This window comes from Chrysemys picta, chromosome 10 (assembly GCF_011386835.1).
Source record: "Chrysemys picta bellii isolate R12L10 chromosome 10, ASM1138683v2, whole genome shotgun sequence".
Classification (NCBI taxonomy): Eukaryota; Metazoa; Chordata; order Testudines; family Emydidae; genus Chrysemys; species Chrysemys picta.
Genome location: NC_088800.1, coordinates 70513962 through 70800951, shown reverse-complemented (window position 1 = coordinate 70800951; position 286990 = coordinate 70513962). Strand labels below are relative to the sequence as shown.

Genomic DNA, 286990 nt, shown 5'->3' with positions numbered 1-286990 from the left:
GCTAAGTTATGCAAAATACCATGTGCTGCTAAAGTTGCTTTCTCACAACTAAAATCCATTGTAAACAGCATACTGAAGTTCCTTCTTCTTTCTAACACTGCTGAAATATACATGTTCATTAGCTTATACCAGTTGTTTTACACTGGTGCAAATCCAAACCAGCTTTTATACTCAGTTTTGGCAATTGACTGTTGAAGAAATCAGAAGGGGGAAAAAAAGCTTTCATGCAGTATACAAAGCAGTAACTTTTTATATTGGAACAAATATTTCCATTAACACCATTCCTTCAGGATTACAGGTTTTTTTGTTTCTCTCTCTCTCATGTGTGCAAAAAAGGGGACAAAATTGTTACATGTCAGAATAACCAAGGTGCCTATATGAGATATACAAAGCACATCTCTGTCATTGGTAACTGCTGTTTTACTATAAAAAGCAAGATTATTATTTTATTATTATATTGGACTGGGGATTGCAAAAATAATTGCAGTGGGAAATATTTTTCTTTTTAAATTGAGAGTTTTTAAAAGAAATTATTATTAACAAATACAAAACAAACTGGACTAAAACCATGTGCAGCTGGGTACGCTTCTGTTACTTTTTTATAATTTGTTAGCTCCTTTCAGATGTGGATAATGAATTAATATAAATCACATCCTCTGTCTCCACTTCTTTCCTCTGTGGAATAAGAGCTCCTAGAATGAAGGGGTGCAAGAGTAGATTTACAGATTTGGGGCCAGATCCTCAGCTAGTATAAATTGGCATAGTTCCATTAAAGTCAATGGTACTACACTAGTTTACATTGGTAGATGGAGATTGTTTCTGCTCACTGCTATTCTTGATATCAGATGTTTGCACCTCAGTGATGGGTGGTGCGAGACTGGTAGATCTACAGCATACTGTAGGTCCAGTTTGCTCTGTTTGGATAACAGGAGAAGACACTGCTGAAAGGAGGAGGCAGGAAGTATCAGTTTTTATTTATACTAGTCGTGGTGCAAACTTCCGTGAGCATGATAGGACAATGGGGTGAACTAAAACCCCTCCCCAACAAACTCTGGGGAAACAAGGCTCTGGATCTGAGTTTTGCAGTTCAGCCCTAGCTGTAGCAGATTCATATGCCAAGAATGTGCTTTACAAAGGAAGGTAGGGATCTGCTATGTAGGTCAATCCAAGCAACGTCCTTGGGATTTCGGGCACCTTTTCATCCTCAGCTGACAGTTCACCTCTGTGTTCTGCAGCCTCTGTTCTCAAAGCTGCACTCACAAGAGGGACATTTCTAACATCAGATGCTCCTGCTGAGGAGGAACAGATTAATCCTTTGGGAGGTCCTGACCCTGCTGTTCTTCTCCTACTGGCTTCATTACAGGAGAAGAAGAGTTATCACTATGAATCTACTTTTATTTGTTACCGCTATAGCACCTTGAGGCCCTAAATTCAGGGCCATGTTGTGCCATGCTATGCTAAACTCCTTGCCTCAAAAAGCTTACAATGTAAATAGACATGACAGAAAAGATCCACCATTTTACAGAAGGGAAACTGAGGCACAAAGAGACATAGTGACTCATCCAAGGTCACACAGGAAGGCTGGGGCACAGCAAGGAATTGAATCCAGGTCTCTGGAGTCATGCCGTAACCACAGGATCATCCTTCCAGCACCATAAGGTGGACTTGCCTTGAGTGCAGGGGACTGGACTAGATGACCTCTCAAGGTCCCTGCCAGTCCTACACTTCTGTGACTTTAAGTAGTTTTCAGGGCATTTTATGTTTGTGAGTGTGTGTGTGTGTGTGATAGACAGACGCAGAGAGATCTGCGTGTGTTCCAGAACTGGTCCAACTAGCATTGCAAGGTCTTGCTTGAGATGGCTGTCCCCACACAGTCCCAGGGTTTCATTCTTTTGCCTTTTGTCTCACATAAAGCCTGTTTGATTCACAGCAGGTATCCTCTCATCCTATTGGGTTTTTACACTGCCACTGTCCTACATACTATCTGTCATTCTGACCATCAGGTGAAATCAAATCATTGACTGTAAAATATTCAGCCTGTATTGTGCCTCTGAACTTTCATGTCTTGAACTGGTGTCATTTGGCACCTTACTGTGAGTGCCTGTTAAATTTAAAAGGCAGCAGGGAATCATTACAATGATGTATTAAGTAGGGTCAATGGACAGCTGAGTTGTGGGGTGATAAATGTGTTAGCTGGAGCCAATACCACCAGGCACAGGGAGCCAATTATATTTTTATCCAAAGGAGGAATCATCTCAGTAGCAGATTTCTTCTGGGAGGCCCCATTTTTCTGGGACGTCCCTTGTTTTTTTACCTTTACAAGGTGTGTCATCTGTATGCAAAATCTGAGGTCATATTGTCTTTGAAACAGATAAATGAAACCTCTCTCCATCTCCTACCATGTATCAGCTGCCCAAAGTCTCGTGATAGTCATTATTTGTCTAGAACCAAATGAGTATCAATGCTCCAGCTAAGGCTTCAGTAGCTCCCTTTGCACAGGATTGTACAGCAACCACCGGGTTCCTGCAAGGTGCGGAGCTCTCTGGCCTCCATCCAACAATCACGTAAGCAACTTCTTAACTTTAAGCAACTGTAGTATGTGAGCACTTCACACACTGCTTCTCCTTCCTTCTTCCAGTCAAAGGGAATCGTTCTGCTAGAGTGTATGGTTAGTAAAAGAAAGCTGCCAGTGGTCCAGGGTTTAGTATGGTTGCTTGGGACTTAGGGGACTCTGCATCCTGTTCCCTGTTCTGCCACAGGTATCCTGTGTCACCCTGGGCAAGTCACTTAAGTCTCCCTCTACTCTGTAAAACTGGGATAACGGGGTGTTGTGAGGATGAATACACGAAAGACAGAGAGGTGCTCGGATACTATGTTGATAGAGGCCATGGAAAAGAGAAGTGTGATTTACCTTTCATTCTGCAGGTGGTGAAGTCTATGGCCATTCTGTGCAGCTTCGTAGCCTCTGGTGCTTTGGGATGTATTTCTTTTTAATGCTCAGTGTTATGCTATCGCACAAGATGCCCTGATTAAAAGAAACAAATCATTCTATCCAGGGGACAAATTACAAAACCAGCCAGATAGAAAGAATCACCAGTGGTCAATACCTTGTGGAAGGAAACGTGATTCAGTACTTCGGGCTGAGGACTATCTTCATGACTAAGGGCTGGACTGTGATTCCGTCCCTCATGCTGAGGTGTACAAAACTGGTCAGGAATTTTCTGCTTCCCCCCATGAAAATATTAGATGAAAACAAATTGGTTTTGTCAAAAATTTTCTTTGAAAAAAAAACCAAAGCCCTAAAAAATGAAAAATTTTGTTTAAAACTGACAAGTGTTAGTTTTTTTTGGACAAAAACTGAAAAAGCCAGTTTTTAATTTCAAATTTCTTCCCCTGAAACCAGCGAAGCTATTTGTGGAGTACAGTGCTACTCATTACGAGCAAAGGGGTCACAATCTGGCCTTAATGGAGAAAACCGTGGAACATTTCAGTCAGAGAGGTTCAAACTGGCACACTGTTTAGAGTGACTATATCTCAACTTCAAAATAAGGCCAGGAAAATAAATGTAACTGCTGGAGCGGGATAAAGAGCGCCAAGGAAAAGAAAGGTGGTAAAGTAACTGAGCTCCATAATATCCAATCTATTCTCAGCACAAGATCTAGTGCTGTGGTTCATGCGTGCACTTCAATGTGGTTCATATGTGCACTTATCAATAGCTGTGATGGTTCTCTAATTTTCATCATAGAGAAGTTTGCCTTTGTCTTGAGGAAGCAGGGGGAAGGGAGTTAGGATATGTGGTTTATATTTTCATTGATGCCACCACCTCACTTACTAACCCTGGGCAAGCCACTTTCTGTGCTCCAGTGTACTCATCTGCAAAATGGGTCTGATACCTCATGGGGTGCTGCAGGGCTTAATTAACTGATATTTGTAAAGTACATGACCCTCCACAGCTCAGATGTTCAAAGTAGTGTGGCATTCAGGGCCGGCTCCAGGCACCAGCCGACCAAGCAGTTGCTTGGGGTGGCACCTGGAGGGGGGGGCGGCACTCCCCCGGCACTCTGGCCGGTCGGGGAGAGCAGGCCCACGGCCAGGCTCGCCACCCTCCCCGCGGCGCTCTGGCCGGCTGGGGAGAGCGGGGCCGCAGCCGGGCTCGGCGCCCTCCCCTGCCGCGCTCCCCGCCGGGAGCGGTGGGAGGCTTTTTTGCCTGGGGCGGCAAAAAAGCCAGAGCCAGCCCTGGTGGCATTATATTTTTAATTTAGGTTAAACTCAACCAAATCAGTTCTGTCTGTTAAAATTGAAATAGGTAATCAATAACATGTAGCTGACTCTCTCTCTCACACACACACTCACACACTCTCTCTCTCTATTTCTGGCTGCAGTGCAGCAGCGGTCTGCAAACTACTAGGAAGCAACTCCTGATGTTCAGAAAAATGGTTGAGTGTCAAGCCACTGAGGTTAACTTTCTTCCAGAAATTTTTTTTCTGCTTGTATCCATGGAAATAAGGCAGCCTTCCAATGCTTCTTAGAAATCTGACAGCTGCTCACCTTAACACAAGGCAATGTGACAGACATAGCTTCCTGGCAACATTTTTTCCATGAAGGGAGTGTAATTCATTAGATGTAATTTTCCAGGTGATCTTGTGCTACTTAGTTAAGTTTACCTTTGAAATGCTTTGTACTGCTGAGTTCTTGGTGCAATTAGCTTGCTAATCCATTATGCAGATACTGAGCAACTCCATTTTCCCCCCAGGTCTTTGGCAATGCCACAAGTCTTTTGGGAAATTGGGTTTTGTATAAGCAGGAGATCAGTCCATGGTACATACTGCTGTTGGGGTCATAACTAAGTCACAGATAACTTATTTTTATTACTCTTGCTCCCTAGAAACAGTAGCCATCTGTGACAGGGTGGACTAGGCCCCAAGGGCCCCCTGCTGGAGGCCTTGTGGTCCTGCCACACCCTGCCCCAGAAAAGGGCAGCAGAGAGAGTCCTTAAGCTGCAGTGTGGGATCCAGCCAATCAGAGGGGTTGCAGGTAGTAGCCAATCCAGGCCCAGCAGGCCCATATAAAAAGAGCGACAGTGCAAAGCAGCATTTGCTTCCTTGCTGGAGCTGGAAGAGTGTGAATGGTGTGTTTGGCTGAGGGCGCGAAAGGACCTCAGACAGAGCAGTGCTGGCAGAGACCAGTGGGCATGAGAAGGTGATCTGGGCTGGTGGCTGGGACTCAACCAGTTCAAGGCCCTGAGGTAAGGGTGAAGAATGTCCTGGCGTTGTGGGGAAGTGGCTCAGGGAATCATAGCAGCAACACAACTTAGTTAAAGGGGCACAGTGGATGGCTGCTATTGTTAGAGTCCCTGGGCTGGGACCCGGGGTAGAGGTAGGGTTACCATACGTCCTCTTTTTCCCGGACATGTCCGGCTTTTCAGCAATCAAACCCCCATCCGGGGGGAATTGCTGAAAAGCCACACATGTCCGGGAAAATGGCCGGCACTTCCTCTCCCCCTGTGGCTCTGCTCCACTCCTCCTCTCTCAGATTTACAGAGCCAAGCTGCCCGAGCAAGCGCTACTGGCTTCAGGCAGCACCCCCCCCGCCTCCGGACCCCGAGCCCCCAGCCAGGCACTTCTCCTACCCGGCTCCAGCTGAGCTGCTCCCACGGTGCAGGGTCCGGAGGCAGGGGGGAGGCTGCCTGAAGCCGGTAACGCTGGCTCCTGCAGCTCTGCTCTGTAAGTCTGAGGGGGCGGAGCCGAGCAGCTCGGCTGGAGCTGGGGAAGGGACGTGTCCAGCCAGCTCTGGGTCCTGAGGTAGGGGAGGGCTGCCAGAAGCCAGCCGCTCGGCTCTTACAGTCTGAGCTGGCAGGAGCAGCTCAGCTGGAGCCCAGGTAGGAGAAGTGCCTGAAGCCGGTAGCACTAGGGCAGCTTGGCTCTTAAACAGAGCCGAAGAGTCAGGGAGCAGCAGCAGTCGCCAGAGCCTGCTCTAAGGCAAGCCAGGGATGCCAGTAAAGCTGGGAGTACCATGCGCCGCTGATTGCACAGGTGGGGGGCAGCGCTGGGGGAGCTGCTCCGGGGAGTCGCCAAAAAGCACTGACTGTGGTGGGGGAGGAGGGGAGGGCAGTGTGAAAAAGGCAGGAGTGTGCAGAGGGATCAGAGCTCTGGCTGCGATGGGCATCGGGCTGCCTTGCCTGCAAGTGGATCAGAGCTCCTGGGGCTGGGGTGTGCTGTATGGCACTCAGCTCCCCATTTGTGATGAGACACAGCAGTGTGGTGGATCACTGCGAAATACCTGCCCAATCAGAGCTGCGGGGGCAGGGCTTGCAGGGGCTGGCTCCGACAGCTCCCATTGGAGCTTTTCCCAGCCAATGGGAGCCTCTGAGCTTGGCTTGTGGCGGGCCCAGCACGTGGAGACCCTGGCTGCCCCTGATCCTAGGAGCAAACACAATGCCAAAACGAAAATACAAAGTTCACTACATATAAAGAATTACGTTTTAGAATTAAAGAATTAAATAGCTCAAAATGTCCGGGATTTTACCGGGCAGGGAGGAGAACTGGGTGCTCCAAGGCATCTGGGGAGCTGGGAAACAGAACAGTGTGAGCTGCGTGTCCTGACCGCTCCCAAAAACTGAGCGCCGGGGCAGATCCTCCACTGAGCAGCTTCATTAAAGTCATGGGAGTCTATACTAGTGGAGTGCCTGACTTTAGAATTGGTGCAGCTGTTTTGTGTGGCTGGGAGGGAGGAGGGGGAATGTGGGGTGCTCAGGGGAGGGGGCGGAGACTTTGGGGAAGGGGTTGGAATGGGGGCAGGGAAGGGGCGGAGTTGGGCGGGGCCGGGGGTGGGGAAAGGGGTGGGACCGGGGGAGGGGAAGGGGCGGAGTTGGGGCGGGGCCGGGGCCCCATGGAGTGTCCTCTTTTTTCAATGTTCAAATATGGTAACCCTAGTAGAGGGTGGGTCCAGGTCCTCCCCACCAGTCACTGACAAAGTGGCCTGGACTTTGATGCAGTCCCAGAAGGAAAACTGAACTGTTTAGTGGCCTGGATGGAGAGCTGGGGCCCAGAGAGGCAAAGAGCCTCTAGGGAGGGAGTCCTGGGGAAGTGGCCCCACACCAGGGCCAAGCCTGCTTGAAGAGCAGGGACAATTTGAGAGAACCCAGAAAGGGCTGAGAGACAGTCCAAACCAGGGTACTAGGATTGGCCCTGCTGGGCAGACTGAGACTTGAGCCTAGGGATAAGACTGCAGATAAAAGGACTTTACAGAGGGTGCTGAGATAGGCCCCATGTTGGACTTGTACCCCAGAAGGGGTTTGGTTTTTAATCTCATACAGACTGTGTGATTTTGCTGGAGTGCTGAGTTGCTGAAGAACCCACCACAAGCCAGAGAGAAAGTGCAGGCACGTGTACTTGCTCACAAGATGTGAGTGCCACCTGGTTACACCATCCAAAGTAATAATTCTTTGAATATAATGCCAGATTCTGGATGATTTCTATCCTATATCACTCCACTGACTTCAGTGAGTCTACACAATGCTGGAGCAATGGCAGAATTTGGCTTATGTTGTATAAAACTTCTTCTCCCCTGTGTACAAATTAAATGTTTTATTAGTGCTCTGATGTGAGCCCATCAGCCTAGAAACACAGTTCTGGGGATGCTAAAGGCAGAACAAGGCAGTATGCAGCATCCAGAGGTTTATCTATAAAGACAGGTAAATGCTCATGTTAAGTTTTTATTTACATTAAAATGTCTATTAATTAGAAGCAGTTACTTCTACACTAATGTTTTGGGGCCTGATCCAAAGTGCTTTGAAGTCAATGCAAAGACTCTGGGCTTTGGATCAGGCATGTAGTCCCCTAAGGACTATTCTGCTACTTTTTTGGCATACAGTTTGAAGCGAACTTTTTAAAGACCTTTTGGAATATGGTAGTCTGTGTAGAGCTAGCGATTTGCCAAAGTAGTCTAGGAAACTTGGGTCCATGTGGAATTTGAGCGTATTCTAAAACATATCAATAGTTTGAAACCAATCCAGACTACCTCTACTTTGCCCATGCTCTGTGTTCACTGAGTCCTTTTAGACATTGACTCATGTGGTATGAGCTGAATTCTGCTGTCAGTTGTACCAGTGGAACTGCATTGATATGAGTGGGTGTGTACTTGTTTATATTTAATCCCACTTGCCCCAGATTTGCTCTGGGCCCCACACAAAGCACAACGTTACTCAAGGCTGCAGTTTCACTTGCAAACAAACCACCTGAAATTATTCCATTTTAATTGTATTTCTATTTTTGACCATTATGATACGTGAGGATTTGAAGTGGGTGGCAGTAACCACTAGCAGAATGGTCCAAGGTGAATTAGCAGGGAAAGTGGAAAACTGATCGTCACCATCTAGATAGATCAGTCTTCCCATGTGCAGAGCTATTGCTTTATTTCAAACCACCTGGCATATGACTCGAGGAAACAGGCCTTCAGCATTTTAAGCTTTCACCCCACACTCAGTCTCCCAGGCATCTCATGTCCTGCATAGGTTAAACTAGTGTTACATTAGATCTTCCACCTCAGGATAAACAAGAGACTGATTTTCATGATGTGTCATATTTCCATGATTAGTGATAATTTCATTACTGATACTTGAGACAAACAGAGGATGTGAGAGAATTAACTGTATGTGACTGATGTTAGTCACATTGCTTAATGCATGACTGGAAGGTGCACAGATACTACAATTATGAGGGGAGTATAGGAACCTACATAAAATAGATCACACAATCTTCATTAGAAGAGCTCCACTAAAGCATGGCACACCAGAAACCATTTCCCGTATAAAAATTTTTTATTGGTCCTACAAAACGTAGGAGCATGGCTCCATATGCTTGAGCACTTTCTGTGCTCAAATGAAGAGCCCATTATCAAATATTTGTTTCGCATATAGCTACTGATGAACTGTAATCAAGTCATCCCTTAAGCTTCTCTTTGCTAAGTTAAATAGAAAACCTGTCTTCAAGGACTTTCAATCGTCCTTTAATCATTCTCGTGGCTCTTCTCTGAACCCTCTCCAATTTAGCAACATCCTTCTTGACTTGTGGACACCAGAACTGGACATATTATTCCAGAAGTGGTTGTACAAGTGCCAAAGCCAAAAGTAAAATAACCCCTCTCTTCCTTTTTGAGACTCCCCTGGAATGCCCAGGATTTTGGCCAGGGCATTGCATAGGGAGCTATGGTCAGCTGACTATCCACCCCTCACCAACCAAAAAAATCTTTTTTCAGAGTTGCTGCTTCCCAGGGATAGAGTCCCCCATCCGATAAATATGACCTACATTCTTTCTTCCTAGATGTATGTCTGCATTAAGCCGTATCAAGACACACATTGTTTGCTTGTGCCCAACTTATCAAGCAATCCATATATGTATTAGTGACCTGTCCTCTTCATTATTTACCAGTCCCCCAATTTTTATGTCATCTGCAAACTTGGTCAGTGATTTTGTTTTCTTCCATGTCATTGATAAAAATGTTAAATAGCATACAGGCAAGAGCCAATCCTGCGGGACCCCCTGAGAAACATACCCACTAGATGATGGTTCCCTATTTACAATTATATTTTTGAGACCTAGCTAGCTATCTTTTAATCCATTTGAAGTGTACCATGTTAATTTTATAGTCTAGTTTATTAATAAAAATGTGTGATACCAAGATAAACTTCTAAGAAGTCTAAATTACTTTAACACTACTACCTTTTTATCAACCAAACTTGTAATCTCATCAATAAAATATATCAAATTATTTGACAGGACCTCTTTTCCATAAACCCATGTGGATTAGCATTAATTATATTACCTTCCTTTAATACTTAATCAAGTTATTACCTGAGAGCAGAATCAGGCCTAATGGCCATGTCTTGAATAGTTTACAATTGAGTGAGTCACAACTAGTTACTTCTCTAGTGAAGACACTGCTTAAGAGCCTAGTCCTACAAACACATGTGCCTGTACTTAACTCTGTACAAGTGTGGCCCCAGTAATAGGGTTGCCAATCTTGGTTGGCTGTATTCCTGGAGGTTTCATCACATGACATAATCTTTCATTAAAGATTAATTCCTGGGGACTCCAGGACAATCCTGGAGGGTTGGCAACCCTACCCCAGGAAGCTATTGAACTATTCACATGCATAAATATATATGGTTGGATATGAAGGGCCCAGCTTGGAAACACTAGTGGGTGTAATGATGGTTGCAGTTGATAGTAATTGTAAGCTCTTTGGAGCAGGGACATAATCTTTCACTGCCATAGGTGCCGGAACTACAGGTGCTGGTAGCAATAATAATCCAAATAGATGGTTTCTACCTTCAGCACCCCCACTATAAAAACCTGTTCCAGCACCACTGTATACTGATAAGGCTTTGTAGCACTATGCATTGTGAAAATATTAATAACAACAACTTGAAAGAATTAAGTTAATCCCCTCTACATGCAGCAGTATCTCATCTTCATCCCCCTTATCCTGCAACCCTGGCAAAGTAACATGACTCTTTTTTTTTTTTTTTTTGACCCAGCAATGCCACGAGGTGTTGAGAGCAGCCAAAACAGTTGGAATGATCACTGGGTTTCATTATCTCAACTGCAGGTTGTGATAGTGAGTTCCAGAAATAGCAACAGCAAATGAATAAGAGAGGAAAACCACACTAGAATGCTGAAGAGTTTGCTTCATAGCTGAAAGGACCAGGAGATAAATGTGAGTTACATTGTCAAGTTAAAATAACCCAGTGCTGAAAAAAGTAACTTTGTGAGCATCATAAAGAAGTAATGAAGACCTACGATACACAGTTATAAATGCCCTAAGTCACCTTTTGTTTGCTCAGCTGGCAAGACCATGTTTTTTGTATTATCCGAGTGCTTTTGATCCAACCAAACCAATGAAAATCAATCAGAATTCTTTCTGTTTCTAAGAAATAGCATCGTTTCCTGCAGAAAGACCAAGCAACTCCATCTCCCTTTGAAAAAGCTGTTTAAGACTCTGGGCTGGCAATAAGGATGAGAAAAGGGAAAAGATCAAACAAATCCATAACATGATTTTGTTAAACACTTTATTGCAGGTCTAAAAATTTATCTAGTATAAACATAAACAATAAACTAGAGCAACAAGTGGTTCTAATCAACCCCTGACGAGATTGATTCACTATGATATAATAATAAATAGTGAAAATAAACAACTAGAGATGGTAATAAACCAAGCATACATCTGTAGTATTTGTTCAGGGTTAGACTGTGGGTTGGACTACATGCTAGGCAAGAGGCTAAAACACCTAAGCAGGGCTACTTAGACCTTGAGTCTGGACTCAGAGGAGCAAGCAAGGTGGTTGGACAGCTGACAAGGAGGGGTGGGGAATGATCAGCGTCTTGGTTCCAGCTCTGCTCGCTGACCAGAGTAACTGAGCCTGGGTGGCGCAGCTAGTCATTGGCTGCTGTCTAGGCTGGCAGTAAATCACTGATGCCCTGGGAATGGGACCAAGGAGTAAACAGAAGAGCAGCTCTGCTTTGGAGGAGTGTCTCTGAAGCACAATCCTTCCTGGGCTTGCTCTTGCGGTGGGGCAGTTTACACTGTAATCCTTGCTCAGGACAGTGCATCCACTATACACAAACCCAACTTCTCAGCTAGCAACTGTGGTGGGCTTCTCAGAGAGGCCAAGGACTCTATGGGCACAGAGACTAAAATGCTGTCACCCTGGGAATTGGTCAGGTTTGAGGCCTGTTGGCAGGGCAGCGTGGAGAAGCATATGCAGTGTTGGGAAATGCTTCCTGTTCAGTGACTCACTGTCCAGACATAACCTGGAAACTGTCACAAGCTTTGATTTCACATTATCATTCATTCCCTCTCCTCCCCCCGAGAGGGACAGGAATAGTTCTCCAGCTTATTCTGAACATATTGGCCATCTATGGAGTGAGCTATTCAGCTAGAGGTTTCCAGACTTTCAGGAATGGCTTGACAAGATTTCTAAAAGCTATTGGAGCTTGAAATGGGACGAGCAAAGACCTGTAAGCATAAATCCTGTGTCATATGGAAGTGCGCATGTATCCTATCCTACACAAGGGTGCCTTGACATCAGATTCACACACGCGTGCAGAGCCCTGTTGTGTACAGCCGGGCTGGGAGTGTTGGAATTTATCTGGCGTGTAGCTGGAGAGTTTCCACTGTTAAAGAAAAATGTAAAATTAAAATATTCATCATTGCTTTCTCTAAACATGTCACAGGAATATAAAGTACCATAGATCATATGTTCTTTGGTTAGCTGTTTGATTTCTAGATAAAAATAAACTTCATTTTCTCCTTGATTTCTTTCAGGCAATGATGTTGCTGCCGCTTGATACTGCTAGTTAGAGTACTTTCTTTATTTTTACACATACCTATGTCTAGTCCTTTTCTGAGGCAATTAAAAGCTCAGGTCCATATCCCAATGAAAGTGCTTGGTCTCCCATGATATCACTATCTTGGAAACACGATGGGGTGGAAAAAAGGGTTTGAAAACTGATCCTTTTTTGGAGTGATTACATTAAATAAAATGAGCCAAAGGCCATTAGAGGGTTGTAGAAACTTGACATCATTGCTTTTCGGAGTAAATACATTCAACCTCTACTAGAAGTTTGCAGTTAAATTTCAAACTGAGCTTGCATAAATCTTTGCCCTCCAGATGGAAACCATTGGGTTTTAGCAGATGTTAAATGAGACAAGCCTTTAATTCCTGCCCCTAAACCACATGAAGGAAAAGATGATAAAAGCAAGTTACATCATTTTTAGTGTTGGAAAAACAGGAAGATGCAACATTTAAGGCCTGTTGCATGAGTCCTGGTTACGCTGTTTTTGCACTGGAATAATTATTATTTGTATTGTGGTATTGCCTAGGACAGGGCCGGCTCTAACTTTTTTTGCCGCCCCCAGCAAAAAAAAAGAGTGCAGCGCCGCCCCGCTGAAACACCACCCCCCCCCAGCGCCACACCACTGAAACAAAAACAACACCCCACACACACACACCCCAGCGCCGCCTGCCCGAAACAACAAAAATCCTGAGCGCCCCCCGCCACCCCAAGATTGGCCACCCCTTACAAGGTGCCGCCCCAAGCATGTGCTTGGTCGGCTGGTGCCTGGAGCCGACCCTGGCCTAGGAACCTCAGTCATGGACCAAGTCGCCATTGTGCGGCTGTGCAAACACAACAACAAATACAATGCCCCAGAGATCTTACAATCTGGGGGCAACGACACTTGCAGACAACTGAATTCACTGAGCAGTCTAACAACTGGATTTCATTTGCAAATCAGGAGGTTAGATATCTACATCTGCAAAACTGTATTTTATTTATTTGCAAATACAAAATTGTGAGTGCAAAGAGGGAGGCCAGGTTGAGGACACTATAAAAATCAGGCCCTTAAAATCTATGGGAAAATGTATTGAAATATTGAGATTATCTTTTGGAATAGGTATGGACTTTGTATGTTTAGGGCCTGCTTGATAGCCCACTGAAGTATTTCTATTAACTCTAATAGCCTTTAGACTTGGTCCTTAGAGCCCAGTGCTGCCTCATACTAAACAACACACTGTTCATTTATTAATCATAATAGGCATGTTTATAGTACCAGCAGTTTTCATGGTGGTGTGCTTGTGGAAATGGATATAGATGTTGTGTAGCATTCATTGTTTCATTATTTGGTCAAAAACACCACCACCAAAAAAAGGCACTTGAAATCTACACTGAAATATTCACTCATGGTGTATGAAACAACCCCCACATGAAAGAGAAATTACCACTGTGCAGTGCATATAATTTCATGGAGAAGGTCACCTTTCATTGTGATATTTTAAACAAGGTCTTTTCTAAAGTGTTCAGTTTCCTGAGTGAAACTTAGGGAGAGCATGGTAAAGAAGCAGTTGTGAAGAGGACACTTCATCTTGTCCACCTTCTTCAACTGAATTGTTTGTGTTTGTTCATTTTGCAAAACACGAGATGTACAAATCTGCAATGGCATTTTACTGATCCAGAATGTCAAATCTTCAAATTTTGGGAAAGTCAGCTGCAGCTCCAAAACCAAATTCCTCTTTAAGATGGATCCAAACTGGAATTCTCTTGAACTTTAGGTTAGTTCAGATCCAACCTTCACATCTCAGGTAATTTTCTCCTAAATGCAAAACTCTACTCAGGTTCATAGCTTGTTAATCAGTACTTGGAGGAAGAAAGAGCTTATTGCTGCTTTATCTATTTTCATACTCTGCATTGAGGAACCAAATATTTACCCAACCCAGTGTTGTGAACACAATGAATCTACATCAAATCCCGCTGGCTGTTGTCCTTCAATGTGGATGTGCAACCAGTACAAATGGTAGAGCATAACATGCTGGACTCTAACTGCTCTGAGTGAGCGCAGCTGGCTGTACTGTAAGTGCAGGGGACACAAATAAAGAACAAGCTTTAAATAGGGCTTTCCACACATGTATAGTAGTTTAAAGTGCAAACATCTGGGTTTTGTTCCTGGCTTTTTCACAGCCATGGTGAAAGATCATGGCAAGGTGCTTAGGCCCTCGTTTTTCATCCACAACTCCAGCTGAAGTCAGGACAATGAGGACAGCTCAGCGATTCTGAAAATCAGGCCCAGGGTGTCTCAAGCGGGGCCTCTGAATAATGAGGCATCCAAAATTAGAGGTCACTTTTGAAGATGTTCATCTTAAACTTTTTTGAGCCTCTGTTTCCCCATTTATAAAATGGAGATAATAATACTTAGGAGTGTTGTGAGCTTTGTAAAACACTTTGAAATCCTCAGACGCATGGTGCTAATAAAAGAAAAGTGCTAAATTTTTGTTTGTTTGGCTCTTCCAGACCATTGCTACAACTGATTTTCGTAATATTAAACAATCAAAACATTTTATGCTTCTAAATAAAGGGTGTAAACAGATTTATTTTTTCTTAAAGTTGATAATGTCTCTTTATTTTGAGCCTTACCTTTTCAAGGACATATATAGAATGTTAACCACGTCAGTTTATAATGAACTTCAGGGGATATGTCCATTCACTAAAACTTGCTATGCCGTATTAAATTGCAGTGGAACATGTCCTACAAATGCTCCCTTAGGAGATCTCCACAAGAAAAATGGGCGTAATACCCCATTAACTGGCATGATTAAAGGTAGGCATTTTAACAGGATGTGCACTGACCTTTTAAGTGAGGCTAAAGGTCAAGCATGTTCCAGTCAGCTCAGACCAAAGCTAGGGTGGGAAGATTTAGTTCAGAGGGACTAATGGGAGGTATAGTCCTGCACCATGTGACTAGGGGATCATGTGATTGCAGGACTATATAAAGCACACTCTGTGCTCTATATAAGGATGACGCATGACCTGAGAGGGTTCTGTGAGTAGGTAGCAGGGAAGGACAAAGAGCGTCAGGAAGGTGGTCTAGAAACAGGTGTGTGACGGTTTCGGTCACAGGGACCCCCTTGGGACTGTCACCTGATGTGCTGAATGTGCCTCTGAGCTCGTTTTCCCTGCCAGCTTGGGACTCCAGAACCCTGCCTTGTTGAGCCAGACACACTAGCCTGCTGCAACACAGACCCAGGTCTGGGCCACGCCCCCAGAGCTGCAGCCTTTAACCAAAAACTGCTCAATAGGTCACCTATCTCCAGCACCCAGACACCCAGTTCCCACTGGGATCCAGCCCCCAAATAAATACGTTTTCCTCTGTATAAAGCTTATATAGGGTAAACTCATAAATTGTCCGCCCTCTATAACACTGATAGAGAGATATGCACAGCTGTTTGCTCCCCCAGGTATTAATCACTTACTCTGGGTTAATTAATAAACAAAAGTGAATTTAATAAGTATAAAAAGTAGGATTTAAGTGGTTCCAAATAAAAACAAACAGAACAAAGTAAGTTACCAAGCAAAATAAAACAAAACATGTAAATCTAAGCCTAATACATTAAGAAACTGAATACAGGTAAATATCACCTTTAGAGATGTTCCAATAAGCTTCTTTCACAGGCTGGACTCCTTCCTAGTCTGGGCCCAATCCTTTCCCCTGGTACAGTTCTTGTTAGTTCCAGCTCAGGTGGCAACTAGGGGATTTCTCATGACTGGCAGCCCCCTTTGTTCTGTTCCATCCCCTTTTATAGCTTTGGCACAAGGCAGGAATCCTTTGTCTCTCTCTCTGGATTCCCACTCCTCCATCGAAATGGAAAAGCACCAGGTTAAAGATGGATTCCAGTATCATGTGACATGTTCACATGTCACTGTAAGATTTCATTACCCACTCACTGGCACACACGTATACAGGAAGGCGTATAAGTAAACAGAGCCATTTACAAGCAATTGTCCTAGTTAATGGAAGCCATTAAGATTCCAAACCACCATTAATGGCCCACACTCTTCATAACTACAATAGGACCTCAGAGTTATATTTCATATTCCTATTTTCAGATACAAGAATGATACATTCATACAAATAAGATGACCACACTCAGTAGATTATAAGCTTTGTAATGATACCTTACAAGAGACCTTTTGCATAAAGCATATTCCAGTTACATTATATTTACACTCAAAAGCATATTTCCATAAACATATGGAGTGCAACGTCACAAGGTGCACTAAGAAGAAACTTCCCAGAAAGTTGAAAAATGGTTTAGGGCCAGGACTGCGTGGGGAATCCTGGAGAAGAGTGATGATTCAGAAAAGCTGAGAACACAGTAGTAGGAAGTGCCCCTGGGAAGTCTCTGGTTTAAGGCAGATTGCTGCTCGTGGTTTAATATCCTAGGGGCCTGCAATATTGGGAAGGCATGAGCTCTTCTATGGTGCCACCAAGTGCTTGTAAGCAGGACGCTACAACACAATGCAAAGAACTGTTTTGCCCTGGGGAAAGGGTGAAGGAAGGATGCATTCAGAGGGTCAATAGCTGTTACAACAGCCCTTCATCAACTGGAGTGAAGTCTGCCTGGGCGGAGCAAAGGTGTGTTTTGTTTTAGACTCTATTTGTTCCCTGGGAAGGGGAGGCCTCATTGGTCTGGCTAGGAGGCCAAATCCCCAATTTAGCAAAGGCTCAAAGCACCCTACCAGCCAGAAGGCGACTGCTGACACCTGGCCCTGAGACAGAAAACGGAGTCAGACACCACCTGATTTCAGACCAGCTATGCAACCCTGTCACAGTCAAAAAGCTGGCTGTAGGAGCTAGCCTCTCACCTCTAGAGACCCAAGGATAAATTCTATTTTAGAGATCTTTCCTGCTCCATTTGAGTCCATGAGACTTTTGCCACTGCTGTCCATGGGAGTAGGATCAAATTGTTAGACAGTTAATTGGAATGACTTTGATGGTCTCTTCCCAGCCTCCATTTGTACACGTTGCTATCCCTCTTCTACCCCGCTCTCAGGCATGCACACTTGCAGTTTGGCCGAGTTAACCGCAGGTCAGGACTGAGGTGCGGTAGCAGAGCAGCCTTGGGAGGCTTGTACAGCATCTGCCCACACCGTGCCGCCCCCAGTGCTATTTAGCTCTCGCTTTTCTGAGCACTGAACTCGCTCACAGGCTGCCAGACAGCTAGAGGTAATTCTTCTGGCAGCAATGCAGCCGAAACAGAAGCAGCATGAGTTGCAGATTGAGGATCTTAGTATATAAAGCACTGACACGTTCTTCCTGGGATCTTGATTCAAAGGAGCATGAAAGGTATGTGACATAAATGCAGCGGGCTCAGTCTGGATGCTCGTGTACAGCAGTACTCAAAATAACAGCCTCACCATGCAATAATCTCCTGCTTTGGTGCTGTTCAAGAATGCTCTGTACAAGCCAAATCACAGGCTGGAGGTATCACTTCCAGTGAACTCTCTTCTCTCTCCTGATCCTGTGCAGTACTGAACATGTTCCTCTCCCAACTGGCTTCAGTGGGAGCTCAGAGCCCGCAGCCGCTTGCAGGAACCAAACCTTTTGCTAGCTCCTGTTGGTCACTCCCTGAAGTGACAATGCAGGTTTTTACCGGAGCTGTCTTTTCAGGGGTACCAGAACGGGGGAGGTGAGGGGGCCATTCCCCCCCACACACTTTTTACTGGCTGTAAGTGCAAGTGATGGGGGAAGGGCCTTAGGGAGAAGGGGTGGTGTGGGCATGGGACCTTGGGGGAGGGGTGGGGCCACTATTTCAGGTGCCAGTGGGTCCCCCCACTTTTAGGAAGCTTCCGTTCCATCTCTCTGTTCCATCTCTCACCCACCTCCACAGTCTCTGCCCCCCTCAGCAAAACACACATGCCTTTAAGCAATAAAAAGATGCTACAGTTCATGTCCTGACGGCTCTGTTTGTGGGTGCTGAGCTGCGGTTCGTTTATAAAGCATTCCCTCCATCTGGTGGCTTGTGTGCCTTTGGCTGCTTTGTACTTAACTTTCCACTTTAACCATTCTAAAAGTTAGGCTTCTTCACAGGGATGTAGTGTATTATAGGTAATTCGTATCTTTCTGCTGACAGTCACCCACTTACCCTAGCCCATTATAGTCTGCTCCTCACAGAAATGGAGCTGTGGATTTCCTGGCTGTAATTCTGATAGATGAAACCAGCACCGGATTTATTTCAGTGAGAGAAATAAGACCCAGATCTTTAAAGGTATTGAAATAAATGGGAGTTAAGTTCCTAAGTGCCTTTGAGGATCTGGGACTAGGAGACTTAGGCTCACTTCAAGAGCTATAAACCTACCAGCTCTAGCAAGCCCCACATTTTGGCCCTAAGAGCTACAAGGACTAAGAAACAAAGGACAATATTCTCTGGTCCAGCTGAGCTGTACTTCTGTCTGTCCAGGTACATAAATAGATTTTATCACCAGGGCATCTAGCACCTCACAATCATTAATAATAAATCTTACCCACACAATATCACCTGTGAGGCAGGGCTGTATTAGCCCAGTGCACAGATAGCACACTGAGGCACAGGCTGTGGTCAATGAAGGTAAACTGGGTTTGCACCAATATAACCAACTAGTTCCAAGGCTGACAGTAAAATGTGAGAGGGTAAAATAAAATTAAGGCGCAATCGGCCATTTATCTAGGGAACAAATGTGTGGGTTCTTCCTGGCAATTAACCCATGATATTGTTTAGGGCTGGTCTGCTTTGCAGTCATTTACCCCTGTGCAACCTGGGTATAAAATGCTATCAAAACAGAATGTTATACACCCACTTTGCACAGGATGTAACATAGTGGAGAATTAGGCTCGTTTTCTTTTACAAATAGCATATCTTTACCCAACAGGAAAGTATCCAATGAACAATCTTCCACCTACTGTCTAACATTCATAAGATGAGTGGGACCTTTCTCGCATCTGTTTTCCCTTTCCCTTTCTTAAACGTATATCTCCATCAAAAGAAAAGTTTGCTGGAGCAATGTATGTTTCAGTTCACTCTGCATGAGTTCCCATAGCTTCTATGCTTCCTTTGTTTACATTTTTTGATGATATTGCAATGAATTAATGTAAAATAAAGTCAAAACGCATTGCTGGCTTGATGGCTAAGTGCTGTCTCATGCTGCTAGGGGAAACCAGGATACCTCTGGCAGTTCCTGAATGGTGGAAATATTTACAAGGTCTTATTCACCTTGAAAATGTTCCATATAAAGCCAGAGAGAACGCTGAGGATTTTGACAACCGTCTATTTAATCTCTAAAGAGTTGGCATAATTAGAGGACCCAGAACTTATTCCATTCTACTTTGAGTCATGGTACAAGTGTGATAAAGCAATTAACACTCATTCCTTGATTTGTGAAATCTGGTATCTGTTCATCTGACGGGATGACAAGCAGTGATAATATGTTTGTACATTAATTAGGTTCTGGGTTTACTCAGTTATTACAGATACATAGCTTACTGTACATCTTGCAGGGATTAATACTGCCGAGCCCTCTGATTCTCTTGTTAGATGTGAGGTTTCTACTACATTTCTTTACTGCATTCTAATTCTGAAGGGTTTTCCTTCCTATCCAAAACTACAAACTCAGTGTGGGGGAGGGGAAGAGCAGGAAAGGATTTAAAGGATATGTCTACAGTGCACAATCCTTACAGTGGCATGCAGTGTACATCTACTGCAAACCTCCCTCTCCCCCCCAGCATGGATATAAATAGCAGTGTAGACAATGAGGCACTGCTTAGGCAAGTAGAGTAAAGACATGCCTGAACCCTGTGGTATGTACCCTACCTGGCTCTCTGCACACCCAAGCAGTGCTTCCCACATCTGCACTGCTATTTTTAGTAGTGTAGTGTCCCACAGCCCTCTTCTCCCGGAGCCTTTCACTGACACGTGTAGCTACATCCTGCAGTGTGGACACAGCTTGCTTTTCACTGTACCAAGTACCTACCCATATGGTACACAGCGCTGCCTGTGGTGTGCAGTGTAGACGTTGCCAAAAACTACTTATTGCAGCATCTTTAGGGTAAAGTAATGGGGTGGCTGTTGAAATACTTCACAGTGGGCTAGATTGTCACAGTCCTGACTCAGTCATACAGTAGAGTAAAGTTCCCTATTTACTCCCCTGCTTGGCCCTGTTGGATCATGACTGGCTGCAGTGGGGAGAATGGGGGTTACTGGACTATAACTCCCAGCTTTCTCAATGCTTTGCGAAAACCATCCCCCTGGTTATCAAAATCATCATCAGATGGCTGAAGAGGAACCCAGCCATGTCTAAGGTGCGGCTGGTTGGAAAAGGGAAGCATTTCTAATGCTTCACCTCCGCAACATCTGCCACTATGCAAGGCATCTGCCTGCCATTAAATCATTCTGCAGCCTTACTGTTATTGGATGCCCAAATAACCTTGGGGCAAAAAGTGTCCCCTTCCATCTGGTTACAGAGATCCATGCACTAGTGACTTCCAGGCACGTGCCCTGAAGAATTTCTATAGAGCTTTTCAAGTATCTTCTATAAAACCCTATTCAATTTCTAGAACATTCTGGTGGATTCAATTCTGATTCAGCGAGTCCCATTCATTGGGACTCCACATAAACATGTACCTAACTTTAAGCACAAGTACCTATCTGAACTGGGGCCTTAAAGTAAAAATTTCAAAAGTATCTATAGGATATGGGGGCTCAAGTGCTTGGCTACACTTCAAAGTTAATGTGGATTAAGGTGATGTGTGGATTTAATGTACAATAGCTGTTTGGTTTTTTTCAAAGTGGATTAAGCTAAACAGGAAGAAGGCTCTTTTGTTCCTGAGTAGAGTGCCCACACCTGGAATTAATCAAGAGAAATTCCATGTATAGACAAGCACAAATCCCACTGACTTTCAAAGGATCCTAGGTCCAGATCCTCAAAGGTATTTAGGGGCCAGACTCCTATTGAAATCAAAGGGGGTTATGCACCTATACACCCAAGTCACTTAGGTGCTTTTGAATATTTTACCTTTTTACATTTTCTAGGACAGCTTCATAAAAACACCTAAAAGAGCATGCTCTGTCTCCTGTATCTGCAGCATCAGGCAATATCCATGCGAGTTTACTTTTAGTTCTATGAAACAGCCACGGAGGACGACTCTGTCTCCAAAATGCAAAATCTTCTATGAGCTCGTATATAATTAATTTTAATAAATTAGGCTTATTGTTTCTATAGTTAGAGAGCTGGGGGACCCACTTGATGGTTTGCAGCACCTTGCAGTTTTGCAGCAACGAGCATGTTTTCCTCTCTACTCATTTTGTTAAAGAAAGTACATTTCTAAGTGCCAGGAGTTAAAAACCTATTTAAGTGTCTATGTTCAAATGTATCTAATAATGAAGTGACAAGCTGCAGTGACCCCCATAAAAACTGGGCAAATGGGTTATTGCTTATTTGACCTGATTGGAACAAGCATTATTGTATCTGACAAGGCAAGCCCCAGGTGAACACGAGTTCATTTCACATTGTCATTTTGATTGCCGAATCAAACCTCTGAAAACTTTATTTCTCATGGATTAAAGCCAGACTTCAACTCCAGCACTTGTGGTGTGGAATAGTCTCCTCTACTTATTTAAGCAGGCAAATAGATCAATTAAACAGTTAATTTTGTTAGTCGTCCCGTCCCTTCAGAGACTTGTAATTATAATAGTTATAATTAGGTATAAGACTTCTCACCATTAGGAAATCCTCTGAACTAATACACAAGACCAAAAAAAAGGGTGTTTCCAGTATCTAGTCAGCCTTTGTGAAAATGAAATTCCAAAAGGTAAACTCCTATTTCTCCATGAAAAACAGCCTCTTTTGCTGTGAAAATGGCAAAACTGAACCAATTCAGGAAAACTCAGTGTTGCCTGTGAGAACTTTGTCATGAGCACAGCAAGTAACTGTGTTTATAGGCCAAAGTGGTGACATTTCCCCCTGGAACAAACTCCTAACAAAAAGGAGCAACAGCAAATTAGAGTCCAGAGACAAGTCAGAAAAAGACGTGTGTGGGAGTGTAATGTAGCTGTATGTTCGGGAGAGGTCATTAGCTTGGGCCAAGTCTACACTACAAAGTTTTGGCGGCATAGGTTTGTCTGCCAGGGGTGAGATGGGGTATAATGTGTGACAGACATACCTGTGCCAGCGAAAGTCCCTCGTGTAGATCCAGTTATACTAGCAAAACTGCGTTTGCTGGCATAGTTTATTTCACGCAGGGGACTAGAATAAGCCTAGGGTGACCAGATGTCCCGATAAAATTTATCAGTCGGGACGCAATTTGTCTCTATATCCATCGGCAGCGCGGGACTGACTCGGCTTTTTTTTTTTTTTGCTCTGCCAGTGGGCATTCCCCCCCCCCAATTGTCCCGATATTTTCTTTCCCTCATCTGGTCACCCTAAATAAGCCATACGGGATAAGTGCGAGCTTTGCTGGTATAAGCTGCATATACTAGGAGCCTTTTGCTAGTATGGCATACCAGTGTAGTTATACCAACCTAGCCTTCCAAACATAGGCCTGGCCTACGAGTCCCTTCCTCAGTAAAGGCCTGATCCGAAGCCCATTGAACTTAGGGGAATATTAGTATTGACTTCAGTGTGGACTTTGGATCTAGTTCAAACGTGTTCATGTAGAGGCTGGATGAGCTAAATCCTAATTTTACAATTAATGAGGGGTGGTGTCCTGTGATGGAAAAGGGCTATGGATATGGTGTCTTATAAACATTTCGTTTTCATTTAGGTTTGTCTCCTGACAATTGTGACTTTCTAGTATTTCAGACTTCAAGTCTCTCAATTGTCATTTTTCTGACATATGTTTTTATTATGTCCATTGTACAAACACTCACATTATTTATTGTGTGTCCCCAAAAAGACTGGCCCTGCATTAGCTTGCACTGAGCACAGAGACCCAGATCCTCAGAGGAATTCTGTAGAAGTTAGGAGCCTAAATCCCTTTGAGGATCTGAACTGAAGGCAGCAGCTTCAAGGAGAACGCCTAGCAGAGTCCCTGATGTTTATTGCACCTTCATACCTCCCCTAAAGCAGGGCTCTGTCTGTGTGCCACAACGGAGTCTGCCATGTTCAGGCTTCTGTGCCGGGATATACTTATAAAGTCTTGGCATCAAATCATGATCCGGCTTCTGCCTGCAAAGCCCTGCTCATAATGAATCCAATTGCTGCTCTAACTCACGGTAAATAGAATCTTACTCCACATCTATTTTACTGGTGTTACTTCTGGAGTACGGTACTACTCAGCGTATGTAGGAGTATTAGTCTGGCTCATAGAGACAGATTCTCCTCTCATTTACACTAGACTAATTTGATTGTCTTCACAGGAGTTTCTCTGGATTTATCCTGGTGCGAAGAAGAGCAGAATCTGGTCCAGGCTTAGCCACATGAAAAGTATCAAAGCCATACCTGTTTATATCACATATGTCAGGTTACCTTAACCAGACTGTTAAACGGCCTTGACATTTGCAAGGAAAGGCAACAGATGTGTAATAGGTAAAGCGATGAGGCAATAAATAACATGTTTTTGTCTGGTTCCCGATCCCCCTCTATTCTGCTATAATGTACAGCTTCACCATGAACTTTTTTTCTGTTATATTGCACGTATAATACTGTGTTTTTGTATCTTGTGTTATCATGAAAACTCAGATAGGAGCTCAAATACTATGCTGATGGAGGCATGTTATGTTTCATGTTCCCCAAATTACCATGAATTCAGAGCCATACGGGGCTAGTTCCATGTAGAGATCTGATATTACTGTATATGGTTTCTCTAAACAAAAGCTCACTATTGTAATAATTGTTTTGTTGCCGATATTTACATGGCAATAATATGTAAATCTGTTAAAACTTCCAGAATAAAGGATTTTAGCTGACAGATTAACAATAATAAAAAATATCAGTAATAAAATAGCTATGGAGGAGAGGATCACCATGTTTTGTTGAGGTAGCAGATGTGTTTTCTTGCTCTTCTATTTTACCTAGTCCTTTCTTTTCCACATGATGGGGAGGTTTTTTTAGGACTGTACAGCTCACATCTGGGATGATTACAAGGACAGTACAGGAAGCTTACAGACAAAGGGATTATATAGTGCTTTTCATCGGTAGATCTTGAAACAAAGGTCAGTATTATTATCCCCAGTTTATATATAAGGAAATTGAGGCACAGAAAAGGAAAGTGACTTGCCCAAGGTCACCCAGCAGGCTAGTAGTAGTAGAGCTAGGACTAGAAAACAGGTCAGCTGAGTCCTAGTCCAGTATTCTATCCACTAGGCTACACAGTCTCTTTATAGCTTATTTATACCTAGATGTCAATGGGTTAAAAGTAATCTGTGGCTTAAGTTTTGTTTGGATTTATTTCTAGAATTAGTCAGAGTGGAATTTAAATGCTGGTACATTATGTAAAGAATATGATTGTTCAGAGCCTTTTCTTTGTATATGATATGGAAACTTTGTTATATATAACCAATAAAATTATGTATACAAATCAGTAATCACAGCTGTGGGAACAAACCATACTTGGATCCAACAAGTTAGCAAAATATCAACACTTAGGGGCCCAATCTGTGGCCATAGAGTACTTAAGCAACCGCCCTGTCTGTGAGTTCCAGGGGTCATTTAGCTGAAGAGCGGCAGCTTAGGGAATTCCCTACATCAGCAAATTCCTACTGACCTTAGCAGAACCATGAAGTCATTGGGAGCTGTGGGCATATGAGGAGAGCTGGGTTGAAGCACCAGGAAGAAGTGTCCCTTTCAGCTGTGACACAAGCTTCCTGTTAAGCTCTCTGCCACTATCAAATGAAGTGTATTTGTAGTTGTGTCTATCCCAGGATATTAGGCAAGGTGGGTGAGATAATATCTTTTATAGGACCAACTTCTGTTGGTGAGAGAGACAAGCTTTTGAGCCAGAAGAAGAGCTCTGTGTGGCTCGAAAACTTGTCTCTCTCACCAACAGAAGTTGGTCCAGTAAAAAATATAATCTCACCCACTTGTCTCTTTACTGTCAAATGAGCAATTATTTTGCAGAGGCCTTTCCAAACCATGTGTTATAATTTTTGGTAATGCTAAGTAGAACCCGCTTAGCTATTTGCATCACAGTACAAATATTTTGCCACTAACATCAGCATTTCAAATCCACAAATCCCCCTGAACGTTAGGTTTCGTTTGTGACAATAGAAATCAAAATGGAACCTGCGCAGCTGTTGAAGGAATTCTAGACCATGTGTGTAGGAAAGCTGTGAGGTGGCTAAGTGTGTTTCTACATCTTCACTTTTTGATCATGTAAGTGTGTTTTATAGCACCATAACTTAAAAAAATACATGTTGTGCAACTGCTAGTGTCAGACTATAGGGGAAAAAAATCAATACTTTATGATAGCAGGGGAGCATGCAACACACAAAAGCAGCACCTTCCCGAGCTGCATCTGCACCCCTTGTAGTCTGCTGCCTCTCCTCACTAGGAGGTTGCTCTCTGATAGGAGGTTTTGCCCCTACCATGGCTTTCTGGGGCTGGTCCTTTAAATATGGCAGAGCCAAGCAGCTGCAGCCCTAAAGTGTCCATTTTGTAACTGGCTGTTGCTTGCTACATTTCCCTTTCTTCCAGCTGGTAAGTGCTTTTAAGTCCAGTTATATTGTCCAAAGTTTTCCTTTTCTTATTCCTGTGCTCTCCTGTTGTGATGTGTTGTTCATATGTGCAATTAATATCCTGCTAGCAAATGTTACTGCTCTAAATGGGTCAGTGGCACCTAGGTTATAGAGATGTCTCATTGCTATTGACAAAAAAAAAAGTCCCAAGAATAGGGCAAAGACCATCTTCCAGTTCAGACTCTGTGAAGAAAGCACTCCCCTCCCAGTTCTTCTTTGATTCTATATGGTGATGGCAGCATTTAATGCTTATGGCATCTACCTGTTTTGTTCAAACAATTCTAGTGATAAGGGCCAGTCACCATATTTGTATCCAGTTACGTGTTCAGGCTCTAACCTCCCCAAGGGTCAGATTTGTGCTTCAGGCTCATCGTTGGTTCATGGCTGGGTAGATAAAACAAACTAGCAGCCTGTCAGTATTCATAGCACCTCAGACCTCCGTAAGTTCAGAAGAAGAGCCTGGAATTCATAACTGCCTGTGCTTGATAGATGTTAAATCAATAGGGCTCTTTTCCCTGCAAGTGGCATCAAACATTTCAAAAGAAAGGTTAAAAAGTTCCCTTGGGAAAGTGTTTGAAGTAATGGAAGAATTGGGCCCCACTGTGGAATGACTTTACTAAAAATATTGTTAGTGGGGAAAACCTGTGAAAACTGTCAGCTCCAATTAACATCTTCATTTCCAGGAGAAAAAAAGAAAATATGCATGGGTAGCAAAGCTGAAAGTCGACCCTTAAAATTAATAGGGTCTTTGTTTTACAAACCATGCCTGCCCTCTCTCCAAACTCCAGGATCCCTTACTTCAAAACAATGATCTCTCCTTCTGCAAGAGGGCTCAGAAGTAAGAGAAATTGCAATAGCAAACCAGTTTGCTACAGGCATGATGCCAAGGTTGCTACTCTAGGCCTAAAACACGAGCTGCTAGCTTTGTTTGCTCTCATGGACTCATTTGTGCTTGTCATGGTGTCTAGTGATAGGTGAACAGCAAAAGGCTTCGAGGCTGGTTTGGGTCAGTGGCATGCCCATAAGTCAGGTGCTTTCCTGAATTTCATCCAAACTACCCACAGGTCTTGGATCTTGGCATACTTAGCTGGAAATCAAGACCAGACTCTGAGATTTATGAGATTTGCTGCTTCTAGTTGGGCCAGAAATATTCTCCATCTTTTGGCTGGACCCAGGAAATGCAAAGACATGGGATGATTTTTTTTAAAAAAGGTGGGGGACCAGGGTCTACTCTAAACATCAATTGCTTCCTACCTCAAAAAAAAAAATTGTTGGGGATAAGCCTGAGTCCAGGATGAAGCCTCAGGTGAATTCTTTATCTCAAGTGGATTGGCCATCCATAACATCACCCTGCTCTTCCAGCCTTCTCTGGCCTTGGGGCATCCAGGATGTTTACATGCTGCTCAGAAGAGCTGAGCCCTATGCTGGGTGCCCCACTAATGATAGTGGGTCCAGTCAGATAAGCCTTGCCAGGTTCACATGCTGCTTCAAAGCTCTTGAGAAGACTCTCCGCTTCTTGTGACCCCACCGTGATTGTCTCTTATGGGACAGCACATCATCATCAAACCTGCCCAGGAATGGAGCCATTCAGCAGGGGTGTGGCCTTCCCCATGGCCAAGGACTCCTCCTCACAGTCCTGACCAGGGGTCTCTGTTCTGCCATGCCCCACATGGACCACACCCTTCCCCACACCTTGTGCCAGCAGGGACTGGGTGTCACTGTCTCTTTGGCTTTGCAGGGGGCCTCTGCAGCCCCACTGTCGCAGCCCCGCTGTCACAGCCCCCTTCCCTCACTCCCCAGCCAGGAGTGTGGGACTATCTCCAGCTTGGAACTGTTCAGCAGTACTCCACGGCCGGGGTTTCGTCCTCCTTGCAGTCCTGGCTGGAGGTCTCTGCTCTGCCCCGCCAGGACCCCAGGACTTACTTGCATCCCGCTGTCTTGGGCCTGTTGGCTGTATAGGTGGCCATCAACAGCCCTGCTGCCAGCACTAATCCGAACCCCGGCCCTACCCACTCTGGATTTCCAGCAACTGTAAAAATAAAAATAGTTAACAATAAAAAAATCTTCAAAATAGAAATTGCTTTTAATCACTGAGACTGGAAAAGTAAAAATTGAATGCTGCTGAACCTAAGCTTGGATACACCCCTCTAGTCAGCATCTCCCATTGGCTAGCTTAGGTGGATCTCTCCTCAGTGGGCTGGCTTTTGTGGCCCACATTCTTAGGTACCTCTCCCCAGACCTTGCGTAGGGAGCCTGGGCATCCAACTCAGGGCTGTGGATTTGTCTGGCTGGCAAGGCACCTATGTCCCTTTCTGGATCTAGCCCCAGGTACACATGGCATAGGTGTGTTTCAGGAAGCATGCAGCTAGAAGATACAAGATTCTTACATCACATAAAAGTCAGGCATAGGTGTAGAGGCAACATAACCTAGAACATTGAGCTGGGAGGCAGGAAGTCCTGGGTTCTATTCCTACCTGTGTCTCTGGTCATGGTAACCCTTTGCACTTTATAATTTACAAGCAACACACCACCCCTATGTGGCATAAGAATTCCAAGGTTAACAATAGGATTAGAACTAATTTGGGATCATTCTTAGGGTATGTCTACACTACGGGATTAATCAGAATTTATATAATTCGGATTTGAAAAACAGGTTGTATAAAGTCGAAATGTATGCGGCCACACTAAGCACATTAATTCGGTGGTGTGCGTCCAAGTACCGGGGCTAGCGTCGATTTCTGCACCGTTGCAGTGTGGGTAGCTATCCCATAGCTATCCCATAGTTCCCGCAGTCTCCCGCGCCCATTGGGATTGTGGGTTAAGATCCCAGTGCCTGATGGGACAAAAAACATCGTTGCAGGTGGTTCTGGGTACAGCCTCACCTCCTCCCTCCCTCCTCCCTCCCTGCATGAAAGCAACGGACGGCAGACAACCATTTTCGCGCCTTTTTTCCTGGGTGGGTGAACACTGCAGACTCCATACCAGGGCAAGCATGGAGCCCGCTGAGCTCAAGACAGCAGTCATGAACATTGTAAACACCTCGCGCGTTCTCGTGGAGTTTATGCTCAGCCAGGACCAGAAAAACGAGGCGAGGAGGCAGCGGCGGCGGCAGCGCAGCGACAAGCATGATGAGGACATGGACACGGACACGGATACAGAATTCTGTGAAACCACGGGCCCCGGTGCTTTGGAGATCATGTTGTTAATGGGGCAGGTTCTATCCGTGGAATGCCGATTCTGGGCCCGGGAAACAAGCACAGACTGGTGGGACCGCATAGTGTTGCAGGTGTGGGACGATTCCCAGTGGCTGCGGAACTTTCGCATGCGTAAGGGCACTTTCATGGAACTTTGTGACTTGCTGTCCCCTGCCCTGAAACGCCAGAATACCAAGATGAGAGCAGCCCTCACAGTTGAGAAGCGCGTGGTGATAGTCCTGTGGAAGCTTGCAACGCCAGACAGCTACCGGTGAGTCGGGAATCAATTTGGAGTGGGCAAATCTACTGTGGGGGCTGCTGTGATGCAAGTAGCCAGAGCAATCACTCAGGTGCTGCTACGAAAGTTAGTGACTCTGGGAAATGTGCAGGCTATAGTGGATGGTTTTGCTGCAATGGGATTCCCTAACTGTGGTGGGGCGATAGACGGAACCCATATCCCTATCTTGGCACCGGAGCACCAAGCCACCGAGTACATAAACCGCAAGGGGTACTTTTCAATGGTGCTGCAAGCACTTGTGGATCACAAGGGACGTTTCACTAACATCAACGCGGGCTGGGCGGGAAGGGTTCATGACGCTCGCGTTTTCAGGAACACTACTCTGTTTAAAGGGCTGCAGCAAGGGACTTACTTTCCGGACCAGAAAATAACCGTTGGGGATGTTGAAATGCCAATAGTTATTCTTGGGGACCCCGCCTACCCCTTAATGCCATGGCTCATGAAGCCGTACACAGGCAGCCTGGACAGGAGTCAGGAGCTGTTTAACTACAGGCTAAGCAAGTGCAGAATGGTGGTAGAATGTGCATTTGGCCGTTTAAAAGGTCGCTGGCGATCATTATTGACTCGCTCTGACCTCAGCCAAAGAAATCTCCCCATTGTTATTTCTGCTTGCTGTGTGCTCCACAATCTCTGTGAAAGTAAGGGGGAGACCTTTATGGTGGGGTGGGAGGCTGAGGCAAATCGCCTGGCTGCTGATTACGCGCAGCCAGACACCAGGGCGATTAGAAGAGCACACCAGGAAGCGCTGTGCATCAGAGAAGCTTTAAAAACCAGTTTCATGACTGGCCAGGCTACAGTGTGAAATATCTGTTTGTTTCTCCTTCATGAAAACCCGCCCCCTTTATTGACTCATTTTCTGTAAGGAACCCACCCTCCCCCTACCCCCAGCTTTCTTTCAAACCAAATAAAGTCACTATCATTTAAAAATCATTTATTCTTTATTAATAGATTAGAAAAAGAGGGAGGGAACCCGGGTGGTATTTGGGAGGAGGATTGCTGGGAAGGAAAAAGCCACAAAGAAAAGGTTAAAAAAATGACAGCCTTTTGCTTGGGCTGTCTACTGGGGTGGAATGGGAAGGTGTACGGAGCCTCCCCCCCCCCGTGTTCTTACACGTCTGGGTGAGGAGGATACGGAACATGGGGAGGGGGGAGGGTGGAACAGGGGCTGAAGCAGCAGTCTGTTTTCCAGCAGCCGTTCCTGAAGCTCCACCAGACGCCGGAGCATGTCTGTTTGCTCACGCAGCAGCCCCAGCGTTGCATCCTGCCTCCTCTGGTCTTCCTGCCGCCACCTCTCATCTCGAGCGTCCCTCCTGTCCTCACGTTGGTCCCTCCTGTCCTCACGTTGGTCCCTCCTGTCCTCACGTTCACTGGCTTCTTTCCTATACTTTGAAACTGTTTCCTTCCACTCATTCAGATGAGCTCTGTCACTGCGGCTGGATTCCATAATTTCAGAAAACATCTCGTCTCGCGTTCTCTTCTTACGACGCCTTATCTGTGATAACCTTCGGGATGGAGGAGGGATGCTTGAGGAATTTGCAGCTGCTGTAGGGAGGGGGAAAAAAGAGAGAATTGTTTAAAAAGCTACATTTTGCAGAACAATGCTTATACTCTTTCACGGTGACCAACACTATTCACATTACATAGCACATGTGATTTCTGTGCAAGGTCGCATTTTGCCTCTTAATGCTGAGTGCCTGTGGCTTTGCTGCTAGAGATCACAGGTCTGGGCAACAGAATTCGGCTTGCATGCGGCCATGGTAAGCCATTGTTTTACAGCTTCTGCGCCCTCCTTTCCCACATACCAAGCATAGCCTGTAGAGTGCTGCGGTTTTTCTGTTAACATTCAGCAGCAGCAGCAGAAAACAAACTAACCACCCCCCCTCTCGCCATGAATTCTCTGGGATGATCGCTGTACCCCTCCCCCTCACCGCGTGGCTGGTATCAGGGAAGATCCCTGCAGGCACCAAACTAACCAACCCCCCCCCCCGCCGCCGCCCCCCTCCCGCCATGAATTCTCTGGGATGATCACGGTACCCCTCCCCCCACCGCGTGGCTGGTAACAGGGAAGTTCCCTGCTAGCCAAACGCGAAAAACTCAGGGCCAATTTCCCATCTGCGCTTGGCTAACTGCAGGGAAGGATTTATTTTCCGCCACAGGCAAACAGCCCAGTAGGAACGGCCACCTCTGTCCCCTTAATTAAGTTCCCGTATTTCAACCAGGTTACCAGGAGTGATATCACTCTCCTGAGGATTACACAACAAGATAAAGAACGGATGTTGCTTGAATGCCAGCAAACACCGGGACCATACGCTGCCAGGCTTTGTCAGGCAATGATACCAGATTACTTGCTGCAAGCATGGCGTGGTCAAGTGTCCTACCATGGAGGAGGAAATAAGGATGCACTGCCCAGAAACCTTCTGGCAAGGCTTTCGGAGTACCTCCAGGAGAGCTTCATGGAGATGTCCCTGGAGGATTTCCGCTCCATCCCCAGACACATTAACAGACTTTTCCAGTAGCTGAACTGACCGCGAATGCATCCCAAGTCCTCAGGGCAAAGTAATCATTAAAAACCGTTTGCTTTTAAAACAAGTTTTATATTTTAAAAGGTAAACTCACCTGAGGTCCCTTCCATGGGGTCAGAGTCTTGGGTACTGGCTTGGGAGGCTTGGGAGGGTACTTCAGTCAGGGTGAGAAAAAGATCCTGGCTGTTGGGGAGAACGGAGTGCTGTGTGCTCTCTGCAAGCTCATCCTCCTCCTCCTCCTCCTCCTCCTCTCCCCCATCGGCAGAATCCTCAGGCGTCGCTGATGAGACTAACCCCAACCCAGAATCCACGATCACAGGTGGGGTAGTGGTGGCAGCCCCCCCTAGAATTGCATGCAGCTCGGCGTAGAAGCGGCATGTCCGCGGCTCTGACCCGGAGCGACCGTTTGCCTCCTTTGTTTTTTGATACGCTTGTCTGAGCTCCTTGACTTTCACGCGGCACTGCTCAGAGTCCCTATTGTGGCCTCTCTCCATCATGCCCTTGGAGATTTTTTCAAAAGTTTTTGCATTTCGTCTTTTAGAACGAAGTTCTGCAAGCACTGAATCCTCTCCCCATACAGCGATCAGATCCAGTACTTCCCTCACGGTCCATGCTGGTGCTCTTTTTCGATTATCAGCCTGCATGGTTACCTGTGCTGATGAGCTATCTGTGGTTACCTGTGCTCTCCACGCTGGGCAAACAGGAAATGAAATTCAAATGTTCGCGGGTCTTTTCCTGTCTACCTGGCCAGTGCATCCGAGTTTAGATTGCTGTCCAGAGCGGTCACAATGATGCACTGTGGGATAGCTCCCGGAGGCCAATACCATCGAATTGCGGCCACACTATCCCTAATTCGAAATGTTAAAATCGATTTTGGCGCTACTCTGCTCGTCGGGGTGGAGTACAGAAATCGATTTAAAGGGCCCTTTACATCGAAATAAATAGCGTCGTTGTGAGGACGGTTACAGGGTAAATTCGAATTAAAGCTGATAAATCCGAATTAAAGTCGTAGTGTAGACCAGGCCTTAGAATAAAGCAACAGTCTGCTAATGGTCTCTCAGGGCTATTTCCTGTGTCAGCTTTCCACTGATATAAACCTATAAAAGAAACCTACTCAGAAGCTGATGCCAGTGATTGTGGAACAGTAACAAATCACTGGCATAATGAACTTGATTGCGAACTGGCAAATCTTCACTTTAGGCAAGGTCTTTGTTCAATTAAATATCAGACCCGCTGTTTATCTTTGAGGACTAACAGCCATTTTATCCAGCTATGTAACTTGGGACCCTCTGACCGATGTTTAAATTATAAAGGAAATGAAAGACTGTGGCATGGTGCTATGAGCCAATGTACCAACTGACCCTGTGCTTGAGAAATTTGACATCATGTGAACAGAATGTACACTGCAGACAATATTCTGTCTTTCAATCTGCTTTGCTGTAGGACTCCCTTCTGCATTCAGTGTTTGCATTGCACTTTGAATGTGCATTTTTGCACTACCTGGGTTGCATTCTCGTACTGCTCATTCATCGTGCACCATTCAACTCCTTGAGTTTTCTTTATGTGCTTAGTGGCTGCCAGCTTAAGTTTCTGGGGCAAAACATCTTCCAGGGAATGATCTTATTCCTGGTTGGAGCATGACACACTAGACATCCTGATTTAGTATCCTCCCCTCACTGTGTAGTGTCGATTTCTAACTTTTCTGTGAGGTTTATGTTAAATTTCACAATGGTGACATGCCCTGTGGCTCAGTCAGCATCTCTTCAAAGGAACCTATCACAGAAATCTCACACCCAAAGGATTCACCCACACATCTTCAGTAAATCATTTTAAGATGACCTATCCAGTTGGATTTTTTTTCCTCCTAGTGTTTCTTAGGAACTAAGCACCTTCCTCTGTGACATATAAAAATCAAGATAAGGTTAAACAGCATATGGACCAAGTTGGTAGTGAAAAAAAATAATTATCCTCTGGTAATGGCTGTTGTTCTCAGTTTGCTTCCTGGTGAACAGATGTGTCCATATCACAAAACCCCACATTACAATCTGCATTCATTTGCTGCTTGCTGGCAATCTGAGCAGAGAAGCCACAGGCTGAATGAATGTGGAGTATAAAGGACATATTGCAACCTTCTTGGTCAGGACTGAAGCATTAGATAGGCTGTGTGGGGAAGCTTCCATTGCTGCTGCCCATGCTGTAATGCTTTCCGAGGATACCCTGAGGTTACAATCTGCAGTTCTGTGGGATTCCCAGCACTGAATTCACATTAGCAAAGAAGAATAAAGGAAAAAACTACGCAGCACTAAATGTTTGGTCACAGCTCTGATACAATCGCAATTCTAATGCTGTAGGACTCGCAGCAATCACCCTAGTACCACAGTAATGAGGTGATTGGATTTCTTTTCTCTGTCTGCAGCATAGAGCATTGCTGGTGTTGTTACAGAGTAGCAAAATGTCAGTGCTTCATCTTTCATTCATATTCATGTCCCAGGCTTTCAGGGTAGGTACAGACTCGGAGCAGTACATGTGGCTTAACACTGTGTAATTTTGCTTAGTATCCATAGGCACTTTGCAGATGAATTCCTGTGCACTGTGGTGAGGGCATGTGGACCCTTGTAGAGCATCACTTAATGCACTGATCTGAAACGTCCCTAATACCAGTGCCCAACAGCAAAGTGTTTGGCATCAGACTTAATGCTATTTGAGCATAGTCTCTCTGTTTGTGTTTAGCTCTTTGATATAATAGGGGTTAATTTTCTGCAAGATTAGATTAATTAGAAACAATGGATTTTTTTTTCTCTGTCTGCCTTATCCTGCTTACACAGATTGAAATTGAGTCAGCTCTGGGACATGTTGGCTTCAGCTGGCATATTGCAGGACATGGGGCCTCTCGCAGCAGAAAGTCTGTCTGGAGGTAGTTAGTGGTAATACAAAAACAACAAGGAGTCTGGTGGCACCTTAAAGACTAACAGATTTATTTGGGCATAAGCTTTCGTGAGTAAAAACCTCACTTCTTCAGATGCATAGAGTGAAAGTTACAGATGCAGGCATTATATCATAATACAATGCTTCTCAAAAGATGTGTGTGGGGTGCCCTCCAATTTCCCATTGAAGTCTATGGAAAGACTCTCGGTAACTGTAGTGGGAGTTAGACCAGGCTCTGAATCAGTGCATACCAGGGTAACCTCTTTGGGTGTAGTAATTTCAGTGACAGGTTTGTATGTAGTACACCAGCCCTTGGACTATATTTTACAGCATAAAAACTTGGGACAGGGACTGCCCTTGTTCAGGGAAATGCTAGAGTCAATTAGGGTGGTTTTCCCAGCAGCGCTGGACAACCACAGCACTCATTGGATTTGTTGGGGCTCAGCCATTCTGAGAATCAGGCCCTTAATTACTAAGCTTATATATGCACGTTAACCAAGGAAAAGACGGATTATAAACAATAATAATTTCTAGTTTGATGCAATCATCATTTAGTCACGGGCTGCTTTAGCAATATCAGCGATGGTTTGATTCTTAGACTTGCCAGTCAGAAACGGTCAAAGGGGTGTGGTTTGGAAATCAGTGTGGTAAATACCTGAATCAGTGTGAGTTTGCAAATTAACCAAAGGGAGATCAGGCATTACAAATAGCACAAGTGAGGGCCAGGGGAAGAGGTGGAGGTGTGAGGCAGATGGAATAACTTTGGCTCATATAGACAGAGGTGAAAAAAGGGCCAGTCTAGGGGAAGTGAGAAGGTCTGTGTGAAAAAAGAGGTGACCGAAGTAGAGCTTAAGAGGTAGCAAGGGGGAAGGTAGTGAGGTCCAGGGGACAGGGCACTGGACTGGTAGTCGTGAATCCTGGCTCTGCCACTGACTGGCTGTGAAACCTTGGGCAACTCACTTTGCCTCTCTGAGCTTGTTTCCCTTCCCACCCTCTGTCAGTTAGACTGTAAGCTCTTGTCTCTTACTGTGTGTTTGTACAGTGCCTAGCACAAAAGGGCCCTGATCTTGGATTGGGGCGTTAGGTGCCATATTATATAACTAATCAGGTAAGAAGTCCTAGGACAGTGGGGAGAGGCTGGAGTGGTGCTGGTGAAGGAGAAAGAGGGAGATGATTGGAATGATAGTAGAGAAGCTGAGGAGAGGATGAGAGCTGCCCTTAGATACATGATGGAAGGGAGGGCACTGGAAGAGGATCAAGACAGCACAGCTCATGTTCACTTTTAATTCTATTTTCTTTTATTTCCTGACTTTCAATGGACGGGACCTGCAAAGACGAGTTACTTTTTCTATTAGCCCCTTCCTAACATGAATTAGTGTTAATTGCAAGCAGCAGGCCTGCCCTGGGAGCAATCTGTACATGATTTTCCTCTCTGATTTCTAATTGTGACTTTTCAGGCGGTCTGGGCTGAATTTTCCATCTCGCTAAAAGTTTTGTCATTTTCTTTCTTCTTCACTATTACTGGGAATGTCAAGACTCTGCAGCTGCTTTGGCCCTTGTTCTTTTGCATTGCTGTCCCTTTATTTATTAATTAACAGATCATCAACTTTGCGCAGGGCTGTGGTCATCAGAAAATACTTTGTTTTCTGGGATGAGGAAAGTTGCAGGCCTGGTTTCCCCAGCTGGCCAGACTGCTCATCAGAGTTCTTTGTTCCATGAGCTTTCTCCCTCATTAATAACCTGCTTTATTTCATAAGCCTTTAGTTTTGGAATGTGAGAAAATATTTTGGGGGATAAACAGTTTCTTGCAGCTCAGAAGGTAGATTACATTTATTTCTTTACTGTGGCAGTGAGGCTCTTTGTAAAAACAAATCTAAAGATAAATTACATCAACTACCCACGCTAGGGTTAGCATTCGATAAAACCCCATCACTGCAGCCACCCCAAAACAAGATAGCCGGGTAATAAAATGACCAAGGAATAAAATAAACTGAGCAATCAAAAATGAAACAGCACAAGACACACACACAGATCAAACACAAACTGAACAAAATGAATCCGCTCCCTGCCATGGCCAGCACTGGGTGCCAGACATGGATGCTGACAAACCAGAGATATTCCCCCTATGTATTCTTAGTCACTAATATCAACATTTCGACCCTGTTTAGCAAGATACTTAAGCATATGCACTTAAAATCAATTGGGACTATTCACATGCTTAAAGTGAAGTATGTGCTTAAGTATGTTGCTGAAATAGGACCTTAGGGCCTAAGAGAAGAAGGATGGCTTAGCAGTGCTTAAGGGACTAGCCTGGGAAATGGGGGAGCCAAGTTCATTTTCTTGCTCTGCCACAGACTTCCTATGTGACATTGGGCAAGTCACTTAGTCTTTTTGTGCCTCCGTTCCCTATCTGTAAACTGGGGATAATAGCGCTGCCTTACCTGATGGAGGTGTTGAGGATAAATACTTTCAAGATTGTAAGGCGTTCAGACAGTACTGTAATATAAGTACCTAAAATAGGTAGATTAGAATTTTGTAAATATGGCGTATGGAGAGAGAAGGCTCTGCTGGTTCCCAGAAGAGTGTTCATGCATTGTGCCATGACACCTTCCTCAGGCTCAGCTCAGTCCTGTTAGACACAAGCATTTCCATTATTAATAATTAGTTCTTCAGGAGTATTGCTTTTGCTGCCTCAGGTCCTGCAGTTGGGTTTCAAGTGAAGTTCTGGCGAACATGACTTATAGCTGTGAACAGAGGCTTTCCCATCAGAAGCTTTGATTGTCACAGCTGACTTCACATTTGACCACTTCAAAAGGATGTTTCAAAGGCATGTGTCCCTGTGTCAAGATTTATTCACAGAAGATCTTTTCCCCTTCCTTGCTTAACTTTAGATGATTCACTGTTCTTTAGTTATTTTAAGATGCCTCCTTGCTGATGAACGTAATTAATTGGAGGATTGTTACCACCACTTCTTTTGTCATATGCACTAAGAAATAGAACGGTTTTACAGTAAAAGCTAATACTTAATGTCAATAGCCACATAGGACTGGGCTAATAACATTATCAAATTCATATGCCAGCAAGCAGTAACACATAGCCACTTAGTACACAATCCTTTTGATACTGATTGAAATAGAGGGTCAGATCCTCCACTGGTGTTGATCAGTGAGACTCCAATGAAGTTAATGGGGCTGCACCTGTTTATACCAGTTGAGGATCTGGCCCTCAGTATTTATCAGTATTCAGTAGGTATGAAAGAAGACCCTGATGAGCACTGGTGCAATACTTACTGACTGAATTTGTTCCAGTACTAAGTTTAACATGTTTGTTATTGGCTTTGGTTATTTTTTCCACTATCATCAGACATTTCTTCCTGTTTAAAGGGTTGCTGTCAACCTATTTCTTCCCCCGCCCCCCAATTTGATTTCCTGTAAAGAAGGTAAAGCTCACAGTGTATCCTAGGGGATGACTTCTGTGATTAGTTGAATGCGTGACAATGATTTATTTTCTTTGGGTTGGTGGGGAGGATCTAAGCAGGCTGTGTGCATGTCCATCAATAGACTATGGATCTGAGTCTGTTCTTCGGGTCAGTAGCAGTTTTGACATAGAAGTCAATGGGCAGAGGATCAGGTCCTTATACATAATACTTATTTGTGTGCGTAAATACAGTAATTATGATTAGAGAAACTAAGTGGTGAGGTAATACCTTTTAGGGGACCAACTTCTGTTGGTGAAAGAGACAAGGTGATAGGTGACCTGAAGAAGAGCTCTGTTTAGCTTGAAAGCTTGTCTCTTTGACCAAGAGAAGTTGGTCCAATAGAAGATATTACCTCACCCACCTTGTCTCCCTAGTATCCTGGAACCAACATCTACAACATGGCAACAACAACACAGCAACAATAATTAGGATTGTTGTATATTTTAAATGCCCTGCCACCCAGGTGCTAAGGACACTGTACCATAATACAATAAAAACATTCTAAAGGACAACATAAAAAAGCTGTGCTCATAAAATGTAATTCAAACAAGAACAAATTGAAGTGTGGATAGATGTTGCCCTCCAAAAATCCTGTTGAATAAGATATACTAGGCTGTAAGGAAGTTAACTAGCAATATTTGGAGCTAAATAGGTTAATTATGTCTCTTCTGATACAGTTTTGAACTAGCTGTGGTCTCTGGTTACCAGATCTCATGCTTTTCCATAGGTGGAATCAAAAAACGTTAATATCCAAATTAAATGCAACGTGTTGCTTGTAGTTTTAATTGAGTTACCCAAGGGCAGGAGACTGAAATCAAAGAAAATGAATTGAATGTCCATGGAAGATCAGTATTGGTTCCCTTTCAGCGATAATTCAATACACATTGTTTTATGCAGCTGTAATCTGTAACACAATTGTTTGCCAATTCTATTGCATTTGGAATCTCCCTAAATTTCAAAACTGCCCCGATTTAGAATAGGGATTGAAGGGTAAAGCCTAGTCCATGCTTTTAGTATTTAAAATACACTATTTAGCAGGTCTAATTACATTGTCTCTTTCCCATCCTGCATTACAAATTTATTTTAAAAAGCCTTTTAGACCAAATCCCGCTTGCCTTCCCCACGCGGGCAGCCTCAGTGAAGTCAGCAAGGGTGCTCCTGTGAATGAGGCGAGCTGCATTTGGCTCTACGTGATGTCCCCAGCTTCTCCTGACGTCCAACGCATGTTTGCTTAACTTAGGCTTTTCTTTTGTTCGGAGGGAGGCTTATCCTGCTCTGTCTTTTAAAAGCTATTCTTTGTGCTATTAACGGCTAAACCGGAGAAACTTAAGGCTAATGGAGAAAAGTGAATTGTTATGGAACAAATTTCCTTACAGACATGTTGGAGTATGGATCAGGGTGAGAAAAGCAGATTTTTAAGCATGAAAGAGAGCTGGTCATTCTTCCAGTCAGAAGCTGAGCAGAGCAGAGCATGAAGAAAATAATATGATTTCTGCATGAGGAAGATCTGCATACTATGCAAACTGGCCACCTTTGATTAAATCTCCACTTGCACTAATTTCAGAAATACAGTGAAACCTTAAATGACTGACCAAGATACCAGCACAAATTGATTGTTTAGCAGAGACATGGCCTTTAAGTGAAAGCTGAACAAAATTATACTGTACAATTCTAAGGGTCTTTTAAAGTGGTCTATTAAGTGAGAAGGCTGCCTATTGAGGCCACCCTCACAGTACTGTTTTGCTGGTTGACACATTGCCCTCCATAACAATTTCCCCCACATTTTTCATGCTCAAGAAGGCTACGGAGAAAATTGCTAAGCTACCGTATACTTTTCACATCAGTGCTCTGTGGCAGCTGTGGATACAGCTGTCTCTGCTCAAGAGGGCAGTGATATGTTTGTTTCCACTCCTTGTGTTTTCATATGGTTCTCAGTTATTAAAAAAAACAAAAACCTTCATTGAAATCCAAGGTGCCAGAATGTAGGTGACATGATAGAGAAATGGCTACTAACCACAACAATAATTGTGAATCAGTCATAATGCTTTTATTAAAGAGGAGTATATGGCCCTGGCATAGTTTAGAGCAGTCTTAGGGATGCTCTAATTTCCACTGGCAGGCTATGATCCTCCAATGAGGCTATCTACGTGCTCAGTTTCAATAGGGCATAGCAAGTTCCAGTCATGACTCTTTTCCTCAATGAAAGGCCCCCAGCAAATCCCCTTCATTGCAAACTGTCAGTGTGGAGTGGGAGTCAGCCCTCAGCTCTATACCAGCAGGAGATTCCTCTATCCCAGGAGAATAGGGAGGGATAGCTCAGTGGTTTGAGCATTGGGCCACTAAACCCAGAGTTGTGAGTTCAATCCTTGAGGGGGCCATTTAGGGATCGGGGGGGGGAGAGAGAAAAAATTGGTCCTGCTAGTGAAGGCAGGGGACTGGATGACCTTTCAAGGTCCCTTCTAGTTCTATGAAATAGGTATATCTCCATATATTAATCCTCAACTGGTGGGCCTGAGCCAGAATATGGCCCCTTTGCCCCGCTGAAGTGGTGCAAAGAGGACAGCACTGGGGAGAGAACCTGGCTGCATCTCTTTTCTATAGTCGAGGGATGGCCAAACTTACTGAGCCTCCAAGCCACATACGACAGTCTTCAGAAGTTTGAGAGCTGGGGCACAGGCCTTCAGCCATGTGGGAGGCACCTGCCGGGGCTCAGGGCTTCAGCCCCACTCCTGCTGAGACCCTCCCCTCCCCATTGGACAGAAGCCCTTGTCCCACCACCCTGCTGCAAGGCAAAGGTGCTGAGCTCCCCCGCCCCCCAGTCTGGTGGGCAGAGAATGGGGAGGGCCTGGGGGGCTCTGCAAGACATACTTTAACAGTAAAAGAGCTGCATGTGGCTCGCAAGCCACAGTTTGGCCACCTCTACTATAGTCTGTGAAGTGTCATGTCAGGGGTGGTGCTGGATAAATGTGCTTTAATTGAAAAAAATCTTTTTACCTTTTAACTTGGACAAAGAAAAATGCAGAATGTAAGCACGGTAATGGAGTTTTAAAAATTCAGAACTAATACACACGTACAATTAATGGGCAAAATCCTGCATGCCTCACTCATGCAAGCAGAAGTCAGTGGGATAGTACATGCATCCTGTGGGCAAAATGTAGCCTGTCGATGTACAGTGCCACTCATTTAGTTAGGCACAATAATTATTTTCCTTGGTTCAGAAAGGATACAAAACCAAAGATGACAGTTATCAGAAATATTTGAATTGTGTCCGTTCATGAGTGTACAAATGTAATGTTATTGCGTCTTTCTTTTAAATATGGCTATATTTCATGGTCTGTAAAAATATAGGCCCAACTGTTCTAGTTGCCATGCCAACTACATATTTATTCTGTTGTTTTCTCGAAAATGTCATTATTGGCCCTGGATTACATCATTTTACAAGTTTGGAAATAGCTGCATTGGTGTATTGCTCCTTGTCATAAGTGCTTGTATTTGGATGATTTTGTTATAATTATGTAGCAGATTTCTGAACTGAAACTTTGCTTTGTATGTACATTACAACTAGGCCCCTCCTGCGTAAATCTAGTATGGACTAAATTGGCCTGATATTTCCCCACTTCAACCAGAGCAAACAACAAATGCATCCAATTCTATATGCTATATTGTCACTATTCAACAGTTGGCTGGAATTATCTAAATATTTCAGTGGTTCATTTTCCCTTCTTGAGAGAATTCCCTGAACATAATGACTTTGTCTTTGTTACATTTGAAGGGGAAATGCTTGACGGACGAGGTTGCGCCTTGCACAGCAACCTTTATATTGCAAGGGAGCACTAATATTATGTCCCCTTATTTTTGGCATATGGCAGTGTACAGAATTTTGTAATGCTAGCAGGTTAAATCTGATAAGTTTTCTATTTTTAGTCCACAAATTCCCTGCCAATCTTCCTGTATAATCATCAAATTCACTGCCAACTCACTAACCACTTCCAAACAGATGGGGAGAATGTATTCATGGTTTTCTCTACTGGCTTGGAGAACACTAGCTGAAAGTCTGACTCCTTGGAAAAAAATGTGATTGGGATTTCATGGTACGGTTAGATCTCAGAATATGGTTAGAAACCCCTCACATGAAAGCCAATAATATTTATCATGGATTATCATCTACTAGGGTTTCAGGACACAGTTAATGTACTGATTAGCCATCTTGGCATCTTCCCTTTAGCTTCATCTGTTGAATGTCATTTGTAAACCAAGGTGACCTTTGAGGATGAAGTTGTGGGAGAGGATGCCTAAGGCCACTTCATCAATAGTAGAGACAAAAGACTGGTATGCAGTCCCAATGAATCACCAAGACTAGTCTAGTTCCATTAGCCTCTGAGGGCAGACCATCCAAACAGATGCTTTGCCCTGACAGGAGACCTGAATCCTTGCCTCTTGCCAGAGGAGGTAATGATCAGTCCATGGCAGGGACAAAATTTCCCTTCAATCCCCAACCCCTACGCTAGCTCATGAGTGTACGTATGAACTGAGCAAATGTCCCTCTGGGATAACCCCACGGCTGTCATGACGGCCATGAAATCCTGAGCCAACTCTCAAGATATGTCACCTGTGTAAACGTTAAAGTTGCCCAGCACAACTAGTCTTGGTTACATCAATGCCCCTGGGGTGTGGAATGTCACCAGCTTATACAGGGACTCTGTAGTTCCGTAAAGTGAGAGCTTCCCTTGACTCCATCCTATGGTTCACATACAATATAAACACTGTATTTGACTTTGACTTTCCGTGGGAGATGGATGGTTTAACAACCTTATGTGTTTTTGGAAAATTCAGACCAAATTAAGTTCATACTACTTTTCTCTGTTTCGCTTTATAAATCCAGCACACTTGTGGGAGAGGGAGCTGGATTATATTCTGTTCCATGAATCCTGTTAACTAAGTTCCCGTCTTTACTGCAAGTGAGGCATAAATTAGAAACTATCCAGCTTGACTTTAAGGACCTGATTTGAAGAGGTGATGATTATCTGACTACTGCCAGAGACAGGATATTGGGCTAGATAAACCGCTGGTCTGACCCTGTATGGCTGTTCTTATGTTCTTATCTGCAGCTCCCATTGACTTCAGTATTGCTGATGCTCAACGCCTCTGAAAATCAGACCCTATCAGAGTTCTGCTTGCGTTTTCAGGGCTGGTAGATAGGAACTAACATCTTTTTATCTGTAAATTGAGTAGATTTGAACTGAACATTATTGAGACATAATCAACATGGAACCTCAAGATGCTAGTTATCCAGAGTACAACCGCACTTTAAGAATTCAGTGTTAGCACCAGAGTATTAGTTTAATTTCTAAAATGCATTTGACATCAGTGCCTCCCACCTCTCTTTTTGAATCTAGACAAGATGATAAAATAGGAATGAGGAGGATGTTATGTCATATCTGCAGATAAATCCATCTTTTGTGTACAAAATGGATATCTAACCCATTATGGAAAACTAATGGAATCATTAGGCTTTTGCTTCTCTGAGTTTATATATAAATGCAGCTATTAAAATTCACTTTTATTAACCTTTGGAATATAAGTTTAAACACAGGAGACACCAAATTGCATGATGAAATATTAATTTAATTTAATGTTAAGCAAGCACTTTGCTGTGCAGTCCTACATAGACTGGCATTACGAAGAGCCCTGAGAACTATCACTGTTGTGAATTCCTGGGGAGTGAAGTGCACTTTACTCCCCAAGTCTTTTCACCTGCTCCCTGTCCCTTTCTGCATAAAATTCAAACTTTTTGTCCTCCCTTTCCCTTTGGCTTGAGTGGTTAGTCAATATTGGGGCCTTCAAGGTTTGTTTCCTTTCGAAGGAAAAATGGATGATACAATCAAATACATTCTTTGCTGCAACCCTGTTTATTGACAAAGAATCACAAAATCCTGTTTCCCTGACCACAGTAGGAACAAACAGCAGCAGGCAGTTTTCTGGCTCAGAAATCCCCAAACCTGCCTCTTCAGTGAGTTCCATGTCCAAGCAACAATGTGTCTGCTCCCTTTTGGGGCCATGTACATGACTACATCTCTCTCCTGTCTTTCCTGTCTCTCATATGCACAGATTGTTGCCAAAAGATCCCCTAACCCCTGCGTTTGAAACCAGTCCCAAGGAAATCCCTCAATCTCTCTGGGTTAGTTTTTGCTCAGGCCTTGCCATGAGGCCTATTGCCTTGGGTGGTAGCTTCTATTGTTTTCAGCTATCTCAGTACCTAACAGGGCATTTAATTGTTCCTTACATTTAGCCTGAAAGAAGGATACTTAGTACAACCATTGGCTATAACCAGGTCTGTGATTGTCTATATTGCAAAGATGCACTTGATGGCAGCCAGTAACATCTTCCAGCATAACACCTTGCTCTTAATGCTTGGTTCAGCTCCGGTCCTGCCTCCCTCTTATTTCCCATTGGCTCTGCACCTCATGCTCTTGTAGCGCCTCTTGTTATACCTCATACCTTTTCCTCTAGGCCAAGAATTCTCACTCTCCTCTTTCAATCCCACTTTCTTTGACTTACTCTCATGATTAATTCCACACTGGTGCTATCTTCTCCTCCCCCTCTTGTCAGACTCAGTCTCTGTTGAATTGGATTTATAAAATATCATATTATTATTTGCTCTAACCCTCATCCCTGCTGTCTTCACCCTTTTCCTCTCTCTGTGATCTTCACATCATCTGTTTGTGCAATTTTAATTGGAAGCTCTCTGAGGCAAGAGTGTATTTTTTATTAATCTCTGTAAAGTGTCTTGCAATGTTATGACCCCAAATAAATGCTTAACAAGAATAAAGAGTGAATATATCTACTACAGAAAGTTACTATGGATTTTATTTTGTTGGGAAAATGGAAGGGAGTGCAATTCTGCGAAGTGAAACAAGCCAGAAATAAAATTTACAACTATAATACACCGTTAAAGGCCATCTTAGTAATTTTATTTGCCCAATGTTTTTTCTTAGGTAATTCAAAGATTCAATACCTGCTGTAGCCATCTATTCTCTAGTGGTCTGGAGTCATACTGCACAACTAAGGAGCATACTTTAGGAGTACCGAGTACCAGTACAAATACGCAATGTGCTTTTAGTGAATGTAGGCTCCCTGACCATGAAATGTCATTTTGACATGACAGTGAAGGGATGATATTAATGATTGGATAGAGTGCCTTGCAGCTAGTTGTCAGAGTCATGAAATAAAGATTATTTCTTTGCCAATGCATTGAGCAGCTACTTCTGATCATAAGGTAGTAATTTACCAACAGTTATTAATTGGAAGAGTTAATAAAAATAATTCTGATGCATAGATTAGAGTGACTAGCAGCGGGGAGGACAATGCTTCCTTTTAGCTGATGAAGGAGATGATGTGGGCTTGGAAAAGGAAACATTTAAAAACAGTCAGTTCAGTCTGCTCAGCATCCTTCAATTATTTTACTTATTTGGCCCAAGCATCAGCCAGCACTTTTCCACCACCGCTGCTGCTGTCTCAAACAGTCACAGCAGGAAGAACTGCACTCAGGGTGACTACCTATCAAGCCCTTGCAGACATCAGCAAAGAGCTGAAAGAACTCCATATATTTAGATTCATTACAAGACATTTCCTCTGACACAGTATCTTTTTTTTTTTCTCAAATCAATTCAATACTATGCAGTAGCACAGTAGTGGCTCTGCAAAAAACCCCAGAGCAAAACAAAAACAAACTCACTCCTATCCCACAACACCATACTGACATTTCTTCTCTGCATTGGTTTCATTAAATGATCCATGGGAATCCAGAGCTTTCCTATTATGTGTCCCTGAGGTCCTACTTCTCAGCTAGGGAAAGTTCTAAAGAACCAGAATTGTGCAAGATTCTCTCCAATGTGTTGTACGCTGTGTGTCATAAGACTAATATTGCACTGATGGCTTGATTTGCATATTAAGTGATGACAAATGTAAAGTTCCTTTGCCATGACTTCAGAGTGTAGAATTTAGTTGCTTCTGCAGGTTATGGCCACCATGGTTGGCTTTTCAAGCCCACATGGAATATATATGAATGAGCGCTGATTTTGGGGGCATAATCCAACACCATTGAAGTCAACAAAAAGATTCACATTCACTTCAGTTTGAGTTGGACCAAGCCCATGCTCCTGGGAGGCCCTGCAATGCCACCAGCTCAGTCACAGTATTAAAATCAGGGTCTTGACTACATATTTATTAGGGGACCCTGGCACCCAGATATCAGATGAGGAAACCCTAAAGCCTTACGTGCTCTAAGTTCTCACTATTGGCCCAACCACAATATTATGGGGTCCAAAGGAGTTCCACTCTGTTCTAACTCCTACGCAGTCACAAGGGTTTCTCTGCACTCTTAGGATTTTATGGGCCTATTTCAGAAAAATGACAAATGAGTGCTTGTTTTGTCAGCTTCCTACAGAAAACCTTTAAAGTGTCAAACTTTGGAGGAAAGTCTGGTTCTGAACTTTACAGCTTGGGCCTCCCCCTTTAATGGGCCAAATCAGAACACGGAAGGTTCCAGTCACTTCCAGTAGTCATTTTCTCCAGTGAACCAGTCTATAGAGTAGCAGAACATATTGCTATGGCAATTTGCTCTCCATCATGAATAATGAAGTAAATACAATAGAGCATGTGGTCATACATATTGCATAGGCTGCAGAACCAAAACATGAAAGAGTGGGGTAATCATGAAAGCCACATTTTGCCATTTTAAAATATATAAGTGACACTTTTAAGCACTGTGAGGAATCTGCTGAGAGGCAAGGTGGCTGAGGTAATATCTTTTATTGGACCAGCTTCTGTTGGTGAGAGGGACAAGCTTTTGAGTCACACAGAGCTCTTTGTGTAAGCTCAAAAGCTTCTCTTTCCCACCAACAGAAGTTGGTCTAATAAAAGATATTACCTCAGCCACCTTGTCTCTCTCTAATCCTGGGACCAACACAGTCACAATAACACTGAAGACAGCCATGAATCTGCTGAGCAGTCATAGCTCAGCAGAGGGTGGCTCAGCAGATTCATCACAGTGCCAAATTCTGCACTGACTTACCCCTGATGCTACCACCTCAGATTTCAGTGTAAACCAGCACTTAGCTCATACTATTCTTCATTACTCAGCAAACCATAAATGTGCAAGGCAGTTTACAATACAGATACACCTCTACCTCGATATAACGCTGTCCTCGGGAGCCAAAATATCTTACCGCATTATAGGTGAAACCGCGTTATATTGAACTTGCTTCGATCCACCGGAATGCGCAGCTCCGCCCCCCAAGAGCACTGCTTTACCGCATTATATCCGAATTCATGTTATATCGGGTCGTGTTATATCGGGTCGAGGTGTATAGAGCGATCCCCAGCCCCAGAAAGTTTACAATCTAAATTAAGATGAGAAATACCAGCAGGCAATACACAAGCAAGGTAGGAGAGGGGATTGTTATTATTTTAAACTTCTGTATGAGTGTTTTGCCCCTAAAGGAAATTCTTGCTTTGCTTGTATCACATAGCAGCAGCACTACTTGAAGTCTAATTCTGCCCCGCGTTTGGAATGTGCAACCTCCCAGTAAAGATATGAGAGTCGCTTGCCAATATCTGATGGCAGAAATTGGCCCTTTGTGTTTTTCCTGCTGGCATGAACTTTGTATTCTTTCCCAATGAGGGATTAGTATTTTTGGCAATGAACTAAGTGGTGGCAATCTCTTCAGAAAGAGTAGTACGTAACAACTGGAGTGTAGACGTCATGTTAAAATATCTGGGGAATTGACTTATTTGGAGAACCAGAGTGAAATCCTGCCCCCACTGAAATTGATGGGCATTTTGGCTTTATCTTCAGTGAAGCCAGGATTTCATCTTAAATCTTTGCAAGGGCCTGATTCAGCCCCAGTTGAAAACAATGGAAAGACTCATTTGACTTTAATAGGAATTGGATGGGGCTCAAAAGAGGCTGCTGTGGATGATATTGTTATTTTCACAAGCCAGATTTTGGCCCCCAGGCAATCAAACTAAGTGTAAAATGTGTGCGCGCGCATGCATGGACCTGCGCCAGTGTGTGCTTCACTTCAAAATGCCAATGCACACACAATGCTATCGTTGTCCAGCTGTGCACTTACACCAGAATGATGGAGAGAGTCATGCAAGTAAAACAAAAAAAGTTGCTGTTTGTTCAGAATGCTAAACACAGTAAGTGACCCAATTTTTTACTGATTGCGTCATGGATCCTCCTGTGAAAGATGTTATTAATGTGCCATTTGGGGAATATCTCTGAATTTTCCACCAGTGCTAAAGAGGGCTTGCTTACATTCAGTAATGGATCAGACACCACGAACACTGCATGCCCAGTGTCAAGACACTGTGCCATTTCATAACCTATGGAAAAATTCAAACACTGGGCAAACTGCTTTATGTGGAATGCACTTATACTTTTTAAGTATGACAAATGAGCATTAAGCTTATTACTTGTTAGCAATTTGTCAAACCTCCTCTTCATTACCATGTTGAGAAGATCCTTCCCAAAATGGTACAGCTTGCAAAAAGAAACACAGAAGGACACCCCCACCCCAAAAAAGGTATTTTTGGGGAAAATCACTGAGGGATCTAAAGGTTTGGGTACACTGCAGTCAGAGGTGCGATTGCAGCATGTGTAGACCTACCCACCCTGGTTTTAATTTAACGAGCACGAGTACCAATAGTAGTGAAGCCTTGGCAGCATGTGTTTCAGCGGGGGCTGTACAACACTGGCTGGGACCCAGAGTATTCACATGGGTGGCTAGCCTGGGTTGAAGCCCATGTTGCCACTGCTAGTGGTACCTGTGCTAGCGAGATTAAAGCTAGCTCAGATATATCTACACGTACGGCAATCACACACACCAGTTGCAATGTAGAGAGAGAAGGAGCTATAGTGTGTTTGCTGCACCGGTGTTGATGGGGAAACTGGGAATCATGCTGATAATAGCGAGTGTTATTCTTTGTGTTTTGGCACAGACCTCATTAGGCTAATAACACACAATTAAACAAGCCATTGTAAGAGGGGCCCTATTTATCAAGAAATATAGAGTAAAAGTGAGTCAAATTTTTTCTTGGACAAGCAAAACAGATAAGATGAACCATTGGAACCATTGGCAAGGTGGGTCAGTGGGGAAAAGGTAGGGCTGAGGATTATAGGTCATAACAGAACCTGAACTCTGCTTTATTTCAAGGGTATTCTGGGTACCTTTCACACAGCCTAGCTTCATACCTAGGGGTCTGGGCAGCCACGTCACGTACACACGAACAGCAGATTTGGCCTCTGCAGCTATTTTTTTTATTTAAGCAAGTATTTGTGAACCATATCTGTAGGAATCCCTCAGCTCTAGCAGTATCCCAGAGGAAGTGGTGGAAGCCCTGACCCCTGGGACATTTAAAATCAGATTGGGCAAAGCACTAGTAGGTAGAGCCCTGCAAACCCACAGATGTCTGCATCCACGGATACGATTGTATCGTTCACTATCTTTGCAGATCGTGGATCGGGTGCGTATCCCAATTTTTGGATCCGCGCAGGGCTCTAACAGTGAGATAGGATGCAGGTGCAGGTCTGGATGCGGATACAGTAACTCCTCACTTAAAGTTGTCCCGGTTAATGTTGTTTCGTTGTTACGTTGCTGATCAATTAGAGAACATGCTCGTTTAAAGTTGTGCCATGCTCCCTTATAATGTTGTTTGACAGCCGCCTGTTTTGTCCACTGCTTGCAGAAAGAGCAGCCCGTTGGAGCTAGCTGGTGGGGGCTTGGAACCAGGGTGGATCAGCAGCCCCCATATCAGCTCCCAGCTCCCCTAAGTTCCCTGTGCAGCAGCTGCCCAGCAGGCTATCAATTGCCGGCAGTTCAGCTGTCCCTCCCTCCACTGCCATGTGCTGCTCCTACCCTCTGCCTTGGAGCTGCTCCCCGGAGCCTCCTGCTTGCTGTGCTGGGATGGGGGTGGATGATGACACGACAGGGCTCAGGATGGAGGGAGCTTCCTGGGAGCAGCTGCTGTCTCAACTTGCTGATCTACTTAACAAGGCAGTGTACTTAGAGTGAGGTCAGCGTACTTAAAGGGGCAATGCGCAGCTCTCTCACCCACAGGGTGTGTCTCTCTGTCTGCCATGCTGTCTCCCCTCCCTCCATTCGTGCTGCCTTGTAGAGTGTGAGGCTACATTAACAACAATGTGTTAACCCTTGAGGGCTCAGCCGAGTGTTAGTTCATCATTTAGCAGTAAGGCATTCCCTGGGAAATATCCCACCCTCTTCCACCCTCTGACTCCACCACCTCAACCAAGCTTCACAATCATCATTTCTGTGTACAGTATTAAATTGTTTGTTTAAAACTTATACTCTGTGTGTGTGTGTGTATATATATATATATAGTCTTTTGTCTGGTGAAAACAGTTTCCCTGGAACCTAACCCCGGAGCCCCTGGACTTCCAAGAGCTAAGCAGATCAAAGCAAGCATCTCTATCACACTGAGATTTAAACTTCAAAACTCCTTATAAGAAATGGAAAGGGAGATGGATATTTTTTGCTGTTTTTAAAATTAAATAGGCAGCTAGTATTGTTATGAAGAACAAGTTTAAGCTTTGTTGTAATGTGCGTTGTTTGTCTGGACTGCTCAAGACCTGAATGCTTGTGTAGGAGGAACTCTGAGTTGGCTTCTTAAATACCTTCCTGCTGTTTCACATCTGATACTCCATGATGAAACCTAGGAGTCTTGTCTTATAACAGGCTTATTCAAAGTGACACAAGCTACAAAAGTGAGAGCTTGGAAGTGTGTTGCCGTTTTCATAATGTAATAAAAATACTGTCACAATAAGTGATAATTAATAAATAGTGTGTAATAAGCATGTCATAATAACAAGTTTTATGTTTCCAAGATCACTGCTTTTATAATTTATACTCAGGTCAAGGAGAATATCCCTGGAAATATTAATTTTTAGGAGGGGGTTCGCAAGACTTGACATTTTAGTCAAAGGGGTTCACAGGTTGTTAAAGTTTGGGAACCACTGCTTTAGGATGATGTGCTCTCACTTTTTCAGATTTCTTCATTCTACAAACAGCAATTCAGGAAACATATGCTCACTTACTATTTTAGTTTGTACACAGGTCTTTCCCTGGATTCGCCCATCACATAAAAATCTATCGGGTGAGGATCTGATGTGAAGCCTCAGAGTGGTCATTTGCCTTAAGGAAGGCAAAATGCATGTGGTGTCCCTCAGTTTATGCTCTGGCAGGGGGAGCTGGTTTCTTCCTTTCCCAAGCAGCCACAACATAACCATACATCCCCTCAATGTCTCTCTTTGGTGCAGCTGCCCTCTGGGACCCCCTCCTAGCCTTCATGCCTCTAAGTGAGACAAGCTGGTGAGCTGCAGTGCTGCTCCAATCAGGTACTCTCTTCAGGTTCTCATGCTGCACTCCTCACTGGAATTAGAGCTACCTGCTCCTCTGTGCCCCATATTTTTAGATATCCCAGGCCAGATCCTCACCTGATGTACAGCTCCTGCCTCCACATCTTTATGCTTCTGCGGCTGAGTTCTACTTTTTCTAACTTGCCTTTCTAGCTCGTGTGAAATGATTTTGATCATTCAAAAATATAGAGTATCCATTTGAACACAGCCTGGATGCCCTTTGCTGACAGAACCCCTCCCCATTCAAATTTTTGTGGAATTCGGGATACAGATTGCAAGGAATCCGCAGATCACCATTGGCCCTGCTGATAACTTGCCATATCAGAGAGATTGACAAGCAGACTAAAAGATCATTTGGGGGCAGAGTACAATTGGGGATGCTCTGCTAGTGAGAGCAAAGTCCCAGCTTTACTAATGTTTTCCACCTGTGTTGTGTTTACAAATCAGACATTTGGAGGACCAACAATCTGCTCTATCTTCCCTCCACTCAGGTCCTACAATTAAACCATGTTTATGGCAGATAGGAGAGTGGCTGATTTCTGTAATGACAAAATCTCTATTGAAGTCTGATGTGTATAAAAGCATGGCTTCAAAGCAAATAAATCAAGAGGCTACAGTATAATCACCTCACATGGAAGCACAGCTGTTTATATTCCTTATAGAAAGAGAGATTCAGAGCCAAATCCAGGCTGCTTGGTGCTGGTTGTTCCCTTCCTGCTTCTCAATATTTTAATAATTTCATTTTTGTAGACACTGGTCTCAATGTTAAACCATCCTCCAGAATTAACAAATCAACTGGATGCAGGTGGGGATCATAAGATATTCCATGCAAAGCTGAAGCATTGCTTGGCCCTTCAAGGTCATGTGCAAATCGTGTTGTCTTAATTACCATCTGCTATCTCCAAAGGGAACTGCAAAGTGTTCTGAGGAAGGAGAGATAATTAATCAAATTAGCCTGCAGAGGAAAGTTTCCCTGGCATTCTGTGACTTGTTGAGCTAGCAGCCACTCTTATGAATCTGAGGTAATTATTATCAGCCAGAAGATAAAGCATGTGCAATGTGTGTGTTTAGTACTAGTTAGTTAGTATGCAGTTAAAATTGAGTTGTACTTTCCCTCATCTGTACACCCACAAAGTGGCTGGGGCTCCCTTTTGAACCAGTCAATGCCTCCACCATGTGGAACAGAACAAGGCACACCTTCCTTTTCACCCCCCCAAACCTGAATAATAGAATATCAGGGTTGGAAGGGACCTCAGGAGGTCATCTAGTCCAACCCCCGGACAGATTTTTACCCCAGTTCCCTAAATGGCCCCCTTAAGGATTGAACTCACAACCCTGGGTTTAGCAGGCCAATGCTCAAACCACTGAGCTATCCCTCCCCTATCTGGTGCAAATGCAACTCACTGTGGTCAGGGAAGTAACACCAAAGAGGAATTTGGCTCATTGCCTCTATAATTCTCCAAGGATAGGATGCAAGGAACTGATTGACCTCACTGCAACTGAGTTCAGAATCTCACTCAAAGAGGACCATGTCCCACAGATAAAGTAGTGATTAATTTAAAAAAAACTTAAATTCTCTTCACTATCATCCATGGCAACTGCCCCCCACTTTACATACCGTACACTACTGCAGAATAACTAGTGCTAGCCCTTCTCCTGCAGAAATGGCGTGTTCAGTTACCTCATATTAAAGTTCTGAGTGATTTGTTTTCTGAGATAGATTTGCTGTAAATCTTAATTGCAGGCTGTTTATATATCATAGGAAGTTGCTGCACATGCCATCTCATTAGCAAAAATTGGCTTGACTAACTGGTTGAGCTGAAGTATGAATTTTTGTTAAGAAGTGCAATTTAAAACAAAAGTCCTATGTTCCAGTAAAGTTTTCTAGAGAGACTGGCAAGTCGAGTAGCTGGGGCTAATTTTCAAACATCAGGACCTTAATGGGATGTCCATATTGTACAACTGGATGCTCAGATTAACCACTAAGCACATAAAACGGCTATGCGCCTAAGTGCTGCTTTGATCCTCTGTCTGAGGGACTGCGACATCCTGTCTATCAGCCTATGCCTGAAACCTGGGCTCCCTGTATGATTTTCTGATACTGTGGATCTACTTCGTGTCACTGAAAATTGGACCAAGTAAGGGACCATTGGCCCTGTCCTAATCCTCTTCAAGCTAATGGATCTTTTACTTGACTTCAATGACATTTGTATCAGGTTCTATAAGAGCAGACACAGAGTGGTCATGTCATGTACAAAGTCCTCCCACCAATCCACCAGTGCACATCAATCACCCTGGTAATCCAGTTCTGGTCCTGTCCACAACAGCTAGCATAATGGAGTGTGATTAATTGTATAGCAGTCTGGTGATGTGTGCAAACAGAAGCTAGAATCATGTCATTATAAGCATTTTTATTTGTATTCAGCAAAGCCCTTAAACGCGTGCTTAACTTTAAGCACATGCTTAAATCCCACTGATTTTCCACTGGTTTAACTAGGATTGTAGCTGCTCAGCATCGCTGGAGCAGCCCAAAGTGCTCGGAGCATGCTAAGTGCACCTGACGCTACATGTCAAGTTGGGATAAGCTGTGGTACAATGGGAGTTTTACCCCTATGAATTTTGCAAGAGATTTTCAAAGGCACAAAAGCCAATTGGGTGGCCTTTGCCTTTAAAAGTCAGTGAGCATTGGTCATTTATCTCCCCCTGAATATACAAATACAGTGTTATTCAGATTGGGTAGATCAGCAAGGATCAGTCTTTTTTATTACGTGACAGATTCTGATCCTTTGGCTCCATGCTTTCAAAAAAAGCTTAGAAGGTGTTAGTAACTCCAAACAAACCTTACAAGTAATTCTGTCAAAATATCCACCAGCATTAGATGACGTGTCTGATCAAACAGGTAGCACACCCTCTCTGCGAAACACTGGGCTCTGCGGTTTGGGGTTTTTTCTCATCCACAGGACATGGAATTACGGGCTTCTGGATTAATCCATCTGTAAACAGCAAATCACTGCCTGAGATCATTTATAAAAAATTCAGCACACAGCCCTGTCTGCTTACCAGCAGGAACCAGATGATCTCAGCAGGCCCACAGTGTCATAGCCCCTCTAGTCTATTTTATTAAGAGCCATTAATACTAATGAATGTGAGTTATGCTGGCACAGGAAATGCTTTCATTCGAGTTATTTTAAACTAATCTATTTTAATGGTTAACTGGGATTTTTTATTTTTAAATCAATACTGAGCTTTTATGGACATCAGTTCACTGGAGTTAACCAAAGAGTTCACTGACTGATGGAAAATATTTTGATGTCTACTTTTTTTAAATAACTAAATAAACAGGCTTTTTCCTCCTCCCACTTCTTTATGGTAAACTAGGAGGCTGGTTGCAGGGTGGATTGACTTAAATCAAAACAACTTAAATCACCAATTTTAATCATGATGTAAATCAGCAAGAAGAAAACCTTGATTTAGATAATTTATTTCAATTATGTTTTGCATTTGAACTTTTTAGTTATTTTCTAAAAGGAAGTTTGATTCTTATTGACTGGTAAGCATTAAAATATATTGATTTGCAACTAAAAATAGTCTTTACGCTAAATTTGGTACTTCTTTTTGCAAAGCAGAAGAATACACTATATTTATACACATTCTAAGCAATTACATAGCTTAACTTACATTTATTCAGATTCTTAATTTTTTACATTTTTTTATTATGTTAGAAAATGGTGACTGATGCATTTCTTATTTACTAGATGATTATTAAATTTTTTACTTGTGATTTATTGTAAAGCTCAATTTGGATGGAAATGCAAATTCAATTAAAATGCACAAAAACAGCATTTTAGTTTTATTTTAACTTCCTTAAATGTGCTGGATACATAAGGAATATGCTTTTATCAAAAAATTTATCACAACATATTTTCCATTTAAAATTAACTGATTTATTAAACAAAGGAAGTGTTATCTGAATTGAACAGTTAGAGAATTGAACTAATCGTTTCTGGTCACCAGATCCTCCAGGATTTTTGAACTAGTAGATCTCATCCTCTCACATCTAGTTTTTATTCATAGATATGAAGAGGAACACAAGCTTTCCTGTTTTTCAACTCCTAATTGGTTTCTTAACTTTGAATGAACTAGTCACTTAAATAAACTAGCTGAATAACCTGCAATTAAGAAAATATTCTCTCTGCACCAGTAGAAGAGTCTACTGCTTAAGCGCTTGACCAAACTCTGGTTCCAGGTGCTTAGCTGATAACTTCCACAAGTTCAGTGCTTTGATTTTCTTTAAAGTTTGGCAGCAAACGTACTGCTTATTATTTATGTATTTATTTGTTAGTTAGTTGAAATGCTTTTAATAGATTATAATAAGTTTAGGCCTTCTCTTAGGTTGTCAATTTCAAAATTAATTTTAAATGTGTTTTTTTTTAAATGTATTTAACTGCAATTTTAAAAATCTGATTTAAACAAAAAATCCCATCTTTCTCCACTCTGAGAAGTGGTGTCAGTGGGAATAGAATCTGGACCACTATTGGAATATGAAGTGTGCAAGAGTCAGAGGACTGGATCTTATGAAACTGTGCTGCTTTACACTAGCTGAGGATCTGTCCCACCAGAAGGTGTAATGCCTGGGTGGAAGATTACTGTTTCTGAAGATTTGGGGCCTGACCATTTTGCACCATTCTGCCCTAAATTGGTTGCCTCCTGTCAGATTTTTTTCTGCATAGTGGAGGATCCTCAGATGGTGTAGACTCACCATAGGAGTTTCCATGACACCTTCCGGGCTGTGGCCAGTGCAAGAATGAGTGTGACTGGGGTATACATCCACCTCAGGCATTCCTGGCTGCATAAAAGCCTTCTGGAGCCATAAACAGTCAAAGTAAATTAGAACAGTACCTAGGTTGCTCTAATTTACAAAAAAAGATCTGTCCAGTACCTGGAGAAACTAGGAGCAGAAGAACAAAATGCACCCCCTCTTCCTCAGCTGTACCAAGAACAACGGAATGTTCAATGACATTAAAAGGTGGGAAATTCCAACCTGACCAAAGAAAATACTTTGTCCCGCAACAAGTGATTAAACTGTGGACTCTCTGCTGGAGGACGTGGTTGAAGCAGAGGATTTTACAAGATTCAGAAAGGGATCGGATGTGTATATGGGTAAAATGAACATCCAGAGTTCCCATTATCAATGACAACAAAAATCCTGGAAGGGATATTAAACTTGTGCTGCAGGGCTTAGGTAAATCTGTAGCTATTGGAGAGCAGGGTGAGACCTAAGGTGGGGTTTATCTGCCTATTGTAGAGTTCTTACACTTTCCCCTGAAGCACCTGCCATTGGCCACTCTCAGTCAGGCTACTGCACTAGACAGACCTTGAGTCCAATCCACTATGGCAATTCCTGTGTTCCTAATGCTTGGCCAGAGCTGAGGTTTGGACTCTTTGTCTGGTTTTCACTCTCCCATAGACACTCAAAAGCGTTTCAGTTGTAAGAATGACTAAAGGCACTGCTACACTAGAGTTTACCAGAGCACAGCTGCACCAATGCAGCTGCACTGCTGTGAGCTCTCTAATGTAGCTGCTCTAAGCCAACGGGCGAGAGCCATCCCGTCGGCTTAACTATTTCAGCCCCATGAGCGGCAGAAGCTATATCACTGACATAGCACTGTCTACGCCGGCATTTATGTTGATATAACGTGGGTCAGTCAGGGGGTGATTTATTCACCCCCCTGAGTGACATAAATTACGCCGACATAAGCTGTGGTGTGGACACAGCCTAAGTTTCTCATTTCTTGGAAAGGCTATTGTCCTCACAATCTGAAATCAATAAATAACTGGCCCAAGCTATCATATTTCAGGTAATAATAATGCAGATGATATGGCATCTCACCACTTCATCTCTGGCAATTCTTTCATCAGTATGATTTCTACTGCCCATTTTTAATGCAATTTTGAACTATCGTGACAATACAATAAAACTGCTAATTAAGTGGTACTTACACAACTACAGTGCTAAATTTGGTGCATTTGTCAAAGTGACTTCTTAAATGCTTTTCAGATTGTATTTTCTATATTGCCATGGCTGCTTGGTTTTTTTGTTTTTCAACTTTCTTAAAACGATGTAGTCTAGAATTTTTAGTGCGGCTCAATTTAAATTGGATTCATCCCAGGCCAAGTGGATTTATATTGCTGTTGCATTTGAAGTTCCTAATTTGCCAGACTGATTGCTAGTGGATTGGTGGTAATGCATGATAAACACAGCCCACAGAAGAAGATGGCCATGAACTAAGGTGTGTCACAACAGTAGATCATCCCTGAGTTGCTTCAGGAAAGAGGAAGAGATAAGCAGTGTCAATAATAGACATGTGTGCAGTGGGCCAGATTTCAATCTCAGTTACAGCAGTGTAAATCAGGAATAACTCTGTTAATGTCACTAGAATTACCTCTAGATTTATGCCTGTGCACTGAGGTCAGACGCTGGCCCATTCTGCTTTAAATGGACTCAGATTTGGGCAGGTAGGTGACTAGTGCTTAAAATAAAATGTTATGTGCCAAACTGTGGCATTTAGCCACTGGCCTATGGAAGGAGTGGTGTGGAGAAGCACCAGAGGGAGGGATTGTATCTCAGGGGTTGGGACATGAGTGCAAAGTGTACAGGGGTGGAGGTGGCATTCAGCATGTTTCAACAGCTGGATTGAGTCCATACTGGGAGACAATGCAAGCAGATTTAGAAAGATATGGGTCATTTAGGTGACTGGACCAGTGGGGTAACAGTCAATGACAAATGTCAGTCAATGACAATGAATGTAAAATATTGTAAGTTGAGCTGGTCAGGAGCTAAGAAGAGCCGGGAACCAAGGTTTATGTTCCATGTTAGAAAGTCCCCCTCTTCGCCTGTCCCCATGAAAACTCTGCTTAGGAGCAAATCTCCCTGAGCTAGCCAGTAGATAGAACCATTTGCTGCAAATATTTTCTTCCTTAGAGTCACTTGTGCATTAAAAAATGATACTTTTAATAGCACAGCCCTGTTTGCCATCACATGGAACTTGCTCATGAAAACAAGAAACCTTGTTTTCAGGCTGTTCACTTCCCAGCCTTATTAATTTGTTGGATTTAGGAACCCAACAATCCCTGAAAGGTGTAATTGTTTCATACTTACTAATAGACACAAATATCAGTAGAAAGAGAAGCTTGTTCTTCATCAGTATGACCTAGTGGAGAAAAAAATAGTTTACATGACTGGAGTCTCCTAAGAAAATAATTGACTTGTTGATCTGTAATTGCCCAGAGCTGAGTGGATGATTCAGATCACATTCCAGGAGTGCATTCCTCCATTATTCCTTTTATACAGATAATCACTTTTAATAGCACTAGAGTCATAAATGCGAATAGAGGACAGTCAGAGGCAGTTACGTGGAGATCACCTGTTGGGTCAAGATACTAGAAACCTCATTTCCACTGAAGAAAATAGAATTATCAGGCAATGATGCTGCCATTAAGAGTTATCATCTTGATAGCGGTCCTCAGTTATATAGCTTTCTTTCTCCCAAAGGATCCCAAAGCACCTTAGAAACATTGCCATCTGCTTGTCCAAACTACAGGCCATATGAAAGGAATCATTTCTCTCATCACTGAAAAAAGGCCATCTCTGGGGTGAAACGTTGCACACACACCCCACCACATTAGGTAACAATTTAGACTAGGATATGAAGAATACCATCATCAGTTTTACATGGATCGTCAAAGGTATTTTGATGCCTAACTCTGATTGAAATCAATGGGGATTAGGCACCTAAATATCTTTGAATATCTGGGCCTTTGAAACTACAATGGGGAATTTAGGTAGGGAGAATATAAATTATCCAAATAACAGGGCTAGGCATTGTGTATGATGGTTCTCCCATTGCCAATGCATCATCCAAAGCCTGTTGAAGCCAATGGAAAGATCTTCCATTGATTTCAATGGAGTTTGGATCACACTCCAACTTTGGAAATCACTACCTGCTTTAAATCCAGCTAACGTAGGGATTTTATGGATACAGGGGGGAAAAAATTGAGGATGGGGAAATCTACTGAGTGAGCAAGATTGCCCTTTAAAATAACTCACCTGAATCATCCGGCTCCCATGTATTAGGTGAACTTTGTTAAAATATGGTTATAAGCCAAAAAGTGATTGTGTAAAAATAATAATAACAATAATAATTAATAAACAACTACGACTACTACTACTTATGCTAGATTTCTAAAGGACACAGGGACAAATTCTACTCGGACTTTCATTCCGTGCACCTTCATTGATTTCCCTGGGGTTGCAGGGTATGTAAATCAATGCAGAATCCAGCCCATCAGATTGAGGGATATTCCCATTTTAAGAACAGCAAAGTGCTGTATAAAATGTCTCTGTCACTAAATATATATTTAAAAACAAAGAACTAACAGCGCTGTTATGAAATCTAATGATTGACACCAGCCGCCTCCTTTGTTAAAATGTGTCATCACTGTAAGTAACAATTTTACACTTCAGACACATTCTTTATCCCCAGGCAGCCAAGTTCCAGGAGGAACCCATATTTATCTGTAATCTACTCAGACATTGGAATCTCAACAGGGATTCTCTTCTGTGCACTTGCTAACTGAGAACAGATGAGCTTCTGGGGAGGCCTGTCATTCTCAACCCTGCAGCAGTAAGGTTTAAACTAATCCACGGGCAAAATGATTGTCTTCTGCAATGAGGAAAAGGAAACAGTTTAAACACGGTTAATGCTTAGCATTTAAATGGTTTCCCGAAGGATCTTTTCTTTTTCATAAAATATTCCTCACTCAAGGTTATATACTTACCGTGATCTATGTCAATAATAATAACTAGCCTTTATACAGCACTTTTCATGTGTAGATCTCAAAGTACTTTACAAAAGAGGTAAATAACATTATCTGGATTTTACGTATGGGAAACCAAGGCCCAGAGAGGTGAAGTGATTTGCCCAAGGTCACTCAGCAGCTCAGTGGCAGAGCTAGGAGTAGATCCAAGTGGCAGTCCAGTGCTCTAGCTGCTATTTGGAAGCCTCTACTGAGAACAGTGCCCCATTGTTGTAGGCCCTATGCAGACACATCATAAGAGACAGTCCTTGACCCCAAAGAGTTTATAATCTGAATAAACAAGATGCACAGAGGTGAAATGAGCTGCCCAAGGTCACATAACAATAAGTTTCAGAGCCAGGAGTAGAACCCCTGTCTCCTAATCAGTGCTCAACTTGCAGGACCTCACTGCCTTGCTACTTAGTGCTGTTTTTGTCGGGCGACCTGGCTGCGCATCCGTATTTGACAACTGAATAATACAAAAATAGTTATTGCAACAGTGATGCAGCTTGATCGAAAGGTGACAATTCCTATTACTTATCAAATTAAAATCCCAGCTGCTGGCCATAATATCCACTCTTCCTTAAGAAAGAAAGTTAGTGCTCTATGATATTTATGTACCTGACCCTGTAGGCTGTGTATATAGTCTATACTCTGACACTACACAAAATGTGTAGTTACACCTTGTAGTTATCTCTTCAACCCTTCATTTTGTTAGTATGAAGCCTGCATAGAAATCAATTATTTTAGCCACTGGACAGCTATTAGTTGCTAACATAAAAATTGCTGTATACTAATGAATTCCAGAATCAGACTCATACTGGTGCAATACCAATTTCAGTGCCTGCAGTACATTTGCCGAGACAAAGGAGACATCACACTGTTATTGTTACATTAGTCTAATTTTGAATATGCAGTTCTCCAAGTGCAATATTTTTTCATTAATTCAGACCAGACATTTCAAAGTACCCATCAGGAAAACGAAGTGTCTGCCAATGTAAGCAAATACAGAAAGATATTGTGCTATGTGTTTTGCAAGAGATACAAAAAAAAAAATACTGCATTTCTCTTGCAGCCAGGCTGCTGTGATGTTCAGTGGTTGTTCTACTCTAGCAATAATGCTGATGTCATGGTGGATGTGACAGGGCAAATCCATCCTTGATGTAAGTGGGTGCAGATCCGTCAGAGTCCATGAAGTTTCACACTTTGACCACAGGATTCTGTTTGGCCCTACAGCACCTCACGTGTGGACAGAAGGGTGAATGAAATAAGGAATTAGACTGAAAAATTATCTTGCCATTTTCCATGACAACCATTTAACTAAAACTGACAACACTACAAGAATAAAAATGTTACAATACAGGAAGTAGGAGAGAGCTGTCGTTTCTGGCTAATCCACATTGATCCACCATTCATTCCTTTGCTTATAGGTAATGAGGCTGATTATTTGTTATTCTGACGAGAGGAAGATAAGCAGAGCTGGGATCATAACCTGCCGTAGCTGGCTGAAGAACATGTGCATAGTTCATAGTACTTGACCAGACTGTCATATGCTATTTCCTAAGTGGTGCTGATGTTGTATCATTCATATACAAGTCCTTGATGCCTCTCCAATAGTTTCCAACATCTCCTAGGCGGCACTATGTGTATTACATTTGTTGGTTTGGCAGACAGTTCAGAAAAGGAAATTGGCTATAAATCCTTCTTTGTTTGCTTGTTGTGGGAGGAGACGCCCTTTAAGAGTGTCGCCTCCCACAACAAGCAAACAAACAAGGATTCTCAAAGGGGAAATGGAGAAATGTTGTCTGAATGAATTAGTTGTCTTTGCTCATCAGAGAGGGAAGAGAGAGACTAAGGCTACATCTACACTACAGGGGGGAGTCGATTTAAGATACGCAAATTCAGCTACGTGACTAGTGTAGCTGAATTCGACGTATCGCAGCCGACTTACCCCGCTGTGAGGACGACGGCAAAATCGACCTCTGCGGCTTCCCGTCGACGGCGCTTACTCCCACCTCCGCTGGTGGAGTAAGAGCGTCGATTCGGGGATCGATTGTCGCGTCCCATCTCCGAGAGGTCGATTTCTACCCGCCGATTCAGGCGGGTAGTGTAGACCCAGCCTGATGCAAATAGATGTACTAGAAGCGGGACAGAGGGAATACAAATCCTGCCAGCATTTGTGAAAGAGGGAGAAACAGATCCTGACCACTGGGCAATACTTAGCAGTGGTAGCTCTATTGAAGAGAGTTGCTCTTCGATGGTATTGCCTAAATGGGGTAGGCTAGCAGTTCTCATTGTGACCCCATTTTAATGGGGTTGCTAGGGCTGGCTTAGACTTGCTGGGGCCTGAGGCTGAAGCCGGAGCCCGACCGCCCAGGGCCAGAGCTGAAGCCTGAGCTCCACTGCCCGAGGATGAAGCCGAAGCCCTGGGGCTTCAGCCCTGGGCAGTGGGGCTCAGGTTAGGCCCTCTACCTGGCTTTGGCCCTCACACCAGAAGCAGTTGGGCTCAGGCTTTGGCTTTGTCGTCCCCATCCCCACCACCACCACCGCCTGGGGTTGGGGGGCTAGGGCAGACCCAGACTTCGGTTCCCCCCCCCCCCCCGGGGTCATGTAGTAATTTTTGTTGTCAGAAGTGGGTCACAGTGCAATGAAGCTTTAGAACCCCTGGGGTAGCCAATTGTTAGACTACACTCACAGCCCGTTCTTAAAAATGTTCAAAGGACCAACTAACTGAACTTAGCTAAATGTATTGTGTAAAGAGAAAGCAGAAAAGGAGAAATAGATACCCTCCTTCTGGAGAGCAAATTCTCACCGTGTATTTACCTTACACAGAAGGTGTACTTCAAAGATACATGTTTCAGCTAGTAGCATTTATAATGTGATTTTGCAAGTTACAAAACTCTTTACACGCCATTAAAATCCAACTCACCAGTTCAGAAGAGTTGCTTAACTCTTTGTTTTGTTCAGTACTTGTCTTCTCTTTTTTTTGGAAATTCCATTCCAAACCGGCTGGACATAGTGGTACATCCCAACCTGTGCTAGGGCACACCATTCATGTATCTTGACTTTGGCTGGCTTCCTACTTTCTAAAACCAAAACTGATTTCAACTTCGCAAAGTGTTGTGGGACATTTGATATGGGTGAACAGAATTTTGGACAGAGCATAATGCATTCAGTTAACATGTGTATATATATGTGCATATTAATACCATGCTATGTAATACCCATTAATGTGGTGTATTCTACAACTAACATATATGTATTGGCTAGCAGATGGGTAGTACACTTCGACATTCTTTTGTGAACCTTTTCTGGGTTCTGCATTTATTTGTGACCCTCAGATGAAAACTACAGACTTTTGCCACTTCTGCTGTCCTAAAGTTGCTCCAATAGTTAGCAATTGTAGTAGGTTGCTATCTTAGATGTTGGACTAAAGCGAGACATAGTCACATATTTAACCAGTGTGTTACATTATTCCATTTAATACCTTTTTCCTCTCTTCATTCCTGACCTATTACTGCTTCTGTTTTCCCACAGTCCTCCATTCCCTTTCTTAGGGTTTCATCCACTCTTTTTTACTGGGTAAAACTTCCACTGAATGAAAAGTTCAATTTACAGGATCCTCTCACATTTAATATTCTGCTTTTCTCACTTTTTAGTCCATGTTTGGCCCCTATCTTTTGTCTTGAAGTTTTTCTTTAAATTATCATTTTTAATTATTTTTCCAAATACAACAAATGTCTTGAAGCTTTTAAGAAATCTTGTAATGGAAATTAATCTCTTCTGTTTGAAATATGGAAGAAAAAACACTGACCAAGAATGCTATGTGTGTATGCTTTTCCTCCATTGATGGATTTGAGAGAGGTCCAAACCAAAACCCCAGATCTCACATTCCCTCCCTTTGAAAAGCTTGGGTCTGAACTTTTCAGTCTGTGTCTATCACTATTTGCATTAGCTTTGTATACAGGAAGGGTGGAGCAGTGCTAATCTAGCAGTGTGGAGAAAAGTACAAGGAGCATCTGACATATGGTAATTTTTTTCCATATCAGGAATAATATTTGACAAATTTTCTTTTAACAAAGAGCACCAAGAAAATATTTCCAGACCAGTCTTTGAGATGCTGGCTTCTGGGGGAGTATTCAGAAGATTGTCTTTAAGCCCACACACTAAACTGGAAGGTTATCATGAGTCCACGTTATCAATTTCACTTGACAGATGAGCTGCACACAGAGATTCTGCTTGAAGGCTAAGCCATTTTGTCACTGTCAAATGAAAATCCATGAGTGGAGGAACACAGGCAGTTATGCTGTGATAACCTTCCACCCTTAGAAGCTTTTTCTGATGCAGCCCATACAGTAAAGTGCAGTGCTTAAAACCAAATGAAGGACCAGAGAGGTAGTTCTTTGAAAACAGGATCTGATGCTGGATTCAAATACTTTTAGAATACTGACAGATACAGTATTAGAGCGATCCCAGTCTGGAATACCACCTGAACACTGCTGTATGTTATGGGCTTATTTTAACCTGACTGGGGGCAACATGGAGCCATAGTGGTTTGGGATAGCTCAGGGAGGGATTCTGTTCCAGGTGCATGCAGGCCTCCCAGGCACAAGAGGGAACACACCCTTAAAACGTTGCTGCATGTTCCCCTCTCTTTTGCAGGCCTAGCTTTGCTGATTGATGCAGAGGAGGGTTAGGACCATGGCCCTACCACCTCCTGGACATCTCTGGAGTGGCTGGCTCCTCTGCGAGGCACTAGAAGGGAGCAGTCCCCATGCTCAGGAGAGTTCAGAGGCCTGAGCCATACCTGGTTGCAGCTCAGCCAGCTTATGGAAGAAGGAGCTTGTGCCCAGGAGCGGTGCCAGGGTTTTTGCCACCCTAGGCAGCAGTGCTCCTCCTCTGAGCATTCAGGGAGCCTGCGGTCTTTGGCGGCGGGGGTCCTTCCGCTCTGTGCCTTTGGGGCACTTTGGCAGCAGGTCCCAGAGTGAGTGAAGGACCCGCCGCCAAATTTCCCCCGAAGACCCGGAGCGGAAGGACCCCCCCGCCGCCGATTTTCTGCCTAGGGCGGCAAAATGCCGCCTCCAAATCCTGCCACCCTAGGCCACCGCCTAGGGTCGCCTAGTGGAAGCGCCAGCCCTGCTTGTGCCATTGTAGAAAACCCAAGCAGGGACCAGGGACAACCTAGCTTTGTAGCTGATAAGCAGGTCCCTTGCTTTCTTCTCTCATTCCCTTTGCTTGTGTAACCCACACACCTCCTGGGTGTGGTGTTCTGTCCCATCTAGTGGCACTGAGACCACTTAGAGAGATTGAGTTTGCTCTACAGCCTTGATTGATAGCCAGCTGGCTTTTAGCTCATGTGGTAGAGGCTCATGCACTACGCTCCAGATGTCCCAAGTTCAATCCCGCCCGCTGACGACTGGGGTCCGTCGGCATTGCACTTGTGCAGTGCAAACTCTTCAGAGATGCTCACATAATGAAAGGCCCCTTCATGCTGAAACAATTCAGTGAGGACTTGTTGTAAGGTGATGATGGAAGATGGTGACATTTAAATGTGAGAAATACAGGACTATGGACTTCAGGTCACAGTTACTGTCATTAATTGGTTTCTGTCCTGGGCATTTTCCAGCCTTGATTCTCCCATGCGCTCTGCAGCAATGTACCTGATGCTGCAATTTGAGTTTAACTCACAAGGGCCCATGCTTAGCAGAGCCAACTGAGGGCAGGTCTTCACTACGGGGGGGTGTCAATTTAAGATACGCAAATTCAGCTACGCGAATAGCGTAGCTGAATTCGACCTATCGGAGCCAATTTACCCTGCTGTGAGGACGGCGGCAAAATCGACCTCCACGGCTCCCCGTCGACGGCGCTTACTCCCACCTCCGCTGGTGGAGTAAGAGCGTCGATTCGGGGATCGATTGTAGCATCCTGACGAGACGCGATAATTCGATCCCCGAGAGATTGATTTCTACCCGCCGATTCAGGCGGGTAGTGTAGACCTAGCCTGAGAGAGGCTTGAGAAAAGAATGAAGCCGAACTACATGCCCTCATATTAAACAATGGCAAAGGTAATGGCATACGGCATACCCCTGTAATTCATAGTAACGCTGAGCCCTGTTCTGTAATAGTTCCTCACATTTAGAAGCACACAACTAGTCCCTCTGGAAGTTGGTGGGACAACACATGTGACTAGGTGCTACCCAAGAGAAGGGTTGCATTAATGGGACCTAAAATTCCTGACCACTGCTCTCAGATGCGCATAGACTTTAGAGTGTCTAACTGACCACTGTCCCTTAAGTGGTCACTTTCCCTCCAGCTCTTCTTTCTGTAGCATTCCAAGATTCATGAACAATTAACTCTTCTCTCATCCTCTGATGGAGTACAAACTCCCAGAAGCAGGTCCACAACAAAACTGCAATAGCTGTATCTTCCCCTGATTGCTGCAATCTGGAACAAAGTTTTAAATACACCCTCTGTTGATTTAGGCACTGTCTACACCAGAATCTTAGGGTACATCTACACTACAGGGGGGAGTCGATTTAAGATACGCAAATTCAGCTATGTGAATAGCGTAGCTGAATTCGACGTATCGCAGCCGACTTACCCCGTTGTGAGGACGGCGGCAAAATCGACTTCTGCGGCTTTTTGTCGGCGGCGCTTACTACCACCTCCGCTGGTGGAGTTAGAGCACCGATTCGGGGATCGATTGTCGCGTCCCGACGGGACGCGATAAATCGATCCCCGAGAGGTCGATTTCTACCCGCCGATTCAGGCGGGTAGTATAGACCTAGCCTTAGCAAAAAATCAGAGCAGGTACCTGAAATAGTGGTAATAGTTCTACAAGCTCCCTGATCCAGAGGAAGGGTGGGCTTGTCGGGACTGGGATTCAAGAGACCTCCTGGCTTGAGCACGGACTTCCTGTGAGATCTTGGGCAAGTCACTCTGTTGCTGCTCTCCCTCAGTGAAATGGGGATACTGCCTCCCAAATGCCCCTCTATCTGCCTTGTCTATTTAGGACCTGACCCTGCAAACGATTACACGAGTGCTTAAAGCATGCAAGTAGTTCCAGTGATGTTAGTGGAAGTACTCATGTACTTAAAGTGAAGCACATGAGTCATTGTTTGCAGGATCAGGCCATAGACAGTGAACCCCTGATCAAGTGTTTACATAGCAGCTACCACAGCAGGGTCTGGATCTCAGTTGTGGCCTCTAGATGCTACTGTAATATAAATAACAATAAAGCCTTCACCAGGTCTCCCACCAGTGCTGTCAGCAGAGCAGCTGAATCGGCAGCAGTCCCAGAGGAAGCTTTTTGTTAAGCTCCCTTAGTATGGACAGGGCCATATTCCCAAATCTCTCAAGCTTTTCCACTTCACTCCCTTCTGGAAGCTTCTTCCCAAGATGCCCTGTGTTTGGCTCACTAGCCCACACAGCCTTGCTCTCAAGACTCCGTGACAGCCCTGGGAATGTATTCTAAGCCCAGAGACTGAGGGCTTGTCTCTACGGCAGGGTAAAGCACGCTACAGGGGTGTGATTTCTAAACACATTGCACACTAATTGGTCCATGTAGGCCCTACTGGTGCGCACTAACAGTTCCCTGGTGCACTTTAAGGGAGTGCTGTTCAAAACATTACTATGCTAACTGCACGAGGGAACCTTTTGTGCACCCCAGCAGAGTCTACATAGACCAATTAATGAGCAGCACACTAGTGCGCTTTAGAAATCGCTTCCCTCCCTCCCCATAGCGTTCATTGCGACTCTATGTGGAGAAGCTCTGAGTTGGGAAAGGAAAAGACAGTTTTACCTCATTTAAATCAGCTCTGCAGCCGCTGAATCAAAAGAGCCTGTGTAGCATCCTCCACCACAGGCATAGTACTCAGGATTTCTGCTAAATAGGCCCCTAATAGGCCTAAGGGGCTAGATACACTCAGCTCTGACTTGGACCTTAATGTACCATAGATATGATTATCTTAACACAACATGCTCTTATTGTGCCATTAGCCCATGTTGCAGATAAGAATCTTAATATAAACAACTTCAGATACCAGGCTTAGCTTTCCATTGACCTACCTACCTCTTGTTTAGCACAGTAGTACTCTCTGGTCAACGATATGTGTTGCATACAGCTCTCAAGCTTTTCACCTGACAAATTAATACAATATAGCTGCACTGCGGTACAAACTCTGAATTCCTTGCAGCTGTTCCCTTCCCCCGCTTTCTTTTATTTTGGCACAGTGAAAAAACATACAGCAAACCCAGCATCAAACTGGTTCAAAGTAAGCCCTAGTTCTTTATGTTTGCTCAGTCCATAGTCCATGTGGCCATCCTACTGAGGGACAGTATCCTTCCACGTTGGCATTATTGCAACCCCATGAAAGAGAATGTAAATCACTTTTTTCATGTTACTTTCCTGATGGCTGTAAAAACAAATTGGTATTGAAAATTGTTCTTAAAAAGTAAATATTAAGGGCCCAATCCTACAAAATGCTGAACAGCCTCAACTCTGACCTCAATAGAAGTTCTGGGTCCTTGGCTCTTTTACAGGATTGGGCCATTCTATTCAAGCAATGTGAAAAATGGTTTATGGTTTCTTATAGTGGGTTCCTACACGCTAGTGTCATGAATGGTGTCACGTTTCAGTAAAATGGCTGCTCCCATAGCCATTGTGGAAATTCCAATTACAGCCACAAAGCTTAATTTGAAGTATAGTTTACAGTTTGTCTTGCAAAAATTGCTTCTTCCCTTAGTCACTTTTACTACTCGCTGTAGAATTGCTTTCTTTTTTGCTCTGAGCCACCTTGATGAGGCTGAATTAGTCAAAATAGAAGTGGAGCAAACTGCTGACCTCCCTCATTTCATGTCAGTCAATAGTCCAGTAGTTGAAGAGGACTACCATGGAATGTTTTCTCCTATAGGTGATGTAGTAGGAAATCATTCATTTCCTAAGTGCCAGCTTTGCTGAGTAGGCAAAAGTAATCCAAGTCATCGGGTGTTGAGAGGTGGTGGTGGGGTTGGCTGACCTGTATGTGAATGTTACGTCTTGGATATATGTAATTGTTTTAGACAATATTCATTTATGTACATACTAATTCTCCATTGCCTCTGTTGCATCTTGTGCAGTCATCAACACCAGTATGAAGTGAATATAAATGCAGCTAAACCCAGATGGTAGCATTTTCACATCCCTTTGCACAAACATAAGTAACCACATAAGGTGCAGGACAAAACGCCATTGCTACGCACATGATTCCCATATGCTCGGTATGTATCGCTAGGGAGCCCAGATTGTGGTATAAATAGACAGCCAGACATATGTAGGCATTATGGAAAGTTACTGGTTACATAATATTAAAGCCATATTTTCAGTACTAAAATTCTCATCTGATAGAAGACCTTTCCACAACTCTAGCAAGAGGCTATGTGAGGGCATTTCATAGTGCTGGGAAGGTTATGGATGACTACCCCAGGGGCAGATATAAGTTCAAGAAGGAAAGGGTTGCCTTATCTACCATCTCACACCTTTCTCTTAGGTCTTGTCTAAATACAGAAATGGCACCAGCTTAATTAACATAATATCTTTGACATGACTTATTAAACCTGGAGCAAACCCCTCATTGACACACACAGATCAGTTTAGCTTGTGTATTTAAACTAATTATTAGTTAAATGAGTTCAACTTCTGTGTGTTGACAGGGTCTTGGTCACTTACACAAGTGAAGTGGGACATGCCCCTGGCACATCATTCTTTCAATAGGCTAAGCTATACCTCCACTTCTACTAGCTCCATGGCATCTAAGTGAAGCCAGTCTCCTTTTGCGCAGCTGACGATTAATTCCAAATTTGTCCAATTTAGGATACTTCAGCACTCTTCTGATGATTTAGTGCACAAATAGACAGGAGGCTATTAAACTTGATAACAAAATGACAAGGTGAAAGGAAGGAACAAATCATAGAATCATAGAATATCAGGGTTGGAAGGGACCTCAGGAGGTCATCTAGTCCAATCCCCTGCTCAAAGCAGGACCAATCCCCAACTAAATCATCCCAGCCAGGGCTTTGTCAAGCCTGACTTTAAAAACCTCTAAGGAAGGAGATTCCACCACCTCCCTAGGTAACCCATTCCAGTGCTTCACCACCCTCCTAGTGAAAAAGTTTTTCCTAATATCCAACCTAAACCTCCCCCTCTGCAACTTGAGACCATTACTCCTTGTTCTGTCATCTGCTACCACTGAGAACAGTCTAGATCCATCCTCTTTGGAATCCCCTTTCAGGTAGTTGAAAGCAGCTATCAAATCCCCCCTCATTCTTCTCTTCTGCAGACTAAACAATCCCAGTTTCCTCAGCCTCTCCTCATAAGTCATGTGCTCCAGCCCCCTAATCATTTTTGTTGCCCTTCACTGGACTTTTTCCAATTTTTCCACATCCTTCTTGTAGTGTGGGGCCCAAAACTGAACACAGTACTCCAGCTGAGGCCTCACCAATGCCGAATAGAGGGGAATGATCATGTCCCTCGATCTGCTGGCAATACCCCTACTTATACAGCCCAAAATGCTGTTAGCCTGCTTGGCAACAAGGGCACACTGTCGACTCATATCCAGCTTCTCATCCACTGTAACCCCTAGGTCCTTTTCTGCAGAATGAGCATTCTTGTAGCACAAAATCAAGATGTCAAGAACAAAATTAATCCAGGCACCAAGGGACATGAAGAGAAGAAATTCTTTAATTGTCTATATGCTAATGCTAGGGGCCTGGGTAATAAACAAGAGGAATTGGAATTGCTTATTTATGAGCATAAATTTGACCTTGTTGGTATTACTTAAACCTGATGGGAAGATTGTCATGGCTGGAATGTTAAAATCACTAAGCTATTTAGGAAGAATGGAGTGGGCAAAAGAGGATGAGGAATGGAACTCTATGTCAAAAATGCCATTCTCTGTTTCCAAGTCACTGACAGCTTGGAAGCAAATAACCTTACAGATCAATGTTCTATAGATAAAGCACAAGACGGAGTATTAGTTGGTGTCTGCTACAGACTACCAAATCACACTAGAGAAGAGGATGACTGGCTCTTTAAGTACCTAGCTATAAAATGTAGCGGGGAAACTGCCTGAGTGATATAGGCTGGAGGTATCATGTCACTAGTACTAAAAAATTCTTGGAATGTCTAAACATTATATTTGACAACTTCCTAACTCCAAAAGTGTTTCATCCAGCAAAGGAGAATTTTATATTGGACCTTGTCTTGACAGATAAAGAGAAACTGATCACTGAATTGAAAGTTACTGGTTGATCACATTGGCTATGTGCAAACACAATACAGTCCCAACCAGTACTTACGTACCTGATGCTTTAGAAGGGACAGTTTCATAAAGCTGAAAACAATTATAAGCCAAATCAGCTGGGAGAAAGAACTTAAAAAGAAAAAAAGTGAATGATGATTGGGAACTGACAATAAATGGGAATGATAATGTTTAAGAACATTTTCTAGATGTTCTAAAAAGTCACATCCCTACAATCCAGAAGGAAGATGTTATGGGGTGCATAGATTCCACACAGGCTCAGAAGGGTTTAAAGGGAGTCAGAGAGCTCTATAACCCCATTTGATAATCCTGGAGGACTTGATTGACCTTTCCTGTTGCACCGGGGGAGGCGTGGTAGATTGAAGTTAAAACAGGGATAAGACCCAGGAGGAGAGGCAGCTTGGGATACCTGTCTGTCTTAGAGGAGAAGTGAAAGCAGCAATAAAAAAAAAAAAAAAGGACAGAAAGGGGAAGTTGATAGCAATGAATATAAATCAGAAGCTATAAATTATAGAAAATTGATAAGGGAAGCAAAACAACACAAGGAGAAATCTATGGTCAACGGAGTTAAGGACAATAAAGAGACATTTTAAATATATCAGGAACAAAAGGAACCTTTACAATGGTGTTAATCCACAACTAGCTGGAAATAGTAGAATTATCAATAATTATGCAGAGAAGTGTTCAATAAATATTTCTGGTTTGCATATGGGGAAAAAGCCAGATAATGTACCTATATCATATGAGGATGATATATTTTCAATTTCAGTGGTAACTAAGGAGGATGTTAAACAGCAGGTACTAAAATTAGACATCTTTAAATCAGTGATTCTTGATAATGTGCATCCAATAATTTTAAAAGAGCTGGCTGAGAAGCCCTCTGGACCATTATATTTATTTTTAACATATCTTGTAACATTGGGGAAGTTTCAGAGCAATGGAAGAAAGCTAATTTGATATTTTTTTTATGAGATCACAAGTTTGGTTGATAAAGGTACTAGTGTTGTTGTAACTTATTTAGACTTCTGTAAGGCATTTGACGCTTACTGCATGGCATTTTGATTAAGAAATTAGAATGATACAAAATCAATATGGCACACATTAAATGGATTAAAAACTGATAAGTACTACTAAATGTAGTGGTAACTGGGGAATCATCATGGAGTAGGTGTGCTTCTAGTGAGGTCCTACACGGACTGGTTCTTGGCCCTAATGCTATTTAGTATTATTATTATTAAGGCTGCAAGTCTGTCATGGAGGTCACAGTTCTGTGACTTTCCAGGACCTCCAGGACTTCTGCAGCCAGCAGTTGTGACTGACCCCAGGGCCAGCTGCACTGCCCTTCCCGCGCCCCCCCCCCCCAACAGCGGCGGTCCTGGGCCACCCCCCATCAGCAGCAGTGGGAGTCCCTAGCTGTTCCCCGCCGGTAGCAGCGGTGACGGTCCCTGGCCAGGGAGGCTGCCCCCTGCTAGCAGCAGCAGCGGTGGTCCCGTGTTTCTCCTCCTCCCTCCACCAGCAGCAGTGGTCCTGTGCTGCCCCCCCCCCCAGAACCAGGGGGCATCCCAGAGCCCCCCCAGCACCAGCAGGCACCCTGGAGGCCTCCCTCCAGAGCAGCCAGTTGCGCCCCCTGGAGCCCCCCAGAACACCAAAGATTTAGTCAAGGGTATATAGTACAAGTCATGGACAGGTCACGGGACCATGAATTTTTGTTTATTGCCTGTGACCTATCCGTGACTTTTACTAAAAATGCCCATGACTAAATCTTAGCCTTAATTATTATCAATAACCTGGAAGAAAACATAAAATCATCACTGACAAAGTTGCAGATGACACAAAAATTGGGTGAGTGATAAAGAAAAAGACAAGTCACTGATCCAGAGTTATCTGGATCACTTGGTAAACTGGGCACAATCATACAATATGGGTTTCAATATGGCCTAATAGAAAGTCATACCTCTAGGTAGGAGCAAAGAATGTAAAGGCTATAATTACAGGATGGGGGGAATCTCTCCTGGGAACCTGGTTTTGGTGGTAGCCGTGTTAGTCTGAATCAGCAAAAAAAAAATAACAAGGAGTCCTTGTGGCACCTTAGAGACTAACAAATTTATTTGGGTATAAGCTTTCGTGGGCTAGAACTCTAAAAAAAGACTTGGGAGTGATGTAGACAATCAGCTGAACATGAACTGTAGTGCAACGTGGTGGCTAAAAGGGTTCATGCAATTCTGGGATGTTTTACCCGGAGAATATTGAAGAGGAGTAGAGAGGTTATTACCTGTATGTTTGGCACTGGCACAACTGCTACTGAAATACTGTGTCCAGTTCTGGTGTCCACGCTTCAAGAAGGACATTGAAAACTTAAGTACTTGTGGCACTTTAGAGACTAACAAATTTGAAAACTTGGAGAGGGTTCAGAGAAGAGACACAAGAATGAGTAAAGGCTTGGAAAACACATCTCATAGTTATAGACTCAAGGAGTTCAATCTATTTAGCTTATTAAAGGGGGGCTAAGGGGCGATTTAATCACAGTCTATAAGTAACTACATGGGTCCAAGAAACTGATAATAGAGGGCTCTTCAATCTAGCAGACAAAAGTATAACAAGATCCAATGGCTCGAAGTTGAAGGTAGACAAATTCAGAGTAGGAACAAGGCACATGTTTTTAACAGTGAGGATAATTAACCACTGGAACAAATTAGCAAGAGTTGTGATGGTAGATTCTCCATCACTGGAAGTTTTATAATCAGAATTGGGTGTTCTTCTAAAAGAGATGCTCTAGTTTAGCCACAATGGACTTGAAGCAAGAATCTATGAATTCTTGGAGTTTAGCTATTTAACTTCAACAGGTTCAGGAGCAAGTCCTTAAAGCTCTGAAATATACCAAACAACTTCACAATGGGCTAGTTTTTGCTCAACAGGAATTGAGGATGCTTAGATGTAAACTATGATTTATTTATCAGTATTTAACCCAGTTCCCCAGTGTGCTTGGCATTGTACAAACCCAGAATCAAAAGATGGTCCCCACCCCAACGAGCTTACAATCTAAGAAAACGCGTGTACAATTTGGTGGCTTTATTGTTCCAGCCAGACCTGCCACAGCAGATGATACAGGAAAAATTCCTATCTAGTCTAGCATCAGCAATTATTACCAATGGGCATATCTTAACTTAACGCCTGTAGGATAGCTCAGTCGTTTGAGCATTGGCCTACTAAACCCAGGCTTGTGAGTTCAATCCTTGAGGGGGCCACTTAGGGATCTGGGACAAAATCAGTACTTGGTCCTGCTAGTGAAGGCAGGGGGCTGGACTTGATGACCTTTCAAGGTCCCCTCCAGTTCTAGGAGATGGGATATCTCCATTAATCTAATCTAATATGTCCTTAAAAGGAGGAGGCTCATTGTGCTATTGCACATAAGTGGTGGAGTGCTGCCATCTTTTGGTTATGCAAATCAGGAAGGGTAGAGGGGAGCTATGTTGCAGCTAGTGTTTGCAAGGAAAGCTTTACCACCCCTTATTTGGCAAGCTACACTAATCAATGTTACACTGTGGAGCTTTTTTGCTATTTTAAAAATTATTCTCCAATAACTGTTGAGTGCTGCAGTCCTTATGGAGGAAAAATTCCCATCAACTTACTTATTTGTCCAACCAAAAAGCCAAAGAGAGATTCTCATCCCTCAACCCCTCCCCATAGACGCTGGCCCCTGTATGTGGCTGCACCAGTAAACAGGGCCCCTACAAGTATAGGAGGTGTGAGGGGGACTAGAGAGGGATTTCTGCAGCACATGCCTCTACAAGATTCTGGGCAGCTCCAGCTGTCCATAGGCAGCCCTGGGCTGCTCTAAACTATGCTGGAGGTTGCAATGGCCCTGACCAGCCCAGAATGCCAAGAGTGTGACGGTGGCTTAAAGGTGCTCTGCCTCCTGGAGGTGCAGCACACAATTCCACCCAGGTAGTATAGAGACTGAAGGGTAGATTATGGCTGGCCCTGTGTGGGTGCACCAAGGTAGGTGCAGAGTCCTCACTTCTGCAGGGGCCAGCCACGTGATGAGCTCTTGCACTGCTGACACTTCCAGATTCCTCAAGGGGCAGTTGAGTGCAGAAGAACCCCATTGCTACATGCCTCCTTCTACATCAGCCAGTAGACAGCTGCCAGCATGGTAGGGTCTGTGCTGCACCCTGGTCTGTGGTGCAGCTGTGACCATTGCTATATATGCTCCCCAGTGCTCCTGCGGGCATATCTCCTGGCTCTGACACAATGCTCTGGGAGATGCTGTGAGCAACATTCTTTGGCTCCCCACTGCTGTGTGCTGTGGCTTAAAAGCCACATAGGGCCCTGAGCACAACAGTGAAAGGAGAGATGAGAAAGATAATTCTACTGCTTAACGCTAGTGCCTGGCACCTTATCCAGGTTACTCACGACATGCAGTTCACTCATTTCTGAGTGGAAAACTCTCAGCACGTTTTTCCTAGTAGGCCAAAGAGTCACTAGAATTAGTGCTGGTTGTGCTGCAGTGAGATAGTACCTGCCAAAATATTGTATTGCCTCATTTCTTGGTCTAAATAACTTAGCTGATTAAACCACTGTTGCTACTGGCTTTCTTTCACCAGTGCCTCTCAGAAGAGCACTCCCTTCATGTTACTCTCTCTGAAGGTGCTGGTGTTTGAATAATAGCCACGCGGAAAGGGCTGCCTGAGTGCTACCGGCTTCATGGTTTGCCGGGCAGCCCCCAGACCCTGCGCCCCCGGCCGGCGCTTCCCCAGCGCAGCTGGAGCCCAGGAGGGGAAGCGCCCAGCCGGGGGCGCAGGGTCTGGAGGCTGCCCGGCAAACCGTGAAGCCAGTAGCGCTTGGGCTTCAGGCAGCCCCCATGCTTCCAGACCCTGCGCCCCCAGCCGGGCACTTCCCCTCCCGGGCTCCGGCGGCACCGGGTCCGGAGGTATGGGGGCTGCCCAAAGCCCGTAGCACTCGGCTCTTAAACAGAGCCGAAGAGTCGGGGAGGAGCAGAGCCACCGCAGCCAGAGGCTCTGCTCCTCCCCTGACTCTTTGGCTCTGTTTAAGAGCCGAGCTGCCTCAGCGCTACCGGCTTCGGGCAGCCCCCATGCCTCCGGACCCTGCGCCGCTGGAGCCCGGGAGGGGAAGTGCCCGGCCGGCGGCTGGGGTCCGGAGGCAAGGGGGCTGCCTGAAGCCCATAGCGCTCGGGCAGCTCGGCTCTTAAACAGAGCCGAAGAGTCAGGGGAGGAGCAGAGCCGCCGCGGGAGGGGAAGTGCCTGGCCGGCATTTTCCCGGACATGTTCGGCTTTTTGGCAATTCCCCCCGGACGGGGGTTTGAGTGCCGAAAAGCCGGACATGTCCGGGAAAAAGAGGACGTATGGTAACCCTAGGCACTGGCAGTGGTGGCTCGGCTTAGCTATGCTGAGTACTAAGCTGAGCAGCTACGTATTTATCCTCATGCCAGCTCCCGTTGAGCTGGGAATCCCACCCCTAGCTCAGCGTGTAGCCGGAGCCTTGCTGAAAGGGATGTTCGTACCAAAAGGATACAGTATGACTTATCAGACAAACGGTCTCATCATAAAATATTCATACTCCCATGTGTGTCATAGGTATGACTGGCTGCCAAGAGTTAATAGAGATTTCCCTGTCGCTCAGCTGCTAGGAAGCTGTGCTGCTGGCACTGCAGGGCCTGGCCTCTGTCCGCACCAGTGCCAGGAAGTTCCAAACGGCTGCGGTGTGTGCAGCTGAGTGACGTCTGCGAAGCTTCCCAGACTCAGCTCTCATTTAGTGCTTTACCGAGCCAAGGCGCTTCACAGACTTTGTTCACAGCGCCTCCAGGCAACCTGTAGTAGTTTAGACAACTGGCAGGGTCCTGATTCCAGCAGTCTCTCTCTTGAATCTACAGCCTGCTGCTTCGGAAAAAACATGCCTAAGCAATGAGTGCAGTGTGGGGCGCTCAGCTCAGCGGGGGCCAAGACACTGGAGCAGATGTCACCAATTAGCAGCATTTCCTCTCCAGTGGCCAGAACTGCTGTGCACATCCTGCAGCTGCAGCTCAAAGCAGGAGCTCTGGGCTACGCTGCCAGTTGGCTGCCTGACCAGGGGAATGTAAAGGGAGCTTCCCTCTACCTACGCAGGCAGAAGCTGCACTGAGCTTGTCAGAGCTGGGAGTTGCTCTTCTCACTCATTTCAAGGGACAAATCCCAGGAAATGGCACAACAGACAGTCTGGGTGAAAGAGGGCTGCTCTGAAGAGAACTTGGTGAAATACAGTGAGGTCCTCGAAAAGAATCTTCAGCCCCAACAAGTGTGTCAGGATAGGCAGACCTACGCAGCTAGTAGGTCATAGGAGGAAAGAGAACATGGCCTACTGTGTCCTGCCTACTCAAGGTTTGGCAACTGTGGGTTCATGCTGGACACTAGCTTCCTGGTTATGCCCTTGTTACACTCACAACACCCACTCCACTGGGCGATGTAGAGTCATTGAGGATATCTCCTTTGCTTTCTAGCCCCTGCGTGGGCTCTCCACTCCCCAGACTCACGATGCAACAGAAATTCTTTGCTTTCACCACAAACAGGCCTTGCATGGGTGTACAAAGCAAGATTTAGCCCCACATAATCTGCCGTTGTCCTTAAAGCCTTCCAAACAAGCTCATTAACGTTCTCATGAGCGTAGGTTGTGTTCCAGTCCCACACTATGTTATGCGTGCACAGTACAGTCCCACTGTAATATCAATAATCCCTAGAGCTATACAGCTAGCACTTTCCTTAGGGTTTGGTGGTGGAATTTACAGTGCACTAGTAAGTGTGCATTGTACTGCTGGTTTTATTTTTTACTGCTTGTGCTTTGCTGAAGGCTGAATGATAAATACTGTCCCTAGTCAGAGTACCTTTCAAAACTGAACTTTAGAAAGCATAATGTCTGTTCGTTTTCTGGTAAGCATCATGTTCTGAGCTAAGCATGATTGCCCAGAGTATTGGTCTGACACATCCATCCATCAGTAGGCATAACCATGAAAATGCACCAGCCTTTTTTTTATTTTCACTTGCATAGTTCCAGAAGGGTTTATCTACAAGGCTTGCCTTTTAAAAGAGGAAAGGAAACAAAATATTAGAAGAAAATCAAAATAGAGATTTGTGGACTAAATCAAGAGATATGCACAACTATTTCTGATAAGCAGGTTGCAGAATACAGGCTTATGGTGAAATACCAGAAATCCTTTGTAGGTTGTAAATTTGGTGTTGATGGATATTATTAAACACTTCAGCTATTTTAGATCTATTAGTTGCTTGCTTCTGTTTTGCTATTTATGGATACCTTTTCTCCAAAATCTTGACAAGAAGAATTTTTCAGTTTTATAATATGATCAAAAGGTGAAATACCGACAGTACTTTTAGGGGGAAATCAATCACCAGCAGAATCCAATCTAGTCTTCAGATGGGGAAGAAAAAGCATTTGAGTCTAGTAGTTTGTGGACTGGGAGATGTGGGTTCTGATCCAGGTTCTGGCACTGATCCACTGGGTGGCCTTGGAGGCAAAGGGAAGAAAGAAAGGAGAAATGTGCTGGACAAATATGGAGCAAAAGCAACTGTGATGTCATCCAGTTACTATAGTAACTCCAGTCTTTATTGATGAATAATAGCACTGGGATAGGTCATGCTTCAATGAGTATTTAAACTGACTGGGTTCATGCAGACACAGTATTTTTAATATGCTGTGTCTTGAAGGAAAAAAATAGGCATCTGAAAAATAATTCTAAAGGATTCAATATTTAATTTTGCTGGTTGATGGAATTTATTTTTCAGTTGTTACAAGGCTCATGAGAATTGCAATTGCTACTGGGAATAATAGGTTTAGTGGGACTTCAGCCTGCTTAAGGACTGAGGGAGATGGACACAACTAAGCAAACGTAATGTAGGCTCTCCTGGGAAGTGAATTAATACCAGGGCTGGGAGGGGGTGAGGAAGCTCTGAAGTGTATTCTATTGGTATCTGACAGCAGTAGTTTTCATCCCAATATATTTATGAAATGATAAGTTGGGTTTTATTTCACACAGCTCCTTCACTAATTCAGCCTACCTGTTAAACAGCTAATTAGATGCTACTTGTACTAGAATAAAATATTTTTAATACAGAGCAGATTTGTTTGTCCTTTCTTTGGTATGTCCTCTGGGCTAGAAAACCCTGACCTGTAGGTGCTGTGGCAGAGCTGACATCCTCAGCTGCACCTAACAAATGATAGATATCATACCATGCATTTTGATCACTGCTGTGTAGTTCTGAGTGGGGCATCTTTGGTAAGAGACTTGCTTGTGGCATTTTCCCTTCTGCCCATTGCTCTTTGGGGCAAGTCCGGGGGTCCCCGTTGCTGCAACAGGACTGGTGCCACTCCACTGGTCAGCAGGGCCGGCTCCAGGCACCAGCTTACCAAACAGTTGCTTGGGGCAGCCACTTCGGAGAGGGGCGGCATGTCCAGCTGTTCGGCAGCAATTTGGCGGATGGTCCCTCGCTCCTGCTCGGAGCAATCGCGATCACGGCTTTTTGTTTGTTTGTTTGTTTGGCTGCTTGGGGCGGCCAAAACCCAGGAGCCGGCCCTGCTGGTCAGCAGGGGCAGGCAGTGGGGAGGCCCCTGTGTGGGTCTCCAATATGCTGTGAAGCGGCAGGCAGGGAGTGGTAAACTGGAGAGACTGGGAGGGGAATGGGTTGGGCTGGAGTATGCACTGCTGCAAAGATCCTCCCTCTTGAGAGTGTTTTTTGGGGGGAAGCATAAGGCCCCCTAGGGAGGCCACTTCTGCCATTCGCCCTGATAGCTGACCGTTGGCTGTAGAGCTTAGCACGGAGCAAGGATGCAGTCATCTGTAAAGGAGAATCAATACATCAGCTCTGAAAAGCTACCATGAACAGTCACCAACCCAGGCACCAAATCTACTTCTCCACCTTTCCCATGGTGATTGATGGTGATGAAAAAATGAGTTATGTGCACCTATCCTAGTAAAACATGCTATGTGGGGGGAGGATTTTGTAAATTATCTATTTGAATCTGACATTTGGTGTAGTGACACACATATATCATGAATGTAAGGCTGTCAATATATTACTTCCCTAGTAGAGGAAAAATAAATTGTTGAGATGCTGAACTCCAAAAAAGTAAACAAATGGCCTTTTCTGAGTGAAGGCCATTATCATTTATAATCAGAACGTTGAACTGGCCCATTCAAGCCATTGTTCCTGCCTTTGCATGGATCCGCGGTGGTGAGTCATCGTGGGCAGACCCTGACAGCTGGCAGAGTCCTTGCAACGTTTCACAGTATTCACAGCAAAAGCCTCGTTTTCCTGGCGAGGTGAACTGAGGCTGGGTTCCAATTTTGTCCACATTCTGCACAAAAAATAAAGTCACATGACTGAGAGGTGATGTCAGGAAATAAAACCTTTACTTGCTTGTTTTAACTGAAAACAAAATCACCTGCAGCCGCTTTGTGGATTCTATAGACATCAAGCAAACTCATCTCTGTGGGAGACAGGAAACTGGACTACCTGGACACTGGGGTCTGATCCAGTATGGCAGAACTTATGTTTCTATGCCTCAACTATTCAGGGGCTGGTGCAGGGTAAGGCAGCCATTGGAACCATCTCATGACTGTCTGGAGCCACAACGGTCAGACACATCAGAGTCAGGCCATAGTGCTTGTGTGGTATGACAGCAAACTACCAGCATAGTGGAGCGTTTTGGAAGTCTCAGCAGAAAGGCCAAAGATTTAATGGGCACTGAGACCGAGCTGCCTTCTTTTTTATAACGGTGGTTCCTCAAACTGAAGCTGAAGGTAAAGTGCTGGGCAAGGTTACACTGGTTATCATGTACCTCTCCAGAGTTTACGCTGGTTATCATGTACCTCTGACACCTTTCATGACCCCAAAAAAAGAAAATACAGTTACCTGGAATCTCATCTTCCTTACAGCAATAAATCTAGTGTGAGGGAGGGGGAAGGAGGCCTAGCATGCATGTGCTCACAGAGGTCAGCCACATGTACACCAGACTTGACAAACCATCAGGCTGCAGCAACGCTATAGGCAAATAGTCAGGGTAGCGACAGAAATGGCAAATCACAATGACACACACCCGGAGAGATTTGGCTCCGTTTGCTGCAAGTGAAAATGTTTAGGTCACTTTTTCAAGCGCAATATATGTGACCTTTAGCAGTGGAATTCCACATCCCTGAGCTCTTCTGAATTCTCTTGGTTGCACCCACAGAGTTGGAGTCACCTGAAAATAGATAACTGGTGGATTTTAAAATAATGCCAAATATAGCACTTCTCCTGCATAGCCAAGCTTCTCCCCTGCAGCAGCCCCTTTATGTACCACACCTAGAGCTCAGCCTGCAAGGGCAGGTGCACTTTCCTCTCCCACTACCGTCACTGGGAGCTGAAGGTGCTCCGCACCTTGCATGATCCAGCCCTTAGTGCAGGAGCTGTGCAGCATAGGATGGGTGGCTGCACTGAGTGACAGCGTCTGCTTAGCCCTTCTGCACCTGCACAGCAAAGTGACTGCGCAGTAAACGGGGGCATTTGCGATGGAGTGCGAGGTACAAGGCAGAAAACAGTAGGTGTTTGGAAACTATTGGCATTTCCTGCAACATCGAATTTATGTTTATCCTGTTGCTCCCTTGACACAGAGTTGGGAATACTGGAGTAAATGTAACTACTGCAAACAATAAATGTCAAGATTTTAATCCCACCTGCCGAATTCCCATGCGATAATCACCTGGAAAAGTGTTACTGCAACTCACTGCCACTGCTGCCTTCAGAACCCTCACCTCATGATCATTTCAACCTTTGAAAAGAAAGCAATCTTCCCAGGTGCCCAAACGTGCCTTTGCAGGAAATATATTGGATGAGAAAATGACATAATTGTTGCCATTCGTGTCATCTCTCCTGTTTCTTTTAACATAAAATTCAAAGATTTTAAGAGTATTATTCTTATACTTAGAATGATGATGCTTAGCTCTGACATTGCACTTTTTCATCTGTACGTTTCAAAGTACCTGAGAAAGAAACAGTTAATAATACTTACCTCTTTTACATTTGGGGGAAAACTGTGGCATAGAGAGGTAAAGTGACTGCCTTAGATTATACAGCACATCAGTGGCAGAGCTGGGATTAGAAGCAACATCTCCTGCTTCCTAAACCAGTGCCCTACCCACTGGATCATACATCATAAATGTCTAAGCTTTAAAAACAGTATAGGGATGCAGTCAGCATCACTAGCCCATAAATCTGATCTCCCCAACCATGAACCTGCCCATGCCCCTAGGTGAATGTATGCACAAATGGCTGCCTTGCCTTGATACATTCAAGCAGGTCTCATTGGCATCAATGGGAGTTCCACCACTGGTCTCAGTCTATGGCCAAGATGTGGGTAGAGGCCCACACCTGTACTCATTTGGGGGTATCTTGGTTTTTGGGTGTCCAACTTGAAACACGCCAAGCAAATCTAACTACACCCTGGGAAATGAAGGAGTTGATCCAGATCCAACTCTAAACCTTGTGGCTCAGCCCTGTCTCTGTTAGGGGCTGAACTGGAACACTGAGGCCGAACACCTCAGATTTTTGAAGTTTATATTCAGATCCAAATCCGGCTCAGCTCAACTGTGCAACTCAGGCATCTCTCTAGTTCTTATCATATTGCTGTGCAGAAAGGTGTCAGTGGCTGCCCTGGCCTGGGGGAGAGTGCAGGGGGTAGCCCTTGATCCAAGGACAGCCCCAGACCTTGTTAAAGCCAAAGGATGTGCCAAGTGCACACACTCTTGCTCAGTGGAAGGAGCACTTAAATGTATGTAATAAATACCTGCTGCTGGCAGGGAGAGCTATCTCCACAGGCAATGGCCTGCATGGTGGGTCTGGGCTAAACTGTGTGGCCTGAGAGGTTTCCCTGGTTATAAATGCAGGGGCTAGGATATTGTTTTGCAAGCTGCGGAGGTGCAAGGCAGAAAGAGATGGAGATGAGAGCGTGATTGCGAAAGAGCAGAGACCAAGCTTCTTGGGCACAGAACTTGCTGGAGTGGCACATTTGGGATTTTTGAGCCAGGAAACCACCTGCTGTTTGCGTCTAGTGTTCAAGGAAACAGGATTTTACCTACATTTTTTTGTAAATGAACAAGATTACACCAAAGGATATACCTGACTTGTATCATCCATTTCTCTTCCTGACGGAAACAACCCTACAAAGCCCTGAATTTTGGCTAGCCACTCAGGCCAAAGGGGCACTAATGTCTGAAACAAACATATCGCAGAGAGTCTTGTGGACTTAGCGAGTGTAGGCTACTAATAGACTTTTTGAGTCTTATATGCCTATCCCTAATTTCCTCATTCTTATACAATTCCCACCCGAATAACTGGAGTTGTGTGCACTGAATGGAACAGAAACTTATATGGAAAAGGCAATTTACGTAATATTTCAACTACTTAAATCTAAATGTTAGTCTAGGAGCTAAATCTTGCTCCTAGTGACACCAGAGTAAATGTGAAGTCCATCCAGGTGGAAAGCAGAATTTGGCCCTACATGGGAGAAGGAGGAATTCATCTGATGTACAGCTTTGGAAAGAGAAACAAATTTATTTTTAAGCCTGGCATGACAGTTATCTCCCCTCCCCCACCAAACAAATGAGGTGGGGGGCTAGGAGGCAGTATTTATGTGTAGTTTCAGACCTACATAATTCATGAGCTGAGTTGTAATGAGGCTTATCTCAACCTAATTAAAGCCCACCTATTAGATATCCTGTGTTGCTTTGCCCTAATGTATGACATAGAGACCTCTTAGCTGTAGAGGCTGAAACAGAATTTATTTGAATTCATTCTAAAATTAATTTAATGTCTGTCTGCTGGGACAGGGTGAGTCAGAGCACTGCGCTCTGACTGTGAATGTTCTGCAATTTATTTACACTGAAGTTTAAAGAAGATTGATGGAACCATAAAAACATTACTGAGGAGACATCATAATGGAGCCTGGGCAACAAACCACTAGCTCTCAATTTTCTTGTTGCGTCTGTTCAGTATTGTGCGGCCCTCCCCCTCACCATGTTCTGAAAGGGGGAGCTCCAAGAATACTTGGGGAGGGGAAGGGCTACACGCCCTTCTGCTGAGAGCATAGTGCCACTTCACAGAGAGCATCTCCTAGCTGAGGCTGGAAATCCTGAATCCTGTGCCACTATTGCAATGGCTAACAATGTTCTTCAGAGTTTGACAAACTGTTTTTTTTCGGTTTGCTGGCAACTAAAACAAAAATCTTTTGGGGTCAAACCAAAAATGAAATTTTTCTAAATTTTTGGTGAGCCAAAAAGAAAAAAAAATTACTTTAGGGCAAAGTAAACATTTTGTTCAACCCAAAACTAAACAACTACATATGGCACAAAGGTGCCTACATTATTTTCATGTTCAGTCTTTATCTGCCTCCTCGCCTGATCCTTGTGTTTTCTCACTCTGAGATCCTGAGCTGGAAGGTGCTGTGGATTGTTGGTCACACATAGAAGAGGCACTTGACCTCATTAGCCTCCTAGCAAATGTCATCTGGATTGCCAGGCCTGGCACAGTGCAGGTGCAAAGGGAAGAAGCGAGTGGGGCAAGGAGTTCCTCACACATACACCCCACATGTCTCTGTACAGGGTCTGTGAAGCAGGGTCACTGTTCCGTGCTGTCTGCAGTGACCCCTTCCCCAAAGGCTACCAAGGAGAGCCAACAAGCCCCAGTGGGGGAGTGCATACCCCATTTAAAGGGCGCCTCCTCCCCCAGCTGCATTTCAAGGCACAGTCTAGCTCTTAATATCTAACTTTCTTACTTTGAAATCCACCCTGGGGACCATGAAGTTAATTGGAAAAACAGATGATTTTAATGGAGTCAAATTCAATTAGAAGAGCAGGAGGGAGTTCACAGCAGTTCTCACAGCCTCTGTCTCCGCCCGTACAACTCTCCGAGCAGGCTATTGAGTGCCAGCACACCCAGCTAATGCAACAGGCTGGACGTTCCTTGAGGATAGGACACTGTCACCTAGCAACCAGTGCAAGCTGACTACCCCTTGGGTGGGTATTCATAAATACATCAGTGTATTTATTTGAGACCCCTAGTGCAAAGTCCATCTTAAAATATTACTGGGTGGATGTGTTTTGGCTAAAACCTCACATGGATTCCACAGAAGTGGAAACTGTGAGCCATATGGTCTGAGAAGAGTCTGCTGCCTTTAGTTTTCAATTTCTGATATGACAGAAGCACTCCATTTTGGACTGTGCATTGCTTGCATTCATTTATCATTCTGCATGGTTCTTATCAGTCTCCACTTGTTATTGTCTCTCCAGCTAACCCTTCCACAGCAATTATTTGAAAATATTAGCCTCCTCAAGAAGACCAAGGGTTGAATGTCATTGAAAATGACCCTAGAATTGGTCCCTGCAGGTCAAGGTTGAAGCACATTGGTGAGGAAGTGGGCACTGCCATTCTGCGAAAAACTGCAGTATTTCTACTTTTTGTCCTGATGTAGCCTGTAAAAATGTTTCCAAAAATTGTAATATTGTGCAGAACAGAAATTCCGATTTTTGACCAACCCTAGAAGTACCACAGGGGTATTAAGAGTCTTTTACTTTGGTACTGTAGTTGGTGTAATAAACAAACTTGTTAACCAGGATAAGATTCTTCACTCAGACATCTTCCCTTTTGAAATTATTGAGACATCTGCTCCAGAGAGAGACCCCAAAAACTCTGGGGTTTCCAGCCTGGAGATTTCTATCATTGCTTAATAAAAAGGACTAAAGCATAATCCTTCAGAGCAAGGCAAACTCTTCTTTTGAAATCTGGAATATGAGTCACCAATATGTTGACACATACACAATTCATTAAAATCTGGTATTTATTTCATGAGCAGTGTCTGCGCATAAAAGTCATTGGAATTAAGTGCTGTATGTTAAAGTTCAATTACTTCTGACTCCCACTGAAAACAGTGTTGGTATTTTGAAGGCATACGTGTGCCCACGTCCTTGCCACGGCACTCTGAGAAATGTATGTACCTTCACACAGCTGCTTACAGACCATTTATTCTGTAATGAACCTGAAACTTTAGTTTCGAGCTCTGCAGTTTTTGCCAGCTGAGCAAATTTACATATTTATCCAAAAAGAAATTTCTGGAAAGAAGAGAAAATATGTCTACATTACAAAAGGGTATGTACTGCCTAGAAGACAGTATAGTTCACATGCCATTATGAAAAGCTTGCTACATTGTCCTGCAAGAATAGAAAAACTATGGGCCAGATCCTCAGCTGGTGTAATCGTAGCAGCTGGAATTGCAGCAGCTGAGGAGGTGACCTTCTGGATACCATCTGATCTCACTTACACCAATGTAAATCAGAAAAAAAACTCCATTGAAGTTACTCCAGTGTGAAAGTGGCATGAAACCAGAATCAGGCCAAGTGATTCTGAAAAATGGGAGCAAATATTTTATAAAAACTCTAATACGTGTGATCTCTAAAAAGGAATCCACCAGGAAAGACTAGGATATGAGCATGTTTTCTTTGGTCAATAGAGGCAGCGAGCAAGCCATGTGGTTTGCTTTTTACACAGCATCAGCTAAAGGACTGGTCCTGCATTTTGTCTGGACTGATATCTCTGGTGTTCCTGTGACCCAGAGACGTCTCCCCTCTTGGTGACGACTGGCAGAAGGCACAAGGGTGTACAGAGTTACAAGGATTCCCTGGGTCTGGTCTCTACATAATAATGGTAATGTAAAGTCTCTACTAAAAGCTTGTGTCTCTACTGATCATCATAACCATTGCAAAATGTATGTACAGATAATATGTAAGGAGTTATGTGTATAGACTGAAAGTTATGCTCTTATGGTCTGTGAGATGAGGCTGGTCAACAGAAGGTGACCAACAAGTTTCTTTCAGGAGGGAGACGCTTATCTACCTGTCTGGCTATATGTATATTGAATATTGTATGATTCACAATGGATGGACCATTTACCGTCTGGGCAAAATGCTTAACAAGAATTGTGAAGTCTTCATGGGAGCTTCTCTGTGGGGCAAACAAGCAGCAGTGGTTACCCTATTTATAAGTGAAGACAGTGGATCATTGGAACTATATCTGGGCGTACAGTGGTACACCCCAGGTTTCATTCACCTAGGGACAAGCTGCCATCTGGGCTTGTCTTATGACCTGAGGATCACACCCGATCTGGCTGTTTAATGCTAGGAGAGAGACATTGATTGAGACAGGAGATGTCTTGTTAGTTAAGTTTAGGCATGTTGTAGTTTTATTTTAAATGTAGCCATTTGTTTCCATTAATTCTACTTGCTTCTTCTCGAATCACTATTCTTTGTTAAATAAATTTATACTTGTTTTCATCATAAACATATATAAGTGCTGTGTATTAAGTGGAGCGGTGATCCCGAGGTGTAGCTGGTAAGCTGGGGTGTACTGTTCCTTTGGGACCTGTGAATTCTGTGACTGTCCAGCGGAAGAGGGGCTGGAGGCTCCATGGGGATGCTCAGAGGATTTGGGGGTTGGAGTGTGCTTACCCCTTACCTGCAGGGGAACAGTAGAGCCTGCACAGGCTGAAAGGGGAGAGCTTGGGTTGCCTGAGGCTGGCGGAGTCGGGGAGCTGACCCCTGGAAGGCACAGATAAGGCTTCCTCTCACTAAGGAAGTGGTAGTGAAGTGCCTCGCATCCCTGGGTAGCCCCAGGAAGCATCACACTTCCCCACAGGGAGTGGCAGCAGGATTGTAAATTTAATGCTTTTTCTCTTCTTTCTTCTTCCATTTAATCAAAAAGGAAGAACATTTACCAGAGGGTCTGATCCAACAGTTATGTTGAAAGGTTACCTGTCGTCACTGACTTCTTCTTTTATATTGTGAGGATTCTGATGAGCAAAAACCAGTTGCATTCTTTTCAGACCAGTTATTTTAAAATGACACAGTCATCTTTAGATCAGGTACACCATCTGCCCCTGAATCACCCTGCCAAGGTATGTGGCTTTACTATCCCATTTTCCTATATTTTTAAGTGTTTTCTCTCTTTGCTTGCTTTGTGAAAGACCCACATGAACAATGAGGGAAATGACAATGCAGGAGAAGCAGTGAAACTGATCAGATAAAAGAGCTGGCAAATGCACAAAGCCAGCTGGAAAAAATAGAGGAACTTTTTTTTTCCCCTGTAGTCACTTCCATTTATTGTAATTTTAGAGGCTAGTTGTAAGTGAACAATTTTCAGACCGATGTGTGACCTTTGTTTTTTAAGCTGAGGGTTCCCTTTAATTTTAGATTTGTGTATAGCTTTACCACTGTTCCTGTAGGAAGAAGACTTTGCATCGGTGAGAGTTGTTTCCTTAGTGCTGCTGACCGAGAGAAAATGCAATGCAATGGTGTCTGCTGCAAGGTAAGAATACCTGTAGTGGGGAAAGAGACTCCTGTGCTTCCTCAGGTATACTGGGGAAGACCTCTGACTCCCCACAGAGATCCAGCTGGACAGGATGAGAGACAGACAGATGGAGCACTCCTGAGGAACTCAAGGTCAGCATACAGTGAATCCAGCTCTGAGAGATGAGCTCACTCCTGAGCCTCCAGGCCCACTCTAGTCTCTTCCCTAACTGCCCTTCATACCGCTACCATGAGAGACAGGAGGGGTGCAGCGGAGTGGTCATTTATTGAGTGGCCAGGAGTCGCTTTGAATGTACCCTGGCCCTTTTAGTCCTGTGACGGGTTGGGTCACAGGAACCCCCTTGGGACTGCCACCTGATGTGCTGAGACTACCTCTGAGCCCATTTTCCCTGGCAGCTTGGGACTTCAGAACCCTGCCTTGTTGAGCCGACATGCCAGTCTGCTTCAAACACAGACCCAGGTCTGAACCACGTCTCACAAAAGCTGCAGACTTAACTGAAAACGGCTTAGAAAGTGTTCCCGTCTTTAGCACCCAGGTACCCAGTTCCCAATGGGATCCAAACCCCAAATAAATCCATTTTACTCTGTATAAAGCTTATACAGGGTAAACTCATAAATTGTTCACCCTCTATAACACTGATGGAGAGATATGCACAGCTGTTCCCCGTATTAATACTTGCTCTGGGTTAATTAATAAGCAAAAAGTGATTTTATTAAATATAAAAAGTAGGATTTAAGTGGTTCCAAGTAATAACAGACAGAACAAAGTAAATTACCAAGCAAAATAAAACAAAAACACGCAAGTCTAAGCCTAATATAGTAGGAAACTAAATGCAAGTAAATCTCACCCTCAGAGATGTTCCAAGAAGCTTCTTTGACAGACTAGACTCCTTCCTAGTCTGGGTCCAGCAATCACTCACACCCCCGTAGTTACTGTCCTTTGTTCCAGTCTCTTTCAGGCATCTCTTTGGGGTGGAGAGGCTATCTCTTGAGCCAGCTGAAGACAAAATGGAGGGATTTCCAGGGCCTTTTATATTCTCTCTCTCTTGTGCAACATCACTGCCAAAAGATGGAGTTTGTAGCCACCTGGGCAAGTCACATGTCTATGAATGATTCAGCTTTTTGTAGGCCGACACCATTGTTTACATGTTAGTTTGAACGTTCCCAGGAAAGCTCAGATGTGGATTGGGATCTCTGAAAGTCCATTGTTAGTTAAGTACTCTCAATTACTTGAATAACCCCTTCACACTATGTTGACCAAAATTACCTTATGTGCTTCCTACAGTAAACACTTTAAATACAAGCATAGAGCCAATGCTCATAACTTCAGATATAAAAATGAAACATGCACACCAATAGGATGAATATATTCAGTAGATCATAACCTTTGCAAACATATGTTACATGTCATATCTAGCATAAAACATATTCCGGTTATGTCTCATTTACACTCATAAGCATATTTCTATAAAGCATTATGGGGCACAACATCACAATCCCCCTCTTGCTGGCCCCTCAAGAACAGCAAACAGGTTTTCATGTGGATAAAAAAACGCCCTGCCTGGGTCTGGTTTAATAACAGAAACAGTTCTTTACAGCTCCGGGTCCCAACACAAAGTCCATCACCACACAACAGTCCTCTGGTGTCCTCTCCCATCGCCAGAGCTCTTCTTCTGTCTCAGTCTGTTCTCAGAGCCCATCCTCCCAGCTCTGCCTAGTGGGAGCTTAGCCTTCTGACGCTGCCCTCTAGGCCCCCAAACTTCTAGGCCCAAACTCCATCTGGGTTTCCCCACAGGAACCTCCCACTCCCTGGGCTCCTCTCTGTCACAGCTTCCTGGGTCTCTGGATCTTCCTTGAAGGAGCCCTTCACACACTCTGCAATTTCCTGAGCTTCCTCTCATTGCTGCAGCTCTCTGTAGGGCAATCATCATCCTGCTCTTTCCCGCATGCGACTCCTTCTGTAATCAGGTTTGACTAGCCCCAGCCCTTAAGGGGTGAGCCACCCTGTTAAAAAAGGAAATGGCACCCAGTTGCCCTACCTCTCCCTTCATCCCCTCAAAAAGCAGGTGAATTGCTCCTGGAATGGAAAAGAGGGGATCTAATGGAGAGACACAACTCTTCCCACTCTCCTCCCTCCTGGTGGTAGGGTAACCCACTGGTCAGTGTGTGTTACACATCCTTCTCTGTGCCGGATCCAGAGAGGGTGTGAGTCTGCTATAGCCCTCAGCTACCTGTCCTAGGCACATCAGCAAATGGCCACCCCAGCAGCCGGCAATCATCCTCACAGTTACTGAACATTTGCTGGCCTGCTCTGCATGGGTGACCCAGATGAGCCAGGCTATCACTTGGCAGCTGTGTTACCATCCAGTGTTTTTACAAGGTTGCAAAAAATCAGTAAGAAACACCACATCACACCTTTTGAGGATGAATTCCATCTGTGATAAATGAAGGGGAGAGAGGTGGCTCCCTTTGATGGACACCCAGCCAGCCAGTAGCTATAAAATCACTCTTGGTAGCTGTTCTCTAATTGCTCTACCAGTAAAGGGTTAAAAAGTCTCATTGCTATGCATAGGTAAAAGGAAGTGAGTGAGCACCTGGCCAAAAGAGCCAATGGGAAGGCTAGAACTTTTTACAATTGAAAAAAGACTCCCTTTTTGTCTGTCTGTTGTTGTTCTCCCAGGGGAGAGGCAGACAGAGCAACAGCTATTTTTAACATGTACAAGGGTGGCAACCCCCTTCACTTTTCCCCTCTCCCCTTATTGTGCAGCATCGTTAGGGTTTGGATCCTGACACTACCAACACTGCAGCACTGACCTCTACCACTAAAGCTATAGGACTAAATACAAATAAATAGAATTGAGACTTCCCCAATTCACTAATTACTCTTTTTGGGTGTAAAATGTATAGCCTAAGGACCTAATCCTGCTAGGTACTGAGTGTAATAATGGTGGGACATGTGGGACTAATGGTAATACCCTTGTTATATGGCAGGTCAGCACCACTGGACTCCTCTGTAACCTCGAGTGTCTCTTGAGTTCATTGGGAACTCAACTCTCTCTGAGTTCAATGGGAAGTTCAGGGCACTTTACAGGATCAGGCCCATAATAGTAAAAATTGTTTGCACCATTACAAATCCTGCATGGAGGGCTGTTGTGATTGTATTCTAGCCTTTTAAAATGAAATCCAAAATACGGTTAAATTGACATTAGTGGGGAAAACTACAAAAATGAAAAGTGAAGTGACTGGGGGGATATAAAATGAATTTGTTAGTCATTACGGCAATGTTTTCTATTATATACAAAGAGCTACTAGGCACACACATAATAAGAAATCAGTTTCTTTTTTGGTGCCCAAAGTGTCCTTATTCTAGTTACGTAAGAAAGGAAGGTTCTTGCTAATTCATTATTGCTTTCTGGATCATGGAAGGCTGGTTGGACCAAGTACACCACTTATTTATGCCAGTGCAACTTCAGTCAGCCTGAGTCTGCTGCCTAAACTGAGTGGGATGGCAATGCTGTAGCTGAGAGGAGAATCTGGTCTGTTATCATTTAACTGAAGTGCCTTTTCTCTCGGGTTTTGGTATATTTGGGAACTGACACCTTATGGACGTGCCAAGAGAATGCTGCACATAAAAGATTGGCAGTGCACTTTGTTTTCTCTTTAGTGAGCCAGCTTACTTTTAGACGATCTGTTTTCTCTGACATATTATAGAATCATACATTTCAAAAACTGCTTGTAAGGGCTATTAGTGTTTCCATGTGGAATTATATTTGCCATAAAGTCAGCAATAGTCTTAGTCGTAAGAGGGCTCCCAGAAAACCCCTCCTCCAAAAAAGTGATTTATCTCAAATTGAAAAGTTTATTACTTAAATTGTATCCACTCAAATTGCTCAAATCAAATTGTTGAGTCACAAATACTTCTATAAATGAATTAGGCTGAATGACAATTCTTTTAAGTCTCCATACTCTGACAAACTTCTTTTAAATCTGGAAAGAATTTAAATGAGTTACCACACACAAAAATACAACACCTGAGGAAAACAACAAGGAGTCTGGTGGCACCTTAAAGACTAATCTGTTAGTCTTTAAGGTGCCACCAGACTCCTTGTTGTTTTTGTAGATACAGACTAACACGGCTACCCCCTGATACTTAACACCTGAGGTAAATTTCTAGGGCTGATTTCCAGAAGATACCCAGGCTGATGCTCAGATGTAAATACAGTTAACACAGCTGTGAATGTAGAACAGATATTTGCATGTGTAAGTAGCCAGCTAAGCTACTGGAGTTTTCCTGCTATGCAACTGGGTCTGCTTAGTACAGCCCATCCTGTGAATCATTACAGTGCATTACATCAATGGTGGATTACTGTATGGGCCCATGGGGCCCGTGCCCAGGGACCCCGACCAATTTGGGGGCCCCCAGCAGGATGATTGGAACTTTGGCCCCACCCTCTGCTGTTCATCTCCTGCCACCCCTACACAGAGCTGGCCCACCATTCGCCAGAGCCCTGCTCTTTCCCTCCCCATTCCTCCCCTGATGCTGAGCTGCTGGCCAGAGCCCCTCTCTCCCCACCTGCCCCTCCCCCCATGGAGCCAGCCCAAGCCCCTCTCTGCCTCCTCCCCACCCCACGCGGAGCTGGCCCGAGCCCAGATGCTCCTCCCCCACAGCCCCTTTTTTGGCAAAAGTGCCCACTTTTGCCAAAAAAAAGATGGAACGTCTGGGGCAGGACTTAAAAAGGTGACTGTCCCAGCCAAAATGGAACATATGGTCACCCTAGGCTGTGGTAAGAGCCGCCCAGGGAAACCGAGCAGCTGTGGGGAGCTCCAGACACTTCCACCTGCCTTGGATGGGGGGCCAGCCTGTGTCCCTGCCCCCCAGGGCGCACCGCCCAGGGCAGGTGGAGGGACGGGGCTCCCCACAGCAGCCCAGGCTCCCTGTGCAAATCTTACCCCAGCCCCGTTTCTGGCCAGGTCAGGGGGCGGAGGAGGGGAAGCAGGGGGCAGGGCTCTGTTGCAGGGGGTTGTTCTTTGTGCCCAGAGCCCCAATAAATCTTAATCCACCTCTGATTACATAGATTTCAGGCTTGTCTTCCATGCTGTGTTTGTCCATGTCGTACCCAATTTAAATCTGACGGGGGCCTCTAGATGTAACAATAATACAAATAAATAGTCATAATGATTTTCCCAGCTGACTGCTGCATGCAAGATGCCCAAAACTGGATACCATGCAATTTTATTAAGCTTAGTTTGCATAAAACAGATCATCCATGGATAGGCAAAAGGACATGCGTGACACTGACAATCCCCTTGGATAATGTCTTAATTCTCTCCTGGATCATAAAAAACGTTCCTTTTAGTCTGCTACCTGATCTATCTTTCAGTAATCCTTTTTTGTATTATGCTATAACAAGGACTTTAACTATCTCCAAAATCCAGCATGGCACCGACAGTATTATTCTCTGGGAAGCAAGAGACTGAATAGTGTACAGTGGGCAAAACTGAAGGATGAAGTGTAGAACAGAGAGTTAGTGCAGAATTAGGCCAACTCTGATAAACCAAATAGATCAGGTAGTGTCCAGGTCAAACAAATCCAGAGATCTTTGCAAGATTCCACTTCTGAGTACACAGTCTAGGCCTCAAAGATGTTTGTAAAGTCTACTAGAGGGGAGTTGATAGAACTCCCATGTGGCACAGGAATGTTTGTTGGGGGATGGGGTGTTGTTTGTCCCATCTGGCAGAGGGGGGTTATTGGGGAACTGAAGGCTGCAACTGTTGACATCCGGTAAACTGGTGTCTAGTTGTCAGTATTGGATTAGTCTGTACAATAATGGCTATTTTGCTCATATGAAGTTCTTCTCAAGAGGCCCAATGTCTTCTGCAGGCACTGGGCTGAATTCAGACCTGGTATAAGAAGGTACATGCTCTAACAATTAGCTCCATTGACTACTAAGTATCAGTAATTGCCTAGGATAAATCTTCAGGCAGCTAGAAAAATAGTGGCCTGCACTGGGTCCCTTCTGGTCAAGGGAAGCAATCTTGTTGAGGATTCTTTCTGGGTGTTCCTCCCCAATTATTCAACTGGAGGTGGGCTTTGCTCACATATCTTGCAGAATGTACAGAGGGCCCTGCTTCTAAATCTGGAGGATCCCTATAGGTCCATCTGAGTTCTAGGGCATGAACATCTGTGCAGAGGCCCTGTGTCTCCATGCCAGCTCTTGGCCTCTGGCAGCCTTCCCTGCTCCCTGGTAGCATACAGAGTAGAACATCTGAGCATTGTGTATTAGGGTGCATCTTTTAGATTTGCTGATTTTAAAATGGAACATTGAGAGCTTCTATGAATTCAACCTTTTTCTCCCTCTTGATGCCACAGAGTTGCCACCTATAAGCTTTAAGAGTCATCATACTGTTCATATAAAGAACAGCTATTTGTTTACCAGTCTTAATAGACAAAAAATACTCAGGAATTCCTCTGATTGTGTCTGAGAGGGGATCTTGTAATTTCTTCCTTCAACTGCATTGCATCAAAAGTATTAAAGTGGATCCAGGGAATTGTTCTTACCCAGCCCGCTGGCAAGCTGCAGCTGAGTTGGAATGGCTTGCTGTGGAGTGAAACAAAATATTTAATCAAAGAAGGAACCATCTCGGACTGGTAATGACTGGGTTTATAGTGTGACCTTTACCCACTGGGAGGTTGAATGGCATATGCTAATCCACTGAAGGAAAAATTGTGCACCAAGCAGACACTAGAAAGACTGGTTTCTGAACCAGCTGTCCATAGCCATTTGCTGCTTGCATTTTCCTCTAGAGGAGATAGAGGCAAATAGCTGCTAAATTGCTCTTCCTGACTGACATCAGGAGGAATGAAGCTGCCAGCCAGGAAGGATACAGGTCCAGAGTGCTGGCCATGGAGAAAGTCGCAGAGCTTTGTGTTTCTCTCATGTAGGGTAACCAGATAGCAAGGGTAAAAAATCGGGACAGGGGGTGGGGGCTAATTGGCACCTATATAAGACAAAGCCCCAAATATCGGGACTGTCCCTATAAAATCGGGACATCTGGTCACCCTACTCTCATGTCACTGGAAAGGCAATTGACACAGAGTCCTTGTTTTAGACAGATGAGAGACGGACAGAGTCATACTTAATACCTTACAACTGGGTTTGTTTTAGTGTGGGAATGTAATGTCGAAACTAAGGCACCAATTGAGCTTAAGTAGTTTGCTGAAACTTCAATCGTGTGGGGCCTAAATGACTGGCTTTCAACAAAATACTGTCTTGTTACAATCAATACTAGGGAAATTTTCAGAATCACTTAAGGGATTTAGGAGCACAAGTCCATTGGAAGGTCCATGAGTTTTAATCTCATTCAGTTGGGGGGTGGGAGTTAATTGGACTTGTGCTCCTAAATGACTTAGGTGCTTTAAAAGCTCTCTTCTTAGACTACCAAATGAATATCTCCCTCCTCACTTTATCAGGAGATAGAGATGCTGATTTCAAGCCACCCACTGATAACACTGGTCTACAATTTTTGAGAAGTCGTCTGCTTCAGAGATAAAATGTGCTATTTATTATGTATTTTGATGTGCTGAATTCAAATATGACAATTAAACCAACTGATTGGCTACTGTTTCTAAGATATTTAAGTTTTTACATTTTATGTCTATGTATATTGTGTAGATAGTAGAGTTTTAATCATAAATTGTAAACCTAGATCTTTTCATGTGTTTTTGGTTGCTTTACATGATAATATTTCACCTGTCCTGTTTATATAACACTTTAAAAATCAGCAAAAGGGTTATATAAATAAAACTTATTATGAAACAAAAGGCAAAAAGCTATTATGTACATAGTTTACTCCTATTCAGTGTCTACTCGGCGCTTCTTGGCTTGTCTCTTGTATTCATTAAATGGAGCATCTCTTGTCACTGTCCAGCAATAGTCTGCAAGCATTGATGGGCTCCATTTGCCCTGATAGCGTTTCTCCATTGTTGCAATGTCCTGGTGAAATCGCTCGCCATGCTCGTTGCTCACTGCTCCGCAGTTCGGTGGAAAAAAATCTAGATGAGAGTGCAAAAAATGTATCTTTAGTGACATGTTGCAACCGAGGCTTTTGTATGCCTTGAGGAGGTTTTCCACCAACAACCTGTAGTTGTCTGCCTTGTTGTTTCCGAGAAAATTTATTGCCACTAACTGGAAGGCTTTCCATGCCGTCTTTTCCTTGCACCGCAGTGCATGGTCAAATGCATCATCTCGAAGAAGTTCATGAATCTGAGGACCAACAAAGACACCTTCCTTTATCTTAGCTTCACTTAACCTTGGAAATTTTCCACGGAGGTACTTGAAAGCTGCCTGTGTTTTGTCAATGGCCTTGACAAAGTTCTTCATCAGACCCAGCTTGATGTGTAAGGGTGGTAACAAAATCTTCCTTGATTCAACAAGTGGTGGATGCTGAACACTTTTCCTCCCAGGCTCCAATGACTGTCGGAGTGGCCAATCTTTCTTGATGTAATGGGAATCTCTTGCACGACTATCCCATTCGCAGAGAAAACAGCAGTACTTTGTGTATCCAGTCTGCAGACCAAGCAAGAGAGCAACAACCTTCATATCGCCACAAAGCTGCCACTGATGTTGGTCATAGTTTATGCACCTCAAAAGTTGTTTCATGTTGTCATAGGTTTCCTTCATATGGACTGCATGACCAACTGGAATTGATGGCAAAACATTGCCATTATGCAGTAAAACAGCTTTAAGACTCGTCTTCGATGAATCAATGAACAGTCTCCACCACTCATCTGGATCGTGAATGATATTGAGGGCTGCAATCACACCATCGATGTTGTTGCAGGCTACAAGATCACCTTCCATTAAGAAGAATGGGACAAGATCCTTTTGACGGTCACGGAACATGGAAACCCTAACATCACCTGTCAGGAGATTCCACTGCTGTAGTCTGGAGCCCAACAGCTCTGCCTTACTCTTGGGTAGTTCCAAATCCCTGACAAGGTCATTCAGTTCACCTTGTGTTATGAGGTGTGGTTCAGAGGAGGATGGGAGAAAATGTGGGTCCTGTGACATTGATGGTTCAGGACCAGAAGTTTCATCCTCGTCTGACTCAAGTGAGAATGATTCTGGTGCATCAGGAACTGGCAGTCCTTCTCCGTGGGGTACTGGGCGTATAGCTGATGGAATGTTTGGATAATGCACAGTCCACTTTTTCTTCTTTGACACATCTTTCCCAACTGAAGGCACCATGCAGAAGTAACAATTGCTGGTATGATCTGTTGGCTCTCTCCAAATCATTGGCATTGCAAAAGGCATAGATTTCCTTTTCTTGTTCAACCACTGGCAAAGATTTGTTGCACAGGTGTTGCAGCATATGTGTGGGGCCCACCTCTTGTCCTGATCTCCAATTTTGCAGCCAAAATAAAGGTAATAGGCTTTCTTAACCATAGTGGTTATACTGCGCTTTTGTGATGCAAAAGTCACTTCACCACAAACATAGTAGAAGTTATCTGCACTGTTCACACAAGTACGAGGCATCTCTGCTCACTTTGGCTAAACAGAAATGTGTCCCTTTGCAAAATCAAACACTGACAAATAAGAGAGCACGACACTGTATGATTTCTAGAGCTGATATAGGGCAATTTGTTCAGCAGAGTGATGTAAGCTTCATTATGATTGCATCATCCATGACTTCTAGGAATAACATGATGCAATTCATATAATGTATGACGCAATACCAGCTTCAGATTGCATCATTCATTGTTTTGCCTAAAATGCAAGAACTGTCCAAACCCAGTCATAGATTTATTCATAGATACTAAGATGTATTTTAGTCATTTCTGGTTTAAATTGAGATCCCTTCCCTTTATAACTCAGGTTTCAGAGTAGCAGCCGTGTTAGTCTGTATCCGCAAAAAGAACAGGAGTACTTGTGGCACCTTAGAGACTAACAAATGTATTAGAGCATAAGCTTTTGTGGACTACAGGGGAGAAGAAGTGGGCTGTAGTCCACGAAAGCTTATGCTCTAATAAATTTGTTAGTCTCTAAGGTGCCACAAGTACTCCTGTTCTTTATAACTCACTTATCCTCCGCCATTCCCAAGTCAAGGGTCGTATATACCGACCCAATAGCATATCTTGAAAACTAGAGCCAATCAACAATTTTAAGCATCATTTTCGTTCTCAGTGACCCAGAATTAGTAAAGTTTGACTACATTTATTTCAGAAGCATTTTGGCTGTAGAGCAGTGTAATGGGGGGGGGGGAGGGGAATATTGGCACAGACAAAGCTAAGTTGGCGATTCAATTCTGAGCTCCAACATTCATTCTGTGAGTAATATCATAGTGAATCACTCTTTATATTAAGTCACCATGTAAAAATAGTTTATAAATGGTTAATAAGAGATGCTTAGCATGTTACAGACATGAGCAGCGTGTGTTATAGATGGTTGGAAGCAGGCTGCTAGACAGTGTTTATTGATTGTTATAAGCACTCTATTGACCTGCTCTATAATAATGGACTAGCAATTTAGCAGGTATTAACCCTTTGTAATTATTTAGTATAAAGTGTGCTCCCCATTCTGACTGGGATTAATATTACATAATATTCAAACTCAGACAGCACCCAGAATCCTATCACCTCTACACCCCAAATCCTGCTAACAGCACCCAAAGAGTCGTTTTAAGTCAATTTCTCTGGAATGTTCCAGCCATGTCGCCATCACACCCCAGACACTGGAGGCTGGCGAGGTGGGGTGGGCAAGAGCCAGCTACACCATCTTTATACCGCCCAGCATTCTCCACCCTGAGGAAAGCCTCAAGTGGCTGGGTAAACTGGCTTTGTACCCCCTTCACACAGAGTGGCACAAAACTGCTAAAGCCGGGGCCATGCTCAAACCCTTAAAATCTCAGGGTCAATAGCATGTTACAGTCTCCAATGCTCTTTGCCCTTTCTTAGAGAGGAAGTTGTTCTTCCCTCATCCCTCACTTTGAGGAATGTTTGCTCCTTTTGCAGCAGACTCTGCTGGAGCTAAACTGCTATGGAGAATAAATCCTCTCTGTGACTCTTGAGTCTCAATGCTCATGTCCTTCTTGCTTATCTTCATGGGATGAGTCATATTTTTTAGCTGTTCTTTTCTTTCTACAAAGCCTAAAATCCCACCTCTATTACCTAAAAGTTTGCTTTCAGAAAGATTAACAACAGAAAAGAAGGTACAAGAAGAAGCATTTCAAGGACTAGTTTGAAAAGGAATTGGAATGGCTTGCATATATACAGGTTTCAGAATAGCAGCCGTGTTAGTCTGTATCCGCAAAAAGAAGAACAGGAGGTCTCTAAGGTGCCACAAGTCCTCCTGTTCTTCTTTTTGCATATATACAGCGCCTTTCATCTCAGGGGAAAAAGCTCTTTATATCCGGAAGTTACTCCATCCACCACTGACATTCAGCCACCTCTGGAGTAATACACAGAAACTGATTAATAATACACAGCAATATACAAGAGCTCGAGACAGAAAATGAAAAATTTTGTATCCACTTGAAACTGCCAAGGGAATTTTTGTAACAAGAATGAAATTTCTCAAATTGGAAACAGCCTTGGACACCAGCATTATTAGCTCTACTCTTGTGAAAAATGAAATGGGATCTTTGATAACCACTGGGAGCCAGGGCCTTACGTAACACTTTGAAAAGGTGTCTAAATCATTTAGGCTGCTCATTGACTTAGGTGGTCTTTAAAATATTACCTCCTTAGCTCTATGTACACATCTGTCATATAAGCTATCATATCAGCATCTATATTATAAGACATTTTGCAACATTAAAACAGAAAATATATAGTATGGTAAACCCTCATAATCCAGTGCAATATTATAGTGAAATTGCAGGTTTTTATTTAAGAAGGGCAAGACTATGAAAATGCGTGTTTGTGTAAAAAGAATTTGCCAGATACTTGTAACTAGTTCAACACATTTACTTTTTAAATGAAACATTTTATGAATTCAAATCTCGTTTGTCTGTTGAGTCTGCACTGGAAGAATTCATGTTCTGTTCTGCCACCTACTGGCAGTCAATGAGAATGTTGGTTTAATTGCAGGTAGGTCTAGTCAGATATTATCGGTGTTTTCTAGGGGTTTTTTTTTTTAATCACATATATTTGAAATGCGAAATAATATTTATCTGTTTTAAAGGTCTAGCTTGAATATTGCATCTTGCAGGTCAAAATATTGATCTATACTTTGGTGAGCTTGTGAGGTTTTTCCTGGAAGGAACAGAAGTTGTATAATTCTTCATGCATTTTGCAATATTGTTTATAAAAAAAGTAAATGCCAAGTATGTGCATGACATTTCTTAAATATACATACTTAGAGTTCTGTTCCACACTATGTTGCCCTTTCTCTGTAAATGTTATGAATACATGGTAATATTTGGCCATCTGCTGGTGTAAATAAGAATTGCATTATATCTATGTTGGTTGAAGGGAGCCCACTTAGTTGATATTCATTCATTGTGGTAGAGCATTTACAAAAAGATGCCTTCACTAAAGCCCTGATCCTGCAACTGACTCCATGCAGAGAGACCCCTGTGCTCACACGGAACCCTATCGAAGTCAAACACTACAGAATTGTTTTCCTGCACAAACCAAACCCTGCCAGCATTGACTTTTGTAGTACTCCCCTCCCCCCCCACTCACACACAACACCCCCTGTGCACTGAAAACTACACAGAGAGGGTTTTGAAGCAGCTCTGTCAAGGGTGGGCCACATAGAAGCACAGTTCCCATGGGAGTCACATTGCTCTGAGGGAGTGGTGTACTGGGAAGCAATGCACTTCAGAGATCATGGGCTGCAGAGTGCCATTTAAAGTAGGGGAGCATAGATTTGCCCACACACATACTTGACCCTCCTCTTTCCCTCTCAGGTTCCCCACTGCCACCACCACCACCACCCTGACCCCCTTGACCCGTGAGCCTCTACCCAACTCCTTCCAAATTTAAGTGAGTGGCATGGCAACCTGGTGAAAACCTGAGTAGGGGTGCCAACTTTCTACTCGCATGAAATCGAACACCCTTGCCCCGCCCCTCCTCTGAGGCCCCGCCCCCCGCTCATTCCATCCTTCCTCTCTTTGTCACTTGCTCTCCCCACCCTCATTCACTCGGTCGGTCATTTTCACTGGGCTGGCTCAGGGGGTTGGGGTGTGGGAGTGGGTGAGGGCTCCAACTGGGGGTGTGGGCTCCAGGGTGGGGCCAGAAATAAGGAGTTTAGGGTGTGGGATGTGGGGGGGGGGTGAGGGCTCCAACTGGGGGTGTGGGCTCCAGGGTGGGGCCAGAAATGAGGAGTTCAGGGTGTGGGAGAGGGCTCTGGGCTGAGGCAGTGGATTGGGATGCAGGAAGGGGTGAGGGCTCCAGCTGGGGGAGTGGGCTCGGGGGGGGGGGGCTGGAGATAAAGGGTTTGGGGTGCAGAGGGGTCTCTGGGCTGGGGCTGAGTGGTTGGGGGTGTGTGAGGACTCCAGCTGGGGGTGTGGGCTGAGGGGTTTGGGATGCAGAGGGGTCTCCAGGATGGGGCTGAGGGGTTCAGAGTGTGGGAGGGGGCTCCAGGCTGGTGCAGGGGGTTGGGGTGCAGGGGGGGGTGAGGACTCCAGATAGGGGTGTGGGGCTGGGGATGAGGGGTTTGGGGTGCTGGAGGGTGCCTATGCCTAAGAGCCAGAGGGGGGACATGCTGCTGCTTCTGGGATCCTGCCTTAGCCTGCTGCGCCACCAACTGGACTTTTAACAGCCGCTGACTGGAGCCACCAGGGTCCCTTTTCAACTGGGTGTTCTGGTCGAAAACTGGACACCTGGCAACCCTAAACCTGAGTTGGTTTGTGTGCTAGGTTGCAACAGCACTGGCCCAGATTTGGCCTGGCCAGGCCCACATCATGACAGGATCACAGCGACCTGACGCCCATGGCTCAGCTCGGTTGACAGAAGAATGCCATCCCTATAGGAAGCATCTACGCTAAAGCAGCATAGCTACAGTGCCGTAACTGTGCTACGGTAGTGCTTGCAGCGTAGATGTGGCTGAACAGATATAATTCACCTAAACAAAGAACACAGCAATAAATGAGGGAGTGGTGAAGATACAGTCTCAGGCAAAATATTGCTTGATGTAATTTGTTGGTGTCCAGGAACTATGCTGATGAGTGCCCCAAAAATACAATAGATTGATATGCAGATAGAAAGGGTAAAATCCTGGCTCCATTAAAGCCAATGGCGAAACTCCCATTGTTTTCAAAGGGACAGGAATTCATCTATAGTTTTTATTTTTTTATAAGAGTTTCTCCTCCTCCTCTCTGCTCTGTGTTTTTCACTCCTTTTGAATTTTCCCCTGCGCTCTTTCACTTCTTTTCTTTTTCTTTCTCTCCCACATTGTTCTTGCTTTTCTTTTTTCACTAGGTTCTCTTTGGTGAAAACAAACCAATGTTCGGGTCAGAGTTGACATACTGGATCATCAAAATTCCAGTGAGTTCATAATTATGCAAGATGAATTGGCCCAGCCCTAGCTTAAACTTATTTTGACTAGTGAAGGCCAGGCCAAAATTTGGGTGAAAAGATACCAGTAAATATTTGTTTTAAATCAAACCCTACTCCACCAGCCTCAAACCCTTTTCTCTGGAATCGGTGTCTCTGTGCTCTCTAATGTTATCATTTCATCATTCTAAGCGTCTCTACACTCAGCTTTAGTGCCCCAAATTTCCTACCATTGCTATCACCGGATCAGCTCCCTGGTGTGAGTGCTAGTATAGACAAGGTACCAGCAGCCACCAGCTCTTTAGCACTGTGTTGTATAGACCTTTCTGAGTTGGGTCAAGTGACACCCCGCTTAAAACATTAGAGCCTTTTCAAATCATCATTCCCCCTAACGTAGGGTGACCAGATGTCCCGATTTTATAGGGACAGTCCCGATTTGGGGGGCTTTTTCTTATATAGGCACCTATTATCCCCCTCCCCCTGTCCTGATTTTTTATACTTGCTATCTGGTCACCCTACCCTAACGTGACCACAAGTGGAGCTGAACCAAGTGTGGCAACAGTGGGAAGAGTGGGGCAAAAAAAGCCTTATATAGCTATTCTATTGGTGAGGATCACCGTTAATTTCCAATTAAGCAGCAGCCTGGTGTGATCCTTGATGTTAGGATTATAAGGCTTGAATATTGTGGAGCTGTAGAAACTTTGCCTATAACTGATGCTAACCCCATTCTTTCAGGAATCCCCTCATGAGACAAATGTTCTGCCCAGTCTGTCAGTCAGCATATTCAGAATTCATACTCTGAAGTAACAGTGTCAGAAGGAAAAGAACCCCAAAATACTGGTAAAGAACTAGGCCTTCAACTACCACTTCAACCCCTTCAACTACCACTGGTCCAATTCATCCCCAGAATAACTCCACTGATATCAGTGAATTTACACCAGTGACCAATCTTACCAACTGAGTCTGAAAAATGTCTTTGTCCACTACAAACTGCCATCATTTAAAAAATTGCTTCTGAACTTGACAGCAAGGATATTGATTCACTTCTGCCCATTCTGTTTTTCAGCCCAGAGCTGAGATAAAAAGCCTCTGCATTTAGCTGTTCTTATTTATCCCAGCTACTGATTTTTCATTGCATTTCCCCATCACTTTACCAGAAAAAGATAGTCTAGTGCTGTTAACTATAGATGTGCTGGTTTTCAAACCTGTAATAGAGATGGACTGAAGTTTCAAACTTCAGGGGTGTTTGTTCCTGGGGTTTTTAGCTTACCTCATTATAAAAATGAGTAATTTGGATCTGAATCCAGTTTGAGTGAATGCAGCCCAAACTATAGGTTTTTGTTCAGCTCCTTCTCTAATAATAATCAGAGCAAAATACCAACTATTGGCCTTTCAGTTATTGCATGTGATTTTTATTATTCCTCCTCCACCCCACCCCGAAAGAAACATGTCACAGATCCAAGTGTTTGTTGGGGATGTCATACGGGAGAGAATGAGCCATGCAATTTGGAGCTGTAGAAAAACACACGACTGTTAAATTGATATGCAAAGAGCGGATGCATTGTTTAAGGCAGGGGTGGGCAAACTTTTTGGCCCGAGGGCCACATTGGGGTTGCGAAACGGTATGGAGGGCTGGGAAGGGAAGGCTGTGTCCCTCCCAAACAGCCTGCCCCCTGCTCCCTATCCTCCCCCTCCCACTTCCCACTCCCTGACTGCCCCGCTCAGAACCCCCGGCCCATCCACCACCCCCTGCTCCTTGTGCCCTGAACACCCCCTCCCGGGATCCCCACTCTTAACCGCCCCCCGGGACCCCATCCCCTATCCACCCCCCCTTCTCCCTGTCCCCTGACTGCCCCCCTGGGACCTCCACCACCTATCCACCCCACCCCCCCAGCCCCTTTTGGAATGTGGCCCTGCAAACATGGGCAGAGGACTCAGGAGGAGCAGGGGCAGCCGCGCAGCCGGAGAGAAGCTGCGGTTTCCCCTTGAAAGCGCCACTTCTCTCCGGCCGGCTGCATCGCCACCCGGTGCTCTTCCTGAGTCCTCCACCCGCGTTCGCCGCGCTCTCGCCACCCGCACTGCCTGCCTGCTCCCCTGCCCCTGCAGTGCAGCCCCTCCCTCCCCACAGGGGATGCACAGGTGCTAAGCTGCCCGAGTGCCCAGCCCTGGGGCCCCCTGTTGTTGGGGGGCCCGTGCCAGGGCACCCTGTGTTCACTTGTAAATCTGCCCCTGAGCTATGCCGCGCAGCCAGAGCCAGCCGCACTGCTGGCACGGCGAGCTGAGACTGTGGGGAAGGGGCCGAGCAGGATGGCCCCGTGGGCCAGATGTGGCCCAGGCCACAGTTTGCCCACCTCTGGTTTAAGAAAAGTGACAGCACCCCAGTAGGCATGAAATTCCTTCTGCTGGGAACACTGGACAATTTCCTCAGGTCGCAACAAAGAAAACTGCACAACATTCTTCCCTCTTATGCCAAAAGTTGTAATGCCCCAAAGCAGAAAACTCAGGCAACATTAACAATACAAGAATGCAAAACTTCTACAAACAAATTAGTTGACTGAATCCCTGACCCACGTGAAATCCAAAATAGAAAACTGTGATCTGTAATATCTGGTAACTAGCAGGGCAGATTCTTCTCTCAGTTACATCAGTATAAATCTGCAGTAATAACATCATCATCAGTGGCAGTCTTTTCACTTGTAACTGAGATCAGAATTTGGCCCTATGGCATTAATTTGTTTGTTTCCCCCTTTATTCTCTCATTTGGAAGCTTATTAAAATCCCCAACTACATTTAGAATTTCAGAGGTGTATCACTTCTATTGTGAGTACCCAGTAGTTACAAAATTGGTTAGTATGTTTAATTATCTGAAAAAGGGGGGTTGAAGAAAAATCAGTTTTCATGAGATTCCAACTGCGTGATCAAATTCTGCCAGACTATAATTCCCTGGGTCCTGCTTGTCTGCGGCACTCTAGGGTCAACCTGCACTGTTGAATTCAGTGGGAATACGGCCATTGACTTCAGTGGGGGCTGGATTGAGCCCTATCTGAATAACTCCCATTGACTTCAGTGAGAAGTATTTGGCTACTGTAGGGCTTGAATAGAAGCCCCTGTATCTTTGACTGGAAAAGGTATTCACTCTACCCTGATTTGGTGTGGAGTGTTGCTATGTGATGTTTAAAGTCTGCTGACTTCTGTTTGAGAGGTGGCTGCATTTTAGTAATGGATAAAGCAAGCATAGTACAGTACTGTTTGAAAGGATGGATAGATTAAGTACAGACAGGCACAGGGATCACTCCATAGATAGCAAATGGGACAACCTGTGTAAGAAAGATACACCAGATTTGGTCCAGAGTTTGTGAAGTTTGTGAGTTTTGGATGTGTTGATGAAAGGCACTATAGTGATCACAGGTATTACTACTGTGGAGGTGTGTTGCTTCATCTTGGCTTGCCTTCTTGCGGTGTTTATGTTTTCATATTCCATGCATTTTGAAACGCTCCCCAAGTGGTACATATTAATTGGCTTCACAGGCAGGCACCCTGTATAATACAGTCTGTTTTCTTGGCAGCGCAAACCGACTGCAAACAATTTTTCTCCATTGTTCTTTTTTATTTGGCATACAAGTATCTGTACATGCCATCCAGAATAGTGAGGCATGTGTTACCAGTGAGATCTTGATCACTATAGACAAGAGGCTCCCTTCAACAGCAGAGACTATACTTGTGACATTATGATGACTACACAGCTAATCCCATCTTTTCTTGTGGAAAAAGAAAAAAATGTGACTAGAAAGATAAAGAGGATTAAATAATGTTGCGTCCTTTGGAAGGTGGTATGATCCAAATGCCCTGCTGAAGGAAATATAAAAATAATGTTGACATAACCATACTTTACATTGTGTCTGACAAAAAATTATGGCCTACATTTTCAAAAAGGGCCTCTAATTTGAGTGTCTAACTTGAACCTCATTTTTTTCCCAGGTGGGTTCATCACCTGCAACGTCCAGTCATCTTTAGATCATGGTCCTTTCTGCCTCAGATGGGGCAGTTTATGATAAGTAAGGTCAGACCTTTCACAGTTTACCAGCATCTGTTCTACTGATTCTGGTGGCTCCTCAGAAGGCGTAATATCTTTTCAAAAAATCAGTTTTAGGATAATGTCTGATTTAGTATTACAAAGTGCTGGGAGCCAGTTTCTTAATCAGAAAGTTAATTCCGTGGTTTAGCAGTTCTTTCTTCAAACCCACTGCTTATTGAAATTAGCTAAAAGGTTCTCCCTGTGTCAGAGTCGCCGGGCAGCTGGCTGAAAGAACGCACTGTCAGAACTACTAGGCAATGGGAGTGCTCCCAGCCAGGTAGTGACACTGAGCAGACTGGAGAGACTGGTTCCCTTAGGAGCGTATATATCTGTCTTGGGATCATCTGGGTGGGTCCTCACCCTTGGATTGGCTGGACCCTGGTTGAATGTTATGGGGCCTATCGTAAGACCTGCAGGTAATTGCCTCTGATGACTCATCACACTCACTGGTTCAGGCATGACTCGGGCTCAGAGGTAACTCATCACACCATGCTGACACATGGAAGAACATAAATTAAGGAACATAGCTGGTTTCAACATATCTTGAGCACTTAGACTGACATTTTCAAAAGCAGCCACTGATACCTCAGGACCTGCTTTCAGAAGTTCTGAGCACTCACAAGCCCAAATAAATCAATGTCAAAATTGCCTAATGAGCTGCAGAAAATGAAATCCACGTTTTCACCCTAGCCTCAAAAATGGAGGATTAGTTTTACCATTTGAAAATAGGGATGGGAGGAGCAGAGTGGGGGCAGGGAACAGGGACGAGGTCTTTCTTGCTAATTAAGCTCTAATCTTGCAAAGTCAGTGGGAGTTTTGTGTGCAAATCAGGTCTCAGTTCTAGAGTAGGGGGCTAATTCATGTCTGGTATAAGTAGATTTAGAACCATTGACTTCAGTGGAGTGGAGCTTGCTTACATCAGGGCTGAGTTTAACTCTATGTCTTCTTTGAAGTGAGTTATAGGGGGTGCCTTATAACAATCCCAATGAGTTCTAGCTGGATTCTCCCAATCCTACTGATTTCCTGAGGTCTTCCTTGTTTTCCAGTGCCACATCAGAAAATGCTGTATTTCAACTGGGCTCTATTGCCTTGGCAAACACTGTTCCGCATTTGCAGGTGTGCCCATCACCCTTTCTGTGAGAGTCACATACTTCCGCTAATAAGTCAAATAAACTGAATTAAACCAAATTGCCTGAACAATTAAAGGGCAATTACATTTTTTTTTTTACAAAAAGCTCACAAGAATCTAGAGAATTTAATTTCAATCAAATCTCATTCAAACAACTCATAAAATAGGATTTTTTTCCCTGCAAAAGCAGCTGAACATCCTGCCTTGTTTTAGAGTAAGTGCCGACATAATTTATTTTCACCATTAAGATGATAAATGATGGTGCAGTACATTTTTACAACAGAGTGATCATGCTCTACACAAAACTGGAGCATCAGCTCTGTTTTGTCATTTTAGCCCCAATTCTGCAAGACGTTGAATGCTCTCCATTCCAAAGGTTGCTGGATATACTCAGCACTATGCTAGATCAAGTCCTATTCATATTAGCATTGTTTATTATTTGTTTTATAGGGCCTGTGGCGGGGCTTGTACCTCGACGGCCCCTTAAGCCAAGGGGATGGGAGGTAACACAGCCTCTCTACGTCCAAATCCGTGTTCTAAACCCCTCTGTAGTTAGCACAGTGTGGCCCAAGGGCCAGAGTCCATCTACTTCCCTTTCCCTGGTGGGATAATGTGGCCTAGCAACCAGAGTCCATACAACGCGCCCCTAGGGCAGCACGGCCCAATGGCCAGAGTCCATCTAATTCCCCTCCTCTGGTGGGGTAATGCGGCCTAGTGGCCGAAATCCAACCAACTCACTGAGTGGGGCCACCCCCTTTCAAAGGGGGACCCGGTACCACCCCCCGCCCTGGATCCCAACCCAGGGCCCTGTTGGTGGCGAGTTCTCCTCACCAGTGGTCTGGCGGGGATCCTCCCAAAACATGCCGGCCTGAACCGTCTTCGCACCGTTCCCCTTTAAGGACTCCCTACATCTCTTCCTACCTCTTCCTCGGATTCAACCAGATCCGCGGCGTCCTCTGCTTCCCCTCTGCAGCGCATCTGGCCTCTGCGTCCTGGTGTTCGGGCCGCTCTTCTGCTGGAGAGAGTGACGAACCTCCTTCCCCTCCAGCAGTCTGCCCTGACTGAACAGCTCTGCAAGCTTTTATACCTGACTTCCAGGTGGAGTATGCTCTGCAGAGCCTCAGGGGCAGGGCTTCTTCTGCTAAGAAGGAAGGATTAACCCCCACCGTACCAGTGCGGGGCCCAAAAGTGTTCAAATCACTTTACAGAACAGACAGGAGACCTGGTCACTGCCCCACAAGTTTAGAATCTAAATGAGACCCTGACACAGCCAATGGATATGAGAAAAATGGGAGGAAAGTGAAAGGTGCTCAATACCCAGGTGACCTTGTGTGGGTAGATATATAAATAGAAAGTGAAAGGAGAACAAGGGTTACAGCAAGAATATGTAGTTGCTTAGAGTAACACACGCAGCTTGATGGGTAATCGATTTGCAAGGGGTTTTGGTTTGTTTCTGTTCCTGTTTTTGTCTTTGTAGTTAGAGTATGTTTTTAGCTAACGCCTTATTTACTTTGGGCCAGAGTCTGATAGCATTATTCTAGTTTAGTAGCAGCTTACTCCATGGGTAGTCTCATTGACTTTACAGTGACTACCTTTGGAGTTAATCTTACTCGTATTGAATATTGTCTGGCCCATTTTAAATACAGACAGTGTGGGAGGGAGTGTATTATCACATACATTTAAATGATATTGTGGCTGTATTTGGCATGTGTATTTGTTAATTCCAAATAGGTTTTCTCATTTATTTCTCCAGTTACATTTTGTCTTTATGTTGTAATGGGAGCTAAATGAAAGGATTGTGAGATGGGTAGCACGAAAGCAGGGCTGGCCAAGTAGTGGGCAGCCAAAAGGAGTGGATTTTCAGGATGCACCTGATGGAGAAAGGTGACCTCCTCAAAGTGCTTTTGAAATATTAATTAATCTTCACAACACCCCTGCAAAGCAAAAACTGTGTTATTGTCCCCCGCTTTAAAGATAGAGACTAAGGCAGAGAGACTAAGTCACAAAGGGAACTAGTCTCAGAGCCCCTGCTAGAGCTCAGGAGTTCCCTGTTGTTGTAAATATCCACTTCAACTTATCTTATACTCTCTGGGGAAGATGACTACAGCCTGAAGTGGAAATCACCTAAACTGCAGGCACCACTCAGTACTGTATTTTCACAGATGTTAATATATTTTTGAGAAACACTTTATTTTTAGTGATCTTTTTGGTCTTATGTTCTTATGTTCTTTTCATAGAAAGGTCGTCGCCATTTAAAGGGTGCCATTTATGTCTGCAAAGCTAGCCCCCATATTTTTATACCTGCTATTGAACTGCATATGCCATTGTAAGTACTTGTGTCTTTACTAACCTGGCTGAACCCTCAGGTCAGGTACTCAGGCATGTAATCTGTTTTCATGGGTGCCAGCTTTGTGGGCACCATTTATTCCTGCAAAAGGGAGAAAGGGAATAATCCCAGCTAAAAATACATGCCCTAAAAGTTTGACTCCTGCTGTACAATGTATTCAATTTACATTAAAGGGCAGTTAAATTAAAAGCCCTCCTTCTTTGAATCTCTCCACTCGCTTCCACCTTGTTTCACTACAAGTTCACTCTTTCTGTTCTCACTTTCAAGACCCTATTTGCCTGCTTCTCCCTGTTATCACGCCTCTACTCTGCCAGGGACAGCTCTCCTGTCAGCTTGTCCTGCAAACACCTCAGGGCCTTTTTCCATGCTGTCCCTAAAGCACGGAATATACCTTCCTTGAACTAATCTGTAAAACCACTCCCCTCTCCCGAATGTCTGGTCATGACCCATCTCTGCTGTGATGCCTAAAATAAATCAGCCAATCAATTGGCTGAGGAGGATCAAATAAGAGAATTGGAATTTACTTTCTGTATTTATAATTATCAGCAAAAGAAATTGCAAATGTACGTAAAACATATATTATAGGTGAGGACGGTAGCACCGCCTCTTATTAAGTTTTCACTTGCTTATAACTTTGCCAGACTTAAAATTGCTCAGGCTGAAATTTTCCATGCCAGCTGCCTGTCTCAGCATGATTTTTTATTGATTGATTGATTGATTATTTCAGCCAAAACAGTTCAGCCATTTCCGCAAATAAGACGAGGGAAAAATACATTGTTTTGCTCACGTTAAAAAAATAAATATGGTGATCTTTGCTTTGCAAAGCTGAAGAGCCCCCATACTCTGGAGTAGGGACTTGAAAGCTGGCAGGGGGGATTTGTGTCAGCAATCCCTGTAAATCTCTGCCTAAATTTGGCCACGTTTATAAGCCTTGGAACACTCACTGTTCACACATGCTCAGTAAAGACTTCTTCAGTTTTAGCAGCTAAAGACTCTGAAGATTCCATCCTCACTGAACATGCTCAAGCTTCTCAGAGTTCCTAGTGCTGACTAGTCCGCACATGCCTCATCCCCACAGAGCAACCAAGCGTGCTCCATTCCCTCATAGCTGCTACCTGTGGCTGCACAGTACATATGCCATCCCCACAGAGTGACTGTGACTTTACCTGTAATGGCCGCTCTAGGCTGGGGTGGGACCAAGCCCTAAAACCAAGAGAAGGGAGCTTTGTCTCTCCTGTGCTCTGTATGACCTGCTTGCTAGTGCCCAACCAGTGTGGAGGAGGACGCTATCTGATTAGAATGCAAAGGGGACAAAAGCCAGAGCAGGGAGAGGGAAAGGAGTAAATTGGGTCAAGAAGTCCATTGAAACTGGGAAGAGAGAAACTGTGACTGACTGGGCAAAGAGATGGGTGCTGGGGATGCAGGGGAAGCTAGACCTGGTAAGGCAAGGAGACTGGGACTGGATGTCATGACTGGGGCTTGGGCAGTCACCACTAGTGGTCAGAGCCAGAATCAGACTCAGGGGTCAAGCCAAAGATCAGAGCCAGCATCAGAGAGTCAAGCCAAGGGTCAGATCAGGAACAAGGCAGGAACCAGGAAGAGGTCAGGGAAACAGGAACCTGGAGCAAGGCAGGGAAACAAGAACCAGTCAGGAGAGCAAGGCGCAGAAGTCAGAGTCCAATGGAGCAGCCAGCCAGGAATAAACCCAGTTGCACAGACAACTTCCTGTGTCTCCTTCCAGCTTAAACAGTGTAGCTGGGTGAATTGATAGGGTCAGGCATTCCTCTAATCAGGACTCCCATGGATGGTGCCTCTGGTAGAGCCAAGGTTCCATTACCCACTCAGCCCACTACTTACTAGCAAGCCACTGGATGGGCATACAAAGATTGCCTGGGGACTGCAAACGCAGGTTCAAGACCTCTTGGTCCACAGAGTATGGGGAGGAGACTGGAACTAGGAGCTGGAGGTGGAGTGAGGGCTAGGACTGGCTGGAGCAGGAGACTGGGACTGGGGGGGTGGAAAGAGACTGGGATTAGGCAGGGAATCAGGATTCTAAGGGTATGTCTACACTATGAAATTAGGTTGATTTTATAGAAGTTGATGTTTAGAAAGCAATTTTATACAGTCGATTGCGTATGTCCCCACTAAGTGTAGTAAGTCAGTGGAGTGCATTCTCAATACCGTGGCTAGCATCGACTCACAGAGTGGTGCACTGTGGGTAGCTATCCCACAGTCCCCACAGTCTCTGCTACCTATTGGAATTCTGGGTTAAGCTCCCAATGCCTGATGGGGCAAAAACATTGTCACTGGTCCGAAAAACTTTTGGGTACATGTCGTCAGTCTCCCCTCTCTCCCTCCATGAAGCAACGGCAGACAATCATTTCACACCTTTTTTCCTGGGTTACCCGTGCAGACATCATAGCGCGGCAAGCATGGAGCCCGCTCAGCTCAGCACCGCTGTTGTGAGCATTGTAAACACCTCGCGCATTATCCTGCAGTATGTGCAGAGCCTAGCTAGGAGCCGCCAGCACGAGGACGATTGTGAGGAGGACACGGACACAGACGTTCCTGGTAGCACGGGATATGGCAATTGGGATATGGCAGCAGTGGGGTAGGTTGATACAGTGGAACACCAATTAGAGGGGGAGGGATAGCTCAGTGGTTTGCGCATTGGCCTGCTAAACCCAGGGTTATGAGTTCAGCCTTTGAGGGGGCCACCTAGGGCAAAATCAGTACTTGGTCCTCCTAGTGAAGGCAGGGGGCTGGACTCGATGATCTTTCAGGGTCCCTTCCAGTTTTAGAAGATAGGATATCTCCATATATTATTATAATTCTGGGCCTGGAAAACAAGCACAGACTGGTGGAACTGTATAGTATTGCAGGTATGGGATGATTCCCAGTGGCTGCAAAACTTTTGCATGCGTAAGGCCACCTTCCTGGAACTTTGAGTTGCTTTCCCCTGCCCTGAAGCACAGGAATACCAAGATGAGTGCTGTCCTGACAGTTGAGAAGCGAGTGGCGATAGCCCTGTAGAAGCTTGCAATGCCTGACTGCTACCGGTCAGTCGAGAATCGATTTGAAGTGGGCAAATCTACTGTGGGGGCTGCTGTGATCCAAGTAGCCAATGCAACCTTCTGCTAACAAGGGTACTGACTCTGGAAATGTGGATGGCTTTGCTGCAATGGGGTTCCCTAACTGTGGTGGGGCAATAGAAGGAACCAGGGCCGGCTCCAGGCACCAGCCCTCCAAGCATGTGCTTTGGGCAGCATCTGGAGGGGGGCGGCGCTCACCCGGGGAGAGTGGGGCCGTGGCCAGGCTCGCCGCCCTCCCTGCGGTGCTCCGGCCGACCGGGAAGAGCGGGGCCGCCCTCCCCCGGCGTTCCGGCCAGTCAGGGAGAGCGGGGCCCCGGCCGGGCTTGCGCCCTCCCCCCGGCGCTCCGGCTGCCGGGGAGAGCGGAGCCGCGGCGGGTTCGCCGCTCTCCCCCAGTGCTCCGGCTGGCCAGGGAGAGCGGGGCTGCGGCCGGGCTCGCCGCCCTCCCCCCGGCGCTCCAGCCGACTGGGAAGAGCGGTGCCGCCCTCCCCCCGGCGCTCCAGCCAGTCGGGGAGAGCGGGGCCCCGGCCGGGCTTGCGCCCTCCCCCCGGCACTCCGGCCGCCGGGGAGAGCGGAGCCGCGGCGGGTTCGCCGCCCTCCCCCAGTGCTCCGGCCGGCCAGGGAGAGCAGGCCCGCGGCCAGGCTCGCCGCCCTCCCCGCCGCGCTCTCGGGAGGGAGGCGGCGGGAGGCTTTTTTGCCTGGGGCGGCAAAAAAGCCAGAGCCGGCCCTGAAAGGAACGCATATCCCTATTTTGGCACCGGACCACCTTGCCAATCAGTATGTAAACCACAAAGGGTACTTCTCAATGGTGCTGCAAGCACTGGTGGATCAAAGGGACATTTCACCAACATCAATGTAGGGTGGCCAGGAAAGGTGAATGACACTCGCATCTTTAGGAACTCCAGGCTGTTCGAGCAGCTGCAAGAAGGGACTTACTTCCCAGACCAGAAAATTACCATTGGGGATGTTGAAATGACAATAGTTATCCTTGGGGACCCAGCTTACCCCTTGCTCCCATGGCTCATGAGCCATACATAGGCAGCCTGGACAGTAGTAAGGAGCAGTTCAACTATAGGCTGAGCAAGTGCAGAATGGTGGTAGAATGTGCCTTTGGATGTTTAAAGCTCGCTGGTGCTCTTTGCTGACTAGGTTAGACCTCAGCGCAACCAATATTCCCATTGTTGTTGCTGCTTGCTGTGTGCTCCAAAATGTCTGTGAGAGTAAGGGGGAGATGTTTATGGCGGGGAGGGAGATTGAGTCAAATCGCCTGGCAGCTGATTTTGAGCAGCCAGACACCATGGCGATTAGAAGAGCACAGCTAGGCACACTGCGCATCAGAGAGGCTTTTAAAACCAGTTTCATGACTGGCCAGGCTACGGTGTGACAGTTGTGTGTATTTCTCCTTGATGCATACCCACCCCCTTTGTTGATTTTAATTCCCCGTAAGCCAACCCCCTCCCCCGCTTCGACCACAGCTGGCAAAGGAAATAAAGTCACAAATGTTTTGAAACCATGCATTCTTTCTTTATTAATTAAAAAAAAAGTGAGATAACTGACAAGGCAGCCCGGGTGCGGTGGGGGAGAAGGGGAGCAGGGAAGGACAAGGCTACATTGCTTATTGTAGCCACACTACAAATCAAAACTGTTTGAATGACAGCCTTCTGTTGCTTGGGCCATCCTCTGGAGTGGAGTGGCTGGGTGCCTCCCCCTGCATTCTGCGGCATCTGGGTGTGGAGGATATGGAACTTTGGGAGGAGGGCAGGCAGTTATACAGTGGCTGCAGCGGCGGTCTGTGCTCTTGTTGCCTTTCCTGCAGTTCCACCAGATGCCTGATCATGTCCGTTTGCTCCAGGCGCCTGGAGGGGGGCAGCGCGGCGGGGCGCTCCGGCCCGAGAGCGGAGCCGCGACTGGGGTCGCTGCCCTCCACTCGGCGCTCCGGCTGTCGGGGAGAGCGGAGCCGCAGCGGGCTCGCCGCCCTCCCCCCGGCGCTCTGGCCACCGGGGAGAGCGGAGAGTCCTGGCCGGGCTCTCTGCCCTGCTCCCGGTGCTCTGGCCGCCGGGGGCTCTCTCCCCTTTCCCCAGTGCTCTGGCCGCTGGGGAGAGCGGAGAGCCCCGGCCGGACTCTCCACCCTGCTCCCAGCGCTCTGGCCGCTGGGGAGAGTGGAGAGCCCCAGCCGGGCTCTCTGCCCTCCTCCCGGCGCACTGGCCGCCGGGGAGAGCGGAGCCGAGGCGGGCTCGCCGCTTTCCCCCCAGCGCTCCGGCTGGTCGGGGATTGCGAGCCCGCGGCTGGGCTCGGCGCCCTCCCCTGCCGCACTGGGGGCAGGGCGGCGGGTGGCTTTTTTGCCTAGTGCGGCAAAAAAGCCAGAGCCCGCCCTGGTTTGCTCCCCCATTAGCCTCAGCATCACCTCCTGTGTCTTCTGATCATGATCACTTAATGCTTTCCTGGCCTCTGTCAGTGAATGCCTCCATGCATTACGCTGTGCCCTATCAGTGTGGGAGGACTGCATGACTCGGAAAACATGTCATCGCGAGTGCGTTTTTTTCTCCTTCTAATCTGTGATAACCTCAGGGACAGAGATGATAGGGGGAGCATAGAAACATTTGCACCTGCGGGGAGATAAAAAGGGGGAGTAAAATTTAATATGATACATTTCTGAGAAGAAAAGGGAGACTCTTTCACGGTGAATCAAGCAATTCACAGCAGACAGCACATGTGCTTTAGGTACTAGGTCGCATTTTGCCTTTTATATTGAGCGCCTGCCGGTATGATGACACATCACACACGGCTGGGCAACAGAATTCGTTTTCCAGGCAGCCATGGTAAGCCAAAGGGTATGTGGGGTTGGCTTCTTCTGTCTTTATAACATGTGGGAATGGTTTCAAACTGCAGCGCCCTCCTTTCCCATAGCAAGCTATGCCAGTTGAGTTTGCCTTTTAAAAGGAGGGGCTGTGGTTTTTGGGTGGATGTGCAGCACACTCCTACCCCCACCCCACTGTGTGGCTATTCTCTGGGATGATCCCTTCACCCCTTCCCACACTGCGTGGCTATTCTCCGGGATGATTCCTTTTAGCCAAGAGCAAACAGCCCAGCATGAACGGGGTCCTTTTACTGTTCCCTTACAAAAATTCCCCTATTTCAACCAGGTGACCATGAATGATATCACTCTCCTGAGGCTAACACAGAAAGCTAAAGACCGAATAGTGCTTGAATGAGACCAAAACCCAGGACCATTCGCTGCCATGCTTTGTGCTGCAATGGTTCCAAACTACTTGCTACTGGCTTGGCGTGGTAAAGTGTCCTACCGTGAAGGACGAAATAAGGCAGCCCTCCCCAGAAACCGTCTACAAAGGCTTTCAGAGTACCTGCAGAAGAACTTCATGGAGATGTCCCTGGAGGATTCCCGCTCCATCCCCAGACACGTTAACAGACTTTTCCAGTAGCTGTACTGGCCACAAATGCATCCCAATTCTTCAGGGCAAATCAAAATTAAACACAATTGCTTTTAAACCCTGCACTGTAGTTACAAATGTGCACTCACCAGAGGTGCCTTCTCCGGCTCCAGGGTCTGGGAACCTGCCTTGGGAGGGTATTGGCTCCAGGGTGATGAAAAGGTCCTGGCTGCCAGGGAGAACGGATTCTCTGCTTGCTTGCTGCGCATTCTCCTCCTCCTCCTCTTCCTCTTCCACAAAATCCTCCTCCCTGTTGCGTGAGACTCCCCCTCTTGCAGGTGTCCACAGACAGTTGTGGAGTAGTGGTAGGGTCCCCCCCTAGAATGCCATGCAGCTGATCAAAGAAGCAGCATGTCTGGGGCTCTGACCCAGAGCGACCGTTTGCCTCCTTTGTCTTTTGGTAGGCTTGCCTGAGCATCTTGACTTTTACGCGGCACTGCTGTGTGTCCCTGTTGTAGCCTCTGTCCATCATGCCCTGTGCGATTTTGGCATATATATTAGCATTTCTTCTTTTTGATCGGAGTTCTGCCTGCACAGATTCTTCTCCCCATACAGCAATCAAATCCAGTGTCTCCCGTTTGGTCCATGCTGGAGCTCGTTTGCGATTCTGGGACTGCATGGCCACCGGTGCTGCTGAGCTCGCCACGCTGACCAAACAGGAAATGAAATTCAAAAGTTCCCAGGGCTTTTCCTGTGTACCTGACTAGTGCATCAGAGTTGAAAGTGCTGTCCAGAGCGGTCACATTGGAGCACTCTGAGATAGATCCCAGAGGCCAATACCGTCGAATTGCATTTGCACTACCCCAAATTCGACCCAGCAAGGTCGATTTTAGCGCTACTCCCCTCGCCGGGAACGAGTACAGCAGTTGATTTTAAGAGCCCTTTAGGTCGATGGAACGGGTTGGTTGTATAGACGCATAGCTTATAAAATCGACCTAGCGCAGCTAAATTCGACCTAAGCTCATAGTGTAGACCAGGGCTAAGATCGAGTCCAAAGACTCACTCAGAAAGAAAACAGGGACTGGGATGAGAAGCCTGAAGAGTTGAAATTGGGACTGCGTAGATAAAGAGAACGGGACGAAAACAAGAAATCGGTGATGGGAAGGACAGGACAGAAGGATCAAGGTTTGGGGGAATTGGCAAAAGTCTGTGCCTACTAGAGTATGTTCCTCTCCAGAGTCTGGAATGGCACTCAAGGTAGAGCCTCACTATTCTTCTGCTCTTCACAAATATCTGTGGAAAACCCACTGGCAAAGTGTGTCTCATCCCTGTCAAGTGCTGGCCCACTTTGTGGATGACAACCTACTACTTCTGTGAATTACTCTGTTAGGTCAAGTGGCAGAGGTCTGTGCAAGAGATGTGAAGCTTCCAAACCTGCTGATGAGCCATGTAGGTGTCAATACTATGTTACATGATTGAATTTCAAGGGATGTGGGGGGTAGGGCAGGTCTCAGTTTGCTTTCTTTTTAAAACCTAGCAAATTACACACAGAAAACTATGTTAAAAGAACATTATCGAGGTCCCAAAGTTGTGCACCCAAAAGTTTGGAAATGCTAGAATTAAGGTTGCCTGTACAACCTTAATATGGCCGCCTTGTGCATGTGCATTAGGATACTGGCTTTCATTATATTCTCACTTACTGTTTTTTTCACAGCTCCTTCCACGGGATTCACGGGATCTGCTCTGTGCATGAATCAGGGTTATGCAGTGAAGGAGATCCTTGACTGTAGGAATCCTGCTTCACTTGTAGCAGAAGTTGGAAGGTGAGCAGTGAATGAGGCAGGAGATTTCAGGAAGAGAAAAGACAGTGCTGGTTAAGGCAGTTGAATATTGCCTTGGAGAATTGGATTCTTTCCCTGCTTCTTCCATAGCGTTCACATGTGATGCTGGGCAAGTAACTTAAATCAAACTTTCCCCAGGTCACTCACTAATTGTGCATTCCTCATTTTCTGGGTGCGCAGTTTGATAGCCTGGGGTCTGATTTGCAGAGTCCTGAGCATTCCCAGCTGTGAACTGTTCTTTGAACATATAACGTGCTATACAATGTTAAGTACTCAGAAATTTCAGGTCCTAGGCATCCCAAATTAGTGGGAAAATTTTAATTTAATCTCTGTGCCTCAGTTCCCCATGGGTAAAATGGGGATAATACCAGCCCTTCGCCTCCCAGTGGTGTTGTGAAGATTAATCAATGTTTGCAAACCAGTCAGATTCTGTAGTGATGAGTGCCATAGACGAGGTCATGGGGAAATTAATAATACTGTCTTCAGAGCAGGGCTTAAATGGTGTGTAGTATGCCACCTTATCTTAAGCCAAACTTTGCAGCCTCGATAATCTGTATAAAGAAGAACAGGAGTACTTGTGGCACCTTAGAGACTAACAAATTTATTAGAGCATAAGCTTTCGTGGACTACAGCCCACTTCTTCGGATGCATATAGAATGGAACATATAATGAGGAGATATATACTCCTGTTCTTCTTTTTGCGGATACAGACTAACACGGCTGTTACTCTGAAAGATAATCTGTATGTTATTCCCTGATAACCAGAAACTTCTATGCTCAAACTCTGTTCACTATTTTTTTAACATCATCTTAATAAAATTTTTAAATAGAGCATGGGGCCACACACTGAACACCGAGGAGAAAAGAAAATATCGCCTAGCTGTTCATTAAGTGAGCACTGTTCAGTCTGTATACTGAATGAGACAGGGTTCCATGGGAAAAAATAGTAGGTGATCATGTAATAAAATACTGCATTGGAATACAAATGCATGGGGGGAGGGCTGTATTAAGGTTGCACAGGCGATCTTAATTCTAGCCTTTCCTAACTTCTGAGTACTTAACTTTGCAATGGCAGTTTTTGTATGTGTAATAATATATATAATGTGCACAAATATGTATATACATATTTACAGTGCATTTAAAGTGTTTATAGTTTCATGCTCAATAATAGGGTTTCCTCATGTCAAGGCTGCTTCCCCACTTTGAACTTTAGGGTACAAATGTGGGGGCCTGCATGAAACTTCTAAGCTTAACTACCAGCTTAGATCTGGTCCGCTGCCACCACTCTCGATGCTAATTCCCTTCCCTGGGTAGCCTTGAGAGACTCTTCACCAATTCCCTGGTGAATACAGATCCAAACCCCTTGGATCTTAAAACAAGGAGAAATTAACCATTCCCCCTCCTCCCTTCCACCAACTCCTGGTGGATCAAGATCCAACCCCCTTGGATCTAAAAACAAGGAAAATCAATCAGGTTCTTAAAAAGAAGGCTTTTAATTAAAGAAAAGGTAAAAATCATCTCTGTAAAATCAGGATGGAAAATAACTTTACAGGGTAATCAAACTTAAAGAGCCCAGAGGACCCCCCTCTAGCCTTAGGTTCAAAGTTACAGCAAACAGAGGTAAACACCCTAGTAAAAGGTACATTTACAAGTTGAGAAAACAAAGGTAAACTAACACGCCTTGCCTGGCTGTTTACTTACAAGTTTGAAATATGAGAGCCTTGTTCAGAAAGATGTGGAGATCCTGGATTGATGTCTGGTCCCTCTTAGTCCCAAGAGCGAACAACTTCCCAAACAAAGAGCACAAACAAAAGCCTTCCCCCCACCCCCAAGATTTGAAAGTATGTTGTCCCCTTATTGGTCCTTTGGGTCAGGTGTCAGCCAAGTTACCTGAGCTTCTTAACCCTTTACAGGTAAAAGGATTTTGAAGTCTCTGGCCAGGAGGGATTTTATAATACTGTACACAGGAGAGCTGTTACCCTTCCCTTTATAGTTATGACACCTCATGTTGCTTATTATTTGTCTTTAGTGTCGTCATTTTATGACGTATAAGTCACCTTACCTGCGGAGAATGCAAGGGATCTAGCTTTAGATTTTCTATGCAGCTCTTTTAGTCCCACACGCCTCTGTTGCTGTCAAGGAGACATATCTCTGGCTTGTATCTTCTGTGTGGTTTCTCTTATTGGTATGCGTTTTCATTGCCATGGAGACTATCAGAAACTCATTTAGCAACTCCCAGTGCCCCACTATGAATGCGTATTTCATATCTCACTGCCTCAGAATGAAACATGCTGTTTTACTTCTGCTTTCACACCTGCACTGAACGTTAAGAATATTAAAGGGGTTGTCTACACTGGGAATTTTTTGAACTGACGTAGTTGAACTGGTGCAAACCCCTATTGTAGATGCACTGCTAAGATGGGAAAAGTGACTGACTTAACCCAATTTCAAAGTGCGGTAAACCACATCTGTGCCTATGCGAGTCACTTTTTACATTGCTGCAGTGCTTCTACAGTCAGGTGCAGCTACACCAGTCCAAAAAATCCCAGCATAGACAAGTTTGTTAATTTTCAGATCTTCAGTTATTATTCTGCTGAGTTTTTCAATAAAGTTAATGGGCTGACACTATTGATGTATCACTCATGGTTGGATAAAACAGTTCCTGCAAACGCATGGGCCATATCAAAATTGATTAGGATAAACCACACATTAAAACACTGTTAGCCTTGTGGTGCTCCCAGCCTTCATGGGATCCAAATTCTCTTGATCCCATGAGGTAGGGTGCAATATGTGCTACAGTCATTAGACTCTGCTGTTAATTCAGAGAAGACTGGGGCTGTATGTAACCCCCAATGAAAACACAGAGGGCCTGTTTCACAGCAGGCTTAAGAGGTCTGTCCTGCCCATGGAGAGGGCTCCATGGAACAGATAATTCAGCTTCAGCCTGTATTTCCTTTTGTAGGAGTCATCATGGGGCATGAGTGGTGATGATACGTGTTTTCTCTGTCTCATGCCAGTGCAGGTAGCCCACTTCCTGCTCACCTGTCTCTGCCCTCTCTCCATGGGGTCCACAGTGCAGCACAGGTGGCAAACCCCCTGCTGTACTAGAGAGGTGAGATCCATGTGGAGAGTTCTCTCCAGGCAACCACTGACCCTGGGGGTAACAACCTACACTGAACTTGGAGGGAGGTGCACAGGTGCAGGAGGGAAGAGATTGAAGGAGGCACCAGCAGTTCAGTCTGTGTGTGCGTGCGGTGGCTGGGATGCTAGCTGTAGTGGCAGCATCTCTGTAGCTAGCTCTCTGAATAAAGGGTCCTCTCATGTTATTACCCAGCACACAGTACACGAAGCATGGCATCATCAGCGGTCAGTCCAGAGAGACCTCCAGCAAGACAGAGAGCGTGACTAACAGGAGAACAAAGCAGCACCTAGGAACGGAACAAATCGGCAACAATATCATGAGCTAATTTGCGTATTTCTGAACCATATGACTTTGACCAAAACCTTCTGTTTATGGTCAACGCTTCCTGCCCAAGCAATGGTAGGGGAAGGACAAGGAGCTGCCCCAAATTTGGCAGCTATGGCTAGGGTGGATGTAGGGGGTCTTCAGGGCTGCTAGAATAGCCGGTTGAGGCCAGGAGGGTGTTGGGGGTGTGGCATTGGGATGTGTGTGGAGGTCAGCGGTAACGTGTCTGGAGGTAGGAGAGTGCTGGAAGGTGCCTGGGTTGCTGGGTAGAGGGGTGGGTGCTGAAGGGAGTCTGGAATTACTATTGGATGTCTGGGGGTGCTGGATATCTTCCTGTCACAAGGTAGGCAGTTGGAAGCTGCGTGGGGATATGGGGGGAACATTGGTGGCTGCTTGGAAGGCTGTCAGAGGGGCGGGGCAGGGAAGCCAAATGTCTGGTGGGTGAGCTGTGGGGGTGTGACAGATTTTCGTTACCAATCTGCCTGGGCCACAGTTGATCAGGCTGGGCCACAGGATCTTTTCAGGGAGGAGATGATGAAGCAATCAAGGGTCTAAGTTTTAAAGCTTTATTAATAAAATACAGCAGAGAGTGCTGGGAATGCTCCCACGTCACTCAGGGGAGGAAAGAAAGCATTGGAGCCCCAAGCCCTAATCCACTTTCATACTCACACACGCACTACCCAAAACTGGCCAGGCCTGGGTGGGGGGCTATTGGGGTGTGACAGGGGCGAGGGGGTCTCTGCAGGGGAAGCTGTAGGCTGAATGGCTGGGGGATAACCTGGGAGCAGAGGTGCTTTCAGGGGAGGGGAGGGAGGCTGTGTGGGATGTCGATGGTTAAAGTGGGGGTTAAGATGTGCTCAGTCTGGATGTCTAAAATGGAAGTTGGGGAGGGACCTGAGGCTGTGGGGCTGGCTGACTGGCAGGGTTCTGGGGGAGCCTGGTGTCAGTATTGGGCCTCTCCCTTTGGCTGCTGCTGTTGGTGCCACGTGCATTTCTAGGCCGCTGCTTCCCCACTGTGATCCAGCAGTGCTGAAAATATGTGGTACAGGGCCCCTGGATGAGTGAATGTCATGCTCGACATATGACACCCGGCAGCCCTGAATCTGGCCCATCAGCCATGAGCGCTCCTTTTGCTGTTGTCTATATCCCTGTTTAACTTAATGCCTGCTCCTGCTCCATTCCCAGTTGCTCATATTGGTCCCTTCTCCGGCCAATGTGAGCTACTCTGAACTGCAGTCAGCTTGTGCTTTTGTGCACTGCTTTTGGGGGACTTTCAGCTACTGCAGGGTAGAAAGCCATGGCGTGAATTGGGCCCTGGTTCTGAGTCTGATCTTACACTGGTGTCAATCAGGATGAACTTCCTTTGGTCAATGGAATGACACTGGCCTGATTCTTCTGTCAAATACACCAATTTCACATGGTGTAATTATTGATTTCAGGGATGCTACTCCTGATTTACACCAGTGTGAGTGGAGAATCTGTCCCATACTATTACAAACTATAGTGAGATCAGAAGCAGACTTTATGGGCCTGATCCTCCATCTGCCATACCAGTTTTATGCTAAGTGTGACTCCCAGGGTTTCTCGTTTGTGTGTGACTTATACCAGTTCAGAACAATGGAGGATCAACTCTGTATATTTAAAGTGCGGCAGGCTGTGACATCATCCAGCAGATCTTCACACACAATATGGGTAATTGCAGAAGTCACTAGTATGGGCCTTTTACACAAAAGAATTGGTCTTGGGAACAGGTGGACAAAAAGGAATAAATAATATCCCAGCACTTTGTAGGACCATGCCCCTAACCAGTGTCTCGTGCAGTACATAAATACTCATGTCCCTTGTAGGTGCTTATTTTGATTGCCTTCCCGGACTAATCACTTCCAGTGCCTTTTTCCAAGTAAGGTCTCTATCCGAAGGACAGTAACAGGGAATGTTTTTATGTATATAGTCTGCTGCTGTGAAGTTGAGACATATCTGGAGTCTGATGAGAGTGGCCAAATACTTCACTATTTTTTGACTATTTGTGGTTGACTTGTCCTGCTTCACTGTGTATTGTATGTAAGTGTCCTGTGCAGATTTTGCATTGCTTATTGCTGTGATAAAAGAGTTGAGCCCAGGAGCGCCGCCAGCTTTTCTGCCGCTCTAGGCGGCAGAAGGTCCCGCCCCGAAATGCCGCCCCCCACAGAGGCGGCGGAAGGTCCCGCCGCCGAAATACCACCGTGGTCACTGCCCCCCAAATTGTAGTGTCCTAGGCGACCGCCTAGGTCGCCTAATGCGTTGCGCCGGCCCTGGTTGAGTCCAGTCCTGTACCTGTAAACAAGACGTTCTTGGATAGGTCAGGAGCAGGTCTTTTCTTATTAAGCAAAATGAGTCTGGATTTGCCTTTCATGTTGGTGTAAAGCAGGAGAAACTCCACTGAGGTCAATTGAGTCACACTACCGTAGAACAGGTAAGAGAGGAAAATCAGAATTATTATCACAAAGAAAATGTATCAATTTAAAAACAATTGGCATTCCCCTAACTTAAAAAGAGTTGAATAGGTCATTCTGGAATTCAATTTCTTTATGAGCTGAGACTCTAAATTTCTACCTGGAGTGAATCTGTATAGCTGGGAAACAAAAACTGTGCCAGAAGCTGTTAACCAACTTCTACAAAACTATGCTGATTTACCCCAGCTGAGGACCTGCATTTCTGTAATGCAAACAGAAGAGAGGCCCTTAAATAATCAAACATCTGATTTCAGGTAAGAAAAGTTAAGTAATTAATCACAGCAGGCATTTCTTAAAAAGTCTAATTTACATATTTTACCAAGGCATGAGATTTGCAACGAACTAGAAGGTGGAGAACCAGGAAAAAAAAGGCCTGTCACTTATGTAAGTAGCCCTGTATTCACTGATAAATTAATTAGCTACATGTGAGGTTGCTTTAACATTCTGATGTATTTTGAGTAGACGTTTAGTTAGAGTTATTTACATAGCCTAGATTGTACCATTTTACTCACAACTCAGAATGGTGCAGAAACACATTGTTCCAGGTGGCACATCTCCTGAAACTACCTGGAGCACTGAGGGGTATACACACTACTACATCTCTTAGAATCATAGAATATCAGGGTTGGAAGGGACCTCAGGAGGTCATCTAGTTCAACCCCCTGCTCAAAGCAGGACCAATTCCCAACTAAATCATCCCAGCCAGGGCTTTGTCAAGCCTGACCTTAAAAACCTCTAAGGAAGGAGATTCCACCACCTCCCTAGGTAACCCATTCCAGTGCTTCACCACCCATCTCTTGTGGAGTGCAGCCTATTTTCCTCTATGCTGGTCCCATTCCTTTCTGCCCTCTTGTGGGAGTAGGGACAGAGCAGTGTAGGGGCTGCAATTCTGCATTACCCTTATATGGACTGTGCAGGAAGGTGGGGGAAGGCTCCCGCACACCTCTTCACACCCACTGCACACCTATGTAAGGACCATAAAATCTGGCCCATTGATTCTGTCTCATTGTGATTTTTCTTGTTCATTGTTTAAACACCTCAGTTGTTCTTCAGCACATGTGCATGCATGCATGCATCCAGGATTTATGGCTGTATGCACGTGTCAGTGTGGGTCAGAACATCTCAAACTGAATTCCATTTTATCCAGAGAGTTGATTTGAAAAATAGACACATTAGGTGTTGAACAAATGCAAAGCAATTTATTGTCTCAGTGTTTCACGTGTACATCTGAATTAATGGGGAGGAATCAAAATAATGCTTCAGTGCTATACTCTGTGAACAGAGGCAGTGAGAAAAGGCAATATGCTGAAAGAAACAGCTTGTGGGTGATATATTATTGCAAAGTTAATATTATTTAAGTGGAATGATCTCTTTAGCTGAAAGATTGAGGAATAAACTAAACTAGGAAAATTATGATTCCATGCCATATTCTAAAAACCATCTAATGTCTCAAGCATTTAATGTAATTTACGTGTAAAAGGGGACTAAAGGTGTCACTTATTAATTATTTCCTAACTGTATGATAGACTGTTTACTAAAAAGGACATTTGTAGCTAGAATACTGTTCTGTAGATTAGCTACAGAAAGGGTTGCCTTGAGGAAGACAGCAGTGTGGGATTTGGGGATGTGTGACAGAGCAATGTAAGCTACAGCCTAGTAAAGGAAAGAAAAAAAGATTACTTTAATTAAGGACGTGATTCTACTTTCTTTGACTTCAACAGACTAGCTTTAGACTCTTCTACAGTAAAATTATTAATATTACGGTAACATTGAGACCCTAATTAGGCTTGGGGCTCCATCATGCAAGCCACTGTACAGACACATACAAAAACACAGTTCCTGCGGCTTGCAGTCTAAGACAGGTCACTTACAAAGGGTACAGGGAGAAGAAAGCAATTATAATATAAAAACGTGCACACAAAAAAAGACATGAAAAGAATGTTATTAACGTTGCAAAGTCAAGCGCTCAAAAATTAGGAAATGCCAGAATTAAGGTTGCCTGGGCAATTTTAATTTTGTCCCCTTTTATGTATGTATTATGATAATCTTTAATTACATGATTACATACTATTGTGTGTGTACATTATGATAGTATTTTTTCCACAAGACTCCTGCTGCAACCTTAATTCTGGCAACAATGCATTTTCCTCTCAAAAATGGTTGAACCATTTTGGCTGAAATTTTCCAAACAAATTTATCACGACGCAGACACCTGGAATGGAAAATTCCAGCTTGAATGGTTAAAGTTCAGCAAAGTTATTAGTAACTGAAAACAAAGATTTATAATTTGAAGTGTAGCCCTGCCTACAATTATTGTTATTATAATACCCACACATGTGTATGTAGAAGAAATTACATATATACCTGGGCATTTTTCCTTTTAATTAGTGATTAAAGAGAGAGATTTCTTTTGTTAAATTTAATTTTATGCATCAATTGCATGATTGCCTTCTCTTTATGGTGGATTAATTCACTTTATACACTGTATTTTGTAAATGAACTGTAAATACAGAATGTGTGAGGGGCCTTATTTGTGATGGTATAGCGCAGCGATTCTCAAACTTTTGTACTGGTGACCTCTTTCATATAGCAAGCCTCTGAGTGCGACCCCTTTTTATAAATTAAAAACACTTTTAAATATATTTAACACCATTATAGATGCTGGATGCAAAGCGGGGTCTGGGGTGGGGGCTGACAGCTCGGGACCCCCCATGTAATAACCTCGCGACCCCATGAGGGGTCCCGACCCCCAGTTTGAGAACCCATGGTATAGCGGTTTTATTGGCATATGTTTGGGTTGGCCCCATTACTCACAAGTAATAAAAGTATGAATGAGTTTTGCAGGTCATCCCAAACAAGCACCAATAGAACCTGCTTACCACCACAACCCAGTGTGTATTTTAATTATGCCAGTTTCTACAGGGAAAAAAAATTATGAAAATATTTCCAGAGTTTCCAAATTTTTATGTTTTTAGTTTTGAATTCCTCTGCCCATCAAATAAGCCTGTCTACATTACCATGGGCAGACCACTGAGTGACAGAAACATTTGTACTAGCAGATTTTAAAATGTTAACAAATAATCTAAAATAGTTTTTCTCTAAAGCATGTTGTCACAATGTTAAGGCGTGATATTTTACAACTAGCCAGACCTAGACATGAATACTGTATACCAGGGGTCGGCAACCTTTCAGAAGTGATGTGCCGAGTCTTCATTTATTCACTCTAATTAAAGGTTTTGAGTGCCAGTAATACATTTTAACCTTTTTAGAAGGTCTCTTTCTCTAAGTCTACAATATATAACTAATCTATTGTTGTATGTAAAGTAAATAAGGTTTTTAAAATGTTTAAGAAGCTTCATTTAAAATTAAATTGAATTAAAATGTAGAGCTCCCCGGACCAGTAGCCAGGACCCGGGCAGTGTGAGTGCCACCGAAAATCAGCTCGAGTGCCACCTTCGGCATGCGTGCCATAGGTTGCCTACCCCTGCTGTATACCATCAGAAAGCCTGGAATTCTTATTTCCCATACACTATACAAGGTATTTATTGTGCTTGTTGTTTGTGAGATATCAAACCTTTAGCTGTCACTTGTCCAAGCCTGGCTAGTCCTAGACATAGACAAGTGTACTTCTCTCTCCCTGTTCTGTACTCCAATCTTTGGGGAAAGAAGGAAACATTGCATGTTTTTTTCTTATTAATTTACTAAATGTTTCAGCTGTTTGAAAGCTGCTCAGAGGTTTTGACTGTTGGAAGTAGTGCTGCCTGTAGTGAATTAATAGACAAAGTTTTAGTGAGGATGTCATTGGTGCCAACTCAATGGTTTATTAGACATTTGAAAAAAAACCACCACCCCCTACAAATAAAGCAAAGCAAAAAACAACCAAATGGCTGAAGTCAATGGAGTTATGTGGTTTATACCAGCTGAGGATCTGGTCCAAAGAGTTTTAAAGGGGGTGCATAAACATTACTGCTTCTTCCAAATAATCAGGTTTTACTTCTTGGTATACTAATGTCATAAACCTACTAATTCTCCTGTTGTCCATAGAGTTATCCAAGAAAAATAAGAGTAGACAAGCCCTGAATTTCTAATGTAAACAAACAGACAGATGTATAACTTCCAACAGGCCAGGAAGGTTTGGACTCTAGGACTGATTTTATTTCCTAGCTGAAGGTGTAAACGAATGGGTACACACAATGGATACTTTACCCAAGCTTGTATTGATTTAAAATGTTTACAAGTCCTATAGAATATCTTTATAAATGGGAATATTAGATAGAAGCAACACAGCACAGTTTACAAATCCCATCAGTCCCGAAACTAGCTGTGTGTGTATATGACACTTCTAGGTAGATTAGAGATTTTTTTTTTTAATGCAAAGGTAACGCTTCATTCTTTTGATCAAGTAGGCTGACCGATGGCCATAACAGTTAATGGCCTAAAGGGTGATTTTGTAAAATTTCTTCTTTTTGCTTTTATCTCCCATCAAATATTAGCCTGTCATTATCTGTTAGTTTTATATTTCTTTGCTTTGTTTTGAAGGCATATACATTGTGATTTTTATTTTTAAGCCCTAAACTCATAATTAATTGTGAGGGTATTCCATAGAATGAGAGGACTGAAATTAATGTAAAGTCTTTGTACCAGTTATGTGTTGCAAGAGACCAATTATTATCTGATCCTATCTCCTAGAACTGGAAGGGACCTTAAAAGGTCATTGAGTCCAGCCCCCTGCCTTCGCTAGCAGGACCAAGTACTGATTTTGCCCCAGATTCCTAAGTGGCTCCCTCAAGGATTGAACTCACAAGCTTAGGTTTAGCAGGCCAATGCTCAAACCACTGAGCTATCCCTGCCCCCTGTTCAATTATATTGTATTGTTATTATTTATACACTGACCCTGCCCTCCTCACTAAGGCAAAGTGTATGACTATTATATAAATGCAGTTTTAATCAAGTTGTATAAATGGCTCAAATTCCCAGTGTGGAGAACTTTAATTCTCATTAGGGCTGCTCTAATTTATGGCCGCTAGCTATGGCCTCCAAGAGGCCATTCAGCAGCCAAGTTTAGTCAGAACATAGCAACCTCCATCCAGTGAAACTTCCCATACATGTTTGCTCACATACTCACACCCGATGGTGGTACGTAGCAGCGGCATAAGAACTGGTTTGGCTGGATCTACACCGGCTAGGGAGTGTTGGCCAGTTTTTGCCCCTAGGCAGGCAAATGCAGGACACTATGTATGACTACTTTGTCTCATGTGTGGAGATTATCCTGTAGGACTATTATGAGTTTTAACGCATTAATTATTTTATACTCCTCCTTGGGCTGTTTCTTCGGCTAACTGCTACTGAGCAAGTTTTCAATGTTCTGGGCATACTTTATTTGCACAGTATGCACACTGATCAAACAAGGGAGTTCAACTCTGTTTGTTTTCCAGCCATGGACTGTTTCACTCAGAATGAATAAATTCACATATAAATCGATCTGTTTTTCTTACATGATTTGACTTTTTTAACTCACCTTTCTGTTAAAAAAGGAAGGCCTGGGGCTATTAGTCAGGCTATCCCCAAACCAAACCTCAGCTTCAAGTCCAGGATCCTTCCTCCCCTCTCTACTAACATGTGATCCCTTCCTTCAGCATAGATAATTATGTGACAGGTTTTCCCCCGGGGTGCCACCTGGAACTGGGGTCCTACTGAGCCCGCCTGACCCACCAGCCTGGGCTCCCTTTATACTTTATTGCTGAGGCAAGGCAAGCCAGCCAATCCCTCAGGCTTCAGACTGCACTTAAGCAGCACGCATACAGGTAGGGACACACCCAGCTACAGCTTTACACACAGATGCTGAGATCAGCTCTGCATGGGAAGGCTCAGCTAAGGAACTGCCCAGTACTCAAGTGCCCCCCTCCCCGTGGAGCGCAAACCCAAAATTATACTGTCTTGCACTGCACAGAGTAAGCACATGAAATTCGCCCCTCCCTTAATGTGGAGAGAGATATGCAACAGCTGTTTGCCCCCCAGTTATGAATTCCACACACTGGGATTTAGACAAAACAAAAACAAGTTCATTAATTACAAAAGATAGATTTCAAGTGATTATAAGGGATAGCAAACAGATCAAAGCAGATTGCCTAACAAATAAAACCAACACAAAATCTAAGCTTAGTATACTATAGAAACTGGTTATAAACAGCAAATTCTCACCCTAAATATTGTTCTAGGCAGATTGCAGAGATTTTTGAAGGCAAGCTGCCCTTGCTTGCGGCTTAAAACTCCAGATATTCCTTTCACAGGCCAGACACCCTCTAGCCTGGGCTCAGCACCCCCCGTTCAGTCTATTTGTTTCTCAGGTGTTTCCAGCAACTTTCTTGGACGGGGAGTTAATGAAGAATGAACCACAATGATGTCACAAGCCTGCCTTAAATAGTTTTTACATAGGGTGGAAATCCTTTGTCTCCCAATGTGATTCCCACCCCCAGTCAGCGGAAAAATACTAGTATTATCATGGAGTCTAGTACCAGGTGACTTGGTCACATGACCCCGCAGCCATAACTCAGAGGCTGTTTGTAGCGCCCCCAGGAAGACTTCTCAGTGGGCGATTAGCATCTTGAAAGACCTATTATTTTCCCTAATGGTCCTTCCCAACTGGCCATCTAGACTGATTGCATTCTGTCTGGTGGGCATTCCCCAGGTGTAAACACATTTGTAATAGATGCATAGGCAATATTCCTAACTTGATACAAAAATGATACATGCATAAAAATAGGATAATCATATTCATAAATTATAACCTTTCCAATGATATCTCACGTGATCCATCTTGCATAAAATAAATCTTAGTTATGCCATAATCATATCATAACCATATCTCTATGAAGAATGTGGGGCATTGTGTCACAGATTAGTTCACTCATGAGATAAATGAAGTAAATATATAGGTGATTTAGTCAGTCAGGACCTGATCCAAAGCCCATGGAAGTCAATAGGAATCTTTCCATTGACTTCAGTGAACTTGTATCCTGTAGTCATCATGAAGGAAATGGGTCTTCAGGAGGGATATGAATGCAGAGTGGGTAGTGGCCTGCAGACCAGTTCAGGAAGGGCATTCCTTGGATTGGGGGTATAGAAAAAAGAGAAGAAGATGGTTGTAGGAGAAACAGAATATCAAAGCTGTCGTTATTGATGGAGTGGAGTGGATGGGTTATGGTATGAGATGTGACACCTGAAAGTGACCCTGTTAAAGATGTTCCTGCTAAGGGATTTTCCCCTTTCTTTTGAGGGTCTGGAGAGGGTTATTCCCTTATTGACCTTTGTTTTATGTAGAAAAGCCACTTTGTAGATAATTTCCCCTGGAAGTCTGCATAGAAACTCATTATTAATCATTTCAAGTCCCTAAAGAAATTGTCATAATTTTCACAAGGGTGGCATTGTCTCCTGAAATAAATGCTTACAAATGCAGTTTGAAGAACTTCTAGCCACTGGGGTGTCTTAGGAGGACATAATCCTGAAACGTTTGCTCAATAAATAATGTCTCCACTTTGTTCCTCTTAGTCTTTGGCACTGCTGAAGAATTACTTCTTCTGAACATTTTTTAAACATGGACACATTTATGATTGCTTCATAGACTAAGACTGGAATAGTGAATCAGTGGATCATTTGCAGGCATTCTTGGCTCTCAAATTTTTGCTTTAACCACTCGATCATAAGCCTTTTAAAAATATTATTCATATTACAATAGCATGTGGAGGGCCAACTGGGATAGAGGCCTATTGACCTACTGTAGAGATACATTGTTGGGGGACAGAGTTTATATTCTAAACATATAAAACAGACTAAGGGTGTGGGGAGAAGCAAACACAAGGAAGTGAGGTAACATGCCCAAGGTCACACAGCAGGTAGTGGCAAAGCCAGGAAAAGAACCCAGGTCTCCTGAGGCTCAGCTAAGTGCTCTATCAGTGCCTATATAGGGCTGCTGCTTAATGTCTCTGCATTTATTGGCCTCTTGGGGCTGTTGGCAGCTGGCAGAGGAACAGCTGATGGTGAGCACTCTTCATCCTTAGCTGCACTATGTGCGGATTGGCTACAGCTGAGGATTTGGCCTGGCGTCTTTATGGTGATGGCTTCTTTTTTTTCACCCCAAAATCCATTAACTTTGAATTTTGCAAATAGTCTGACAAGGGAAAATGTAATCAATCAATGAACAAGAAAAATTATTTATTTTTAAAACTAATAAAAAATAAACAAACCACAGACAGAATTAAGGTAATTGACTATGGAAGGACAAATGTAGCTCTTAATTTATCTGGAGAACTGTAGGTAGTTTTGCATGTATATTTTAATCATAACAGGATAAGGTAGATTGCATAAATACTAAATGAATATATATATTTATTGGGTGCCTACTCTCCGCCTTCTTCCTCAGGAGCTTTGGGTGACGAAAGATAATATAAGAAGTATAAATAAAACAACATAAAAATATAAATCAATTAAAATGTAAACAAAATCAAAGTTCAGACAAACCCTCAGAGCTTAGCACCTGTTTTTTTGAGATCATGAGAACATGACCAGACCTCCTCTGAGGTGACCTATTCCACATTCTTCAGGAAATCACTGCAAATGCACACTTGTCCACAAATTAAACACAAGCTAGCAATGCCACTAGGGGTTTTTTTGCACTGGAAAATTGCACTGGGTTAGAATAACACCTCTGGGAGTTATGGTAACTAACATGATGTTAAACATTCAGTGTAGAGAGAGCGTGTCATATTTAATATTACATCAGCTGGTTGTGGTTAACCCTAGGGTTAACATTGAATACTAGGTCATGTTTAATATTGCATTAGTTACTATGACTTAACATGTATTGTATTGGTTACTATGGCTCAACAAGCTATTCTGACGCAGAGGAAAGATAAGAAGAACCTCAGGAGGCCAGTGTGGCTGCACATGGAGTTTTTTAGCTAACTGTAACCCTTCTGCCAGGTGAAGCCAGCAGCAACCAGGGCCAGGTCCAATATGTAGGGGTTCCATTCCATTGACACAACACAGAACCATCTCAATCCTCTACCCAGTAACCTGGGAAAATTACACACCACCCCTAGGCACCTTTGAGAGGCAATACTTCCCCACTCGCAAGCACAGAGTCTGAGTGGAGAAAAGAAACTTTTAATGAAAGGAGGGAAGTCACCTGACTTTAATTAGGGAAAATGCCACAAGCGGGATTCATAATCATAAAACTGTGAGCAGGACACCTACCCCAGAATACATGGGGCAGTGCCTTCTGCCTCATGTTCTTGAGTTCTACAAACAACAGTTCCTTTTCTGTGCCTCTCTCTGCTCTCTTACTCCATACCCCACTCACAGTGGTTATCCTTGGTCAGAGAGGACCCCAAGGTTCAGAGGCACATCTATGTGAGTTCACCTCCCACTTGGGGAAGAAGACACCTTACTTGCTCTGGCATCTGAGCACTGGCTTTGGCTGGCTGCCCCACCATCCGCTACGCCTCTCCGCTGGCCATCCTGCCAGCTACAGTGCCTCACTGCCTCCCCAGCTGCGCATACTGCCTCCCCAGCCAACTGTCAGTCACCTTCTGCAGCCACCTGCCTCTCTGCTGTGACCTCTGCACATCAGTCTCTTAGTAATTTTCAGCTCTTAGCAGGCAGGGCAGAAATACTCCCCCACCACAACTGATTTCAGCTCTGACTGGGCATTTAAAATAACGAAGAGGCTCCTAATGAAGCCTATTTAGTTCTTTCTTTGAACAGTGGGGAGGAACAGGTTAAACCAGTCTCGGGAGGACCCTGGGGGAGGGTCCACACACTTTCTGGCTGGGATACCTGTCCCTATCCCTCTTATTTCCACAGGCCTCTGGCATTCAACACCCTGGCTTAACAAGGTCCTTTCAGCTGAGGGTGACCCCCTCATGTGGGACAGGTTAAGCACAGTTCTGCTCCCTTTTATTCATACAATAATGCCAACATTGGTAACAGCATTTCACTACCCCTGCATTCAGTACTAAGGTAATTTGTAACCCAACACCAGCCACAGTTGATCACTTTGAGCAACACAGCTCTATCTGCTGGATATCTAAGCAGAGTAGGTGTGTGCTTGTAAATACAGTTTGCTCCTTAAGTCTCTCCCTCTCCCAGCTAGCTGTCAGGGAAGAATTCAGCAGACCCTGTTTACATATCTAAAAACCAAAAGGGATAGATTCTGGAAATGGAAGGAGCGGCATGTCACCAAGGAAGTATAGATAGGAATAGCACGAGTGTGTAGGGACAAAATCAGGAAAGCCAAGGCAAAGAATGAGTGACAGCTGGCAAGAAATGTTAGAGACAACAAGAAGGGGTTCTTCAAATATGTCAGACAAAAAAGAAAGATCAAGGATGGTGTGGGACCGCTGCTCAGTGGAGCAGGTGAGCTGGTAACAGAAGATGATAGGAAGGCAGAGCTGCTCAATGCCTTCATTGGTTCAGTCTTCTCACAAAAATAAAAGGTGACTAGACGACTAGCAAAGTTACCATAGACAATAAAGGGTAGGAATAAATGGACAGTTTTCAGAATGAACGAGATCTTGGAGTGAAGAGTGAATCTTCAGAATGAAAGATCTTGGAGTCATTGTGGAGAATCCTCTGAAAACACTCAATGTGCAGCAGCAATCAAAAAAGTGAACAGAATGTTGGGAATCATTAAGAAAGGGATAGATAATATGACAGAAAATATAATATTGCCTCTATAAAAATCCATGGTACACCCACATCTTGAATACAGTGTACAGACATGGTCGCCCCATCTCAAAAAATGTATATATTGGACTTGGAAAAAGTTCAGAAAAAGGCAACAAAAGTGATTAGGGGTATAGAACAGCTGCCGTATGAGGAGGGATTAATAAAACTGAGACTTTTCAGCTTGGAAAAGAGACGACTAAGGGGGGATATGATAGTCTATAAAATCATGACTGGTGTGAGAAAGTAAAGAAGGAAGTGTTACACTGCTCTACAGCCAAAATGCTTCTGAAATAAATGTAGTCAAACTTTACTAATTCTGGGTCACTGAGAATGAAAATGATGCTTAAAATTGTTGATTGGCTCTAGTTTTCAAGATATGCTATTGGGTCAGTACATACGACCCTTGACTTGGGAATGGCGGAGGATAAGTGAGTTATAAAGGGAAGGGATCTCAATTTAAACCAGAAATGACTAAAATACATCTTTGACTGGATCTATGAATAAATCTATGACTGGGTTTGGACAGTACTTGCTTTTTAGGCAAAACAATGAATGATGCAATCTGAAGCTGGTATTGCGTCATACATGATATGAATTGCATCATGTTATTCCTAGAAGTCATGGATGATGCAATCATAACGAAGCTTACATCACTTTGCTGAACAAATTGCCCTATATCAGCTCTAGAAATCATACAGTGTCGTGCTCTCTTATTTGTCAGTGTTTGATTTTGCAAAGGGACACATTTCTGTTTAGCCAAAGTGAGCAGAGATGCCTCGTACTTGTGTGAACAGTGCAGACAACTTCTGCTATGTTTGTGGTGAAGTGGCTTATCTTAGCTTCACTTAACCTTGGAAATTTTCCATGGAGGTACTTGAAAGCTGCTTGTGTTTTGTCAATGGCCTTGACAAAGTTCTTCATCAGACCCAGCTTGATGTGAAAGGGTGGTAACAAAATCTTCCTTGATTCAACAAGTGGTGGATCCTGAACACTTTTCCTCCCAATGACTGTCGGAGTGGCCAATCTTTCTTGATGTAGTGGGAATCTCTTGCACGACTATCCCATTCGCAGAGAAAACAGCAGTACTTTGTGTATCCAGTCTGCAGACCAAGCAAGAGAGAAACAACCTTCAAATCGCCACAAAGCTGCCACTGATGTTGGTCATAGTTTATGCACCTCAAAAGTTGTTTCATGTTGTCATAGGTTTCCTTCATATGGACTGCATGACCAACTGGAATTGATGGCAAAACATTGCCATTATGCAGTAAAACAGCTTTAAGACTCGTCTTCGATGAATCAATGAACAGTCTCCACTCATCTGGATCATGAATGATGTTGAGGGCTGCCATCACACCATTGATGTTGTTGCAGGCTACAAGATCACCTTCCATGAAGAAGAATGGGACAAGATCCTTTTGACGGTCACGGAACATGGAAACCCTAACATCACCTACCAGGGGATTCCACTGCTGTAGTCTGGAGCCCAACAGCTCTGCCTTACTCTTGGGTAGTTCCAAATCCCTGACAAGGTCATTCAGTTCACCTTGTGTTATGAGGTGTGGTTCAGAGGAGGAGGATGGGAGAAAATGTGGGTCCTGTGACATTGATGGTTCAGGACCAGAAGTTTCATCCTCTTCCTCGTCTGATTCAAGTGATTATGATTTTGGTGCATCAGGAACTGGCAGTCCTTCTCCGTGGGTACTGGGCGTATAGCTGATGGAATGTTTGGATAATGCACAGTCCACTTTTTCTTCTTTGACACACCTTTCCCAACTGGAGGCACCATGCAGAAGTAACAATTGCTGGTATGATCTGTTGGCTCTCTCCAAATCATTGGCACTGCAAAAGGCATAGATTTCCTTTTCCTGTTCAACCACTGGCAAAGATTTGTTGCACAAGTGTTGTAGCATATGTGTGGGGCCCACCTCTTGTCCTGATCTCCAATTTTGCAGCCAAAATAAAGGTGATAGGCTTTCTTATCCATAGTGGTTATACTGTGCTTTTGTGATGCAAAAGTCACTTCACCACAAACATAGCAGAAGTTATCTGCACTGTTCACACAAGTACGAGGCATCTCTGCTCACTTTGGCTAAACAGAAATGTGTCCCTTTGCAAAATCAAACACTGACAAATAAGAGAGCACGACACTGTATGATTTCTAGAGCTGATATAGGGCAATTTGATCAACAGAGTGATGTAAGCTTCGTTATGATTGCATCATCCATGACTTCTAGGAATAACATGATGCAATTCATATCATGTATGACGCAATACCAGCTTCAGCTTGCATCATTCATTGTTTTGCCTAAAAAGCAAGTACTGTCCAAACCCAGTCATAGATTTATTCATAGATCCAGTCAAAGATGTATTTTAGTCATTTCTGGTTTAAATTGAGATCCCTTCCCTTTATAACTCACTTATCCTCCGCCATTCCCAAGTCAAGGCTCGTATATACTGACCCAATAGCATATCTTGAAAACTAGAGCCAATCAACAATTTTAAGCATCATTTTTGTTCTCAGTGACCCAGAATTAGTAAAGTTTGACTACATTTATTTCAGAAGCATTTTGGCTGTAGAGCAGTGTTACACAAGAACTAGGGGTCACCAAATGAAATTAAAAGGCAGCAGGTTTAAAACAAACAAAAGGAAGTATTTTTTCACAGAACGCACAGTCAACCTGTGGAACTCATTGCCAGAGGATGTTGTGAAGGCCAAGGCTATAACAGGGTTCAAAAAAGAACTAGATAAATTCATGGAAGATAGGTCCATCAATGGCTATTAGCCAGGATGGGAAGGGATGGTGTCCCTAGCCTCTATTTACCAGGAGCTGGGAATGGGTGACAGGGGATGGATCACTTGATGATTACCTGTTCTGTTCATTCCCTTTGGGGCTCCTGGTATTGGCCACTGTCGGAAGACAGGATACTGGGCTAGATGGACCTTTGCTATGACTCAGTATGGTCGTTCTTATGTTCTTACGTTGAATTTCACTGTGTTGTAATTGTAGGGATCCTGGCCCAAAAAGGAGTGTTGTAGGGGGGTGGGGGTTGCAAGGTTATTGTAGTGGGGATTGCGATACTGCTACCCTTACTTCTGCGCTGCTGCTGGCGGCGGTGCTGCTTTCATAACTGGGCAGTTGGAGAGCAGTGCAGAAATAAGGATGGCATGGATGGTATTATCCTTACTTTTGCACTGCTGTCTGCAGAGCTGGGCCCTCAGTCAACAGCTGCCACTCTCCAGCTACCCAGCTCTGAAGGTAGTGCAGAAATAAGAGTGGCAATACCGCGACCCCTCGGGCCCTAAAATAATTTGGTGTTGGCAGTTCTTGATCACGTCTCCCTCCTGCCAAACTGAGTAGAAGACATGGTGCAATGGGATGATGATGTGGTTCTGCTCCTGCTCCATATTATGGGACAGATTAAGTTTATGCAATGGAGTAGACTATCAGCGAGATGCTGGATGAAATTTGGGCAGAACTCTCTGACACGTCAAAAAGTTCCAGAAATAATAGTGAGATTTTGTCAGGAATCGGAGCCTACAGCACAGCCAGGCTGTGGGTAACCTAATGGATGCAGCTGGCCTATAGTTGTCTGCCTGAGAGGGTACACTGCCTGATTGGTTGGAAGAGTCAGCAGACCGGCTCTTAAGTCCAGCAGCAGTTCAGTGGCTGCTCAAAGCATTCACCCACAGCTGCAATAGTTCCTGCAGCAGCTTGTTCCCAACCTTGCTCCTGCCTTATTCCAGTCTTGCTCCTACCTCTTTCTAACCTTGTTACAGCCTGGCTCCTGTCTTCACCCAGTCTTGCCCCTGCCTTGATTCACTGCAGGTAAGCCAGTTCTGACCTTCAGCTCTGATTCCTGACTCCAACTCTGACCCTTGATTCTGGCCTCTGACTCTTGTTCAGACCCTAGGCTCCAGCTCCTGATTCTGGTTGTCATGCTTTGGCTCTGGCACCTGGCCTCTGACTCCAGCTCTGACCATGGGCTCTGATTTCTGGTTACTGACTCTTGTTCTAACCACTAAGCCTGACTCCTGCTCCAATCACTAGGCACATCTGAACCACGTGCTGGTCACATGACATTTGAGAGGATGGGGCTTCCATCAATGGCACCTATATGCCAATACTTTGCCCACCAAAAGAGGCAAGTCAGTCTGTGAACCAAAAAGGTTACTATTCACTCATTCTGAAAATCTTAGTGGACTATAGAGGGAGATTCAAGAATAAAAATATGGGAAACATTGGAGAGGTTCATTACACCAGGGTGTTGAGGAGATCAGGAGTGTACTTGAAGGGGGAGGAAGGAACTTTATTCCACAGAAACAATATTGTTCTTTGTGGTGTGTCTGTGCCAGCAGTTATTTTGGGGCCCCCGCATACCCGCGTGTAACTTGGCTCATGGAAGGCCCAGGAAAAAGGGAATTCGGTTACAAACACTGGGTTCATCTACAATTACTGTGCTGCAGTGGCTCAGCTACACTGGTGCAGGTGTGCCACCGTAGCACTTAGTGAAGACTCTACCTACACTGACAGAAGAGCTTCTCATGTTGGTGTAGGTACTCCATCTCTCTTAGAAGAAGTAGCTATGTCAATGGGAGAAATGAGAGATATAGCGCTGTCTATACCTGGAGTTCAGTCAGTATAACTGTGTCGCTCAGGGGTGTGGTCTGTAATATAGACTGTGGCTCAGTAGTTGCAGAGTGGTCATGGAGTGCGCGTTTGGTAGACTGAAATCATAAGAACGGCCATACTGGGTCAGACCAAAGGTCTGTCTAGCCCATTATCCTATCTTCTGACAATAGCCAATGCCTGCTTCAGAGGGAATGAACAGAACAGGTAATTATCAAGTGATCCATCCCCTGTCGCCCATTCCCAGCTTCTGGCAAACAAAGGCTAGGGACGCCATCCCTGCCCATCCTGCCTAACAGCCATTAATAGACCTATCCTCCATGAATTTATCTAGTTCTTTTTTGAACCCTATTATAGTCTTGGCCTTCACAACATCCTCTGGCAAAGAGCTCCACAGGTTGACTTTGCGTTGTGTGAAGAAATACTTCCATTTATTTGTTGTAAATAAAACAAAATAAAACAGCTACCTAGTAATTTCATTTGGTGATCCCTAGTTCTTGCATTACATGAAGGTGTAAATAATACTTCCTTATTCACTTTCTCCACACCAGTCATGATTTTATAGACCTATATCCTATCCCCCCTCAGTCGTCACTTTTCCAAACTGAAAAGTCACAGTCTTATTAATCTCTCCTCATATGGCAGATGCTCCATACCCCTAATCATTTTTGTCGCCCTCTTCTGAACCTTTTCCAATTCCAATATATCTTTTTTGAGATGGGGTGACCACATCTCCACGCAGTATTCAAGATGTGGACATATGGATTTATACAGAGGCAATATGATATTTTCTGTCTTATCTATCCCTTTCTTAATGATTCTCAACATTCCGTTAGCTTTTCTGACTGCCGCTGCACATTGAGTGGATGTTTTCAGAGGATTATCCACTGACTCCAAGATCTTTCTTGAGTGGTAACAGCTAATTTAGACCCCATCATTTTATACGTATAGTCAGGATTATGTTTTCCAATGTGCACTACTTTGTATTTATCAACATTGAATTTCATCTGCCATTTTGTTGCCCAGTCACCCAGTTTTGTGAGATCCCTTTGTAACTCTTCACAGTCTGCTTTGGACTTAACTATTATGAGTAGTTTTGTATCATCTGCAAATTTTGCCACCGCACTGTTTACCCCGTTTTCCAGATCATTTACGAATATGTTGAATAGCATTGGTCCCAATACAGGCCTCTGGGGGATACCACTATTTAGTTCTCTCCATTTTGAAAACTGACCATTTATTCCTACCCTTTGTTTCCTCTCTTTTAACCAGTTACCAATCCATGAGAAGACCTTCCTTCTTATCCCATGACAGCTTTCTTTGCTTAAGAGCCTTTGGTGAGGGACCTTGTCAAAGGCTTTCTGAAAATCTAAGTACACTATATCCACTGGATCCCTCTTGTCCACATACTTGTTGACCCCCTCAAAGAATTCTAGTAGATTGGTGAGGCATGATTTCCCCTTACAAAAACCATGTTGACTCTTCCCCAACAAATCATGTTCATCTATGTGTCTGACAATTCTGTTCTTTACTATAGTTTTAACCAGTTTGCCCGGTACTGAAGTCAGGCTTACCAGCCTATAATTGCCGGGGTCACCTCTGGAGCCTTTTTTAAAAATTGGCATCACATTAGCTATCCTCTAGTCATCTGGTACAGAAGCTGAATTAAATTATAGGTTACATACCACAGTTGTTAGTTCTTCAGTTTCACAGTTGAGTTCCTTCAGAACTCTTGGGTGAATACCATCTGGTCCTGGTGACTTATTACTGTTTAGTTTATCAATTTGTTCCAAAACCTCCTCTAATGACACCTCAATCTGGGACAGTTCCTCAGATTTGTCACCTAAAAAGAATGACTCAGGTTTGAGAATCTCCCTCAGATCCTCAGCCATGAAGACTGATGCTAAGAATTCATTTAGTTTCTTCGCAGTGGCCTTATCGTCCTTGAGTGCTCCTTTAGCATCTCGATCGTCCAGTGGCCCCACTGGTTGTTTAGCAGGCTTCCTGCTTCTGATGTACCTAAAAAAATGTTGCTATTACTTTTTGAGTCTTTGGCTAGCTGTTCTTCAAATTCTTTTTTGGCCTTCCTAATTATATTTTTATACTTCACTTGCCAGAGTTTATGCACCTTTCTATTTTCCTCAATAGGATTTACTTCCACTTTTTAAAGGATGCTTCTTTGCCTCTAACTGTTTCTTCAGCTTGCAGGGATTTCAATTTTGGCACTGTACCTTTTAATTTCTGTTTAATTAACTTTCTCACTTTTGTGTAGTTTCCCTTTCTGAAATTAAATACTACCATGTTGGGCTGCTGTGGTGTCTTCCCTGCCACAGGGATGTTAAATTTAATTATATTGTAGTCATTATTACCAAGCGGTTCGGCTCTATTCACCTCTTGGACCAGATCCTGTGCTCCACTTAGGACTAAATCAGGAATAGCCTCTCCCCTTGTGGGTTCCAGGACTAGCTGTTTCAAGAAGCAGTCATTTAAGGTGTCAAGAAACTTTATCTCTGCATCCCATCCTGAGGTGATATGTACCCAGTCAATATGAGGTTAGTTGAAATCCCCCATTATTATTGAGTTTTTTTATTTTTATAGCCTCTCTAATCTCCCTGAGCATTTCACAGTCACTATCACCATCCTGGTCATGTGGCTGGTAGTATATCCCTACTGCTATATTCTTATCATTCAAGCATGGAATTACTATCCGTAGAGATTCTATGGCATTGTTTGGTTCATTTAAGATTTCTACTTCATTTGATTCTATGCTTTCTTTCACATATAGTTTCACTCCCCCACCAGCACGACCTTTTCTTCCAATATATTTTGTACCCTGGTATTACTGTGTCCCACTGATTATCTCATTAGGGCTGCCTACGCACCCATCTAGGTGCCAATGTGGAAAACACCGTTTGTACAGGGCCGCCCAGAGGGGGGGGGGCAAATGGGGCAATTTGCCCCAGGTCCTGCAGAGGCCCCCACGAGAGTTTTTGGCGGCAATTCGGCAGCGAGGGCTTCTTCCACTCCGGGTCTTCGGCGGCAATTCGGTGGCAAGGGCTTCTTCCTCTCCGGGTCTTCGGGGAGGAGCTGTGGGTGTGGGACAGAGAGAAAAGAATTTTCAGTATCATGACACCAGCCAGTTACACCCTTCCAATTCATGTGTTATGAATTGTGGGACCCAATCCCAAACTGGAAAACATCTTGCATTCATCATCCTTAGGAAGAAGGGTCCACACACAAGTCAGGGAAACTATAACATTTATTAAAAGTACTTTGAAACATGTAAGTAAAATATTTTTTAAAAGACGTAAACCAGCAAAACATAATGGGACTGAATCCGTGAACAATGACATGTTAATGTCTCTGCACCTGTATCCTTGCCCTCTCCTCTTTTTACATCAGTAGATTCCTTTCTTTCCTTCCCACTGTATGGCTTCAGTTGTGTAGCATGCAGCCAACAGTTCACTACCCCTTTTCATCTTTTCCCAAACCAGGTTTATGTCGATTTAACCACATCCCTCAGGGGTATTGATTTTCACACCCTGAGCAATGTAGTTATACCGACCTAATTTCCTCAGCCAACTTAGATATCAATATCTCTGCTGCCAAACTTAAACAGTTCTTCTTCTGACAGGCAGTGTTAGCTTCTGTGTTATTCATGTTTTTCTGATTGAACTTACCAGGTATTTCATGCCCCTCCTTTTTTTTTAATTATCAGCATTCTCATTGACATTTACACTTTTAACATTTTAACACTTGCACTACTCCGATTGTCTAGTCCCATCCAAGTTCTGCGGTGTTCTTAGTCTGTGCAAGGCCATGTCTACACTAGAAAATTAGATCGACCTAACTTATGTCGGCATACAGCCACCACAGTAATTACATTGCTTGTCCGTGTCTACACTTTGCTCCTTCTATCAGTGGTGCACATCCTCACCAGGAGTACTTGTATCAATTGTGGGGCTATCAGTGTGGGGCATTGTGGGACAGCTCCTAAAAGCCAGTAATAGTTGACCTAAGAAATGCAGTGTCTAAAATGACACTACGTTGACTTAACTACATCGATCTTGACTCTATGGTGCTTGAGGACGTGGAGTTATTAAATTGGCATAGTGGAGCAGTTACATCAGTGGGAGTGAAATTTAAGTGTAGACACTTCCATAATTAGATGGACATAAACTGCCTTGCATCGATCTAACTCTGTAGTGTAGATCAGACCCAAAACTCCTTTTAACAATGTCACACTCCTTTTTCTGAAATCACTCACCTTTAAACTTTTTACCTTTTTGGCCAGAGTGACAGTTTTCAGCCAATGTATTCTACAGCCTTAAATTATCTCTGTGCCATTTATACTCATTTTTCAGTTTAGCACACTTTGTAACTGTCGGCAAAGCTGTACTCCAGACACAGCCCTTTAAAGACAGCTGCTTTTTGTTGTCTTAAGCAGTCAATAGCCACATGGATCGAATCCCCTCCTCTCTAGGGTAGGGATACTGTTTCTGGGGAGGGGGACCCTCTCCCTCAACCTGGATGCACACATCCATACTCCCACACTCAAAACTTCAAACTTCAAACATAAACTTCAGGAAATAGCACGCATCATTCCAGAACCTCAGCATCTGTCACATGTTCCCTCTAATTTAAAGAATAAACCCCTTTAACTGTAAACACTGCAGTGAGCCATTAGTATGGAAATTTTCTCATTTACCTTGTGATGAATTCCACAGCAAAAGGTTAGCCAAATTCACTTTACAACCCCAGGCTTTCATTCACTCTGCTCCTAAAATTTCCCTACAAGCATCAGCCACAAAGACATGAGTGACAAAAAAGCTGCTCACCATGACATCAAAGGTTTAGCAAGCCAGTGAGTGGTTCCGTGCTCGTCAGTTCAGTCATGGTAGTACACTGTTGTGTGACATCTCCCACCTGGATTCTAGACGTTAAAGAGACAGACATCCACTAATAAGCAAAACTTGCCTACGAATGCCTCCTCTAACTGATGATATGTTGGGGGCATCCCTACCCAGCCAAGGTAATGCAGGTAAGAATCCTGGATGAGTGGGAGACAGCTGAGTATCCCTATTGGGGGATGGAGGAAATGGTTCTAGCCAGCAGACCACTCCCCGTCCCTGAGGTCAGTTCCTGAAGCCTCTCTACCTCATGCAAGGTGATCCATGGGTGCCCATGGCCACTTGCACCCACACCTTCTCCGATAACCAGGGGGTCCTGGACTACCCTCCCTCAGAACTGGGTTTCTGCCACTTTCAAGCCTGAATGCTTTAGCCTCACCCACTGTGTCCTTATTCTTACCCTCCAAGGCATGGAAGAAAGCACATGCCGCTTTTTCAGACAAAGTCTGAACATTAGTACTACCCCATCAAACCCCATTTTAACTGCCCCTTTAACCTCTGCAAGTAGCCCATCTACAACAAGTTGTGGTGGGTAGTCTGGATCATCACAAGAGGGATTATTAGTGAACAGAAAATAAGCAAAGAAAAGTCATTCTTCATATTCTGCAGGGGGTTCCTAAGTTTTCAGCTCCACAGCACCAACAGTGGTGATTGCTGCGTCAGATCTGCCACTGTCCCTGACTCTCTAGCCCTGTGGAATACACAGACAAACCCCAGGGTCCACTTCCTTCTCCAAAATTGTCTCCCAATCTCCTCTAGTCAGATCACAAAATTCAGCCTGCACCCTAATTTTCACTTTAACACTTCCTCTATAACCCTGCTTCTGGGACAAGGATCTATTTCTTTCATTATGGCTGATATCTCCACTGGTGAAAGATTTTTAACCTTCACTTCCCTTCATGTACCACCTTCATGATTGTTTTGGACTGTCACAGTCACCTATGAGCATTTTAGAGTCCAGATTGTTCAAGGAAGGAAAAAATGGATTATAAAAAGGTGGAGCCTCCTGACTATATTAATGCTTTCTCCTCCCAAAAGTTTCACTGTCTGATTAAAAGTGCCTGTCAGTTCTCTATTCTCCAAATGAACTGCTTTTAGCTGTGCTTGCAGAATGCTTTCTGCTCCTTCAGAGACTCACATTCTCACTCAAAGCCTCAGAATTGTAAAACACTGTGCCTGTAACTCAGTGACCTTGTTTCTCAGTTCTTGTATCTTTATATCATATTTGTATATTTAACTTGAGTTTCATATTTTCTGCATTCCAATACTCTTAGGTCACAGGCCCTGGGATATTGGTTGTTAACCCCAATCTACATACTGGCTGGCTTGCCAGAATGTTGGATTAAGATTCACTTCTCTCCCAACAAAACCAACAAGGAGTCCGGTGGCACCTTAAAGACTAACAGATTTATTTGGGCATAAGCTTTCGTATTTAAGGTGCCACGGGACTCCTTGTTGTTTTTGTGGATACAGACTAACACGGCTACCCCCTGATATTTCTCTCCCAACACTGGCCACTGTTGGAATTTGGAAGGCAGGATACTGGGCTAGGTGGACCATTGATCTAACCCAGTATAACCATTCTTATGATCTTACAACATAACTTTGCGGCAGAAGCCTGAAATTTTGATACTTTTCAGCATTCCAGGAACGTGACTGTTAGGCTTTGTCTACACTGGTACTTTCGTCGCTAAAACTGTTGTTGCTCTAGGGTGCACACACACACACACACAAACACCCTGGAATGGCAAAAGTTTTAGCAATGAAAAGCGCCGGTGTGGACAGCGCTTTGTTGGAGGTGGGTCTATTTTGTTGCTGGGAGAGCTCTCTCCCAGCGATAAAGTGCAGCCACACAGCACACCTTACAACGGCGCGACTGCAGTGGCACAGCTCGCTCTTGTAAGGTGTGCAGTGTAGAAATAGCCTTAGACTATCCTTGGTTTTCAGACAACTTTTGCAGCCCACGAGGAAGGAGCAGAGGCTATTACTGGTAAGAAATATGTACTAATGGTTTAAAAAAATTAAAATGTTCATAATGTCTCAATTACCAGTTTGAAATTTCTTCTTTAAAAGCTGGCCAACATTTGGAGAACATGACAGTTTTCAAAGTACCAGAATGGAAAAGAGAGGTGGCTTTCCAGTCTTGTGGAGAGATCTGGCAATCTATGCCAGAGAGGTTTCTGCTAATGTTCATACTTCTACATATTGCTGAATGGAGAGGTCTGGTCAGCTGTGAAGGTGGACCAAGCAGCTTTGCACTGCTGTTGAACCTCAAGCCCCAGATGGAGTTTCTGCTACACCAGAAATTTGCTGAAATATGCTTACACGACTGGAAATCAATTTGACTAGAAATTGACTATATTCTCAGCTGTCATATGGAATCAATATATTTGAAAATGTAGAAAAACATCCAAAAATATTTAAAACATTTAAATTGGTATTCTATTGTTTAACAGTGTGATTAAAAGTGAGATTAATTGTGATTTATTTTTTTATCGCCATTAATTTTTTTATTTAATCGTGTGAGTTAACTGTGATTAATCGACAGCCTTAATTTACCATATCACTCAAAGAAGCTATTGTAAGATTTCTTGGCATTAAATGAACAAAATCTGCAATGGCAACAACAATCTAGAATGTATGAGTGTATTATCTTATAAGGTCCATTGTTTCAGTTTGTTTATATGTTAGTGTAAAGGAGGTTGTATAAACATCGATTTTGGATTAAATGAAAGTAAGTTGTACAATGTTTTACATGATACACAGTCATGTTTGCATAGCAGTGTTATCTTTACAGGAATCTCTATTCTAGGAATCCTTTGCAATCTTTAGTAGGCACCCACTTGTAATACTCAAACTACAGAATCTTGGTGGGTTGTGTTTCTGTGCTTTAGTCAAATACTGTTTTTCTCCTTGGCCTCAGTCCTGTTTCCAAACTAGGAAATGGTTAGCATCTCTTTCCGTCACCCACAATGGTGATTGTTTTTCTTTCAATATGTGGCTTTGTTAAGGGTATACATGGAGCCAAGAAAATGGCTTAGCTTGGCTCGTGCTCCTTAGCATGCACAGATTTTTTAGAAAAGCCATGCTGGGTAAGTCAGCAAACTGGTGAGGGTTGTAAGATGTAATATGCTGTCTTATTTAAGCACAGTAGAAGTATACAAATTGCTCTTTATTACAACTAAAAATAACACTTGGACTAATAGTTTTACGTATTAAGTCAGTAAATCATTAGGATAAATTGGAAATCAGCAAAAGAATTAGTGGTGTCAATCAGCTCCAAAATTCTGCATTATGAAGAACATTGGCAATGTAGTCTAGTGGACTGAGCACATTGCTGGGAGTCAGAAGACCAGAGCCCTATTTCCAACATTCCCACTGACTCATTCTGGGACACTGGACAAGTGACTTAAACCTACATTTTCAAAAATGGTCTCTAATTTTGGGTGCCTCAATTTTTGACTATCCAGCTTTACACACCTACAGCTTTATTTTCAAAGGTGCTGAGCATCTGTAGCTCCCATTGACATCAATCCCGGGCCCTAGGTATCTAAATCTGGGACCCAAAACCCAAGAAGAGCAAACTTAAAAGCCAATTTTGAAAATGTGGGCCTCAACTTTCCTGTGCTTTAGCTATCTCCTCTGTGAAATGGGGATTAAATGTTTTTATCCACTTCTGTAAAGCACCTTGAGATCTACAGATTAAAAAGTTCTATGTGACAAGTATTATTATTATTATATCTCACTGATCATGATGAAAAGTTTAATTATTACCCAAAAGACTATCAAAATTTCACAATGTAGTCATTCTAACCAGAAATAGCTCAATTACATATTTAATAGTGCTTGACACTTATATAGCATTTTAATGTTTGTATAGTGATTTCAAAATGTAATTAACCAACCATTATTATCTCTGTTTTACAAAAGGAGAAAATGAGACTCAGAGAGGCTAAATTATTTCCACAAGACCACACAGATTCAGGAGCAGATTCATGACTAGAATCCAGTTCTTATACAATGCTCCCTGCTCTACCCACTAAATCAGCAGTGCTCAAACTGTGGTGGCCTACAGACAGAGGTTGGTCACATGGTGCTAATTCTCTTTCTTGTGTCCAGCTGCTAAACCACATTAAAAGGAGGCTAAAAATACATCCCTAATAATACCTTTCCTTTCCCCATAGGCAACTGCTGTAGTTGCTGCAAGGATTTTATGAAATCATGAATATGAGGGGAGGTGATCTGCTCCATTATCAGTCGGTGCTGATATGATCCACAAGATTCTTTCTGTGAAAGTCAGAGAACCTTTGCACTAGATATTGCTGGTACTCCAGTAAAATCTGATTTTGACTTGACTGTTTTAAATTTATTTCTTCAGTTTGCTGAATATCAAATGCTACTGGTTAATTTTCTCAATTTAAATTCCAAAAGAAGTAGGACTAAGACAGCAGATGAAAGGATTTATAACGCCATGTACAATGGGTTATATCTGTAAAACTGACTCAAGTATTTAAGTATTGCAATTGAACCAACACGATTTATAGTATTGCCCTGAAACTGATAAGCACTTGAAAGCTAGTAGGTAGAAACAGTACACACACAGTGCGTACCCAAGGTTACCATTTGTGACACTGTCAGCATGTTGTGATGCATTATGATGACACTGGGTCACATCACATTAAAATATAATTATGTTGCAGTTCAGCATTGTGATGTGATGGCTCTGAGCCCTGGAATTTTATTTTGGAACCTGTGGATGTCCTGCAAGCATTGCTTGAGGGATGCAAAACCACATCAATAAGTTTAGTGCTGTCCAATAAAAAGCTAGAAGTGGCAATATGCCAATTGACTCAGCTCATTCACCAACACAACTGCGGTTTATTGGCTGATATTAACAAGGCCCCCAAGTCATGCCATTGTTCAACTTCGGATACAGTAATAAATAAGAGCAGTTAGGCCTATGATGTCAAGTATCAGGGGGGTAGCCGTGTTAGTCTGTATCCACAAAAACAACCAGGAGTGCAGTGGCACCTTAAAGACTAACAGATTTATTTGGGCATAAGCTTTCATGAGTAAAAAACCCACATCTTCAGATGCATCTGAAGAAGTGGGTTTTTTACCCAGGAAAGCTTAGGCCTATGAGTATCTTTACTGAGTCTTTTACTTGAGCGTATTAGATTTCATGAAAACTTGAGGAATATTCAGTAAGAACAGAAACACAGGGTGGCCAAATAAGCCAATGCAAGGCATCCATTTCTTGGAGAAAAAAAATACAGGTGTCAGTTGCACCACTGTAGTGCTTCAGCGTAGAAACTCACTACAGTGAGGGAGAAGTGCTCCTGTCGCTGTTGTTAATCCACCTCCTCAAGAGGTGGTAAATGGTTTGACAGACGAATTCTTCCATTAACCTAATGCTGTCTACAGGGGGGTTAGGTCGGCTTAACTATGGGTATGTCTACACTTGCAGAGTTTTTGCGCTGTAAGTTTCATCGGTGATAGGGAACCGGTGAAAGAAAAGTGCTCTTTTGTGTACTCACTTAATTCCTCAGGCGTCAGAGAGTGTTTACACTAGCAGCACTTCCATCGCGGATGAGAGCAGCGCTGTAGGACAGCTATCCCACAGTGCAGCTCTCTCGATAGGTCTTGTGGAAAGGGAGGGTGAGCTGAAGGCATTCTGGGTCCCTGCTCAGTGCCCCGTGCTGCCCTGCTTCCTGTCCCAGCAGCCCCATTACTTCCTTGTTTCTTTTGGGGATTTTTTTTTTAAAACCCCCTGCTGTCTGGCTGCTTCCTCTGCCATATCTACAAGCAAAGGGAAAGGAAGTTTCAAACTTCCCGGGGTTTACAGGGGGAGGGGTGGACGTCCGTTTACCTGGCGTCAGACCAGCAGCGATGCTGGCCAGAGTGGTCACTTTTGGAACTGTGGGATATCCTTCGGAGGCCAAAAGGTGTTTACGCTGGTAGAACGTGTCTTCACTTTCACAACAGTGCAAAAAGAACAGTGGGAAGAGCTATATGCCTCTCGTGAGGGTGGTTTTCTTGTAGACGCTCCCGCGGTTTTAGCGCAAAAAAGGGACATTTTGCGCTTTAAATGGTAAGTGTAGACATAGCCTCTGTAGGATGTGGTGTGGATTTTTCACACCAGAGTGACCTAGCTGGGTTGACTTAACTTTTTAGTGCAGACCCGCCCTAGTATCTTCCTTGAAAACGTATCCAACCGCACAGGTTCTCACATTCTTTCAAGTGTGGACCACGTTATAACAGGCAGGCATTTTCTTGTAGATTTATCTCCCCTCCCATTTTCAGTCACATCCTTGTGGCAACTACAGCAGTTGTTTCCCTAGAAAAGTACCAGTACAAAGGTGTCATGTATTTTTTAGCAGCTGGAAGTAAAAAGGAGAAACCAGCCCAGTGGGTTTAGCCAGCTTCCTGCTGACCACCCCCAATACTCTGTAGCACACCAATCTGTGAACTTCTGCCCTGGATTGGGCTGGGCTGGGTAGGCAGAAGACCCCTCAAGGTACCCGGGAAGATAGGAAACTACTTTTGGGGAAGTAGGCCCCTCAATATGGGTAGAAGGGCACGAAACCCTGCCCTATCCTCATAGGGATAGGAGACACCCTCAGCACAGGATGACGCCTCCTAAGGATTAAACCCCTCTCCGTGTGGGTGGGAGCCAGGAGGCTCCCCCAGGGGAGAATAAACCCCCCGAACACACCAAAGAATGGGAGACAGGGGAGACCCCTCCTGAGGGGGCCGGAAGGCAGAGTCCCCCGCTGAGGAGTCTCCCCCCCCCCGGGTGCGTGTGCCCTCTCGGCGTGGGGGAGGGGGTAGGGAAGCCCGTTGTGAGTATACGGCGTGCGGGGGGCCCGGGGGGGGGTTCGCGTGACCCCGCGGGGGTGACCCCGCTCGGTGGCTGCTGTCCCATGGTGCCCCGCGGAGGGCGGGCGAGCGGGGCGGCCCCATGGCCCGCGATCCCAGCATGCCGTTCGGCCAGGGAGCAGCAGCAGCAGGCGGAGCCGCCGCCGTCTCCTCCTTCACTGTGAGACAGCAGCAGTAGCAGCAGCAGCTTGAGGAGAGCGAGTGAGGAGCCGCCGCCGCCCCTGCCCTGCGCCGCTGCCCGGCCGGCCATGCCCTCTCGGGCAAGGTAATGAGCCGCAGAGCCCCGGGGTCTCGGCTGAGCGGTATCGGCACCAGGCAGCACTATCACCCGCGGAGCTGGAATGACTGGCAACCCAGGTGGGTTGGGCTCGGGCAGGGGGAGGCGCGGCCTAGGCGGCCTCCGGGGCCATGGGGGGGTGCCTGGCCTGGCCTGTTCCCGCTGTGCAGGGGCCTCTGGAGATTGGGAGGAGGGAAGGTGTGTGGGAGAGGAGAACCCCCCGGCTTTCTACGTAGGCAGGCCCAGCTTCCTGAGTGCTGGGGCCTAGAGGGAAATGGGGAGGGGGGAGTGACCCATCCCCTGATTATTGGGGCCTAGAGGGAGGGGGGGGGTGACCCAGTCCCTGTCCCTGTCCCTGACTATTAGACCTAGAGGGAGATATGGGGGGAGGTGTGAGTGACCCAGTCCCTGACTATTGGGGCCTACACACTCAGGCTTGGGGTGTGTGGGGGGTGAACGGCCACTGCCTCTCTAATGTGGCCTAGTCAGATGGGGAACGAAACGCCAGGACGCCTCTGATATAAAGGATCCAGACTTTGCTGGGTACTGGAAAGAGCTGGGGTAGGACGTGTGGACAGTGGAGGGGTATTTCCTGCTATATAAGCAATTCCTTATCTGTTGGTGGCTAGAGAAACAAAATGTTTCTGTATCACACAACATGTAACTTCTTAGAATCCTAGTTTGGTTGGGTTTATGTTGATTTAGCCCAGCCTCTCCTTCCCCTTTCAGGGTTTTGACCTAGGTGATTTATAGTTTATGATGATTTTAAGACATTTCAGTTCAGCTGCTGCTGGCACCCCACACAGTATTGTAAGTAGCAACTTTGTTGCTCAGTGATTTCTTTTATACTAGGAGACACTTTCCTTTAGTGGTAAACAGACGTTTTGAGTTGCTTATATTGAAACAGAATTTACGGGAACCTTCAGTAAGTGCATTTTTGTTCTTTGTGTTTTTTAATTGGAAATTACTTGAAGGAGAATAGAGGCTGCAAACATACTGGAGGTCTTTCAAGGGCTTAAAAAAAAGCACACACAATGTATATATAAATTTTGTTCTTTAATCAGGAAAAGTAGTCCAGAGTTGCAGGTAAACTAATAGGATTTTTGTATGTGATGTGTTGCAGTTATTACATTTCAATAACTGAAAGTGTATTTTGCATCTGAATTATTCCCAACACGTATCACCCGTGTAGTTGCTAAACTGCTTTAGTTTCTTGATTTAGTATCTTGATTATCACTTCAAAAGTTTTTTTCCTCTTACTTAATTGGCCTCTTAGAGTTGGTAAGACATCTCCCACCTTTTCATGCTCTCTGTGTGTGAAAGCTTATCCTCAAATAAATTTGTTAGTCTCTAATGTGCCACAAGTACTGCTGTTCTTTTTAGTTTACTGTATTAATTTTTAAAGTTGTTTTTGTGAAACTGTTGTAATTTGGCCTGAAGTATCTAAGTCCTTCGACTTCATTATTGTTTCTATGTTGAACTTCTTTGGCTTTGTTTGAACGTTACTAAAACTTAAGTTGACAGAGCAAGGGACTGCAGTTCTGAAGTTTGCTGTCAGTATCACGTAGTTTCTTAAATTGATGGGATTGTCATTGGAATGGGGAGATTGAATGGATGTGGAAGTGGATCCTGCTATTGTATGGGTGGAACGCTAGTTTCATATGTGTGAAAGAAACAAAAGTTCATTTTGACTAAGTAGTCAGCACTCCACATGTTAGGGATGTTAAGTATGCAATAAGCATGCAATATTTAAATGATCACATGGTCACACCTCACTAAATTCTGCTCTTTAGTTGTTGAGGTGTAGTAAATTGCAAGTTTAAAAGTTAGAAATTTGCAAGCCATCATATTGATGTCCTGTTGTGGCATCCTATTTCGTCAGTAACAATGGAGGACTTCCAATGGCCTACAGTCTGGTACCTCCCTTATTCCCTAAATGATTACCTGCAGAGGAGTCCTGGACTCCATACTTGAAGTCAAATACTTTTAAGCTCTTGACCCAGAGTTTCCCCCTAAAAGAAAGGGTTAGATGTAGTTTGTGTCCCTGCTGATATGGTGACAGCTGTGATAACGGCTTCCTGATAGGACATATTAATTTGCCACAAGACCCATCTTTCTTTCAGCATAGAAAATGTGCTTTACAGATGCTGAAGCCCTGTCTATACTAGGAAATTGACTTACTGAAAACCATTGAAGTGGAGGAGGCGAAAATGGTTTAACTGTTGGCACAGTAAGAACAAAACTGTATTCAGCAGTATTACAGAAAGTGTGACTGAGAGGAGATGAACCATTGTCACTGACAAGTTAGTTTCCCAATGTGACTGGGGCCTGGTCCTCTGCATCCAGAGGATCATGAAATTGGAGCATTTGTAAAGGAATAAGTGAGATCTGTAGTTGTCCTTGGGAGCAACCTCAACCTACAGCAATTCGCTTTACCCCTTAGTTTATCTCCCAGGCACCCCAAAGAGTATAAAAATGTACACAATGAGAGTTGTGAGATAATTCTACATATGTATGAAGTCTAAAAATGTTACCATAATACAAAGATCACTTTGACCGTATGAATCAATATACGGTTGTTTAGTTGAGCCTTCAACAAGAAAAAAAATCTTTGCAAAGGTATATTGTCAGCTAATTAAAAAATTCTGATAGAGCTCCCTTAAATAGTATGTTCTGATATTTTTTTTTTAATTTAAAAGTAACTGTGAATTTTTTTGTTTCCTTGTTTTATGTTTAGAATGAACTTTTGGATAACAATTATAACAACACAAAACATGCTCAGACTTTTTCTTTTTCCTTCTGTGTATACACCTGTCTGTTGTTTACTACCTGTTCAGTTCTAGCTCTGTTGCTGCTGGTTAGTGGTAAATAGCTTCTTGCAGGGGCAGAGGAAGGTTGTATGCAGGCACCAAAATTTCAAAAATTCTATCAAATTTCCAATGCAAGAAAAAAGAAAATAAAACTTTTTTCACTAATCTTTCATGGCCGATAGTATGTACAAAACTTTCAAATGGAAATACTATTTTTTTAAGTTGACTGTATCCCTTTAATTAGGATATTGTGTTTTGAAGTTTAATGATCTGTAAACGTGATAAATGAGATGAAATCTGAACTATAGCATCAGAATCAGAACCTCCTGAACCTTGAGGTGTGAAAAATCTGATTCTGAATTTTGCAGCTCAGATCCATCTCTAATAAAGTCTAGTTGGTGAAGCAGAATTTGAATTTCGTGTCCATGTGAATGCGGCAATACCTGTCAGATGTGTGTGGGCTGGTTTACACACAGTTTTTGTAATGCTGTATATTGGACAGTAATAAGCTATATGATATACTATAAGCTCCTTTATTCCTGAATAACTGCATCCACACTAGGGGGGTTGTACCAGTTTAACTATATCTGTTTCTAAATGGATATAGCTAACTGTGTATGGACAAGACCTGAGTGTATGTGGCAGAATTTTGATCAGGAGACTTGATCACATTTAGACCCTCAATTGCTGCCTTTCTGAACTTCCAGGCCTCTGCCTCCTTAGTTTTCCTTACAAGTGTCCACTTCCTTTGGCTTTTGGAAAAAAAATTAAAAATTCATATCACTGTGGCGTTCCTGCTAGTTTGTCTGCTATTAATCTTTAGCATTGGGCTGAATTAACTGTGCAACACACAGTACTTCTTCACACTCACAGGAAAGCAGGCTTTGTGCAACACAGAAGCATTAAGCAAACTGATGTCTACTGATGCAGCTTAATGGTAAGGACTAGAACCATGGTTTTAACATTCACGTTTTCAGGCCATGGTGAGACAGGGTAGATGGATTTTAAATAGCCTGCTCCTGTAACCAGGAGTTACTTCTGGAATAACTGAACTTCTCTTTATGAACAGAAAAAGACACAAACAATACGGTAGCTGAGGATGTATATGGAGAAGTAAGAAACAAAAGCTCTGACTGGTAAAAGTTCCAAAACTACTCTGATAGATACAAGTTCAATCCTGGAATTTAATTCTTGAAAATGGAAGTTATCCTTCTCATGCAATGTAAGTTAGTGTTCTGAATTATTATTATTCGTTTGCATTACCATGGCACCTAGAACCCCTGGTCATGAATTAGGAGCTACTTGTGGTAGGTGCTGTACAAATACAGAACAAAAACATGGTCCCTGCCCTCAAATTGATTATAGTCTAAGTATTAGGCCTGAGCTACATTAGAAAATTGTGGATCAGAAAATCCACGCCCTTGAGTGCTGTAGTTAAGTTGACCTAAACCCTAGTGTAGACATGATTGAGATGAGACCCCATAAGAGTTTTAGCTGTGTGAATGGATAGACAAGTCTGTATCTTAGATGTTATACAGAAAGAATCGGCAAGATTTATACATAGACTTGATGTGAGGACCTAGAGAGAGATCCAAGATGATAATGACACGCAGGTTACAGGCAGGAAGGTGGTGTCGTCCACTGTGAGTGAGAAAGGGGGTAGTGGGGAGGGTTTGGTGGAAAAGATTAACAGCTCTGCTTTAGCTGTATTCAGCTTGAGCTGACAGACAGTCACAAAGACATGTCAGAAGGAGACCTATCTGGCGAGAAGAGGTAGATCTGTGAGCATAGAGATAGTAGTTCAATTTGTCTTTGTGGATGATATTCCCCAGAGATAAGGTGTAGAGAGAGAAGAGAAGGGGCCACATACAGAGCCCTGTGGAACCCCCACAGAAAGTTGGAAGGGTGATGGAGAGGATGTGCCAAAAGACATGCTGAAGTACCAGTTACGGAGGTAGGAGGAGAACCAGGAAAGGACAGAAGCATGAAAGGCAAGGGTGCACAAGGTTTCAAGAAAAGCATGGTTGACTGTGTTGAAGATGGCTGACAGGTCAAGAAGGATGAGGATGGAATACTGGTTCTAAACTTTGATTAGGTAGAGGTCGTTAGAGATTTTGGTGAGAGGGATTTCAGTGGATTGCGAGGGACAGAAGCCAGATTAGAGAGGGTCAAGGATGGAATTGGAGAAAAGAAAACAATTGTAACCAGCGTGTTCAATGAATTTACAGATGGGTGGAAGAAGGGGTTGGAGAAGTAAGTGGGGTCAAGCTTTTTTTTTTTTAAAGTAATTAATTAATTTATTTTTTAAAAGAAAGACTAAAGCAGTGGCTCTCAACCTTTCCAGACTACTATACCCCTTTCAGGAATCTGATTTGCCTTGCATACTCCCCAGTTTCACCTCACTTAGAAACTACTTGCTTACAAAAACAGACACAAAAATACAAAAATATCAGCTTATATTACTGACAAATTGCTTGCTTGCTTTCTCATTTTTACCATTTAATTATAAAATAAATCAATTGGAATATAAGTATTGTGCTTATATTTCAGTGTATAGTATACAGAGCAGTATAAACAAGTCATTGTCTGTATGGAATTTTAGTTTGTGCTGACTTCGCTAGTGCTTTTTATGTAGCCTGTTGTAAAACTAGGCAAATCTCTAGAAGAGTTGGTGTACCCCAGGATGGCATGGGATGGGGTCACTGAGGCAAGTGGAGGGATTAGAGGAGAAGATTCGGACAAGAAACTTCTATGTCTCTGACAGGAGAGAGCTATAGGAGGGGATTAGGAAAGGAAGGAAACTAGGGGAGAGGGAAAGTTGTCATATTTTGCCCATGTTGTCAACTTTTTCTTGTACAAGTTCATCCTGTGCAGAGAGAGAAATTAAGGCAGGAGGCAGGGAGGGTTTGAGGATTGAGGCTGGGATGGAGTACATGACATTCAGTTAAGCTGGAGAAGTAGAGTTGTTTAGGAAGATGGCAGAAGTGAAGGAGGAGAGATTGGATTCTTGATCACAGGCTTTTTGCCAGAGATGCTCTGCTGTGTGGGAGCAGAAGGAAGTGAATGTTGTGACTGAGCCAAGGTTGCAGATTGACAGGATGGGTCTTGCAAAAGAGTCAAGGTGTGTGGAGGGGAATGAACCATGGAGAATCATCCACCCTATCAGTGGATAAAAAGGGAGGTGAGGACTGAGAGCAGATGAGAAGTTATCAACCTTGATAGACTGGAAGTCACAGAATATTCTGAGTGTTTCAGTGTTGTATGTAGCAAAGAATTAAAGCATATTATAGTTAATCAGCATCTCCTATTTGATAAGTCGTTCTGTAGGTTTCATGTAATGTTAATGGAGCAGTTTTTTATGCAACCCATAAACCTTAGTTTTTCTGCAAGTTAAAAGTTCTTGTGTGTCACTTTCAGTTTCTTTTCAAGTGTGGCACATGGATTTCAAAACTTTTTGTTCTAATATACAGTGCTTTTTTGCTAATTATGTCAAGGATTCAAACTTGTATAGAGATAATGTAAGCATGTAGTGTAGTATACAGAGAGTTACCTGCACAAGTCCATTTACTGTGTGCTCTATTGCCTTTTTGGTGCTAGCTTGTACTGAAAAGATAACTTACTGAGGTAACAACTGATAGTTGTGGTTCATGTTGCCAACAGAGATACTGCAAAATTCTAGTAGAATGCTAGAAGCACAGAAACCCCCCCCCTTTTTTTTTTTAATATTGCAGTGTATCAGACTCCTATTCCACTCAGAACGAAGAGATTATAACGAGCCCAAAGATACTTTTTTCAAATTCAAGCAGTTTTACTGGGGATTGTGTTTTAATTTTATATGACAAGAAAGAGCAATAGGCTTGATGTGTAAAATGAAGGTAAAGGGAAACGAGGTAGCAGTGATCACATTAGTAAAATTACGGTGAGAGAGTATGAATATGCTTCATATGATGAATATTTACCTATAATGACTCATGCGCCACACTTTGCTGCTGGCCTCCTTGAAGTGTGGTGTGTGTGTGTTTTTTTTTTTAACAAGTATTCTATTTCTGTCTTTGTTTTTTTGAATCAGTTTCAGTAGTTTTTCCCAAAAGCCATGCTTTTCTAACCTTGAAATCAGTCAGTTCAGTTGTTCACTGAATGCTTTACAGAAATCTGGGTGACTGACATGTAATATTTCATCCTTGTTGGCCACATTAGTACTGTTATCTAAGCATTCATGAAAACTGTTGTGAATAATTTTCGTCATCAATCTTACTAGTCTTTAAAGGTGACCTGCAATGGATTTTTAAGTATTTATACATTATTAATTCTTTATAAAAGTGACCTGTAAGATAATGTGAGTGGGGGAAGAAGATGTTGTTTTTTGTTCCTTTTTAATAATCTGGTAAATAACTAAAATATCAATCTTGTGTTTTTCTGGTTTTGCTGGAAGACCTCTTCCAGGTCTCAGAGCAAATGGACTGTGATCTCTCATGTCTTGACTGAATGGTCAGTGGAGTTAAATTTTCTAATAGAGATATCCTTTCTTCAGAATGTTCTGTGATCATCCCTGCTGCTACAGCTAGCAGTCCAAATCACTTTTGAGATCTTATTGTGCTAGACACTACAAATACAGAAGTAGACATTGTCTTCTTGTCATGGGAGGATTCTTTAACCACAACATTTCTAATTGTATTTAAATAGGCATCAACAAACACCATTTTAAACTTTCTGACTAAAAATCCCTTTTTCTTTCAGTTGCTTAGGTTTGTCTTTTGACTTCTGTGAAATAAAAATTGGGGGAGAAAGGGATAATTTTTCCTTCCCATTTTCCTTAAAATATGGGGGTTGGTGGAATAGCAGTGGAAGTTTTCTCCCATTTTTCAGATGCATGGACTTCTGTTTCAGGAAGTGGGAGCTTGCTTTCAACAGATCAAAGCCTGCCAACCCCCCCAATCTCCCCCCCCCCCCACCTCTTTTAACTGGATTTCGGTGCTAATTTCTTTCTCTGTATTTTGGAGAAAGGAGAGCAGTTCTGTGACCCACTGGGATTTATTTTAAATTCTAGAAATGTACCTCAACTTCAACATATTTTCAAATTCATATATTCCCTCAAGGTAAAATACACTACCTGATGGATATATAACTCCTCTGCTCCTTCAGTGTTTCCATCTTGAATTGTCAACATGTAGATATTATCAAAAAGGTCAGTTACTATTGTCACCTCATCTGTTATCCGTACTCCTTTCTACCCTTCATTTGTGTCTTGTTGACCCCAAGCAGTTTGGCGGACCACCCTGTCCTCTAGCACAGTAGTGGTTTTGTCATTTTTGTTGGCACAGTGTGAAACTGACCAGGATCACATAAACCTAGTGCTGGCACCATTGTGGGTGGGTAGTTATAGAGGATTGAGTTTGAATGGCAGTATGCCAGAGGGGTGTGAAGAATATTAAGCATTGATAGTCTCTTGGCTAATTCAAACCAATGAACATGCTACATGTTCAGTCAGTCATTCACCTGTGCTGTTGCAGGTTGTAAAATCTCTGCTAAGAGTGAATATTTTAATAATTCATTTCCTCTGGACAGAATGCCTACCTTGCAGGGTGGGTACAAATCTGACTTAACCCCCCCCTGCCCCCCACTAAAAACAAATATATATTTTTTCTTTTAAAAAGTAAGTCTGCTTAAATTGAACTCTGAATTTAGTCCCAAATCTGTTTTAGGCCTAAATTTATTATAATCTCTCAAAACATTCAAATAGAAAATAAGTAGGCTGAATCCATGAGCCTCTATGACAAACTATGTTAAAGGCTGCTTTTCTAAATAAAAAAAGAATCAGGGGAAAAAATCTAACTTGGTGTCAAGCTTTATGAATGTGGCACAATAGGTCATGTACTGTATTAAGGGCTTGTTTTGTTTAAAACCATTTATATGCTATTTTGTGTATTTAAATTCCAGTTACCGTTCTAATGCATCCGGACACAAATCATGAGCAGAAAGTTCATTATCTAGTAAATAAGCAATATATTCACCATTTTCTAATATATTAAAAATGTACAATTAATAAGAATCTGAAAATATTAAACTTTTAATAGTTGTTTAAATAAAGGCTATAGTTTAAGGTTACGTTTTAGTCAAGGGCATTTTTAGCAAAAGTCATGGACAGGTCACGGTCCGTAAACAAAAATTCATTGTACTATATATCCCTAACTAAAACTTGGGCCGGGCACCGCGGGGGTGGGGTGGGGGGACATGGGCTGGGACACAGCGGGTGCTGTGAGGGGGCGGGCAGGGCCGGGGATCTAGGGGGGGGGGGGATCCAGGAGCGCAGTTGGTGCTGGGGTGGACCGGGCGGCAGCAGCGCATGGCCTGGCACCCCACTGGTGCTGGGGGACGGGGGTTGGAGGGACTGGCAGGCTCTCTACCTGGCTCTGCGCAGCTCCCTGGAAGCGGCCGTCATGTCCCTGCAGCTCCTACGGGAAAGGAAGTTCAGGGGAGCTCCGTGCGCTGTCCCCGCCATGAACTCTGGCTCTGCAGCTCCCATTGGCTGGGAACTACAGCCAATGGGAGCTGCGGGGGCGGTGCCTGCAAGCAGGGGCAGTGTGCAGAGCCCTCTGGTCCCTCCACCTAGGAGCTGCAGGGACATGCTGGCTGCTTCTGGAGAGCCCCCCACCTCCCCAGAGGTAAACACTGCTCTACACCCCAACCCCCTGACCTGGCCCTGAGCCCGCTCGCACACCCAGACTGCTGTTGCTGCTGGTCCAGGGGCTGCCTGAGTGCTTGGGCAACCCCTGAGCTAGCCGCACTGGCCACTGCAAAAGTCACGGAGGTCATGGAAAGTCACGGAATCTGTGACCTCTGTGACACACATGCAGCCTTAGTTATAGTGCAAAAAGATGTACCAGATCTAGTGTAATGGCTCTATTTAGTTGTAAATCAACATGTTTTAATGGTTATATCAACCAGTCAGAATGCACCTTTCTTTAGAAAATAACTGAAGTACAAATGGAAAAGTTGCTTAAAATTGATGATTTAAATTGAGGCCTTCCGGTTGGAGATTTAAATCAATCCACCCTGCTACTTTGGGCACGTAAGTACTGGGATTTGTCTGCATGGAACACTTGACCAGCAAGGCTATTCCAGAATAACTAATCTGCTATAAAATCACTTTTATTCCAGAGTATTGTCCACAGAGGGCAGTTATTCTAGGACAGCTAAATTATAGTAGAATAGTTAATCTGGAGTGGCCATGCCAGTGAATTTCCTCTGTGTAGACAAGACCATAGAAATCTTAAACCCTTCTGGCTGTCCTAAAAATGTATAAGTGTTATCGCCACTCAACTATGATGACAGGTTATTTTTACTGACTTGGAACTATAATCAATATATTCATCTAGGAGGGAAAAAACAAATCTATTTGTAAGGTCACTGACCCTCTGATCCTTCACAGGATGATGTATTCCTTCAATCAGAAATTGTGCAGTCAGGACATAATGACTATTTTTGACAGGCAATGAAATGAACTCCTTTTCCAAAGAGATTTCTGCCTGTCTCCTTACTTGTGTGTTAGAACATGAGTACAGTAACTTTTGCGAACATACAGTGACTATTTGAATGTTTTAATAAACTGGACTGCTCTTTTTTTCGATAGGTGGGGAAAGAGAATTCAGAATGTTGCTTTGTGAATGTGAGCTTCCCAATATAAAAGTGCAGCACAAAAACAATCACTCTATGGGCAAGAAAATTTCTCAGTAGGCAATTATGCTGATTTGTTTCTCTTCTGTTACCTGATAGTGCATCTTCTATCCATAATACTCTGTGTTCTTTGTCTATTCTCTAGTCATGAGTTTATCATATAGAAACAAAAACTTAAACGTATTTAATTGGCACTGCCCTGTGGAAGTACATCATACACCTTATGGATAGTTATGGTTATCCACCTTCATTGGGTTGCTCACTTCTCATTCCAACTGCACAATTTTTATTCTGATATCTCATCTTGTATTTGTGACTGAGCTGGTCTACTGGCACCACTGCATAATGGTTTGGTCAGCACACTCTGTGTGTGTGTGTGTGTGTGTGTGTGTGTGTGTGTGTGTTCTCTTATGAGGTCATGTCAAAATATGTGACTGATGTAAAATCGGCATTCCACAAGACTTTATGAGACGGCATGTTATGTTCATTACTCAAACTTATCTGCCTGGCACAGTCTAGTCAAAATAGAAATATTACTTTATGAACAAGAAAAGTGCCATCTTAAAATACAGGCAGGAGTTTAGAAAGGCAAGAATACAAGTTTTGTATATCTAATTTGTTTGATGGCACAGTTGTATTGCATCATAAAAGAGGAAATGGGGAGACAGGTCAAGGAAATATACCTTTTAAATGCAAGTCACTGAAAAGGTTCTGTATTTGTAAGTATCTATATAAAGTGTGTTATGGTTTTAAAGTGGGTAAAATAGTTTAGCACTCTCTCCAAAATACATGTACTCTAATATAGAAAGAAGCTTTTAAACTTTGAATGATTGAAAATAGGTTTATTTTTGATTTTCTTCTTGGTGTTTACCAGTAATTGTACAAACATATTTGGATAAGCATGCACAAGCCATGATTTCAGCAGTCATCTTGCTGTTTGTTCCTTCAGTGAAATATAGAGGCTGAATTTCCATAGTGACATATTATGATGTCACACATGGAACTCTGATAAGATCAAATCAAAAAGAAAATAGGGGCTGTGTGACTGTTACGTAAACACACATTTTTGAATAAATAACAAGGTAATACTGAAATGACTGCTAAGAAAATTATTTTTTGCATAAATTTTCTTATTCCAAGCTTGCTTCAGTGTGAGAGTCCATCTTCAAAGCACGACCGGTCATAGTTGAATCATTAAGTCTTTTCTCAGGAAACCAATAACTTGTATTGAAGTGGCCCTTTTGTGCCTGCTGAGAGAGGATCAGAAATTGATGGTTGTTTGAAATGAGCATGTTGATTGCAAAGGAGAGGCGCAGACTTTTTAAAAGAGATGATAATGCCCGCTTGAGAAAGATGCGTGGGGGCAAAACAGCTTTTTTATTTAAACAAAATGCCACTCTTCCTTCTGCAGCTGATGGGCTGTTATGCCAGGCTGCCCAGCATCTCTTGAGTCTGTTAGTTTGCAAGACTCTGCTCCCAAACACAGAACCACACTAGTACATAATACTTCTCAAAGCATTACTTCTCAAAGGCTTGTAGAGCATGTAGGCTTCACCACAATGAAAAGATTCTAAAACACCTTTAAAAAGAAGGCAACATTTCAGGAAGTGAGGTTAGTCAAGAACATGTGCAATTCTCAGGCCAACTGATGTACAAAAAACCCCAGAGTTTAAATGTGCCAAGTCAATTAATGCTTTACTGAACTAAGTTGTGTTGATTGTCCCAGTTAATGTTGTTTCGTTGCTGATCTATTAGGGAACCAGCTTGTTTAAAGTTGCGCAGTGCTCCCTTATAAAGTCGTTTGGCAGCTGCCTGCTTTGTCCACTGCTTGCAGGATTCTCTGGAAGGAGTAGCCCCTCGTTGTGGGGATTAGAACCGGGGTGGGCTGCAGCCCCTCCCTCCATCAGCTCCCCTAAATTCCCTGTAAATTATGTGGCTTGGCAACTGCCCAGCAGCAGTTCAGGTGGCCCTCCCCCAACTGCTGTGCTGCTCCTGCCCTGCCCTCTGCCTTGGAGCTGCTCCCGGGGGATGGGGGGAGAAGGGTGCTGATATTAGGATGTGCCCCTGCTCCTGCCCCCACACCCCATACCCCCTCTCCACAAAGCGGAGGAGGGGGACAGGGCTACGGGACAGAATGGAGGGAGCTTGCTGGAAGCTGTTGCTTCCTGTCTGAACTGGCTGATCTGTTTAAAAGGGCAACGAACTTGAAGTGATGTCAGTGTACTTAAAGGGGCAATGCACGTCACTCTCTCTCACTCATGCTTGCACCCCCCAGCACTTTGGAAAGTCAGCACCTGTGCAGCTCTGTGTGTGCTGTCAGGAGGAGGGGGCGGTGCGCTCCAGCTGGGTAGCGTGGGCTAATCATCATGTTCAGTTTTTGCAGGGAAGTGTTTGCAGCTACTGCCCTGCATCTATTGTGTTTCCTCCCTCCTGCCTCAGTCCATGCTGCCTTGTAGAGTGTGAGGCTACATTAACAACAGTGTATTAACCCATGAGGGCTCAGCCGAGTGCTAGTTCATCATTTAGCAGCAAGGCATTCCCTTACTCCACCACCTCAACCAAGCTTCACAATCATTCATTGCTGTGTACAATATTAAACTGTTTGTTTAAAATTGTTTATATGCATATGCAGTACAAGTTTTAATGTGTTTTGTCTGGCAAAAAAAATTTCCCTGGAACCTAACCCCCCCATTTACATTAATTCTTACTGGGAAATTGGATTCGCTTAACATCGTTTCACATAAAGTCGCACTATTCAGGAACATAACTACAATGTTAAGTGAGGAGTTACTGTACTGGAGGGCCATGCTTATCAAAGGCGCCAACTGTTACGAAACTTTTGGGCGTTTAAGCTCATAGCAATTGAAAATCTGCTGCTCTGTTGCATTGGGTGGCTGAGACGGCAGAGACCCTATATGGGACATTCTCCATCTCCCTGAGGGTGAACTAGAAATTTCTGCAGTTCACCCTGGAGGGAGAAAATGTGCATGGGCCATGTAAGTGGAGTTGAAGTATGATGCAGATACATGTGGTACAAAATGGGCTTAATTTGCTACTTAATACCTTATGCTGTAGTAGTGACTGTAGTCCAGTTGTGTGGACATCTTCACAGTTAGTTCTCATGAGCAAAGTCTTTTATTCAGGCTTTCCCTGCTGGATCAGGATTTGGGCCTAAGGGACATCTGTCTTTATTGCAGTATTGCAATATACTTTAATATGAAAGTATTAATTGGGACACTTATCTACTTGAGTCTGTAGACTGGGGACAAAATTGTAATTTGGGGTGGGCATTGGGAAATTCAGGAAAACAGATGTATTCTTTTTTTTTTTTTTTTAAATCCCCAATAATATTTTTAGTGGTTTTTCACATGCAAAGTGCTTGACAAGCACTAACCCTCAGGATTGTTATTCTGTTCTGTAGATTGGGAAGCTGATCTTTGAGAGCACCAGGTCTTTAAGAAACGGTTTAAGAAATAAGTCTTTTAATATTTCTTGATTTGGTAACCTTTTTGCCTGCAAAGTGTATTTAATTCCACTGCTTTGTATTTGCCTCTTGGCTCTTACCACAGTGAACTTTTTTGTTTTGTTTTTATTGGAAGACCATTGAGGATTTGTAGTATTTTTCTCTTCTGACTTTTTTTTTGGGGGGGGAGGGGTTATATTTAAGAGTAGAAAAATTAGACTATCATTTTTTTTCTTGATTTATTAAATATAAACAAAGCTCATAATCAGGGCTTTGGAGCAGAGCTCTGAGATGGAGTGTGGAGCAGCTCCGGAGCAGTGGATCTGCAGGTTTTTCCTGGAGCTGGAGCACAGCTCCAAAGCCGTGCTCATAATGAGTATGGGAGATCATTAGGGCTTGCTGAACAGCCCCCTCTGTGAATAATTTTCAACAACGTAAACTCAGGTATCATTCAGTGTGTTGTATAAAAATCATTTTTGTTGGATATAGTTTTACTGGATTTAACCTAAAACCTCCAATGCTACTTATAAGGAAGCATTTAAAAGAGTCTGGTCTTAATAACTTAAGATAGTGGACTTGGATATGCAAAACCAATAACTTGAGAATATTTATTAAATTTTACAGCATTCAAAGTCAAATTCGCTTGGTACATATGGGGAGAAAATGAATGTTGAGGTTTCGGTTTGTCACCGCCCCCACACTTTTTTTTTTCATTATGTCATGTTAAATACGTTTATAAAGTATATCCAACACCCTTAATGAAAGTAATGCACCTTTATAGTTTTCCCCCAGTTTCTTGTTATGTAGTTACCTTGTGTGTGCTAAATAACTTCCTAACGTTAAACTTACTGCTATACTTTTGCACTGTACTTGAAAGGTACTGAAACTATTTGGTAAAAATTCATATTGTATAATTATTTTGAGACGTGTTAGTGTGATAGGCTTACTATGATTTGGTTTTTAAAATCTCCAATTCTGAGATATCACAATTTACACTTCATACTGCAAAGGAATTGCCTGAAAAGTCATTGGTAATTTCCTGACCCTTGAAAAGGGTAACAACTTATTCCACTCTGTATGCATCCGAAGAAGTGGGCTGTAGTCCACGAAAGCTTATGCTCTAATAAATTTGTTAGTCTCTAAGGTGCCACAAGTACTCCTGTTCGTTTTACGGATACAGACTAACACGGCTGCTACTCTGAAACTCTTACTTTGCAGCTTTAACTCTCCCACAGTCACTTTCCCTTTAAATCTCATCTACGTATTACACAGCTCATCACGAACAATCTACCTACTTACAAGGAGGAATTACCTTGGAGCAGATTTAAGTTCCTCCACCGTTAACGAGAGAGAGAGAGTGTGACAGACAGAGAGAGATCAATCTGCTTTTCTCTTTTTGTCCATCCCTTCCTTCTTTCTTGCCAAATTGATCAAGATCTAACAGTCCATGCAGTCACACAGTCCATCCAAGTCTGAGAACTTGACCAGGTAGTTCTTACAGCAGGGCATTAACACACTAGAACACTTTCATTACCTTTATGTTCTGTTACTGTGCTTACTCAGTTCTGATTCAAGGCACAAGTTTAAGGTGCTTACTTCTTCTAAAAGTAGCTAGGGTATACAGTGTAACTTTATTTTTCTTTCTAAGAAAATTATTGGATTGTTTTTAAATGTGAGTTGTGTTCATAAATGTGAATTCCTCTTTTAGTGTACTCTTACATAAAAATAATTTTCTTTTTGTAGAACTGACAGTGCATCAGCTGACCAAGACAATTTAAAATACCCTGCATCCAGAGACCGGGGCAGCTCTGCCTCCTATGGATTACAACCCTCAAATTCAGCTGTGGTGTCTCGACAAAGACACGATGATATCAGAGTCCACACTGACATACAGAATGAAGAAAAAGGTATATGGATTGCTGTTTCATGTGTAAAGCACTAGGGGATATCCAAAAAAACATTGAAAAGGCAGAAAACTTAAAACTGATAAAAGGGATTGTCTTTACATAAAGCATAGTTAATCTGTGGAACGCATTGCCACAAGATATCACTGAGTCTAAAACATAACAGGATTCAAAAAAGATTAGACATTTTATATGGATAATGAGAAAATCCAGAGTTACATTATATAAAAAAAAAAACAGATATTAATTGACTGATTAGAAAGAAACTTTGCTGTGGTCCTGTTATTCCATAATTGTCTGCTATGGCTTTCTGGCACCTTCCTCTGAAATACCTGGTACTGGTTGCTGCTGGTGGTAGGTTACTGAACTAGATGGACCATAGGTCTGATCTGTTATGGGACTGTTCGGGGGGGAGGGGTAGCTCAGTGGTTTGAGCATTGGCCTGCTAAACCCAGGGTTGTGAGTTCAGTCCTTGAGGGGGCCACCTAGGGATCTGGTGCAAAATCAGTACTTGGTCCTGCTAGTGAAGGTAGGGGGCTGGACTCAATGACCTTTCGAGGTCCCTTCCAGTTCTAGGAGATAAATTATAAAAATTAATGGAGATATCCTATTTATATTAATCACTATTTTTCTAGTGATCATAGCAGTGGATTTGGAATTTACTTCTGGGATCTAGTCTGTACTTTGCTGCTTGCTGTAATCTTGAGCAATTGTTTAACTTTTCTGCCTCTGCTTACCTTTATTATAAAATTGGTGTGTGTGTGTGTGTGTGTGTGTATATATGTATGTATATGTATGTATGTGTATATATATATATATATATATATATAATATAAAAATATCTGAAAGTGACATTGTCTACTTCAACTTTATAGCTATTTTCTGGTTGGGAAAGTTCTCTAGATTCTAACAGCTTGTCTACACAGCACAGCAACGTGCACTAGATTCGTTTGAATTCTAAAACCCACCAGTGTTGTGCAGTAACTAGCATGCATAGACTCTGCTGTGTGCACTAAAAATTCCCTAGTAGGAAAGGGTCTGAGTTAGAAAAGTCCATGATTTCTCTTCCCCCGCCCCCCCCTCCCCCCAAGTTTTGAAAAATCAGTTTTGCTGTTTTCATTGCAGAAAGTCTGTACTGTGGAAATGACCAAATACTTCCCAAGCCTGATTACCAAAATCAGTGTATTTAATTCTAGTAGACTTAAAGGATACATATCTCCACATTTTTATCTTATCCACTAAAGAAACTTGCATTTTATGATGACAAGAAATCCGTACTGATGTCTAACTTTGTTTTTTGCTCTGGTCTTTGCACTAGTGATGTTTTTGAGTATGTCTACATTACAGACTTCTCTCCACTGAGTCTGCTTATAAAGGTCCAGGTACTTTTGGCTGCTTGTGTGTGAACTAGGACATATATATTTAACCAGACCAGAATAAGTTGTCATGTTTTGTCCAGAGAATAGTCAGGCTAATAGCCTGTAGACAGATAATTGTCACATTGATTTTCTCTTCATTCACAATTTTGACTCAGTAGTGATGATTGGACTGCCATTGGTGGAATATTTCAACCCCGTAACAAGAGATTTGAGAGGTTACACCGCTCTTGAGCAACAGTCCAGGAGGTGGTGTTTTGTAAGGAAGGGAGAGTACATTTCCTCTTTTCCTCCCTGTTGTAGGCAGGTAACATTAAATTTGATTATGAGGGTACTGGAAGTTCATTCCACAACCTTTCACAAGAGCCAGCTATCCCCCTGTATATTGCCTCAGTTTCCACCACTGCACACAATGATGTCTGCATGTTTCTGCTAAAATGAACAACACTATAATATTAACATATTGAATTACTCCTGGTGGAATTCTGCACCAAAATATTACAAATTATGTGCACAATATTGTAAAATTCTACATATTTTATATATCAAAATAACACAATATAATTACACGAGTGTCAATTATTTTGGTAATTTATTTCAAAATACCTGTCAGCAAGTATGTCTAACAATATAGATGACAAAAAAGATTCAGGAAATACTTTTTGACAAATAGATTCCTTACTAGGCATATTAACATAGAACGTTGAGTAATAATTCATTTAAACTACAGTACAGGAACATATTTCCTGTACCCCTCAGAAGCAGTGCAAAGGCTTGGGGGAGTCAGGGGTAACAGGAGCTGAGGGAGCGGGAAATAATTGCTGGGAAGGAACATGGGTGTGAACTTGGAGGGTTGTTGGGTGTGTGTGAGAGACGAATGGAACAGTGTTTTGTTTTGGTTTGGTTTTTTTGGGGGGGGAGGGGTGTAAGGGAGTCGGTGAGCCTCCCCTATGCAGACCCTGGTTGGCCCCTAGCCTCTCCCATTCAGTCCGGCACATCTGCCCCCATTCCATGTGTTCCTGCACCCCCACTCAGCCACCCCTCCACCCCTGTCCCCATGTGTCCCTGCACCCCCACTCTCCTTCAGCCCCAGGCTCAATACTGTCACCCCACTAGCTCCTGTGCCCCCAGTCCAGTCTAGTCCTTCTGAACCCGAGTCTGTGTTCCTCCTCCCCCCTCCCCCAGCAGCTCCATGTGCCGTTCCTCCTTATCTGTATGACAGCGTGGATATTTTGGAAAGTGCATATTTAAATATGGCTTTGGTTTAGTGTGAATTCAAATGTTACCTGAGACCTTCAATTAATATATTATTATTGGATTAGTCTTGTATTTTAGTGTGGTATTCTGTCCTTTAACCATAAAATATATTATAAACGTAACAATTAAAAGAAGTGTTGTTGTAGCCATGTTGGTCCCAGGATATTAGACAGACAAGGTAATATCTCTTATTAGATCAACTTTTGTTGGTGAAAGAGACAAACTTTGAAGCTTGTACACAGCTCTTATTCAGATCTGGGGAAGGTATGCGGTGTCACAGCTAAATAGAAGGGGGGACAGATAAGGAGTTAACCCATGGTGAAAGAGACCATTCAAGGTGAAGTGAACAGTTAACGTCTCTAGAGTCATAGGACAAAGGAGGGTTAGTAGTTTACAGATGGTTGTAATGAGCCATAAATCCAGTGGAGATACATCTGCAGGTTTTGTATCTGTTATTTCTCTTAAAACTGCCTTCACCAAATAAGGAAACTCCACCGGAGTAGAGTGTTGCTTTACTTGTGGCAAAAAGGCCTTGATGACATATATGCTTTCTGTTTGAGAAAAAAAAAAAAATATGGGAGAAATGTTGCAGATCAAATAAAAATACATAATAAAAGATTATCCTTTACTATAATTTTCCAGTTAATTACATAATATACTGTACATAGTTTCAAAGTAAGGATGTTATAGGACTCTGTACAGAATTTTGTGGGGTCCTGAGGGAATGGTGAAATTTCTATTAACATCTCAGATTCGCTGCTTTTGGAGAGAAGCTTTATAATTTGGTCTTTGGGCCCACTGTATCTCAACATCATTTGTGCTTCAGTTTTTAAATGTCCTAATTCCTGCAGCCTTAAAAGACAGCCCTGTTCCAAGCAGCTGCTATGGCTGCTAGAAGATGGTCTACGTCAAGCCTGCGCAACATACGGCCCGCGGACCGCATGCGGCCCATGGGGGCTCACTGTGCGGCCCGCGGGGGGATTCTAAACCCCACGCACACATCTGTCTCGCGTCCCAACCGCACATTGGTCGGGACGCCCTTTAACCGTTCGCTCACCATCACCGCCAAAGTCCCGAGGCTGGCGTGGCGGCGCTTGCTGGGGCAGCTCCCGGTGGCGTGCCCGCCCACCGACAGAAGCCAGCAATGCGCGCGGCTGAGTCCAGGCCAATCAGAGCTGCGGGGGCGGGGCTTTCAGCCCCCCCCCCCCCCCCCCCCCCGACCCGCCGCCGGCGCAAGAATATTTTTGCGCCCTCGCGCGTCACCGCCTCCCCCTCCCCCCCGCGCCAAGCGTGACATGGGGATGGAGCCCTCATGCGCTGTCGTCCCCCCCCCCCCCCCCCCCCCCGCCCCAAGCTGGACACGGGCACGGAGCCCTCGTGCGCTGCCGGCGCCCCCCGCCCCAAGCGGGACACGGGGATGGAGCCCTCATGCGCCGCCGCGCCTCCACCCCCCCCCCCCCCCCGGCCCCAAGTGGGACACGGAGCGCGTGCGCACCGCTGCCACTCCCACCTGCCCCGAGCGGGACATGGGCACAGAGCCCTCGTGCGGCACCACCGCCCCCTCCCCCCCAGCGGGACATGGGCACAGAGCCCTCCCCCCCCACCCCCCCAGCGGGACACGGGGCTCAGCCACCGCCCCAATCCTGAGCGCTTTTTGGCCCACCCCCCCAGGACTCCTGCCCCATCCAACCCCCCGCGTTCCTTGATACCCTCCCTGGGACCTCTGCCCCATCCACCCCCCTTCCCTGTCCCCTGACTGCCCCCCCGCCACCCCATCCAACCCCTCCTCTCATTCCTGATGGCCCCCCGGGACCCCTGCCCCATCCAACCACCCCTTCTCCCTGTCCCCTGACCACCCTTGGAACCCCTGTCCCTGACTGCCTCCCACAGCCCCATCCAACCCCTGCTCCTTCCTGACTGCCCCCAGGACCCTTGCCCCCATTCAATCCCCCTGTTCCCTGCCCTCTGACCGCCCCGACCCCTATCTATCTCCCCCCCACCCCTCAGAACTCCCCTGCCCTCTATCCAACACCCCCCTCCCTGCCTGGAGGTGGCTGGCGGCGCTACAGCTGCGCCGCTCGGCTGGAGCCGGGCCATGCCGCCACTGCGCAGTGCCTGGAGCACCGGGTCAGGCTGAGCTTGCAGTCCCCCCGCTTCCCGTGAATCAGCTGTTTGCTCAGGAAGCCTGGGAGGGCTGAGAAGCAAGCGGCGGCTTCACGCTCAGGCCCAGGGAGGCGGGGCGGAGGTGAGCTGGGGCGGGGAGCGGTTCCCCTTTGCGCCCCTCCCCCCAGGTTACCTGCTGTGGTGCGGGCGGCTCCCCCCACCCCAGCTCACCTCCGCTCTGTCTCCGCCTCCCTGGGCTTGAGCACGAAGCTGCCGCTTGCTTCTCTGCCCTCCCAGGCTTCCCGCGCGAACAGCTGATTCGCTGGAAGCGGGGGGGTGGGGGGAGAAGTGGGGCGGAGTGTTCAGAGGCAGAGCGGAGGTGAGCTGGGGTGGGGAGAGCCGCGGGGTGGTGCTGAGGAAGGAGGGGTTGTTTCCGCGGGGCCGGGCGGCGCTGGGGGGGAGGGTGTTTCCGCGGGGCCGGGGGGTTTCGGCCCTCAGCTGTTTTCTTTGGAGTAATATGGCCCTCGCCGCTTTACGAGTTGTGCAGGCCTGGTCTACGTAATAGTCATATTTCTTTTTCATCTTCCTTGTATTGTGAGGCGATTTGGCTTTTGGAAGTGGTGTTGCTGAGAGAGGGCCTAGCGACCATTGGTGATCTAGATTTTTTTGACACAAGATGAGTTCTTCCCTGGCTATCTGTAGGGGTCAGGTAGGGAAGAAATTTTAAAAGGCTGCCTGCATGGCTTGAAACTTTCTTTCCATGTTTGAGTTTAGAGTTTGAGTTCTTGCCAGTTAGCCAAAGGATTGTGAAGGCCCAATAGACTATTCTTTGCCATGTACAAATTGGCAATCCTGTGGAAAGATGGGCAGAGGGAAGTCCAGCACACAAAGTGCTGCAGCAAACATGATGGAGCAGATGGTTTCTTCTATTCACTATGTAAATTCTCAGAGAACTGGTTCTTTCAGAATGGCAGTGACATTTGGCTGTTACCATAGGATAGTATGAACACCACTGGGCTGTGCAGTACTATGAAGAGGCGCTGCAGGACATTGGGAAGGTCATGTACAAGAGACCATCCTTTCTTCTGGGTTGGCTGGTCAATAGTGAATCAGCATCTAATTAACTTCCAGGGCTTGTATAGCCTAGAAATGTGCAGGCTTTTAAGGAACATGATCCATTAGGGAAAAATGTGTTAGTTCAAAAAGGGTTTTAGAATTTAAGGCAATGACAGCATTTTAGATTGTATTTTACTGTTAGTGGAAGTGTTCCCAGTTTAAGCATACATTGTGCACTTAGAATGGACCAGTGGTTCTCAAATTTTTGTTGGTGACCCCCTTCACAAGTAAGCCTCTGAGTGCGACTGCCCCCCCCCCCTTACAAATTAAAAACACTTAAAAAAATGTTTAATGCTGTTATAAATGCTGGATGTGAAGCTGTGTTTGGGGGTGGAGGCTGACACCTTGCGACCCCCACATTACCTTGTGACCCCCTGAGGGGTCATGACCCCCAATTTGAGAACCCCGGAATAGACTGTTTCATATTTAAAAAGGTTTTTCCAAATAATAGACTTGTTAGTACACCATGTGTGAGTGAGGATATTTGTTGACACATGCTTAAAAGGGACATTGTCAATTTGAAAAATTGCATTTTTACCTGGAATTTTTTTACTGGCTATTGTTACAAATGACCCCTAACATCTTTATAACTGAAACTAGAGAACTTCCTCTCAGTTTTTTTCACCGTTTCCCAGAGTGTACAAGATAATGTTTACCTGTTAATAGCAGCAGCAGATCTGGAATTGGAAATAAGCAGGCAGCAAGGAACAGGTGGGCATGTGCATAGAGGATGGGTGGGCCCTAAGCCCACCCAGAAGAGCTCTCTAAGTATAAATAAGAGCAAAACACCCTTAATATTTTTAAGGGATTTTAAAAAAATCAAACATGTATTATTTTGAAAATTGAACTCTTTGAAATTAGAGTTAAAAAAAAAAATCAAATTGATAGTGTCTCTTTAATCTGAACAAGGGACCCAGAAACTCAACGGGCCTAAACAAACGCTTTTGCATATGAAAGTCTAAAATCAAGCCAAATAACAAATTAAAATAATTAAAAGGCTTCCAGTTTTAATTATGAATAAAATTGAAACACTTTTTATTACATAGGTATAACGTGCTACTAAAGAGACAAGGCAATAACATTCTGATTTCAAACCAATTTTTTCCCAGGTGGCTACAATGTCAATGGAGGATCTGGGGAAAATACTTATGGTCGGAAGTCGGTGGGGCAAGAGCTGAGAGTTAACAATGTGACCAACCCTGATTTTACCAGTGTTCAGCATGGAAATCGTGCTTTAGCCACAAAAGACATGAGGAAATCACAGGGTAAGAATGCTGTGTGTTTACAGGAAGAATAACAATAAAAAAAAATTTTTTTGGCCAACCTCTGTCATATATTCAATGAATGAAAGGAGTAGAAGTTTTTTGACTAGGCATTGTGTACATATTTTTCAATTATTTTGAAGTCTAAAATTGTAAACCTCCAAAGATAGGTTGACTGTGGATGAAAAATATTTGGGAAAAAATACGCAATTTAAAAACAAATGTTTTGGCTATATTGTTTCATGGGAAAAAGAGAACATCACAATATGACTCTCTAATTTGACCACTCAATTTATCTTCTAAAGCGAGGAGCGTGGTCTACTTAGTGATAAGAGCAAGATGGGAATCAGTCATGGGCTCTGCTGCATCAGAGACTTCCTACGTGAAGTTGAACAGATCTTCAGCCTTATTTTTTATGATGGTTTAATTCGAACTGCGTTTGCATGAAAATAGGATTTGTTTTATGACTAAATGAAGTCATAAACACTAACTACAGTTGTGTTACTTAATTATTCTAACAACAGCTGATTGTTATAATTAATTAGTAGTTCCAAAACAGAGGCGGGCAAATTACGGCTTGCGGGCCACATCCGGTCCGCGGGACTGTCCTGTCCTGCCCAGTCCTTGAGCTCCTGGCTGCGGAGGCTAGCCCCCGGCTCCTCCCCTGCTGTCCCTCCTCCCCTGCGGCCTCATCTCGCCGTGCCGCCAGTGCTCTGGGCAGCGGGGCTGCGAGCTCCTGCCAGGCCGCACAGTGGCATGGCTGGCTCCGGCCAAGCGGCATGGCTGCTAGAAGGTCCTGGGGGGCAGTCAGGGGACAGGGAGCGGGGTGGGGGGCGGTTGGATGGCGGTGGGCTCCCGGGGGGCGGTTAGGGGCGGGGGGTCCTGGGAGGGGGCAGGGGACAAGGAGATGGGGGGGTTAGATGGCTCAGGGATTCTGAGGGGGGCACTCAGGGGGCAGAAAGTGGGAGGGGGCAGATAGGAGGTGCGGGCTAGGCTTTTTGGGGAGGCACAGCCTTTCCTACTTGGCCCTCCATACAGTTTTGGAACCCCGATGTGGCCGTCAGGCCAAAAAATTTGCCCACCCCTGCCCTAAAGGCCTCCACCAAAATTGACTGTGCTATGCAATTTATAAACGAATAGTAACAGACAGTCCTTGTGCCAGATAGCTCAGTCTACTTTAGGCAAGACAGACAAAGGCTGTGAGAGAAGAATATTATCTCCATTTTACAGATCAGAAAACTGCCACACAGACTGACTTATTCAAATAGAGATTTTGTGGCAGAGCCAGGAATTAAACCTAGACCTCCTGAGTCCCAATCTAGTTTCTTAACAACAAGAATGTCATGTCTTTCTGATCTCTTCAAATGAGCCATAAGCAGGTGAAGTAGATGAATGACTAATAGCTATCCCTGTTTTAAGTCTCATGTCTCTAGTAATAGAATTTGGGGGTGAGAGGAGAGAATATTTTTCAGTATTAGCAGAATATTCTTAATTCTTAATATTCCTTTGAGCTAGCCACATCTCTAATTTGCTTCTTAAAGTGCAAAAACGACAGTCTTTGAACAATGAAATTTAAAAGTAGTCATCTGTGACTAGTACACATCTGTTCATATTTCATCTGTCTTTGGACTCAGCAGTTTGAGGGCATCTTTTAAGTTGAGGAGAGTTCACTAATGTAATGGGTGGTGTCGTCTCTTAGCAAGTTATGTTGAAACTTGGTGTCTCCTTTGACATATAGAATAATTTTGTTGCAGTAGGATTTAATTTTTAATTTCTTTGTTGCCATGATCTGAATGTGGTTTCTTTACAGTTGTTTAAATATGGAGGTTGTCTTAGTATGAGGGGTAATTAGCATGTTGCAGAAACTTCCCTATTTTGCAAACAAAGTCTTTTGCAGATGTCCTGTGTTTAGTGCATTGTTTTGCACAACTTCATTCATGCTGCTGGATGTTCATTTTGACCTTCTGACTTGGTTTTCAGCCTATGATTTAGGCTCAACTAACTGCCAGTCACAACGTTTATTATGTAATAAAGATCAATGTTTCATTTATTAATCAAATCAAAACAAAGCTGTTTTTAACAGAATTATAAGCTGGAAGACTTTTTCATGGAGAAATGAAGTACATCTGTCTATACCAGTAAACCGTCTTTTATTTTTTTAAAGTTTCATATTGTAGTTTCTTTTTGTATATAAAACAGCACAGCTGCATTTTAATTAAGAAATGTAGGGTTCTTGCTCTAAAGAGATTACAAACCAAAGGATAGACACACAGAGGATGAGACACCAGGAAGTCAAGAGATGAAGATTTAACTACTACAGGGTTAGTTATTTCTGTTAACTTTAGATCTACAAGTTAAAACTGAAGAGCCTGCCAGTTTGCTCTACCTCCAGAGCTGCAATTGGTGATAGAAATCCCTCTGTGCAGGTTAAGCACCGCCTTATTCATGAAATTTCTAAATTACTTACTAAAGAGTACTTATTGCTATCTGATTTTGCTCCTAACTATAGTATAACTAGTACAGAGTGCGTTTCAGAAAAGTAGTTTCTCTCTAAGGCTCTGGTGACCTGTTACTCTGAATGCTACAGAAATTGGCTGACAAGGCAAAAGAAAACTTAGGGCAAAACTACTCATCCTGTTCCTCTCCTTTCTTCCACAGTGGGTCAGAGATTGGTGATTTTCTGTTTTCAGATGAGTCACTGCAGTGCCTTTGCACCCTGCTCTTCTATCTCTATAGCTCAGCCATGTATGGAACATTGGCAGGTAATCTTTGCAGAGCAGCTGCCAAATCAGTGCAGCAGCCAAAGGCTTCTCAAATTAGAGTGATCTCCTTGTAGCAGGGATTCCAGTTCCTAGGGTGGTAACTTCATGGAAGAAATTCCAGCTCTTGCCTTATTAACACCAGGGGCTGACTGTGGTTCCTTCAACACTCCTCACTGGATGTATGGTGTGCTATCCCATTTCTTAAGAGCATGCCTTCCAGATAAGCCAAGAGAAAAGGAAAATGAATTCCATCTACATGGCTATAGTAATCAGTAAGGTTGAATACATTGTGCTCAGTTCCAAGGAAGAAATTACAATGAGGAAGTGACATGTTCTCCATAGGCCTTTGTGAAATTCTTTGAGCTTTTGGGGATGTATAGACATGCTGGCCAGAAACAAGATGTACATTAGACTGCATCAAGTTTTCCTTGCCATTTCCTTTTCATAAAGATGCCCAATCACCTGTAAGGTCAAACTTCCTCAAAGGTTTAAGACTCTGAATTAATGGCCGATGAGAAACAGATTCTCAAATGCCTTTAAAAAATTTTTTTAAACCAGGCAGGGCAGTTACAACAATTGATACCTGTCTGGAAGGTTGGGAAGCACCTTTGCCAATCAGAATAGTACAAGGAGCATGGTCTCCTAGGGTGAAATAACAAATTAATATTTACCAGAACAAAAAGAGTGACAATCCACAATGGTCTCAAATTGATCTAGTAGTCAGTGATGACTAACTATAATCTTTCTCATGCTCCATATCTCTTAAACAGCAGGGAAAATCTAGTCAACCAATCTTCCAGAAGGAGTCCTAGTTTCTCCTATAAACAGAGGAAGAAAAACTACTATCCATCTGAACCCCTCCATTCAAGAGAACACCATCACAGTTGGCTGGCTAAGCAAAGAACAGATTAATTTATGGATTGGAGTTGCTACCTCCTGTCTTGGTATTAGTAGTAATATTGGTCGGCTTTAGTCAGACCTAAGGGCTTCCAAGCAAAACTACAATTTTTCTTTTTGTATTTTTATGCCCTAGACCAAAACATGGAGCAGTAGCCACTCACAGTTAGGACCAAGGGAACTCCTGTCCACGATTACTTTTTTCTTCAGAACCAGAGATCCTATTGAAGATCAGAAGAAGAGCAATAGTCTTTCTCCTGATGTAGGATACCATGTATTTGGGGATCAACAAGTCTCTGGGAAATAATCTGTTTGTTCCACACAGGAAGAATCTGCTAGCATGGGAATTAATGCCATATCAAGATCCTACCAGGTGGAAGTTAGCTGAATGGTTGTTTAGGTCATCTAATTATTCTTTTTTCCCCAGTGTTGACATGCCTTTCTCATCAAAGAGAGAATTATGAATAAAGTCTATACATGCCAGTTGGTGTTCAAACACTAGAGCAAGGTCAGACAAATCACTCATCATTCACATAAGATTGTACAAGTTGGGATTTTCACCACTATGGTATGGATAAAGATGAATCCATGTGGAGTGCATGTTTCCTCTGTCCTTGTTTGTCCTCATAGTAATAAGACTGATTTTCCTTACCTCCAGATGTCAAGATATATCTGAAAGCAGACTCTCTATTACTTCTGATAGATGAGCAGCTCATTCACCTCAATTCTTTTATCTGATATTAAAAGTATTTTCTGAAAATTAATTTAGGTTTCCCTAAAGTTTCACTGTACGTTTTATTTATCAGAGTCTCTTCACTTCCTCATGACCTGATTTGTAGTGAGGGATCTCTGGGAAACTCACTTCTGTATGTTCTACTTAAACGGGTACCAAACATAGATTCTGTTTCCAAAGTAAACCAAACTTTTCATAGTTCTGAAGTAATTCTGACGTCATTTGGTAAGATTCTCTCCATGTAAAATAAATCTGACAAATTTTAGACAACTGCAGAGTCCTCAAGATTCCTGAAGCCTAGTAGGTTACCATCTTATTTAGGGCTCCAACTCACCTATCAGTAATAACCTTCTGGACCATGGGATGGTACATCTCAAATGAAGGTACTGGTCAGGTAGTAAATTGATCGATCACTCACTAAACAATAGAAAACTTATGTGGAGTCCATACTCAACACAACATTTGGACGGAAAGTTTTGCATGTAGTAGTAACTTGTTAACTTTTATTTTATATTACTGTGGCACAAAAGAAGCCCCGACTGAGATCAGGGCCTCATTGTTCTGTACATAGACATATATTATAAACAGTCCCTGCCCAGAAGAGCTTGACGTAGAGAGGATGGAAAAAATAAGTATGATGCCTATTTTACAGATTAAAAATTCTGTATTTGTCTTTCTTCTAACATGAAAACAACAATATGACCTGCCACCCTCAGTGGAGTGACAGTACTTAAAACGAAAACCGTTGCTAATCTTTCCTAGGGTGTGGATGCCCTAGGCCTGCGAGAGGCCCCAGCGCTACAGGAAACCTTGGAAATGCCTCAAACTCCCCAAGTCCATGTCTGCTATATATGCTTTACTAATGAAGAACTCCTTTAGTCTGGAGTTCTTTGTGTAAGCATAGGAAGGTGAGTTATCACAGCTCTTAAAAGAATCTCCGTGGCAGAGCATATTGGAGAATGTTACAAATGCTTCTGTGGATCTCAGACTATGCCTGATATACAGCAAAAGTTCTATTCAAAATGTATTGGACTCCACGGAGGTTTTGCAAGATGGTGGGCCTTGTCCTCTGATGTATGTTGATGCTGTAATAGAGAAAAAGGAACCCTTCTGCATGCTATGGGACTGTCCAACAGTCAGGCAGTTGTGGAAAGAGGTGGACGCAAGTGATATTGGTGCTATGCTTCTACAACCAGACCTCAGCTTAAAATTATTTCCTAGGTTATGTACCTACTGTGCTAGGTTTAACTCCACCACAAGACTTTGATTCTTGAGGGTTGCCATAATTATGAAACTCATGATTTTACAAAAAAAATGGAGTAGGCTTATGCCCAGAATAGAGCAGTGGTATTCGAACCTGTCTGAGTGAGCAGCGAGAGAGAGAATATCTTACCAATGTAGAGAGCACTTATATGAATTGGAAGAAATTTGGACCCTGTTTCTTGATACATTTGGATAAAGAATGCAGACAGCTCAAGGAATACAGACTTCCATTCCATCTGACCCCTCTGCTTTTTTTTTCTCTCCCTTCATCCCCCCAGTTTTCTCCTTCCCTTTTTTGACTGTGTATTTTTGTTACCCCAACCCTAACATGTTGTCTCTGTGTAATATTGTTTTATTTTTGTATTATCTAGTCAAGCTGTAAAATTGCATAATTTTATTGAATTGCCTGTGAAATGGGTGGTATTTCGTAACATATACAAGCTGTAAATTATTTAGTTTTTGTATTTTTTTTGTTTCCTTATGAAAACTAATAAAAAAGGAATGTCAAATCTGTGTTTTGCTGTTCTGAATTTCTGAAAATGTATTATCATTCCATTCCAGTTAAAATTGCTCCTGCTTGGGACACCAGCTGCTAAAATTTCATTTGGACCTGAATATACTGGAGATTAGGAAAGTTATATTCACCTGAAAACTTTCTTTCTCTTAATAGTTAGGGCGAATAGGATTAGTGAGTCTATAAGAAGTGGAGACAATTACAGTAAAGGTATTCTGTTTTGAACAGCTCTGTTTTCCTGCCTCTGCAGCAGGGTCTTCTACTTATAAAACAAAATAGTTAATCTGTTCTTATTGTTAATCCATCGTAAAATTTACATTTATTTCAGTTTTGAGGTTCTTGCACTGATAGGCTCTTCAACAGGCAGGGTTAGCCTAATGCTGTAGCCAAAGGTTTTGTTCTGCCTCAGAGCAACAAGGAGACAGAAGAGACATTATAGGGTGTCTCCTATTTGCCAGAAGAGAAGAAATGTTCAGGTATCTGAACCTATTTTCCTATTTCATTTTTTTAAATTTGAAGACTAAGGTAAAAACAAAAATAAAACTGGGTTTTGTTTTTTCTCAAGGAATGGCTATGCTATTAAAATATACCCATGAGTTTAAGTTCAGCTTTTTTAGTAAATACTGATGCACCACATATATTATAGAGAATAAAATATTATTTTTCAGAGCGATCGTTGTCTTATTCTGACGAGTCTCGACTGTCAAATCTTCTTCGGAGGATTACTCGGGAAGACGACAGAGACCGAAGACTGGCTACTGTAAAGCAGTTGAAAGAATTTATTCAGCAACCAGAAAACAAACTGGTTAGTGATGTTAACATGCTGTTCCATGTATCATTAAAATATATAATATGTTTGTTCATTTTCTAAATCAATTTTATAAAAGTTTTACTATTGAAGTGTGAGGCTGGGTTAATGCACATTTTTTTTTTTTTTTAAGGATAAACATTTCTGGGCCATGTGCCCTTTCTGTAGCGTTCAGGAAATGATTTATAGCCTGATTACTTAAGACGTTTGCCTCGAAGCAAAACCACAAAATATGTGTGAGCCCAAGATGTAAATATGACATCCATTGTACAACAGTCAGTCTGTTCTTTTTCTTCTGACTGCTCCTGGAAATGTTTTCTTAATGCACTAAGTGCATTTTTACTTGCATTTAAATTGTTTTCTTATATTCAAAATTATAATTAACTTGAATATTTTCAATGAAAATTGAATACATCTATAAATCATGGATTACTGTGACAAGGTTCACGTCTGAGGGAAATGCAATTTTCTAGAAAATCCAGATGGACAGGGAGGGAAGGGGGAAGAACTTCCTACAATGGTCTTGGGGAACCAGAAGCTCCCCATCCATCCCCACTTTAATTATGAGCTAGCTTGATGCAAATATCATTGTCTCACCAGTAGCTTCCCAGCTGTTGAACAGGGATGGATGATTAGAATCTTATGAAACGTGCATGATAGATTATTTCAGAAAAATGAACATTTCCTCAACACCAACCTCTCAGATCTCTTTGAAGGGCAAAATAGAACCACTGAAGTGTGAACCTTCTACTCCTGCCCAGGGATCACTGCCAAGTTAGCAAAATCTCATAGTTAACTGTATAATATAGTAAATCTGAATCCTGTTCATTACCAGGATTGGATTGATATTTAATGATTAAAGGGCAGTCTCTGTGTTGCAAACCAGACTTAAAGCCAGTTAAAAGGGGCAAGGTAATAAGAGGGCTCCACATGGAGTTAATTTTGCTATAGCCGTCTTATATCTTTGCCCAAATAGGAGAGATTGTGGCAAAATAGCTTTGGTTCCGCCTGCAGTCCCCTGACTTTCTTCATCCTTGACCCTATGTAACAGGATAGCTTGCACCTTTTAAAGGTGATAGGCCTGGGGCAAGCCAATCTTAGGTAAGTAGGCACACCTTAGCAGGGATCAGGTTAGTCCCCTATAAGAGCAGCAAGAAGCTGCAGAGAGGGGATGCTCAGGGAGAGAGAACCGGAAGAAGCTGTGACAGAGACTGCAGAAGAGCTGGTTGGGCACAGGAGACCTTTGTCCAAGCAGAAGGGTTTGGGCCTGGAAGACAGAGAACAAGGCTGATGGCCAGGCAGAGCAGATTCCCTGGGAGGAGGGTAGGGCTGAGAGTTGCTTGCCAAAACAGGGAAGAGCTGGGGGGGAGACTAGAAGTCCCAGGACTGAGAATAGTTTTGCGTTTCATGCCAATAAATTAGATCCTAGAAGGGGTGTTATGTAAGGAGCCCCTTGCAGTAGGGAAATTGAGGCAAGCTTGCCTGTTGAGTGACCTTAGGCTGCAAGAGGGCATGGAAGGCAGTCCTCACAATGAAACCCTGGCTGCAGGCCTCTATATGAGACTGCACTGAAGTTGTTAATTGATATCTTAGCAATAGTCCCGTTTGCAAGTTGGAAGTCAAAGCTTTGTGAGCCCATCTAGTATTTTAAAACTGAACCGAAACAGAGAAAATATTGCATTTGTCTCCTCTAAGTACAAATTTGCTACTATGAAGGCATCCAGTCTGGCCACAACAGAAATATTACTGTTTTTTGGAGAAGGCAGTCTTTATTCAGTAGACAGTATACACCTCAAAGAAATTCTGGTTTCCTTGTTCTGGAAGAAAGTGTTTTACCTCCTCTGAATCACTGTTAGACACAATAAGAGTCTTCTAATCCCATTCTGCAATTTACAAAGATTTGGCATTATAGACCTGAGATGTGAGAAGCAAAGAGCAAATTTGTCAGTATTTACATATTGGCGAGAAAATGAATCTATTGCAGATAAAACATCTACATGGGATATTTACAAATCTCTTGTTCTGCAGCAATTGATGCTGAGTTCAGCAGTCTTGCTATCAACATCAGAAGCTTCTTTTGAAGATCATATAAATGTTTTTCCCTTTTAAAGTTTAAACCAGTGCACTTTTCTCATGCAAATGAGACCTACATCAGTTCTCTCCTTTAGCTTATTTAACTGTAACTGTAAAATTTCCTTCTGAAAATCAGTGTGGTGTTGATTTCTGCATCATATTGAGTATCCTTTTTTTTTTTTATTGAATCAATCTTTTTGGGTCTTGATAATTAAATACCAGAAAATGCATATTCCATTAAGGATTCCTATTATCTGTCAGGCATGTGAGAGGATCTTATATATAGACTAAGGCATAAGAATGCTCCCAGTGAAGTGCATGCCTGTTTTATGCTTTTCATAGCCACAATGCTGTTAAAACTTCTGAAGGAACCCATTACTCATAAAAAGTCTTATCTGCTGCTGATTGGAATAAAAATTAAACATAAGTAGCTGGGAGGCCAGACTACTTTTACATGTGAATTTTAGTTCACATGTATTTATAAACATCTTTTTGGAATCTAACATAGGCCTATTCCACCCCCTACCCCTTGTGGATCTTTCATGTTTTAGGCTTAGTTATCTCTCTCAAGCTCTCCAATGGCCTTGGGATTTTTCACAAGTATGCTCAGGAAAAAAATACTGATGGGCATCTGAGCACTTCATGTTGTTTATTTTGGGGTGGAGTATAAGTGTTTTGTATTTTTTTTAATGTGGGAGAAGTTAAGATTCCTCAAAATGGGACAGTTGAGAGCACTGTCATTTTGGTATGCTAGCATGATGACAGGACTTCAAAATTAAGGGTTAGCCTAGCTGAAATTATGAGCACTTGCTAAAAATCTCTTCATATCATTTTACTTGTAGGACCTTGGCGCAGGCTCCCATTATTTGTCAACCTCTTCCCCCAAGCCCTTCTCCATCCTCAATCCAACCTCAGTTTTTCATAATCTTTTTAATTTAGACTTTTCATAACACTAGGGAAGATGCAGTAGACTTGCAGCTGTATTTCTCAGAACATAGTGGCAATGGCCATCTAACTTGTCCTTAACTCAACAGTGAAGAAAGTTTTAGAGTAGACCTACAAACAATTAGGACACTAAGGGCTTGTCTATACTTACCGCGCTGGTTCGGCGGCAGGCAATCGAACTTCTGGGTTCGATTTATCGCGTCTAGTCTGGACGCGATAAATCGAACTCAGAAGTGCTCCCCGTCGACTCCGGTAATCCTGCTCGCCGCAAGGAGTACGCGGAGTCGACGGGGGAGCCTGCCTGCCGGGTCTGGACGGCGGTAAGTTCGAACTAAGGTACGTCGACTTCAGCTACGTTATCCACGTAGCTGAAGTTGCGTACCTTAGTTCGATTTGGGGGTTTAGTGTAGACCAAGCCTAAGTATCATACTTTTCACACGTTACCTATCAGAACTCTGTCAAAGCCTCTCAACAGTGTCAAACCATTAATATTTTTATAAAGGAAATATTTTCCTTAACTTAGACAATTCCAGGAACTACACTTTTCATGACTAAAATGTTTAGTTATGAGCAGATAATGTTCCTGACATAATCTTGAGCCAAAACTTTAAAACATACTCAAGACAAAGATTTTTAGTGAGCCGTAGGGCTTGTCTACACTGCGATGTTGTCGACAAAACTTTTGTCTTTCAAGGGTACTTTAAAAAGCCTCTCCCTGCCCCTGCGAAAGACACAAGTTTTGCCAATGCAAGTGGCAGTGTGAACGCGGCTTTGTCCTGCCGTCAAAGCTAATGCTGCTCGCAGGGCTGGAAGTATTTTGTTGGCAAAAGTGCCGACAAAATACTGACAGGGTTCACACACACTGACTTTTAGCGACAAGGCTGTGTCGATACTGCCTTGTCGCTAAAGGCTGCATAGTGTAGACAAGCCCAAAATGTTTGTAAGCACTAGATGCCACCACTGTTTTTGCATTCTGTCTCGCAAAGCCTGCCTAAGACTCCCCCCTCCTTGTTCCATGGTATCCTGTACCTTTTCATACTTTCTTTCCCAGAAATAAAACAAGCTGGGGATCCTTTACAATGACACCATGGAATTCTGAGGGAGTTGAGCACACAGACCCTCTTATTTTGCCATTGTTTTCTGAAGTGGATCAGTATTTATCAGAATGTAAGATTTTTGAAGTGGCCACACACTTTTCCCCCAAAGCACATTAGAGGGTAAACATGTTTTATAAATAAAGAAAACCTAAAAGTAGGAGAATTCATTTTGAAAACATGTCATGTTTTTTGCTACATAGTGCCTAATACTATTGCAATTAATGTATTTTTGTTTGACTATACACTGCAGTATACACCATGCAAATAAGTATTCCTCTAGTTTCAGCAATAATTACCTTTGCAGAATAAGAGATGTTACTGTTTTCCAAAGTTAGGATCACCTAACAAAACATGTTTTTTGTTTTTTTTGTTTTTAATACCCCACAGCCTTAACTCCATCAGTTAAAGAGTTATTCTGCTGATATACCTGATGGTCAACACAAAAGTGTGTACCTGTTGAAGACATTACAGTAGAACCTCAGAGTTACAAACACCTCAGGAATGGAGGTTGTTCGAAATGTTCGTAACTCTGAACAAAACGTTACGGTGGTTCTTTTAAAAGTTTACAACTGACCATTGACTTAATACAGTTTTGAAATTTTACTATGCAGAAGAAAAATGCTGCTTTCCCTTTTTTTTTTTTTTTTTTTTTCTTTAAGTAGTTTGTTGAACACAATACTGTACTGTGTTTTTGGATGTTTTGGTCTCTGCTGCTGCGTGATTGTGTACTTCCGGTTCCAAATGAGGTGTCTGGTTGACTGGTCAATTTGTAATTCTGGTGTTTGTAACTCTAAAGTTCTACTGTACTGGAGATAAGGCTCTCTTCATGTTTGTGATGCAACAGTATTAGTGAGAACTGCATTTAGGCTTAATTGCGGTATGTTAGTAAGCTTTCCTAGCAAGTGCAGATAGGTATGAAAAATAATCTGTAGCACAGTATTACAAATCTATTTAAAATAATTCATAGCAGTGTATGATGTTCAGGGAAGATATAATAGCAGTCCACTGTTGCTAATAATGTTTTAATGAGAGTGTAGGAAGGATCTTTATTGCAGTAGCAATTGTGACAGTTTTAAGTGTATATCCTTTAACTATTGCAGGTACTAGTTAAACAACTGGATAATATCCTGGCTGCCATACATGATGTGCTTAATGAAAGGTAAGCCACAATAAGCTAGAAAAACGAAGCAGTCCAAAAGTTTTAAAGGGAAACTGTCCACTTGAATTTTTGCAAATTGACTAAATGATAAAATGTCCATTTTCTTATAGAGCACCTTTTCAAATATTGTGCCCTGACTTAAAATAAAAAATCCTTTTAAACATTTTTAAGTGCTTTTCTGCTCCTGTGTTAGGGGCAAGGGTGAAACTGACTGTTGGAAGTATGTAGAGTCAGTTTCACAAAGTAAACACAGTGCAAAAAGACATTTTTCTCCAACTGTCTATGAAGTCATACTTCATAGGCATGACAAGTTATATGAGTAGGGTGGGATTTTAAAAAATGCTTAAGGGAGTTGGGGTTTCAACTCTTAGGCATGTCAGAAAATTCCACCCACATTGCTGAAGTGCAAAAATGACACATGCCTTATATTTCTGAGGTGTTTACTTTTTTTTTTAAATCTTAGATGCTACTTTTAACAATAACATGTACAGAATTTTCATGTAGAAAAGTGATTGTTATTTGCAAGGGGTTATGATATCTCTAACTGAAAGGTTGTATTAACATCATTGACACTTGTTTATTCTCAGTTGCTATAATTAAAATGTAGATTAGTATGTAAAATTAGTATAAATGCTCATTAGTAGCCATAGGTATTTTGACAAACTTTTATTTGGTGGTCATTGCAGCAGAAAGTCTCTCTTGGCTTTCATTCAACATGATACATTATATGTATTGTATTACGATCAACTTTCTAATCGTGTCAAGTTGCCAAGGATACTTTCACAAAGCTACTGGTCCCGTTTCACGCTGTGTATTGAGCTGGCCACTGTTTAGTAAAAGTCACTAATATCCCTCTTCAGAGTGAGTTTTTAAAATAATCCTTCAGTTGACATTTTTTTTTTGTTTCAAATTCAGAAGATCTTTCAATATGAACAAATTCTACAAAAGTAAAAAAAAAAATTAACTTTAGCTTGTTTTTTAAAAGCTGTTTGATATTATATCTATCTTCAATTTGCATCTCTCCATAATAGTTTCCTACTCCTTTGTTTATATAGTAGCTTTTTTCCAAAATTTCTACAGATACCCAAATCCACCTCTTGTCTCTGTCGCTATACATATAATGAAGGGGACATTAAATATGGTTACAAGGAAGTAAAATTTTACACAACACATAACTAACCTTTGTAACTAAATGCAGCTAGAAATCATTGGGACTAAGAATTTAAGTAGCACTCAAAAGAGAGTGATTCATTTGGGTAAATAAGAACAACACACACACACACTTCATGTTGCTGGACATAAGCAAACCCACTAAGTGACAAGGGTTAGAAGGAAGCTTCTTTTGTGAGCAGGTTATTCCATCATTGTCTGCTATGGGGTTTTTTGCACCCTTCTTTGAATATCTAGTGCAACTGCTAAACAGGATACTGATCTACACAGACTGCTGATTTGATCTGGTATTGTACGTAATTCCTAGGTTCCTAAATAATGAAAATAATTCATACCTTAAGCATTAGCCTTTTTTAACTTTTTAACTTAACCTGAAAGTTCATTTTCACTACAGTAGCTTCTGAATCTGTCAGTTTTATTTTGCTGAGTTTTCTGCTGGCTGAATTAAATAGTTAGACTCTTCAAGTTTTTAAATGTTATACATAGAATACTGGAGCTTTATTATAATGTAAAGGAAGTAAGTTATCCTCGGGGGATTGGGGAACAAGAGAACCCAAGATTTACTCATTTGAATATCTAATTATAGGAGCATACAGATTACAGAAGTTTTGTGCCAAATGCAACCTTGGTACCCTTGTGCTATAACTTAAATTAAAATAAAATTAATATTAATGTTAGACATGAAAGAAAGAAACTAGTATTTTCTTAAGCCTCCCCATTGGCCAATAGACAAACTTCATACAAGCAAAGAAACACAATCCAACTAAAAGCTAAATTAAAACTGTTTTACATGGTTTCTAGAAAATGGCCAGACATAAGTTCTCATGTAGTGTGAGAGGGAGTGAGTTCTGGAGGATCACCCATTAAGAGTAGGGTTACCATACGTCCTCTTTTTCCCGGACATGTCCGGCTTTTCAGCAATCAAACCCCCATCCGGGGGGAATTGCTGAAAAGCCACACATGTCCGGGAAAATGGCCGGCACTTCCTCTCCCCCTGTGGCTCTGCTCCACTCCTCCTCTCTCAGATTTACAGAGCCAAGCTGCCCGACCAAGCGCTACTGGCTTCAGGCAGCACCCCCCCCGCCTCCGGACCCCGAGCCCCCAGCCAGGCACTTCTCCTACCCGGCTCCAGCTGAGCTGCTCCCACGGTGCAGGGTCCGGAGGCAGGGGGGAGGCTGCCTGAAGCCGGTAACGCTGGCTCCTGCAGCTCTGCTCTGTAAGTCTGAGGGGGCGGAGCCGAGCAGCTCGGCTGGAGCTGGGGAAGGGACGTGTCCAGCCAGCTCTGGGTCCTGAGGTAGGGGAGGGCTGCCAGAAGCCAGCAGCTCGGCTCTTACAGTCTGAGCTGGCAGGAGCAGCTCAGCTGGAGCCCAGGTAGGAGAAGTGCCTGAAGCCGGTAGCACTAGGGCAGCTTGGCTCTTAAACAGAGCCGAAGAGTCAGGGAGCAGCAGCAGTCGCCAGAGCCTGCTCTAAGGTAAGCCAGGGATGCCAGCAAAGCTGGGAGTACCATGCGCCGCTGATTGCACAGGTGGGGGGCAGCGCTGGGGGAGCTGCTCCGGGGAGTCGCCAAAAAGCACTGACTGGTGGGGGAGGAGGGGAGGGCAGTGTGAAAAAGGCAGGAGTGTGCAGAGGGATCAGAGCTCTGGCTGCGATGGGCATCGGGCTGCCTTGCCTGCAAGTGGATCAGAGCTCCTGGGGCTGGGGTGTGCTGTATGGCACTCAGCTCCCCATTTGTGATGAGACACAGCAGTGTGGTGGATCACTGCGAAATACCTGCCCAATCAGAGCTGCGGGGGCAGGGCTTGCAGGGGCTGGCTCCGACAGCTCCCATTGGAGCTTTTCCCAGCCAATGGGAGCCTCTGAGCTTGGCTTGTGGCGGGCCCAGCACGTGGAGACCCTGGCTGCCCCTGATCCTCGGAGCAAACACAATGCCAAAACGAAAATACAAAGTTCACTACATATAAAGAATTACGTTTTAGAATTAAAGAATTAAATAGCTCAAAATGTCCGGGATTTTACCGGGCAGGGAGGAGAACTGGGTGCTCCAAGGCATCTGGGGAGCTGGGAAACAGAACAGTGTGAGCTGCGTGTTCTGACCGCTCCCAAAAACTGAGCGCCGGGGCAGATCCTCCACTGAGCAGCTTCATTAAAGTCATGGGAGTCTATACTAGTGGAGTGCCTGACTTTAGAATTGGTGCAGCTGTTTCGTGTGGCTGGGAGGGAGGAGGGGGAATGTGGGGTGCTCAGGGGAGGGGGCGGAGACTTTGGGGAAGGGGTTGGAATGGGGGCAGGGAAGGGGCAGAGTTGGGCGGGGCCGGGGGTGGGGAAAGGGGTGGGACCGGGGGAGGGGAAGGGGCGGAGTTGGGGCGGGGCCGGGGCCCCATGGAGTGTCCTCTTTTTTCAATGTTCAAATATGGTAACCCTAATTAAGAGAGCATTGCCATAGGCAATAATGAGGTCATTTTGTAGGGTTGCCAGAAGAGCACATGAACAGATAGAATCTCTTACAAGTGAAGCATGGGAGGTGGTGTCTGAGAGAGCCAGGTCCTGAACTTTACCCCCGCTATATATTATTGTGTCTAAAGTCAGCTGTCTGTTTACAAGGGGAGATTTGTTCATCAGATGGCAGATCTAAAATAGTTTTGCCAATCTAACTGTAGTATTTCCATATTTATATAGACTTGTTTAGTGGAAATCCATTTCATATTATTCATTTTTATATTACTCATCTAAATGGCGGGTGCAGCTTTTATTGGAAGGAATACAATAGCTTCATATATACATGCTTTTTTTTGCTTTAGAAAAGATTGCTTGTGCAAAACTTTTTTTACTGAATATGTTCAAGATGTTTTCTTGTACTTGTTCACTGTGTAAAAGGTCTAACTGATTTTACCCTCTGAAAGCTTAAATTAATTTTTTTTATATAAATACAGTAGCAAATTGCTTCAAGAACTGAGACAAGAGGGAGCTTGCTGTCTTGGCCTTCTTTGTGCTTCTTTGAGCTACGAGGCTGAGAAGATCTTTAAATGGATTTTTAGCAAATTTAGCTCATCCACTAAAGATGAAGTTAAACTTCTTTACTTGCGTGCAACCTACAAAGCACTAGAGACTGTGGGAGAAAAGAAAGCCTTTTCATCTGTAATGCAGGTAAGAATAAAAGTTAAAATTGGGGCATTGTTGCTTTTCCGGTATTGTATTGATGCACAGCTTGAATCAAATCATTGCTTTTACTAAAATGAACACATGAAGAGTAAGCAGTCAGGGTGTTAGAATAATAGAGATACATAACCCTGTGAAAAACACATTTTACACTTTGGAATAAAAATGTTTAATATTTTATGAGATTTAAATTTAATTTTCCTTTAAAAATGTGATTTGAATTTGATATCTGGGTTATAGTTTGAAAAATCTTTACATAGTAAGGATGTATGAAATGTCCTTCTTCTGTTCTTGGTTAATATCTAGTCTGTAAGTATTTTAGAACTAAAACTACTATTTTAGCTCACTTCTTGTGACATTGCTGCCTGCTCTTGGTTATTATAGCAATTTTTTCCACCTTTTTACTTGATTAAAGTGGAAGACTTGGCAGCAAAACTTGCCAGACCTTCCCTCTCCTTGAATTTTTTTTATTTTCAGTCATAAGGACATCTGAAATATCATCTGTCCAGAATGAGGGCTGTGAAGTATTTAAAATCAGCCTGGTGGCTGAAAGGTCCACCAGAGCACTAGCTTGCGTATGGCTTGTATTTTAATTTGCACCTTTTTACTCTTCATCCCGTTTTGTTCTTGTGAGTATTCATGATTTCATCAGTTTCCTGGGTTGTTTTTGATAGGGAGACCTGCCTACGCTTAAAAGGGTTTGCGGGTATAGATATGCTGGTAGAGCTGGTTTGCTGGTAGAGTTCTGTTGGCAAACTGCCCTAGTTGGAGATGTTCTTTTGCTAGTATAGCTTAAACCAGTTTCTAAAATGGAGTAAGGCTTGGTCTGTATTTAAAAGTTTTTTGCTAGCATAATTATGACTGACATAGTTATGCTGGCAAAAGCCCTAGTATAGATAGCCATTCTGGCAAACCTTCTAGACAGACATTATATTAGTAAAAGAGTTCTATTACCAATATAGCTTACGCCATTTCCCAAATAAACTTTACTGGCAAAAGGACTCTTTTGCCAGTATAGCTGTGTCTACACTAGGGTTTTTTATCTCCTCCTATCCTTGACCGACAGCTATGCTGGCAAAAGCCATAGTATAGAAGCAGTTACACTGTCAGAAAAGTCATCTTGCCAGTATAGCTTATTTTGTTCAGGGAACTGGTAAGAGTTATACTGGCAGTAAAACTGTTTTGCCAGTATAAGTTGCATCTATATTAGAAGAGTATGCTAGAATAGTTATAGTGGTATAACTATACTGGCAAACCTTTTGTAGTGTAGACCAGGCCTAAGCTATACCGGCAAAAGGACTCTTGCCAGTTTAACTGCATCTATACTAGGGCTTTAGCTGGCATAGCTATGTCAATCAAGGTTGGAGAAAAATTACACACCTTACCGATATAGCTACGCTGACAAAAGTTTTAAGTGTAGACCAGGTCCACACCTGTAGCACAGTTGCTACGCTCATTTTGAAATGCTAAACTTTTTTGTCACTGTCACTTATGAGGATTCCTTCAGTGGAAGAAGTCTGTAGGAAAAATGCTAATTATAGTCAAGAAGCTCATTTTATTTAGTGGTCACTTCAGTTAGCCTTTGGCCTAAGGTACCTTACACTTTTTTTTCATCTCTTAAATGTTTTGTTATGGAGTGGCTATAGCGCCACACTCCCCTTCTCCAGACAGTCGCTCCAAGCTAAAAATATTTGTGATTTACCCTGGGGGTGAGCCTACAGTAAACCCCAAATGTTGGGGTAAAAAGTATTCAAACTGTCTTTTTTAAAAGGTGTTAATTGTCAGTCAGTTAAGTCAAGATAAACTCTAGAGAAACAAGGCATGAGTTTATGCTTTACCTTTAGATTGTGTGTACAGTCTGGAGACTTGGTCTGCACTTAAAAATTAGGTTGACATAGCTACATCATTCAAGGCTGTGAACAATTTCGCCCCTTGAGCACTGTAATTAGATTGACCTAACCCTGGCGTAGATCTTCCATCAACCTAGGTACCACTGAGCTGCAGTGCTGTAGCTATGCCATTGTAGTTTGTGTAGTGTAGACATAGTTTGGGTGGTGGTGTTCCTACACGGATGAAAAAATCCCTTCTATTGACATGTCTGTGCTCCAGGGCTATGCTGGCATAGCTACACTGACATTGGAAGGTGTTTTTCCATCCGTGTAGGAACACTACCTCCACGAATGAAATTAGATACGTCCCGATAAAATCTTTGGTCGGGACACAATTTGTTCCGATATCCGCCGGCAGCCCCCCCCCTCAGCCGGCCGGACTTGGATTTTTTTTTTTTTTTTTTGCCCCCCACCCCCCAATGTGTCCCGATATTTTCTTCCCCTCTTCTGGTCACCCCACTGTCAACATAGTTGCATCTACACGGGGGAGGGAAGGTCAGCATAGCTGTGTTGATCAGGGATAAGTTGTTGTTTTTTTGTTTGTTTGTTTTTTGTTTTTTTCCTTCACGCCCCTGGTCAGTGTAGCTATGTAGACCTAACTTGTGAGTGTGTATGCCAGGCCTTAGGAAAGACAAGGCTTCTCTCCCAAGGCTAACGCATGAATGCTTGTAGCCTGGATCAAAGTGAGGAGTGACCACATAGTCTTTATGAATGTTAAATAGCTCCTAACTGGATGTGAAGACAAGCCCTTTGTGAACCTCAGGTATTTTGGAAGATCCATCCATATGTTCAACCCATGCAAGTGTTAGAATGATTGTTAGGGGAACCTTCAAGTCTTTTGTAGTTGGTTGGAAACCCTAACACCATGGAAACGCTAACACCATGCAACCCCTCTCCCCTGGTACCCTTATTAGTCTCTATAATTCCTAGTAAGTTTAAATAAGTTTGTCATTGTTAACGTATCATTTTCCACCCTTTCACATCTTGGCATTTCCATGTTTCATAGGAAGGCAGAAAATATATACTGTACATCAAAATGCTATACAAATACCTGTTGCTTGAATCTTAACAATGAGCAGCCATCTGTTTTGTAGCAGACCTTTCTTATTTCAGTCAAGGTTACAATCGATTTAACAACATTCATGACATTTCAGCTTACTCAAAAATATTAATAAGACTAGTAATTTTTTTTTATTTGTGACTCTTTTTAAGCTTGTAATGACCAGCCTGCAGTCCATTCTAGAAAATGTGGATACACCAGAGTTACTGTGCAAATGTGTTAAGTGCATCCTTCTGGTGTCCCGATGTTACCCACATATTTTCAGCACCAATTTTAGGGTAAGTGTGTGCCTGACTTTCTTCTGCCCCCTCTTATTGTATAAAACATTGACATAGCACATCACATAGGTGACTTACCTTTTTCTTTGCTTTCAAGGACACAGTTGACATATTGGTTGGGTGGCATATAGATCACACTCAAAAACCTTCTCTGACACAGCAGGTGTCTGGTAAGTCTGGCCTATAAAATTGTTACATGTGGTGACCTATTAGTGTTCTGCTCCACCTTGTGGAGGATGAGGATTTATTTCTAAGTTTTGCTCACTGCCACTGCGTGCACACTGCTGTGGAGGCAACCTGCCTGATCCCCAGACAGAGGATACCTCTTGTCACTCATTGGCAACTCCTCCAAGTAAGTGGCATTCATGAATTATTAAAAGTCCAATGCAGTTCCTCCCCACATAGGGTAAAGGAGTTTACATAAAACCAAAATAAAAATGTCTGGATATATGGGAGACTTAATGTATTCATAGAACTCAGAACCAAAAAACCTATTGTCATATACCCTGCATGTCAGTCAGTTAAAATTTAATTAAAGGACATTTTAGCCAGTCTACATTTAAACGCCATTTGCTTTCTCTATTAGAGAAAATTAAATCATTCTTACAGTTATCAACCCTCAAGTGATCTTCTGAAAACATAACCTCCTTCTTGAGCACCTTTAAAAATAATGTTGTGTTGGAAAAAAGGAAGGATGGATTGGGATTCAGGAGACTGAAGTTAATTTCCTGGCTTTACCACAGACTCCCTGTGGTGACTTTGGGCATGTCACTTAATCTCTCTATGCCTCAGGTGCTCATCTGTAAAAGGAGACTAATGTTTCCTTTGTCTGTTTAAACTGTAGGCTTTCTTACAATATACTTAAGCAGTGTATAGCTCAGTAGGACCCAAATCTCTTTGAGGCTTTTTGTGTTACTGTAATATAGATAATTATAAATAAAAATAATTTTGTTTTAAAAAAAAAAAAAGGTAAATGAGTAATCTCTTTCGTCCTTCAGTAATATGTATCTGAAATTTTATACCTGTGTTTTACCTTGCTTATAACAATCTATTTCACTTGGTCTGACTTCTACAGGATGGCTACAGAGCTTGGAGCCATTTTGGGTAGCTGATCTTGCTTTTTCCACCACACTTTTGGGTCAGTTTCTAGAGGATATGGAGGCATATGCTGAGGTAAGCAAAGTTTATTGTGCAGCAGTATTAAGAGTTATAATATAGCTATAAAGGCCTGTTTGAAGAGCTCTGTGTAAGCTTGAAAGCTCGTCTCTCTCCAACATAAGTTTATCCAATAAAAGGTATTGCCTCACCCACCTTGTGTAGGTCTGTTCATATTACCTTGTTCCTTGTTTTGTTAAGTTTATAGAAAGTATGTGGGGTTGATGGGAGGGGATTCAAATGCTGCATACACTTGTAGAATATAAAATAAAGATGCTTGCATACTGATGTACTTCTTGGATTAAATCCTAGCCCCATTAAAGTCAGCCCCTCTTGTTTTTAGGAGGTCTGTAATTTTGAGGATAGGAATAGAGAAGTAACAATCATCTTTTGTAAGAGCTTAGTCAGTAGCTCTGGGATGTGTTTAGGACACGCGTATTGAAACACGGGTGCAATACTGCATTTTCTTAGAGACGAGCTGGGTGAGGTAATGTCTTTTATTGAACCGACCAGCTTCTGTTGGTGAGAGAGACAAGCTTTTCTTAGCATTTTCCGCTAGTTTGTAATCTTGTCGTCGTCATGATTTCCTGTTGAAACAGATGAGATGACATTGAGATGCTCACAATAATTGAAAAGACAATATAAGAAAGTTGCTTCTTAAATCTTATTTAATATGGTAACTGGTTTTATTTTGCTATAAATCACAACAATAATGCATCTGTAATTTGTACACCAGTAATCTATCTCAAAATTTATGGTGACTATATACACAGGGCTAATGTAAATACAGTTTTCCAGACATTTTGTGTTGCTTGTCATCTTTAATTAACAAGTATAATTACAGCTTGCTGAAGCTATGCGAGGAAACGCTGGGCTTCTTAGTGTTGTCATATTTATTGTGATACACATGGATATGTCTGATATTAAAACTGAATTTTATATATACTTTGTCTATATTAGTACTGCTTGTACTTATTACCTAATGACATAAATTTTCCTATCTAGGACCTCAGCCATGTGGCCTCTGGAGAATCAGTGGATGAAGATATTCCTCCTCCTTCAGTATCACTACCTAAATTAGCTGCACTTCTTCGGGTTTTCAGCACAGTGGTGAGGAGTATTGGGGAACGCTTCAGCCCAATTAGAGGACAACCAATTACTGAAGCATATGTAACTGATGTAAGATTTCCGTACCTATTTCATGCTACTTATTAAGAAATATTTGGCAGCATACAAATGTACTCATGATCAACTTTATTCAAGGACTAGATTTGTTTGACAGCTAATAGAATCTGATTTAATATTTAGTAGTGATTGTGACTTAGGCCTGTGATAGCCATATATACCAGAAACCACAGTGTATTTGATGTAAGTATTTTTGCAAAGGTTTTTCAGTCTGACCTGGCTATAGACATTTGTTGTTATGATCTGTTCATGTAACCATTTGTGCAAGTTATCATGGAGCTTTAAAAAAACTGGAGTGTAATTATAGCCAGCTAGAGGTTTGTACTTCATCCCTTTCTAATTTTCATCTAGCTGAAATCTGATATATAAGAAGTTCTTTCATTTTAGAGTATCTTTTGGAATAGGTAGTATTGCAAAGTATAAGAAGGTGACTTTTGTTCTTACATTTGTAATACAAAAATAATTAATGGGTTACAATCACAATTAAGGCAACAAGGATCCAATTTCATCAAAAGAAGGTAACTCAGTATTAAGGTCCTGATCCTGCAGTTGGATCTGAGTGGGTGGACCTATGTCTGTACCGAATCCCATTGATAAATCTGGGACTCCTTGCAGGTGGACCCTTATGTCTGCACAGATTTCATTATTGGGGTCTAAGGTTGTCTTCGATTGACATGTGCACAGGCACTTAAATATGAGACCCTTGTCGGACAAGTTAAGAAAAGAAGCCCAGTTCTTTTCTCACTGAACACAATAGAAGTTCTACCATTGACTTCAGTTTCAAGCTGGATAGGACCCAGAGTAATTACTCTAACTCTGTGTTTCAGTGCTTCTTTTAATTCGTTGTCTTTAAAATTATTCTAAATTTGGGGTTGTTGCATTTTTTGTATTTAATGAAAATATAAATGCACATTGTCAAAATAAATATTAAAAATGGTCAAAGAACTTGCTCCAGTGCATAGTAGTGCTGGATTCTGAGATGATTAACAGGAGTGTCATATGTAAGACATGGAAGGCAATTATTCCACTCTACTCAGCACTGGTGAAGCTTCAGATGGAGTACTTTGTCCAGTTTTGGACATCACACTTTAAGAAAAATGTGGACAAATTTGAGAGTCTCTAGAGGAGAGCAACAAAAATAAGAGGTTTAGAAAACATGACCTGTGAGGAAAGGTTAAAAAGCCTGGACATGTTTAGTCTATAGGAGAGAAGACTTGGGGGGACATAACGGTCTTCAAATATGTAAAAGATTGTTACAAGGAGTGTGGTGATCAGTCGTTTTCCTACCCATCAAGGGTAGGACAAGAAGTAATCAGCTTAGTTTGCAGCACAAGAGTTTTAGGTTAGATATTAAGAAAAACTTTCTAACTCTAAGGATAGTTAAGCACTGAAACAGATTTCCTAAGGAGGTTGTGGAATCTCCATTCTTGGTGGTTTTAAAAGAAAAGATTAGACAGCTATCTGACAGGGATGTTCTAGATGTACTTAAACTTGCTGCCTGATGGGGGTATGGGTGGATTAGATCACCTCTTGATGTCCCTTCTAGCCCTGTATTTCTATGATTCTATGTAGTTTCAAATGGATGTGGGTTTTTCCCCTATGCTTAAATAACATCCAATACTAGTTAAACTGACTTGAATTCACTTTCCTTCTTTTCCAGGTTCTGTACAGAGTAATGAGATGTGTGACTACAGCGAACCAAGTGTTCTTCTCTGAGGCTGTACTCACAGCTGCCAATGAGTGTGTTGGGGTTTTACTTGGTAGTCTGGACCCGAGTATGACTATACACTGTGACATGGTCATCACATATGGCTTAGATCAACTGGAGAATTGCCAGACTTGTGGTACCGATTATATCATCTCGGTCTTGAATTTATTGACACTGGTACATACAAATTCTCATTTTTGTCGGGCTTTTTAATTAGAAAAAATTATTTATCATATCTCATTCAGGCACCTGAATAACAAACTGCTTTAACAGTAAATCATGATATTTGCTTCCTTTTCGTCTACTTCAATGTCTTGTATTCCCCTCCCCCCCACTGCGAAGAAAAAAACACCACAAAATAAACAAACAAAAACCTATCAAATGTTAGTAATCATTTCGAAAAGCTGGTAGAACTTGTGCTGATAGCCCTCCTACTTGGTCCCGTTACTGAGTAGTTTCCAGTTTATCCAAAATAATTTTACTTTGACCTTTGGATAGTGCCTATTCTTTAATCAATGGGTTAACTTTACTCTGCAATTAGTAGCAGCATTTTTGATGAACCGCCAGAGAGACCAGGCTTTAGTATGTTTATGCAGTCACTCTGCCATGGCTACACGCTTTGGATACCGGATTACTTCAGAATATTGATCTCAACAACCTGGGTGTTGGCTAAATAACTATTTTAACCTTCTGTTGGCTAAATAACCATATTAGCACATCCCCATAGAACTTACATCTATCAACCTATATTGGTTATATGTTTGAGTTCCACTTAGGTTGATAAGATAGCATAAAAATAGCCTGTCCTTTGAATATTGAATTTTGGGAGAGCAATTATGTTTTTTCATTAACTTACATAGATATAGATTAGTTATTTTTGTAACTGATTTCTTAACTCTAATGTAGTCAAATATCTTTAAGGGGTTCTGATTTATTAAATTCTATAAATTAGTGCCATAAATGTGTGTCTGAATAAAGAATTATTACATTGAAGATGTATATTATCAGTGCTTATGTTTTGTCTCTAGATTGTTGAACAAATAAATACAAAATTGCCATCGACATTTGTAGAGAAATTGTTTATACCAGAATCTAAACTGCTTGTACTCCGTTACCATAAGGAGAAAGAGGTAAGGATGGATGGTTGCTATTAATATGCTACAGCAATTCTAATACCGTTTTAGAGCACTGGTATATTATCTTATGGAATTTTGCCCCATAAGAAAAACAGTTAGTTGCATAGATGTCTGAACTCATTAGGAAAACAGAAGCCCAAATTCAGGTTTGGTTATTGTTCATTCGGTTGTGGCATGTGAGGAAACATACTTTGTCACATACTAGACAGAAGAGAATTCTTTTCTAAAACTGTTTTCATAATTTGCATAGGCATCATTTGTAGCAAATATAAATTGGAAGGTGGAAAAGAAAAGGATTACAATACAGTGTTTACTTGGGGTTTTTTTGTGTGCACGCTAAATATATCTTAACTCAAAGTTTATTCAGTAGAGCTTTTAGCATATATTTTAAGATCAACTCAATTTTAATTTTAGTTTTACAGTTGATTCTTAATGAAAGTTCAGGTACTTGCGGCAAATAGTCTGATTTGTTTTACTATTGACTGGTGTAATTTTGGTACCCTAAAATGATGATCAGCTTAATTTGCCTAGAAGAATTAAAGAAACAGATAATTATAATAATCTGAGGAGCGAGACACTGTCATACCATGTTTCATTCATCTAACAAGAAAGCTTCACTTCAGAAATATCTCACTGTTAAATAACATTTTGAATCTTTTCATTTTCAAGGTTGTTGCAGCAGCCCATGCTGTCTATCAAGCAGTATTGAGCCTGAAGAACATTCCTGTTTTGGAGACTGCTTACAGGTTGATTCTGGGAGAAATGACCTGTGCTCTAAATAGTCTCCTTTGTAGCCTACAACTTCCTGAGGCATGTTCTGAAATCCAGCATGATGCTTTTAAGAACCATGTATTCAATGTGGCTAATGCAAAGTTTGTAGTTATATTTGACCTCAGTGCCCTAACTACTATTGGAAATGCTAAAAACTCATTGATTGGGGTAAGTATTTAACTGCAGTAAAAACAAATACTTTTTAAATTTTTGCTCAATAAATCATATCATGTTTGGATTTAATTGATAGATACAAGTCTGTGGACTTATATAATGCACATAATCTTCATTTCATGCCTGCATATATGTACTTAAGGTGTCTTTTTCTTGATCCTTCATTACTTTTGAGGGGGGAGTTTTAATATTAACTTCCATGGTACAAAATTGTTTGAAATAATTATTTCTAGTCTTAAAGATGTGATGAAATGTAATTTCCACATTACAATACTTTACTGGTGTGATGGTTATTGCTTCTGATATTGTCAGGACATTCTACTATCTTGATGAGACAAGAAAGAGACTAAAGTAGTTTTGGCATATTTTTTGCAGTGATCTTCACTGACAGTAAAAAGCTACCTTGCATTTGATGTCATGTGTTTTCTGTCTTTTCAAGGTAGAATATAAACCTTTTGGGGCAGTGTATGTATAGGGTGCTTTAAAAAAATGGGGACAGCAAAACAGAAGATTAGCAAACAAGGTCAGAAATATGAAGGATATATTTTCATTAAATAATTTAAAATATAAAACAACCAAAAAAAAGGCAATGTATTTGAATACAGTATATAGAACAGGGGTGGGCAAACTTTTTGGCCCGAGGGCCACATCTGGGTGGGGAAATTGCATGCAGGGCCATGAATGTAGGGCTGGGGCAGGGGGTTGAGGTGTGGGAAGGGGTGTGGTGTGTAGAAAGGGGCTCAGGGCAAGGGATTGGGGCAGAGGAAGGGTGCGGAGTATACGAGGGTGCTCAGGGAAGGGGGTTGGGGTACTGGAGGGCTGTGGGGTGCGGCAGAGGGTTGGGGTGCAGGGTGTAGGAGAGGTTCGGGGTGCGGGCTCCGGCCCGGCACCGCTTACCTGGAGCGGCTCCAGGGTGGAAGTGGCACGCACCGGGGCCAGGGCAGACTCCCTTCCTGCCCCTGCCCCGCGACGCTCCCAGAACTGTCTGACACTACAGCCCCGGCGGGAGGGAGGGCGGAGGGCTCCGATCACTGCCCTTGCTTGTGGGTACCTCCCCCAAAGCTCCCATTGGCTGTTGTTCTCCCTTCCCAGCCAGTGGGAGCTTTGGGGGATGGTACCCACAGGCAAGGGCAGCGCGCGGAGCCCTCTGCCCCCCTTCCCCAGGGGCCGCAGGGACGTGGTGCCTGCTGCTTCTGGGAGTGGTGCAGGGCTTGCGGTGCCACGGGGGTAGGGTGACCACACGTCCCGATAAAATCGTGACAGTCCCGACTTTGAGGAGTTTGTCCCGCGTCTTGACTGAAGTACGGTCGGGACACCATTTGTCCCGATATTTTATTTCGGGCGTTTTTTTGGGGTGTTTGTTTTTGTTTTGTTTTTTACACTCACCCCTCCGGGTCTTCAGTGGCAATTTGGCGGAGGGTCATTCAGTCGCTGATGGTCTTCGGTGGCATTTCGGTGTCGGGTGCTTCTGTCTTTGGTGGCAAGGTTTATTACCCGCCTCTGAAATGCTGCCGGAGACCGTCCGTGACTGAAGGACCCTCCGTCGAAGACCCGGATGGGTGAGTGTAACAATTAAAAAGGCGCGCCCCCCATCTCCGCCCCCCGCAGCAGTCCTGATATTTTCCACTTAGCATCTGGTCACCCTGCACGGGGGTGGCAATCCTGCAGGCCGGATCCAAAGCCCTGAGGGCCAGATCCGGCCTGCGGGCTGTAGTTTGCCCACCCCAATACAGAAATTACCGAGTAGGAAAGAAAGATGTAGAAAGCTGCACTGTCTCCAACTTTCACATTGTGCCACTTTGCTTCAAAGTACCCTTGCATCACCTTTTAAAGAGAACTTTTACATCAGAAAAGACTGGTGTGTGTTTCTTCAACTATGGGCAGGAAAGCATTCACATTTGAGAAATTCTAGATAGACGACGACAGTAAAGATTACTAGTAAAAATGTCCTAATTTCAGCAGGTTTTTTGTGATTTCAGCAGCATTTTTTGTTTAAAGCACATTTAGGACCATTTATTTCTTTATAAAACAGATGTATGTAACTATGACTAATAGCAATATCCTTTACATACATATTTTTGTGCTTTTATTACAATTGTTTTATAGATGTGGGCCCTTTCTCCAACTGTGTTTGCACTGTTGAGTAAGAATTTGATGATTGTTCACAGTGACATAGCCGTTCACTTTCCTGCTGTCCAGTATGCAGTTCTCTACACTTTATATTCACATTGTACCAGGTAGGAGGATCACTAAGGCATTAATATTTAAGAGGATAAATAGATAGATGTAAACTGTATTTGAGTTTAGGGAAGAATTTTATTATACCAGCACTGATGGTAGTGTAATCAATGTGTTGCCACCTTTTCTCTTAAATCCTTATTTTCATTGATTTTATTTTCATAGGTACTAGAGATCACCCATTAAAAATGGTTCTATGTTGAAATTGGCCATGCATATTCTCAGTTTCCTGAAAATCTTGTGCAAAACATAATCTTAGATATTTTTAAGATTGAGAATTAAGTTTAATTTATAGTGTGTCTAAAATTTTGCAAGCAGTTCATGATGTGAACTAATGATTTTCCTTATTTGAAAAAAATTAACGTCTGGTATGTTACATGATTCCTCTGATATTTAGCGTATTCTTTTCAGTACACATTAAACAGAGCTTCATTTTGTATGGCATCTTGCATGCAAACATTAACTGAAACATTGTACGCTGCAACTGCAAAAATTAAAGTAGATTTTAATTGTTGTATTAGAGATAAAATGCCTATAAATAAAAAACTTCTAGATTTCAGATCAACAAGCTGTCACTTAAGTTATGACTACAAGGGTGAAATAAAAAAATCCAGCTTTAAATAGAAGAAATCTTGGGGGGGGGGACAGATTGCTGAGACACAAGTTGCTCCTGTGCCACCTTGGAATTAATAGTACATGATTGGTCACTCGTTATTTAATGCTTGCAGTAATGTTGTGGGCTGTGTTGGTCCCAGGATATTAGAGACACAAGGTGGGTGAGGTAATATCTTTTATTGGATCAACCTCTGTTGGTGAAAGAGACAACTTGAAGAAGTTGGTCCAATAAAAGATATTTACCTCACCATCTTTGCCGCGCATTATTTGAGGTATTTTGCAAGGTATGTCTTGTGGTTGAATCCAGCGTTAATGAGGGTGATGAGGGATAGTAGCCTTGACATAAACTAGAACCATGGTGCACACAAGCATGGTGCCAGCATCTACGTGCAGTTTTGTAGGTCAGGACTGAATGACATAGGACAAACTGTGTGGTGATTTTGTAGTGGCACACATCTGGATCAGACCCTTTCAGCTTATCTAGCTTTAGTTTCCGTTCTTGCTTATATACCTTATATTTTTTTCTGTCACTCAGTTTAATGTTGAAATTACATTTATTTTCAGTACTTCAAAGGATTTGAGGCTGTAGTTAGCATAAAACTATTTTAAAATAATTAATTTATCCCATTCTTATTTAGCTACGCGTTCATACTGCATTGGAGCTTTTAAATTTTAGACTATCATGCGATTATAACATTGAAACTACTTTCTGGGCAACACATCTGAGTATAACACTGATTTTTTTTTTTTTTTTATTTAGTTGCATGTTTAAGGAAATAGAATACTTTTTTCTAATTTTCTTTCAGGCATGACCACTTCATATCCAGTAGCCTCAGCTCCTCCTCTCCTTCTTTGTTTGATGGAGCTGTGATTAGCACTGTAACCACAGCTACAAAGAAACATTTCTCTATCATACTAAACCTTTTGGGGTTATTGCTTAAGAAGGATAACCTTATTCAAGATACCAGGTAAATAGTATTTTCTTCATATCAGAGATTGAGATTTTTTTTTTCAAGAGAATTTAGTTCTGATTTAGAACCAAGAAAATGTTTGCATTATTTTTCTTTAAAATAAAAAAAGGAGGGGGGAGGACTAAACATTTCAAAGTGGAGGAATTCTGTTTCATACAAAACATATGAACTAAAATGATCATTCATGCTCAACATAATTGGTTCATAGGATTCAAGCTAAAACATCTGAAAAAAATTAATTGATCATATTTTCATATTCATGAAAACACCAAAGGTGAAAACTCTTCTAGGCCAAACATTGAATATAGAGCTTCCAAAATTCAATTGATAGGTAATTTTCACTTATTTAATGGTTTTCTTTCACAAATATTTGCAAGTTTGCATTACCACGTTGATGTGAAAACGTAAGATATTTAATGTTTTATGAGTAACTTTGTCCTATTCTCTAGTTGTTTAGAATGACTATTCTGTAATGCATTTTTAGGAAACTACTGATGACCTGGGCTTTGGAAGTGGCTGTTCTAATGAAAAAATCAGAAACATATGCACCATTATTCTCTCTTCCATCTTTCCACAAGTTTTGTAAAGGACTTCTAGGAAACAGTAAGATCGCACAAAATTGTTTTTTCTTATTGGTTACCCTTTATAAGCTGCCATTAACTGTATTGATATGTCCTTGGGTAAAGACAGCTGATTGATAAATACAACTGTGGTCATCTTCTGATTTGCAATTTTTTTCTGAGCTCTGGTTGCAGCTGCATAACCACTCCCTTGCCTTCTCCTCTTGTTCCTCAAACTGTCAGTTATTTGGAGAAGATAATATCCTTGCATGAAGGGACTACAGTTATGAGGTTGATTAAGGTTCTCAGTGGAATGATAGATATTTGGAAGTCAGATTGCATATGTTTGACAAAGGGTTAGGACTCCTACCATAATTTGAGGTACAGGGGTTAGGTTCTAAAGTCAGCGCGTAAGGCAAAAATTGCGTATAGTCAAAATTACCCTAGAAAATCCCTTAAATCACCCATAAAGTACAGTATACTGTACATGGTTTTGTGTATACAACCCTGTATAGTAATATGTATAAATGTATAATGTATACAGTAGTGTACAGCATATAATAGAGTACATATGCAAGATATACTTTTACAGTATTTTTAATTACATAAAAGAGAGAGACGGAAGAATGAAAGAATAAAAAGGAAAATAGTAAACCTAACCACTCACCATTCATCCTGGATAGTCTTGGTAGTCTACGATGATGACGATAATGGTGATATGATGACGATGACGATGAATGATGACGATGATGGTTAGTATAGCACCCGTATGATGAACGATGAGACAATGAAGATGGTCGCTATACACACTCCGATGATTAGTCTTCCTCTTCCCCTGACAACATTATTGGGAGGAGGGGTCAGGGTTTGATGACGGAGGTACCGGAGAGCTTGGGTGACGGAGAGAGAGTCATAGACGAAGTGGTTGCCTCTGATTCAGCTCGAGAAGTTGATTGCGTAGGCTCATCTGCTGTTGGTTGTTTTTTCTTGAAAAACATGGTGATCGGCAACTGTCGCTGTTGTCTCTTGAGCTGCTCAAACATTTCTTGATACGGTCTCAAATTGTCTGTAATACTGCATGTGATTTTGAGGCTTCGTTCCATAGAGGGATCATATTCAGAAATTAAATCATTCAAGTGTTTTGCGGCTTGGAACACTTCAGCAAATTTATGAAGATTCCAACTTGCTGGCTCTTCCTGTTCGTCATCTTCATCTTCTGTAGACGATTTTATCAGTTCCTCTAACTCTTCGTTAGTCAATGTTTCTCTATGGCCCTCAATTAATTCTTCAATTTCTTCCTCAAGGATGTCGACGAAGCCATCACCACCCACTTGCCTGGACACCTGAACAATGCGTTTCACTTCTTTGTCAATGGTCACACATTCTTTCCATAGGTTTCTCCAACATGCATTGACTGTTTGAGGCTTGATTCCATCCATTGCCTGTTTAATATAAGTGATGCAATCGATGATGTTGAAGGACTTCCAACACTCCATCACGTTAAGATTGGGATCAGCATCCATAGTGCTACGTATCCATGAGAACGTAAGCCTCGTGTACGTGGCCTTGAAACAGCGAATCATGCCTTCGTCAAGAGGTTGGAGGTGGTATTGGGGGGGAGAAAGATGACTTCAACGTCGTTATGCGCAAACCGGAGTGCCTCAGGGTGACCAGGAGCATTGTCTGCGATCAGCAACACTTTAAAGTCAAGTCCTTTCTCTTCAAGGTACCACTTGACTTTCGGAATGAAACACTTCTGGAACCAATCCAGAAATAATGCTGCCGTCACCCAAGCCTTTTTATTTGATTGCCAGAACACAGGCAGGAGATTTTTGTTCTTGCCTTTTATGGCACGGGGATTTGCAGCCCTGTAGAACAATCCCAGCTTTATTAAACGCCCAGCCACATTGCCATAAAACCAGACAGTCACACGGTCTTTAGCTACTTTGAAGCCAGGGGCTTGTCTTTCTGATTTCAAAGTGTAAGTGCGGTTGGGTATTTTTTTCCAGAAGAGCCCAGTCTCGTCAGCATTAAAAACTTGTTCCGGAAGATAGCCCTTTTCTTCTATGATTTTCTTTAATTGTTTGGGGTAGGCTTTTGCTGCCTCTTCATTGGCAGATGCAGCTTCACCAGTAGTCTGCACGTTTTTGAGGTTGAAGCGGTTCCTAAAACTGTTAAGCAAACCTTGGCTGGCTTTGAATTCCTTTTCATCAGTAGGATATCCCTCTTTGGCGGGAGGTTTGAACAGCGCGTAGAGGCTATGAGCCTTTTCTCATAACGTGTTGCCATTGATAGGCACACATTTATGGTTCATGTCTTCCAGCCATAAGTTTAATGCCTTTTCTGTCTTCACTAAAGTCTTATCACGCACTGGCTCATCACCTTAGCAGTTATTGGAGCACTTGATGCCACGGCTTGACTCTCTTGAATCTTGATGGCACGGATCCTAGATTCGTTGCGACCATATTTACGCACCACGTTGCAGACCAATGTACCGTCTCTCAATAAGTCCAACACAGCCAGTTTTTCCTCCAGCGTTGGAACAGATCGCTGTTTCTTTGGTTGAAACTTTATCGCCAGATGAAGTAGTTGCCTTGCGTTTAGGGGCCATGTTGTACGAAAAAGACGCATCTTTAAACACTAGAATCACACTCAGCGTGGCGAGATGCTCACACTATGAAAGGCATGCGGGATCTGAGACCGACTGAGGGAACAGCAGATTCACGTCTCCCATCTCACGCTCACTCTGGGGCATACGCTCATTGAGTGGAATGGTGGGCGGAATCACCCGCACTACTGTATTTAAATTGTTATTTTTCTTTTTTTTGCCGAGCTTGTATAGTTGAATTCGCGTAAGTTAAATGCGCATATGATGCAACTCCACTGTATTGTGCTAGATAGAGATTGGAAAACTAAATGGTGACAGGGTTATGGAAACAAGTATTCTAGCCCTGCTGTTATATCCTTCTGGCCTTGGGCCATTAATTTACTTTCTTTACCACTGCCTATTTTGCCGTTGGGGAAACAAATGTGTATTATCCCCATCGCATAGGGCAATCTAAGGATTAATCTGTCAACACTGTTTTAGATCAGAAAGTGCTACATAAGTGCCAGGGATTATTATTAATTATGGTTATACATTTTTAAAATGACACAATTATGTTAAATATACATGGTAGGGATACAATTTAAGCTTTGATTTCCATGCGGCTTCTATTAGTATTAATAAAATCCATGCAGCTAAAATGGAACAAAAAAAAGAAATGATTTTTTTATACAGTAATGTCCTTTAACGTTCAGGATAGCTCTGTGTGGAGATGAATGAATTTTTCCATCTTAATGAAAATGGCACCCTTTATTTGTACCCTTAATGCAGCCCTTCTTGAAGATGTGAATATCTGTCTTCAAGCATGTAGTAGCCTCCATGCCCTGTCATCTTCCCTACCAGATGACCTTTTACAAAGGTACTTTCCCAAAAATTCAATAAATTTTCTTCGTATGTTACTGGTCGCACATTTTATTATGACTCAATTTATTTATTTTATTTATTTATGCAGGTGTGTTGATGTGTGCCGGGTTCAACTAGTCCATAGTGGTGCCCGTGTAAGACAAGCTTTTGGAAAACTATTAAAGTCAATTCCTTTGGATGTGGTTCTGAGGTAAATAGTTTGTTTTAAGTATTTGTGTATCTAGAAAGTGTTTTACTTCTTTGTTTCGCAGTCTAACTTTATTTTAATATTAAGAAAGTACACTTCTGTAATGTATCCAAATAGCTTAGCTATACAGAGTAATATTTTTTAAAAGGTCATATAAAACATGACAGTACCGTGAGACTATTTTTTTACTGGGTGCTCAGTATACTTTTAGTATAAAACAACAGTTATTGACTTGGAGATTAATGAAATGTGAATTTTGTAAGATCAGTATCACCCAGTGTTTCAACAATAACTTCTTCTTGGTCTCCAGGACACAGACTCCTGGCTTCCAAAAAGCATTTTTCAGTCTCATAATCTGAGAACATACTTATTTCCAGCAGTTATAACTTTTATTTTGATTTGGGAAGAAGATTGTTGCTTCTGTGCATATCTAGTAAATTCTGTTTTTAATATATCAAATTGTAGTCTTAATCTAGGAACATATGAATGTGTTTCCTTCATTACTTCTTCTTTTGGGCTGAAATAGCCTCTATCTAGAGTCAAATACTGACAAACCATGTATGGCAACTCTCAGTTTATATATATATTTTGACCATCCTGTAATTCAATAAGATGATTCAACTTGTATAGGCGGAGAACTTGAAATCCAGAAATACTTCTAGTATCTGGTAAATTTATCGAAGTATCAAGTCCCTCAAACCTTACAGAAATCTTTAGATTCTACCTTAAGATATATTTCTGACCTGTTTTCTTTTATCCATGGATAATTAAATAATCTCTATTTTTAGAAATTTCTTACTCTAATTTCTCCTGTTCTGCTAGAGATTGCCATCTTTTTAAGATATTCTCCCGCCTGAGAAAAACAAGTGGCAATGTTATACAAAATTCTTTTTTAAAAAATTAAGTAATTTGTGGTTTTATCCAAGTCTATATCTACCAAAGCTTGGAAAGCCTGGCAAATTAAAAAGGTGTATGAGTGGCAGAGACTCTTACCCCTATTCTTCTCAGTCCAGAATTTATATATATGATGATGGGATTTCTCTGGAAACTTTCTCTTTAGAAGCTTTTCCGAAACTCAATTGTTTCTCTCAAGGAAATCCTGTTAATATAAAATTCCACACCATTTATTAAAAAATGTAAAATGTACTAGTCATCCCCAAATCTCTAAATAATAACACACACAACAGAAAAAGCCCTTGCTTTACTCCAAAGGGTGAGCAATGTACTGGTAAAATTGTAGTTACGAAACTGATTATAATCCTTAACTTCAAAACTTTCACTGTGGAGTTTCTAAGCTATTTAGTATAGTACGTTTTCAAGCAAACCAGACAAGGCTCAAAATCTTTCAGTAACATAAAACAGGTACAAAAGCAGTTCAACAAATTGTACTCCAAAATAAAATATGTAGCTCTGCTTGGTTGAGGTCACTGATTTGAAAAAAGGTAAAAAAAAAAAAAAAAGACAATGACAAATGTACAGGTAATTGGAGATAAAGTACATTACTTCTTTAGTTTTTGCTTACACCTTCTCTCTAGGCCTGTGTGGGATAAGATTGGTCCAATGAGCTCTAGGGACTTTTTGCTGTACATGCAAAAACTAGTTAAAATTGAAATAGTGTTGCAGTTTCTTTCCTAAAGTTAGTAAATACCGGGAATAATTTTAAATTTGTTTTGCGAACTTCCTTCTATAGTATAGTTTGGTCTAAGGAGGATCAGACATATCTTGCATGTTTTTTTGTTTGTAGTAACAACAACCACACAGAAATACAAGAAATCTCTTTGGCTGTAAGAAATCACATGAGCAAAGCTCCAAGTAATACATTCCATCCACAGGACTTCTCTGATGTCATTAGTTTTATTTTGTATGGGAGCTGTCACAGAACAGGGTAAGAACTTTTTGTACCTTTAAAATAAAAAAGTATCATGTAGAATCCACACTTGACTATTTACTAAATATATGCCTATCATTATTGAACAAGTTTAATGTGTTTTGGTTTGCATTGGTTACCTTGAATCCTGAAATATTAAATTAACCCATCAACAGACCCAGTTCAAAAGTAACAACTAATTTACAAATGGTTTTGCTTCATAATATAGATATTACCTGTGATGGGATTTGAGACTCTGCTTTTATTAAATATGTAAGACCAAATAGCTTTGGCAGCTCTTTTCAATGCACCCTGGAAGAATTGGATTCATTTTAGAACTTGGGCCTCTTGCTCTTAAGAGTTATGGAAAGTCACTTTGGTGGTAGAAGGCTGCTTCCACCTTTCAAAAAACTCCTGTTCAACTAAAAAAACCCTGCTTTTTGTTCACCCTCTCAACCTTTCAGTTAGCGAGAACTGTGTATAGGGTTGTGCTAGTGACAATGTAGTTGAACAAGCATTTTAATTACATGACTGTTTTTTTCAGATATTTGTAACTGTGTGTGTACTTTGTGCTCTAACTTCTCGTTCTTTTTCTCAGCCCAAAGGCTAACCTTGTTTTGGAAAATTTGGTAAAATTCCATTGAGCTGTTAGAATTATCAGGCTAGGAAGTGCTTGTGGGAAGATATCTTTAGTCTTAGGCCCCAGTTCTATAAAGAACTCCATGTGAGCAGACACCCATTGTAGTTGGTGTTGCTCCACCCAAGCACGTAGTTTTACACTTGGCTAACTTGGGGGATTTATTTTTAAAAATGAAACTTCTCATGCTTGAGCCTTTAGATACGTGTGAAGAAATTTAGTTTAGAAATCCCATAGGGGTGTGATTGAAGTAGCCACCAAATTATAACAATTTAGCCCTGTGAGTTGCATGTACTATTTTTTCAGTTAAATGCAGATGCCAGTACATTTGTTTGTGTGCAATCTCACAAATGTGATTATATTTATAGCATACACAATATGATTGTGTAGACATTGAAATGAATGCACCTCACATCACACACTACAAAACCTACAATACTGTGTTTATAACCAAGGGGGATTAGTTACAGACTGAGATGTTACTGCAATACAAATAATAAACAGTAATTGCAGGAATGCAGTCGCTGTGGGAAAATTGCTTTATATATCCTGACCTTTTAAGATGTTATTAATCCTCAATCACTTTTCCATTGAATTAAAGAAAGTAAGATTCTTCTTTGAAGTAGATGTAGCCATGTATTCCATGTGGGTGTGCGCACCCCACATACCGGTGAGCCAGAGATCTTTGCCTCACAGTACCTATAGGGGCAGCACTTATGCCCTGCAGTCATCGCTCTTCCCCTGGCCACATAAAGGTGGTGCTGCCCTCACCGCCTCGGTTCCTGTCGACTGCCCATGGATAGAGTTGGAGCTCCGTGTGGTATCTTCACCTCATAAGAACGGCCATACTGGGTCAGACCAACGGTCCATCTAGCCCAGTATCCTGTCTTCCAACAGTAGTCAATGCCAGATGCTTCAAAGGGAATGAACAGAACAGGGCAATTATTAAGTGATCCATTCTGTTGTCCAGTCCCAGCATCTGGCAATCAGAGGTTTAGGGACACCGAGAGCATAGGGTTGCATCCGTAACCACCTTGGCTAATAGCCATCGATGGACCTATCCTCCATGAACTTAGCTAATTCTTTTTTGAACCCAGTTATAGTTTTCACCTTCACGGCATCCTCTGGCAATAAATTCCACAGGTTGATTATGCGTTGTACGACGAAGTACTTTTTTGTTTTAAACCTGCTGCCTATTAATTTCATTGGGTGACTCTGGTTCATGTAAAAAGCAACAGAGGGTCCTGTGGCACCTTTAAGACTAACAGAAGTATTGGGAGCATAAGCTTTCGTGGGTAAGAACCTCACTTCTTCAGATGCAAGTAATGGAAATCTCCAGAGGCAGGTATAAATCAGTATGGAGATAACGAGGTTAGTTCAATCAGGGAGGGTGAGGTGCTCTGCTAGCAGTTGAGGTGTGAACACCAAGGGAGGAGAAACTGCTTCTGTAGTTGGATAGCCAATCACAGTCTTTGTTTAATCCTGATCTGATGGTGTCAAATTTGCAAATGAACTGGAGCTCAGCAGTTTCTCTTTGGAGTCTGGTCCTGAAGTTTTTTTGCTGTAAGATGGCTACCTTTACATCTGCTATTGTGTGGCCAGGGAGGTTGAAGTGTTCTCCTACAGGTTTTTGTATATTGCCATTTCCGATATCTGACTTGTGTCCATTTATCCTCTTGCGTAGTGACTGTCCAGTTTGGCCCATGTACATAGCAGAGGGGCATTGCTGGCATATGATGGCATATATAACATTGGTGGACGTGCAGGTGAATGAGCCGGTGATGTTGTAGCTGATCTGGTTAGGTCCTGTGATGGTGTTGCTGGTTCATGTGTTATGTGAAGGAATAAATAACACTTCCTTATTCACTTTCTTCACACCATTCTTTATTTTACAGATCTTTGTTATATTCCCCCTTAGTCATCTCTTTTCCAAGATGAACAATCCCAGTCTTTTAATATCTCCTCATATGGAAGCTGTTCCATACCCTTAATTGTTTTTGTTGCTCTTCTCTATACCTTTTCCATTTCTAATATATCTTTTTTGAGATGAGCGATCAGAATTGCACACAGTATTCAAGGTGGGAGAGTACCATGAATTTCTATAGTAAAGGTATATTTTCCGTCGTATTATTTATTCCTTTTCTAATGGTTCCTAACTTTCTGTTAGGTTTTTTTGACTGCTGCTGCACATTAAGCGAATGTTTTTAGAGAACTATCCACAATGACTCCAAGATCTTTCTTGAGTGTCAATAGCTAATTTAGACCCCATCACTTTGTATGTATAGTTGAGATTATTTTTTTTTTTCAATATGCATTACTTTGCGTTTATCAACACTGAATTTCATCTGCCCTTTTGTTGTTCAGTCACCCAGTTTTGTGATATCCCTTTGTAACTCTTACTGTCTGCTTTGGACTTAATTATGTTGAGTAATTTTCTACCATCAGCAAACTTTGCCACTTCACTGCTAACCCCTTTTTCTGGATCATTTATAAATATGTTGAACAGCGCTGGTCACAATATAGATCCTCTGGGGACCCCGCTATTTACCTCTATCCATTCTGAAAACAAACCATTTATTCCATCCCTTTTAACCAGCTACTGATGCATGGAAAAAACTTCCCTCTTATCCCATCACTGCTTAATTCGCTTAAGAGCATTTGGTGATGGACCTTGTCAAAGGTTTTCTGAAAGTCCAAATACATTGTATCCACTGGATCACCCTTGTCCACATGTTTTTTGACCCCCTCAAAGAATTCTAATAGACTGGTGAGGCATGATTTCCCTTTACAAAAGCCAATTGACTCTTTCCCCCAACAAATTGTGTTCATCTATGTGTCTGATCATTCTGTTCTTTACTGTAGTTTCAACCAATTTGCTTGGTACTGAAGTTAGGCATATCAGTCTATAATTGCCAGGATCACCTCTGGAGCCCCCCCCCCCCCTTTTTTTTTTTTTTTAAATTAGTGTCACATTAGCTATACTCCAGTCATCTGGACAGAGCCTGATTTAAGTGATAGGTTACATACCACATTTAGTAATTCTGCAACTTCATGTATGAGTTCCTTCAGAACTTTTGGATGAATACCATCTGGTCCTGGTAACTTTTACTGTTGAATTTATTAATTTGTTCCTAAACATCCTCTACTGACACCTCAGTCTGAGAGAGTGCCTCAGATTTGTTACTTAAAAAGAATGGTTTAGCTGTGGGAATCTCTCTCACATCCTCTGCAGCGAAGACCAATACAAAAAATTCATTTAGCTTCTCCACAGCGCACTTGTCTTCCCTGAGTACTCCTTTAGCATCTTGATTGTCCAGTGGCCCCACTGATTGATTGGAGGGCTGCCTGCTTCTATTGTACTTACATTTTTGTTGTTGTGTGCTAGATGCTCCTCAAATTCTTTTTTCACCTACCTAATTATACTTTTACATTTGACTTGCCAGAGTTTATGCTCTTTTCTATTTTCCTTAGTAGGATTTGGCTTCCAATTTTTTAAAGATGCTTTTTTGACTCTCTTTTTTACTCTGTTTAGCCATGGTGGAATTTTTTTGGTCCTCTTACAATTTTTTTTAAATTTGGGGTAAACATTTAATTTGAACCTCTCATGTTTTAAAAAAGATTCCATGCAGCTTGTAGTCATTAAGCAGTCACACTTTCACTCCTAATTTTCTGAGAACTTTTATATAGTAATATTAGTACCTTAGGTTAAGTTTAAGTGTTAGTTTAGTGTTAGTAGAGTAGTTAGCTGCCCAGTGTGATGCCCTCACCAGGGTTCAAGCAATGTCCATCATGTAGGGGGGCTATCCCCAACAGCTTATTGTGTCTCAGCAAGGGTCTGATTAAAGAGAGGTGCACCATCTGCAAGTCATTCACCAAGAGGACTCAGGTGGCAAGAGACTTGCAGTTGAAGCAGAACCTTCTGGAGCAGGCCTTGACGCCCTCATATCCTCAGCAGACACCTTTGGATCCAGCAAACGATGCCATCCTGTGCTCGGGCTCTGGTGCTTCCCCGCCCCCCAAGAGAAAAAGGGGTCGTTCACCATTTTTGGTACAGTGAGAAAGAGGTTCTAAAAAATGAGTTGGGCCCATTCCGGGGCTCGGGGAGATGACAATGACTTTTCTAGGAGGAGTGTTGACCGGCATTTTATTTCCTCTGGCGTCAGGGCTCAGCTTCTCTCTCAGCACACTGCCCCTACCAGCCTCAACAAATGCCTTCTCCTCCAACAGAACTCCCACTCAAACTCCCCTGTTTACAGCTCTGTTTGCCGGCTCCTGTGTCACTGCAGCTGTCTGTGCCGCTGCCTGCAGATGAGAATATGAACCAGCGGGTGTTGCTCTCTAAATATGACTTTGTCAATTGGGCAGCCATATCTAAGTTCATGGACAAATTGCCAGAAGCCTCCAGGGAAGAGTTTAAGGTATTTATTGCAGAAAGCCATTTGGCCAAAAATTTGTTGCAGGCAGCTCTGGACATGGCGGGTACCTCAGCCAAAACCAACAAAACTTTGCCCTCTTTTAAAAGACTCTTGAGCTACTTTATGTGCTCTGGCTGTGAAGAGGCACCACTGTAGTGGTAAGCAGCTGCAGCAGTTATACCGCTTGCAGTTTTTTGATAATTGTCCCATCCTGTGTGGCAGTGGGATTACTCCAGAAAAAGCCAGCAGTTACAAAGGAGGAGGTCCTCTGGTTCTGGGTTTAACCAGCCCCTCCCACCCATTTGCCCCCCTGGCATCTAGCAGGTACCCATTTTGACTTGTGTAACCTCTCCTTTTCCATGCCCCCAGTTCAGGGACAAGCTGGCCCACTTGTACAGTGTTTGGGACTCAATTACAATGGACAATTGGATCCTAAACACAGTCAGATTGGGATATGCCATACTGTTCCTCTCCATCCAGCCTCCCCCCCCCCCGACCCCGTCCCTTTTCAGGGACCCCTCATGAGACACTGCTTCTTGAGCAGGTTACGTTTTTACTGTCTTTGGTGGTCATAGAGGAGGTCCCCCTGCAGCATTGGGGAAAGGGGTTCTACTCCTGGTATTTCCTGATCCCCAAGTCCAAGGGAAGGAGACAACATATCCTCAACCTCCACAATCTCAAATATATCAGATACGTAGGATTCCATATGGTCACCCTAGAACTATTGTCCCCGCCTTGAATCACAGCAATTGGTTTGCTGCCCTGGACATGCAGGATGCTTATTTCCATATAGCAGTCCTCCTGAGCCACAGGAGGTATCTCTGATTTGTCATGGCTGGCTAGCACTGGCAGTACACTGTGCTGTCTTTCGATCTGTCTTCTGCTTCCTGGGTTCATATCAAGTGTATGACTCTGATAACAGCGTACTTCAGGAATATGGGAATTCATATTTTCCTACATCTGGATGAATGGTTGCCGAAGGGCAAGTCCAGAGAGAAGGTCCTCCATTCATGTTCACTTCACACTACACCTATTTGATTTGTTTAGGTCTCATCCTAAACTGCGGGAAATCAACATTGGTTCCAACTCAAAGAATTAAGATCATTGAGGCCTGATAGACTCTCCAAGCTTGAGAGCATTTTTACTGATTCCAGGCGATCCACCATGTATGTCTGGAGCTTCAGACTCAACAACAGCTCACTGATGCCTGAGGTTCCTAGGCCATATGGCTGCATGCACGCAAGTAGTTCAATATGCCAGGCTGTGCCTATATCCTCTTCAGATGTGGCTGAAGTTGGTCTGTCACCTGAGTCGCAACCCCTTGGACTTGCTGGTCTGACTTCTCCCACCAATTCAGGGCAATGTGTGCCAGGGTGTTACTGTCTTTCGGCACCCACTGATCAGTACTATAAGTCATCAATGCCTCCTTTATAGATTGGGGAGAACATCTGGACTTGCTGAAAGTTCAAGGCATGCAATCAGAATGAGAAGCTTCTTTGCATATCAGTGTGCTGGAGCTTCATGCCATTTACAATGCCTGTCAGACCTTTCGAGATCACATCAGGCGCTCAGCGGTTGTCATACTCACTGACAATACCACTGATTTGTACTATGTGAGGAGCCAAGTAGGCACACTACAATGTGCTTTATCAGCAGGCAGTCAGGCTCTGGCAGTTTTGCATTGGGAAAACATTACCCCCGTAGCCAGTCACTTGTCTGGTATTCATAGTCATCTAGCAGATCACCTTGGCAGGGGTGGGCTCTGAAGCCCAGCAGTGTGCAATCCATCTCTGCAGTTTGCGGCATCCTGATGGTCAACCGGTTTGCCATGAGAGACAACAGAAATGCCAGCAGTTCTGCTTCCGAGGGTATCTCAATCTGGGCTCCTGGGCTGGTGCTTTTCATCTGAGCTGATAATCAGCACTCCTGTAAGCTGAAATTGGATTGTGCCAAGCTCATTCTTATTGATCAAGCATGGCCAAGACTATGTCGGTTCTCTGACCTCTTCACATTAGCTGTTTGCCCTCCCATATCTTTTCCTCATCATCCTAACCTCCTGACTCAGCATCATGGTCCAGTTCTGCATCCAGTACTCCACTCCTGCATCTCACAGCATGAATTCTGTATGGTTAGATGAGGAATAGGAACAATGTTCAAAGGCAGTCTGGTAGGTCTTGCTTAACAGTAGGAAGCTCTCCATCAGGGCAGCCTATTTGGCTAAGTGGAACAGATTCTCAATATGGTTGTTAGCCCAGGGAGTTCAATCAAAGCTGGCTTGTGTCCAGGACATCTTGGAGTACCTGTTATACCTTCAGTGTTCTTGTCTTCTGCTTAGTTCATTGAGAGTCCATCTGGTTGCAGTTTCAGCATTTCATCCACCTAGCCAGGGGAAATTGGTGTTTTCAAACTCCATGGCAGTGAGATTCTTGAAAGGAGGAGACACTCCTCTCCACCCACCAGTTAAAGAGCCAGTTCCTTTGTGGGATCTTAATACTGTTTTAGTGGCTCTCATGGACCTCTATTTAAGCCTCTAGCAACTTCTTCTTTCCACCTTCTGTGTCAGAAAACAGCCTTTCTTGTGGTGATAACATTTGTAAGGAGAGTGTGCAAGTTGCAGGCTTTGATGGCGGAGCCTCACCACATGCAATTTTCAAAAGGCAAAGTAACCCTGAGGCCACACCCAAAGCAAAGGTGGTTGAACAGTGTTATATATTTACCAGTGTTCTTCCTAAAGCTGCATTCAACCCCAAAGGAACAGCATCTTCATACCTTGAATGTCAGGTGATGTCTAGCTTTTTATGTGGTTAGAACTAAACCTTTTCATTCCTTGCTTCGTCTGTTTCATATGCAGACCGAATGAAGGGTCAAGTGGTCTCTTCACAGACAATCTCCAGGTGGATAACATCATTTATTGTGACAGCATATGAAGTAGCCCATGCTAAACCTCCTCAAGGGGTATGAGTGCATTCCAAGCAAGTTCAGGCAACGTCAACAGCATTTCTATGAGGCGTTTCTATATTGGACATTTGCAGGGTGGCCACTTGGTCCTCTTTGCATACTTTTGCTATGTGCTATGTCATTACAGCTGTGTCCAGATCAGATGCAAACTTTGGGAAGATAGACCTGCTGCCTTCTTTAAGTAGACTCTGAGCCCCACGTCCTGCAAGTACTGCTTGCAAGTCACCCACATGGAATACGCGGCTGCATCTACTTGAAGTAAAAAGAGTTACCTACCTGTAACTGTTATTCTTCCAGATGTGATACAAATGTGTATTCCACGACCTGTCCTTCATGGCCTCTGCATTTGGAGTCTGTACTTCTGACCTTTTATGTGAAGGAACTGAGGGGATCAGGGCAGTGCAACCTGTATACGGCCAGGGGAGGCTCTACAGCCATAGGGTGTGAGAGCCTCTGCTACGGGTATGTCCCAGCTCCAGAGCATGGAATACACGTCTGCATCACATCTTGAAGAACAAAAGATTGCTGTATTTTTCCAGGCAGAAACTATTAAAATTACATAATTCACTAATGCAAATTGTAAATATTAAATTTAAAGTTTCAGTTAATTCTTTTTGATATGTAAAGACTTAATGTATTAAATCTACAAGAAGAGATGTTATGTAAGCCTTTGTATACTCCATTTTGTCACCATGTAGCTACTAAAACCCACTACTCTGCTCACATCCATGTTGAAAGAGTTGGATATGTTTTTTGCTTTTACTTTTTATTACGACTGGGTTGGTCATATGGCATTAGGAGGGCCTTCGGTGTTTTCAGAAGTTTCTGAAAGCAGACTAGGTAAGGCAGCATTTGTGAACCCAGAGAGCAAATTCTATATACATCATAGTCTTCAACCATCTGTTCCTCCTTTTATCCCTGCCAAGTCACTCTTAAAATTAAGGTCTTTTCAGCTGTAAGCAAATATGTTTTTTTTTTTTTAATTATGGTCTGTTTAATAGTTTATATTTTTTTCTGATAGCTTTGTCAGCTTGGTGTGATAGGTGAATTTGAGTAACTTCTTTTTCTTGTCTTAATCGCACCATCACCATAGTGGATTTCCTTAGCTTGATGCACCCAGTCCCTCTATACAGCTAGTCCCATTGTGCACAAAAGATGCTACAAATTAATGTTGACTGGGATATAGCACACTGCTTCCTCAGGTACTCCAGAAGCCATCAACCTTCTTGCCAGGAACCATATGTTCCATATAGTTATACATGCCCCTTCCTTCCCCTCAGCCCCCCCAATGAGCTCAATGTATATGTAGTCAATACAGATGTCTTTATACTATTTCTGTAGGATGCCTATCTCCTTCTCATGTATTTGACATATGATACACTGAGAAGTTATACTGATATCATCTGCATTCTGAGACTGCAGACTCAATGCATACTGACAATGAGGCATGTTTTGGTGGTGGTGGTGCATGTTAAAAGAGGAGACAGTGTTGGAACAGATATTGAGTTGTACTACTTGCAGTTGGCTTCACTGCGGTCTTTCTAACTTGTGGGCCTTCTCTGTCATTTTGTACACCTGGAAGAGAATGTCTGAAATCCTTTTTCCAGTTTTTGTCACCAGCTGAAACTATTTACTATTCTAGTTTTTGGGATGCAATATTTTATGCTGCTAAATCCTCACCATCTTCATTAATCTCTATTCACATCTATTTTTCTCTCTCTGAATTTTGAATATCTTATTTCTCTGTGTTCATTTTCATTTTTAACCAAAAGTGAATGCCTCTTTTTCAAATTTGTTTTCTGCACTGTGTTTTCTTTACTTTCGGATAGCAAACCCTTTATCTCCATTTCTTCTGCCTTTAAGTCATTTTTTTGCAATGTTCTTGAGCGCTGTATTTGTTCCTGCAGAGTAATCCTGTGTGTGTATATTCATGTGTGCATGACCATAGGAAACATAGGTCCATTAGAGGTTTGATTACAAGAGTAATCAACTACAAGCTGAAATACATTTACAGCTATGTATGTAGATATGAATTGCTGTATTTGTCTTAACTTTTTTTCAGGAAGGACAATTGGTTAGAAAGGTTGTTCTACAGCTGCCAGAGATTAGATAAGCGTGATCAATCAACCATTCCGCGCAATCTATTAAAGACGGATGCTGTACTTTGGCAGTGGGCTGTTTGGGAAGCAGCTCAGTTTACAGTCCTTTCTAAGTTGAGAACCCCTCTAGGTAGAGCCCAAGATACGTTCCAGACAATTGAAGGTAATGTAAAGAAGGTATATTTTTTATGGTATATTTTATGGTATATTTAAGAAATAAAGCAGTGAGCTATTTTCTTAAATTATGTTCAAGATAGGAAAAAATTACTTTCTTTTTCAGCAATTTGCTGCTTTTTTAGACATTTCTTAAATGTCAACAAATCAAGAGTTATATAATAATTTTGGAGGCATTTTATGTAGTTTTTTATTTGTTGAAGTACATGTTAATGATTTTAGACTCAATTTTCACAGCTATTTTTATATTCTGTAAAGATGTAAATACCTGATTATTTGATAACCAATGTGTTGAAATGTTCTGACCAAATGTTTATAGGTATCATTAGAAGTCTTGCAGCCCACACATTAAACCCTGATCAGGATGTTAGCCAGTGGACTACAGCAGACAATGATGAAGGACACAGCAGTAATCAGCTTAGACTTGTTCTCCTTCTACAGTACTTGGAGAATCTGGAGAAATTGATGTACAATGCTTATGAAGGATGTGCTAATGCACTCACTTCTCCACCCAAGGTTTGTGTCTTTCAATGCTGACAGTACTGCAAACTGTCCCACAAAAGTGGGAATATTTCACTGTATGTCACTTGATGCTTATCAAGAATCAGATGCCATTCTGAATGATTCCTTGTAATAACTTTTCTATAGAAATGTCCGATATACTACCCTGATTATAAGCCAACAATTTTTCCACTTTAAAAATAAAAAAGCTCAGGATTGCCTAGCTGTTCTCCCTATTGGTGGAACTTACATTGGTTTTGAAAAAGATCAACTGCAGGCAACTTTGTTTCCAAATATTTTAGGCCTGTGTTCTGATTTTCATTTAACCTTGCTTGTCTAATTTCTTAAAACAAACATGATATATTCCTTCAATTTGTTTTGCCTTACTTGATTTAATGTTATTTACTATTAAACAACTGAAAAGGGAACATCATTTTCTTGAGTAACCGTTTACATAACAGCACAATATCAAACAGGTTGCAGATGATAAAATGAATAACTACTGAATGTGAATTAAAGGTACAGTAGCCACTGCTCTGTTAAGCTATTATCAAAATTACTTATGAAATGTATTCAATTGTGAGGGGTTCAAGGTGCCATTTGTTGGATATGAAATAAAAATTGATGTATTTACAGTTGAATCTATGAAGTATTGGCCTTCATAGAAGCAAATAGCTTTAAAAATTTGAAAGGACCACTTTGCTATTTTCCCATTTCTGCTTAAACAATCTGTAAAATGGCCAAGCTGTTAACATTGTAAATTGTATCGTAATTGCAATGAGTTTTTGCAAGAATTATTTATTTGTTTGCTATTTTGCCTGTCCAGATATGTAATTGGAAGGGTTCCAAAGAAACCATTTCTGTTTGTTGAGAACAAATCCATCCAAATCTGATTGATTATAATATTTGGTAGAAAGTTATTGCACCACTTGTGTGTGTTTGCCTCAGAATCTCTATAATTATAATGTATGTTGTAATTTCCCAATGTCAGGTCAAACTGAATTTGGAAGTAGTCTAGAATTAGTATATTTTGCTACTGTGCAGGGGACCAAATTTTAAGGATCAAGCTGAATTCTTTTCTCCCAGGCTGGCAAGAAGCAGCAAGTCACTGATGAGGCAGAATTTCTCTCTTTTCATCCCTTCTTTTCCCCCAACTTCCAGCCTCTTTCATATGGAAATGTGGTCCTCCAAGAGGCAGGTATTGACAGAGGGTTGAATAAAGCAAAAATATTTCTGAGAAATCATCCATTGTAAGTAGGGCTTCTTAGGTATGGGGGAAAGAGAATTTGAAAGGACAAGTTGAAACACATTTAAATGTAACTTCTTGTAATGGACTTGCTGACAGAAATCTTCCCATGACGATGTTGTTACATTTTAATCATTCTATAGTTAAATTACACCACTTGAAAATTTAGTCAGAGAGGGGAACCCTTCCCGATAAAGATTATGCTGTTCTACATATTATTAAATATTATAATGCATCTATTTTAATTTATACAAAAATTGAAAGTATTGTTTTATAAAACTCAGGATCTCTTCTTTTTTTTTTTTTTTCTATTGTAAAGGTTATCAGGACATTCTTCTATACTAACCGCCAGACCTGCCAAGATTGGCTAACTCGGATTAGACTTTCTATCATGCGGGTTGGATTGTTGGCTGGTCAACCTGCTGTGACAGTCAGACATGGTTTTGATTTACTCACAGAAATGAAGACCAATAATATCTCTCAGGTACTGTGTTTTTCAAAATTTAGTAGGCTGTAGAAGAAAAAAACGTTTCCATAGTATTGTATGTAAACTAACAGCAATAGGCCTGTTAAAAACTGTATTCTCGAGCAACAGTTTTGAACTTTTACTTATCTATTTTTGCGGGGGTGGAGTTTTTTTCTAGCAAAATAATTAAAATTTGGAAATTCTGTGTGTTACACATTTAGTCAAAGATTTAATAGTAAACAGATGCTGGAGCTAGCTCATATTTTGAACTATATAATTCCCACTGTTTAAGTAAGAAGCCTCTGTTTAAAACTTGCAAAAGTATCAAAAACTTCCAGTAGACCCAGTATTTTTCAAACTTTGTCTGTGGAGCCCTTCCTGGTATTGTGAAAAGCAACCCTTTTCTGACCAAGGTCTGGGATGAGGACTGGAAGAGGATGTGGTCCAGGAGAGGATCTTTCTACAAAATGTTGGCACAATGAGTTGGAAAAACCACTGTGTTTAGAACCCTTTGTATAAAAGCTGAAGGGTACTGATGACTTGTTCAATAATGTTATTTGACCTTCTTAAGATGTGTTTTTTTTAGCAGAAAAGGCTTTCTAGATTTATGCCTAGGTAGTAATTTGTCTGCTGATGAATTTCTGGGGATTTGTGAAAAAGTAACGTCTTTACATAAGTATAGGCCATGAGCTGGATGCGTTTTTCAGAGGGTAGTGTACAGCGTCTGGTTTTCAAAGATTCTTTGCTCTACTCTTTTTGGGAGTGGGGTAACTGTGACCATTGAGAATACTTTATTAAATATAAATGTGAAATATATTGCATTACATATTTAAAACATTTAACAATGTACATAGCTTTTCTCTTCAAACAAGATCTATTAAATTAAGCTTAAACTTCATTTCTAGGGAAGTGAATTAGAAGTGACAATTATGATGTTGGTGGAAGCACTATGTGAGCTTCATTGTCCTGAAGCTATACAAGGACTAGCTGTCTGGTCTTCTGCTGTAGTTGGGAAGAGTCTGTCTTGGATTAATTCTGTAGCTCAGCAAGCAGAAGGACGGTAAGTTGGCACAAATGACTGGAGAACTGGTCTAAACATGAGCTTATTTTCTAAATACATGAAGTGCCAATATTTTTATCTCAATTAATGTAAGTTGCTTCATGGATCAAAGCCGCTCTTCTGGTTTCCTTATCTGAACAAGAAGTTCAGTTTTAACATGTCTTTGGGAGATGGTTAGCATGTCCTAGAATTTTTTTAAAACAGATGCGTAAGGACATCACTAAGTTGTCAGTATTCCAGGATCAGCTGTGCTCTGTTACATTTTCATAAATTCTCTGTAGTGTAGCAGCATTATTTAGCCAGGTTTATGTTGCAAATGATTGTTTAATCTGAATTTTTTTTACCCGGTTTCCTGGCCAGAGGTAGTAATCTGAAGGTTCTTTAAGGATATCCAGATGTACTTTTCAGATCTGGATTTTAACCCTTTTTTTGTGTGTGTTATGAGTGTTGATCACCACTGAGGTGGTATCTTAAATTGCAGATAAACCCTGGTCTACACTACAGTGTTAGGTTGACATAAAGCATCTTATGTCGATCTAATTATGTCAGTGTGCACACGACAGCTTTGCTCCCACGGATGTAAGTGCCCTACTACACTGACATAACTTCACCTCCTTGAGAGGCATAGGGCATATGTTGATGTAATTAGGACGACAGTGTCCCTGTAGACATTGCGTTACTTACATCTATTGGCTGTCATTCTTGTCAGTTTCATGGCTGTGCTGAAGCTGTGAAATTTACAAGAAAGTTGGTTCGCAGCTCCCCAACTGAGCTACTGCTTGATCTCTGCTCCCAGCTGAGCTGCCACCCTGCTCCAATCTCCCCCAGACTCCCTACCAGGAGCCCAGCTGTCGTGTCCTCCTCCCCCTTCTCCCTCCCCCCCGCGGTGCTCTCTGCTTGCAACTCGGAGCACGGCTGCGCCTGGCAGGCAGCTCCGCGCCTGGCAGGCAGCTCCGCACCTGGCGGGCAGCTCCGCACCCACAGTTTGGTTGGCTGTTCCATTCCCGGGGGGGAGCGGGGATCTGAGAAGCCCAGTGTGGCTGCCCCGTTCCTGGTGTGGAGCCAAGGGGGGGAGGGGCACCTGGGTTCCCAGTGGCGAGCTGGGTTATTGGCAGAGAGCTGTGCACAGAGCTGAGAGCCCTGGCTCTCAGCCCCCAACACTGCCCCTCTTAAGTCGGTGGAAGCGCTCCTGGTGAGGACACAAACCACCAACAGACGAAGGGCAGTGTGGACCTGAACTACTGCAGTAATTACTGCTGTGGCTGTAAGTCAACCTAACATAGGTCGACTTGTTTATAGTTTAGACATGCCCTAAGAATCCGTAGGTCAGTGTGGTAGATTTTAAAAAGTGGGTCAAAATACATTGAAACATACTGAAATTTTCATCCACTTTTGGGGAAACAACTCACCTTTTCACTGTGGAAGGTACTTACTGAATCCCAGAAAGGAAAGCGGAGATACCCTGTTAATTCTTAGGTACATGTGTGGACAAACAAAACATAGGCAAAAATCTATAGAATTTTTATAAGGATTATTGATGTCTGTTTTCTTTTGTTAGGTCCTTCAAATAATGCATATCTTTGTAAGATACAAAGAGTGTTCTTCAGAAATATTTTGTTAGTAATGTGTACTGTTGCTGTACCAAGACTTACAGAAAACCATCAGTCCTAAAATCCACTGCACTAAACATTGTTTAGCTAATGGACATCCAGTGGTACTGTGTCAAGACAGTTATTACATGTGTGACTCAATAAGCAAAATAATATTTGATATATTATTCAACTATTTGAATAGTCAAAGCTTGCAAATCTGTTGTTATGCAACATCCTTTCAGATTAATGAGATGTTGGGATATGACTAGTACAACAGGCCACAGTGAAAAAGGAAATTAATGGGACATTTCTGAAAGGAAGATTAGCAGTGAAAAGGGAAATGTTGGTTTACATTGTTTGGTTTAACATTTGTTTTGCAGTACTAGTCAGAGCCTCTCTATCATGATGATGGTGATCTCATTCTGTTAAGTGCTGCACAAAGGCATAGGATGACAGTCCCTGACCCTTCTTACAGTCTAAGAAAATATGCAATATACAAAGACTAGCGGGTAGAAGGAAAAAGTCAGATACAATTATTATATAATTATATATATGTGTGTGTGTATATGTGTATGTAAAGGTGTATATGTATGTATGTGTATATATATATATATATATATATATATATATATATATATATATATATATATATATATATGCGCCTTTACATTTTTTGTTATAAATAAAGTAAGAATTATTCCCAACTGCTACTTAAACTAGCTGTCATTATCTGCGCTTCGGGATGTTGAAAAGTGACTAGTTTTGTTTGCCCTAAATTAAAACAGTCAAAGACACCTAAATTTGGGATTTGTGCTGTTAGCTGTATGCAATAAACTAAAATAAAACACTGTGGGTTTTTTTTTTTAAAGGTCCTCATGGGTTATATACTTAGCACTACTGCCAACCCACAGAGCTAATAATTTATAGAAGAGAGATTATGTTGTATAGTTCTAATGTGGGCAGTCTTCTGATTTTTGAACACATAGGGAAAAGCATCCTTTCCACCCATACCAAAGTACTTTTGTCTTACATATTGGACTAAAAATTCACCTGAGGGAAGAACATACACACACACACACACACACACACACACATTCTGTGTCTATGTATACATCTTATCCTGCTGGCATACTGAAAGAAACACTCCTAATCTCTCTCCCCACCTCTGCCTCTGTCACAGGTGCTTCCTGCCCCTGCTTTCTTAACTGCTTGGTTTGGCCTGTGTCGAAGCGTCTTCTTGCAGGACTAGCTTCTTTGTCTCTCTACCTCCAACATTTTACCACTTCCTTCCTCTGCCACCAGTCAGGGCCCATAGACACGCTGCCTGAAGTGTCGACATACCTTAAATAGGATCTGGTCAGAGGCATGAAGAGTCAGTGGCAGAATGGATGCAAATCAGGCCTGCAGATCACACCGGTGATCTTCTCTTGTCCTGCTCTATTGAGTGAGGGAAATGGGAACTTCATGGCTCTTCTCCTTCAAACAGCGTCAGCTTCCTCAACAAGACCAGCAGTGTCTGATAAGCACTCCTACCATACCAGCCTCAGTTAGGTAACCTTGCCAGATTACAGCTCCCTGTCTCCTGCTTGTGGTTCCTGTAAGCAGAGAAAGAAAGAATCCAATATTTGCCTTTCTCAGTTAGTCATGAGTAGCAAACCTATGTGAATATAACGAAGCTGTTCGTCTAGTCATCTTTCATCTGTGGAAGTACTCCCAGTATGCTAAGTGCTTTCCAAACAGGCGAGAGAGAGAGAGCCTTGTTGCAAGGGCTTTAGAGTCAAAAAAGGAGAAAACATCAGGCTGGGAAAGAGGTACACATACAAGCAAAGAGGCCATGGCAGTTAGCATGTGTCCTGTTTGTTCCGTGGTTTTCCTTTGTTCTTTTAAAAAACGTTTTGTTATGAGGACAGTGGCAGCAGAGCAAGGGAGATATGAGGAGCAAGGGTTGAGGGAAGGTCATTGAGAGGCAGGAGTTCAGGAAGAGTGACACTGGCAATGGAGGGGTGAGAATGAGGTTAGGGGGAGCAAACAGTCAGCAAAAAAACAAGTCTAGAATTCAAATTGTAAAATGCCAGCTGCTGACATCACTAGGGCCTAGAGGCTGTGAAGCTCGTTCCACTAACCATGGCTTCCGTTCTGTCTCCCCAAACCAACATAGCTGAGGGAGCTCTGCTCGTCCTCACCCTGCTGTGTTGTTGCTTCTGTCTCCTGTGAGGGAGGGGAGTTTCTGGCAGACTTCTCACGTGAAAATCATATTAAAGCTATTCATCTAGAACAGTGCCAGCAAGTAAATTTTGCTTCAGTTCATAGTAATTTGAAGTTGGCATGAAAAGCTGATACATAGTTTCATATATGTGAAATTATCTCTATCAACTGACAACCTTAATTGTTTTCCATCTTATTCAACCTTATTTTTTAAAGATCCCAGTTTGATGTTTTGGATTGAAGGATAAAGAAAGTTCCAAGAATAAAAGAGATCAGTAACTACATCACCCACCTTCAGTAGCTTTCCCCCCCACCACTTCTGTTTTCCACGTTTTACCATAGGGAGAAATCCTCTGTAGTCTTTCTTTGTTTTATTCTTGTGGCATTGCAGGGATCATTCATTCTCTTTTATAAGAAATTTTAATACAAACTCCATATACAAAAAGTAGAAAATCATTGCTGTGAAATGTTGACTAAACATTAAATCTTAAATATTTAAGGTTTGAAAAAGCAACTGTTGAATACCAGGAGCACTTGAGTTCCATGACAGGAGTGGATTGCTCCATAGCTGGTTTTGATAAATCTGTCCTGAAGTTGGCCAATTCAAGTAGTGGCAATAATGCCAGCCCAAAGCATTCTTTGAATGGTAAGTATTATTAATTGCTTTTTTAAATGGCCACAAACTCCATGTACTGAATATGTACATACATTGTTGTGGTTTACAGGTAATATAGTCAACAGTAAAGCTTTGTTAAATTACCTTAGTAATTTACATTGTAAACACTTACGTACAAGTTTAAGTGAAAAATCCAGTTGAAGTTATTGGGGTTACTCATATATGTAAAGATAAGCACATGCACAGATATTTGCAGGTTTGGAGCCTAGTGAAGAGATGGTTAAAAGCAAGGATAACACACAGTAAAATGTACTTTGTATTTTAAGCAGTTTAGTTCTAATTATTTAGACTTAAATAATACGCATTACTTCCAGTTATTTGTATACTTCATGAATGTACTATAGTATAAAAAGAAGCCTTAAATGAGACCTTGCCACAGCACTCTATTAAAATCTTGAAGTGGGAAGGAGTATTTTGTACACTTTTTTGTGTGTATTATCAGGTGCACATATTAGTTTAGTTCTTCTATACTGATCAGATCATTTTCTATCTTCCAGTTTCTTTATAAATATTAACTAAACTCTTCCAAAGCCTCTTGCATAAGTATTTCAGTTTTACAGGTGATAAAATATGCTATAGATGAGAAGTTAGGCACTGTAAATATTGTGTAACTAATTTTATCTAAAGCAGATGAAACTTTTTGCCTTAAACATAATTTCCAAATGTTTTGTCAAGTAATGAGATTTATTTTTCTTAAATATTGATTTTTCTTAATTTCACAGGTGAAGCTAGAAAAACTGTTCTGACTAAACCAAGTGATTCTTCACCTGAAGTTATAAATTACTTGGGTAACAAAGCATGTGAATGTTACATTGCAATTGCTGATTGGTCTTCTGTACAAGAATGGCAGAATGCTGTCCATGACTTGAAAAAAAGCACAAGTAATACCTCAGTCAATTTAAAAGCAGACTTTAACTACATAAAGTAAGGTTCTCATTAATTTATTCAATAATAAGATCTTTATCTTTTGTGATGCAAAATCTATAATGATTTAGTAGGAAAACTTCCTTGATGTATAGTAGCTATAATAGATAAGTAGTGAATTGACACCATCCTAAATAAGCCTTTGGGGCTTTCATGATTCTTAAGATTAGGAAAGGCCTCTTAAATTGTTTATTTGGCTGCAGAAGATAATGGATTTGTTTGTTATTTTTTTAATTGTAAGGGGATTCATCCATTCTCTCAATTAGAATAATTTTTAAAATCTCTTGTCTTTCACTTGTATCTTTTTTTATTCTTTAGATTTGTGAATTAAAATATTTTGACTCTAAAGCTTTCTTCAGAAATGAAAAGATTATTTCGATTGATATCTAATGATTCATTAGAGATACAAGGTGATCGTGAGGTAATATATTTTATTGAATCACCATCTGTTGACAAGAGAAACTTTCAAGCAGTGGTGCTCTTCAGGATCTCTGTGTAAATTTGAAAGCTTGTCTCTCTCACCAACAGAAGTTGGTGCAATAAAAGATAATGTTTTCACCTTCACCAACTTGTCTCTAATGTCCTAGGGCCAACACAGCTACAACAGTCCTGCATATATCTAATGAATCATGATAGTCTTTAGGTTTTTTTTAACTAAATATAAAAAAAGCGCACCTAGGATTCTAGCAGACATTTGACTTGTTACTCAAGTGGGTTTCAGCCTTTTTTCATTTGTGAACCCCTAAAAATTTTCAAATGGAGGTGCAGACCCCTTTGGAAATATTACACGTAGTCTGTGGACACCCAGGACCACAGGTTGAAAACCACTGTTCTGTGGTCATGACAGTCTTTTGCGAACACCTTAGACATCATCTGTTGTCCATGGGTCCAAAACCTCTGCTCTAGTTAAAATTAAGTTGGAATTGCAATAGATAAGACTTCTGTAGCCATTCCATTTGAAGATCTATTTTTGAAGATCCAATAAACTTAATAAAAAAATCTTTTGTCTGAAGTTTCTCACATGCAGACTTGGCCTAAAAATAAATTCTTGGGGGGGAAAAGTTTAAATATAGTCTGTCAAGAAGTTTGAATTTCTAAGGATAGTGTGTGCCTTTTTTTCCGTTAGTAAAACTGGTGGCCTTCCTCATATAAACATAACAAATGGTTTGTTTTTAAAAGTTGCCATGTAGTTAATCCATAATGTGGGCAAGTCTTTATGATGTGTCTGAAAATATTTTGTTTAGAAATAGTTATGAATACTTCATATCCTTATCCGTTTTAGATACATTTGTCTGTGCAGGCAGAGATTTTCAATGTTAAGTATCCACAAATAGTTTGTTTGCAGGTGCAGAGATTTGATCATTTTGAGTTGTGTGGGGCAGGTGTAGTTTTATCCAGATAGTCTGTCAAATCTACGTATTTTTCTGGTTTTTAGGCACCAAATTTGTACACCCTCTAAAAAGCTTTTTAGGGTTGCTCTATACCCATTTAAGATTATGACTTCACTGCAGAATCAAGCAAAAGGGAGAAACTCTGTATTTAGAGAGAAATTTTTAATCAAACAAATCTGCAGTAGTAATGGGAATATAAACATTTTCATAGTGAACATGGATTTTTTTTCTTTGTCAGTCCAGACACTTCATATTTCCTTTCTGCCAGCAGATGGTAACAGAACACTTGAACATTTGAATCATGACATTGTCTGTTAAGGGGCTTGTGGGCTCAATCTTCAATGTCTTATCTCAGTTGGCTGACTGATACTGTTCTAGAAGAATCTGGTCTCCTGAAATGCTCAACTGATATGCTGTCAACAGGGTAGAAGGATTGGGTGAGGAGTTAGATTTTGGCTGTTGCAGGCTATCAGCATACTCCTGTGTAAACAAGGCTCTACACAGGACTCTAAGGCAGTGGTTCTCAACCTGCAGCTCATGGGCTGCTTGTGGCCCAATCAGGACACAGCTGCAACCCATGTGACATCCTCAGGGCCATATACAGGTAGTATTGGATGTGGCCCACATAACACATTGTGGCCCATAATGGTAAATAGGTTGAGAGCCACTGCTCTCGGAGCTTATTTATGGAAGGACACTCAAGAAAATTAACTGAAGGTGTAAATTTAAAGTGGATTAGTTAAATCAAGTTTAAACCCCTTTGTGGATGCTACTATTGAGAATTAAAGTGGCCTTAATTCACTTCAATTCTGAATAAGAAGATTCATGTAGGAGTTTAATGCAGTTTAACTAATCCCCTTTAAAATTTAGTTTGGATTATTTTTTCTGAGTGTCCCTGTGTAGACAAGCCCTATGTCTCTTGCCATGTGCACCAAGCAGTTCAATTTCAAAAAAATTTGGGGCCTCTTTATTGGCCCTATACAAGTCAATGGTAAAACTCTCATTGGCCTGGATGGAACCAGGATTCCCCCCCCTTGGACATAAAGGAAAGCTCTTTTTTAATTTTGTTCCCCTGAAAGGATCATACTTTAATTTGCCAGTACTTATTCTTTTTCTTCCTTCATCCCTACACCTAGTGGAAGAGCACTAAGTGTGTGGACTAATTGATGATTTTCTATAAATATGAAACTTTGAAATGTTTATTCTTTAATTTTGATAGTCTGATAGCTTCTAAATTTTCATGAATGGCAGAAATTGAATTAACTGTGTTCTGCTACGTTACCTTCATTTTACAAATTATGATTGTATATTAAGATTGAAATCTTTGTTTTAAAGTTATGTGAATGTGCTCTGAATTCCACCTTCTAAAGTGCTGTGTAAAAACCTCAGGGCTTTGAATAAAGGTATGTCTGCACTTGAAGCTGGTGGCATAATTCACAGCTGGAGGAGACCTACAGTAGCTCTGACTGAGCAAGCATGCGAAAAATGGAATGTAGTTGCAGCAGCACAAGTGGGCTAGCTGCCCTGATTGCCTGTCTAATGTTTTTGACACACATTCTGGGTGGCCAGCCCTTCATGATGCTTGTGCTGCTGTGAGCTAGCATGTTAACAATAGAATATAGCCAGTCAGAGCTAGTGTGAATATCTCTTCAAACTGGGAATCACACCCCCTGCTCGAAGTGTAGACATATCAGAAGGCTACATGAAAGAAATGTGTTAAAAGAAAATTGGTTTATTCGTAGTGCTCCTTCTGGCTTTTCATTGCTGTTAAGTTGTAGGATATTCACCAACTAGGGTGAAGTAGAAGTATGGAAATAAAACTATAAAAATTGAATTGCAGATCTTTAAGCAGCTTTGAATGTGGAGAACTTACTGACTGTACGGAACAGCTAGAACTGCTACCTGGAGAAAACATCAACCTACTTACTGGAGGATCCAAAGAAAAAATAGGTAAAAATAAAATCAAAATTCATAATAAACAAAGTAATTCCTAAACACGTATTATAAGCTTAAAATACTGTACCATATCAATATAGAAATGATACTTGGAGACTTTCTGAATATGGATTCCAGAGTTCAGCAGAACGACTGTAACTTTATTTACCAAGTTGAGAAATAATTGGCAACCATAATCCTAAATGCTGTTGTATTTTTTTTTCTATTTGTGTTTTGAGAAAAGAATTTGGACTTAGATATGTAATTTTCTCATTAAAAGAATTATGGTAATGGTTGGAAATTTTTAACCATTTGTGGAATGTATGTATAATCTTTGTAGATATGAAGAAGCTGCTTCCTAACATGCTAAGTCCTGATCCAAGAGAATTTCAGAAAGCAATTGAAGTACAGTTGTTGAGAAGTTCAGTATGTCTGGCAACAGCTATAAACCACACAGAACAGGAACAAAAGTGGCAATTGATAACTGAGTAAGTTTAAAGAACCTTTGAGTGAATACAGTGACCTTGTATAATTTGTGTGTGTGAGAAGTTGTAACCCATTAAATTCCACTTTCTAGTAACTGTAGTCTTCGTTGTATTTAAGTATCAAGCTTTTGTTTGGCTGCCTTTCTGAGAGTACATGAAGTTGTGTTTCATGGATTAGGAGTATAAACCGCTAGGAGGGATTTTAATTTTAGAGATCTAATGCTTTGTTCACCTGGGCAGTTGACAGTAAACAATGCTTTGAAACAGACAATCTGTGGAATTTACTGTGCATGATAAATGATAGGTTATGCAAGACCTGATCCTTTCTTCCATACGAAGAGGCTGAATTTTGCTGCCTGTTGCCTGTTCATAACTTTTTTATGTTAATAAATATCAATATCTATTAATTAAAAAGACAAGGACAATTAGTAGCTAATAGAATGGACTGTTCTAGTTTCTAACACTAAATCTTTATTTCAGAAATGTTGTAAAATACCTGAAGCAGACGTCACGAATAGCCGTTGGACCTTTAAGACTTTCCACGTTGACTGTGTCTCAGTCATTGCCAGTGTTGAGCACTCTGCAGCTATATTGTTCATCTGCTTTGGAAAATACAGTATCAAGCAGGCTTTCATCAGAGGTATATTTTTTGTGTATAAATTTTTAAAATAATATAAGGTCATGTGTTAATACATGCATCAGGTAATATCTTTCTACTGAACTGTTATTGCACGAACACTGTTGCAGAGATGGGCTCATTCTTATTCAAACTAAGTTGAGAACATGTTGAATTTCCTAACATAGTTGCACTTGAAAATAATTATTTTTAATCTGTTAGTAAAATTTCTGACTATTTAACACCACTTCCATCTGCACCTTTGTAATCCTACAGTAAAAAGGGCTTCATTGCAGGACTCTTCAGACCTTACTTTAGACACCTCTCTCATGCAGTAACATTCCTGCTCAAACAGTCCAACTAACCAAATATTTTTGGTATTATTTTGCTATATAAATTTAAATTAGTAAATTACAGCTTACTCCACTCTAAAATGTTCTTTAGGTATTGAAAACTACAGGCTCTACATTATTCCATGACAAACATGACATTTTTTATGCCTTCCGCAGGACTGTCTTATCCCTCTTTTTAGTGATGCTTTACGGTCGTGCAAACAGCATGATGTAAGACCATGGATGCATGCCCTAAGATATACTGTGTACCAGAATCAATTGCTGGAAAAACTTAAAGGTATCTAAATTTTACTTTAACGTTCTGAAGCGTCTGTGCAGAATTAGTAACTTAGATCTTTGTTTTGGTAGAAGCACCTGCATTTTCATTGTTCAAATAATTTGCTTAGAAATATGAAATAAACATGTTTTATTTGGCAAATGCTTATGTATGTTGTAAAATATTTAGGAAACGTTGCTATAATGCAATTAACTCATCCTCAAGTTTTTAAACATGTCCATTGTATTCTTAGCCATATCTTGTGCTGTCATTAGTGTGTTTTCAAAAACAAGCTCCTTTACAGTCATTTAAGTATGCTTGTGGTGTGTAAAGAAGCAGGGTATAGGTAAAATCTCTGCCCTGTTTTTTTTTTGGTAATCCATGAGTCTCAAATTTGAAATGTCAAACTGGAATTAAAAGTAGCTACATGAGACGAGAGCGTACTATGGAAGAGTGATTGATGTTTTTTAAATTGGCTCCAAACAGGTTTTTTTTTACTTTTATATTGTCTAATAGAATTGTAAAATGGAAAAACAAATTGCAAAAATATTGCTTTGCTTATGTAACTAGTTTTGTGGCCTCTGACATCAGCCATCTGTTAAATTGCATGCATATTAGAAGGGAGAGAGCCCACAACCTTCTGCTCCAAAGCCATCTCATATATCACTTGACCTAACAGACTCTTCACTAGTTGTCAGTGATATATATATATATATATTTTTTTGCTGTGAATCACCCATCTAATACTCTGGATTTTATCTGTCGTCTGAAAAAAACATGTATCAGTAAAATCGCACAATAATGAATTTGGACCATTGTCGAGAATCTAAAAACCCTTAAGTCATTCTTCTATCTTGAGAAAAGAAAACTCCCACTTAATGGTCATTTAAAAAGAAAAAAAAAGTGCCTGGGAGAATAATGAAGGTTTAGCATGATCTGAAGCTCAGTACAAATGTGGGTTCTGGCAAACCAATTAGAAATATTCAAGCAGCTCTCATTTCTTTGAAGAGAAAGCAAGTAGTATACATAGACTTAAGCCAGCATACCAGTTTTTTAAAATACTTATTTAGGAAGTTTTCCCAGGATTACAACATAGTGCCAAATCCAAAAGAGGTCCTTTTCTTTTGTTAGAATTTGATACCGAGAAAGCTTTTGGTAGAATAGAGTGGAACTTTCTGTCTGTGTAGTCCTATCATATTGACTTTGACCCCCAATTCCTTAAATGGATAACTGCTCTTTATACTGGCCCGACAGCAGCTGTGCCTTTTGGAGTTAAAGCTCCCCTGTTTAAATTACACAGGGGAGCTAGGCAAGGATATCCATTGTTTCCTTTACTTTTTACATTTCCATGGCCTTTATACAGAGGATAAAGAATAACAAATTTATCACAGTAAGAACGACAACACCTCAGAAAATAGCTTTATATGCTAATGATGTAATAGTATCTAACCTGAACATTTCCTTAAAATTAGTATCTAAAGAAATCCATGATGTCAGGAAAACATGAGGCTTGAAACAAATTATAGTGTTTTTATGTGCAAATATAAATCTGTAATACTAGCTATAAATTTGCTAGACTTTGAGAAGTTATCTCTCCAGAAAACATTTGGGTTCAAATAGGCAACAAATTCTGTAAGATACTGGGGAATTAAAATCTCAAAACAGCCAAGAGCTATATGATTTAAATTTCAAACTATTGTTTTAGCAGATGAAAAAACATTTGGGGTGCTGGGGGAAGTATGCAATTTCTTGGTTGGTAAGAATAGCCATGATCAAAATTAATATTGTTGCCCAGGATATCTATCTTGCTTCAAAATCTTTCTATAATCATTGCAGATAAAACTCTAGCAGGCATACAGCGAATATTAGAATTTATATGGACTAAGAAAAGACCAAGAGTGAGTGCAGTTTTGTTGGTAATTGCATTCTGTATATGGTTGGCATGGTGAGGCAATCATCTACTATGTGTTCCAAATGCAATTATTGCTTTAAAACAAAGTTTTGTTAACAAAAATTTGCTTTCTTTTTCAGAACAAACTGTCTCTGTTAGAAGTCATCTAATGGAACTGGGTCTAACGGCAGCAAAATTTGCTAGAAAACGGGGGAATGTGGCCCTAGCCACACGATTGCTTGCTCAATGCAGTGAAGTTCAGCTGGGAAAAACCACTACTGCTCAAGATTTAGTTCAGCACTTCAAAAAATTGTCAGCACCCGGTCAAATAGATGAAAAATGGAGTCCTGAACTTGATATTGAGAAAACAAAATTGTTATACACAGCTGGTTAGTGTTTGTTTGATAACCTCACACAGATACTATGGCTTATGGTACTTCTTGCCAGGTTGTTTTTTCCAAGAAATTATAATGGTACAGTAAAGCTAGAAATTGCTTTCAGCCCAGTAACTAATGTCTGAGTTTTCTCTTCAGCTGTTTAGATTTGAAGGAGGAGAAACTCACTTTATTACAAATTGCTGAGAGTATATAATTGTTTTTATATTATAAGTTTAACTCTTACAAATATTTGGCCCTGTAGTATAGACTTGTAATACCCCAGTAACATTAGCAGATAGAAAAAGGCAGTCTCTCATTTCTGTTCATAATTTGTTAAAACTGCATCTGAAATTTGTGGAATTTGAGATTACAGGGAAGTGCTTTGAATAAAACTAACATCTCTAGTAAAAATGTACTGTGTGTCTTGATATATAGGTCAGTCAACACACGCTATGGAAATGCTGAGTTCTTGTGCCATATCCTTCTGCAAATCTGCCAAAGCCGAATATGCAGTAGCTAAGTCTATTCTTACACTGGCTAAATGGATTCAAGCCGAATGGAAAGAGATTTCAGGACAACTAAAGCAAGTATACAGAGCACGACAGCAACAGAATCTCACTGGCCTTTCTACATTGTCTAAAAACGTATATACTTTGATTGATCTGCCGGCTGTTAATACAATAGAAGAGGAATATCCTAGGATTGAAAGTGAATCTACAGGTAAAAGTTCCTCCTTCTAGTTTATGCTTTGCAGGGCTATATAGTTACTCAGATGTGATGGTTCCAATAAGGGGCGGAGCCAGTTGCACTGGTAAAGTTTAATGTGGTACAACTGCTTTGCTATTTAAAAAAAAAAAAGATTTTCAGATTTAGGGTAAGATTTTACATAAAATTCATATTTCGGTGTTTTGTCGAATTTAAATAATAATGGGAAATACAGGAACTTGGAATGAATTCTCTAAGGGCAGCACTATATGCTTTGTTATGCTTTTGTGATAACTTTAAACTCTCACTTAAGATCTAGCACCCAGACTGAATATAAAAGATCTGTATTTAAATATTTTTAATAAATCTTCTAATTGTGTTTAAAGTTTTTTTCCTCGAGGGGTAACAGATCTTCTTTCTAAACAACTTTTATTTCTCTTACAATTGTGCTGTTTTGCAGTTAGTAAAGTTGTTTGTGTTTAGGAGACTTCTCCAAGTGTCACAATTAAATTTTTCTTTGTTTGAATCTGAACTTCCTATCTAATTCAGGCCTCTGTTCAGCACATGCTGTCTACCTGACTTGAATCTATATTCTCTTCTCTTTACCCTTCCTATATCTCCACTCTCTTTAAAGTGATATATAGAAGTCTCAGTCTCTGAAGCACAGAATTCTGGTATTTTGGAAATCAGGATTCTCATAAATGTGAATCAGATGTGTTTATTTTTGTGTGTAAACCTCAGTTGCTCTATTTCCATCACCACAGTAAATATTGGCGTTGGAGAACCTGACTTCATTTTGGGGCAGCTGTATCACCTGTCTTCAGTACAGGCACCTGAAGTAGCCAAGTCATGGGCAGCACTGGCTAGTTGGGCTTACAGATGGGGCCGGAAGGTAGTTGATAATGCCAGGTAAATCCATTATCCTTATTAAAAAAAAAATTTAACTTCACATTTGTTGAGTATATCTTAGCTCTCAATAAGTGTAATTCACCCCTGTGCGGTGCAGAGACAAAAACAAGATGGATGTGCCACTTGTGTTCTGTTTTGATTGCTGGCCTTCCGAATAGGGGTGAATTTCACCCTAAGATGAAGCCTTAAATATACAGTATTTAAAAAGGTAAGTAGCTCTTTAAATATTTACATTAATTGTGGTTTTGGGGTTGATGACTTATTAAATGTTACAGTCAGGGAGGTGTCCGTCTTCTGCCAAAAGAGAAATCTGAGGTTCAAAGCTTGCTTCCTGACAACATTGCAGAGGAAGACCGAGAGAAAATCTATGGCATTCTTGGACAGGCAGTATGTCGTCCAGCTGGAATTCAGGTAAGTGGAAACTTGAATTCTTGAAAAATGTTCCAATTCATTCAGTTTGCCACTTTAGCTTTCCTCCCTGATTGTGTAGCGGACTACAATATTTATATAATGCCTTAAATCAAACTTCTACCAAAATAGCATACTGCACAAAAAATGCAGAAATTCGCAAAGAACTAAGCTATGTTAGTGATTATACGTGTTTGGCATTATGTCTGCTCTGGGAGATTATGGCTATATTATGGAATGAGGCAACTGAAAACTGTGTGTACACATTTCAAATTCCTGGCTACCCTTTCCAGGATCAGCAATTAATATACATTGTGGAAAAGTTTTGTGGTCTTGTTCAAAACAATTATCTCATTCTTTCCTCTTAATATTCTTGCATAATCTGAGTTTAGGATGAAGACATGACCCTACAGATCACAGAAAATGAAGACAATGAAGAAGATGACATGGTGGATGTTATATGGCGTCAATTGTTGACTAGTTGCCCCTGGCTTTCAGATCTTGATGAAAATGCAACAGAGGGGTTAATTAAAGTGTGGAGAAAAGTAGTAGACAGAATCTTCAGTCTCTATAAACTGTCCTGCAGTGCATATTTTACCTTCCTTAAACTCAATGCTGGTCAGGTATGCATTACGGTCTGCTGTGGTGATGAAAGTTAGTTCCTAAACATTTTTAAAGCTCAAGACCCATGACAAAAACGGTATGGTCAGTTAAGAGTGCTATTTCTTTGTATAATATGTAGGTTCCTCTTGATGAAGATGATCCCAGACTACTGTTAAGAAACACTTCTGAACAAAGCACTGATGATGTTATTGTGATGGCAACCTTGAGATTGTTGAGGTTACTTGTGAAACATGCTGGAGAACTTCGACAATATCTAGAGCAGGGACTAGAAACAACCCCTACTGCTCCATGGAGAGGTAAGGTGGTTTTAGCTGAATTATTAAACTGAATTTTGACACACTTCTTTGCTAAATATAAATAAACAGAAAACTTCTTATGAAACTTATCTTGACAAACCTTTGTTTTTCAACCCTTGTAAACCCTAAGTTTATAACATTTTTATACACAATAGTTTGTCTCCCACCTAATAAGCAGATTATTGTGTACTCTTCATCTAACAAAACTTAACTTCTAAAAAATTTTGGGTATTTCCCAAGACTTTTGCAAAGACTAACCTGTATTCAAATTTGAAAGACTATTTTAAGTTTCTTGTAGGAAGGTGAATGACCCCTTCCCAGCTGGGCCAGAGGGATGGACCATATATCCCTGAATTACAGTGGTAACTGCTGGACAGTGGCAGCCCTTCCAGGAATGGGTGAATTCCTACCACTTCTTTCAAGTGCTAGGATTAGTCAGCAAGATGCAGTGACCTGACTATAAAAGAGTGATGCTGAGTGGAAATGCGTCTCTTCTTATTCCACCTTCCACACTCTCACAAAATTACATTTGTTTTTGGAGCTTCTAGTGATGCAATCCCTAAAAACTATATGACTCTAACAGACCCAATGTGCAGGACTCAAGTCCTAGTGCTCTATTGCAAGATTTATGTACTAAATATAATTGACTCTGCTCCTTGAATGGGGTGGGGGGAAATAATCTAGTACGCATACAGTAAAAGGTAGAGATCTTGCTGTGGATTAAATAACAGGAGAATGTGACTGTTCAGTTTCTTGGTACAAAAATTACACACCACTGAAAACATCTTTCTGTGGCTTGAGTGTACAAAAATCAATGTACTCCCTTTTTCTGCTTCTTTTTATAAAGGTATTATTCCTCAGCTCTTCTCCCGCTTGAACCACCCTGAAGTATATGTTCGTCAAAGTATTTGCAATTTACTGTGTCGAGTAGCTCAAGATTCTCCTCATCTTATATTGTATCCTGCAATAGTGGGTACCATTTCACTTAGCAGTGAATCCCAGTCTTCAGGTATGGAAGGATTCTTTTTGTTGTTGTTGGGGTTATTACTGAATGCCAAATAGTTGATAAATGCAAAGTGAAATGTTCAGAAGGTCCATTTTAAACAATTTGCTGAGAAATACAGCAAGTCTATGTATGTGTGCCGCTAGCTAGACTGCAGTATGTTTGAACTTTTACTGTTTATCCAGTAAAATGCCATTTCAGTAAAATTGTTCTGATTAGTTTAATCACTTCGGTAATATCCTTTGATACAACACTCCTTAAAGCGTGAAGTATTATGGACTACACCTGTGAAGGGTCTAAAATTCAAGTACCTTATATGGAGACCCCTTTGGCACACCATAATTTTTTCATTATGATTTTGTATATTATATCTAAGCCTTTTATATGTCCATAAGTTTGTGCAGTACCTAGCATAATGGGGCCCAGATTCAAAATTTGGCCTTGGTATGCTACTGCAATATGTATATTATTCCCTACACTTTTTCTAATGTAGGGAACAAGTTGCCCTCTGCAATCCCTACTTTGCTAGGTAACATTCAAGGTGAAGAACTATTAGGTGGTGAATGTGAAGGAGGAAGTCCCCCGGCTTCTCAAGAAAGTAATAAGGATGAACCAAAAAATGGATTAAATGAAGACCAAGCAATGATGCAGGACTGCTATAGCAAAATTGTAGAAAAACTGTCTACTGCAAATCCAACCATGGTGTTGCAGGTAAAATAATTTTTTTGTAATTTATTCAGGCAGACTTGTAACCAGACATACAGTTTGTGAAATTATGTATTCTTCTTTGAGTGCTTGCACGTGTCCATTCCAATGTAGGTGTGCATGCGCCCTGAGCACAGTTGCCACAATTTTTTCCCTTAGTGTGGTATCTGTTGGGTCGGCTCCGGTGCCCCCTGGTGCCGCGCGCTCATAGCGCTGGTATGAAGCCCTGCTGAGCCCGCATCCCTTTAGTTCCTTCTTACCACCCATGACGGATGCTGGAACTTCCCTCTTTGCTCAGGTAATCTCTTCCAGTGGTTTCCTTCTCCCTTTTCTTTGTGTGTATAGTTCTTGTAGTTTAGCTAGTTTTGTGGTGGTACTTTTAGTAGTTAGTGTGTTTTGGATGCCTCTGTACTTGGTTGGAGAGACTTGTCCACTCGCCAGTGCCAGGGCATGCTTCTGTCACCGGATTTTAAGCCCTGCTCTTCCTGTGGCAAGTCGACTAATTGCATCTTCACCAGACCCGCTAAATCGTCACCACTGCATTAACTACATCAACGGGCAGGGCGGAGTGCTCTCTTCCTCCCTATGCCAGGAGGCAATCCGGCTATGGGAGTTCTACATTACACACTCAATCTACCTAGAAGCATCTTCCCTGCCAGGTACACAGAACCAATTCGCAGATCACCTCAGCAAGTCCATCTCCACTCGCCACAAGTGGTCCCTTCATCCAGACATGGCAAGGGACATCTTCCAGAGGTGGGGGACTACCTTTATAGACCTGTTTGCTACCCGCGACAACAGGAAATGCCATCAGTTTTGCTCCCTGAGGGGCCACAGCCTTGTGTCTCTTATGGGTGCCTTCCTGTTGGCATGGACAACTTAACTGTATTACACTCCCCTGCACTCCCCCCCCACCCCCCTTTCCATTAATTCACAAAGCTCTGTTGAGGATCAAGCAGGACTGATCATGGGTCATCCTTACAGCCCTGGCATGGCTCAGATAGCACTGGTTCACCATCCTCTTAAGCCTTTTGGTGGAGCCCCCAATCCGGCTCCCACTGCACCTGGACTCGATCACCCAGGACCATGGTCAGCTGCTCCACCTGAACCTCAGTGCTCTTCATCTGACGGCCCGGGATCTTCATGGCTGAATTCTGAAGAGCAAGCTTGCTCAGAGCAGGTTCATAGAGTCCTACTAGGCAGTAGAAAATCTTCCACCATGGCAACTTACCTGGCAAAATGGAAACGATTCTCCATCTGGTCTTCCCAATGCAGGGTTCCACCTATACAGTCCTCATTGCAACTTATTTTGGAGTACCTTCTGCTCTTGAAACAAGAAATTGGCCATTTCATCTTTCTATCCTAAAGTTGACAACGGATTGGTCTTTTCACACAAAATGGTAATCCGTTTTCTCAAAGACCTGGAGAGGCTGTTTACTCAGGTAAAGAAACCGATCTCTCATTGGGACCTAAACCTTGTCCTGTCAAAGCTGACAGGCCTTCCCTTCAAGCCGTTAGCAACAGGCTCGCTGTTGCACCTCTCCTGGAAAGTGGCCCTCACTTCAGCCAGAAGAGTTTCAGAAATCTGAGGCCTCACATTGGAACTCCTGTATATGATGTTCTTCAGAGAGAAAGTACAGCTGTGCCTGCATCCAAAGTTCCTCCCAAAATTGGTTTCACAATTCCATTGCAGCCAAGCAGTTTTTCTAACAGTATTCTACTCTAAGCTGCATGCAGATGGGGAAGAACAGCGTCTGCACTCCTTGGATATTAGATGGGCTCTGGCATTTTATATTCAAAGGACCAAAACCTTCCGCAGATCAACTGTTCATGGTGATAGCTGAGAGAATGAAGGGGCTCCCCAACTCTGCCCAGAGGATTTAGTCTTGGATTACTTCATGTATCTGGGCATGTTACGACTTTGCGGGAGTCCCTCCCCCACCTAACCTGACTGCTCACTCCACAAGATCTCAGGCCTCTTCAGCCGCTTTCCTAGCTCAAGTCCCTATTTAAGATATCTGCAGGGCTGCAACCTCGTCCTCGGTGCACACCACCTCAGCTCACTATGCCATTACCCAACAAGCCAGAGACTGTCAACTTCGGCTGCGCAGTGTTGTAGTCATTGTGTCCTTGAACTCTGAGCCCACCTCCTGTGCAGCTGCTTGAGAGTCACCTACATTGGAATGGACATGTGCAAGCACTCTAAGAACAAATGTTTGCTAACTTTTCTATAACTCTTGTTCTTCGAGATGTGTTGCACATCTCCATTCCAAGACCTGCCTGCCGTTCCCTCTCCTGAAGCAATCGGTAAGAAGAACCTGAAGGGGGGGCGGGGACAGTGGGGACCCTTATACTGGTGCTATGAGCATGCAGCACCAGGGGGTGCAGGAGCCAATCCAGTGGAAAAAATTCCAGCAGATGTGTTCTGGGCACTCTCACACCTACATTGGAAAGGACATGTGCAATACATCTCGAAGAACAACAGTTACAGAAAGGTTAGTAACTGTTTCTTTTGGGTGGAGGGTTGTTAAAGTTTTCAGTGTAACTTTAATCTTACTGTAAGGATGTCATTCTTTCAAGACATTCAAGCTGCTATTAAATAGATGAACTAGAAAAAAAATTCTTGAACTTTAAAAATAAGGGCATTTTAATTTATTTTATACAGGTTCAGATGCTAGTAGCAGAGCTGCGCCGAGTTACAGTTCTTTGGGATGAACTTTGGTTGGGAGTGCTGTTGCAGCAACACATGTATGTCCTCAGACGGATTCAACAACTGGAAGATGAAGTCAAGAGGGTTCAAAACAACAACACTCTACGGAAGTAGGTTTTCATGAATAACTCCTAAGTAAAAATTGGTGAGAAAAGACAGATTGTCACTGTGCACTAGAATTATTAAATTGACCAGTCACGCTTTTCCTATTAAATCTGTATCAGAGGTCAGGGTGCAACAATTGGTACTTTGGTGCATTCCATTTGCACCACACAAAAGGTGCAAGGGGAGCAAAATACACCAACAGGTCTTTGCTGTGGATTCCTTCAGTATGGAGCAGTCACCTGTGGGCATAGAGCTACAGTATTCATATCCTACTCCTTCTTCCCTTCTCACAGCCCCAGTACAGGCTCATGTCAGCTGTGTAGAGGTTTGTCAGGGGGTAGAGATGGGAGTGGCTTGTGTACACTACTCCAGCTATTCACCACTGGCATACAGTAGCAGAGGGATAGTTAACAGCTCATGTTAAGCTTGTACAGGAAGCTTTAATTGATTTTCAGTTTTCAGTTGTCTTTTTTCCATTCCTGGGTTTTCGTGGATGGCTGTGTGGAGGAGGGAAATGCCTTTTGAAGCACTTGTCTTGCCTCAGGCAGAATCAGATGAGCTTCAGTCCTGCTCTCCCTGTAATTTACTGCAGTCTAGCATGGAAGCAGACGATAAAGAAGCCAAAATTATTACTGCTTCTTCATATGCAGCGCTGCATGCAACTATGCAGAGCCCTCCCTTCTCACCCCAGAGCAGCTCCTGTGACTGGAGAGGAAGAAGTGAGAGGTTGTGCCTTTATTCCCCATAGTGATGGGGCTGTTTCAGAGGCTTCATTTAAAAAATTAGAAGCCAAAGCTCAGGGGACCATATTTTCAATATGTAACCATATACAAATTTTCATCTTTAACATATCCACCCTCAAAGGCCACAGTTTAAAGAACTGAGGACCAAAGATTGGCTATCCCTGTCTTAACTCCTTTTAGTTTGTTGTCTCTTATTAATGTATGAGATCACCTTTATCATATATCTGTTTGATTCTAAGTTCTTCACTGGTAGGCAAGATTGAAGGTGGCAAAATATACTCAACTTTAACTATTAACAATCTGTAATTCGCCTTTTCAATTCTAAGATATTTTATTTGGTATAATTTTGTACCCAACACTAATGTATCCATTTTTGAAATGTTAGATATAAGTATTTCTGGTACTACTGATCTGTCTCCTGTCCTGAAACATCAACCATTGACAAGTTCCCAGTGTGTATTGCCTCCTCTTCTGAAAGGCATCACAAATGGTTTGTTTTGCAGTGTTCGTTTTGCAATTCAGATTTGTTTTGCAATATTTTTTTTATGAAGAAGACTGGAGCTTAAAAGAATGATGGTGGTTGTTCTTTGACAATTATTTCTACATTTCTAATATAATACAGAAATGCTGTTAAGTGTTTTGGGCATACATAAGTAGCTTTTTTTTTCTTCCTGGTATTAACGACTGGTTGGCTCACTTGTGGGTTTTTAAATATTGCTTGCTGGTGTTAAAATACCTATTTTCTTCTATTTTATATTTATCCTGAAAGATTGGTATCTTAATTTCAGTCTTTCTATTTAAATGGGTAACAGTCAGTGTGATGTATCCTATAATAAATATGCCTTTTGTTTTAAAATACTTCATTTTTAACGCTGATCTAGAATTATTTTTTTCTCTCCTTCCTACATAGAGAGGAAAAGATAGCAATCATGCGTGAAAAGCATACAGCTCTAATGAAGCCCATTGTATTTGCTTTGGAACATGTACAAAGCATCACTGCAGCTCCTGCAGAAACTCCTCATGAAAAATGGTTTCAGGACAACTATGGAGATGCAATTGAAAATGCTTTGGAAAAACTTAAGAACCCTTCTAATCCTGCTAAACCTGGAAGCAGCTGGATCCCGTTTAAAGAGGTACTGTATCTTCAATGTGCTAATAAAGAAAATTATATATATAATCTGATTACTACTTCTGCTACATATGATTAAACTGATTTCTTACTTGTTAGTGGAATGACTAATGTACCAGTTAGTTTCTTCCTCTGTTTCATGAGTTTGAATGTCACATTATTTTAGGGCTAGATCATACCTGGTTGAATCTGGGAAGATCAGATTTTGTGTCCTCATTGCACAGGCAAATATTTTTGTCTCAAGAGGGGAAGCTAACATTGGGAACTTGTTTAAAATCATAATAGGGCCAAATTAGGGCAGTGGTGCTCAAATTATAGTTTGCAGAATGACATGCTTAGTAATCAGGCAGAGGTGCGTTAGGACAAAGGAAATATCTTCTCATGGATTAAGTAGACTGCAGACTGAAGCAATGTGAGAGCTACCAATGCATCAATAAGCATCTGTCCTCCAGTATCATCCGACTATAGGTTGGCTTCATCCTTTGCAATTTGGGTAATGTTCCATATGCACATTTTTTTTTTTTTTTATGCCCTCTCCAAGCCTTATAGGAGCTCTGCGATCACCAAATCCTAGTATTTTGCCTCTGCCACAAATACAGCTTATATCTTTACCCTCTCCATTACTAACCTTCCAGCCACTGGTAGTACTTTCCTTTTTTAACCTCCTACCTTCTAGTCTGTGGGATCCTGGAAAATGATAGGAGCAAGCAGCTATTCCTTTCCTGTTTTTTCCCATCCTATCTCTTCAAACTTCTCCCCATCTCCCTCCCCATGAGCCTAGTCAGCTCGGACTCTGCTACTGAACACATTCCCTCTCTTGGAAGTCCAGCAGTGCTCCAGTCAGTTTTAACAGCAGTTCTCAACTTCTCCAGTTCTCTTTACATGACATGCTTTCTAGCACCTGACACCCTTTCTTAAAATCTCACAATTCTTGCAGTCTCTCCTAGTTCCTCCAGGTACTGGCTTTGCCATCTCAGTACTGGAAGACTTGGGCTGCTAGATCAAGGTAGGAAATACAGCTCTCTTTTGAAGGTTTCTTTGGTGTGACTTTAGGGTTATGAAGTAATGAGACTTTTATAATCCTTCCACCAGTGCATTTGACTGATATTTTTCTACTGGTTGAAGCCTGCATTTGGAGCTTCAACAAGTTCCATGAACTACCATCCCGGAGTTGTTTTAGATGGTTTCCTTAAAGGTCTCAACCCCAGCACTGTGTAGAGACTGTCTTCAATGTTGGCAGCTCTGGACCTGGCAGAACATCTTGGTCACCTACTGTAATATGGGGCCTTTATCTGTTAGCTGTCCCTTGTGGCAGGATGGGAAGCTACACCACCTGACTCCATTCCCCTTATGCCACTGAATTCCAGCTCAGGGCCCTTGTTTGGATCATCCAGAACCAATCCTTCTCAGTCCCTTGCTGCTCCCTGCTGCCTCCTACCTTTCTTTCTCTATAGGCTTGCCCTGCTTCTCCCTTTTTGGAGCATTGGCTTCTCACCAGTTTCCTGGGATCTTCTCTGCAGTCCTGGCTCTCTGGCAGCTGCCTTTTCCCTCAGGAGTTCCCCCTCTAACTGAAACAACAAGGAGTCTGGTGGCACCTGAAAGACTAACAGATTTATTTGGGCATAAGCTTTCGTGGGTAAAAACCTCACTTCTTCAGATGCATAGAGTGAAAGTTACAGATGCAGGCATTATATACTGACACATGGAGAGCAGGGAGTTACTTTGCAAGTGGAGAACCAGTGTTGATAGGGCCAATTCAATCAGGGTGGATGTAGTCCACTCCCAATAATAATTTATTCTTTTCCCTCCGCAAAAGAATAAATGGACACAAATCGGACATCAGGAATGGTAACATACAAAAGCCAGTAAGTGAACACTTCAATCTCCCTGGTCATTCTATTACAGATTTAAAAGTCGCTATCATTGAACAAAAAAACTTCAGAAACAGACTTCAAAGAGAAACAGCAGAACTAAAATTCATTTGCAAATTTAACACCATTAATCAGGGCTTGAATAGGGACTGGGAGTGGCTGGCTCATTACAGAAGCAGCTTTTCCTCTCCTGGAATTGACACCTCCTCATCTATTATTGGGAGTGGACTACATCCACCCTGATTGAATTGGCCCTGTCAACGCTGGTTCTCCACTTGCGAAGTAACTCCCTGCTCTCCATGTGTCAGTATGTGCTCCATGCCTGCATCTGTAACTTTCACTCTATTCATCTGAAGAAGTGAGGTTTTTACCCATGAAAGCTTATGCCCAAATAAATCTGTTAGTCTTTAAGGTGCCACCAGACTCCTTGTTGTTTTTGTAGATACAGACTAACATGGCTACCCCCTGATACTTGACACCCTCTAACTGAGGTACCTTTTATCATGTCCAGGTGCTAAACTGTCAAATTAACTGCCTCCCAGTTACTCCATGAGTTAACTTCTCCTAGGTGAACCTGAGCTGTCTCATTCCCCCTTGTGGAGCCTCTCAGAGGTAGGCTGTGCCCCTGACTCCTTAAGGGGGCTAACTACGCTCTGACACCTACATATCTCTCACTTCATACCTGCTAAGTCTTAGGATCTGTCTTGTGACTCCTTTTTGGTCATCTCCTATCCTGTTTTATTGCTGATGCTTTAGAAGGTTGTAGCAACAAAAATGCTCTTACAGGCTGGAAAAGGGAACTGAAACCTGGTTTATACTAAGACCTTACATTGGTGTAGCTATGTCTGTCATGGGTGTGAAAAGTTTAGAGACATAGGCCAAGTCTATACTACAGACCTATTACGGTAAAACTACGTCACTCGGGGGTATGAAAAATCCATATGCCTGAGCAACATAGTTCAGTATAACTATCCCCATGTGTAGACAGCGCTGTGTCGACAGGAGAGCTTCTGTTGACATAGCTACCATCTCTCGGGGAGGTAGATTAACTGCGCTGATGAAAGAAGCTCTTAGGTCAGCGTAGTAGCATCTTCACTAAAGCACTGCAGCAGTGCCACTATAGTGCTGTATGTGAAGGCAAGCACATAGCTATACCAACCTAACCCCCTCAGTGTATACAGCACGAGGTCAATGGAAGAATTCTTCCAATCTGCCGTCTCTCAGAGAGGTGGATTTACATATATTGGCAGGAGAAGCCCTCCCGTGAGTGTAGGTAGTGTCTATACTGAATCGTGGCAGAGTTTTAAGTGTAGACATGCCTAAAAAGAGAGAGGTTGTAAATGACCTTGTCCAACTGTTAAATGGCCAGAGCCAACCTGGTAATTGAACTGGATTGGTAGATGGATGCTATTTAATATGTAAATTGGTTTTCTTGAAGTTAGCCTGTTCTGCAAAACAGAAGTGAGAAAATGTGCAGATTTCTTGGTAGCAAGTAACTCTCTAGTGCTCTGCTTTGCCCTTTTTTCTGTTCCCAAAACAGACCTAGTACCACATCTTAAATACAGGAACCTAGCCCCTTTTAAGAGCATTCCCTTACTGTAAATACAGTTATCACTAAGCCAAAACCTTTTCTTTTGTTAAATAAAAATGGTGAAAATGTTAGTCTTTGATATGGTTTTGTCACCAATAATTGTAAATATAGATTAGTACATCAATAAAATGGAAGAATACATGGCTTAAGAAAGCTATTCCTTCCTCCCCCCCCCCAGGAAAGTAGAAAATCTATTTGTTTTTGTAAATGTTTACCACTACATCAGCTTGAACTTTAGGTTTTTAACAATTTCTTTAAAAGGTTATGCTAAGTTTGCAACAAAGAGCACAGAAACGTGCCAGTTACCTCTTACGCCTTGAAGAAATTAGTCCTTGGTTGGCTGCCACGCTGAACACTGAAATAGCACTCCCCGGAGAAGTGTCCGCTAGAGACACAGTCACGATTCAAAGCGTGGGGAGCACTATCACAATTCTGCCTACTAAAACCAAACCCAAAAAACTCCTTTTCCTGGGTTCAGATGGGAAGAACTACCCATACCTTTTCAAAGGTAAGACCTGGAAATTTCCTCAGGATTGTGTGTGTATGGGGAGGGTTGCTAAAATATTGGGCAGATGCATGTTTTATATGTACATTATTCAGGCTTACACTCCCTGTAAGTTAGAGAGTAGCACCTCTAAAGTTGGAAAGACGTATTGTGAACATTGAGTGTGGATTGTGATAGTCAGCCTGGCCAAAAAACTTTTCAGGCAGCCCTTAAAATTATACCTGAACAGTGGATGAGAGACATTGTAGGTGTCCATATGTAATAGTGTCGATCATCCATCGGCTTTTCTTTCCACAAATGCTGTAAGATTCTTTGACTCACATAAGCTGCAGAAGAAGAGGCCTGTGGGTCCTTGTGGCTGTTGCAACAGAAAACAGAGTTCCAGCTGCAGCCTGTTTTGATCTTCCTTATCAGCTGAACTCTCTCACAAAACTCATGCAGTAGCTGGACGAGAGGGCGTCAGCCTGAGGCTTCACACATTCCTGTGAACGGTAGGGAAGTGCTTTGCAGAGCTGGCACTCCACTTGCATGCTTCTCCCATGGAGTTAGAACAGCAGCCCAAGCCCAAGGACTGTTCCATTAGCAAATACCCCATTGCTTAGGAACCCACTCCGGGCCTGGATAGATATGTAGCTGTTTTAAGTCTAAAATGAAATGTGCACTTCAGAAATGCTACTTTGGGGGATTCATTTAAGGGGAAAGAGCTTTTATAGTTTGTTGTAGAAGCTAAATTTTAAACAGAATACTTTCTTAAATTTTATAATACAGGTTTAGAAGATTTACATCTAGATGAGAGAATCATGCAGTTTTTATCAATTGTGAACACCATGTTTGCTACAATTAATCGTCAAGAGACACCACGGTTTCATGCTAGGCACTATTCTGTGACACCACTGGGAACAAGATCAGGCCTAATTCAATGGGTGGATGGAGCCACTCCTTTATTTGGCCTTTACAAGCGGTGGCAGCAGCGAGAAGCTGCTTTACAAGCACAAAAGGTAACTACTGTATTTTAAACTAATTAGCACCTCTCAGAAGTGGAATATTTCATAAGTTGCTTTAAAACCTAAAGCAAATATTAAAATATTTTTCATGATTTTTATCTGTACATGCATTCATGCTGAGTAGATCTGTATGTTCATCTCTCATGGGGTTTGATCGATATCAGGCAAAACTGTATAGTCAAATTTTGTCTTTTAGAGAGAGGAACATTTCTTAGGTATATCTTTAATTCTTGTGTGATACTTCAAGGGGAGGAGCATTTTTGTATGGCTAAAGTTAAAGTTACTCTAAACCATTTCAGTTTCTTTTCCCATTCTTAGCTCTTTTGTCACTTTACCTTCTGTAGCTTTAGAATGGGATTTTCAAAAGTGCTAAATGTTGTCCTGAATTTGAAATAGTTAGTCCAGGCGCTGCAAGTAATAATCCGGAGAGAGGATTATTTAGATTCCAATTTTTTTTAGTCTGAACTGACTTCAAGATAATTTCGTAACTCAGTATTGTAGTTAGAATAAATAAGAGAGCTTTATAATGCAATTTCTTGTAGGCTCAGGATTCTTACCAGACCCCTCAAAATCCTGGAATAGTACCTAGACCCAGTGAACTTTACTACAGTAAAATTGGACCTGCATTGAAGGCAGTTGGGCTTAGTCTAGATGTATCTCGTCGTGACTGGCCTTTGAACGTAATGAAGGCTGTTCTAGAGGAGCTTATGGAAGCAACTCCACCAAATCTTCTAGCTAAAGAACTTTGGTCATCATGTGCTACACCTGATGAGTGGTGGAGAGTTACACAGGTAAGCTATAACATATATTATTTTCCTTTTTAAAACCATATTTTTGACTTGGTGGAGGGGCAGCAGATGCTTGGGATGCTTATAGCAATGGCACTCGTGTAGGGACAGGTGAGCTAGTACTATTGAATCATCACTTAGCAGAAGTGTATGCTTTAATATGGATAGTTAGAAGAAGGGAGAGCGAGAGAGTGGGTGTAAAAGCAGAAAAAATGGTGCCCTAGAAAAGTGGAAAACCTGATTACCTGTATCTTAATTAGCCTATTAGTTGAAGTTCTTAAAGAAATGAGTGCTCTGTTGGTAGATGTCCTGAGATAATCAGTAAAGGAGAACTTGCAACTGACTGCTGTGAATTATCCTAAAAAGAATAATAATAATAAAATAATTAAGTGATTTTTAAGATTCCTAAAACCAAAAACATGATTCTGAAATTTTCTTTAAAGTCATACGCGAGATCCACTGCAGTTATGTCCATGGTTGGCTATATAATTGGTCTTGGAGACAGACATCTGGATAATGTTCTTATCGACATGACTACAGGAGAAGTTGTACATATAGATTACAATGTTTGTTTTGAAAAAGGTAAAAAAAAATTTTTTTGTTTTATACATGTTCAACTATAACCTTTTTCTTAATAATTAAAAATCTGAATCTTTCTCTTGAGAGAAAAAGCCTTAGAGTACCAGAAAAAGTTCCGTTCCGGATGACACACAATATTGAAACAGCACTTGGAGTAACAGGAGTAGAAGGGGTTTTCAGGCTTTCTTGTGAACAGGTAGGCTGTGTGACTTCTAGAAGTGTGGGGAACTCTCATCTGTTGTTTGTTTTGGAAATGCTTCCCTTCTCCTTACTGCCTTTTCAAAGTCTTATTCTATTCTTATTCTTTAAATGTTGTTTGATATGGAGGAAATAAGAGTATTATTTTGGGGACATTTTATATTTTTGTGAAACACTTAAAAAAAAAAAACATGTGCACGTATATAAAATTTAGCTCCAGATGTTGGCATGATCACAATGGTCCATTGTTTGGCAGGTTTGACTTCTAAAAATTAGGCTCCCCAGATCAGAAATATAAAGTATTATGTTTATAATACTGTGTTAAAATTTGAGATAAATGCAATGTAAGAAGCACATATAGGGTGACCAGACGTCCCGATTTTATCGGGACCGTCCCGATATTTCCTTGTTTGTCCCGCGTCCCGACCGACGTGCGGTCGGGACAACCGGACAAACAAGGAAATGCCCCGAGCCTCGAGCCCGGAAGTGCTCGCGCCCCCCCCCCCCCCCTCCCCCCCCCCCCCCCGCCCCGACTCCGCCCCCTCCTCCCCCGATTGGCTCCCTCCCCGAATCCCCGCCTCTTCCCCGGGCTCACCATTCCCCCTCCCTCCGCAAGTGCTGGAGGGAGGCCCGGGAGACTCAGAGGCAGCGGGGGGCCGGGGTGAGTAACAGTCCGGCCTGGCCCAGTGCAGGCAGGACTCGGGTGGTTGGGAGAGGAGGGGGGCGACCCGCGGGGGCCAGGCGGCGGGGGAGGAAGCGGCCATGGCGCTCGGCGGCTCTGGCGCCCCCGAACCCCCCGAGCCGGGGCCTGCAGCAGCGCGTACGCTGGGCCCAGCCCCTGGCTAGGCACGTCTGGGCTGCCCAGCTGGTGCTATCGCGCGGCGGCCCCGGGGGTGGAGGCATCGGCCGCCCAGCCCCGTTCGTTCCCCTGCGGGACGGGGGGGCTGGGGCCTGCTGCCCCCACTCCAGGGCCGCCGCGCGATAGCACCAGCTGGGCAGCAGCCCAGACGCTGGCCAGGGGCTGGGCGCAGCGTGCGCGCTGCTGGGTCCCCCGCAGCAGGCCCCGGCTCGGGGGGTTCGGGGGCGCCAGAGCTGCAGCCGCGGAGCCCCATGGCCGCTTCCTCCCCCCGCGGCAGTGGGAGCTGCAGCAGCGGCTGCTCCCGAGTCCCGCTGCCCGGGGGGGAGAACAGCCGCCTCCTGGCCCCGCGGGCGCCCCCCCCTCCTCTCCCTACCGCCCCCCTCCTCTCCCTACCGCCCGACTGAGTCCTGCCTGCTCGGGGCCAGGCCGGACTGTTACTCACCCCGGCCCGCGCTTCCCCTGAGTCTCCCGGGCCTCCCTCCAGCACTTGCGGAGGAAGTTTTTTTTTTTTTTTTTTTGGCCCCGCCCCCCGCCCACGTCACCCCCCCCGCCACGCCCCCCCCCACGTCACCCCCCCCCCCCCCCCCCGCGTCCCGATATTTGTCTTTGGTGATCTGGTCACCCTAAGCACATAGCCCATCATACTGCTAAAATTAGAAATAAGGCACACCTTTAACCGTGAGTGTGATTAACTATTGGAACAAACTACCAAGGGAAGTGGTGGATTCTCCATCTCTTGATGTCCTCAAATCAAGACTTGGATGCCTTTCTGGAAGATATGCTTTGACCAAACGCAGGTTTTTGAGCACAGTACTGGAATAACTGTGTGAAATGTACTGGCCTGTGATATACAGGAGGTCAGACTAGATGATCTGATTATATCTTCTGGCCTTAAGCTCTATGAAGCTATTATGTCTTATGAGGATATAAAAGATAGAGAATTTAATACCTAAAAAGTTTTTGTATTCTAATAGTAAATTGAGGGGGTGTTTCTGGAGAATTTGTGGTGATGTGACAAAGAAGACATTAAGTTTCACTGAAATCTTAACTTACTACTGAGCATGTTCAGAGACTTCTTTCAGCCACTAAGAACCTTTTTCTTTATTACTGCATACCAAACAAATGAAGTAGCCCTCCAGGAAGACTATATGTATGTCAAACTTACATTTCAGACTTCAGCTTTTTTTGGTTTACTGTTGTGTTTTTTGTTGTTTTTTTTAAAGTGGTGAGATTTTTATTTATTTATATATATGTTACACAAGGGGGAAGTGGGAATTTTTTTACTCAACCATAATTCAAATGACTGAAGGATTGCTTAGTTGTCATTATCTTTCCTCTTCTTTCGCTACTACTTTTCTTCTCTCTGTCTTTCCACCTCTGCACCCTTTATGCACAAATAAGAAAAGAAAAATCAGCTTTGGGCAGAGACAAATATAGGAAAATTCAGCCCCAAAGTAAATCTTTTCAAAGAGTTAGGAGCTTGTGAAGAAAGGTTAGAATGCAAACTCTGGTGCAGCTGTAACTCAAGAAAGCGCTATTTGAACTACAGCTATAATTTAGTATATCCACCTTCAGGAAAGTTATGGATTGTTTTATTTAGCTATTCAAATATTAATGTCTATATTGTATTTAAAAACTGTCCTATTTTATGAGGATAGCCTAACCTGACTACATTTATTAAAATACAGGTTCTACATATTATGCGACGTGGGAGAGAGACTTTGCTTACGTTGCTTGAGGCTTTTGTTTATGATCCTCTTGTGGACTGGACAGCAGGAGGGGAAGCAGGATTTGCTGGGGCTGTGTATGGTGGTGGTGGCCAGCAGGCTGAAAACAAACAGAGCAAAAGAGAGATGGAAAGAGACATCACTCGTAGCCTCTTTTCTTCAAGAGTAGCTGAGATAAAGGTGAAGTAGTCACTACAGTAAAATATCACATTGTACTATCAGATAAAACATTTTTAAAATGCTAGACACGTCATGAATAGAAATTCTTCACATTTGAAAGTAGTTTTTGCATGTTAGAAAATAGTATTTGCTAAGAGCATAACACTTACAGCTTTTATTGAGCTAATTCAGGCCCCAGTTTAGGAAAGTATCACTGTTTAGGAAGGACACTTAAGAACACGCTTAACTTTTAAGAACATGAAGGTTAAGTATGTGCTAAAGTAATTTCCTGCATTGTGCCACAGGGTTGAAATCTGAAGCCTAGAGACATAGATCGATATTTTGATCAATCTTAAAAGCTTAATATCGGTGAGAGTTGAGGAAACCTGTACCCATGGATTACAACTGAGCAGCAGCACAGAAATGAAGTACTCGCTCCTCTATCCATTTGAATAAGTAGCACATCTATTTTTCTAATTTCTATATCTTGATTTATAGGTAAACTGGTTTAAGAACAGAGATGAAATGCTGGTTGTGCTTCCTAAGCTGGACAGCAGTTTAGAAGAGTATCTAAGCTTGCAAGAACAGTTGACGGACATTGAAAAATTGCAAGGCAAATTACTAGAAGAGATTGAATTTCTAGAAGGAGCAGAAGGAGCGGATCACCCATCTCATACGTTGCAGCACAGGTATAGAAATACCCGTGCTTCTACAGTGCTTTTATTTGAGGATCTTAAAACTTTGTTTAATATTGCACTGTTAGCACATTGCAGCTTTTTATGAATTAGATGCTGTATGCGCATTGGTTAATTTTATAATGGTTTCTTCGGACCAGAGATTGACAGCAGTGAGAAACTTCTTCTCACAGTGCAAATACAATTTACAGAAGTGTTTAATATATTCGTTTTAAACTTTTTATAATATAAGGTTTCAGAGTAGCAGCCGTGTTAGTCTGTATCCGCAAAAAGAAGAACAGGAGGACTTGTGGCACCTTAGAGACTAACAAATTTATTAGAGCATAAGCTTTCGTGGACTACAGCCCACTTCTTCGGATGCATATAGAATGGAACATATATTGAGGAGATATATATACACACATACAGAGAGCATAAATAGGTGGGAGTTGTCTTACCACCTCTGAGAGGCCAATTAATTAAGAGAAAAAAAACTTTTGAAGTGATAATCAAGCTAGCCGAGTACAGACAGACAGTTAGATAACTAGTTAGTTATCTAACTGTCTGTCTGTACTCGGCTAGCTTGATTATCACTTCAAAAGTTTTTTTCTCTTAATTAATTGGCCTCTCAGAGGTGGTAAGACAACTCCCACCTATTTATGCTCTCTGTATGTGTGTATATATATCTCCTCAATATATGTTCCATTCTATATGCATCCGAAGAAGTGGGCTGTAGTCCACGAAAGCTTATGCTCTAATAAATTTGTTAGTCTCTAAGGTGCCACAAGTCCTCCTGTTCTTCTTTTTATAATATGTAATCTGTGAAAATTATAAAATAGATTTTCAGATCAATTGAGTTAGTACGGCTTTGAGCAGTGTAATTAAATATTTCTCATAGGGCGGTTAATAGATTCTGTGACTTCTATAACTCAGGTATTCTGAACACACCCAGCTGCAATCACAGCAAAGAGCTGTTCAGGAAGCAATCCAAGTGAAACTGAATGAATTCGAGCAGTGGATAACACATTACCAAGCTGCTTTTAATAATTTAGAGGCAACACAACTTGCAAGTCTTCTTCAAGAAATTAGCACCCAAATGGACCTTGGTATGAAATAAATAGTATTGGGGTTTTTTTTGGTATTTTTATCCATGAAAAAGTAATTGAACTAGTATTTAAAACCAAATGCTTTCTTAACAAATGACTTAAAAGTATGTTTATATGTCTAAAACCAGAGTATTACAAAGATCTGATTTTAAATTATGGTCATATTACATATGTGATCACCAATAGTTACAGGAAAATAGTTAAAATTTAATCTCTTTCTTGAAAGGTCCCCCAAGTTATGTACCAGCAACAGCCTTTCTGCAGAATGCTGGCCAGGCACATTTGATCAGTCAGTGTGAACAGCTGGAGGGAGAGGTTGGTGCTCTTCTTCAACAGAGGCGGTCTGTTTTACGTGGCTGTCTTGAACAGTTGCATAACTATGCAACAGTAGCTCTTCAGTATCCCAAAGCTGTGTTTCAGAAACACCGAATTGAGCAGTGGAAGACGTGGATGGAAGAACTGATCTGTAACATGACAATAGAACGTTGTCAGGATCTCTATGGGAAGTAAGTTGACAGCACAATGGATTTCCCTAGTAATTTAATCCTTGCTACTTTCAAGATACCTTTATTTTAAGCAGGAAATGTAAAATACTAACGTTTTGTTTTGTGTTAAAATGCCATAGTCTTTCCAAGGAGTGTTTCCTTTTAAGGTGCTATTGCAGCGTTTTAAAAAGAAAATAGAGAACATCTTTTAAAGTGTGGTCTCACAGCTTCATCCATGTAGTGACAAAACAGAACTATAAATATTGTTGCTTTATTTTGTGATTAATGGCTGTGCACAGCTCTAGGAAAGTGATCTTCATTGGCTTAAAACAAAACAAAACAAAACCCTACACCACACCAAGCAGAGTTTTGGTCATGAAAAAGAAGTGCTAGAGACTCCATAAGGTCCAATAGGGATTTTGGTATTGTTATCAAATACTACAACAATGGGCGGTAGAAAAACACTAAAGCACAGTGAACTGATATTTTAGCATGGTTAGTAGTTTTTAATGTTAATTATACTTCTGACATTAGGAGACTCCTGGCTTGTTGTCCACCAATTGATCCTGAGAGTAGATTTTAGTGTTAATGCTGGATTATAATCAAAAGGCAAGAAAGATAGGAAGTCCATTGACTTACATCAGTGCTGTTCTAAATTTATTGCCAACTCATTCCCTAAAGAATGTTGAAAGGTGACATTAAAGAAGGAAGACTTTTTTTCTTTTGAGTTAAAATAAGCATTGAGTATATTGATCTAGCCAAATGTATCTACAGTATTAGAGATGTTCTGGAAACAAAGGATCGAATTCTGGCTAATGAAGGGGAAGTGAACTTAAACTCTGCGCCTCAATAAAAGGAGATGTATTCAAAACAAAAGCAGTGCTCATTTGCATTTGTATCCTAGCTTAGATCAACTCTCATGATTTTTTTTGTGTGCCAGGGGGAATTTGGATGGACATCATGACTTGGGCCAGGCACTTGTGTATCAGTAGACTAAAACTGGTTGGAAAGAACTAAAATTTTCAGAAAGGGGTGGGGAAGGGGAATCTTGTGAATGTTTTGCCATCGTTTTTTTGACCAAGAGACATGATCTGCACAGGAGCTGTCCATGCACTATTGTACTCCATGTCAGAAGCCATTGAATGAGTTATCAGTCCATGATTTGACAGAAGAGCTAAAGTAGGGTGGCCATCCTCCACTTTGTTCACATCTAGAATTTGGCCCAAAATATTTGATGATTCGTGTTTAAATATGGAGTACTCTTCCTAGGGAATGGAATGCAGCTTGTTAAAGCTTCAGAAAGGAGAACTTGTCATTTTGCTGTCATTTTACAGGTATGAAATGCAGTATGCTCCTCAGCCACCTCCAACTGTATGTCAATTCATAACTGCTACAGAAATGACTCTTCAGAGATATGCAGCAGATATAAACAGCAGACTAATCAGACAGGTGGAACGTTTGAAACAAGAAGCAGTCACTGTGCCAGTTTGTGAGGAACAGTTGAAAGAAATTGAACGTTGCATTAAGGTTTTCCTACATGAAAATGGAGAGGAGGGGTCATTGAGCCTAGCAAGTGTTATTATATCTGCTCTTTGCACCCTTACAAGGTGAGCAGTCTGTTATAAAATATACTATAGGTAGTTGATCTCATGGTCCCTGGATAGGGTGCCCCCTATGAGACCCTTTTCCAGCCCCCTTAGTGTACCCTTTCAAGTTCCAGGCCTGTGCCTCTACTTCTTTTTGTGATCGGGTCTTGTGATCCAACCACTGTCTCTGGGTTACAGCCCCCTGGCTACCAATTGTGACTAATTCAGGAGAGCTAGCTGGGGCTGGATACTGCAAGGTTTCTCTTTTGGGAGCCTGAGACTGTATGTGTGTGATGCAGTGATGCAGAAACAGCTGATTAAAAAAGAGCATGATTTATTTTTCCCAAGGATACCCAGTACTTAGAGAAGTGGATTTAAAATAAGAAACCTACATGCATATTTCCTTACCTAAGCTTTTAACCTCTTTATCCATGGCTCAGGTGAGTCTGACTTATTCCCCATCTCTGAGGTGGGTGAAAAGTCTGTCCTGCTTGCAGCTTTTTCCCCCCAGTCCCTGAATGTCAGTCACTGCAAGCCTTTTCACTGTCACATCCTGACCAGCCTCTCTGACCACTTCCCCCTACTTTCCTGCCAGAAGCACCTTTTAAACTGGTCAGGATTTTCTGATCTTTCAGGTTCTCCTTTGATCCCCGTTTAACTTTGGAAGAGTAAAACATCCTAGCCTGGATGGATCCAGCTAGGTGGTCCTTCCCCACACCACCACACTTGATGGCCCAGCCACTGTTATCTTAATTCCTTTGCAGCTGCCTACCTAAGAGACTGTCTTATCTGTGTCATTGTTTTCCCTTTCTTACCTGACTCCTCAGAAACCCTTTTACAGCCTCCTTTGATTTCACTCTATGCATTTAGGCAGGCAGCAATACACAGTTGCTGGGAAACAGTCATACAACAGGGAAACAGTCACACAGTATTCATAAGAAATATAACAGACATTTTCCCAGGTCATCACAGATGACTTTATATTCATTTTTGGCCAAAAAAAGGTAATTTTTTTACACGAGTTATTGCTGTTAATATGTAAATTTTAATATGATTTTCTAATTAAAGTCAATTTAATATTAGTATTAGAAATCTAAATTATCATATTGCCTAGAATATACTATAAAATATGTTGCCTTTTTTAAGATCAGTTCCATTCCATGTTTTTATGGCTAGCTTATCAATTTAAGTGGTAGCAAAGTAAACTTAATATGCATTAGCACATGTACTTTTACTTGTCTAACAAAAATATTGCTTCATTTAGACGTAACCTAATGATGGAAGGTGCCGCATCTAGTGCTGGAGAGCAACTGGTTGATTTGACTTCAAGGGATGGAGCCTGGTTCTTGGAGGAGCTATGTAGCATGAGTGGGAATGTTACATGCCTCGTGCAGTTATTGAAGCAATGTCATCTGGTCCCACAGGACTTGGACATTCCAAACCCAATTGAAGCATCAGAAGCAGTTCACTTAGCTAATGGAGTTTACATCTCACTTCAGGTGAAGTGTACTTTTATGCGATTGGTTTTTTCCAAAGACATCAGTGAAGCCATATAGTTTGTTGTGTTCCAGAAATTCTCCTAAAAAAGTATTTATAATTATTTTACATTATTACCAGAAGTCTTTTATCAGGAATTAGTCTTAAATATCCCATTTATTCCCTGACTCTCAACCTATTACATTTACTATAATTACTTAATATTTAAATGACTAAAACAAACTATTAATGCAACCCAGAATTTTGAAAAAAGTTACTATTTATTAATGAGATATAGAAGGTGGAGATAGTAACAAATTAGTCAAAATAACAGCTCCATGTCTTGCTGTTATTTCATATTATTCCCTATCACTGGGAGTCCAAAAAGGTTTCCAAATAGTGTTTAAAATTTTTCATTTCTATTTATTTCTAGCTTTAATTCCCTCCCCCCCCCCCCCGCAAAAAAAAAACTGTTTGAAACACGCTAAAGGAATACTTTACAGGCCTCAGTTCCCAGACGTGGGAGGGGGGAAATGAACTATCTTAATTTTACCCACAGAAGAGTGCTCACTGATAGAAACTTTTGACTTTAAAGGCAACTCTGAATCATATGGACCAATTACTTGATTTTCACCAGCCATCCATTTGACTATGACAGGTGTGACTGTTATTTTTTTTGAGGATTTTCGTGCTCCTGAGTCACTTTTCAAAAGCACTCTTTACCCATCTTTATAAAGGGCTTTGAGAGCCTCTGGAGAAAGGTGCTATTATATTATTAACCTGTGTTTCAGAAGCATGTATATAACTTAATTGCACTGCACACAAATAAGGCCATATTTCCTTTTGAGTTCTTGGATGAGACTTGAAAATCTTACGAAACTAAGCTAACTAACCTTCCTTTTGGTGCATCTTGTTGTCTTGTTTTGGAGATGGAGGGCACTGGCTGATACCTTGCACAACCTGCTGTAGCCCTCTGATGCATTCTGCTTAGTGAAAATAGCGGTTCTCAAAATGAAGTCTCTGTACCACCAGTCATCTGCAGAGCACTTGCAGTTAGTCCTTGTAGTGCTTTAACTCATTTCTAGTTGCTAAACAGCAGTCAGATAATCTAAGTCTACTTTAAATGTTTACCAATTATTTTTCCATATAAAAAATGGTTATTTGCTACAGGGTGGTGGTTCACTCATCAGTGGGAGACTAGGTAATCTGCATAAGTCATGAAAAGGTGACAAGGTGGGCAACAAGACCCTTTCTCTAAGGTACTGCCTTCACTACTTAATGTTGTAAAACCCTTTGGTTTATGTAAAATGCCATTGGTTTAGGTTTAAAACAGCTACACTCAAAGTTACAGGGCTTCCTATTCTCAATTTATACGATAAAATATTTGAAGCAAGTTTCTGATCCTTTTGCTAGCCAATAGTCTATTGTCTTCAAACAACCTTTACTGTAGGTGGCATAATAATAAAATAAATAAGGCATTGCATATGACACCTAAAAATGGAGGACGCTATTTTTTTTCTTCTTCTTGCATACTTCTGACAGGAATTGAACTCAAACTTCAGGCAGATCATTTTTCCAGAAGCTCTTAGGTGTTTAATGAAAGGAGAGTACACTTTAGAAAGTATGCTTCATGAACTGGACAATCTTATTGAACAAACAACTGATGGAGTTCCTTTGCAAACGCTGGTTGAATCTCTTCAGGCCTATTTAAGAAATGCAGCTATGGGGCTAGAAGAAGAAACGCATACTCATTACATTGATGTTGCAAGGTAAATAGTTTTGTGTGTGTTTCCTTTAGTTCAAAGTCAATATGTTTTGCCATATTCTAACGCACCGTATCCAATTCTTGGTTTGTCTTTAATTTGATTATTTGTTACATATGTCACCTAACAATGTTAGTTTTTAATAGTAAAATGAGTATAAATGTGAGATTATGAAAACTTTTATATTTTAATCATCGTAAATTAGACCTTACGATGCATTTGATATTTGGGGTATTTCCCAAAGTTTATAGGCAACACAAGACCATTCTTTTAGCCAGACATTTTAAAAGAAAAGCTTAGGAAAATATGGAGAGAGGAGATTTCAGGAGAGCAAGTGTCTCTAAAATCTGAGAAGGCTGTGAACTGGAGTGAGGAATTCCTAATTTTTGCAGTTCCTGCAGAGCCACGATTTGAATGAGTTTTCTGCAAAAGACTTCCTGGTCAGATAGAATCACCAGTGGCCATAGGTATTTTTGGTACCAAAAATCTTTTAACCCCCTTATCTTTTTTCCTAGAATGCTTCATGCTCAGTATGGTGAACTAATTCAGCCAAGAAACGGTTCAGTTGATGAAACTCCAAAAATGTCAGCTGGTCAGATGCTTTTGGTTGCATTTGATGGAATGTTTGCCCAAGTAGAAACTGCATTTGGCTTGTTAATTGAAAAGGTATGGCTTTATATTTCAAAATATCCTTGAGGCATAAGACATTTATAAAACAAGAAAATAATTCTTTCCTTACTTCCATTCAGCTAAACAAGATGGAAATACCTGTCGCTTGGCGTAAGATTGATATAATCAGGGAAGCCCGGAGCACTCAAGTTAATTTCTTTGATGATGATGATAATCGACAAGTTCTAGAGGAGATTTTCTTTCTAAAGAGACTACAGACAATTAAAGAATTTTTCAGACTCTGTGGTACATTTTCTAAAACTTTGTCAGGTAAATAGGCATTAATGTAAAAGAAACCATTTTTGTTTCATAGCAATAGGAAACCTTCCTGCTCTCCACCACTTTACCTGTGATATGAGTACAGAATGAAACTAATCTGTATTTCTGTAACTTACATATTTTAAGATACTAGTGCCGAGAAAATAAATGTAAATTCTGTCATGTAATAACATTGCTGTCTGTACAGAAAATAAATGAATTTTTTCTAGATATACAAATGTTTATATGAAATATTGTTTATTTTTTAAAGGAGCAAGTTCACTTGAAGATCAGAACACAGTAAATGGACCTGTGCAAATTGTCAATGTGAAAGCCCTTTATAGAAATTCTTGTTTTAGTGAAGACCAAATGGCCAAACCTATAAAGGCATTTACAGCAGATTTTGTGAGACAGCTTTTAATTGGCCTACCAAATCAAGCCTTGGGGCTTACTCTGTGCAGTTTCATCAGTGCTCTGGGTGTGGATATCATTGCTCAAGTAGAAGCTAAGGACTTTGGAGCAGAAAGCAAAGTTTCTGTGGATGACCTGTGTAAGAAAGCTGTAGAACACAATATCCAAATCGGCAAGTTCTCACAGTTGGTCATGAACAGGGCAACAGTATTGGCCAGTTCATATGACACAGCATGGAAGAAACATGATTTAGTGCGCAGACTTGAAACCAGTATTTCTTCTTGCAAGACTAGCCTTCAGAGGGTGCAATTGCATATTGCCATGTTCCAGGTAAACCATATGTAAACTCTTTCCAAAATTGTTCATCTAAAAATATGCTTCAGTTGTGTCATGCAGGCACATAAAATGCATATTGCTTGTGGAGTGTATAATGAACGTTGATGGTTTTTAGTAGACTTAATTTAGTTTTCAGTTTTTAAATTTTATTTAATACATAAATATGGAAGAATAGCATAGCATGCTGGTAGCTTGTGGAGCTAGCTGCTCTCAAGAGTGCAAACATGACCATTTATAATTTAAATATATATAAACCAGGAGGACCGGAGATACTGGATGTTTAATTAGGCCATAAATGTATTCTTATGTAAATGTACCCAGCAGATACAAGTGTATGGTGCAGGGAATGCTGTAATCATTTCAGTGTGTACCTGGGGGGCTTCAGTCAGCCCTCTCCCTTACCCATTGTGGTCCTCAGCCAACCCGCAGCTTGGACCTCCCCCTCTGAATAGGGGTAAGAGAGGGCTATAAAGGGAGGGGATTTGGTTCCTTGCCGTACTAGTCGTAGGAGCCCCAACCCCCCACCTTTCCCACCCCTTTAAAGGATATCTCCTTTAAATCCTTTACTAATCCATTTTATTGGATCTCTCTATCCCTTCCCTACGGAGTACCTGCACTGGACATCTGCCCCATGCTCCCATAATGAGTTGCAACATCATAGTCTAATTCCTTTTCCTGTTTGCCCAACTAAGCCTCTCCCCACCCCAAACCAGCTGTGTGGAAGGTAGGAAAAAAACCACTTGTCCAATCTGTTGATGAGGGAAAAATTCCGTTCCAGCCCCCTGAGAAAGGAGGAACTAGTGCAATGCCTACAGTGAAAAATCCACACCCCTGAGCGACATACCAACCCAATCCTCAGTGTAGACAGCGGTATCTTGACAAGAGAGCTTCTCCCATTGACATAGCTACCATCTCTTGGGGAGGTGGATTAACTCTGCCAATGGGTAAAGCTCTCCCATCAGCATAGTAGCATCTTCACTAAAGTGCTAAAATGGCACACCTGCACCGCTGTATGTGAAGACAAGCCCGTAATGATTTCTGCTGTGTAGATATTTGTTTGAGTGTAGTATTGTGATAAGTCTTCCTTCTGGAATGTTTTGTATGTTTTAGAAAAGTGGAGCAGGAAATTTTTTTATTTTAAATGTGAATGAATTGTTTTTAAAAATCAGCAATAATAATTAAAATGTTAGTTGCTAAACTGTTTCATAGATGTCTTCTCAAATATTCTGTTTGTTAACCTGTGATAGGTTAAAAACCAAGTATAAAGTGTAATCCCTTTTCCTTTAGATTAAGGGTACATATATACATACTTTCTGAAGGGTTAATAATAAATGGTTAATCAATTTAGTCCAACAGGGCAGTACATTATTTATATCCATGGCTTATAACCATCTGTATCACCTTCTACTGATGTTTATAACTATCTATGATGCCTGCTGCTTATATCTCTAACATAATTGCCATTTATTAATGGTTTAACCCTTTATAAATATACCCTTGATATAAAATGTAACCATAATGTTAGAATTAATGTCTTCTTATAAAAGTTTAACATTTTTGAAAGAAATGATATAAACTTCAATACAAATATTTTTCTGAAAAAGTGGCAGCATGAAGATCTCCTGATCAGTCGCCCACAAGCCATGTCCATTACTCCTCCACCCCGTTCTGCAATTTTAGCCAGCATGAAAAAGAAACTTCATACGCTCAGCCAGATCGAAGCTTCAATTGGAACAGTTCAGGTATTTTCTTGTTTTGGGTGTGTTTTTGCAGCATGCATAAATGTGAATTCTTTCTCCTTGTACTAACGCAGTCCACACATTCCAAAAGTGTCTACCTCTTGCTCACTATGATTCTGGATATTAGCCATTGTGAGCTAACATCTTTTATGTGAACTTGTTAGTCTGTGGACTTGTTAGTCTGAGTTGCCTTTCTTTGTCCCACCTTTTGCGTAGTATTCCATTACTTCATCCCTCTGCCTCAGCAGACACAGCATTCTCTGCTTGGGATGGCAGAAAATTTGCTCCATGACTAAATACCCAGATATACAAAGAATCCTTCTCCTGAAGGCTGAGACACTTATCCTTCAAGAGGAAGGATAGTTCCATGGGTAGAGTGGTTTAAAAAAAAAAAGTCTTTATTTTTTGCAGTTTTTTGATTCAGCATCATTTTCTCAATATAGGAGAAGCTAGCAGCACTTGAAGCCAGCATTGAGCAGCGTTTGAAATGGGCAGGAGGTGCCAATCCTGCATTGGCCCCAGTCCTACAAGATTTTGATGCCACTATTGCTGAAAGAAGAAACCTTGTCCTTAAAGAAAGTCAAAGAGCAAGTCAGGTACTAAAGCTATTTCATTGATTAGTGTTGGTTTATTTGAGAATTTAGGAAAGTTTGTTCAGCCCTACTAAGGTAGGGTTTGGAAAATCTCTGGTACCAGTAAGGGCAGTTGACTAGTTTTGGGAATTCCAGAGCTTATCCCAAGTGCTTTTAAATTAGAAAAAACTATATAATGTTATTGCCCATGAATTGACACAGTTGTTATTACTGCCTGCTTTGAGTGCTCTTGTCTAGAAGTAGACTTGCAGATAAAAGCTTAGAAGCATCATTGTGTTTTTATTTGATGTAATATGCAATTTAATTGGGGTGGTTCTCACTTTTTCTGCTTTGTAGGTTACTTTCCTCTGCAGTAACATAATTCATTTTGAAAGTTTACGCACTAGAACAGCAGAAGCCTTGAGTCTTGATACTGCGTTATTTGAACTTATCAAACGTTGTCAACAAATGTGTTCATTTGCATCACAATTTAACAGTTCAGTCTCTGACCTGGAGCTACGTTTACTTCAGAGAGTGGTGAGTAAAGTTGATGGGGGAGATGGATTGTAAAATACAACATAATTACCAAACTTATGAATGGCTTCTCCACTTTATTTTCACTTCTTATTAGTTTTGTGTGCTTGTTTTAGCAAGGAAAGCGTATTGGGTTAAATCCGTTTAGCAATAAACATAAAATGGAAGTACTTGTATATTAAATTATTCTGTCTAGATAGAGCTTAAAATTTTCTTTTTTTCAGGGCACCAATCTTGAACATCCTATCGGTAGCTCTGAATGGCTTCTTTCAGCTCACAAACAACTAACCCAGGACATGTCTACGCAGAGGGCAGTGCAAACAGAGAAAGAACAACAGATAGAAACAGTTTGTGAAACAATTCAGAATCTGGTTGATAGTATTAAAACTGTGCTCACTGGTCACAACAGACAACTTGGAGACGTCAAACATCTGCTGAAAGCCATGGCAAAGGTAATGCCCAAAACTTCTATTGTTTTGTTATAGAAGACCTACCAAGTGTTCAAGGAAAAAAAAAATTACCAGGGTATTCATGATAAGCTACCTCATGGTATTCCCTAAAATTAAATATTTAATAATGGCGATTCCTGCTCATGTACATAGGGTTGAACTGATTAACACTTGGAGATCAAAGAAATTTTACACAAGGGTATATTGAGTAAAGGGGTTCAGGTATCAGGTCAGAGTGATACAGGTTGATCAGATATTGGTAGACCTAAGGCTTGCCTTTCTTGTACGCATGTCTCAGTTTCTGTTTTAATCCACACGCACACACAAACCTCTTACAAATTTTGTACATATCCGACATTTCCTTTTCAAGTTAGAGAAATCTGAAGAAAATTTTTCTTCTATTGAAATTACAGTCACTTATGTAAGTGGTGTTCATAGGAAAACCCATCAAAGGCTGTAGAAGCAGGGCAACTGCTAAGCTTTTCTATGATGCAGAACAAAGCAAACATGAATCTTAACACCTAGTTTCTTTGTTTATAGGATGAAGAAGCCGCTCTTGCAGATGGTGAAGATGTTCCCTATGAGAATAGTGTTAGGCAGTTCTTGGGTGAATATAAATCATGGCAAGACAATATTCAGACAGTTTTGTTTACATTAGTTCAAGCTATGGGTCAGGTCCGCAATCAGGAGCATGTTGAAATGCTGCAGGAAATAACTCCCACCCTGAAAGAACTCAAAACACAGAGTCAAAGGTAAAGCTATATCTTCTGTATGGTTGTAGAGAATTTTCTTTTCTGTTTACATATGTAAATAAAACCAGACACACACATACCATTCTAATTCTTTCCCAATCTATTTGCAGAATTTCACTTCATTTTTACTCAGGTTTTCATTTGGGATTTTCAAGTAACATACTATAGCTGAATGTATAAATTATTTATGGACTTTATTATGTTTCCTAGTGTCTACAATAATCTAGTGAGTTTTGCATCACCCTTAGTCACGGATACATCAAATGAATGTTCAAGCCCAACATCAACTGCTACATATCAGCCAACCTTTGCTGCAGGTAACATTTGGGAAAGTATCAAATCAAACATGATGGATTTTTTAGCAGCACATTTTTTTTAGCAAAAAACAAAAATTGCTTTATAAAATTTACTGCAAATGTAACCAGTGAGTTAGTTTGTGAGCGTGTCCCTTTTCTTAAATAAAAATATACTGTAAAATTGAAAAATTGATATAAACATAAAGTAGCCTCTACTTCAAACCACAAATCCCAGAAAATGTATTAATTTTTTTTATACTCCTTGTTGTGCTTCATGCTCCATATCAAATATACTGTAAATGCACCAGAACCTGTTAGTTTGGAACCCTCCGGATACCTTATGAACAAAGAACGAGTTAGTGGTGCTTTGCTTTGTTAAATAGCCTCACATCTGAATTCATCAATCCAATTTTTAAAGGGTCGAGATTAATTTTAAAACATCTGAATTTACAAATTCCCATGTCGGGGTTTATTGTAAAATCAGTACTTGGGGCGAGTTTACATTCTAACTCCTATTGATAATAGGAATAGCTTGCGTAAGTTCCTCAGAACAGTTGAGGCAGTGGAATCTTTTAACTTCGTATAAATACATGGTTTACAAAACAAAAAAATATTCTGGTTTAGTTTTGTGAGGTGGGGAAGTAAAATGGGAGCAGAAATGAGGAAGTCTGGGGAGCAGAAGAGAAAAGAGCTGTGGTAGGATCATGCATTTGTGTATGTATTGAAATGCTGAGTGTGGCTGTCAGATGTGTGTGCATATATAGAAAAATAAAGGATGAAATCTCTACAGTGTACTGTTTTGGCACACTTACTACACCTATTTCTCAAAGAGAAAAAAATCAAACTTGGTGAAACAGGTATTTTTCACAGACTACATGTGTGTGTATATACCAAGTTTTAATTAAAAATATTAGTTGTATCCAAACTCAGTTTGAACTGTTAGTCTGAAAGGACACTTTTTAAATAGCTGATGGAATTTTCATTCAGACTTTCCAAATTTTTGTCAGGGCTGAAAATCAGCATGACAAATTCTGTACTAAAGGATGTGTTTTTTGAACATTAACATTGATCTACCTTGTAAACCATATAGCTTCCTTCAGTCCATTCTGCGCACGCAGTTCAATAGTAACGTACATGCACAGCAGGTGTGTGTGCTGTAGGCATATGGAGGTGACCTCAAGCAACTCAGACCAGGCTGTCACACAAAGTTTATGGAGTGCCACGTTCTCCTCAGGCCTGTGGGGTAGAGGAGCATATGGAGAAAAGGTGGATGGAAAACCAAAAGGCCAGTAATCTACTTAGCTAGTAAAGGTGAAGCTGCCTTGAGAGACAGGTAGCTGCAGGCTGGGTGCAGAAGAAAAAGGGGTGGAGGGAAAGGTCAGAGTAGCTGGAGAGAGGAGATGAAGAAGGCAAAATCAGAGGTTTAAGGGGCAGAAGAGAGCAATATGCCGAGGCTAATGCAGCTGTTCAGTAGTTGGACAGGATTTGTGGGTGGGATGAAAAGGCCAATGTACAAATTAAAAAAAAAAAAAAAATCTATTTCATGTCAGGAATCCAAATCCCAGGACCATGGAGTTGAATTTGCTTATTCATTCATATGCTAGTTACTAATGGGAATACCTTGGCTGCTAATCATCTCCCAGGAACTTGTTTTAGAGAACTAAGAAGTTTAATGACCTGTTTATAATTTCCTCTTATTTAGAATGTTAATTTTTACATTTAAATTTGAATGTAAAAACAAATCAGTTTTAGTAATACTTTTCTCCATTCTGTTGCTCAAATGATTAAACATTATCTTTACAGCAGTGCGTAGCAATACAGGACAGAAGACCCAACCAGAGGTCATGTCGCAGAATGCAAGAAAGCCAATTCAGAAAAATCTTGCTACGTCAGCAGATACGCCTCCGAGCACAGTTCCAGGAACTGGCAAAAGTGTCGCCTGTAGTCCTAAAAAGGCCGTCAGGGACCCTAAAACAGGAAAGGGTAAATAGTGGAGTAAAAATTGTTGTAAAATGTGTTAATGTACTTCTGTATGTACTGTTATATGTAGCTGATTGTTTGAATTTGCATTTTTAGCTGTGCAAGAAAGGAATTCATATGCAGTTAGTGTGTGGAAGCGAGTCAAAGCCAAGTTAGAGGGCCGAGATGTGGATCCCAACAGGAGAATGTCTGTTGCTGAACAGGTGAGTTGAACTTGGTAAAAGTTTAAGTAACAGTCCTTGTTAACAATACTTGTCAATAAATTATCAATTTCCTTGTTTATCTTTTGTTAAAGCTTGATTGCAAAACTACAGTGAGTGGTCTCAGAATTGGTTAATCCACATTGGAATATTGTGCTCTGTCCTGGTTGTTTTATGGAAAAGAGGGTCAGTGGGAGGGATAGAATGGGAAGCAGTATTGCTACACTAGAGCTAGTTGGGAGAGCAGGAAGAGGGGCATGTGATAGCGAACAACAAATTAGACGTGCCTTTGCAAGACAATGTGGGAGCAAAAGCACCCAGTGCAAATTTAAGCTATATATGCAGAGAGTCACTGCAGAGTAGGGAGGCTCTGGTGTAAAGTGCATCTGTAATATTCTATTTAGGCAGCAGGGTATTCAGTAAAAACTGTGTTTTTTATATATATATATATACTTTTTATATATATATATATATACTTTAGTGACCCAAAGTTCTCATTCTTATTAGCTCTGCAGAGCCAACACAACTAAGTGTGAACTATATTGTATTCCTTTTTTCATGCATCAGAATTGTTGCCTTTTGTGCATACCTTTGCAACTCCCTGTCTTTAATAAGTGTAACAAAGGGCATAATTTCCCTGTGAATTTCAGCATTACAAAGAAATGCTTAATTTTACACACACAAGTCAATGGCACCTATCTAGTTCAAACAGGAATTCAAGGAAGTCCTATGGCCTGCTATGCAGGAGGTGCTAGATGCTTGTAATGATCATATCTGGCTATATAATTTATGTATATATGAAAGGCTGAGCATGTTCTTAAATATTTGCAGCACTGGGGCTTTAAAGAGGATACTTGGTCTTTCCTTTTCTGAAACTGTTTAATAGGCAGCAGGTTTAAAACAAACAAAAGGAAGTACTTCACACAACACAGTCAATCTGAGGAACTTGTTTCCAGGGGATGTTGTGAAGGCCAAAGCTATAGCAGGGTTCAAAACAGAATTAGATAAGTTCATGGAGGATCGGTCCATCAATGACTATTAGCCAAGGTGGTCAGGGATGCAACACCATGCTCTGAGTGTCCCTAGCCTCTGACTGCCGTAAGCTGGGAGTGAACGACAGAGGATGGATCATTCAATGATTGCCTGTTCTGTTAATTCCTTAGGAAGCATCTGGCATTGGCTACTGTCGGAAGACAAGATAGTGGGCTAGATGGAGCATTGGTCTGACCCTGTATGGCTGTTCTTATGTAGATTTGTATGAATAAATTAATTGAATATTTAACGTTTACTTAGAAATTCACTACAAAAGTTTCTAAATGTTAAGGCCTAGTCAGCAAGTACTTTTATCAGTTAACTATGATTTGAAAATGCATTCAGTTGCACTAATTTTAATAGCTTTTATTTATTTGTCTCTTTAATAGGTTGACTTTGTGATTAAGGAAGCAACTAATCTAGATAACTTGGCTCAGCTGTATGAAGGTTGGACAGCCTGGGTATGAATAGGAAGAAAGCAGATCAGTCTGGTTCAGCAAGGTCAGACATCCACCAGAATCAACTCGGCCTCAGGCATCCATAGCTGCACCACAGCCGGTGGTGATGCATACTGGGGCTTAATCTGAGGAAACCTAGGAAATCTCGGTGCACTGGGAAGTGAATCCTGCAGGATAGCTGCACTCAGGGATATGCTAAACACAATGGTCTGCAACCCCCCAGGGTCAAGGGTGAAAGCTCACCGCCTGAACAACACGGTTGTCTTTCTGCTACAGAAGAACTGCAAACGTGTCCGGGGGTTAGCTGCAGAAAAGAAATCGGAATGCTACAAACCGCAGAGTGATTGGGACTCAATTCCACCTGACCCTGTGAACAATTCAGGAAACATCAAACCCTGTTCAAAGAAAAACAGAAAAATGGGGCCGAGAAGAAATCACAGCAAAGGGAGATTTGATGCATTTAGATTCTTGTTACTCTTGTTGGTTGGCAACAGTGCTGGTTGAGTTGACCAGTTAATATAAAAAAGGCTACAAGATATGAACTTCAGAAATGGACTGAAAACAAAGAGCTGTATCAGATACACACTACATTGGAAGAACTTCTGAGATAGAAGAAAAAGCCTTTGTGTCTTCCCCTTTTTCCCCCCCTTGTCCCATCCCCTTGGCTTATTCTTGTAGTTTAGGTGTACTTCCAATATACTTTTTATTTCAATCCTTGTATTTCACAGTTTAGTCAAATTAACAACATAATTTTTGTTTGGTAAACAGGAAATTTTCCAAAAGCACTGAAAATATTGAACATTCATTGATTATTTCTGAGTTGGCTGATCAAATGCAAAATGTAATTTTGGTTACTTTAAAATCATTTCTGTGATTTTTATCATGTACAGTTTCTCAAGATTGTCACTGTGCATTTAAAAGTAATGAATCTAGCAGGCATTTGATTTAATGTGCACTTCCCTCTGCTTGCAGTGTACACTTTTTTGTAATTCAGAATTGTCCCTCAAATCTCATTCTACTGTGATTGCTGTAGTTTCTTTGGTAAAATGTAGCTAATCCAATGTAATCTTTACCTTTTTTAAAACCAGGATAGAGTATCTAGTAGAGTTTTACATTGTTGATGACAGATAAACAATAAAGTGATATTCTGGTGGAGGTAGAGTGATACGCTTTTTAATTCACGTTCTTAATACTTTAATTTACACTTGTAAATTATTGTGCTTCAGTTTACTGGGGTTTTCAGGACCTATACATATAATATTAAAATGAAGGACTATCCAATTTTTGTTCAACTCATTTGAAAAGATTTGTGCAAAGTAATTTTTGCTTTGCCATATGACTTCAGTAGATGGTTGTTCAATAATGCATTGATAGTTAATTTCTTACCATCAGGATTTTCTTAAATTCAGCTTTGCACTCAGTGTGGTTATGATCAGAAAAGTTTCTATAAAAATGGCATCTATTTAACAGATCTACTTCCAGTTTGTACTGTCTCATATCTGCCTATTGACTAAAATATTTTTTCCACTGTTTTATTCTTTAGACTATATGGACTGTGCCATACTATGGAAGAGATGAGCTGGTTCTCTTTGTGGCTCATGCACGTAGCACAATTCTGTTCCAATTACAGAATCTATTACTAGTGGTGATGTCCAAGACAGAAAGCACATTGCTTGACTCTCTGATCTCAGATGAATTTGCAGGGCGGGCAGGTGTAAAAATCATTTCTCTATTTGTAAACTTAGCAAATTTGGTATAAAAGCCATTGAAAGATGATAAACTTGGAATTCCATTTTAGCCACTTAGAACTTGTGCCATTTTAGCCACTTTTCAGAGTAAAAACACTTTAAATACTGAGCTACCCAAAATATTTTTTTTAAATCCGAACTTAATCATAATTAAATATCTTGCGCCAAGTTCACCACTTGCATGAGCTGACACAATTTTCATTGATGTTACTAGAGTTGCACTTATGTGAATGGAGAGCTTGGCCTTTAGCGAGAGTAGTGATTATCAAATAACACACATTAACAACAGGCATTAGTAACAGAAGAACATACATTATTTTGCATATTTACGTGTGTTACCTGTTTTGCCTTCTCACTAGGTCCTAGGTAGATCTGTGTTCACTCTCCTTTTGCCAATCTTTCATGGACATACTCTTCAAGTGTAAGATATTCCAACAAAACTATGGCCTTTTTTGCATTCTGATTGCCTGACTAGGTGTAGGGAAGTCACAGGCTATATGTTTATTGATACTCATGACAAATGCATTCCAATATCAATGCTTTCGAAACCCTCTGCCATGACATGTATTGCAAGAAATAGTGTTTGAATGTTGCAAGCAAAGAAAATTCATATGCCTAACCAGACACTCACGCTGTTAGTCCATTTTACTTTTTCGCCACTTTCAAATAACCTTACAAACAATCTGTACTGGAGCACCATAGTAATAAGACTGTATTATACATGCTGTTTTATTTCTTGGAAGCTGGGGGAGGGGAGGGTTAATGCACTCACCTGTGGCTCATGTATTATACCTCTGCTATCCAGAAATGAAACACTTGTGTGGAGATGGGTTCTTTACTGCCTAACTGAATAAAGTTTAAAAAGAAAATCAGCTTGTATTCTTAGTTTCCTTGTATGGTATTCTAAATTACTTTTGTCAAATATCAGAGGGGTAGCCGTGTTAGTCTGAATCTGTAAAAAGCAACAGAGGGTCCTGTGGCACCTTTAAGACTAACAGAAGTATTGGAGCATAAGCTTTCGTGGGTGAATACCCACTTCATCAGACGCAAGACTTTTGTTTTTGTAAGGTGTAGGGAGCGGAACAAAATCATCTTAAATGGCCAGCAAGTGCCAAATTTAGGCCTTTAGAATTAAGCATATGTGTAACTTTGGCTTCAGTAGGACTTCTCACATGCTAAGTTTTTGTAGTATTGAAGCCTCGAACTGGGGTTGTAAACATTTTTTCTGGGTAAATTTGCAGATTCAATATAAAGTTAGGGAAACTTAAAGTGCAATCTGAGTTAATCTTAATAGTGGACTTAATGTAATTACAATTTTTAAAAGATGAGACATAGCTTTATGAGCTGGATGAAACCATGTTATGAGCTGAGTTTAAACCTCCAAGTTGATGCATAAACAAATCCTACATTTCAGATAGTTGTAAGAGACAGTTAAGGGGCCATGCCTAAGAGTCTGCCCAGAAACTAGTACCAAGAGGGTTGACGGATTGACTGGGTGTTATGACCAAGTGGGTGTATGTGTGGGTGTGAGAGAACACAGAAAAAAACTAGGAACAGACAAGACTGCAAGAGAAAAAAAGCAAGAGACACGCAGTAGTCTGTGAGCACAGGGTGACCCTGGAAAAAGCTAGAGAGCTTTTGGGTCTGGGTTTGGCTGTAGAGGTTTGGAGGGGGCTAGTAAGCTATGAAACTGCTCCTTTTTGTTCTTGGTTCCTTCTGCATTCAGAGACGTGGGTTTTATAAATAAACAAGAATACAGCAAAGAAATGTGACTACCCCCAATTTCTATATCCCTGGGGTCCTGAACTTTGATTGGTTGCTCAGTTCAAAGGGGGTTTCACTGTTGTCAGGAGTGGGCTTCATTTTCCAAGGACAGAGATTGTGAGCTGGTATCCTGTTGAACCAAGATGGACCAAATAAATAGAGGTGCTTGTGGAAATCAGAAACGGCCAGCAGGATTTAAAACAAGACCTAAAAAAACAGGCACTGGAGACTGCCAACAGAATTAAAACAAGATCTAAAACAAGACCTGGAGGTTTCCCAGAAAGGGCTCAGGGATGACTTGCAGGCTGAGATGAGATCCTTGTTGGAGCAGCAGCTACAACAGTGCTCGGACAGATTCAGAAACCCAGCTGCAACACACCCAGGATGGAATGGTGAAACAGATTGACCAGGTGATCAGTAATCTGACTGCCATCGACCAGAAGTTTTTCCACAAAATAATGCAGACCAAAAAGGCTTTGTCCAGTTTGGAACTTGCCAACTGAGATGAACTGCAGTAAGAACTTGAGCTGAAAATTCAGCTACAGAAGGAAATCAAAGAGTCATTCACTGACCATAGTGGAAGACAACTACCTGAATGAGGAATTGAACCAACCAGAAGACTTGGATGAGACCAGACATTTACAATGATTTTCTACCCCATTTGTAACCCACATATGACCTGAGGGAAGAGATCAGGTTGTCTCAGCTCAAATGATGCAAAAGACCCTCTATCTTTGAGGGGAAAACTCTCTGGGAGGCTTATTTGGCTCAGTTCAACATTTTAACTCAAATTAATGACTGGGAAGAGGGACAGAAAGGGGGATTATTAGCCACCAATTTAGGTGGCCCAGCTCTGATTGTGTTGCAGAACCTACGTCCAGAAAAGAGAATGGAGTTATCCCTACACTACAAATATTGGTACTGCAGCTTACATTGGCATAAAGCTGCCAAAGTTAGTACATCACTTGTGCATGCGCATACATGGCTACTTCATTGGCACTAGGCGTACTCACCATGAGTACTTGTGTCAATGCACATGTAGGTATCCCAGGGCCACTCACCACTACCTGGCACATTATTGGGACATTTTCACAATGCATTTTGGAATAGAAACAAGTCACACAGAGGTGACTAGGAGTAAGGGATCAAGTTCCTGTCTTAGAACTTTCTCTATCCCATAATGCCATCCAAGGTTGCAACGGGGGGGGAGCAAGAAAGCTAACCAGTAGCCTGTGAGCACAGTGACCCCCGGAGAAAGCTTTTGGGTCTGGTGTTGGCTAATGTGGTTTGAGAGCTGGTAAGCTAAAAACTGCTCCTTTTTGTTGTTGGTTCCTTCTGCATACAGAGATACAGGACTTTGTACATTCCTTGTAAATAAACAAGATGGCATTAAATAAATACCTAGCTACCACCAATTTCTGTTTCCAACTGAAAGCCCACAAAGCCCTGAACTTTGGTTACCCACTAGGATCAAAGGGTCAACAATAGCATATCTTTTGATACAAAGCCATATACATAAGTAAACTACTGAATAATCCCTTAACAAAACTGACATTCAATACCTATTTTTTCTCACGGCATACTAAAAGAACAGAATGCTTTTCTGCAGGTTGGAAAAGCTGTTTAGCTTTGCTATGCAAAACCAGAATTAAAAATTTTATTAAAGCTAATGTTAAAAAATGTATATAATACACAGGTTAAGAAAATAGTGTCTGTACATCTGGGTATAGTGCGTAGATTATCCACAAATACAAAGTTTGTTTTAAAAGTCATAAGCTACATATAGTGCATGATCAGCAATAACCCAAATGTAGGTGAATATAATTTTAACAATACAGTTTTAGTATTAGAATCTGAATACTCGGGTACATCACATGAAAAGTTGTACAGAGTTCATTGTGGAAAGCAAAATATATCACTGAGTGAAGATTGTCCTTCAGTAATAGAATTTAGGGTAGGTTGTCTATTTAGAAAATACAATCCATCACATGCACTTTCCTCAGCTAAGATAATTGGAGCCGTACTTTGTAACTCATGTCAGAATTTTGCCCATAGGTTTTACCTTCAGTAAACTGGCCATTAAGCCACCATTTTCAGGTACTCGTGAATTAATTTCTCATAAAAGTTAAATTCCAACTGGCTTTGTAGTTTTCAGTTGTAACACAAATACTGATAACAGTGGAACTTTAATACAGGAAAAACAGCTACAGTACCAGTTCCAAGTCTAAAGAGAATTAGCACTGTAAGTTCACATATATGGAGGAAGTATGTATAGGCCAGTGGGTTAGGGTGCTACCCTTGAACTTGGGAGACCTTGATTCAATTCCTTACTCTGCCTGTGTGACCTTGAATAAGTCCCTTGGTGTCTCAGTTCCCCACCTGTAAAATGTGGATAATACTTCCCTACCTCACGGAGTTGTTATGAAGATAAATAGGGTACAAGATTGTGAGGTGCTCAGCTACTGTGGTAATGGGGCCCATCATATATAACCTTAAATATACTTTTATGAAACCATGATGAAAATATCAAATCATAAAACTCAAGGTAAAATTATGAAGCTGTGAACATGTTTTCCAGTAATCAAACTTGTCTTTGCTAAACCAATATCTATTATTTTCCTTTTCCTTTAATGCTTTGTAGGTGCTTCATGATCTTTTGCCTATTTTAGCTTTCCTTCTTGACTATCTGGATCAATAGGAAAGACCCTTTAATGCAGCTGTATTAGCAACTTTACATACATATTTAATTAAAATAATCATTTTTGTTGATCCCTGGTAGTTAAGTTGTCTGGAGTGCCTTGTTTGTGCCTGTTTCCCATTGCATGGTTGTACTGTACTGCCCTGGTGGACTAATAGTTTGAAAAGCCATTACATTTTCATCAGTCTAGTCTTCAGTCTTAACATATAAATACCCTAAAACATTTTTTAAAAGGAAAAAACCATGCAATCTATGATTAACAGCTGTGACATACTTTTAACCCCATAAGTGAAGATCATCAGTTTGGGGCTAACATGCCCTATTAATTGTCCCTAAGGTTTTACAATAATTTCTCAACTTCCTTTGAAATCTAGTCAATTTTTAAATTGTTTTTGTAATCAATGGGATTTTATACTAGTCTTGTAGGAAACTAAGAAAGGTAGCATGGTCTGCTGGAGAGGCACCACCCTGGGAGTCAGGAAACCTTGGTTCTATGCTCAACCTTGCCATTAACTTACCATAGTGCCTTTATGGCAAGTCACTTAAACTCTTTCTGACTTCCAGTTCCTTATCTATAAAATGGATATAGTGCTCTGAAATCTATAGATGAAAAGCACTATAAAATTGCTAAGTATTACTTTTAAAAAACTCTTTGCAGCATTATTGTAGTCACGTTGCTCCCAGACTATGAGAGAGATTAGGGGGGGGTCAGGTATTGGACCAACTTCTGTTGGTGAAAGAGACAAGCTTTCAAGCTCCACAGGGCACTGAACCTGAAGAAGAGCTCTGTGGATCTCAAAAGCTTGTCTTCTTCACCAACAGAAGTTGGTCCAATAAAAGATATTAAAACTCATCCACTTCGTCTCTTTTTAAATGCTGAAAGGGGTAGTGAGAAATAAAGCTCAAATTGATTAGATGTACTTTAATCCTAAAGCCCTACTTCCCATCTATCCACCCCAAGTTTTTTTGCCCCTAGCAGATCTGGCTTTGGTGGCATTGGCTGTTATCTGCTTTCCCCAATCTTCTCCTATGCAGGCCGACAAGAACTGACTCAGAAAAGCACATTTAAAGCAAAGTGAGACCTGTTATCTTTCTTACACTCTTTTCTAAAACACACACAACCCAACTGTCGTTGTCAATGTACAGATTTTTTTTCCTGAGTAGTAAACAGCCATTCAGAAGTATTCCAGCTGCAACCTCAGTTAGCAAAAAAATAATTTTAATGAAACAGTAGATAATTGTTACAAATGTAATACTCATGAGCATGTTTAAATCTATAGTTGATTAGTTTGAATTAACTGTCCCAGCTGCCCAAACTTGGACTATGTATTACTATCCAGCCTCTCCTCTGTCTGACTTAGTTAATAGTGCACTAGACTGGGACTCAGAAGACCAGTGTTCTGTTCCTGGCTCTTATACTGGCCTACTGTGTGACTCAGGCAAGTCGCTTAACCTCTCTGTGCCCCAGTTTCCCCATCTGTAAAATGGGCATTATGATACTGACCTCCTTTGTAAAGGGCTTTGAGGTCTACTGATGAAAAGCCTTATGTAAGATCCAGAAACGAGAGATATTGGCCACTGTCGGAGGCATCTTTGGGCTGATCTAAATGCAGTTTTGACACCAGTTTAGCTAAATCTGTTTAAAAAACAATTAAGTTAAATTGGTGCAAACCCCTGGTGCAGATCCACTTATATTAATTTATAGCTGCTTAGATACTGACACAAGCTAAAGCCGTGGTAATGACAATTTAACTCTTGGAAATGAATTCTGGACAGCTTGTACCTGCGCTGTGCGGTTTTGGGCTATCAGCAGCTATCTCTACATTGACTTGGTTCATATTATTCATTAACTGTCCACAATCTGTACATCATCAATAACACAACATGCCAGATATCACAAAGTGGCAACAATTTACAAACAACTTTGGCTTCACTAACTACACATAACTATGTACAAAAAGTGCAACATACAGACTGAATGCCAGTTCATCACAGATTTATTTGTTCCCTGAACTTTTGTCCACTGGAGTAGAGGGCACCGATGCAAGGGGGAAGGGGTTGGTTGCTGGAGAAGGGGTGAGAGTACAGTCTTTGCCAGTAACCTGTATTATCCATGTGTTGAGAGGGGTGAAACTATTGCAGTGGTGTCCTTGGTGTTTCCTCATCAACAGTTCATTCAACCTGCTAGTCTGTTGTACAGGTACTGCAGCATATCTGTCAATACCTCTCTCCTCCAGTAGCTGTACATGCCCCTCACTTCCATCCCTTGCATTTTGCTCAGAGTTCTGCACAGTATCATAAAGCATGTCCCCTTTTGTGCCATTCCTTTTGGTGCTGATAGTGATGAGGCTAGGGCTGTCAAGCAATTAAAAAAATTAATCGGGATGAATTGCACTGTTAATAATAGATACCATTTATTTAAATAGTTTTGGATATTTTCTACATTTTCAAATATATTGATTTCAACTACAACACAAAATAAGTGTATAGTGCTCACTTTATATTTTTGATTACAAATATTTGCACTGTAAAAAACTAAAGTAATAGTATTTTTCAATTCACCTTATATAAGTACTGTAGTGCAATCTCTTTATCATGAAAGTTTCACTTACAAAGGTAGAATAATGTATAAAAATAACTGCATTCAAAAATAAAACAATGTAAAACTTTAAGGCCTACAAGTCCACTCAGTCCTACTTCTTCAGCCAACCACTCAGACAAACAAGTTTGTTTACATTTGCAGGAGATAATGCTGCCCGTTTCTTGTTTACAATATCACGTGAAAGTGAGAACAGGCGTTCACATGGCACTGTTATAGCTGGCATCGCAAGATATTTACGTGCCAGATGCACTAAAGATTCATATGTCCCTTTATGCTTCAACCACCATTCCAGAAGACATGCGTCCATGCTGATAACGGGTTCTACCTGATAACCATCCAAAGCAGTGCAGACTGACGCATGTTTATTTTCATCATCTGAGTCAGATGCCACCAGCAGAAGGTTGATTTTCTTTTTTGGTGGTTCAGGTTCTGTAGTTTCCGCGTCAGAAGTCTTAAAAGAGCAACACTCCGAAAGCATGCTCTACACCTCGTCCCTCTCGGATTTTGGAAGGCATTTCAGATTCTTAAACCTTGGTTGAGTGATGTAGCTATCTTTAGAAATCTCACATTGGTACCTTCTTTGCATTTTGTCAAATCTACAGTGAAAGTGTTCCTAAAATGAACAACAAGTGCTGGGTCATCATCTGAGACTAATATAACATGAATTATATGGCAGAATGCGGGTAAAACAGAGTAGGAGACATACAAATCTCCCTCAAGGAGTTCAGCCACAAAAATTTAATTAATGCATTATTTTTTAATGAGTATCATCAGCCTGGAAGCATGTCCTCTGGCCGAAGCATGAAGGGACATACGAATGTTTAGCATATCTGGCATGTAAATACCTTGCAATGCCAGCTACAAAAGTGCCATGCAAACACCTGTTCTCACTTTCAGGTGACATTGTAAATAAGAAGTGGGCAGCATTATCTCCAGCAAATATAAACAACCTTGTTTGTCTTAGCCACTGGTCGAACAAGAAGTAGGAGGGAGTGGACTTGTAGGCTCTAAAGTTTTACGTTGTTTTTTTTTTAAGTGCAGTTATTGTAACAAAAAAATCTACATTTGTAAGTTGCACTTTCACCATAAAGAGATTGCTCTACAATACTTGTATGAGGTGAACTGAAAAATATTTCTTTAGTTTGCCATTTTTACAGTGCAAATATTTGTAATCAAAAATAGCAATGTAAAGTGAGCATTATCTACTTTGTATAGAAGTAGGATGTAGCCCATGAAAGCTTATGCTCAAATAAATGTGTTAGTCTCTAAGGTGCCACAAGTACTCCTGTTCTTTTTGCGGATACAGACTAACACGGCTGCTACTCTGAAACCTATGTTGTAATTGAAATCAAAATATTTGAAAATGTAAAAAGAATCCAAAAATATTTAATACATTTCAATTGGTAGTCTATTGTTTAACAGTGTGATTAAAATGGCAATTAATCACAATTAATTTTTTAATCGCCATTAATTTTTTTGAGTTAATCGCGTGAGTTAACTGTGATTAATTGACAGCCCTAGATCAGACATATTCTGCAAGTTTTAGTAAGGCTCTTCTTAGTCTCCCTTGCTGAGGTGGTGTTAGGTTGGGAGGTAAAGAGGGTAGGCCTTGCACGATAGATAACTGTTGCACCTATTCAGATTTTCCCATCTTGTGCAGTATAAATATGTGGACTGCCTCAGATTTACTAGGTTATCATGAGTTTGTTAAACCCAACAGGCTGGCACCACCAGACTGGTTTGCCAAACAAGCCTCATTTGACCTTTATTGTTCACACACACACAGGTGAGTTCAAGAAGTCTAATTTCTCTGTTCTTTTGGAGATAGGCTAGAAGGGATGAAAGCCTTACCTTTTTAAAGAAAAATTCCTGCTGTGTTTACAGTGTTGATGACTCATGATGTTCAATGGGAGTTTTTAAGCCTCAGCTCCTGGGGTTGAGTGATTGTGTGAGAATCTGAGCTCCTAATTTAAAAAAAAAAAAGTTTCTAGTCCTGATAATTGCTGAGAAAATCTTGAAAAGGTGACCAGATGGTAACCTCTAAATAAGAAGGCAAAAGAGGAGCTTGGGAGAAAGCACAAAGGTGCTTGTTTGAAAATGTAACAAGTGGGTGATGAAAGCTGGCATCGTGGGCTGATCATCTTGATAGTGAATGAGAGATGATAGGTTGTGAAAGTCCTTGAAAGTGAAGACAAGGAGCTGTATGTTCTTCGAGTGCTTGATCATGTCCATTCAACAACAGGGACCATTTTGCACCAAGGAGAAACACACACAATTGTCATACCGTAGCCTGGCCAGTCACAAAACTGGTTTCCAAAGCCTTTCTGATGCGCAGCGCGCCTAGCTCTGCTCTTCTAACTGCCCTGCTGTCTGGCTGTTCAAAATTGGCTGCCAGGTGATTTGCTTCAACCTCCCACCCCGCCATAAACATCTCCCCCTTACTCTCACAGATATTATGGAGCACACAGTAAGCAGCAATAACAATGGGAATATTGGTTGTGCTGAGGTCTAACCTAGTCAGCAAACAGCGCCAGCGAGCTTTTAAACATCCAAAGGCATATTCTACTACCATTCTGCACTTGCTCAGCCTATAGTTGAACTGCTCCTTACTACTGTCCAGGCTGCCTATGTATGGCTTCATGAGCCATAGGAGCAAGGGATAAGCTGGGTCCCCAAGGATAACTATTGGCATTTCTACGGTAATTTTCTGGTCTGGGAAGTAAGTCCCTTCTTGCAGCTGTTTGAACAGCCAGGAATTCCTAAAGATGCGAGCGTCATGCACCTTTCCCGGCCATCCCACGTTGATGTCGGTGAAATGTCCCTTGTGATCCACCAGTGCTTGCAGCGCTACTGAGAAGTACCCCTTGCGGTTTACGTACTGGTTGGCATGGTGGTTCAGTGCCAAGATAGGGATATGCATTCCATCTATCACCCCATTACAGTTGGGGAACCCCATTGCAGCAAAGCCATCCACTATGACCTGCACATTTCCCAGAGCCACTATCCTTGCTAGCAGAAGGTTACTGATTGCCTTGGCTACTTAGATCACAGCAGATCCCATGGTAGATTTGCCCACTCCGAATTGATTCCCGGCTGACCGGTAGCAGTCAGGCTTTGCAAGTTTCCATAGTGCTATCGCCACTCGCTTCTCAACTGTCAGGGCAGGCCAGGCCTTATCTTGGTATTCCTGCATTTCAGGGCGGGGGAAAGCAACTCACAGAGTTCCATGAAAGTAGCCTTACTTATGCAAAAGTTTCGCAGCCACTGGGAATCATCCCAAACCTGCAACAGTATGTGGTCCCACCAGTCTGTGCTTGTTGGCCGGGCCCAGAATCGGCATTCCACTGTATCAACCTGCCCCACTGCTGCCATGATGTCCCAATTGCCACATCCAGTGCTTTCAGGAACGTCTGTGTCCATGTCCTCCTCACAATTGTCCTCATGTTGGCATCTCCTAGCCAGGTTCTGCACATACTACAGGATAATGCGCAAGGTGTTTACAACAGCACCTGATTGTTCACAACAGCAGCGGTGAGCTGAGCGGGCTCCATGTTTGCTGTGCTATGGCGTCTGCATGGGTAACCCAGGAAAAAAAGGCGCAAAACAATTGTTTGCCGTTGCTTTCAAGGAGGGAGGGAAGGAGAGGAGACTGAAGACATGTACCCAAAACCACCCGTGACAATGTTTTTGCCCCATCAGGCATTGGGAGCTTAACCCAGAATTCCACTGGGCAGTGGGGCCTGTGGGATAGGTACCCACAGTGCACCACTCCGTGAATCAATGCTAGCCACGGTATTGAGGATGCATTCAGCCGACCTAATGCGCTTAGTGGGGACACGCACGATCGACTGTATAAAATTGCTTTCTAAAGATCACCTTCTATAAAATCGACCTAATTTCGTAGTGTAGACATACCCTTACTGTAGTTGGTTGGTTAGATAGTCCCGAACGGGACTTAGTCTAGGGACGGGGCATGCCCTGGGATTCAAACCCTGTGACCATTGCAAAAAGCCTATGCCGGTCAGCAATCCCCACAGTAGCTGCCTGAGGTGCTTGGAGGAAACCCATGTTAGCAACAAGTGTCGCATTTGTAAAGGCTTTAAACCTCGGACGAAAAAGGAGCGGGACATTCACCTCCAAGCACCCTTATGGGGTGGCACTGGAGCACTCTTTATGGAGTGGCACTGGAGCTGTCCAGGTCGGACTCTGATCCCAGCACCGCAGCCTCGGTGCAGAGTGCTCTGCCGGTGCCGTCTTTGGACCAGCATTGTTCCCATTCCCCGGTACTGGCTAGAAAGCAAAGAAAGGCCAGAAGGGGTCAGTCTCCGTAAAGGGAAGGAGAGGGACGGAGGAGAGCAAAGACCTGTGAAGGGCAGCTCTTGACCTCCGAGTGGGAGTCGGGTCCTAGCTCCTGTCGAGTGGGCTAGCCCACCCCAGGATGTATCTGCCACCCCGGATAGCAGCATAGGTGTCTGGCACCTAGGAGGCCCTGTGGGCCACACAGAACATCCTGGCGCTACTGGTGTCACCCAC

The 286990-nt window shown here is 42.3% G+C and overlaps 2 protein-coding genes across 4 annotated transcripts; one reads left to right on the top strand and one right to left on the bottom strand.

The window, feature by feature from the left end:
• Nucleotides 1-30430: 30430 nt before the first annotated feature.
• Nucleotides 30431-33064, bottom strand: LOC135974062 (SRRM2 protein homolog rsr-2-like). Its single transcript, XM_065559968.1, has 2 exons — nucleotides 32147-33064; nucleotides 30431-31072 (listed from the first exon to the last, which is right to left on the bottom strand). Exons 1-2 carry the CDS (start codon nucleotides 32694-32696, stop codon nucleotides 30588-30590), a joined length of 1035 nt encoding a protein of 344 aa, XP_065416040.1. The 5' UTR covers nucleotides 32697-33064; the 3' UTR covers nucleotides 30431-30587.
• Nucleotides 33065-152968: 119904 nt separating this feature from the next.
• SMG1 (SMG1 nonsense mediated mRNA decay associated PI3K related kinase) lies at nucleotides 152969-276262 on the top strand. 3 transcript variants are annotated; one of them, XM_065559966.1, is made up of 63 exons: nucleotides 152969-153269; nucleotides 168880-169043; nucleotides 176002-176157; nucleotides 182992-183128; nucleotides 188347-188405; nucleotides 192506-192719; nucleotides 195833-195958; nucleotides 196056-196128; nucleotides 197034-197131; nucleotides 198119-198292; nucleotides 199959-200183; nucleotides 201035-201136; nucleotides 201812-202081; nucleotides 204194-204324; nucleotides 205747-205908; nucleotides 206396-206514; nucleotides 209848-209935; nucleotides 210029-210130; nucleotides 211872-212012; nucleotides 222067-222266; nucleotides 222597-222793; nucleotides 224344-224508; nucleotides 225396-225550; nucleotides 229848-229993; nucleotides 230746-230947; nucleotides 234179-234288; nucleotides 234614-234761; nucleotides 235239-235398; nucleotides 235884-236004; nucleotides 238015-238263; nucleotides 238687-238971; nucleotides 239721-239865; nucleotides 240141-240276; nucleotides 240666-240896; nucleotides 241016-241193; nucleotides 242041-242202; nucleotides 242690-242907; nucleotides 245567-245721; nucleotides 247370-247592; nucleotides 251312-251558; nucleotides 252324-252553; nucleotides 253102-253350; nucleotides 253791-253930; nucleotides 254014-254122; nucleotides 256672-256890; nucleotides 257368-257558; nucleotides 258477-258649; nucleotides 258876-259155; nucleotides 260469-260741; nucleotides 261985-262219; nucleotides 263739-263965; nucleotides 264475-264625; nucleotides 264709-264898; nucleotides 265158-265627; nucleotides 267238-267375; nucleotides 267816-267968; nucleotides 268302-268481; nucleotides 268703-268930; nucleotides 269468-269679; nucleotides 269890-269996; nucleotides 271779-271958; nucleotides 272052-272158; nucleotides 273577-276262. In XM_065559966.1, exons 1-63 carry the CDS (start codon nucleotides 153181-153183, stop codon nucleotides 273652-273654), a joined length of 10983 nt encoding a protein of 3660 aa, XP_065416038.1. In that variant the 5' UTR covers nucleotides 152969-153180; the 3' UTR covers nucleotides 273655-276262. The 3 variants fall into 3 exon arrangements, 2 of the variants coding, with proteins under 2 accessions (XP_065416038.1, XP_065416039.1); XM_065559967.1 differs by lacking the exon at nucleotides 152969-153269 and adding an exon at nucleotides 157069-157221; XR_010591185.1 differs by lacking the exon at nucleotides 269890-269996.
• The last annotated feature ends 10728 nt before the right edge of the window (nucleotides 276263-286990 follow it).

Bases quoted from the DNA above. Each gene is read 5' to 3' on its own strand.
- LOC135974062 (XM_065559968.1), bottom strand. From the start codon at position 32,696: ATGCAGGCTGATAATCGAAAAAGAGCACCAGCATGGACCGTGAGGGAA. The intron at 31,073-32,146 runs GTGAGTTTACCT...CCCTCCCTACAG, and splicing joins CCCCATGGAAGGGACCTCAG to CAGCTGCAAATTCCTCAAGC.
- SMG1 (XM_065559966.1), top strand. From the start codon at position 153,181: ATGAGCCGCAGAGCCCCGGGGTCTCGGCTGAGCGGTATCGGCACCAGG. The intron at 235,399-235,883 runs GTATATTTTTTG...TGCCTTCCGCAG, and splicing joins CAAGCAGGCTTTCATCAGAG to GACTGTCTTATCCCTCTTTT. The intron at 242,203-242,689 runs GTATGGAAGGAT...TTTCTAATGTAG, and splicing joins CAGTGAATCCCAGTCTTCAG to GGAACAAGTTGCCCTCTGCA.